This window comes from Bubalus kerabau, chromosome 22 (genome assembly GCF_029407905.1).
Source record: "Bubalus kerabau isolate K-KA32 ecotype Philippines breed swamp buffalo chromosome 22, PCC_UOA_SB_1v2, whole genome shotgun sequence".
Classification (NCBI taxonomy): domain Eukaryota; kingdom Metazoa; phylum Chordata; class Mammalia; order Artiodactyla; family Bovidae; genus Bubalus; species Bubalus kerabau.
Window position 1 is genome coordinate 42,710,672 of NC_073645.1, and position 288,358 is coordinate 42,999,029.

Here is a 288,358-nt window from a genome sequence, read left to right on the forward strand (position 1 = left end):
GATTTCGATGGCCAGATCTGCTAGGCTGTGGCATGTGCATGCATGAATGAGTTCTGCTTATGATTCGCTGTCAGACCCTGCCATTTCAAGCTGGAACTAAGCAAAAAGAGGGATCTCAAGCTGGAACTAAGCAAAAAGAGGGATCTCCCACAAAGGGAGCTCTGGGAGCTGGGAAGGCTTATCACTGCACAGGGGAGTTCACGCTATATCCAGGTCAGCACAAGCAGAGGCTAAAGAACTGGATGCAGGGCCAGCCTTTGCACAGATGAAAAAAATTCCAGGGTCGTGGTGCCTCCTTCTGTTGATAGGAGGTCAGCACATGGCCATGAACTTGCCCCTCCAAGGGGCACTTTCCTGCCGCCGTTCCTCTGAGCATCAGTCACACAGAGAATGGTGGGTCCAAGGGGACCTATGGGGGAGAAGTTTCCAGTCCACTGACTCCAGGAGCCCTTGGTCATCATCTTCAGCCACTGCATGGTCAGGAGGCACTGGGACCTCAAGTCTTAAACCCTCCTGAGTCGAGGGAACCTTTTCACAAGGCTGGTGACGCTGGTACTCAGGAAGAAGGCTTCAGCGTCTCAGTCATTAAAACTGATACATCTACTCAGACAGGCATGTGAGTTCGCCCCTGTATTAGATCCCTCGCCAGCTACTTTTATTCCAGGCTTGCTGGTCTTCAGGATCCCTGTTGACCTGGCACGTTGTGCATCTGTTCAAGTCGGCCTCGGCAACTGTCGCGGGTGGCGTGGATTTGGGAGGAAAAGGAAGGTCATCCTGTGTGGTGTGAATCTTGATTTCAGAGATCCTAGAAGCGGAACGAGGGTTTGTCCCTCGTCCACACTCAGCCATCCCAGCGCCCCCAGCTGAGAATATGCCACACCAGTGGAGGGAGCTGAGAGGTGGCTCAGAGCCGAGGGCGGCAGGATCGGGGGCGGGGCACAGCAGAAGGTCCAGGGAGGGTCCTAACCGATTGTTCTTGGGGCGTGGCCACAGTGCATTTCTTGTTGCTTGGATCTCTCTTGTCTGGTCCTTTGTCTTTTCTGTTGATGTTATAAAATCCATCCAAAGAATTGCTATTAAGAACTTTGTTTCTTCTCTTTAGTGAAACCCTTGATGGATGTAGCTATTGAGAGAGCCAGCAGCTCACCCTCTTCTCTCTCAATTCTTTTGTTTTCCTCGGAGACCGAATTTTCTTTTCCTGAATGCCCTGTGGGCCCAGGTTCCACATTGTTATTGTTATTATTTTTCTTCTCATGCAAATCATTTCCTGAAGCTAAAATGAGCGCACTTTCCCAGCACTCAGAGAACCTTCCAGCCAATGCCACTCCTGCTCTCCCTGGACGACTGCTGTCCCCTTTTCCTAGTGCTGGGGACCGTGGATTTTTTTGTCAGCCCCTGGGTTCAACTCCAGCCTCTGCTATATTTACTCTGTGTGACTTCAGGTCCAGTGTTTAATTTCCTGGTGTCAAATTCCTCATGTTAAAAATAGGCACAATAATGATCTATAGCTTATACAGTTGTAATAAGAATTAAATGTGTGAAGACTGTATGTAAAGTGTCTAGGCCAGCGCTTGGTACACAGTGAGTGCTTAATCGATCGCAATAACTGTTATTATTGCCTTTGTTGATTTGTTGAGAGGCTTTCCTGAGAGGGTGGATGTAACAAGTTCAGCATAGTTCCTGGTATTTCCTAGGTGCTCAGCTGTGTGGTTATCATTCTTGTCTTCCATCTGATGGACTCTTTCTTATCTTCAGCTGTGGTTCAACCCACCTGTGACCTAACTTGCTGACCTTATCTGTTGTCAGTCAGCAAATGTAACCTCCCTTGCTGTTGGGCGTGTGTGTCCTACTCTTTGTGATCCCAAGGACTGTAGCCTGCCAGGCTCCTCTGTCCTTGGGATTTTCCAGGCAAGAATACTGGAGTGGGTAGCCATTTCCTTCCCCAGGAGATCTTCCCGACCCAGGGACTGAACTGGGGTCTCCTGCATCTCCTGCATTGGCAGGCGGATTCTTTCCCACAAAGCCAGCTTAGCCCAAAGGACCAAGTGGGAAGCATGAAGACAGGTGGGTTAGGGTTAGGAATTCAGATGCCATAACAAAAGAGCCCTTCGAATCAATGAGGGCTCTCCTTGGCTGGTAGCACTTCCCTTGGGATTACCCTGTGATTTCAGTTTAATGAAAAAAATCAGTTCACAGAAGCCTGTGGGGCTGCTGTTGTAGGGTCAGATCCCAGTCCTGGTGAGCACCACTGGTCCTCTGGGCTTTGTGTTAGTTTTCCCTGATTTCTTCATGCTTATTTTCTTTCCCCCATCTCTTCTTGCCTTTGATTTAGCACAGGTTGGGTTGGAAAATTCCAGCCTGTGTGGGAGGATTTGCGGAAAAGGTTTGTGTTCAGAGACGAGTAGCACTTTTTCAAGGCTGGCCACAGTGGCCACAGGAGAACAGGGCCTTGGTGGGTGGCAGAGGGGAAGACCTGGGGCCTGGGCTCTGCCCAGGATGGTCCCATCTTCCTCCTCATCCCCCATCCCTGTTTATCGGGTCCTCCTTGCACCCCATCCCCTCCCCCAGCCACCGTCGTCACATACTTCCTGGGGAGGAGAAGAGTCTGGCTGGCAGGGTCTATCGAAAGGACCATCTCTGCATTCTAGGGATCTTGAAAGTCAGGGATGCTGACACTCTAGGTTAATAGGCCAGTGGGGAAAGAGTTTGGCCAGACAGGGTCATAGTTTTGTTTATTTTTAAGTTGGAAAATAACTGCTTTACAGTGTTGTGTTGGTTTCTGCTGTACAACAATGTGGATCAGTTCTCAGTATATATATATATATATATATATATATATCTCCTCCCTCTGGAGCTTCTCTCCCACCCCCCATCCAAGTCCCACCTCCTCTAGGTTAGGCACATATTTTGAACAAAATGGAATCTGTCTATAATCTTTGACTGGGTATTCTCTGAGAAGTCCCACCCATAACACAGTCCTTCTCTTTTTAAAATATTCCTTAACTCATGCTGTTGCACCCATAAAGATGACCAAAGTGATAAATACTAGCACAAACATATCTTGAGTATTTGTCATGTTCTATGTGCTATCAGCATTCTGGATGCACATTTTCCATTTAATCCAGGTAACATCAAGTCTTGTTATTCCCATCTTACAGAAAAGAAAACTGAGATTTACATAGGTTAATGGCTTACCTAAAACCATAGAGGCAGTACAATGTAGAACCAGTATTTAATCCCAGATAAACTCTTAGAAACCTAACTCATAGTAAGAAATTGACATTATTTTTTTTTATTAGTGTATGCATGGTATTTGGGTTTTTTTCTAGACTAGTTTTCTTAAATTCAGAGAATTGTTAAAACACAGAACATAGGGCTCTAGTCCCCAGTTTCTGATTCAGTAGCTCTGGGGTGGGACAGAGAATTCGTCCTAACACGTTCTTGGGTGATACTGCTCCTGCTGGTCAGATATCACGTATGGAGAACTCCTCTCCTAGACCAGCTGATGCTGTGTGTTGACTGGAGATATTCAACTATAAAGGTGTTGTGGACTTAGACTCAACTTGCATGGTGACGTGTGGCTAGGGCTAAGATGTCAGTTTGCACCAGAAAAGATAAGATCTTTTCAGTGAATCCACAGCATCCATAGATATGAAGAGGTTTAAGCTGTAAGAAAAGAAACTAGAAATGTGGGCTAAGTACAAAGCGATAATTTATCAGCAGGCTGTTTCCCTAAAAGATGCCCTCAGTTGTGCCCTTGGTGGCATGAAGTAGCTCTGGCACACAAAATGAGAAACTTGCTTGTTTTTCAGTTCTCGTTCAGTTCCAGCAATACCAGTGAGAAAGCTTCAGTTTTGTCCTTTTTCCTTTAACACCTCTCAAAGATGCTCTTTAATTTCCTCTTTCAACAAAGCCTCAGGTTAGGGAAGAGTAACCAGAATTTAATACCCTCTGTGTTTTTATTGATGTGCTTTACTTTGCCTTTAATTCATATACACCCTATTTAAACAGCTTGGTACAGATTGTGAAGATAGACCATCTTGGCTTGAATCGGTTCTGCCAGTTAACGACTGCGGGCAAAGTTCTGAACTTCTCTATGCTTCGGCTGTCCCAGTTTCAAACGAGGGTAAGGAGTCTCTAGGGCTTCCCAGGTTGTGCTAGTGGTAAAGAATCCGCCTGCTAATGCAGGAGACGCAAGAGATGCAGGTTCGATCCCTGCATCAGGAAGATCCTGGAGAAGGAATGGCAACCCACTCCATTATTCTCGCCTGGAAAATTCCATGGACAGAGGAGCCTAGCAGGCTACAGTCCATGGGGTCACAAAGAGTCAGACACGACTGAGCTCAAAGAGTCTCTGCTTCAAGGTTTTTATAAGAATTGAATGAGTTAATGTGAAGGGCTGGAAAAAGATTTTCCATGCGAATAGGGACCAAAAGAAAGCAGGAGTAGCAATACTCATATCAGATAAAATAGACTTTAAAACAAAGACTGTGAAAAGAGACAAAGATGGTCACTACATAATGATCAAAGGATCAATCCAAGAAGAAGATATAACAATTATAAATATATATGCACCCAACACGGGAGCACCGCAGTATGTAAGACAAATGCTAACAAGTATGAAAGAAGAAATTAACAATAACACAATAATAGTGGGAGACTTTAATACCCCACTCACACCTATGGATAGATCAACTAAACAGAAAATTAACAAGGAAACACAAACTTTAAAAGATACAATAGACCAGTTAGACCTAATTGATATCTATAGGACATTTCATCCCAAAACAATGAATTTCACCTTCTTCTCAAGCGCACATGGAACCTTCTCCAGGATAGATCACATCCTGGGCCATAAAGCTAGCCTTGGTAAATTCAAAAAAATAGAAATCATTCCAAGCATCTTTTCTGACCACAATGCAGTAAGATTAGATCTCAATTACAGGAGAAAAACTATTAAAAAATCCAACATATGGAGGCTGAACAACACGCTGCTGAATAACCAACAAATCACAGAAGAAATCAAAAAAGAAATCAAAATTTGCATAGAAACGAATGAAAATGAAAACACAACAACCCAAAACCTGTGGGACACGGTAAAAGCAGTCCTAAGGGGAAAGTTCATAGCAATACAGGCACACCTCAAGAAACAAGAAAAAAGTCAAATAAATAACCTAACTCTACACCTAAAGCAACTAGAAAAGGAAGAAATGAAGAACCCCAGGGTTAGTAGAAGGAAAGAAATCTTAAAAATTAGAGCAGAAATAAATGCAAAAGAAACAAAAGAGACCATAGCAAAAATCAACAAAACCAAAAGCTGGTTCTTTGAAAGGATAAATAAAATTGACAAACCATTAGCCAGACTCATCAAGAAACAAAGGGAGAAAAATCAAATCAATAAAATTAGAAATGAAAATGGAGAGATCACAACAGACAACACAGAAATACAAAGGATCATAAGAGACTACTATCAACAATTATATGCCAATAAAATGGACAACGTGGAAGAAATGGACAAATTCTTAGAAAAGTACAACTTTCCAAAACTCGATCAGGAAGAAATAGAAAATCTTAACAGACCCATCACAAGCACGGAAATTGAAACTGTAATCAAAAATCTTTCAGCAAACAAAAGCCCAGGTCCAGACGGCTTCACAGCTGAATTCTACCAAAAATTTAGAGAAGAGCTAACACCTATCCTGCTCAAACTCTTCCAGAAAATTGCAGAGGATGGTAAACTTCCAAACTCATTCTATGAGGCCACCATCACCCTAATACCAAAACCTGACAAAGATCCCACAAAAAAAGAAAACTACAGGCCAATATCACTGATGAACATAGATGCAAAAATCCTTAACAAAATTCTAGCAATCAGAATCCAACAACACATTAAAAAGATCATACACCATGACCAAGTGGGCTTTATCCCAGGGATGCAAGGATTCTTCAATATCCGCAAATCAATCAATGTAATACACCACATTAACAAATTGAAAAATAAAAACCATATGATTATCTCAATAGATGCAGAGAAAGCCTTTGACAAAATTCAACATCCATTTATGATCAAAACTCTCCAGAAAGCAGGAATAGAAGGAACCTACCTCAACATAATCAAAGCTATATATGACAAACCCACAGCAAACATTATCCTCAATGGTGAAAAATTGAAAGCATTTCCTCTAAAGTCAGGAACAAGACAAGGGTGCCCACTTTCACCATTACTATTCAACATAGTTTTGGAAGTTTTGGCCACAGCAATCAGAGCAGAAAAAGAAATAAAAGGAATCCAAATTGGAAAAGAAGAAGTAAAGCTCTCACTGTTTGCAGATGACATGATCCTCTACATAGAAAACCCTAAAGACTCCACCAGAAAATTACTAGAACTAATCAATGACTATAGTAAAGTTGCAGGATATAAAATCAACACACAGAAATCCCTTGCATTCCTATACACTAATAATGAGAAAACAGAAAGAGAAATTAAGGAAACAATTCCATTCACCATTGCAACGGAAAGAATAAAATACTTAGGAATATATCTACCTAAAGAATCTAAAGACCTATATATAGAAAACTATAAAACACTGGTGAAAGAAATCAAAGAGGACACTAACAGATGGAGAAATATACCATGTTCATGGATTGGAAGAATCAATGTAGTGAAAATGAGTATACTACCCAAAGCAATCTATAGATTCAATGCAATCCCTATCAAGCTACCAACAGCATTCTTCACAGAGCTAGAACAAATAATTTCACAATTTGTATGGAAAAACAAAAAACCTCGAATAGCCAAAGCGATCTTGAGAAAGAAGAATGGAACTGGAGGAATCAACCTACCTGACTTCAGGCTCTACTACAAAGCCACAGTTATCAAGACAGTATGGTACTGGCACAAAGACAGAAATATAGATCAATGGAACAAAATAGAAAGCCCAGGGATAAATCCACGCACATATGGACACCTTATCTTCGACAAAGGAGGCAAGAATATACAATGGATTAAAGACAATCTCTTTAACAAGTGGTGCTGGGAACTCTGGTCAACCACTTGTAAAAGAATGAAACTAGAACACTTTCTAACACCATACACAAAAATAAACTCAAAATGGATTAAAGATCTAAACGTAAGACCAGAAACTATAAAACTCCTAGAGGAGAACATAGGCAAAACACTCTCTGACATACATCACAGCAGGATCCTCTATGACCCACCTCCCAGAATATTGGAAATAAAAGCAAAAATAAACAAATGGGACCTAATTAACCTTAAAAGCTTCTGCACATCAAAGGAAACTATTAGCAAGGTGAAAAGACAGCCTTCAGAATGGGAGAAGATAATAGCAAATGAAGCAACTGACAAACAACTAATCTCGAGAATATACAAGCAACTCCTACAGCTCAACTCCAGAAAAATAAATGACCCAATCAAAAAATGGGCCAAAGAACTAAATAGACATTTCTCCAAAGAAGACATAAAGATGGCTAACAAACACATGAAAAGATGCTCAACATCACTCATTATCAGAGAAATGCAAATCAAAACCACTATGAGGTACCATTTCACACCAGTCAGAATGGCTGCAATCCAAAAGTCTACAAGTAATAAATGCTGGAGAGGGTGTGGAGAAAAGGGAACCCTCTTCCACTGTTGGTGGGAATGCAAACTAGTGCAGCCACTATGGAGAACAGTGTGGAGATTCCTTAAAAAACTGGAAATAGACATGCCTTATGATCCAGCAATCCCACTGCTGGGCATACACACTGAGAAAACCAGAAGGGAAAGAGACACGAGTACCCCAATGTTCATCGCAGCACTGTTTATAATAGCCAGGACATGGAAGCAACCTAGATGTCCATCAGCAGATGAATGGATAAGAAAGCTGTGGTACATATACACAATGGAGTATTATTCAGCCATTAAAAAGAATACATTTGAATCAGTTCTAATGAGGTGGATGAAACTGGAGCCTATTATACAGAGTGAAGTAAGCCAGAAAGAAAAACACCAATACAGTATACTAACGCATATATATGGAATTTAGAAAGATGGTAACAATAACCCTGTGTACGAGACAGCAAAAGAGACACTGATGTATAGAACAGTCTTATGGACTCTGTGGGAGAGGGAGAGGGTGGGAAGATTTGGGAGAATGGCATTGAAACATGTAAATATCATGTATGAAATGAGTTGCCAGTCCAGGTTCGATGCACGATACTGGATGCTTGGGGCTGGTGCACTGGGACGACCCAGAGGGATGGAATGGGGAGGGAGGAGGGAGGAGGGTTCAGGATGGGGAACACATGTATACCTGTGGCGGATTCATTTTGATATTTGGCAAATCTAATACAGTTATGTAAAGTTTAAAAATAAAATAAAATTAAAAAAAAAAAAAAAATAAAAAAAAAAAAAAAAAAAAAAAAAAAGAATTGAATGAGTTAATATTTATAAAGCACTTAGAAAGTTTCTGGAACATAGAAAGTGCTACATAAGTACTTAAATGAGTAAATAATTCACAGAGCTATGAAAAGTATTGTATTAAAGTAGCAGTCCCCAACCTTTTTGGCACAAGGAATGGGTTTCCTAGGAGAAAAGTTTTCCATGGGCTGGGGGTGGGGGTGGGGGTGGGGATGGTTTCGGAATGATTCAAGCACATTAGGTTCATTGTGCACTTTATTTCTATTATTATCACATCAGCGCCTCCTCAGATCATCAGGCATTAGATCCAGGAGGCTGGGGACCCCTGTCTTAAAGCAGTTAAAGGGCAGAGAGGGCGTGCTGGAAACTGACTGCCCTGCCCCTCCCAGCCCATGCCAGACAGCACAGGTCCCAGGTGGCCACAAGCAATGGTTGAGACTGAGTACTTAAGACCAAGATCCATTTGCTCACCCTGGTCCCACCACTCCAGCAGGCCTGGAAAGCGGCTCTGGTTGAATAGCGTGCAGCCTGGCAGAAGTTCTGGTCAGGGCAGTGCCCACAGTGGTGAGGCCAGTCAGGGAGGCCAAAGGAGGGCAGTTGAGGCTTCTGCCCAGACTGGCCGTTACATTTTTGTGTTTATTAAGTAAGGGTGCTGAGAGCACAGTGTCCGCTGTCCACTCAAAGTCAACCAGTGGGGCTGTCTGAGGATGCTGGACGTGGAGGGCTGGGGCCACGAGGCATATAAGAGAGGCACCTGGGTTGGGCCTCAAGTAGGGCTCACGTGTCTGCTCTCCCTAGCCAGCCTTTTGACGTGCAGCCCTTCTGAGCAAATCCAGCTGTGTCTTGTCCACCATCTTGCCTCAGTCCAGCTTTCCCTTAGTTACCCGGAACCTTTTGAAATATTCTAAAAAGTGAGTTCAGGGCCAGCACCCCAGAGATTCTGACTCAATGGGGCATCTACATCTTTAATCAGCACATTCGTGATTCTAATACAGACAGTTCATGGAACCTACTTTTGGAAATTCTACTTCTGTCTTTTTAAAGGGGGACGTTACTTTGTCTTTATTGTTTTAGAATTTTCTGTGTAATTTTTTGCTGGCACCAAGTCCCCTTTGAAAGGAAGAAAGTGAAAAAAGTGCTGCCAGATAGATATGCATGATGGCATTAAAGGATAAATTTATGAAGTGCAGAGAGCTTTGAAAACATTAAGTCATTTTCTCCATTTGACCTTTTCATTCCTTGCATATTATGAAAAATTAGATAAATTGCTCTGAGGTCATTAAGCAGAAAGTTATGTGTGCCTAAAATCTTCAGCCAAAAAGAAGTCAGAGCTTTTACCATGCTGTATTAAAAAGTGTAACCCAATGTGAGTCTCTGTGACAAACTTTTGAAATAGGAAGGCTGGAATGTTAGTGTTAGGATACTACAACCCAGTGGGTTTTTTTTTTTTTTCTTTCTGTTTTTTGTTTATTTGTTATATCCAGTAAACAGTGTACTCCATGGTACTTCCAACTTAGAAAAAGTCAGTTTCTAAAAAAGAACACCTTGTCAGGCACAGACAAGATGAAGAGAAAATGAAGATGAGAATGGAAATGAGATCAAAATGGCAAACAACATGAATTTTGTGGGATGGCATGAATCATTGCTCTGCACGGTTCTTTGGTTGATGGAAAAACAACATGATGGGAAATTCTTCCAGCAGGGGATTTTTTTTTTTAAATCACTGTGGTTAAAGAGGAATAACATAAAATTTACCAGTTTTAAGTGTATAGTTTTGTGGCATTCAATGTGCTCATTGTTTAATAACCATCACCACCAACCATCTACAGAAAGTTTTCATCCTCCCAAACCAAAACTCCATGCACATTAAATCCTAACATACCATTCTCCTCCCTACCCCCAGACCATGCTACTGTCTTCTCTGTTGCAGGGAGAAGTCAATTCTGACTCCATGGTGAAACTGTTTCTTTGACTTGCTTTCTGCTGCTTTTGTCATTATAATCATACATAATGTCCTGCCTCAGAGAATCCTGCCCCTTCTCCCTGACCCTTCCATGTTGGCTCAGATGGGAAAGAATCCACCTGCAATACAGGAGACCTGGATTCAATCCCTGGGTTGGGAAGATCCCCTGGAGGAGAGCATGGCAACCCACTCCAGTATTCTTGCCTGGAGCATCCCCATGGACAGAGGAGCCTGAGGGGCTACAGTCCATGAGGTCGCAAAGAATCAGACATGACAGAGCAACCAAGCACTCCCTGAGCCTTAAACTAAATGCCTTTGTTCATAAGCCTGTCCACCTGTGCTGCTGCTAGGTCACTTCAGTCGTGTCCGACTCTGTGCGACCCCAGAGACAGCAGCCCACCAGGCTCCCCCATCCCTGGGATTCTCCAGGCAAGAACACTGGAGTGGGTTGCCATTTCCTTCTCCAATGCATGAAAGTGAAAAGTGAAGGTGAAGTTGCTCAGTCGTGTCCGACTCCTAGCGACTCCATGCACAGCAGCCTACCAGGCTCCTCCGCCCATGGGATTTTCCAGGCAAGAGTACTGGAGTGGGGTGCCATTGCCTTCTCCTGTCCACCTGTAGATTGCAGGAACAAAGAAATTAACACAACCCCCTAGGGGAAGATTCTAGGAGGTACTGCAAGATTAAATGTCCTTTTTACTGTTTCTTCACCTCCCCCCATCTCTGATCCATAAAATAAGCTGGCATCCAAACCTCGACAAGATGGTTATTTTGAGACACTAGTCTGCCATCTTCTCAGTCAGCTGGCTTTCCAAATAAAGTCGTATTCCTTGCCTCAACACCTCCTCTTGGATTCATCGGCCTAGAGTGTGGCAAGCAGAATGAGCTTGGACTCGGTAGCATCTCCATAAATTTGACTCCTCCAGGCCCCTCTTACTATAAGTAGAGTCATATGATGCTTATCTTCTTGTGTTGGCTTTTTCCACTTTGCATGACGTCCTCAAGATCCATCCATGTTGTAGCAGCTGTGAGCATTTCCTTCTTCCAAAGGCTGAATAAAATTCCATTTTATGTTTAATCATACTTTGTTTATCCATTCCTCTATCTGTGGACACTTGGATTGCTTCCATCTTTTGGCTATTGTGGATAATGCTGCTATAAACATCGGTGCCCAAGTCCTCCAGCAGGGGATTTTAATAATAAAAAGCAATGACCCTTTCCCAGCTTTCCCTGCCAAGTCTGGTCTGATACTCCAGAACTGGCATGGCTCCTGCTGCTTGAGTGACACTCAGCTTGAGATGCACTGAGGGAATGGCTGAAACCCTGGAATCACTGGCCAAGCTCTTCATAATTCCTCTGGAGGCTGAGTTTACTCTTGCAATCCATAAGTTTAGAAGTTCTCACATTTTCTCCCACAAGGACATGCTTCATAAATCTTTTGGGCAGAGTTCTTTTTAACTGAATGCAACTGACAAATTCCACCAGATGACTTGAAACCGCAGAAAATGATGACGAGGGTGGGATGGAAGATGAGAACATTGTCAGCATCAAACTTTTGTGTTAAATGTTGCTCCCGGCCTGTGTGTTGCATTTGTGTTGTTTCCAGTGTGTCATTGTAGAGTTGGTTAAACCAGGGCAAAGCAGAAGAGAACCTCTGATGTCAGGTGAGAGGCAGGTTTATGTGTGTGTGTGTGTGTGTGTGTGTGTTAGTCACTCAGTCATGTCTGAATCTTTGCAACCCCATAGGCTGTAGACCCCCAGGCTCCTCTGTCCATGGGATTCTCCAGGCAAGAATACTGGAGTGGGTAGCCATCCCCTTCTTTAAGGGACCTTCCTGACCCAGAGATCAAACCTGGGTCTTCTGCATTGCCAGCAGATTCCTTACCATCTGAGCCACCAGGGAAGCCTGAGAGGCAGGTGCTGCTATTAATTGTCTGACAGGTTTATAATGTGGATTTAAGAGTCACCAGGCAGCATGACCAGAACCACAGAGGCAGCAGCTTGTAGGAACTGCCCCCTCCCTAATGGACAAGGAGCAAACAGTTAGGTGAGTCGTAGTGTGACAGATGTCTATTTCCTAGGCTGTGACTGAAGGGAATGGTCTGCAGCCTATTCCCTGTGAAGGAGGTTTTCAAAATTGTAGCCCTCTTGGGAGCAGCGATGGGTGGTCAGACCAGAGCACTGCTTTAAAGGATGCGTCTTCCTTGGTTCTAGCCTCTTCCTTGGTTCTGGCCCTGTCAGGCTGCCTCCATCTCACTCCTCCTTTAAAACTGGCCAGCAGAAGCCCTCCCATGCAGTGCTTCCTAGGAGGTCGGACTGTTTTCAGATTCAGTTTTTGCAAAAGGCTTTGAAGATAAAAGGAGGTGCTTTCTCTTCATGCGGCTCCCCCTTAATTTAATCTGGTCTTGCAGCCTCTCCGGAAAACCAGTTCCGGTCCTGTTCCCGAAAATCAGCTGTCAGCTGAGATGCTGCTGCGCCCTCGCAGCCCTCCTCCTCTGGAGTGTGACCTTGCTAATCCTACCTACCCACAAGGCTGCACTGCCTTCCTCCCAAAATGATCCCCTTGGCCCTTCAGCCCTTTTCTTCTCTCTTTTCTGGACTCATCACATTGGCTTAGAAATTCTGCAATGGGGAACCCAACTCTGCCAGGGCACAGATAATCAGATCATTGAGATAGACTCTTCTGAAGCACAAACCTGGACCTGGTTTGTGATTCTTATTGGAAGTCTTTCAGAAACCTCATAGCGTCCTTAGGTTCTGTTTGGGAGGTACTGTACATCATTTAAGATTTATATGATTATTTGCAGTAGGTGTTTGTCATTGGGCTGAGCTGTTCTACAGTGAGATTGATCCATTATCCCTGAGTGCTGGCATGCAGTGGCCATGTGTCTACCTGGCATTTTCTGTTTCTAGTCTACTATGGAATAGAAATCAGAGTAACCAACTAGTTAACATCATACATGAGAATGAATGAGACTGAAACTTGGTGGCATGATAAGGGGCAAAGAGTTTGAAGTCAGATAGCTCCAGGTTCAAGTGCTGTAGTTGATTGTATTGACCGATGGCATCATGAGCTAGTTCTTTAATTTCTCCAAGGCTCAGTTTACTCATCTTTAAAATGGGCACAGGAATAGTATCTTTTTCATGGGGTGCGTGTGAGGATCACACAAGGTGTCATAGGCAAGTTGCCCTGCACCCTGAGCTGTTATCAAAGTTGCTGGAAAGAGGAGGAGGTACCCGATACTGTTCACACCTCACCTCAGTATTCACCACCTCTTGAGTAAGAGGGATCCTGGCTTCTAGCTGCAAACACCTGCAACTTTTGGCTGGGGGCTTTCCCTGGTCATTGTCATGTGCTTGGCTGGAGCTCAGAGGAGGATGAAAATGCCCAGAAGTACTCCTCAGCTCTGCAAGACTGACAATAATTGGTGGATAAGAACCCTGGCTCTGGGGTGGGGGTGAGGGTGGGATGATCCTGAGATGCTCTCTGCTCGAGTTCCCCAGTGGAACTGAGTTTTGGTGGACCATAGTGGTCACCTGCTTGATCCCTTCCCAGTCTCAATTACTCATGGTCCCTCAGGGCTTCTTGCTGGGGGCAGGCAGAGGGATCAGTTCCTAAATAAGCTGCAAGGACTTGGACCCTTGTCTTAGGGCCAGACTCTAGAGGAGCCAGGACCTCAGCATTTTTACCCCATTTACTTTGGTCTGTTTGGTTTGCATGGGAGAGAAAAAGACTGTTTTCACACAGGGGTTTGTTATTTCGATGCGAAGTTGTGTCTGACTCTCTTGTGACCCCATGGACTGTAGCCTGCCAGGCTCCTCTGTCTGTGGGATTTCTCAGGCAAGAATACCGGAGTGGGTTGCCATTTCCTTCTTTGTGAAAGAAAGGCACAAAGGATCTTCCTGACCCAGAGATCGAACCCGTGTCTTCTGCATTGGCAGACAGGTTCTTTACCACTGAGCCACCTGGGAAGCCCTATTCACCCAGGCACAGAATTACAAATCTAACAATGTTTTTGTTTTTGTCTTCTAGGTTTGGCATTTTATTTTATTTTTTGAACCTTAAAATTGGAATATAGTTGCTTTACAGTGTGTTAGTTTCTGCGGTACAGCATCATGATCAGTCACATGTATACATACATCCCCTCCCTCTTGAGCCTCCCTGCCACTCTTCCCATCCCACTCCTCTAGGTCATCGTAGAGCACCGAGCTGAGCTCCCTACAGCAGCTTCTTGCTATCTATTTTACACATGGTAGTCAACATTATCATGGTAGTACACATTATCAATGGGCTTTTAAGGTCTCACCTTGCAATCACAGTATGCATTCTTCAGTTAAACTCCCAAAAGCATGAGAAATGGGTAGTGATTATTTTCAGATTGACAAGGTCTAATTACAACAAGGTCTAACAAGCACTTGATGGGGGAGGGGTCATCGAGAGGAAGTGACTCTTGTTGACTTGGATTGGAATTGGGCTCCTCAACCCTGCCCTGTCTTTGGACTCTATCTTCTGCCCACTGTTCTCACAATGGGAGCTGTTTTCAAGGTCACAGCCTTGCAAGTCATGCATCGCTGAGACCATCTGGACAGTGTACATGACTGAACCCTGTTAAGGCCTCTGGACAAACTTTTAAGACTCTGGCGAATGGGTGTAGAGATAAACTCATCTTGTGTGGTGTGGAGAAGACTCTTGAGAGTCCCTTGGACTGCAAGGAGATCCAACCAGCCCATCCTAAAGGAAATCAGTCCTGAATATTCATTGGAAGGACTGATGCTGAAGCTGAAATTCCAATACTTTGTCCACCTGATGCAAAGAACTGACGCATTGAAAAAGACCCTGATGCCGGGAAAGATTGAAAGCGGAAGGAGAAGGGGACAACAGAGGATGAGACGGTTGGCTGGCATCACCAATTCAATGGATGTGAGTTTGAGCAAACTCCTGGAGTTGGTAATGGACAGTGAAGCCTGGCGTGCTGCAGTCCATGGGGTTGCAAAGAGTTGGACACGACTGAGTGACTGAACTGAACTGACCACCCAAGACAAGCCTCATAAGTTCATGTGCTTATTAAACCTGCCACCTACCCATCTGGCTTCCCTGGGGGCTTAGTGGTAAAGAACTTGCCTGCTAAGCAGGAGACGTGAGCTTGATCCCTGGGTTGGGAAGATCCCCTGGAGCAGGAAATGGCAACCCACTGTAGTACTGTTGCCTGGGACATCCCATGGACAGAGGAGCCTGGTGGGCTACAGTCCATGGGGTTGCAAAAGAATCAGACACAACTTAGAGACTAAACCAAAACAGCCTGTCTGGAGAGGTCTGCCTCTTCCTCCATCTCTCCCGGCCCTCTGTGTGTGGGAGCCAGTTTCAGGTTTCACCTGAGAAGCACCCCAGATTGAAACCATTTTCCATTCTGGAGATCGAGCAAGAAGTAGCAGAACCCTTTGAGAAAAGCAATACCTCTCCCGGCCCAGCATGCAGGGTTACCTTGGTGAGCCGGCTGCATTGTGGGTGTGCGGCGTGAATGCCCCTACGTTCACCTGTGGTGGTACCACTGACTGCTTCGAAGTGACAAGGGCAGGCCCAGGCAGGCAGTGGTGTCCTTGTTTGTGCATTAGAGGCGAAGAAATGTGCAGAAGCTGGATTTTTAAAAACAACCCACCAGCGTGCATTGGTGCCTAATTGGTGCCACCTTCCTATGAAAGTCAGGCCAACACAGAGATGGAAGATGCGTTCTTTCCCCAAGTTTGCACAGAAATGAGTTTATGCGGCTGCACCAGTTCACACTCTACAATCTTGGATATGTTAAGACTTGGTATGCCACCCCAGTAGGTGTGTGTTCTTTTTTTTATTACAGTTTTTAAGGTGCTTAAAATATATTGTAAAACAGCACCCATTTGATTACAGCGCCTTGAAGCAGAGCCTGGTTCAAAACCACCATATTCTGGTGTTTAGCCTGCAAAACTCCCGGCCCCTCCCTCTTCCAGTCTACGTACCTGCAGCTTTGTTTCCCAGCGCTGGCCATGTCCCACACGTGGTACGCAGTGCTCACGTGCTTCATCTCCCTGGGCACTGCAAATGCTCTGTGAGGCAGATATAACTACCATCTCCTTTTTATAGGGAAAGAAGCACAGAGAGGTTAAATCATTGCTCAAGATCACACAGTGAAAGAGGTGCAGAGCTGGGGTTCACATTTATCTTCCAACTCCAAAGGGTTCTCTGATGGGCTTAACAAGCTCTGCCTCATTCATTCCCCAAATGTGTTAACTGTTCCTAATGGCATGAATGAGGCAGGCCTGAAAATAAGGGACTTTTGCCTGCAATGAGGGAGACCTGGGTTTGATCCCTGGGTTGGAAAGATCCCTTGGAAAAGAGAAAGGCTACCCACTCCAGTATTCTGGCCTGGAGAATTCCATGGACTATATAGTCCATGGGGTCTCAAAGACTTGGACATGACTGAGTGATTTTCACTTCACTTCACTTCCTCTTGGAAGAAGGTATCTTTTTATCTTCACAGTGTTGGTAGGACTCAGTAAAAATTGGTGAAGAATCATGTACAGTCATGTTCCCTACTTTTACAACAAGTCATTCAGTGGGTAGCATATATAGCACCTGTCACCCACAGAGATCCAACTTCTCTATATTTTTATTTATTACCAGTAGATCTTTGGAACTGTGTTTGCAATAAAAAATACCTCAGCGTGGTTGTTGCTAGTGCAGGCCCCATCCCCTGTGGGGTGTTTCTCTTAGTGAATGGCTGAACCACTCATCTGCCCATCCCCCTATCCAGGGCCCCTGCTCTGGAGATGCTCTTAGTGATTACAGGGTTGTCTGGCTGTCCTGCCTGGCGGGACCACTGAGCCTCTGGCCTAGTATTAACTTTCTGCTTCAACTCACCAGGACAAAACAGAAGAAACTCTTCAGGGCTGTTGGCATCCCTATTTTGCTTTCTCTCTGTGTAGCTTGAGGGCATTGTGGTTGTCTAGCTCTACTGATGATGAACTCGAAAGGGAGGGAGGGCCATCACCTTACTACCTGGACAAAGGCTGGGAAGAGGGGAGGCGTGGCACCATTCTCATTAGCACCCTTGGCACGGAGAAGGGGAAAACATCTTGTGAATATCACTTATTATTCAGGTGTCAGAACATCTTGTGTCCTGTAAAGTTATAAAACAGACCTGTGATTTGAATAAGGAGATGAGCTTCAGGTAAAGTGGGAAGGGGCCAGCTTTGTCCTGGTGACATCACTTTCTCCTCCTGTCTGCTGCTGACAGTTCCTGGTCATGCACGTGGATCACTAGAGCCTATGAGAGAGGGAGTCATTCTGGAATGGAATTTTATTCTACAACTGATGGACAGAATAGTCACTCTCAATGACCCCTGCCCATGTCAGTGCCATTGAATGCAGTCCTTACTCATTAGCTTTTTGCTTTGTGGATGTTGATCTCGCTCAATAAACCTCTGTGGCCCCTATACCTCTGTGTCCCACACATATCCCTTACCAGCGCATGGAACATGGTAGATATTTGGCAAATATCTCCATGACAAAAAAAAAAAAAAAAAAAAAAATCCCAAGCAAATTGTCTTTACCAAAACCAAGAATGCTGTGGCTTAGAGAACTTGAAACTCTAAGTATTGGTAGCTTTAGGCATAACTTCCCCAGGGCCCCTTACAATGTCAATGGGGCCTGAGCTCTCTAAACATTATCCCTTCTCTCTTCCATGGTAGCTTAATTCTCAGTATCTTTGTGGTAAAAAGGTACCAGCTCCCATCCCATCTCCCCCAAAGTCTACAATGAAAGAAGAAGAAAAGTACCTTGCTCAGCAACGGGAGAAGATGTTGCATTGAATCTCATTGCTTCTAACCAGGTCTTCTAACCAGTGTCCAGCCTTGACCAATCACTGTGGCTGGAAGAATGTGTTCTCTGATTGGCCAGGTCTGAGTCAAAGTCACATCTTTGAAGCTAGGGTGAGGTCAGCCTGGGGGCACAGGGTATGAGTGTGGGGATTGTCTTAATCACCTCCTGTTTCCCTCTTGGGCCAGGGAGGGTTTCCTGACCTGGGGTTATAAGGATGGCCAACATAGGACACATGACCTATGACACTGGACAGATGAGACAGTGATTAGTCACATGCAGTCCCAGTCCCAGGAAGGAGGACACAGCATGGCACGCAGGGCCATGTGAGGGTTGCACTCAGGAATCGCATGGGCAAGAGGAGTGAACCCTGGTTTCCATGGAAAGATGTGATAGGTCTGTTTGAATAATTTTGCAGGCCAGAAACCTGGTCCTTGGGATAAGCAGAAACTGTGCCTGGTTCCTGTGTGACAAGGAGGTTATTGCCTAAGGGGCCTATGCACAACAGCAGAGCAGGGAGGGAAATGAGAAGCTAGGCCATCTGAGGCCCTCCTGGTCTCACCAGATGTCCACACAATGCATACTACTGGATCTTAGCTTTAGGTTTTTACACCACAGTTGTTCCCAGAAGAAAATGAGGGACTATTCGTTAGTTGTCCAGGACAAATTGATGCTGGACAGAAAAGGAACATGGCGTGCTGCAGTCTATTGGGTTGCAAAGAGTTGGACCCAACTGGGCGACTGAACAACAACAAGAAAAATGATGGACCTCCACTATTTCCTAGTCAAGAGATTTCCTGAGAGTGGTCATTCGTAACTGGTCATCAAATGCCAGCTCTTTGGTTTGTCTGGACTGGTCATCCTTGTGCTGACCCAGTCTTGGGACTCTTGTTTAAATGCCTCTAAGGTCTTAATTTTCCACAGTTTATTGTGATCCACACAGTCAAAGGATTTGGCATAGTCAATAAAGCAGAAATAGATGCTTTTCTGGAACTCTCTTGCTTTTTCCATGATCCAGCGGATGTTGGCAATTTGATCTCTGGTTCCTCTGCCTTTTCTAAAATCAGCTTGAACATCAGGAAGTTCACGGTTCACATATTGCTAAAGCCTGGCTTGGAGAATTTTGAGCATTACTTTACTAGCGTGTGAGATGAGTGCAATTGTGCAGTAGTTTGAGCATTCTTTGGCATTGCCTTTCTTTGGGATTGGAATGAAAACTGACCTTTTGCAGTCCTGTGGCCACTGCTGAGTTTCCCAAATTTGCTGGCATATTGAGTGCAGCACTTTCACAGCATCATCTTTCAGGATTTGAAATAGCTCAACTGGAATTCCATCACCTCCACTAGCTTTGTTTGTAGTGATGCTTTCTAAGGCCCACTTGACTTCACATTCCAGGATGTCTGGCTCTAGGTGAGTGATCACACCATCGTGATTATCTGGGTCGTGAAGATCTTTTTTGTACAGTTCTTCTGTGTATTCTTGCCACCTCTTCTTAATATCTTCTGCTTCTGTTAGGTCCATACCATTTCTGTCCTTTATCGAGCCCATCTTTGCATGAAATGTTCCTTTGGTATCTCTGATTTTCTTGAAGAGATCCCTAGTCTTTCCCATTCTGTTGTTTTCCTCTATTTCTTTGCATTCTGAAAGAGATGGGAATACCAGACCACCTGACCTGCCTCTTGAGAAATCTGTATGCAGGTCAGGAAGCAACAGTTAGAACTGGACATGGAACAACAGACTGGTTCCAAATAGGAAAAGGAGTTCGTCAAGGCTGTATATTGTCACCCTGTTTATTTAACTTATATGCAGAGTACATCATAAGAAACGCTGGACTGGAAGGAACACAAGCTGGAATCAAGATTGCCGGGAGAAATATCAGTAACCTCAGATATGCAGATGACACCACCCTTATGGCAGAAAGTGAAGAGGAACTCAAAAGCCTCTTGATGAAAGTGAAAGTGGAGAGTGAAAAAGTTGGCTTAAAGCTCAACATTCAGAAAACGAAGATCATGGCATCCGGTCCCACCACTTCATGGGAAATAGATGGGGAAACAGTGCAAACAGTGTCAGACTTTATTTTTGGGGGCTCCAAAATCACTGCAGATGGTGACTGCAGCCATGAAATTAAAAGACGCTTACTCCTTGGAAGGAAAGTTATGACCAACCTAGATAGCATATTGAAAAGCAGAGACATTACTTTGCCAACAAAGGTTTGTCCAGTCAAGGCTATGGTTTTTCCTGTGGTCATATATGGATGTGAGAGTTGGACTGTGAAGATGGCTGAGTGCTGAAGAATTGATGCTTTTGAACTGTGGTGTTGGAGAAGACTCTTGAGAGTCCCTTGGACTGCAAGGAGATCCAACCAGTCCATTCTGAAGGAGATCAGCCCTGGGATTTCTTTGGAAGGAATGATGCTAAAGCTGAAACTCCAGTACTTTGGCCACCTCATGCGAAGAGTTTACTCATTGGAAAAGACTCTGGTGCTGGGAGGGATTGGGGGCAGGAGGAGAAGGGGACGACAGAGGATGAGATGGCTGGATGGCATCACTGACTCGAACGTGAGTCTGAGTGAACTCTGGGAGTTGGTGATGGACAGGGAGGCCTGGCGTGCTGTGATTCATGGGGTCACAAAGAGTTGGACACAACTGAGCAACTGATCTGATCTGATCTGAAGGTCTTAATGGAGAAGGTTAGGGAAGAAAGTGTGGATGATACAGGACAAAGGCCCGAGGACAGCTGTTCTGAGAAGGTGGGTCATTCCTTTTGGGAAGAGAACCTTCGTTATAGATCGCTTTGAAATGTCAGCCTTTAGGGACACCTGGGTGGACCCACCTTGGGCTTCCCTGGTGACTCAGATGGTAAAGGATCTGCCTGCAATGCAGGAGGCCTGGGTTCCATCCATGAGGTGGGAAGATCCCCTGGGGAAGGAAATGGCAACACACTCTAGTATTCTTATCTGGGAAATCCCATGGACAGAGGAGCCTGGTGATCTACAGTCCATGGAGTCACAAAGAGTTGGAGACTGAGCAACTAACACTTCATCACTTTCTGGGTGGACCTGCAACTCCACCCCAGGCCACTTCATGCCTCTTTCTTCATGATCAAGGGCCCTCAACCTATTCAAATATAGCTTGGGTGTTTTGGTTGACTTAGGTTTGATGCTCAGATGGACCTGATTCCAAGTCTGACCACGGAAGGGAATCTTTGTTATTCAGTTGGAATCATAAAAAAAAAATAAATAAATAAAGCTGTTTAATGCCTCTGGGGCACAAGGCTGCGGATGCTGCTGATCAAACCTTACTGGACTCATAGGTGATTTGATCTGATAATCACTAAAGCAGATGTTCTTGACTTTTTTTTCCTATGATGCTTTCTGAGAAACAGATAAAAATTATGGACACTCTTCTCAGAAAAATAAAATAAATTCCAGACTTTGCAAACAGTGTGGGTTTTTCATGTTATTCTTGAAGTCCCAGTGTTATATAAACACACATTATGATTAGGGAACTCCATTGTTCTTTAGTCGCTAAGTTGTGTCTGACTCTGTGTGACCCCATGGGCTGCAGCCTGCCAGGTTCCTCTATCCATGGGGTTTCCCAGGCAAGAATACTGGAGTGGGTTGCCATTTTCCTTCTCCATGGGATTTTCTCTAGCCAGGGATCGAACCTGCACCTCCTGCATTGGCAGGCGGAGTCTTTACCTGAGCCACCAGGGCAGCCCCAGAGAACTCTACTCGGGAGTAACATTTGGAGAAGTTGGTGGGTCGCAATTCAGATAACACAGCCTTTAATCCCAGTTCCTTGACTGCAAAGACTACATCTACAGGGCAATGGCTTTAGGAAATTCAGAAGTCTGTGCTGTTTCCCTGGCTGTGTGGGGCTGTTGTGCCAATATGTGTGAATGTCTGTCCATTGCTGCTATAAACACATTGTCCCCTTGTAGTAGATCCTCCTTAATCTCTTTGAGGAAGAACAAAGGGTGGAAAGATTTCTTTAGGCTCCAAGATGCAGTTTTAATACAAGTCAATACATCAGTGTTGCTTGCACCATGTTAGAAGATGACATGTGTTGTCTGATTTAAGCTCAAGTGGCAAATGGACTTTCAGATGGATGGATGTAACATGAACAGGCATAGCTGCTGGAGGTGGCTGTGCATCCAGTTTTTTCCTGAAAGTTTCGTTTGGGCCAAGAAAGCAATAAGCAAAGCAAACCATGTGATACCATATTAGCAGCTCCTCTGAAAGCTAGTGTTTCACTCATTTACTTATTTGTATGATAAATGTCACTATTTACTGGGTACCTATTGTACTCTGTGCCAGGTAATTTTCTAGGAGCCATGGGACTGAACATGGAAACAACTTAATTCTATTGGTGATTACCTTCTAGTGAGATCTATGTGGTAGGCATTGTGTTGTGTGGTGAGAATTTGAAATGTGCTTTTTCCATACCCATTCACCTTTCTGTGGTAACAGTAACCAACTTTAGCTCAAGCTTCTGTCCCTTTTCTACTCTTGATCCTCTTGGGTTTAAGGGATGGGTTTATGACCCAGAGTTATCCCAATTACCATAGTTCCCCGCCACCATGGATCCATGGTCATTAGACCCATGACCTAAACTGGTCTAATCAGAGCAAATCTCAGGACTTTTGCAAGAACTATTGGAAAACACACACACACACACACACGCACACACACACAAACACACACACACTTTTTTTTCTCTGCTGAACTTGAACCTAAGAGGCTGTAAGATGGAGCTGCCTAACAAGGAAAGAGTAGAGCTGAGTATGAAGACCACAGAGAAGTTATATTGAGTGATGTGTAAAAGATACGGAGTCTTCATGACACTGTTTTGAATCTGGATCAAGCTGTTCCTGAACCCAGATTTCCCCTCTGATCATTGTCCAGGTCAATTTGAATTAGGTTTTCTATCAATTGCTACTAGATGAATCATAATTTATTCAACTGTTGGCCTGGAAGACTCAGTGAAGTAGTTTCATCTACATGCATGTTCTGAATTCCTGGGGTATTTAAGGTTCTCTGGGGATGGATATGGGCTTTCTAGGTGGTTCAGTGGTAAAGAATCTGCCTGCCAGTACAGAAGATGCAGGAGACACGAGTCTGATCCCTGGGTCAGGAAGATCCCCTGGGGAAGGAAATAGCAAACCACTGCAGTATTCTTGCCTAGAAAATCCCATGGACAGAGGAGCCTGGTGGACTACAGTCAGTGGCTTTGCAAAGAGTCAGAAACAACTGAGCAGCTGAGCTTGCACGCCTGGGGGTGGATATGCCAAACAATGGAGCCGGAGAAGGCGGACCTGGTCACCCCTTCCTTCCTATCACCCCTCTGCTCACTCCCCAGCATCCTGCCACATGCAGTCTTCTTGCCTTCCCCAGGCACCGGTCCTGTGTTCTCTTTCTGCTCTCCTAGCAGCCCATCAATTCTCACTTGGATACTGAGAACTGGGGGCCTTGGCACCCTGGAAAGGACATGGAGCCTGTTACTGGAAGATTCACCCCCTTAGTTCTGCTCTGCTCTGGACCATTTAGGTGGTCTGAGTGAACATATAACCATGGGCTCTTTCTTGCAAAAAAAGGGGTGGAGATCATAATATTAACAATAATAATACCTCTTCTTCCACGTGGTCTTGTGGTGGGCATCAAGGAGATGATGCGTGGGAATGGTGGTGTAACCAGCAAGTTGACATGTGAAAAAGAAGACATCATTATTAATTGCTTGGGAGAATGTCTACTTTAAAAGGGGATGTTTGAAGAAGAAGGATTTCCTGGCTACACAAATGAAGTTGTAATGGTGAAATAATAGCCTTTAGCCAGGGTCACTGTTTGGTGGGGAAGAGGCCAGACCTAACTCAGTTATCCAGTGAAGGCATGTGCTCCCCAGCCCAGCCCTGCGGCCGACTTCATTCCCAGCTGTTAGGACCTGGAAGAATCTATTCATTAAGGAGAACATTTTTCTTCTCGCCGGTTGATATTTTTGCAGCACTCCTCAAATGGCTTAAATGATAACAAGTCCACCTGCAGTGCAGAAGACACAGGAGTCAGGAGACGTGGGTTCCATCCCTGGGTCGGGAAGATCCCCTGGAGGAGGAAATGGCAACCCACGCCAGTGTTCTTGCCTGGAGAATCCCCATGGACAGAGGAGCCTGGGGGGCTACAGTCCAGGGGTCACGGTCGGACATGACTGAGCATGCCTGCCGTAGCATGCACCCATAAGCGAAGAGGTGGTATTGAAGAGAAAGGACCAACCGGACAGCCTGCTTTCCTGATGGGCAAGAATGCAGGTGGGGAGCCGAGTGAAGGTTCGGAGGTGACCGGCATGAGAAGACCCCAGGAAGAAGATTTCTGGCTAATGAAGGCTAAAATTTTGCAAACAAATGAAGAGTTGACCTGGAAGAATGGGCTGGAGTATTGAGTTCACTGGTCAGGTCAGTGGCCAGGGAAACAATCTTCACTGTTACCTGAGTGCCTCCTCACAAGGAGCCTTTGGGAAGCTTCCAGATTCCCCAGAAGAGATCTTTCTGCTTGAGTCTCTGAAAGCACGGTGGTTTTGCTGAGTGTGTCTGACCCCGTGGCACTCACAATACTTGAACGAACTGAGGAGTTGGCATTGTTTGCTTGGAGGTATCCCACTGAGAATTTCCTCCACATCCTGTGACCTAATTCTTCCCCTGTGTTCTTCCTCTTTTAAAAGAAGTTAAGATATAACCTGTACACAATTAAATACACAGATATAAAATATACAACTGGATAAGGACATGCATGCTAAGTCATTTCATTAGTGTCCAACTCTTTGCGACCCTATGGACTGTAGCCCACCAGGCTTCTCTGTCCATGGGATTCCTCAGGCAAGAATACTAGAGTGGGTTGCCATGCCCTACTCCAGGCGATCTTCCCCACCCAGGGATCAAGCCCGCATGTACCCATGTAACCAGCACCTCAACTAAGCATAGAATATTTCTAACACCTCAGGAAGTTCCGCTGGGTCACCTTCTCAACTCTGCCCAGAGGTAACTACCCTTTCGCTCTCTATTGCCACAGCCCAGTTTGCCTGTTCTAGAAGCTCATATAAATAGAATCCTATGATATGCTCTCTTTTATGTCTGGTCTCTTTCGCTCAAAATATGCTTTTCAGGTTTATTCTTGTGTTTGCAGGTATCAGTAGCTCATTCCTTCTTGTCACTGAATGGTATTTCATTGTGGGCTTTCCAGGTGATGCTAGAGGTAAAGAACCTGCCTGCCAATGCAGGAGACATAAGAGACGTGGGTTCGATCCCTGGGTTGGGAAGATCCGCTGGAGGAGGGAATGGCAACCCACTCCAGTATTCTTGCCTGGAGAATTCCACAGTCAGGGGAGCCTGGGGGCTACAGCCCACGGGGTTGGACAACAAAGAGTTGGACACGACTACAGAGACATTACTTTGCCAACAAAGGTCCGTCTAGTCAAGGCTATGGTTTTTCCAGTGGTCATGTATGGATGTGAGAGTTGGACTGTGAAGAAAGCTGAGTGCCGAAGAATTGATGCTTTTGAACTGTGGTGTTGGAGAACTCTTGAGAGTCCCTTGGACAGTAAGGAGATCCAACCAGTCCATTCTAAAGGAGATCAGTCCTGGGTGTTCTTTGGAAGGACTGATGCTGAAGCTGAAACTCCATACTTTGGCCACCTCATGCAAAGAGTTTACTCATTGGAAAAGACCCTGTTTCTGGGAGGGACTGGGGGCAGCAGGAGAAGGGGACGACAGAGGATGAGATGTCTGGATGGCACACTGAGTCTGAGTGAACTCTGGGAGTTGGTGATGGACAGGGAGGCCTGGTGTGCTGCGATTCATGGGGTCGCAAAGAGTCGGACACGACTGAGCGACTGAACTGAACTGAACTGAAGCAACAACACACACACACACAGTATTTCATTGTATTAATATGCCACCATTTATCCATTATCTGTGTCTATGTTAGTAAATATTTGGGTTGTTTCTAATATTCGGTTATCATGCATAAAGCTATAATGAACATTGGTATAAGTCCCTTGATATTGGCTAGCATAGCGCTGGACCCCAAACCGATGGGCGGAGAGAATGAAAAGAATTGAGGAGACCCATACAATGGCCAGCTTTTAACAAAGGCATCAGGGCAATTCAGCTGAAGAAGACTGTATTCTTTACATGCAATGCTGGAGTAACCAAATATCCTTACACATAAAAGAATCTCAGCCCCTACTTTGTTTTTTATTTGGCTGAGAGCCCCTACTTTATTTTATTTTATTTTTGTAATTTGGCTACATTGGGTCTTTGTTGCAATGAGCAGGCTTCTTTTGCTGCTCTATGGCATGTGGGATCTTAATTCCTCGACCAGGGGCTGAACTCATGTCGCCTGCATTATAAAGCAGATTCCTAACCACTGGACCACCAGGGAAGTCTCTCAGCCCCTACTTTATACCGCATGCAAAAATTAATTTGAGACATAACATAGATCTACATGTAAAAGCTATTATAAAGCTTCTAGAGGAAAATACAAAGGGAAATATTCACAGATACGGAACAGGCAAAGATTTCTTCACACACAAATGGAACAAGTGTAAAAGAGGAAATTGATAAATTGGATTTCATCAAAATTAAAAGTGTGTGCTCTTCCAAAAGAACTGTAAAGAAAAAGTTAAGGCAGATGTAGGAGATATTTGTACATCTAAGAAGGAACTGGGGTTGAGATAAATATTAAAAATTCCTTCAAATCAATAATAAAAACCAAAAATCCAATTTAAAAATGGGCAACAGTCACACAGAGATACTTCACACGAAAAGATGAAAGAATGGCCAAAACTCACATGAAAAGATGCTCAACATCATTAACCATCAGGGAGACACAAACCACGATCACAATCAGATGTCAGCCAGGCAACCACAGTGGAAAGCCTGGATGTGTGGGTCTCTATAGCGAAGGATCGCTATGCTGGCTACCCGTTTCCAGGACACACAATCTTAGCCAGGATGTAGCTGAGTGTCTTTCAAGAGCATGGGACTGTGAATGAGGGACTTGGGTCCTACTCCTGGCTGTGTCCCTGACACCCTGAGGTGGGGGTGGGAGTCCTGGCAAGGGCTGGGACCACCCACAAGTGAAGGAGCAGAAATAGCTGCACCCTAAGAACAAAGGCTTCTTAATTTTGAATTTTCTTCCCTTGCAGTTGGTGGGCTTCCCTTGTGGCTCAGCTGGTAAAGAATCCGCCTGAATGCATGAGACCTGGGTTTGATCCTTGGGTTGGGAAAATCCCCTGGAGAAGAGAAAGGCTACCCACTCCAGTATTCTGGCCTGGAGAATGCCATAGACTGTATAGTCCATGGGGTTGCAAAGAGGCGGACACGAATGAGCGACTTTCACTTTTCACTTTCCCTTGCACAAATGTTCCAGGATTCTAATTAGGAATATTAGTGAGAATCCTATTGGCTCCTGCATAAAGATTTCTTTTTGGGCAAAGTAAAGGTAGGGCTTCCCAGGTGGTGCTAGTGGTAAAAAATCCGCCTGCCAATGCAGGAGACGTAAGAGATGATGGTTCGATCCCTAGGTTGGGAAGATCCCCTGGAGGAGGGCATGGCAACCCACTCCAGTATTCTTGCCTGGAGAATCCCATGGACAGAGGAGCTTGGCGGGCTCCCTAGGGTCACAAAGAATCAGACAATGGAAGTGACCTAGCATATATGCAAAGGTAGTGATACTCAGACTTTTCACACGATAAATTTGAAAACAAGAGACAAAATCCTGCTTAAAAAAAGTTTCTACCTTAAAGCTTTCTAAGAACTGAAGTAACATTTTCTCCTGAAGTCTTCATCAATTCATAGGTTTTCTCCTCTGATGGCCTAACAGCTGCTCTGAAAACAGGAACGCGGTAAGTCACTTTCAGTGTACTTTATCTCCTTCCAGGAAGTAGAAAAATTCCCTTTCATTATGTGGAATTTGGCTTAAAGCACTTTGGTGTTGGATCTGCAGTTCTGTATCCTCAGAGGTCTAATAAATATTACTACCAGAAGGTGAACGAGCTGAGAATATTTAACTTGTTTAGAAGACCTACTCTCTCTTCCTCTCTCTCTCTCTGCCTCCCTCCCTCCATTCTCATCTCCATCTCTCTATCTCTGTTTCCAGTTGAGGAATAATTAAAGGGCCATAATGTAGAAGAATAGGCATTAAATATATTCTGTGTGGCCCTCAAAGCACAACTGGATTTAGGCTATAGGCAAGACTCTTTCTACTCAGACATCAAGGACAATAGATCTCTCCAGGGATGACATGAGCAGTGAATGTGTTCCTCATCCCCGGAGGTATTCAAGCAGATGGATATTTATTGAGACCCTTGTGGAGGATATTTATGGAACAAGTTGAACTTGATGACCTCTTCTGAAATTCCTCTTCAATCTCTGCACATCAGTTCACACCAGGCAACCACAGTGGAAAGCCTGGATGTGTGGGTCTCTATAGGGAAGGATCGCTATGCTGGCTACCCGTTTCCAGGACACACTCTTAGAGCAGCTAGGTAGGAGTCACTGAGCCACAGTGTATAACTTTTGGAAGTGATAAGAAATTGTTGCAGATTTGTGTTGTCTAAAAGTGGTGGTTGGTTCTTAGAAATAGGCCCAAATCTGATCAATACGGGATCACCCTATTAGACACCATTTGGGGATTTAAAAAATAATCCAACAACAGAGCATGACTATGGAGGGACAAGGGTGATTTCCTTGGCATGCCCATGAGCTCAGTATGAAACATGAGAGATTTTCCCCCAAGTGGCACTTTGTAAAGGTGTGCCACCACAGAGGTACCAAAGGAAGCTGCACTCATTTGAGAGTTTGCGTCCTGCAGTGATTTTTCAAAGGTCAATCTCATACTTTACAGTTACGGTGCTCACTTTATCTCGGTGAGGAATTGGCATGTTTATTTCATTTCTTATGATAGAATGTTTCTGAGACTGCTAGAACCTCTGACCCATGCTTCCTTCACAGGAGAACTTATCACGTTCCATGGGGTCTTCTGAAGACCCAGCTGGAGCTGTCAAGCTGGGCACCTGGCCGGACGGCTTTATCTAACCTGCTTTACTTCACTCCCTTGTGGACTCATTGCTGCAGTAGCATCACGGCACTTTGAAGGCTCTACTATTTGGCAGCTGTTCACAGCTAGATGGGGCTTCCCTGGTACTGCCAGTGGTTAAAAAAAAATCCTCCTGCCAATGCAGGAAACACAGGAGACTCAGGTTTGATCCCTGGGTTGGAAGGATCCCCTGGAGGAGGAAATGGCAACCCACTCCAGTATTTTTGCCTGGGAAATCCCATGGACAGAGGAGCCTGGTGGGCTGCACAATCTCTGGGGTTGCAAAGAGTTGGACTGAGTGACTGAGCACACACGCACAGCTGGACAGTTGCTGGCGCTGGCCACCCGCACACATGGCAGGGGCCTCCCATTGTGGGCGATTTGGGACACAGAGGATGCCATCTTCAGGCCATTTCTGGGAACTGCCCTTCAAGAGGGACCCGCCTTAAATAATCAGAGCTTGGGTGTGTGTGAGAGAGCGAACCCCTGGAATATCCTGATATGTAATGAAGAAAGTGAAACTGTGAATTGCTCAGTCATGTCCGACGCTTTGCAGCCCCATGGACTTTAGCCTGGCAGGCTCTTCTGTGCAAGAATACTGGAGTGGGTTGCCATTCTGTTCTCCAGGGTATCTTCCCAACCCAGTGATTGAAACCGGATCTCCTGCATTGCAGGCAGACTCTTTACCATGTGAGCCACCATGTAATGAAGAAGGCTGGAGTTTTCCCTTGACAGCTGGCTTTGGTGAACGAGAAAGGAGATGATTAGAGTAGATGACAGAGTTACCAGCAGGAGTGGAGAAGGAGGAGCCCCTGCCGCTGAGGAGGAGCTCCTGGGTGACATCACCACTTTGTGTAAAGACAGTTCTGCCCGTCTGCCTGGTAGAGCACAGGCAAGGCAGCCTTACCATGTGTAACTCTTCTACTACTTAAAGATGGAGGGGCTGGCCAAGAACTCAGGGAAGCACACTAGCATTCTTTAATCTGCATGGTTATGGCATGGAAGGGGGTATCTGTATCCATGTTCATTTGCTCTACATGAAACATTTTTCCTCCTCCAAAGCATCATTTGTGGGTCCACCTTTTCCCATTCTCAGTTCAGAAGCTGTGGGTGAAGTTTCCATTCCCAGCTTAGGGATGAAACATGTGGCCCAGGCCTGAGACAATCAATCCAATCCTAATTCCCAGACCACGGTGACTGGTTCAGGACTGGGCAGGGCCAGTGACCTTCAATGACACTTTTGTTGGGGCTGCTGGCTTCAAGGTAGAGGTCTTTCCCATCAGATTTGATCCCGAGAGCATGGAAAGCTGGAATTCTTGCAATCACCTTGGAGCTACCAGGAACTCAAGACTGAAGCCAATACAAATGCAGAGTGGAGTGGAGAGGTAGAAAGAGTCAAGTCCCGGCGACACTGCTTGGATGCTGAATCCAGCTGTGCCTGAAGCCTGATCTTCTTCTGAACTTAACAATTCTGCTTCTTCTTTAAAATGAATTTGGCTTGAGCCATCTGTTACTTGCTCCACAGAAGTTCTAATGGTATCAGTTCTGTGCAGCTGGTAGGCCTAGAATGGAAACAGGGGAAGTAGGACTAGTCCGTTATTATATGTTACAGGATGCTGTGTTGTTGTAATTCCCCATAGGGGAGAGATTTCGACAGAGCTGTTTGGAGAGGGTACAGGCTCCCTCAAGGGTGAATTCTTTATCAGGAGCAGGATTTCTGATCCAAACAGGATGACCACATTGAGGGGAGAGCATAGAATCAATTCAAGGCATCAAAAGAGGGGGTTACCTGGGCAGCTCTTTAGAGCTGTGTGTTTCAAAGTCCCTTTTTAATGATAATAGCAGTGTAGTCAACATACTCTTTCACACCCTTCTCTAGGCATCTCTAATACAAGCAAGCAATGACCAGGAACATGTGGCACAAAGATTCTAAATCTACAATCTTGGTAACAGTCCCTGGTGGGCAGCACCAACACAATTAGGTCTTGACCATGAACTTAACCTTGGTCCACCCTTCTGACTGCCAGAGAGGTCGATCCACTCTGCCCTCCAGACCCCTTCTGCCTCTTCTCCCTTCACCTATTTATGTTCTTGCCCTCACTTGGAATTTCCTTGGCCTTTTAAGAACCAACTCTCCTCAACAAGGCTTTGTGCTCTGGCCACCCCAGACCAAAGGGAGGACTCCAACCTCTGATCTCAGAGTGATCCAGTTTTCAGGAGCACTCCTTTAGGACTGATTGGTACTACTTTGCCAAGTTCTTTAATGTTTCTTCACGGTTCCTTGTCTGTCTGTCTGCTTGAAGGCAGATTTAGATTATGAGTCCTCGCACCCAACACATAACTGCTCAGCTGATGCTCATAGGTAAGTGATGTATTAATATCGTTGGCTCTTGTTAGTAATCTAGAATCTGGACTCCTGACCAGATCCTTTTGGATCTGGGTTCCTAGCGTTCACTGGGTTGACTATGGACTCTCCCACACCCCAGTTCAGTCCAGTGTGTTCAGGGTAGTTGCAAGGCCCGGGGAACAGAGGAAACAGAACCACACCTCCTTCCTCCAAGTCCTCATTACTCTACCCATACCTGACACTCCACGTGCATGATATACATAGTCATTCATTCATTCACCTAATACTTACCAAGCACAGTGTGCCAGGCATCATGTATACAGTGACAGGCTAACTAGATGCAGGGCCTGCCTCTGGGGCTTCCAGGATGGTGTCCCTTCCACACAGCCAGGACTGTTCCTCCTCTGTCTGCCTTTCTCTCCCTAGTCCTTGAGATGTCTTGGCTCCGGAATCTTGGATCTGTCATGGGTCTCTTCTGAGGTAGAGTCAGTTTGCCCTCTGCTGATGCCTAAGCTCTCCTTCTAAGGTCTTCCTTCTTCCTACCCTCCCTCTTGTCCAAGGCTGCACTCTGGCTTCTCCTTCCCAGTAACTACCATCTCCCCAGATCTCTAAACACAGGAGAGATCTGGGCTCCCCAGAGACAACCTGATGGTTATGGTTAATACGAGTTTTGCATCTTGAATGTCCATTTGTTTTAAATTAATAAAAATAGGAAGTTCAAATTCTGAGAAACATATAATCCTGACAGGTGATGGGAAAGCAAACCTAACCCCTGGTTGGGCTCTGGTTTGACGTCCTGACCCTCGGGTCACTGGTGAGGATCTGGCCTTTGACTCTGAACCCTTCGGATGAAGCTCCTGGTCCTCCCAGCGGCCCTTGTTGCCTCAGGTGCTGATGACGATGCTGTGTCAGCAAAGAGGGACCCTGCCCACCTGCTGGGGTAGGGGCCAGTCTCTCTCTCTCTTTTACGTTTCACAGCACAGTCCGGAGCTGCTTGGGGGCTGCGCAGGGTGGGGGTGAGGGCGGTTTCCTTTGGCGTGGCGCTGGTGGTTGGCGAAGAGCCAGGTTCCCCTTTGCCCTCAGTCTGTGCCAGGACCCTGAAATCTGGCCGGGTCTTCCGGGGGGCAAAGCAAAGCTTGAGAGTAATCTCGGGTAACTTCTTAGGAAAAAAAAAAAAAAAAAATTCCAGGTTAGAAAAATGTAGAAAGGGCAGAGAATAGATAGGAAGGAGTTCTGCCCGCCACGAACAGTGGGTGCCAGGGCTGTCTGGAGCCCGAGAGAATCCTCAAAGCGCTCCGCTACTACCTGCCCACGTGAGTGCGTGTGCCAAGGAGCCAGAGCCCCGGGAGCAGCGAGAGTCTGAGGCCGAGCGAGGAGACGCAGAGGGGCCGCAGGCAGAGACCCAGCGAGCGCGCTGCCCGGGCGCCGAGCCCAGGGGCCGCCCACTGGCGGGGGAGCCGGGGAGCGCGCAGGGGAGGCGGCGGCGTCCGGGCTTCCCCGGGCTTCCCCTCGCCCGGGCGCGAGCGCAAGGCGCGGCGGGCCCGGGGAGCGGAGGCGGTGCCGTGCGCGGGGGACCCGGGAGTCCCCCAGGCGCCCTCCCGCTCGGCGCAGGGGCCGCGGGGCTGGAAGCGTCGGGGGCGGTCGGCGCTGCGTCCCCGAGCCCCAGAGCCTTGGGCGGGAGATTTGGGTTGAGTCCTCTCCGCCGCCCGCCCTCCCCTCCCGGCGCCCGCCTCCCGCCCCCGCCCGCGGCCTGGAGCGCGCCTCCCTCGCCGCCCCGGGTCTGGCTAGCCGGCACCGGCCAGGCTGCGGGAGCCGCGGAGAGCACCAGCCGCCGCCGCGGGAGCCGCTCCGGCCACACCATGCGAGAACTGGCCATCGAGATCGGGGTCCGAGCCCTGCTTTTCGGGGTCTTTGTGTAAGTAGTGGCGCGCCGCGGGTCTGGGCGCGAGGACTCGGGGACCCACGGACCGAGTAGACGTCTGGGCACCCCAAGTTTGTTTGCGCCCTGCCGGGGCCTGGATTGGAGGGTCCCTTCCCCGCCCAGGGATGCGTCCTAGGGGACCTAGAAAGACCCTTCTGTCTCCCTTCCTGGCACTCTGCGCACGAAGGGACCCCAGCGCGCGAGACTGAGCCGGCTCCCGTCACCCTCAACGCGCCAGGTCCCCTGGCCGGCGCCTTTCCCCGGCCCTGCACCACCTGCCGGGGATTCTGGATGCTCACGGGGACGCAAACGCGCACCCTCGTTGGCGCCCTGGGGAAGTTTCTCCCTATGTGTGATCTTCGGAGCCCGACGTTTGCAGTCTCTGCTCCTGGCTGCATCCTTCCTGGATCCGCGCGGTGCCCAGGGCCGGGCTGGGTCTCCCTTCGCGCCCCTGGCTTTGGCGCCCGGGGGGTCCTGTTGAGCGTTTTCCCCGGAGGCATTTGCGGTACTTCTCCGGCTGGAAAACTGTTGCTGCGGCGGCTAAGAAGTCGGAGGGCCGGCAGCCCGGGATGTGGGCTCCATATGCCGAGAGCTCTGTGCGGAGTCCATGTCCACTTAGGGCAGCAGCGAGATGCCCCGGGGGCCCTGAGAGGCGGGTGCTTGGCAAGAGGAGGGGGATCTAGCAATGGGTTTTTTCAGAGACGTCTGAGCTCCACTGTACCCCCGGGGGCCCGCCGCCGCCCCCAGCTTCCCCCGCGCCCAAGCAGCAGCGATCTGTCGCGTCTCTGCCCTTCAGATTCAAGCCCAGAACATCCGCTCAGACCCATTTCTAGCCTTCTGTCGTCTCCTGTCACCTAGGCGCCCGTGTCTACACTTGTCCCTCCATTAGGGGTTCAGGTTCTCTCTCCTCCTCTGCCCAGGGCTGTTTTCAGACACATTTTAAATATTTAGGTTGCATGAACTTTCTGGATTTGCATTTTTTTTTTTTTTAAAGCCCATTAAGCCATTCCAAACAGGAGGCCTCTCTCTGGATTTCTGCCCCGAATCCGGAGTCCTTGGTGGCAGGTGGGAGGCCATGAGACGACTTCGGTTTTGTTCACCCAGGGTATACACGTGCAAAGAAATGCCCTTTCTGGCATGTTTTTCTTTACCAGGGACTAAATTCATCCAGCGTGTTTATTCACATTGCTGGAAAAAATCCGTGAGCTTCCCCCAGATGCAGAAAACCCCCTCTCCTAGCTTCTGACTAAACACTAGTGTTATTCAGCAGGAAGAAGAAGAACTCGGGTGGTTCCTGAAGCACTTTAGAAAAAAACAGAAAACACTTTTCCCTTCTCTTAATCTATTTTTCTACCTTTGGAATATACATTCAAACTAGTACTTGCCTTGCGGTCAGATGGGGACAGCTTCCAATTGGCAATTAGGCTGAGCCCCATTAAAGTATTGTGTGATAGAAATGATAAAATAGTGTTCAGTGCACAGCAAAATTTACCATTTGTTGGGTGAATGTTCGTGTGAGTTATGTTGAAATAAAGTGAGGTAGGCTCTTTGGTTGCTAGTTTTGTTTGCCACTGGCAATCATCAAATTAAAAAAAAAGGATCCAATGATATGTAAATATTTGTATTGTTTTCAAACACTCCTTCAAATATCTCCCCCCCCACAAACATTTATGCAAATTTTACAAATACGTAATGAATGGTCCATGCAGTGGATTTGGAAATTTGATAATTATCATTTTATGTGCTTCTTGCTTCCTCTAAAGATGTTATGTAAAAATCAGGCAGTTCATATTTTTTTCTCCAGCTTCCCCTTTGTATTAATTACTTAATGGGGGATCTTCCATCACCCAGAGGGGATCTGTTATCACCAAAAATCTTGGGCACTGATGGCATTTTTGGATGATTCCCTGGTTTTGTATCAAATTAGAAATATTAACAGTGTGTCCAACTTGTGGCTCTTTTACCTGCAAAGACCAGCTTGGGTATCTGTGCTCGACTCCCTGGGTGGAAATCTTGGATGCTCAGATGCTGTTATCATCAGGCAGATACCGACTTCCGGAAGGACTGGTATGGAGCCCGAGATACAGATGACCCTTTGTTTTCTTAGATGAGCTTCTGGCGAGATGACAGAGGCTGGCTTTCGGGGTGAGGGGAGTTTTATTCTTCCTTTCACTGGTGCTGGTCTGATGGCAAGCTTCAGTGGCTTGAACCCACCTCTAGTCATGAAGGTGATGGTCTCGGTAGGAGGGCTTCATCCCCGTAGGTTTAGAAAGTCCCTCTGGACAAGCCGAATTCATTTCTCTGCTGTTGGGTCCAACTTAGATGACACTATTTGGTTCTTCTTGATGTATCTACCTTATTTCTGAGGATAAGGGAATAATCTTTTGCTGGGGGATACTTTATTTCTTTGCAGACTTGTGCTCTGGGGAGCATCACCTGTAGATATTCCTGTTCTCTGATCAGATTTGCTCTACATGAAACTAGAACCCCACTTCCTGGTGCCCAAAGTCTTGTCTGACTCTTTTGTGACCCCGTGGACTCTAGCCTGCCAGGCTTCTCTGTCCATGGGATTTCACAGGCAAGAATACTGGAATGGGTTGCCATTTCCTTCTCCAGGGGGTTCTTCCCGACCCAGGGATCAAACCTGCATCTCCTGACATTGGGAGGGGGATTTTTTATGGCTGAGCCACCAGGGAAGCCCCCCTAGAGGTGTGAGGTTAGTGCTAATGCAATGCATTTGTGGATCCATGGGTAGTGGGGATAGACTAGGAAACAAGGTTTCCCTTGTTCTCTTAAGGAACCAGTTCTCTGTCTCTAGACCAGGTTTAGCATTGAGGTTTGATGACTCAGGATTCCATCAGGATGCTTTTCATGGACCACTCTCCAGAGAGCACCCGAGAAATGCTTGGTCCTGCCTGAGAAGCTCAATCACCGAGGAGAAAATTAGTAACAAGTAATGCCCATCAGGGCTGGTATGTAAAGTTTAACTTACCAGGAAATAAATTGGTTTGAGGAATCAGTGTTTAGGAGACATCAAAGTATGGTGTGCAGCTTTGAGGCTGAATTTAGCACTCTGAGACTTGTGGGCTTTGCTCTTCCTCAAGGGTCCCATGGGAGGGCTTCTCAGGTGATGCTGGTGGTAAAGAAGCCACCTGCCAATGCATGAGATGTGGGTTCAATCCCTGGGTCACAAAGATCCCCTGGAGGAGGGCCTGGCAACCCACTCCAGTATTCTTGCCTAGATAACCCTATGGACAGAGGAGCCTGGTGGGCTACAGTCCATAGGGTCGCAAAGAGTCAGACATGACTGAAGTGACTTAGTATGGCATGGCAAGGGCTGTGGGAAAAGCATAGAGAAGGACTACCCACAGGCTTCCTCCATTCTGCCATCACCCGAGATGCCAGCAGGGATACTGTGAGTGTTCCTGCTAAAGCCAGACTGGATGTTGCTGAGTGAGTGGAGTGTGGAAGCCAGGAGGCCAGTCAGTGGCCCTGTAACCCACGTGTGTACCACTAGGTGTATACTACTGCCACTTTTCCAGCTTGGCCACTCCCATAACTACCATTCATTCAGCGCTTACCACGTGCCAGACACTAATAAGGACAATCGCATATACTATTTAACCATTATATGCACCTGATGAGGCGGGTGTGTTGACATTTCTAATCATGGATGAAGGATCTGCAACACAGATTAAGGAACTGCCACAGAGCTGGTAAGGGCGCTGAGACCTAAATCTCAATGCTCCAGCTCTCAGTCACCTCGCTGTACAGCTTCAGGGAAAAAAAAAAGAAAATAATAATAACAGCCAGCAGTGGTCTGTTGAGGGCTCGCTGTCCACCAAAGGGACTCCATGTGATTTCTCCTTTAAGCCTCATTTTGCTTGAAGAGATCCTCTTAATTTTTCTGACTTTACAAATAAGGAGACTAATTTAGAAAGGCTAAGTAACTTGTCTGCAGGTACTCAGCCAGCAGGAGGTATAACATGGTTTCAGGCAGTTGTTTTCCCTTCCCAGAGCTGCTGAGACGAACTATGTCCAGTTCCAGGCTTCCAGACGGGAACCAAAGTGACCACCTCTTAGAAGCCATCCCTCCGCTAAAGATCCTTTATCTGTAGAGAAGCACGGTCTGGACTGATGTCACTCTAGTTCTAAAACCAGACTCTCTGACATCTCAGTGGTGGAGGGGGCCAGCTGTGGTTCACCTTCCCTAAGAGGAGGGGTTGGGCTTGTTACAGATTTTAAGGGTCTTCCTTACATCTCTGGAGCCCAGAGAGCATGACGTGGTGAGGAAGTTGCGGGTAAAAACATTAAAGGACTAGCGCTGTTTTCTCTTGCTGTTGTTTTGGCCGTTCCCCTCTGGGGCATCAGTTAAATGGGAGAAACCTTTATTTATAGCCCTGCAGAAAGGACCCTGGAAATATGATGATGACCTGACATGCTAACGGGGTGGGTGGGGGATGGCACAGATGAGCTGCCTATTTCATTTGTGAGTCTGGGCTCCTCAACCTCTCTTTTTCTCCCCACATCCCTCCATCCTCTTTCTCTCCCTCCCTGTGGCTCCCGGAGGATCCCTGTCTGGGATGTCCCTCCAGAAACTAGGGGTGTGCTCAGGATGCCAGGCAATGGTGTTTGCTTCACCTCAGATCAACTCAGCCTCTCTCCTTTGAGCACTTCCTATGCTGGAGGCCTGAGCAGGTGGCAGGGATGGTTGGGTAAGGAAGACCAGGGGGCCTCCAAGGAGCATGCAGCCTGGCAGAGCAAGCACACGACACACTGCTTTTTGTTATTCCCCGCCCCCCCGCCCCCCTCTGTCACTTTGCAATCACTGGTTTTGAAAGTTTTGCCTCCAAACATTTCCCTTTTATTATCCATCCAGCCTGTAGAGGCATGTTTGGCATCTTGTAGGTGCCTGCAGTTATCATGGTTATTTTTTTTCTCTTTCATCAGTAAACTTCAGTTTGTGTAATTCCAAACAGACACAGAATAACTTGGCGCTTCAGCCGATCCAGGTGACTTGCTCGAGGGCCCTGGCTGTGAGGTGGATTTTTGGAATATTGGCAGTAGCTAATAGATCTTTCTTTATTACCCTGAGGAGTCTGATTTAAGACTCGAGGTTGGGGAGGGCTGTGGTGTTTGGAGCAGACTGCTCGGTCTTACTTAGAAGGAGGAATTAATTAGCCCTGGGAGGAATGACAAGAAAGAGACAGGTGCCAAGGAAGGTTGCTTGGAGATGGCATCTCTCACCTGAGTCTTGAGCAGGGCATGAAAGGTTCAGAGACACTGGGCCCGAGAACATTCCTGCAGACAGAGTCCTGGAGCCAAAGCCTGGAGGCACATTTTGGGTGGAATTGGCTCAGACAGTAAAGAATCGGCCTAGAGTGGAGACCCAGGTTTGATCCCTGGGTTGGGAGGATTCCCTGGAGAAGGGAATGGCAACCTACTCCAGTATTCTTGCCTGGAGAATCCCATGGATGGAGGAGCCTGGTGGGCTGCAAAAAGCAGGACATGAATGAGTGACTAACACTAAGCTCGCCACGTGTGGCCTCAACACAAAGTGTGGGTTTCAAGGTTGGGGAGTTGGGTTGTAGGAGGGTCAGGAAATGAGCGTGGCACGAGGATGTCTTAGGGCCTGTGCGAAGCCTGGATGTTTCCCTGTGTGGAACGTCCCTGGGGAGCCCTGGGAAGTTTGAAACAAAAAAGCACCATGAACAGACACGTGCCCACTATAGAGGGTGCAGTAGTTCTCTCGGCACCTAGGCCCCGGTCCTTCTGTCAGTGGCCACGTGCGCCTCTGTTGCTGGGCTCCTCTGTGCTTTTGGGGAGCCTGAGGTTTGTTCTGCCTTCTGTGCAGGAATCTACATCCCTGTCTTCTTTGCTTTCCCTGCTCTTTCAGCTGGGCCTTGCATGGTTGGCGCTCAGGAGAGCTCACCAGCTGGTGCTTGGTTTGCGAAGATTCTGTTTACAGACCCCTGAGTTCGGCATCCATTCAGAGCAAGGCTTCCTGAAGGGCAGCCTACTGACCACCTGCGCCTGAATTACCTGGGCCCCAGTTCAGGCCCAACTGGATCAGCCTTTGGAGTGGAGCCCGACCCTGGAGTGGATCAACACTCCCATCAACCTGTGGAGTGTTGCATTTTCATCAGGCGATCCTTCTTACACATTTGGGAACTGCTGCCGTGCAGTTACAGTGGTTTGAGACCCTCTTGTGGTCTAGGGTTGCCTCTGGTTATTTTCTCCTTTGGCTACATAGGAGACGACCGTTCCCAAATCCCTGCGTTTAGGTGGGGTCGTGGGGAACATGGTCAGAGTGACAGGGGTCACCTTCGGGTTGAGGCAGCATCAGGCCCCTTTGGTGACCTGTCAGTTGTCCTTCTCTGTTGGCGGCAAGCATGGAGCTCTGTGTTGAGGTGGCAAAGCTGCCAGATGCCAGCTGCTATTGGAGGTGGACTTGTGGGACAGAAGGAAGCTTTTTTTCATTAACTGTGATTTGGGGACTGAGGTAGCTCAGCTGGTAAAGAATCCGCCTGCAATGTGGGAGACCTGGGTTCCATCCCTGGGTTGGGAAGATCCACTGGAGAAGGGAAAGGCTACCCACTCCAGTATTCTGGCCTGGAGAATTCCATGGACTGTATAATCCATGGGATTGCAAAGAGTCAGGCACTACTGAGTGGCTTTCACTTTAGCTACTGTAGCAGAAATCTATTCTATCTAATGCACCTGTAATAATTTTGCTCACTCTCTAGGAACAAAGGATTTTTTGAGGCAAAGTGTAAATGACAAACCATGGGCTTTGGAGCTAGATGGATCAGGGTTGGGATGGGATTTTGAATCTGCTACCAACTAGCAAACTGCCTAAAACCTCAGTTTTTTCATGAGTGAAATGGGTTAGTTCCTACTTCACTGGGTTTTATTAAATAAGCTGCTGTAAGTGCCTATAGTACACACACCGATAATTAGGTGTCTGCTCCCTCCTCTTGTGAATCCCTATTATCTGTATGTCCTGTCGAAACCTGGCAGTGTAGTAGGGTGGTCACAGGTAAGGCCCTCGGCGTTGGGTTCCTGGAGCTTGAATCCTGGTTTTGTCACTTAGCTGTGTGAACCTTTTAGCAAAGTGTTTATCCTAGTTCAGTCCATGTTTCTCCATCTATTCTCCATCAACAGCATCCTCGGATGTAAGACTTGTGAGTACTAAATGAGAGAGCCTCAACAAATGGTGATATGATTTTTATTATCCTTTTATTTAGATGAATCCATAACGTACACACTAAGGAAAATGCCATAGGTAGCTAATGATACTCTTATTGCAAATGATTTACTACAAGATTTCTGTAAAATGATTAACTCCTTTATATTTCAAGCGATTGCTTTTAGCCCCCTAAAGTGAGGTACATAAATTGCCAGGAGCTGTACCCCCATTATAAAGCATGGGGTGCTGTCTCTCTGATGTGTCTCAGCCCTGTAGCTTCTCAGCAGTGACAAATCACTGGCCTTTTACAGCAGCAATTCTAGGACACGGAATCAGAAGTGTTACCAGCGTTCGCTAATATGTAAGGAAAATGCTGTGTTCCCATCATTGACTTTTGAGTCTGTGCTTGTCACACAGAGTTCTGCTAGAAGCCTGCTGCAGACAATTTTTCAATCAGACACCCCTTGTACCCACCAGTCTCTGCATGCCAGACCAAGTATACCCAGCGCTTCTCCCCCCACCCAGGAGGGCATCTGCTCTGTCTTCTGATAAATGGAGCATCCTTCCATTTGAAATATTATTTGCCACTGTAGAATGAGTCGGCTGTACCCAGAATTCTGAGAATTGGTGATGTTTTCCCACAGGGAGATAAATGCTTACAATGCCACAAAAAGAGATCATTAGTTTTATAGCTTTGGGATAAAGTTATCTCAATTAGTTATAAAGATTATACCTTTTATGACCCACACAAGGCTCGTAAAAGCTCCATATCTCTATTTTTCTGTGATGGTGTTTTTAAATATGAAAATTGTCTCAGTAATATTGTTTCTTTAAAAAATATAATCTTGCTGTTCTGCGGATGAATTAGAAACCCTGGTTCACTGTGAGGAAGTAAATTAGTACAGGACTTGGCAGTGCCCAGGATGGTTGAGCAGGAAGCCAAGAGGGGCTGGGGCTCTGGAGCCCAAGGACTGCTTCATCACAATCTCTTAATACGTGTCTGTGAAAAATTGTCCCATCGAGGTGAGGGACGAGTTGTTATCCTGTGTCCACTGAAGACAAAGCAGTGAGAAATGGGGTCAGAAGCTGCAGAAGCATCTAGGTTGGTTTGCAGAAAGCAAACAGTCTGCCGATCAGCACTAGACATGTCTTTCTCCTTTACCAGAGGGTTTTTAAAACGTGTTTTTATTGAAGTATCAGTTTGAACCATGTGGAATTGCTGATATTTGACTGTTTTGACCTACAGACTCGGGAATTTCATCTCAGTCCAAACTAAAAATAATATCCACAAAGAAAAGTGCATGATTCATGACTGTACAGAGCACCCTCCACCCTGACGGCCTCTTCTGCCACCCTGAGGGTCCCCATCATTCTAACTTCTAACAGCGTTTTTGAGCTTTGTGTAAATGGCATCATGCACTGTGTATACTGCTTTCTGTAGATTTTTTTGGGCTTTTTGCTTGGGCATGCTTTGGAGACTTATCCATGTTATGCGTAGTTTGTTAATTCTCATTGTCATTGCATGATGGTACCTTTTTGTTTACTTGTTATATGGATATCATTTATGGATATTTGGATTATTTATTATTTTTGGCTATTAAACATAATGCTGCTATTGTTTTTAATGAACATCTCTGTAATTCCTGTGGGCTATATACTGAGGGGTGGAAATGCTCAGGAACTCATTTGAGATTTTTAAAGTGGATTTGGCTTCTTTTGGTCTGGCCCAGATCCTGAGAGAGAGCACTAGTCTGAATGCTGCTTTAATCTCCATCCGTTGATCAGTTACTTTGTGTAAAGCACGTGGTGAATGACAGGAGGATGTGCAGAGGCTGGGTCCCCACTCTGCAGGACGGGGTCAGCCTGGCACCAAAGTCTGCTCATGGGCATTGGAGCTGTATCCTGACTGCTGATGAGAGAGACGTATCCTGGCTTCCTTATCTGTAAAGTGGGGACAAGATATCATTGCTGAGGAGGCTTAAAGGTGAAGGGAAGTAATGTTGTGACACACGGTAAGTGTTAAAGCCAGGCTCCTTTCCTTCCTCCGCCTCTCTTCCCTCCAATGGGGAGGTCGAGATTCAGTTCAGTCGCTCAGTCGTGTCCAACTCTTTGTGACCCCATGGACTGCAGCATACCAGCCCTCCCTGTCCATCACCAACTCCCGGAGTTTACTCAAACTCATGTCCATTGAGTCAGTGATGCCACCCAACCATCTCATCCTCTGTTGTCCCCTTCTCCTCCTGCCTTTAATCTTTCCCAGAATCAGGGTCTTTTCCAATGAGTTAGTTCTTCACATCAGGTGGCCAAAGTATTGGAGTCTCAGCTTCAGCATCAGTCCTTCCAATGAATATTCAGGACTGATTTCCTTTAGGATTGACTGGATGGATCTCCTTGCAGTCCAAGGGACTCTCACGTCTTCTTCAACACCACAGTTCAAAAGTATCCATTCTTCAGTGCTCACCTTTCTTTTTGGTCCAACTCTCACATCCATACGTGACTACTGGGAAAACCATAGCTTTGACTAGATAGACCTTTGTTGGCAAAGTAATGTCTGTGCTTTTTAATATGCTGTCTAGGTTGATCATAGCTTTTCTTCCATGAACAGTATGAAAAGGGGGAGGTTGAGATAGAGGTAAATAAAAGATACCTAATGTCACAAACAGGGAGATCCTAAAGGAAATCAACCCTGAATATTCACTGGAAGGACTGATGCTGAAGCTGAAGCTCCAATACACTGGCCACCTGATGCAAAGAAATGACTCATTGGAAGAGACCCTGATGCTGGGGATGATTGAGGGCAGGAGGAGAAGGAGGTGGGAGAGGATGAGATAGTTAGATAGCATCACTGAGTCAATGGAGATGAGTTTGTGCAAACTCCGAGAGATGGTGAAGGGCAAGAAAGCCTGGTGTGCTGCAGTCCATGGGGTCACAAAGAGTCAGACACGACTGAACACCTGAACAACGACAACAGTGTCTCAATGTAATGCTAACACTGAGTGCAGCACTCAGTGCCACAGCAGAGATGAACCTGGAACTGGTGTCTGGGGAGTCTGAGGATGGCGTTCTGAATAATTCTCCAAGAAGTCATTGAGAAAAAGAAGAGGCTTATATGCATGTATAAGGGCTTCCCTGGTGGCTCGGTCGGTAAAGAATTGGTCTGCAATGCAGGAGACTGCTTATGTGTACATGTGGGTATCCTTTAATTGATCTGTCTCTCCATCTTGGTTACAGGAAACAAGTTTTAATACTAACCACGTGCCATGTTCATACTTGGCATTTGTCACACCCTCGATGACTTAATCTTTTCAATCCTTTAGGAGGTGATACTGTTGTCCTAATTTACAGAGTTTTCAGTTCAGTTCAGGTCAGTTGCTCAGTCGTGTCCGACTCTTTGCGACCCCATGAATCGCAGCACACCAGGCCTCCCTGTCCATCACCAACTCCCGGAGTTCACTCAAACTCACATCCATCGAGTCGGTGATGCCATCCAGCCATCTCATCCTCTGTCGTCCCCTTCTCCTCCTGCCCCCAATCCCTCCCAGCATCAGAATCTTTTCCAATGAGTCAGCTCTTCGCATGAAGTGGCCAAAGTACTGGAGTTTCAGCTTTAGCATCATTCCTTCCTAAAGGAGATCAGCCCTGGAGATCACCCAGGGCTGATCTCCTTTAGGATGGACTCGTTGGATCTCCTTGCAGTCCAAGGGACACTCAAGAGTCTTCTCCAACACCACAGTTCAAAAGCATCAATTCTTTTGTGCTCAGCTTTCTTCACGCATATAGAATAGCACAAGCTTTTTATGGGCTCCGATGAACAAGTGTAGCCATTGAACTTAGTTGTGTACATAATGTAGATAACCATTTGTTAGCTTGGAAGATGTCCATAAACTTGTTAAGTGATAAAAAGCAGGTTACATAAGTGTGTATAAAGCTACTGTAATGTGGTAATAGAATAAAATCAATTTGTATCTATGTAAGAAAATAGCTATAAAGATAAACAACGAAATCTTAATGGTGGTTATTTCAGGCTGATGGGATTATATAATATTTGCTTTTTTTATTATAACTTTATTGTGTAATTATTTTACAGTAAACATTTATTACTTTCATACATAATTAGAAATTGACTTAGATGTTTCCTGTTATAGGGGAAAAAAGAAGCTAATTAAATATCCATAGACAGGGCACTGGATGATTCTTTTCTGATTGCTTTAGAAATATCTGAAGTGGGAATGTGTCAAAAATCAACCTTACTATATTTCATGTCAAATAAAATGTTTGAAGGAAAATCAGAAAGTAAGGATTAACACACAGGATGTGTGAGATCATGGTAAAACAGATATGATCGGATGTTATACGTGGAATTATAAATGGACATGAGCCTTTTGAAGAGTAACATCGCAGTGCGTAGACAGCCATAAAAATTATTCCTGTTCTTTGACTTAGAATGCTTTTAAAAATATGTTGAAACACTAACATAAAAGACACAAAATCTTCTTGTATAAAGATGTTCACTGTTGTGTTCCATGCCAAGCAAATACACTTGTCAAATAAAAATAAATTAAAGTTCAAATGGTCAAAAAAATTTCAAATGGTCAACATTTGAAGAAAAGTTGTAGAAGTTATGAATATAAAGAAATACTATATAGCTATTAAAGTAACCTTTTTGAAAACCATGAAGAAACAGGGTAAAATTTTATGAAGTAATTGTTAAGGAAAACACTACACAAAAATATATTTCCAGACTATTGGAAATAGGTCTGATTTGGACAAATGTTAGAAAAGGTTACAAAAAATGAATCTGATGGGAATGAATGTTCCCCTTCCCTTGAACATTATCTTAAAAATTAAAGCAATACAAAAGGTGTAAGTTTCCCAGAACTCATGCACTTCTGCCATTTCCATTCCCTTCACTTTTTAAAGTTAAACTTTTAAACAAATATTTATATAATAACAAAGAAAATACATTTTATCTATAGCTTAACTTTTTTAACTTAATATACCTTGGAGATATTTTCTATCTTTATAGATCTACTTGATTCCTCTTGCTGGCTGTGTAGTGTTCTGTTGTATTAACCTATTCACAGAATTTTAAGAGTATTTTCATCTTTTGTCATAATAGACAACATTGCAGTTGTGCATATATTGTGATGTACCTATTAAATTACTGCTGTGATAAACCCAATAAGTGAAATCTCTGGGCCAAAGGCCACATGTATTTTAAATTCTGATGGGTACTACCAAAAGTGAAAGTGGAAGTTGCTTAGTGGTGTCTGACTCTTTGTGACCCCATGGGCTGTCCATGGAATTCAGAATACTAGAGTGGGTAGCTTTTCCCTTCTCCAGGGGATTTTCCCAACCCAGGGATCAAACCCAGGTCTCCCACATTGCAGGGGGAGTCTTTACCAACTGATCAAGGAAGTTCTGCTGCTGCTGCTGCTGCTGTTGCTGCTAAGTCGCTTCAGTCGTGTCCGACTCTGTGCAACCCCATAGACAGCAGCCCACCAGGCTCCCCCGTCCCTGGGATTCTCCAGGCAAGAACACTGGAGTGGGTTGCCATTTCCTTCTCCAATGCATGACAGTGAGAAGTGAAAGTGAAGTCACTCAGTCGTGTCCAACTCCTAGCGACCCCATGGACTGCAGCCCACCAGGCTCCTCCGTCCATGGAAGTTTCCAGGCAGGAGCACTGGAGTGGGGTGCCAGTGCCCTCTCCTGGGTATTACCAAATTGCTACCCAAATGGCTATACCTACTTACATTCTACCAATAGTTCAGAGGTATCTGTTTTTTTTTCTAACATCTTTGCCAATGCAGGAGATTATTAACATTTTATATTTATACCATGAGAGGGAATATATCATTTGCATCTTTTCACTCGTGTATTTGTCTTTTTAACTAAAATATCTGCCATTTTCCTTTATTCATGCTTTTATTGGATCTTCACATTTATCTTCCTGATATGTAGGAGTGCTTTATTCTTAATAGCTATTGACCTTTTATTTCATAAGTTGCAAAACTTTTACACCTGTATGATTGACTTTTAAGTTTCTTTGCACTTTCTATTATTGTGCACAATTCAGTGATATAGTTAAATCTATCAGTCTTTTCCTTTGTGGTTTCAGAGTTTCTGTTCTATTTAGAAATAGTAAAGAATCTACCTGCAATTGGGGATATCTAGGTTCAGTCCCTGGGTTGGGAAGATCCTCTGGAGAGAGGAAAGGCTACCCACTCTGGTTTTCTGGCCTGGAGAATTCCATGGACTGTATAGCCCATAGGGTCACCATGAGTCAGACCTGACTGAGCGACTTTCATTTTCACTTTCACTCTTATCAGCTAAAACAGAAACATTTTTCTGTATTGCCTAGTATTTTATACTTTCCTTCTTTAATTTTAATTCTTTATTAGAATTTTAATTCTGTATGATATTTAATTTAATTTTAATTCTGTATGAGAATTTTTTAAACTTATAGAGTGAAGTGGAGGATTTAACATTTTTCTTACATGTGGTTTGTCAATTACAAAATAGGCATTGTTTTCTCAGTGACTTCTTTATCGTGTAACAAACTTCCGTATGTCCATAGACTGCAAGTGCATTCTATCGTGATTATTTGTTTGCCTGGTTGTGGCTCAATATAACATTTTAATTACTGTAACTCTATAGTTTACTGAGATATCTGAAGGGAAATGGGGCCTTCTTCCTGAGAAGGTTTAGATTGCAGGATCCAGAACCAGGATGTCTGGGGCTCAAAACACTAATCTGCTGTTGACTAATTATGTGAACTTGGGTGGTTTGCTTTATCTCTCTGTGTTTCGGCTTCCTAGCCTTAAATATGGAGATAATTATGGTGTTTGGAGAAGGAAATGGCAACCCCCTCCAGAATTCTTGCCTAGAGAACCTCATGGACAGAGGAGCCTGGAGGGTCCCTGGGGTCACAAAGAGTTGGACACGACTTAACGACTGAACAACCACAGTGCTAAAATAGTTTCATTGAATTGAGATCAGAGACTGTGACTTGTGTGATTTCTAGTTTTTTAAAAAATTTTGTTATGATTCTCTGTATGGTCACATACATAGTCAATTTTTAAATTTACCTACAGTGTAAATTTTTGTAAATTTACATAGTTTGAACATAATGAATAATTTCTGTTTGGTAGATATAAAGCTCTAAATATATTAAAGCAAATTAGCTGTGCTGTTTAAATCCTCATATTTTCACTCTTTTAAATTTGTTCTTTTAAATGTGAAGATATGCTCCCTATGTCAAACTGGGGTAATTAAAGCTTTCACATTTTTTGAGATACTAATATTTATTTTGTATTGCTGCCAACTTATTCTGTTTTCTTTAAGTGGTGCTCATTTTTGTGTTTTTTTCCCCTCCTTTTGTTTCTTGCTTTGCTGAATAATTCGTTTTCATTGCTACCTCCTTTTTTTCCTTTAGTGATTTGTAACTGAAATTACTATGTCCATTTCTGGGTAGTGTTCTTAAATTATCTTTAATTCTGATGAAATTGAACATCTTATCATCATGAAGTTTCAATCTTTGTTTTAATGTTCTTTATCTTAAATTCTACTTTATTTACTTTTAATATGTAGCTGCATTATCTTTCTTCAGATTAATGTCTCCACAATGTACTTTTCAGTCTTTTTATTTTCAACCTATCTGTATTTTTATGCTTAATGTATAAAACTATGACTCTTATAAACAGCTTTTAGTTGTGCCTTTTAATTTTATCCAGTCTGACCAGTCTCTGACATTCAGCTGGAATGGTTAAGCCATTTACAGTTAATGCAATGGATATGGTTGGATTGAAGCCTACCACCTTCTTATTTGATTTTTATTTTTTTCATCTATTCTTGTTTCTCTTTTTCTGTCTTCTTTTAGGCTAATCAAATACTTGTTAGTATTCCACTTTATCTCCTTTACTGTATTTTAATTATACCTCTTTAAAAAATTCATATGATTCTCTATACATTACAGTATGCATTTTTTACTTGTCATTGTTAAGTCAATATTATACCATTTTATGTACAATGTAAGAATCTTTAAAAAAAAAACATGTTTTTCTCATGCCTTTGGTACATTGTCTTAGATTTCACTTTTATGTGTAAGCCCCATAAAACATTTACATTATTCCATCTTAGCAATTAATACATTTTTACAGAAATTAAATTTTAAATATATGTTTACCCACACATCTACCATTTCTAGTACTCTTTATTACTCCTTGCATATTTGATTTTCCCTTTAGGATTCTATCCCTTCAGCCTAGATAACTTCCTTTAGCATTTCTTGTAGGGCAGGTTTGCCAGGAATGAATTCTTTTGGCTTTTGCCTTATTGGATTTGTCTTTATTTTGCCTTAACTTTGGAAAGACATTTTCGTTTGTTATAGAATTTTAGATTGACAATTTTCTTTCAGTACTTTGCTGCTGCTGCTAAGTCGCTTCAGTCATGTCCAACTCTTTGTGACCCCAGAGACGGCAGCCCACCAGGCTTCCCCGTCCCTGGGATTCTCCAGGCAAGAACACTGGAGTGGGTTGCCATTTCCTTCTCCAATGCATGAAAGTGAAAAGTGAAGGTGAAGATGCTCAGTCGTGTCCGACTCTAGTGACCCCATGGACTGCAACCTACCAGGCTCCTCCATCCATGGGATTTTCCAGGCAAAAGTACTGGAGTGGGGTGCCATTGCCTTCTCCATTTCTTTAGGGATGGCTTTGAATTGTCTTGTAGGTTTTAATGTTTTGATGAGAAGTCAGCCGTCACTCTTCTGAATGCCACATGTTTTCCTGTTGGCTGATGTTAAAACTTTATTTTCATTTTTGGTTGTCAGCAATTTGTCTATGATATGTCTCATTTGGTCTCATTTGTATTTTTTTTTTTTTTTTTACAGCTCAAGTAGACAGATCTTTTATTAGATAGACAGTAGATAGTACACGCCTGAGACAAGGGAGCAGGCCAACCCCAGAGGAGTGGCACATTTGTATTTTTGCTGCTTAGTTCACAGAGATTTTTGGAGCGATGGTTTGATGTCTTTCATCAAGTAGTTATTCTCAAGACATTATTTTTTCAAATATTTCTTTAGCCCCAGTCTGTCTGTCTCTCCTCTCCTTCTGGTTCTTCAGTTATGTATATATCAGACAGTTTATTATTATTATTATTCCCCAGGTCTTGGGTAGTTCTTTCTGTTTTTCTTTTTCTTTTTTTTTTTTTAATTTCCCTCTCTGTGACTTAGTTTAAGATAATATCTATTGACTTTTCTTCAAATTCACTAATTCTTTATTCTGTTGTATCTATTTTTTTTGGTAAGCCCATGCAACAGATGTTTTATTTCAAATGCTTATTTTTTTCAGTTATATATTGCTAATTTCCTTTTGATTCTTTTTTATAGAGTTTTAGTTTCTTTGTGATATTTTCCACTGGTTCACCTATTCTTGTCATCTTTCCCTAGAATTAAACATATTTTAGAGTAGAAAGTCCTTTTCTGCTATTTCCTTTGTTAGGATGATCCATGGTTTTGTTTTTTTCTCTCTGAATTATGGATCATGTTTTCCTGTTTCTTTGCTTGTGTCATAATTTTTAATTGTGTGTTGGCTATTGTGAGACCCTTGACTGTTACTGTCCTCTGAAAAATGTTGAGTTTTAAGCTTGTAGGCAGTTAATTTACTATGGAGTCACCTTACTAGAAGCCTTGGTTCTAGGTTGTGTTTGGATAAGTCTGTGTTGGTTTTGCTTTAGATACTAGGGTGTGTCCTTAAGTTCTAGGATGTGTTTCTTATTCCTGTGGTTTGACCCTTTTGAGGTTTCAGTTGAAAGTGTAACTTGGGGAAATTTCAACTCCAAACTCTATCTCCTGGCTGCTGAAGTCTGTCCTTCACTCTTTAGACTATGGCTGTTACTTTCTCTCTCTCTGTGTTTTTTTTTTTTTTTTTCCAGTGCAAACACTTATATTAATAATGTCAAATGACCACAGAAACTCATGATTGCCCACATTGTGAGAGAGAGCACTTAATAAGACCAAACCTTTAATGGAGGTGGTGACATTTCCTTATTATTTAAGCAATTATATATTTTGCAGAAGAAGAATACACATTTCCAGCTATATTTACAATTTAGCTAATTAAAACTGCCCAAACTGAGATTTCTGGATATTCTACGCCTAGAAATGTGGTCACTAACAGGTGTACCCAAATAATACCACTAGGAAGTACTGTTGCTAAGCCATTTGCCTCAAATACTATTTTTCACAACCACAGAAAATTTGAAAACTTAGTTAAACCCCAAACTACAGTTGCTAAAATAAATACTGCATAGGTATTTTCAATTAAATTTAAGTTTTTATGGGGCAAATCTTAATAAACCTAAGGTAGCAAGCTTAGTTCTTCTGTGGCCAAAGGCCAATGTTTATAGGTTCTTAAACAACCAGTTTTGCCTGAGACAACTCATTACTAAAAATTTGAATTACGCCAGAACACAAAGTAAACATTATATTGAGTTTGATCCACTGGTTAACTAGGTGGTTGTTGCTTAGTCGCTAAGTCACGTCCGACTCTCTTGTAACCCCAGTGACTGTAGCCTGCCAGGCTCCTCTGTCCATGAGATTTCCCAGGCAAGAACACTGGAGTAAGTTGCCATTTCCTTCTCCATGTGGCTGTTACTTTCCATTGTTGTAATTTGTGCTCTTCTCCTGCGTGTTGGAATTTCTGAGTTTGCCAATGATTCGGAGGAAATTTGTACATGGAATTTTGGATTCCCACTCTCTGTCTAAACTCCTTAACAGGGATGTGTCTCCTTTCTTGTATTATCCAGTATTTTCTCACCATATGCTTTGTGTTTTCCATAATGTTTTTTTTTTGTCTTCTGCTTTGCTAGTCGGTGCCCCTTGAGGCTCTTCAGCCTGGATATGGAGTTTATGTTCTTCATTCTTTTGAGTGGACTTCTGAGAGGGAAGAAAGACAAACTGTGCAAGTTCAATTAGTCTTCTTGAACTAGATGTCTCTTTCAAAAACCTTTTTCAAATTTTTCTTTGATACAGTGTTTATATTTTATATGAATATTATATTAAAAATTGATTCTTCCACTTGTGAATATTTTTATAGTTTTCTGAGTCATCAAGTAAGTGGTCTCTTCTTTGCTAATCTAAAATCCTACCTATTTTCCAAGACTTGGCTCAGAATTTGCTTTTCTGTGGTATCTTATTTAAATATACTAACTCTAAATGTATATAATACTGATGATAAAGTTACAAAAAAGTCCTGCATATATCTTTTTTTTTTAATGATAGAAATACTTGGTTTTCTGGATGTATTGGGTTTTAATTCAGTCTTGTGGACAAGTGAAAATGTCTTCAGCCATGTAATGAGAACATATTAAATTAGATATAAAAAATATGAATACCTTATTTATGTAAAAACACAAGAAACAAAGATACTTATGCTTTGATTTTTTCCAGATGCAAAATATCCTTTCATTGTTTCCTAAAAGGAGCAGATGGGGGTTGTTTGGCTCCAGGGGTGATTTTGATGATAATAGCTAATATTTATTGAGCACTCACTGTATGCCAGGCAGTGCACCGAGGCAATTTACCCTTGAAGTCTTCAATCCTATGAGGTAGGAGTTTTATAATTCTTCATATTTTTGGATGAGAAATCCAAGGCTTAGAGAGGTTTAAGAACTCACCCAGCATCAGACTGTTAATAAGTGAGATGAAAGTGCCTTCAGTGAAACATTTAAATTGAGTGTTTAATGCGATGGAACAGTTTGCATCAGATTTGGGTAGAGAGGGGAGAAAAGGGTCTTGTGGTGAGGCTTTCTGGTAATTAAATGACCCTGACATCCTCAGTGAAGTCACGGACATGAAGGGGATTGACGTACGCTGAGCAAATGGAACTCTGACATTTTACCAGAAGGCACCACAGAGTCAATTATATCTTACCCTGCGTCTGACCTGGGAGTCTCGAGGGCTTGTCTCATCTGTCTTCCCCTCTGTGTTTTTTTTTCTTCCTGTCTTTAACAAGGGGCCTCAATCATGTCTTCCTTGTTCAGCGGCGGAGGCAAACCTAGACCCCCAGTCTCTTGATTCTTGGCCCCAGGGGCTGCTCAGCACGTGACCTCCTCCGCTTCTGATATGGCATAGGTCCTGCCCATTTGCATTTGGGCTCCTCTTTTCCCCATCCTGTTGGGATCATCTGAATGCAGTTGCCTTTCTTGATAGCCTCTGTGGGGAGCTAGCTGGGAAGCCGCTTTTCATGGCTGATTCATGTCAATGTATGGCAAAAACCACTACAATATCATAATTAGTCTCCAATTAAAATAAATAAATAAACTAAAAACACACACACACACACACACACTTGCTCAAAAGGAAGTCCTTGGTCCAACATCTTCCCCCGCCGCCCCCCACCACTTCCAGTTATAAGATGAATAAATTTTGGGGATCTAATGTACAGCGTGGTGATGATGGTTAACGATACTCTATTATATATTTGAAAGTTGATCGTAACTGCTCTGTACACAAGAAAGAAACGGTGGTTATGTGACACGCTGCAAGTGTTAGCACTACTACAGTGAGCGTTTTGCAACACATGCTTATCAGACTAGCACATCGTACATCTTAAACATACATGAGGTCTACTGTATCTCCATCAAGCTGGGAAAAAAAGAAGTCCTGACAGTTCCCTCCCGTGTGCTTGTCACACGTCCACAGGACACAGCAGAGGGGTGTCTCCAGGCCGAGAGAAGGTGAGGTGATGAGCCAGCCATGCCTGAGGGTGGTGTCCACTCCTGGTGGTCAACCTGACCTGGGGCTTCCTGTGGACTTTATTCTAAGTATTGGGACAAGGGACGCAACCTGAAGTTCTGGGGTGGGTGTGTCTGGAGGTGTTTTCTCTCCAAAGTCCAGCTTTAGAAACTGAGGGGCACCACATTGCACACTCAAAGTGTGTGTTCGTTGGGCAGAGTGACTGCAGCTGATGATGCATTGCTCTATTTGGCCCAGTTCCCTTGTCCTGTGAGCAGGAGTAGATGACATTTAAGGGCAGGGAGCCACTGCCCTCACTTAAGATACCATTGAAATCCCCTCCATTCCTTCACTTCTGCAGCCTGACCCGTGCTTGGGTTGAGTCCCACTGTGCCAGGCCCGGGGCATAGAGATGAAGGATGCCACTCGCCAGCCCCAGTCTCATGGCCAGTGGACAGCAGAGCCTCTGTATGTTGGGTTACAGCCAGGCCAGTCTTTCTGGCCTGGGGACTTACCAGTGCAAGAGGACTTGCCAGGAGTTAGGGGGTTGCAGTGGGGTCAGGGCCTTGGGGGGAAAAACGACAGTGCTCAGAGCGGGGTGACAAAGTAGTGTATAGGACACCAGGGAGCAGCTTTGCCAGCCACGCCCTTCTCTAGGTAGACCTTGCAGCTGGCCCTCCAGCCCCAGGGACTGTCCTTGGAGCTGCTTTGCCATAAGAAATAGCAGCTTCTTTCTTTTTAAGTGCTTACTCTGTGCTTTGTGGGCAATTAGCTCATCTCATCCACACAACATGATGTGAGTGCTGTGATTTTTTTTCACCTTACAGGGGGCGGAGGTGCTGAAGTGCGGGGAGAGGTGTGATCTGTCTGTGGTTGTCTGCTCATAGGTGGTGGAGGTGGAATTGGAGTCCAGGCCTGCTTGGCTCTGATCCCTCTCTGTTCCCATTGTTCTGTGGCAGCTCTTCGGTGGGGGATTAGCTTTGTTCTGAGTCACCCACATGATTCCCTGGTGGCTCAGTTGGTAAAGAATCCGCCTGCAATGCAGGAGACCCCGATTCGATCCCTGGGTCAGGATGGTCCCTTGGAAAAGGAAATGGCTCCCCACTCCAGTATTCTTACCTGGGAAATTCCATGGACAGAGCCTGGTGGGCTACAGTCCATGGGGTCGCAGAGTCGGAAATGGCTTAGTGACTAAACCACCACCCGCATGATGGCCTGCTGCCCGCTATGTCTGGTGTGGATCTTGGTCACAACAAACCTATAGTCAGATGTACCCGAGTCTAGCACTGAGGTCCCAGAATCTGGAGCCAGGCTGCTTGGCATCCACTGCTGCCTCCACTTCGGCTTAGGTTACTTTAACCTCTCCTTCCTCAGTTTACTGACCTGTAAAATGGGGATAGAAATAGTACCTGCTGGAACCTGTCAGGGAATAAATACTGGCCGAGTGATGCCTGGCACGTAGGGAGCACAAATGTAAGCTGTTATTTTTTTCTTGTTTAAATGTGAAAGTGAAAGTCGCTCAGTCGTGTCCAACTCTTTGCGACCCCATGGACTATACAGTTCATGGAATTCTCCAGGCCAGAATACTCAAGTGGGTAGCCTTTCCCTCCTCCAGGGGATCTTCCCAACCCAGGGAGTGAACCCAGGTCTCCTGCACTGCAGGCGGATTCTTTACCAGCTGAGCCACCAGGGAAGCCCTGGTGTAATGTATTTTTTATTAATTTAATTTTTTTACTGCAGTATAGTCACTTTGCAATGTCGTGTTAGCTTCTGCTGTATGTACAGCAAAATGAATCAGTCCTACATATGCGTAGACGCTCCCCCTTTTGGATTTACCTGCCGTTCAGGTCACGCAGTGCATTAAGCAGAGTTCCCTGGGCTGCACAATAGTCTCCCATCGGTTGTCTGGTTTATGTTGCTGTTCAGTCACTTAGTCGTGTCCGACTCTTTATGACCCCATGGACTGCAGCGCACCAGTTTTATACACAGTATCAATAGTGTATATGTGTCAACCTCCATTATTATACTCACAAGCACTCATCTAGAAATTTTCCTACCCTTCTTCTTGCCCTGTCATCAGAACAACCTCTTTTTCTGCACCCTTCTCTGGTGGTCTTCTTGTCACCCTGACCTTATCTCGCCTGTGAGAGCCGTTTGTTTATAAGAACTATGTGTCTCTCTTCACTGTGATCATTGTTTCTTTCTTGACCAAGTGGAACCTCTCCCTGGATGTCAGCAGGCATTGTTGGAAAACAGTGCCTGCCTCGGAACAGCAAACATAAAAAGCATCCGATGAAGCTTGATTAATTATCTGTGTACTTTATGCCTAAAGCGTGAATCATGGTTTTTATTTCCTTCTCAAGAATGTGAGTTGCCTGCTTTGAATTAATCCAGCAATATAGTGGGGTTTTTTTGTTTGTTTGTTTGTTTTAAATCTCCCTACTGCTGTGTCAGCACTCAGAATTATTGCCTGAGGGTTTTCTTTTATCTTTGTAGAGAATCTGAAGGTGTGTCGAATAATTTTTGGATTCAATTTAATTGTTTCAAGTTTGTAAAAAAGAAGGGAAAAGAACTTTGTGAAGATCGTGCTCAGGAAAGAAGGGTCCCTCTTGTCAGTTTTGTTCGCTTGTATCTGAGATGTTTTGAAAATCACTCTGGGTTTTTCTGCTGGTTGTGCTGGAAATCACAACTCCTTGCTTACATCAGGAAATCAGGAAGCAGGGCTCACCCCGGACCAAGTGGGGTTCAATTTCACACTGAACGGAGTCAAGTCCTAGGTACAAATCAATGTCAGATATAAAGAAGTCCTGGCACAACTTCCCCGTGTGGCCTTGGGTTTGAAAGCATTTCCTCATTTGACCACAAGCTTCTCAAGAAGAGGAGTCTGGACCTTTGTGTTCACCACTCTCTGTCCCGCCCCTGATATGTGGCTGGCACAAAATAGATGCTCAGGAAATGCGGAGTGAATGATATAACTGTGGTGAGGTGATTTCCGGTCACGTTATCACCTTCTAGAGGAAGAGCTCTTCCAACCAGGGCCTCCTGGGCCTGCAGACAGGAAGTCAGAAGCCAAGGCTTGTCCTCAGATGTGCAGAGAAGCTGGGAGGAACAGTTGTAGGAGGACACGTGTCGCTAAAGGAAGACAACGTTTCCTCCCCGGGAAGAAATGCAGCGCACAGGGGACCAGGAGCTGCATGGAGAGGTTCTGTGGGTTTGCAACTCTCTCAGCTTCCTGGGGAGCCTGGCAGACCCCTGGGCTGCCCTCCTTGGGCTGTGTCATTTAGAGACTGTGCAGGGTGGGAGCGAGCAGGGAGGTGGCAAAGTGGCAGAGGGGTAGTGTGGCCACGTGTGTGTTTGATTAAATATCCAGACACACACCAGGCTTTGCCAGGCCTCCATCTCCGCCCCACCCCTGCCCCCAACAGGGCCCGCACCCACAACTGTCTGGACAACCTTCTGGTAAGGGGTCCTTGGTGGGGTCATACCCATTTCCCCAGGTGCAGGCTCTGCGATCAGTTACTTCCCATCCCTCCTTGGGGGTTAGCTGCTTCGTCTGTTTCCATTACCTCTGACCTGAGGTTTACCTCTTCTGGGACCTCAGCTTTTAAACAAGTCATCTTTGTTAGAATTCTTTCATTTTACTTTAATGATTTTTAAAATTATGAAACAAATATAGGCTTGGTACAGAAAGCTCAATAGAAAGAAAAAAAATGGAAAGAAAATGGAATTATTTATGATCCTACCACCCAGAGAAAGCCAGAGTTAACATTTTGGTTTTGCATTCTTTTAGTCTTCTTCCATTCCCTCACCCCTACTCATACCATGATACATGATACTTTTTCTGCAGAGAAGGTATGCTTTGTCTGAAAGAGAATTGTGTAGGCTGCCTTTTTCATTTCGCATTATACCCTCAACATCTTTCTATACCAATAAATATTCTTCCCCAACTTGCTCTTTTAAAAGCTGTGAGTGATGGCAGACTCTGCTGCCCCCAAATATGCCACTCTGGCATAAAGATTATTTGGGGTTGAGGGCAGTTGAGAGGAAGCAGATGCAGGAAGGGCTTCCTGCCCTCCCCCTATTTTCCTAAAAGCAGAGCATTAACTTTCAAGGGTATCCATCCACCTGTCTGCACTAGGAAGGACTGAGACCTTTGAAAGTGAAAGTGAAGGTTGCTCAGTTATGTCTGACTCTTTGAGACCCCATGGACTATACAGTCCATGGAATTCTCCAGGCCAGAATACTGGAGTGGGTACCCTTTCCCTGCTCCAGGGGATCTTCCCAACCCAGGGATCGAACCCAGGTCTCCTGCATTGTGGCTGGATTCTATACTGTCTGAGTCACAAAAGAAGCCCAAGAATACGGGAGTGGGTAGCCTATCCCTTCTGCAGAGGATCTTCCCAACCCAGGAATCAAACTGGGATTTCCTGCATTGCAGGGGGATTCTATACCAACTGAGCTATGTTTTCTTCTATGTATTAACCTCCCCATGGTTTGCTGTCCTTGGAAACCTAAAACATCTTTCATTTGTCCTGTCATTTCTTCACTAAATCATTGTTTTTTCTTGGGGGTGCTGTATAAACTGGAGTTCTAAGCCACTGCTTAGAGTTACTCATTTTCCCCTGGATATCCCCCATGTATACATGAGATATCCATGTTAATAAACTTCTGGTTCTTTATTTTTCTTGTTAATTTTTTGTCTTTTGTTATAGGAGTCCCAGCCAAGAATTCAGAATGGTAGAGGGAATGTTGTTTTTTTCCTCTCCTACAGCTGTAACACAATCCATTAAATTAGGCAAATAATCTAATACAGTAAACAGACTGGAGTTGGACATTAGTGGTCTGTCTCTGGTTTTTTAGCTGATGTAGACACAGGAACCAGAGATCAAATTGCCAACATCTGTTGGATCTTTAAAAAAGCAGGAGAGTTCCAGAAAAACATCTACTTATGCTTTATTGATTACGCCAAAGCCTTTGACTATCTGGATCACAACAAACTGTGAAAAATTCTTCAAGAGATGGGAATACCAAACCACCCAACCTGCCTCCTAAGAAATCTGTATGAAGGTCAAGAAGCAACAGTTAGAACCAGCCATGGAACAACAGACTGGTTCCAAATTGGGAAAGGAGTACGTCAAGGCTGTATATTGTCACCTTGCTTATTTAACTTATATGCAGAGTAAATCATGTGAAATGCCAGGCTGGATGAAGCACAAGCTGGAATCAAGATTGCTGAGAGAAATACCAATAACCTCAGATATGCAGATGACACCACCCTTATGGCAGAAAGTGAAGAAGAACTAAAGAGCCTCTTGATGAAAGTGAAAGAGGAGATGAAAAAGTTAGCTTAAAACTCAACATTCAAAAAACTAAGATCATTGCATCCAGTCCCATTGCTTCATGGCAAATAGATGGGGAAACAATTGAAACAGTGAGACTTTATTTTTTGGGGCTCCAAAATCACTGCAGATGGTGACTGCAGCCATGAAATTAAAAACTATAAAGGTAGAGCTGGACTATAAAGAAAGCTGAGTGCCAAAGAATTGATGCTTTTGAGCTGTGGTGTTGGAGAAAATTCTTGAGAGTCCCTTGGACTGAAAGGAGATCCAAATAGTCAATCCTCAAGGAAATCAGTCCTGAATGTTCATTGGAAGGACTGATGCTGAAGCTGAGACTCCAATACTTTGGCCACCTGATGTGAAGAACTGACTCATTGGAAAAGACCCTGATGCTGGGAAAGATTGAAGGCAGAAGGAGAAGGGGACAACAGAGGATGAGATGGTTGGATGGCATTACCAACTCGATGGACATGAGTTTCAGCAAGCTCCAGGGGTTGGTGATGGACAGGGAAGTCCATGGGGTTGCAAAGAGTTGGACACGACTGAGCAACTGAACTAGAACTAGAGACACCCCTGTGTTGAACAGGGTTTATGGCTCATGCCTTGCCATACACATCTCTGATTAGATTCATAGGCTTAATTCTTGGAGGAGGGATTCCTGGGTCAAAGCATTTTTTCCCCTCTACTTTCATTAGCTTGCCGTCCAGAAAGGTTGTACCAATTAACATTGCTCCTTGCAATGTGTCATCTGTTGGTTCTCCTTACCATTCCTGCTCAACTGTCTCCTGCTGGAGAAATCCTCACTGAACATTCTGTTCAATGTCTCACGCCCTATCCTATCATAGTATCATATCAACACTTTTTGTTTTTTAATAGCACTTACTTTAATCTGAAATGATGTTCAGTTCAGTTCAGTTCAGTCGCTCAGTCGTGTCCGACTCTTTGCAACCCCATGAATCGCAGCACGCCAGGCCTCCCTGTCCATCACCAACTCCCGGAGTTCACTCAGACTCATGTCCATTGAGTCAGTGATGCCATCCATCCATCTCATCCTCTGTCATCCCCTTCTCCTCCTGCCCCCAATCCCTCCCAGCATCAGGGTCTTTTCCAATGAGTCAACTCTTCACGTGAGGTGGCCAAAGTACTGGAGTTTCAGCTTTAACATCATTCCTTCCAAAGAAATCCCAGGGCTGATCTCCTTCAGAATGGACTGGTTGGATCTCCTTGCAGTCCAAGGGACACTCAAGAGTCTTCTCCAACACCACAGTTCAAAAGCATCAATTCTTTGGCGCTCAGCCTTCTTTACAGTCCAACTTTCACATCCATACATGACCACAGGAAAAACCATAGCCTTGACTAGACGGACCTTTGTTGGCAAAGTAATGTCTCTGCTTTTGAACATGCTATCTAGGTTGGTCATAACTTTCCTTCCAAGGAGTAAGCATCTTTTAATTTCATGGCTGCAGTCACCATCTGCAGTGATTTTGGAGCCCAAAAAAATAAAGTCTGACACTGTTTCCACTGTTTCCCCATCTATTTGCCATGAAGTGATGGGACCAGATGCCATGATCTTCGTTTTCTGAATGTTGAGCTTTAAGCCACCTTTTTCACTCTCCACTTTCACTTTCATCAAGAGGCTCTTTAGTTCTTCACTTTCTGCGATAAGGGTGGTGTCATTTGCATACCTGAGGTTATTGAGATTTCTCCTGGCAATCTTGATTTCAGCTTGTGTTTCTTCCAGTCCAGCGTTTCTCATGATATACTCTGCATATAAGTTAAATAAGCAGGGTGACAATATACAGCCTTGATGTACTCCTTTTCCTATTTGGAACCAGTCTGTGGTTCCATGTCCAGTTATGGACATGTTATGTCCTGACCTGCATATAGGTTTCTCAAGAGGCAGGTCAGGTGGTCTGGTATTCCCATCTCTTTCAGAATTCTCCACAGTTTATTGTGATCCACCCAGTCAAAGGATTTGGCATAGTCAATAAAGCAGAAATCGAGGTTTTTCTGGAACTCTCTTGCTTTTTTGATGATCCAGCAGATGTTGGCAATTTGATCTCTGGTTCCTCTGCCTTTTCTAGAACCAGCTTGAACATCAGTCAGGAAGTTCATGGTTCATGTACTGCTGAAGCTTGGCTTGGAGAACTTTGAGCATTATTTTACTAGCATGTGAGATGAGTGCAATTGTGCGGTAGTTTGAGCATTCTTTGGCATTGCCTTTCTTTGGGATTGGAATGAAAACTGACCTTTTCCAGTCCTGTGGCCACTGCTGAGTTTTCCAAATTTGCTGGCATATTGAGTGCAGCACTTTCACAGCATCATCTTTCAGGATTTGAAATAGCTCAACTGGAATTCCATCACCTCCACTAGCTTTGCTCCTAGTGATGCTTTCTAAGGCCCACTTGACTTCACATTCCAGGATCCATTATCTATTGGCATCCCTGTTTAGCGGCAGCTCACTTGGCAGGTTGTGAGCCCTGTGAGTGCAGGGGCCTTGCCTGCTGGGGGTCACTGCTGTTGGGCAGTGCCTTTCAACCAGTCAGCCGTTTCCACTACACTTGTGCATCTTGGCGTGCAGGATAAATTTGCTGAATGAACATATGTTTACCCATAATGTCAATGACACTTGTATCATCATGCATTAAAATTGTTATTTTTATTCTAAAACGAAGCATGCCAAGCATCTCTTAACACACGGCTGGTGACCAGTGGCCCTCAGGTGATGGCATGACTCCATTTGGTGTACTGAGGGGTAAGGCCCCTTTCCCAAGCCCTAACTTGGGTTTATAATTACTGTGGTTTGTTTCTTTTGGCTTGATTTTTCTCTCTTCTTGAAAAGTTATAGACAGTTACCCAAGTTATGTTTCCACTTCTGATTTGCAGCTACTAGTCTGCCAAAGCTTTGAAAGGAGAAAGCCACCTTATTAATATTGTGTATAAAATAAGAATGAATAGGTTTAGCTTGAGGGTCTGAATAGCTCTGCAGTGTTTAACTGCTTGAATATTCTGTGTACCCAGAGGCTTTTTTGACTTCTATTTTTTTTGGTTCTTATAGGACGATTGGAGAAGGGAATGGCAATCCACTCCAGTGTTCTTGCCTGGAGAATCCCATAATCTGGCAGGCCACACTCCATCGGGTTGCAAAGAGTCGGACACGACTGAGTGACTAACACTACTACTATAGGAGGATAGTATTGATAGTTAAGTCCTAAATGAGCTGAGTATTGCAATTCTTGTTACTGAGGCTGTCTCTCCCTTGAGTACAAGGGGAAGCATGGCTAACATAGTAGTTAGATGTTGAACAACTAGTGTATCTAGAGAATACCGGCAGTGGCTGTGCATCTGGGATGTGGCTGGGGGATGCTCTCAAGGGCCATGCCTCTGGACTCTGAATCTGGCTTCCTCTGTCCAAGGTTTTTATGAGCAACTTGGCTAAGGACACAGAAAAAGCAGGCTTATCAAATTTGCGAATAACACAAAACCAAGATGGAAGGCTAATACGTAGGATAATAGAATCAAGATTCATAAAATTCTTGGCAGGAATGATGGGTCTGAAACTAACAAGGTAAGCCCTAACAGGATTACGTGTGAAGTCCTGCATCTCACTTCAACAGAGTCAGCTGCAGCTGCCAGCGACGGGAGGGGCCTGATTTGAAGGCCATTTGGGTAGCGAAGACCTCGTAAGGCCTGGGGTTTCTTAGATGCAACATTAAAAAAACAAAGGATGCCTTATATACTGTTAACAGCAGTACGGCCTCCAGATCTAAGGATGGCAAATGGCCTCATAGAAATTCCTTCCCGCAGAACTTCTCTTCGTTGTCCATCTCCCCACAGCCTCACCCAACTCACATGGTGTTCAGACCCCAGCTGGGCTCCTTCTCTGAGTAAGCTTCCCTGAGCCGGCAAGATGGAGTGAGTTATGCTCTCCTGGGTGCTCAGACAGCATCACAGCTTCCCCAGTGTAGTCTCCCCAAACCGTGTGGCTATCTGTCTGACTGTTCATCTTCCTCTTTGGACCCAGGGCTCTTGGAAGGCAGGGACTGTATCTTCTCCCTGAATGCTCCATTCTGAGCAGTGCTTTTGAACTGTGGTGTTGGAGAAGACTCTTGTGAGTCCCATGGACAACAAGGAGATCAAACCAGTCCATCCTAAAGGATATCAGTCCTGAATATTCATTGGAAGGACTGATGCTGAAGCTGAAACTCCAATACTTTGGCCACCTGATGCAAAGAATTGATTCAGTGGAAAAGACCCTGATGCTGGAAAAGATTGAAGGCAGGAGGAGAAGGGGACAATAGAGGATGAGATAGTTGGATGGCATCACTGACTCAATGGACAGGAGTTTAAGTAAACTTTGGGAGTTGGTGATGGACAAGGAGGCCTGGCATGCTGCAGTCCGTGGGGTTGCAAAGAGTCGGACATGATTGAGCGACTGAACTGAACTAAGCAGTAACACAGCGATTGGCACACAACAGAGGCCAGTGGATGCCCTGGTCGGGGGTATATCCATTCTCAGAATCTGGGTAGGGTCCTGGACCAGATAGTGACTGGTTTGCAGAATTTTTCCCATGACAAACAGGCGATAGAATTGTGGATGCTCAGCTAGACCATGCCCAGGTGTGAGCCTCCAAGAAAGGAGGGTGTGGACCATCTCCGGGATTCCAGGGCAGTGCAGGGAAGCACAGGGATTCAAGGCCTTGGTTCCTTGAATGCCTGAGCGTGAAGACAGCATGGAGCTGTTCAAGCATGTGCAACCACTGACTTGCTAGGAGCCACTCACTGACTGTGAATACTGAATCAAGGAGAGGAGTTTTAAATGGCAAGTGTAGAAACTGAAAGCTAATGATAATAAGAACCATCACAATAGCTAACCCTTCCAGGCCCTCCCCAGGTGTTAGGCACTTTGTGTAACTGAGTCCCCATGGCCTCCCTGTGGGGTTTCAGTCAGTTCAGTTCAGTTGCTCAGTCGTGTCCGACTCTTTCTGACCCCATGAATCGCAGCACACCAGGCCTCCCTGTCCATCACCAACTCCCGGAGTTCACTCAGACTCACGGCCATCGAGTTAGTGATGCCATCCAGCCATCTCATCCTCTGTCGTCCCCTTCTCCTTCTGCCCTCAATCCCTCCCAGCATCAGAGTCTTTTTCAATGAGTCAACTCTTCGCATGAGGTGGCCAAAGTACTGGAGTTTCAGCTTTAGCATCATTCCTTCCAAAGAAATCCCAGGGCTGATCTCCTTCAGAATGGACTGGTTGGATCTCCTTGCAGTCCAAGGGACTCTCAAGAGTCTTCTCCAACACCACAGTTCAAAAGCATCAATTCTTCGGCACTCAGCCTTCTTCACAGTCCAACTCTCACATCCATACATGACCACAGGAAAAACCATAGCCTTGACTAGACAGACCTTTGTTGGCGAAGTAATGTCTCTGCTCTTGAATATGCTATCTAGGTTGGTCATAACCTTTCTTCCAAGGAGTAAGTGTCTTTTAATTTCATGGCTGCAGTCACCATCTGCAGTGATTTTGGAGCCCCCAAAAATAAAGTCTGACACTGTTTCCACTGTTTCCCCATCTATTTCCCATGAAGTGATGGGACCAGATGCCATGATCTTTGTTTTCTGAATGTTGAACTTTAAGCCAACTTTTTCACTCTCCACTTTCACTTTCATCAAGAGGCTTTTTAGTTCCTCTTCACTTTCTGCCATAAGGGTGGTGTCATCTGCATATCTGAGGTTACTGATATTTCTCCCGGCAATCTTGATTCCAGTTTGTGTTTCTTCCAGTCCAGCGTTTCTCATGATGTACTCTGCATATAAGTTAAATAAACAGGGTGACAATATACAGCCTTGACGAACTCCTTTTCCTATTTGGAACCAGTCTGTTGTTCCATGTCCAGTTCTAACTGTTGCTTCCTGACCTGCATACAGGTTTCTCAAGAGGCAAGTCAGGTGGTCTGGTATTCCCATCTCTTTCAGAATTTTCCACAGTTTATTGTGATCCACACAGTCAAAGGCTTTGGCATAGTCAATAAAGCAGAAATAGATGTTTTTCTGGAACTCTCTTGCTTTTTCCATGATCCAGTGGATGTTGGCAATTTGATCTCTGGTTCCTCTGCCTTTTCTAAAACCAGCTTGAACATCAGGAAGTTCATGGTTCATGTATTGCTGAAGCCTGGCTTGGAGAATTTTGAGCATTACTTTACTAGCGTGTGCTGCTGCTGCTGCCGCTAAGTTGCTTCAGTCGTGTCCGACTCTGTGCAACCCGATAGACAGCAGCCCACTAGGCTCCTCTGTCCCTGGGATTCTCCAGGCAAGAATACTGGAGTGGGTTGCCATTTCCTTCTCCAATGCATGAAAGTGAAAAGTGAAAGTGAATTCACTCAGTCATGCCTGACTCTTAGCGACCCCATGGACTGGAGCCTACCAGGCTCCTCTGTCCATGGGATTTTCCAGGCAAGAGTACTGGAGTGGGGTGCCATTGCCTTCTTACTAGCGTGTGAGATGAGTGCAATTGTGCGGTAGTTTGAGCATTCTTTGGCATTGCCTTTCTTTGGGATTGGAATGAAAACGGACCTTTTCCAGTCCCGTAGCCACTGCTGAGTTTTCCAAATTTGCTGGCATATTGAGTGCAGCACTTTCACAGCATCATCTTTCAGGATTTGAAAGAGCTCAACTGGAATTCCATCCACTCCACTAGCTTTGTTCGTAGTGATGCTTTTTAAGGCCCACTTGACTTCACATTCCAGGATGTCTGGCTCTAGGTGAGTGATCACACCATCGTGATTATCTTGGTTGTGAAGATCTTTTTTGTACAGTTCTTCTGTGTATTCTTGCCACCTCTTCTTAATATCTTCTGCTTCTGTTAGGTCCATACCATTTCTGTCCTTTATCGAGCCCATCTTTGCATGAAATGTTCCCATGGTATCTCTAATTTTCTTGAAGAGATCTCTAGTCTTTCCCATTCTGTTGTTTTCCTCTATTTCTTTGCATTGATCTCTGAGGAAGGCTTTCTTATCTCTTCTTGCTATTCTTTGGAACTCTGCATTCAGATGCTTATATCTTTCCTTTTCTCCTTTGCTTTTCACTTCTCTTCTTTTCACAGCTATTTGTAAGGCCTCCCCAGACAGCCATTTTGCTTTTTTGCATTTCTTTTCCATGGGGATGGTCTTGATCCCATGTGGGGTTTGGTGCTCCTCTATATCGGCTGAGCAGGTGAGACTCCAAGTCCTTGTATTAAGCCACCCAGCCAGTAAGCAGCAGATCACCAAAGCCTGTTCCCATGCTAAGGGCCTCTGATGCTGGAAATCTGCTGTCTGAAGGTTAAGCAGCATCTCCTCTAGAATCTAGGAAGTGTAGAAATTCAGTGGCCTCAGAGTTGGGCCAGCTTCCTAGAGCCCCTCCCCACCTCCTCCATCTGTGTGTCAACCCTTCACTGGCTCATTCAGCTGCATTGTTAACTGTCAGATATTGGCTTCTGTGGGCCTTGAGGCACAATAGGGTGATGGAAGACCTCACAGATCCAGAAGCCAGACAGTCCTTGGGTTTGAGTGTCCACTGCCTCTTGCTGGCTGTGGGTCCCCAGTCCAGTCCCTTAACCTCTCTGAGCCTCAGCTGTGAAATGTAGAGTTAGCCTCGAGTTTTGTAAAGCACTTGATCCAGGGGGCCCCTGGCAAAAGATGGCTTGTGCTCCCATCTGCCATCAGATTCTTGGCTGTATTGCTCATGGTTGAAGTGGTTAGAAATCTGTTGTCCAGATAAGCTGAGCATATCCAGGAAAACAAAATGAACATAATATGTCCACACTGTGTGTGTGTGGAGTGTGGAACTTTCCCTGCCTAACAGGTATCAGGGCAGAGGGAAGGGGCAAAAATACACTGTTGAACTCTGCTGGCCTCATGCTGCCCAGGGGATGTCCTGTCTCCAGGCCTTGCTGCCCTTTGTCATCCTGACTGTCCTTGGCCTTGCCAGTTGTCTGGCATGTATGTGTTGTGTGTGTGTATGTGTGTGTGTATCTTCTCAAGGTGTTTTCTATAACTCTCTTCTGTAGCCAGAAAGATGATTACAGACCATTTGTTTGAGGGAATATCAGTAAATAGGTACATGGTTTTTCTTCTCTGAAATTATAGAGAAGGATTGTTTATTCCTCGACAAATTCTTCTTCACACTTGTTAGACGTCAGGCAGACCCTGATGACGTATTAGTGACCAAAACAGAGACCTTGCCCTCATGCAGCTTAAATCCTAATCGGTTGAGAAGTACCAGATTAGTAAGTACACAGGTGAAAGCAGTCAATTGGAGGGTGACAAAAAGTAGAAAAGCTATATGGATGAGGAGGAAGGAGATAGCTGATTTGGGACACGTGTTGCTATTTCAAGTCAATGTGTTTGAGAAAACCTGGCAGACAGATGTTACTTGAGCAGAAACTGAAGGAAGTGAGGCGGGAGCCAGGCGGTGCTGGGGAAGAGCACTTCCATAGAGGGAAAACCTGGACATAATTCCCGAGTCAGGCCTGCTTGGCAAGTTCAGGGAGTCTCAGGAGGCCAGTGTGGTCAGAATGGAGCGAGAGGATGGTGCACGGATCGACTGGGCATTTGATTCCAGGCCCTGGGTCCAGCTGCCGTGTGCATCTGCACTGGTCCCCACTGTTGAGAAGTCCTGCTTCTCCGCTGGGAGGTAGGGTGGGGAGATTACACACCCAGAACCTTAGCTCTAGGTAGTGAGCCCAGACTCTCACCTAGATCCACACAATTCTGAAGTCCTTGCACCTCCCAGCAGGCCGAGCTGGTGGAGACTCCACTCTTCCTCCACTCTGCAGAGTCACCCTCCTGGTTCCTTGTGTCCACGCCCAGCTTAGGGGGCTGGAGTCCAGCAGGGGTGTCTGCTGCAGCCAGCGCAGCAGGTAGGGATCGAAAGGGTCGACACACAGTTTGGGAAAAAGAAACTAGAGACAGAATTAAAGTTTTCAAGATGGGACCAGGGGACTCAAGACATCTTGGGTCAAGAGCCCTGTTCCTCGAAGCCGCATCACTTTATTTAGTGTCTCGGCATGCAGAAAGCATCTGCTGTGCTGCTATGGTCAGCTTCCTGTGTCCCCGGTCACGTCTCCCATTTTATTGATTACTTGAAACTAACTTTGCTATTTTCTTGTACAAGGGCTATCTTGTACAAGGGCTGGAGGTCATAGACCCACATATGCCTTGGGAAAACATCTTAGGGTGTGCACAAGCAGTGTTCTGAACTTGCGCTGGCCTGGCATTCCAAGGTCCACACTGTTTTTCTTTAGCTGAGCAGGGCATGACAGTCCCAACTGATGAGCCCCTTATGCTGCATTGCTATATTTGGCTTTTATTCTTTTCCCATGGTGATTTTCTCATGGCTTAGCCGGAGCAACAGGTGGCTGACTATTAACTCCTGCAGGTGTCCATAGCCCTGGCCAGGAGCAGACATCTGCTCCCTCCTCCGCCCTGTGTGGCACTCCCTGTCCAGCTTTAAGCCTCATCCCTGTGGAAGCTCTGTGGAAAGAGTATTTATCTAGGTTGGAATTGGAATACATTAGAAATTAGTGTTCGAGGCCAGGACACAGAGTTGGTCCTGGCCTCCATTAGCAGGGGCGGGTGAGAGTGCCAAGTGACCCTTTCCAGGGCCGTGAGGTGGCTTTGAGAGAGGCAGGTGACGTGCCTTGCTCTTGTGCAGACAGTGGCGCTTAGTAAGCCCATGCTCTGAGGGGTCTCACGAGGCCTGAGTGAGTTAATGCACGGAAAAGCACTCAGAATGTGCTGGGCACAGCGTGGATCCTTGGTCACCGTCCGCTGTGGTCACCAGCGGGGGCCTGGCACTGCCCTGGTCCCGGGATGAAGAAGGAGAGACAGACAGTGTGCTGTGCTCTCGTGGTGCTTCCAGCCTGGCGGGCCCCAGCAACAGTGAGCAAATATTTGCGTGTCAGTGCCACAGGGGGAATTTAAGTGTGATGTAATAGTGCCTGAGCAGATATACATATGTTACCATGTGGGGGATTTTCATCATGTCTCTCTTTCTCTCCTGTGTGTGTTTGTGTGTTGTGTAAATAACACCATTAGCAACAAAAAGGGGAGAGCCCAGGAAACTCCTTCACCTACACCTGCGTTATCACCACCAGTGTGTGGCAGGGTAATATTCCCCCAGAGGTGTCCCCATCCCAATCCCTGGAACTTGTGAGTATGTTACTTTACACACCAAAGGGAATTAAGTGTGCAGATGTAATTAAGGTGGCTAATCAGTCAGCCTTGAGAATGGGAGATTATCCTGGATGATCCGGCTAGGATCTGTCTCATTCCATGAGTCCTTAAAAGTAGAAAGAGAATCAGAGGATCAGGCAGAAATACTTACTGTGGACAGGACTGGACTGTTGCTGGTTTTGAAGATGAAGGGCCCCTGTGCAAGGAAGGCAGGCAGCGTCCAGAAGGTGGAAAAGGCAAGGAAGTGAATTTTCAGTTAGAGCTTCTAGAAAGGAATGCAGTCCTGCCTAGCACTTTGATCTTCACTTGGTGAGATCTGCATCAGACTTTTGACCTCTGGAACATGTGTTGTTTAAAACTAATAAGCTTGTGGTTTTTTGTTACGTTGGTGAAAGGAGCCTAATACTATTGTCATTGTTGTTGTTTTTTTTTTTTTTTGGCCGTGCCTCGTAGCTTATGGGATCTTAGTTCCCCAACCTGGTCGGAACCCATGCCCACGGCCCCTTGCCATGGAAGCACAGAGCCCTAACGCCTGGACCACCAGGGACTTCCCTATGGTTGGTTTTTAAGCCCACGGCTTCCCCCCTGGACTGTGAGCTCCCTGAGGGCAGGAGCCGTGCCTTATTCACTCTGGATCCCAGTACTGGGCACTGCCTTCAGGCTGAACAAACTTTTGCTAACCTCTGCACCGGATCAAGAGCTGCACCTCGGAATTAGGGGTGGAATGGCCTCCTTGATTCTCTTCCCTAAATCCAAACTCTAGTCTTGATGCTACCCACTGGGAAAGGCCTCCAAGGCTTAGGGACTGGCTGCCAGGCTAGGCCACTCTCAGCCACTCGACACTGATGGAGAGAGAGCATGGCCTGCCTGCTCAGCTCCTAGCTAACGGGGCCTCCTTCCAAAGGGACGTCCCTATAAAGGAGAATTCACGGGCAGAACTCAAAACATGCACGTGTTCTTTTTTTTGATGCTGGATACTGTGGCTTCCTTGTAACATTTTTTAAAGGACAATTATTGATTCATTCAGCAAGGAAATAAGTGAGGTAAAGACAAATCGAAGCAAAAAGCCAAACAAAAGAGTAAAGGACTAAGAGAGCTGAAAGAATGAAGAGACTTGGCCGTTGACCTTCCGAGCCGCCTCCTGCCTGCCTGTCTTTGTACAGAGGCCCCAGAGCAGGGGTGTCCCACCCTGGATGCCCAGAGAGTCTGATTTAATTGGTCTGGGGCAGGGCAAGGGCAGCGGGATTTTCAGAAGTTCCCGGAGTGAGTGTTGTATGCAGCAGGGATTGAGAATCAGTGCCCCTGGGCATTCCTGCTTTGCTTTGTTCTCCTGTTAGAAGCCTCCAAACCCTAAGAGTCATTCAGTGGTATTACTTGGTATTACAGTCAAGCATTTTACAAATGGAGAAACCAAGGTCATAAGACCAGGGTCTCCATCTGAGGACTGTTCACGCCCTCCACAGATCCAGCTGTTGCTGTCGATGGCCTCAAACCAGAATGATCCCACCAGCTTCCATCTGTGAGTGGCTTTCAGTTTTTCACACTTTTTCTTACTTCTTCCCAAATGCTCCTTTATTTAAAAAAAAAAAAAACATTTATTGGCGTATGGTTGATTTACAGCTATGCTGTAAAACTAAACTGTGTTAGTTTCTGCTCTACAGCATAGTCAATCAGCAATACATATGCGTACATCCACTTTTTTTTTCAGATTTCTTTCCCATATAGGCCATTACAGAGTACTGAGTAGAGTTCCCTGTGCTATACAGTGAGTCCTTATTAGTTACCTGTTTTGTATATAGCAGTGTGTATGTCCCAATTTTCCCTCCCTCTCTTCCCCTCTGGTAACCATAAGTTTGTTTTCTACATCTGTGCCAAATGCTCCTTTAAAAGGTCAGCTGACAGAAGATATGCAGATGGCTAATAAACACATGAAGAGATGCTCAACATTGCTCATTATCAGAGAAATGAAAATCAAAACTACAATCAGACATTACCTGACACCGATCAGAATGGCTATCATCAAAACATCTACAAACAATAAATGCTGGGAAAGGTGTGGAGAAGAGGGAACCCTCTTGCACTATTGGTGGGAATGTGAATTGATACAGCCACTATGGAGAACAGTGTGGAGATTCCGTAAAAAACTAGGAATAAAACTACCGTATGACTACTGGGCATATACCTTGAGGAAACCATAATTGAAAGAGACATATGTACCCCCATGTTTGTTGCAGCACTATTTGCAATAGCTAAGACATGGAAGCAACCTTGATGTCCATCAGTTCTAATGAGGTGGATGGACCTAGAACCTATTTTACAGAGTGAAGTAAGTCAGAGAAAAATAAATACCATATATTAACGCATATATATGGAATCTAGAAAGATGGTACTGATGAGCCTATTTACAGGGCGGCAATAGAGAACAGATTTGTGGACACAGTAGGGGAAAGAAAGGGTAGGATGAATTGAAAGAGTAGGTTGGAAACATATACATTACTCTATGTAGAATAGATAAGCCAGTGGGAATTTGATGTGTGACTCAGGGAGCTCAAACTGGTGCTCTGTGACAACCTAGAGGGGTGGGATGGGGTGGGAGGTGGGAAGGAGGTTCAAGAGGGAGGGCACATATGTTTACCTCTGGCTGATTTGTGTTGATGTGTGGCAGAAACCAACACAACATTGTAAAGCAGTTACCCTACAATTAAAAATAATACAGTTATGTAAAGTTTAAAAATAAAATAAAATTAGAGTCAAAAAAACAAAAAAAACAAAAAAAAACAAAACAAAAATAATAATAAATTAAAAAAATAAGAAGCTAGTAATTTTTTTTAAAAGATTAGCTGATGCTTTGATGTAAACATGGCCCGTCTGTCTCCACCCTTCCCTTGATGAGGCAGGACCACTTGGTAAGCATGAGCACAGGCTCTGAGATCTGGCAGCACAAAGACTGTGTGGCCTCTGAGAGCCTCAGTTTGACCATGTGTAAAATGGGGGTAGTAGTAATAATACTCCCCAGGGGTTGTGAAGTTTGAAAGAAGACATATAGTGCATTCAAAGTGCCCAGAAGAGTGTGTGGTTTGTGAATGCCAGATGTTATAAATAATATTATTGTATGAAATTACTATTAATAGAGGGAAGAGAATGGGAGTTCAAGCATCAGAGCCAGTAACAAGTGTTGATGGATGCATCATTTTTCACTGTTGCTTTTCAGCTTGTTTTGGACAGTGCCCAGTGGGTCACTCCTTGACTGGACGAGAGAGAGTCTTCTCTTGGAGGAGGTAATTGTGAGTTTCCAAGCAAGTGTAAGCGAGGGCTCACTGGGCATTTACTCCTATTTATCCTCCCCATCTTGAGGTCTGCCTTCTCAGGACCGTCTCCTGTAGGGGCCCGGGCTCTTTGGCCAGAGCTCAGCCCCTCACTTACTCTAGTATTCAGAAGGGACTTGCTGCCTTCTCATGTGTGTTCTCCAGTACATAAAAATTTTCTGTGCAAGTAATTGCAGTATGGGGTAACAAGGAGGGTAATAGGGGGAGATAATTGTGGATAAATCAGCTTGATGACACACTTTCCCAAATTTGATTATCCAAATTTGCAAGGCTGTGCAAAATCTTGAAAACCAATTAAGACCTTGCAGTAATGACTACAGATTCTGGGGAAGTTGCTCTCATAAGTCTAGCCGGTTGGCCAACAGGTTGAGGATGGTGAGGACAATTCTTCTGCTTGGGATGTTTTTATATTTCACTGATAGCCGGGGAGTTGTATTGTCATGTAACATGTGGAGGTGGGAAGGTACCCACTCTTCTGCTGATTGGGCATATAGTGATGCAGACTCACTGTTGGCATTCTGCAAGGTTGTCATGCTGGTTAGTAATATTGCCAGTTGCACTGGATGCTGATTCATTTGAAGACACATGATACCGCTGATAAAATAAAAAGTTAAAGAAACTCTGGGAAGTCATTTTAGGGGAGAAGCATCAGTTGGTTTATTTAGTTACATACTTATAGCTTCCTTTCCCCAATACTACTTGACCTTTAAACTCAGGTTGTAGCCTGTTTTTGGCTTACTGAGATGTGATAGTTGCTCAGTTGTGTTTGACTCTGTGACTCCATGGACTGTAACTCACCAGGCTGCTCCGTCCTTGGGATCCTCCAGGCAAGAATACTGGAATGGGTAGCCATTCCCTTCTCCAGGGGATCTTCCGACCCAGCAGTCAAACCCAGGTCTCCTGCATGGCAGGCGTCTGAGCCACCAGGCAACTGACTCAGACGATTGACATGTAACATTGTATACAATGTTGATTTGATACACTTATATATTGGGGAGTGATTAGCATTAGCTAATACCTGCATTACATCCCGTAATTCATATTTTTTTATTTGTGGTGAAAACATTTCAGACTACTCTCTTAGCAAATTTCAAGTGTATCAGTTCAGTTCAGTTCAGTTGCTCAGTCGTGTTCGACTCTTTGCGACCCCATGAATCACAGCATGCCAGGCCTCCCTGTCCATCACCAACTCCCAGAGTTTACTCAAACTCACGTCCATCGAGTCGGTGATGCCATCCAGCCATCTCATCCTCTGTCGTCCCCTTCTCCTCCTGCCCCCAATCCCTCCCAGCATCAGAGTCTCTTCCAATGAGTCAACTCTTCACATGAGGTGGCCAAAGTACTGGAGTTTCAGCTTTAGCATCATTCCTTCCAAAGAACACCCAGGACTGATCTCCTTTAGGATGGACTGGTTGGATCTCCTTGCAGTCCAAGGGACTCTCAAGAGTCTTCTCCAACACCACAGTTCAAAAGCATCAATTCTTCAGCACTCAGCTTTCTTCACAGTCCAACTCTCACATCCATACATGACCATAGGAAAAACCATAGCCTTGACTAGACAGACCTTTGTTGGCAAAGTAATGTCTCTGCTTTTTAATATGCTGTCTAGGTTGGTCATAACTTTCCTTCCAAGGAGTAAGCATCTTTTAATTTCATGGCTGCAATCACCATCTGCAGTGATTTTGGAGCCCCCAAAAATAAAGTCTGACACTGTTTCCACAGTTTCCCCTTCTATTTCCCATGAAGTGATGGGACCAGATGCCATGATCTTAGTTTTCTGAATGTTGAGCTTTAAGCCAACTTTTTCACTCTCCTCTTTTACTTTCATCAAGAGGCTTTTTAGTTCCTCTTCACTTTCTGCCATAAGGGTGGTGTCATCTGCATATCTGAGGTTATTGATATTTTTCCTGGCAATCTTGATTCCAGCTTGTGCTTCTTCCAGCCCAGTGTTTCTCATGATGTACTCTGCATATAAGTTAAAGAAGCAGGGTGACAATATACAGCCTTGACGGACTCCTTTTCCTATTTGGAACCAGTCTGTTGTTCCATGTCCAGTTCTAACTGTTGCTTCCTGACCTGCATATAGATTTCTCAAGAGGTAGGTCAGGTGGTCTGGTATTCCCATCTCTTTCATAATTTTCCACAGTTTATTGTTAGAACTAACACCCAAAAAAGATGTCCTTTTCATTATAGGGGACTGGAATGCAAAAGTAGGAAGTCAAGAAACACCTGGGGTAACAGGCAAATTAGGCCTTGGAATACGGAATGAAGCAGGGCAAAGGCTAATAGAGTTTTGCCAAGAGAACGCACTGATCATAGCAAACACCCTCTTCCAACAACACAAGAGAAGACTCTATACATGGACATCACCAGATGGTCAACACCGAAATCAGATTAATTATATTCTTTGCAGCCAAAGATGAAGAAGCTCTATACAGTCAGCAAAAACAAGACCGGGAGCTGACTGTGGCTCAGATCATGAACTCCTTATTGCCAAATTCAGACTTAAATTGAAGAAAGTAGGGAAAACCACTAGGCCATTCAGGTATGACCTAAATCAAATCCTTTTTGATTGTACAGTGGAAGTGAGAAATAGATTTAAGGGACTAGATCTGATAGACAAAGTGCCTGATGAACTATGGACGGAGGTTCGTGACATTGTACAGGAAGCAGGGACCAAGACCATCCATATAGTACAGTATTATTAACTGTCATCACTCTGCTGTAAGTTAGATCCCCAGCACTTACTCATCTTAGTAGTTGGAAGTTTGTGCCCTTTGACCAGGTTTCCCAGGTGGCTCATGCTCAGTCAGTCATGTCTGACTCTTTACAACCCCATGGACTGTAGCCCTCCAGGCTCCTCTGTCCATAGGATTCTTCAGGTAAAAAAACTCAAGTGGGTTGCTATTTCCATCTCCAGGGGATCTTCCTGACCCTGGGATCAAACCTGCGTCTCCAGCTTGGCAAGCAGATTATTTACCACTGAGCCACCTGGGAATAAAGAATCCACCTGCCCAATGCAGCAGACTCAGGAGACGCAGGTTTGATCCCTGGGTTGGGAAGATCCCCTGGAGCAGGAAATGGCTAACTACTCCAATATTCTTGCCTGAAAAATTCCATGGACAGAGAAGCCTGGTGGGCTGCAAAGAGTCAGACATGACTGAGTGGTTGAACTTGCACACACGCTGAACGCACCCTTCAACCAACACCACCTGCTTTCACTCACCTCCTTGGCCTTTGGTAACCATCATTCTAGTCTTTGATCCTGTGTTTGGCTTTTTTAGATTCTGCATGTAAGTGAGATCATACAGCCATTTGTCTTTCTCTGTTTGACTCTTCTCACTTAGCTTCATGTCCTCAAGGTCCATCATGTTGTTGCAAATGGCAGGATGTCCTTTTTATGTTTGAATAATATTCCATTGTATGTATAGACCACATCTTCTTTGTCCATTCATTGACAGATGAGAGTTGTTTCCATATCTTGCCTTTATCATCCTGCACTAAACATAAGAGTACACATATCTTTTTGATATCCTGTTTTCATTTCCTTTGGATAAATATCCAGAGGTGAGACTGTAGGTTCATATCGTGGTCCTATTGTTAATTTTTTGAGGAATTTCCATACTGTTATCCATAGTAGTTTGCACCAATTTATGGTCCCATCCGCAGTTCCCAGGGATTTTCTTTTTGTTACATCCTCGCCAATGCTTGTTCTCTCTTATCTTTTTGATGGCGTCCATTCTGATAGGCATAAGGTGATATTTCAGTGTGGTTTTAATTTGCATTTCCCAAACTCAGTTTCTTAATAGGCAAAAATTACCTTGTAGGGTATGGTAACATCTGAATGAAATAATATGATAAGTGCATAATTGCACAGCTGGAAGGTAGGTGTTACATAATTGTCAAAATCCTCATTGTTTGGAAGGGGGAAGAATTTGCAGCAATTTAGACAGAAAATTCTTGAGAGTCCCTTGGACTGCAAGGAGATCCAACCAGTCCATCCTAAAGGAAATCAGTCCTGAATATTCATTGGAAGGACTGATGCTAAAGCTGAAACTCCAATACTTTGGCCACCTGATGCAAAGAACTGACTCATTTGAAAAGACCCTGATGCTGGGAAAGATTGAAGGCAGGAGGAGAAGGGGACAACAGAGGATGAGATGGTTGGATGGCATCACTGACTCAATGGACATGAGTTTGAGTAAACTCTGGGAGTTGGTGATGGACAGGGAGGCCTGGCGTGCTGCAGGCCATGGGGTCACAAAAAGTTGGACATGATGAGCGACTGAACTGAACTGAACTGAGACAAGAAACTCTGAAGGTCCAGTTCCTTACTGAAAAAAATGAGGAAAACCTTTACTGGAGTTCATTTAACAGCTAAGCCGAGATTAAGTATTCTGGTTCCCAGTGTTGGTGGCTACTGCTTGCTTAGGACTTGCTCCCAAAGCCAAAAGGAAATCCATGGCTGTCAGGTCATAAGCACCTAGAGATTCAGTCCAGGAGGGAGAGTGAGAACTCAGGAATGGAGATTTCAATTTGGGAAGACAAGAAGTCAGGGATGAGCTTGGCTGTGGGAGCCAGTGTGGTCCCTACTGCATGATGGCCTTGGTCTTGAAGGGCCAACATTATTCATGAAGGGCCTAGACAGAAGGAGAGGCACTTGGGAAAGAACATGTGAGCAGGGAGAGGGATGGAAGAACAGGAGGACATGCCCCAGAAACCCAGGGTCACAATACCCACTCAATGGATGCGATATCAATGCTTGTTGGAAGAGTGGGTGATGAGCATTGGACCTGCTGTGATTACTCAGTGCCAGTCATCTTCTTTATAGTAGTCCTTCTGCAGAAGAGGCACAGAAAAGTAAAGTGATTTGGCCAAGGTCAGACCACTTTCAAAATGTGTGCTTTTCATTTAACTGCCTTGCTGTACTGCAAGTGAATGGATGAATAAGTGAGGGCATTTCCGTCTTACCTGTTAAGAAGTAACAACAGTGCAGGGCAAGTAACTTTCCTAGAATTACAGAGTCATCAGTGGTGGAGTCCGAGCTAGCAGCTCTTTGGCTTCCGAGTCCAGCGAGCTGCTCACTAGCGCCAGGCTGTGTCTGTACCACCTAGTCAGGCCCTAGGCCCTCCCACCACCCTCTACTGAGCTGAGTTGTCATTTACAGCCCACCTGTGGCCCCATGTACTTGCCCGTGTTTCCAAGGTGGGGGCCGTGAAAAGAGCCCAGGATTATGGTTAGAGGATCTGGGTTTGGGTTCCAGGTTGGCTGAATGACCTTGGGTAGGTCAAGAAGCCTCTCTGGCCTCAGTTTCTCTCTCTGGAAAATGGGGATAACAGGGCCTGCTTTTTCTAGTTGTGAGGAGTGATCGAGAGAAGGTATAAGATGCTCCTAGCAGGCTGCTGGCTGCTAAGAAGCACTGAGAAAGGGGCCAATGGATCCTCCCTCCCCACCTCAATTCGCTTTCTCCCTTCTCCTCTTCCTCCCTTTCTCCCTCCGGATGTCTCTGCAGACAGCATCTCATTTACCAAGGGAAGAAGGAACCATTCAGGCAGCCCGTGACATCTCACAGCCAGTTCTCAGTGGTCCTGGACTGGGGTGATTCTATCACTTGGCACAGATGAGGAGGAGAGCAAGGTCTGTACTCTGACCTTTCAGCCCAGAATTGGTGGTGATGATGGTGCTGGTGGGAAACAGATAAATATGCAAGTTCCATGGATCGATTAGTCCTAACATACCACTCAGCAGATGAGCACTCTGAAAAGCCCAGCTTCCTGAAGAGAAAGGGTCTCATCATCTACAGGGGAGCCGACTTCATAGAGTGGGTCCGAGAGGTCCTAGGGTTGCTTAAATGCCCCCCACTCTCAGACTAACCAGCAACCTGCCAGTGGCCTCCCTCCACGAGAGGGAGCACAGATGCCATACACACGGCCGGAATGGGGGGTCACAAACAGATGGGTGGGCAGGACCCTGGACAGGACTCTGCTTGTCGGGGTGCTTCTTAGCTCCTCCAATTCCTTGTTGCCCTGCAGGGATGCAGGCCCCAGGTTGCCAGACCAAATTCTTCAGTGGAAGCCAGAAATACAGACTTTGTTGCAACACCTCCTGGCTTTAAGTATTGGCTACAAATCATACATTAAAAAAAAAAAAAAAATTCAGTCTTAAGGATGACCAGCTGCCAGCCTCTGACTTAAGATTCTATGCGGTGGAGGATTGATCTGTATTGAAACAGCTGGGCTTATTTGTTAAGTCAGCAAATATTTACTTGTTTTTATTGAGGTATAGTTGATTTATAATATTATGTTAGTTTCCAGTGTACAGCACAGTGATTCAATATTTTTGTAGATGGTCTTCCATTTAAAGTTATTGCAAAATAAAGGCTATACTTCCTGTGCTGTACAGTATGTCCTTGTAGCTTATTTATTTTACACATAATGTCAATAGTTTGTGCCTCTTAATCCTCTACCCAATCCTGCCCCTCCCACTTCCATCTTCCCATTGGTAACCACCAGTGTGTTCTCTATATCTATCAGCCTCTTTCTGTTTAGTTTTATATATTCTTTTGTTTTCTTTTTTAGATTCCACATATAAGTGATAACATACAATATTTGTCTTTCTCTGTTTGACTTGTTTTACTAGGCATAATACCCTCTAGGTCCAACCACATTGTTGCAAATGGCAAGATTACATTCTTTTTGATGGCCAAGTAATATTCCATTGTATACCACATCCTGTTTATCTATTCATTTGTTGACAGACACTTAGGTTGCTTCCACATCTTGGCTATTGTAAATAAAGCTGAACATTGGGGTTCATGTATCTTTTTGAATGATTGCTTTCATTTCCTCTGGATGTTATTCAGATGTGGAACTGCTGGGTCATATGGTAGTTCTGTTTTGTTTTGTTTTTTTGGTTTTGTTTTGTTTTTTTGAGGATGCTTCATCCTGTTTACCATAGTGTCCTCACCAATTTACAGTCCTACCAACAGTATACTAGGGCTCCTCCCTTTTCTGCATATCCTTGCCAAGATTTGTTTTTTGTAGACTTTTTGATGATAGTCTTTCTGACATGTTTGAGGTTATATCTCATTGTGGTTTTGAGTCTCATTTCTCTGATGATTAGTGATTTTGAGTATCTTTTCATATGTCTTTTGATCATATCCTGTTGATATATCTTCTTTGCAAAAATATCTACTCAGATCTTATACCCATTTTTAGTCATTTTTTTATATTGAGTTTTATGAGCTATCTGTATATTTTGGATATTAGTCTCTCATTGTTCATCTCATTTGCAAATATTTTCTCTCATTCAGGAGGTTGTCTTTCTGTTTTGTTTATGGTTTCCTTTGCTCAGCAAGTATTTTGGGGGCATCTACTACATACCAGGTGCTGTTCTAAGATGTGTGAATGCAGCTCTCATTAAATATAGACAGGAATCCTGGGTTCCTCTTGGAGCTGCCGTTCCACTGTGGCCCTTACATTCTGCCTTGTGCCTGCTGTATCTTTGAAGCTGTGATGATGACCTGGTTATCTTCATCCCCTTCTTAGGAAGATTTTGATTGAACCAAATCCCAACCACAGAGCCCAGTCATACCAACTGGCAACCATGGCTTGGTTCTTGATTTGGATACTGGCCATTGTTGGGGCCACAGACACCAGCATAGGTGTGTCTCCAGTTGTCCAAGGTCAAGCCCACATCCATAAGCCTGTGTCTCAATGTGACTCTGTGCTGAGGAGCTCGGGGTTTGCAGGGCACATGGCCACAAATACACTTAGTGATGCTTACCATCAGCAACAAACTTTGGGGGCAAAAATAAGGACTGATCTGCTTAAACGCCATAGACCTGGCTATTCCTGTTCTCAATTCTGACCTGGGCCCTGCTCTCAACCTCTCACCTGATCACAGCTGTCCCCAACCCTGAGCCTTTAGATTGGTGGCTTCTCCATCTCATTCATCAGCCTCCCCTCACCTGCCAGCCCCACTGAAGATCATTTTAGGAGAACGTGACCTGATACCTCCCTTGGGGAAAATAGATCATGGAGAGAAAGGTCAGAGGCTTAGTCCAGGTGAAAACTTGGCAGATTTCTGCAAAGGACTGAGTAAGAAAGGCCTAGTACTGTCCTTTGCCACTGCTGACACCAGGGAAAATCAGATGAGGTTCTAAGGGGGGAAAAAGATCATAAAGACATGTCGCAGTCTCCTGTTTAGGAATAAGAGCTCTCTGGTTGGTGTAATTAATTAAAATTATAGCTCAGAAGCCTGCCTTCAAATTAAGTACTGTCTTCACTGTGTTTTGCCCTGAGTGTTGAGGGGCATTTCTTCTGCCCCAGTTCTTTGCTCAGTGATGAGTCCCAGGATCTTGTTGTGACCAAGTCTGGGAATGGGTATATAGAATGTTCCAGAGTACTTTAAGCTCTGGTAAGTGCCTAAAGACTCCTAATTAATCTAGGAATGAATGGTTCACTGGGCATTGTAGTGTCAAAGATTAATTGGAGACTGAGGTCTCTTAGCAAAGAAATGTACACTTTTCTCCCTCTTTTCTTACTAGTTTTTTGTTGTTGTTGTTGTTGTTGGAGTGGCTTTTGTTTGCTTTTGGTTCAGATCCAGCAGTGTTCTCTGCACCAAACATCATTTCCCACTGGGAAGTATGTCTGGCCCAGAAAGTGTTCAGTCCTAGAGGGCTCAGTGTGGCTGGTGCTGTTTGGAGAGTAGGGCCCTGTTCTGGGGTGGGGTCTGGGCTCCAGGAAGTCCTGGTAGCCAGGTTTCCCCGAGTCCCAAGTTTAGTGGCCTGGCTCTGCCCCTAGTCACCGGCCACCGCTAGGCTCACTTCCACAAGCTCCTCATTACTCTACTTATCAGGCACCTACTTACCAAGGCAGCATCTGAGCCAGGGAGAGGGCTTCTCATCACCCCAGACTCTGGAGCACCTTTAACCTGAGGGTTTCCGGGTAGGTCCAGGTGTATGGGTTTTTGAAGGCTGTTCGTTTTGTGAACGACCTGATGACCTCTTTTCATTTCTGTCTTCTTTCTGATTTTTTCATTACCCTTCCCATTGTCACGCTTTACTGAAATCCAATCAAAGCTAATAATACTTTCCAAGGGTATCAGCTGCTTTGGCTGATAAGATACTTAATTTTGTTAAGTGTCTTTATAGCCAGTGAATGAAATCATTAGGAAAAACCAAAAATAAAACCACTTTTGTTGTGGAATTTTACAACACTTGCCTCCAGTTATCAGCACTTTTATTTATTGTTTCCCACCACTGTCCTCCTTGTTCAGTCTTTTTATGGAGTATTTTAGAGCAAATTTCAAATACTGCATTACATCACATCTAAATACTTCAAAAGGTAACTTTAACCAGTGAGAATGAAAACAAAAACAAGCCCTCTAATTGCCCACTCCCCCGCAAGCCACAGTACCGTTTGTAACACCCAATAAAATTAACATTAATTTCTTCATATCAGGATCCAAATAAGGTCCACACATGGTTACTTGGTGTGCAGATATTTTAGGAATGACTTTTTAATTTAGAATTTTTCAATGATTAGTGTGTCCTTGCTAAGTTGTTGAGTGCTTCCTGTGGGCCCTAATGATGATCCTAGATTCTCACTATGTCCAACAGGGTGTTCTACCCATTTTACAGATGCGGAAGCGAGTATAGCAGTTTGCCCCAGGTCATGAAGCCCGGACTGGACAGGATGTGTTAGCTTTTGCAGCTTGAGTTTATGGAGGCCAGGGTTTTCTGTTTAGGTGCAGGCCATGGAAGCATTTTCTGTCTTCTGTTGCCTCCTTCCAAAGGGAAGTCTTCCTCTTTAGAAATGTTTGAAAATAATTTCTCTGAATGTTTGGACTTCTGGGGTGATCCATATGGTTTCTGAACATTATGCTTCTGCAAAACAAGCTTCCATTTATGCCTGTGCTCCAGTGCGGGCGTGTCCGAATGTGCTCTGCTTTTCCTCTGAAGCAGAAGTGGTTTTGAATATGTCTCTGCTATTTGAAATGACTTCTGGGGGGAGATGACAACTGAGCAGAGTAGCCTGGTCTTATGCTGAATCCATGCTAAGTCCTCACATCCACTCCTCATCACGGCCCTCCAGGCAGGTGGCATGCTTATCTCCACTCCCAGAGGAGGCAGCAAGGCTCAGAGAGGAGATGTCACTAGCCCAAGGTCATAGCTAAAAAGTGGCAAGGGTAGAAAATAGGTTTTCACTCCGCAGCTCTGGATGCTCCTGCTGCACTTTCATGGTCACACTACCTTCTGCGCTATTTCCCCCACTCCAGGTCCTGCACTGGGACCTTGCTGTGCCAGTGTTCATCCAGAAAATTTCAAGTATTCAGAAAAATGGGAAGAGCCAAAATGAATCACCATATACTCCACCTAGATTAAGCAATTTGTGTTTTATCCTATGTGCTTTATCTCTGTATTTAAGTGTTTATTTATACACTTTTCTGATCTGAAAGCAGGATGCTGACATATCATGATCCTAAACACCCTAAATGTTTAAGCTGCTGCTGCCAAGTCATTTCAGTCGTGTCCGACTCTGTGCGACCCCATGGACTGCAGCCCACCAGGCTCCTCCGTCCATGGGATTTTCCAGGCAAGAGTACTGGAGTGGGTTGGCATTGCCTTCTCCAATGTTTAAGCTGCTTTCCCCAAAATTTCTTCTCTATTGAAGGAAATTATAACATTTCCTTCCAGTCATCTCATATCCAGCTCATTCTCTAGTTCCAAAATTTCCTGAGTCATCCTCAAAGTTTCTTTTTAATAGTTTAAAAAAAAACAAACTTTCCTTTTGACCCAAGATCCTGTCAGTGTGCAGTGGTTACATTTGGTTGTCTTATGTCTTCAGATTCTTGTAATGTGGAATATCACAACTTTGTTTCTGGACTCGTCTATTCCTCGGCCCCTGTATTTTCACAAGCTGGAAGTTGAGTCCAAAATCCTGATTAGGTTCAGAGTATACACATTTGGAAGAATGCTTCATGGGGATGCAGATCAGATCAGATCAGTCACTCAGTCGTGTCCGACTCTTTGCAACCCCATGAATCGCAGCATGCCAGGCCTCTCTGTCCATCACCAACTCCCGGAGTTCACTGAGACTCACATCCATCGAGTCAGTGATGCCATCCAGCCATCTCATCCTCTGTCGTCCCCTTCTCCTCCTGCCCTCAATCCCTCCCAGCACCAGAGTCTTTTCCAATGAGTCAACTCTTCGCATGAGGTGGCCAAAGTACTGGAGTTTCAGCTTTAGCATCATTCCTTCCAAAGAAATCCCAGGGCTGATCTCCTTCAGAATGGACTGGTTGGATCTCCTTGCAGTCCAAAGGACTCTCAAGAGTCTTCTCCAACACCACAGTTCAAAAGCATCAATTCTTCGGCACTCAGCCTTCTTCACAGTCCAACTCTCACATCCATACATGACCACAGGAAAAACCATAGCCTTGACTAGACGGACCTTTGTTGGCAAAGTAATGTCTCTGCTTTTCAATATGCTGTCTAGGTTGGTCATAACCTTCCTTACAAGGAGTAAGCATCTTTTAATTTCATGGCTGCAGTCACCATCTGCAGTGATTTTAGAGCCCAGAAAAATAAAGTCTGACACTGTTTCCACTGCTTCCCCATCTATTTCCCATGAAGTGGTGGGACCGGATGCCATGATCTTTGTTTTCTGAATGTTGAGCTTTAAGCCAACTTTTTCACTCTCCTCTTTCACTTTCATCAAGAGGCTTTTTAGTTCCTCTTCACTTTCTGCCATAAGGGTGGTGTCATCTGCATATCTGAGGTTATTGAGATTTCTCCCGGCAATCTTGATTCCACCTTGTGTTTCTTCCAGTCCAGCGTTTCTCATGATGTACTCTGCATATAAGTTAAATAAACAGGCGAACTCCTTTTCCTATTTGGAACCAGTCTGTTGTTCCATGTCCAGTTCTAACTGTTGCTTCCTGACCTGCATACAAATTTCTCAAGAGGCAGATCAGGTGGTCTGGTATTCCCATCTCTTTCAGAATTTTCCACAGTTTATTGTGATCCGCACAGTCAACAGCTTTGGCATAGTCAATAAAGCAGAATAACCATATGTCAGGGATCTGCAGGGGTCTGTGGTCCTAGCATTGGTGATCACAGGTTGGGTGTGCAGGTTAGTGTCATTTTTCAAAAAAAAAAAAAAGCTGAAGAAGAGTCGGTGTGAGCAGAGCATCTTTGAGCCCGTGGCTTTGCCTTTTCCATGCAGCCTGTTCTTGGTTGTCTTCCTTCCTGGGCTCTAGATGGATGAGAGCACCTCCAGACTTGACCCATATATTTCCACTGTCCCAGCGCTCACCCCTTGGCTTTCCTGGTAGCTCAGCTGGTAAAGGATCCACTTGCAATGCAGGAGACCGCAGTTCAATTCCTGGGAATCGAAGATCCCCTGGAGAAGGGGTAGGCTATCCACTCCAGTATTCTTGGGCTTCCCTGGTGGCTCAGATGGTAAAGAAACCACCTACAAGGCGGGAGACCTGGGTTTGATCCCTGGGTTGGGAGGATCCCCTGGAGGAGGGCATGGCAACCCACTCCACTATTCTTGCCTGGAGAATCCCTATGGACAGAGGAGCCTGGAGGGCTACAGGAGCTCCGCCAGGCTCCTCTGTCCATGGGATCACAAAGGGTCAGACATGACTGAGCAACTAAGCACAGCACCACTCACCCCATCCCATCCCATCATAATTTAGGAGAGCATAGTGGAGGAGTGCATCTTTTAATCACCTCCTGTTTTCCCCCTTGGTCAGGGAGGGATTCCTGCCCTGGAGTTACAGGGATCCCTGCCGTTCATGACAGCCAACACTGGACAGATGAGACTGAAGCAGTTTACTAGTGACAGACTCACAGCCCAGGGAAGCAGGACGCTGAATGTCACACAGGCTGCCCAGGGGCATAGCAAACCATGGGCAATGGGAGGCAGGCTTTGTACTATCAAGGGGCTCCAGTGCCCCCTGGTTCCCACAGGAGGATGTGGTTGACTTGTTAGAATAAGTCCATGGGCCAGCATTTCATGGGACTGAAACCTGCTCTTCGGGGATGGGCAGGTACTATACCTGCTGCTGCTAAGTCAGTTCAGTTGTGTCCGACTCTGTGCGACCCCATAGACGGCAGCCCACCAGGCTCCCCCATCCCTGGGATTCTCCAGGCAAGAACACTGGAGTGGGTTGCCATTTCCTTCTCCAGTGCATGAAAATGAAAAGTGAAAGTGAAGTCGCTCAGTCATGTCCGACCCTCAGCGACCCCATGGACTGCAGCCTTCCAGGCTCCTCCATCCATGGGATTTTCCAGGCAGGAGTATTGGAATGGGATGCCATTGCCTTCTCCTAGTCTCCTTGATAAGGGGGTTTGTTTGGTTGAAGGAGCTGAGTGGAAGGGGAACTTGTGGTTAGGACATGAGAAGCCTTTGTGGTTTCAGATGTCAAGGGAGGATGTGATACTGGACCTTAGTTTTTGGCTTTTCGCTGCAGTACAGCGCACACCTCCAGTACACTCTCTCCACGCACGCACCGCCCCCACAGCAGTTCATCTTATGCTGTGACCTCACCAGTCATACCAGCCCTCTGAGGTAGGTGCTGCCACCAGCACCACTTTATAGATGAGGAAACTGAGGCCTGGGAGGTGAAATGCCTTGACCAAGGTCCCGCAGCTGGAGGGGGTGATTGAAACGCTCACCCAGGCTGCCCTCCGGGGTCTGTGTCCACTTGATTGAAAAAGACATGAGATCTAGAGTGGAGAAAGGGGGACATGAATCCAGGCTCTGCCTCAGGTGGGCAGTTACACTTGCTGAAGCCCCAGGCTCTCCATTTATCGAGAGCTCATTACAGAGCAAGGGGGACCATCGCAAGAGCGTGGTGGTGACTCCAGGAGCTGTTTCTTGCCTGGTCCATGGCTGGTCTCCTGGATGCACTTCTCCTCCATCCAGGTGAAGGGCAGGTAGCTTTGATTAAGTCAAGTGCTGCTAGGGAACCTGCTTTTCTGAAGGATGGGGAAGAGGGAAGTGGAAGCATCTTCTTCCATTTCTCTTTTTACCTCCTTCCCAGTGTGTTACTTTTTCTCTTTCACAACAAACAGCAAATTGCTCCTTACAAGGATTTGATCTCAGTTGTTCACACTGAGAGAACTGAGATCGACATCCTGCATTTCCCAAGAGTGAGGCTGTATTTCTAATTGTGGAAAATTTTATCTCTTATTAAAATAATTGCAGATGCCATTACATTGGTGGGAATTGTGTGTGCACGGGCGTGCGTGTGTGCACATGTCCATGTTCCTTGATCTCTTTAGAATTCCAGAATATGTGCCAAGGAGGACATGGAAGAATGGACTTCCATCAGTGGACTGCACAGATAGAACTGTGCAGATTTAGGCAAGACCTCCTATGTCTTACAACCTTAGTTATAACGTTATAACTAATGGGAATCTCTAAAATGGGAATAACAGTAATTTCAACCTCATACGATTCTTATGAAGGTTAAACAAAGTAATGTTGGAAAACACCAAATAAAGCACTTGGCACAAGACAGCTCCGAATGTGATAACTAGTTACTATTATTATACTTGTTAGACTTGTCGTGGGGATGGCCCAGCTCCCTGACCCAGGGTAAAGCCTGTCTGGTGGCAGGTCTCTGGTTTACTGCCTCACAGAGATAATCCATCAGTATGTTCTCTCAATGGGCTGTCCCCAGGACTAATGGAAAATCTGAAACACCTCCTCCCTGCCAGTGCAGCTGCCTGCCTGTTCTGCTGACCATTTGTAAGTGTTTCCCCTCTTGCCTGAGTGACGCTCACTGGAGAGGAAAAGTCAATAGTCCAATTAAGAAACATGCTCTGCTTTCTGCTCTTGCCTGGAAAGCTTTATCATGTGTCTTGTTTTTTCCTCCTTCGGATCTCACAAGGTTCAAAAGTGACTTTCTGGGCCATTGTTTGCTCGAAGAATGGCTAAAGGATGTGGTTGGCAGTTGTTGGCATTCATCTGTCCTGTCTCATCTCCTTCCCACAACATGAAACCTCACTGTCCCGAGTGGGGCAGAAACGGAGAGGGGAAGACTTCTTAGACCCAGTGGTCATGTCAGCCATCAGCATCATTCTTGTCCACGTTTGTAAGAACAGCAGCCAATCAAATCAGCTTTGACTAAGCCCTTTAGTGCCCCAGGCACTGTGCCAGATTCTAATATTTCTTCTTGCTAATGATAGCAGTATTATTACTGCCCTGCCCTGGCCATCCTGGGAAGCGAGGAAGGAGATCGGAAATCTCAGAGAGGTTAAGTGACTTTTTTCAAGTCACCCAGCTGGCAAATGCCAAATCAGTGATTTGAACCAAGTTTAAGGGTCTAAGTTCATATTTCCATATAATCTTGTGTTATTTATATTTGGGGGAAAGGATGTCGACCTCTGAGTCTAGTATGTGGCAGAAATATTAACTTATCTTGAAAAAAGCATATTAAGGAACATGAGTTAAATGTCGTTGACAAATCTATGGAATCTCTTAGAAGATTAGAGGGAGATCCTAGGGCTTTGAGAACTTAACTTTGAGTCAGAAAAGGCCCAGAGGACAGTAGCATCACAGTCCCTTCTTCAGGGACTTGTTGTTCCTGCTACTCTGATGTCAAGATTGGCCATTTCTCTGGGTCCCAGCTTTGGGCTGAATCTCTTGCCACATTCAGCAAGTGGACAGTAATAGAGTCACACCCTGGGGTGGTGAGATCTAAGATTTTGTGTGGTCAGAGTTCTAACACCTGCAACTAAAGGCCTTGACATCTCATTCCCCAGTCAGGTGGAGCTTAGCATCCCTTGACCGTAGTCTCCACAAGAGTGTGATCATATGTGTTTCATACACCAGGGTTCATAGGACAGTATCTGGTACATCACAGACACTCAGTAAATTTTTGTTGAATGAATAAACAACAGGCAAAGGCGGAAGTTGATTGTCTGGCCCCTGCTGTGACCCTTCCTGTGTAAGCAGACTGTATCCTAGGCTGCTTAAAGTCAGGTGAGCTATGAAAACAGGACTAGCCAACAGAGAGAATGTGTCTGTGCAAGTGTATGTGTGTTTGTAAGCGTGTGTGAGTGTGGTATGTATCTGTCATACTGTAAATGCTACCCTAGCTGGCCCTGGTCTGGGGATCCTCTGATGGGCAAGGTGATGTTTTTATTTGCTGCTAATATTTTTTTATTAAAACATAAAAATGTTTCCTCCACCTCATTAGAATTGATTCAAATGTATTCTTTTTAATGGCTGAGTAATATTCCATTGTGTATATATACCACAGCTTTCTTATCCATTCGTCTGCTGATGGACCACTACAATATTATAAAGTAATTAGCCTCCAATTAAAATAAATAAATAAAAAAAAAATGTTTTTCTTTTCCTGGAGAGACCCTCATGATACAGTGTGTGACACTAGAATTGCATCCTTTTCTCTGGGTGAGGGTTCAGGGGACCACGGAAGGCTGACAGGCCATGTGTCTGTGCTGGCGAGGAGCAGTGACTGGTCATCTACCTGAGGGGAAAAGGGAAACTGCTTGGCTTTGTTTCTCCTTTAGCTTTCTGCCTGCTCTTCACTCTGTCAACATCCAATCTCCTTCTGCCTCTTTTCTATTTCAGTTAGTTTTGGTAAGGTCTTCCTGTGTCTTAGAAACTTGCTTGCTTCTGCTCACTTAAGTTCTGTTTTGGTGTGTGTGTGTGTCTGTGTGTGGTTGTGGTTGTGTGTGTGTATGAGATATGTAGATAAGCTCTGGTCTAAGGAGGATTAAAGCATCTATGCTATGCATAGACTCGTGGTTCAGATGGTAAAGAATCTGCCTACAATGCAGGAGACCCAGGCTTCATCCCTGGGTTGGGAAGATCCCATAGAGAAGGGAATGGTTACCTGCTCCAGTTATCCTGGCCTAGAGAATTCCATGGGCAGAGGAGCCTGGCAGGGCACAGTCCATGGGGTTGCAGTGAATTGGACACGACTGAAAGACTAACACTGATACTAAAAAGTTAGAAGAACATCTTTGAATTTTCTTTTTGTCTGTTTTCCAAATTCTTCTGTATCATCAGAGAACTAAGAAGAAGATGAGTGCTGCTGCTGCTGCTGCTGCTGCTAAGTCGCATCAGTCGTGTCCGACTCTGTGTGACCCCAGAGACGGCAGCCCACCAGGCTCCCCCGTCCCTGGGATTCTCCAGGCAAGAACACTGGAGTGGGTTGCCATTTCCTTCTCTAATGCATGAAAGTGAGAAGTGAAAGTGAAGTCACTCAGTCCTGTCAGACTCTTAGCGACCCCATGGACTGTAGCCTACCAGGCTCTTCCATCCATGGGATTTTCCAGGCAAGAGTATTGGAGTGGGGAGAAGATGAGTAACACTGTCTAAACTTTGCAGGGAGAAATTAAGAGAAGGTTAGACTAAGATAATTGTCCAATTCGAAGGAGCTTGTCTTGGATCAAAATCCCACAGCAAGTTACCTGACTTTGGATAGTTTTCATTTTCAGGAGAGAAAATTATTCATTTCATATTTCCCTGGTAGCTCAGTTGGTAAAGACTTTGCCTGCAGTGCAGGAGACCTGGGCTCAAGCCCTGGGTCAGAAAGATCCCCTGGAGAAGAAAATGGCTACCCACTCCAATGTTCTTGCCTGGAAAATCCTATGGACAGAGTGAGAGAGTCATTTCCTAGGCAGGTTGATAGGAAATCTAGGGGTCCCCAAGGGGAGAGGGGTCTGGAATTCTCAAGGAGGAAGAAAGGACAAACTTTTCATAGTCTTTGTAGACCAGGACCTGGGGACTAGAATCGATGAAAATGAGGGGTAACAGGCAGGAAGGCCAGGGGTCTCCAAATGGAGGAAATAGCCTTCAAGTGTCAGACATTTTTATCTCTCTTAAGCGCAGGAGGAAACAAACTAGCAATATTTTTTTCCTTCTCTATACAAATTTAAAGGGAGGTTTCTCTTAAAATACTGTGTTGCCATAATGACACCTGGTTTCGCCTGAAGTTAGCTATTCTTGAGCCTAGAGATAACCAATGCCTTTTTCTTATGGAAATGTTTGTCTTAAGCTATGCTAATGTACTATGCCTTTACCCCAAACTCTGTCTCCAAGTCGGTTCTGCCTCTTGGCCTAGAATCTACTTGACAAACCAGTATGTTATACTCAGATATTGTTCCCCTAATCTGTGTAAATGAAACTATTTGTATAGTGGTCTGCCCTTCTTTAAGATTCAAGTTAATCATTTTATGGCCCAGGATAAACCATTTGGTGCCAAGATTATCCCAAAATGCATCTTATGGGTGAGGGGCCTGGTGCCATTCTGAATTTTAAGACATTCCTTTCTTTCATTAACAGACTGCTAGTGACTGTATAACATCCAGCTGAAGACTAGCAGGGGGGTACTCTTTCTGCCCCCTTCTGATGCCTATGTCAGAAGCTTTCTCCATCTCCTTTATACTTTAATAAAACTTTATTACACAAAAGCTCTGAGCGATCAAGCCTCGTCTCTGGCCCCAGATTGAATTCTTCTCCTCCGGGGGCCAAGAATCCCGGAGTATTCGCGTGATTCAACAACAACCTTTCAAGAGGAGCCTGGGGGACTGCAGTCCATGGGTCGCAAGAGTTGGACACAACTTAGTGACTCAACCACCACCACCTATAATAGTAACTTCATGCTTTTCACATCAGAACATGTTGACCTATATAGCTTAGTCATTATATTTTAGTTTCAAATCACTGTTAAGGGCAATGATGTTTTTGATAATAGTTAAGATTCAGTATTCTTAGAAAGGAATGATGCTAAAGCTGAAACTCCAGTACTTTGGCCACCTCATGCGAAGAGTTGACTCATTGGAAAAGACTCTGATGCTGGGAGGGATTGGGGGCAGGAGGAAAAGGGGATGACAGAGGATGAGATGGCTGGTTGGCATCACTGACTCGATGGACGTGAGTCTGAGTGAACTCCGGGAGTTGGTGATAAACAGGGAGGCCTGGCGTGCTGCGATTCATGGGGTCGCAAAGAGTCAGACACGACTGAGTGACTGAACTGAACTGAACTGAACTGAAGATTCAGTGACTGCATTTGATAGGGGGAGAAGTCAGTTATTTTGAGACTAGACTGGTCCTGGATGCTGAATCAGAGTTGATCAGTACCAATGCAGAAAACATTGCTTTCACACTTATGGAATCTCATTAACTCACACTTTTTCTTTGAAATGATTAATACACGGTATTTCTGACTTGTTAGATTTACATCCATCCTTCTCTCATAGCGCTTGCTGTTCCTTTCTGTTTACTTTTGGTCATTGAGTCTGATGAAGTCTTCGAAGTCCCCTCCACTCTTAAGCCTGTCTGGATTTAAAATGGATAAGTGGGGCATTTAGCCACAGAATTGGGGTACCGATTGTCACACCAAGACTCTTTCTTCGTGAGTCTCTGAGGTGATGCAGAAATGCCATTCACAGAGGGGATAGTTTTGATTCTTAGCCTCAGAGTATGAGGAACTCTGCATTGGTGGGTCTGTCAGACCCTTTCTGGGCATTGAGATGTTTTTCTTTGCATTATATTTATTGGAAATAAAAGTAAGCGAAGAGGGCTTACATACCTCCTAGTGGCCAAAGAGTTGCTCCTCTTCCTTCAGTGTTTTCTTCAAAATGCAAGGACATCGGTCATTATACTGGCCTGGGGTATGCTGGGATTATCAGCATAGTCAAGTCATTATGATGCTGATGCTGGCAGGAGGTCCTAAGACCCGTGGGGCTATTTCTTCTATAGTGAATGGCCTCCGATTGCTCTGCTTTTGAGTAATCATTTTTGCTTTTCATCTTTTTTCTGCCTCTTCTGTGGTGCAAGTGGTGCTGGAGATAATGGTAGGGGCTTCACAAAGCGAATTTCCATTATCTGTGGACATGATCCAACTGACTCTGTATTATGAAGAAGGCTCGTGCATCCCGCCTCCTCTCCTTCTATCCTCCCATACTGCATGGAATGGTCTAGTTGACCTCACAGAGAAGGCCGGCCTCCGCCCAGAGGCAAAAGCATCAAGGTAGAATTTAATAGCCAGCTTTTAACATTTACCAACGATTTATAAAGGGAATGCCAATCCCATAACTCAGCAGTGACAACAGGTTTCTTCTAGAATAAACTCATTGCAGTTTACAAAGTCTGAAGAAAAGTCACAGTGCAAGTGGAGAGCAGATCAAGCAAAACTGGCCCCCTTGGTTCTTAAAAGGCTGAAGTTGGGAGCACGGGCTTTCCCCAAGAACTCTGTCCGTACCACTATAGCGCTCACAGCAATCTTGTGAAAAATGAAGATTCTGAGTCAGCAGATCTGGGCTGGGGCCCAAGTTTCTGCATTTTAAAAATATAATTTATTTCTTTTTGGCTGTGCTGGGTGTTAGTTGCTACACGGGCGTTTCTGTAGTTGAGACAAGCAGGGGCTACTCTCTAGTTGCGGTGCATGGTGAGTGGGCTTCTCATCGCAGTGGCTTCTCTTTTTGCAGAGGACGGCTCTAGGGTGTGTGGGCTTCAGTAGTTACAGCTCCCTGGCTGTCGAGCACTGGCTCAGTAGTTGTAGCATACAGGCTTAGTTGCTCCACGACATGTAGGATATTCCCAGACCAGGGATCAAACCCATGCCTCCTGCATTGGCAGGTGGACTCCTTACCACCGAGCCACCAGGGAAGTCCAGTTTCTGTATTTTTAACAGCTCCGTCCAAGGTGATGCTGACATGGTGGCCTCTTGTGACTCTAGGTTTGGTCCACAGACCAGCAGCATCAGCATCCTCAGGGAGCTTGCTGGAGATGCCAGCCCTGGACCTGCTGTATCAGCAGTCCCCAGGAGGTCTCTGGGCGCATTCTTGTTTGAGAAGCCCTGATCGTCCATGCTGCTGGGGGGCCGAGGGGAGGTCCTCAGTGCATAGTGAGCCCTGCTGAGCAGGCAGCTGGATCCCATGCCTGAATTCCTCCCCTGGAAGCAAGGTTCCATTTCCTGCTTTCCAACCCATTTTACAAAGAGTTCCTGGAAGGATGTTTGCAGGCCTGGCATGCCCTCTCTTGGGGGCACCCTTTCACATTTCCAGAACTTTCCATTCTACTGCATGCCCACCTCTGCTCCCATCTGCATTTTGAAACTCACGTCCTCTGTGTAACTGCCTCACTGTCTGGATTCTCGGAGGCAGACGCTAGTGGCTGGTGTGCGGGGAGAAGGGACATCTATCTTTCCTGGTGTGCTGCTCCCAGAGGACACAGTTTCCTCAACAGATGTGTTCTGGCTGCAGCCACTCAGGGTGGGGTGAGGAGTCGTGTGAAAGGCTGGGTGCACGAGGCTTTAAAAAATCGCCATGAGGATAGTGTCCCCTGGGCAACAGATGAGATGAGGAGGGACTGGGCTCAGCGGCGTGCCAGCTCCTTGGCCCTGTGGCCAGCTGTATGCAGAGGAAATGGGGATCAGAGTTCTGGGGTCTCTGAGAGTAGGGGCTGCAAGGCCATTATAACGATGACAGCCTACAGGTGACAGATTGTATTTGAAAGGTGGCTGCAGCCCTATCTCTCATCTTACCTGCCTTTCCATAATGGGACTCTGCCACACCACTGCTAAGAGGTGGAGTCAGTCCCCCTGTCTTGAATCGGGGCTGACCTTCTGTTACCCAGTGATGCTACAGGACTTCGGAGGCTGGGTCAGAAAAGCCATTCAGCTTCTGCCTGGACCTCCTGAGACCTGCATTCCGGAGGAAGCCAGCAACCATGAAAAATTCTGACCATACTGAGTCTGTCGTGCTGGAGAGATGTGTGCGGTGCTCCGGGTGGCAGCTCCTGGTTGACAGCCAGCACCCATGTAAGGGACCATCCTGATGTCCAGCCTGGTCAAGCCTTCAGGTGACGCAGCCCCAGCTGATGTCTAACTGCTGTGACCACGTGAAGTGAGCTCTGCCTAGCTGGACCTGTCTCGATTTCCTGGTCCACAAAATCATGAGCAAAAGAAAACGAATGGTTTCAGACATTAAGTTTTGGGGTAATTTGTTATGCATCCAGAGTAATTGGAGTATTCTGGAAGCTTTAAGTTTCATAAGTATATTCTTGAAGTGTTAGTCACTCCATCATGTCTAACTCTTCTATTACCACATGGACTATAGCCCACCAGGCTCCTCTGTCCATGAAATTTTCCAGGCAAGAACTGGAGTGGGCCTCCATGCCCTCCTCCAGGGGACCTCTGAGGCCCAGGGATCGAACCCAGGTCTCCCACATTGCAGGCAGATTCTTACCATCTGAGCCACCAGGGAAGCCGACTTATTCTTTAAAATAACTTGCAAATAAAATTCTTTTTACTTAATTATATTTAAAATGCTTTTAAAATACCCAAGTGCAGTGAGTAGGTTGTTGCAAAATGAAATCCACTCCTCACCTCCCCCCACCGAAAGAAAGCCTGAAAACTGTCTAGAAAACAGTTTTTTACTAGAAAACTATCTAGTAAAAACTTGCAGTTGGAGGCTAGAGTAAAATGATAGAGTGACAAAATGCTGGTTTCTGTTTGTGCTCTGTTAGGTACTTTATATTTGTTCATTTAAGTTTTATTTCCACTCTGTAAAGTGTGCCCATTTTACAGATGGGTGGACTGAGGCTCAGAGATGTTAATAAACTCACTAAGAGCCACACAGCAGGGGCTGGGATTTGAACATGGATGAGACTGACTCCAGTGCCTGTCCTTCAGCAGATGGAAGAATTGTTAATGTAGAGAGCTAAATTTCTAAGTCTCCTCTTCTTGTGGACAAGGGTTCTGGGAATCTTGAAGAATTTTCTTATTTAGTGCGGGGCCCTTCAGAATCACCTGGGGAATATTTTAAAATTCACGTACCAGGCCCAGTCCATACCAAGGCTATAGGTCTGGGGTAGGGTGTCTCCAAAGTTTCTAACCCTTCTTCATTTGTCACCTCTGACCTAACCCAACCTCCCATGTTGTAGGAGGCTTCCCAAGTGGCACTGCTGCTGCTGCTGCTGCTGAGTCGCGTCAGTCGTGTCCGACTCTGTGCGACCCCATAGACAGCAGCCCACCAGGCTCCGCCGTCCCTGGGATTCTCCAGGCAAGAACACTGGAGTGGGTTGCCATTTCCTTCTCCAATGCATGAAAGTGAAAAGTGAAAGTGAAGTCGCTAAGTTGTGTCCGACTCTTCGCGACCCCATGGACTGCAGCCTACCAGGCTCCTCCGTCCATGGGATTTTCCAGGCAAGAGTACTGGAGTGGGGTGCCATTGCCTTCTCCAAGCGGCACTAGTGATAAAGAACCCACCTGTCAATGCAGGAGATGTAAGAGACAGGATTCAGTCGCTGGATTGGGAAGATCCCCTGGAGAAGGGAATGGCAACCCGCTCCAGTATTCTTACCTGGGAAATTCCATGGACAGAGGAGCCTGGTGGGCTGCAGTCTATGGGGTTGCAAAGAGTCGTTCATGACTGAAGCGACTTAGCATGCACGCACTCACGCACCCAGGTTGCAGGTGAGGACATTGAGGCCCAGTGAGAAGTGGGCTGTTCTGAGGCCAGAGCAGCTTAATGGTGGAGCTCGGGCAGAAAGCAGGTTTCCCAGCACCCAGATGGCATGCACCCTTGTGTCTTGGAGGAGGCTTGGAGGGCCGTTAGCAGAAATTACTTTACACATCAATGCAGGGGTCTCAGGGCATTGCAGTAAGATCCTATAGTAGATATGTTCTGGGCTGAGTGCTGAGTGAAACAGTCAGGGGCCAGAACTACTTTCTTCTTGAAATTTCATAAATACACAGACAGAAGGACAGAGTTTAACTACTGGGGTCCAGCCCCGGTTGGATCCAGGGATTCCCTTGGGAGGACGGCATCGATGAAAGAATAGATAAAGAGATAAGGAAAGAATTTTGCAGTTAAGAAAAGAGAGGAGAGAAAAGAGGCTGATATTCCTTGGTTTACGCAGAAAGCCAATAAAGCCCCAGCACGGGACTTACTCTGTTCACGTAGGCCGCAGGCGCCCTCTCAAATCGCGGAAGGTGCCCCACCTTAGGCACCTTCTCCAGTGGGTCTTAGAAGCCCAGGCAGGAAAGTGAATGCAGAGAGCCCGTGCGCCCCAGGGAATCAGCCTGAAAAGGAAAAGAAAAGAGAAGAACGACATGGGGAGACCAAGCTTCGGGGAGCAAGGCCCGCACTTTATTTTCCAAAGTAGTTTTTATACCTTAAGTTGTGCATAGAGGATAATGGGGGAAGGGGTAGAGTCATGCAAGGTCAGCAGTCCTTGATCCTTATCGAAGCCAGGCTTTCTTCCTGCAAACTTATCATATGCAAAAGTTTTAGGTGATTTACATCATCTTCTGGCTAGGAAGCCTGTTAACATTTTATGACCCTTTTCCTCAGAAAACTTATTTTTCTCTAAAGGTGATTATTCTAAAGTCAGGCGTCACCCTCCAAAAGCATTAGATAAAGTTGCATACCTATAGGGCAAAAGTGGTGGGCTATAACAAGAAAAGGATTAACTCAAGGGTCTAAGGTTACAGACATTAAAGCTACTACTTACATTCCTATACACCAATTATATTAACCAATACACTGCCAGGGACACAGTAGGTAAGGGATATGGAAACTTAGCAGCAAACATTGGCCCAACAAGTGAAAAACCCTTCACCAATACAATTTCTAATCAATCTTTTAACTGCCCAAAGGAATCTGTATTTAGACAGTTTAGAACATCTCATGTCTCTCACGGTCGGGAGGCTGTGAACAATCACACGTGGCTGGAAGAACCTTTAGAGGAGTTTGTAGGTTGAAACATGCTTGTCATGCCCAGGAACTTTATTAACTGGAGCTGTAAGTTAACTCTTTTTCAGAGAGAGGTGGTGGGGGACAGCCCCCCGTAAAGTCAGGGGTGTAGGTGAGAGCACAAAACAGTAAAGTAGGCAGACTCTGGTTTTGGGGGTAGATGCTCAAGAATTTCCAGGGGGACTCCTGAGGCTCGATCCTGCCTTTGCGTATGCCGAGCCTCCTTCCTCATGACCTTTGCCACAGGCAGGAACTCCCGTGCTGGCTCCTGGCATCTTACAACATGAAAAACCTCAGTTGTGGGGAGAGAGAGGGGAGGAGAGGAACAGAGAGAGACAGAGAGAGGGAGGAACATGTATATAGAGACACAAAAGACAGATTGAATTTTAGATCTCATTTAGATATAGACATGATAGAATTCAGTGTGAGGCTGATGAGACAGAGGGTATTTTTTTTTTTTTTTTAACAGTAGCAGCTGTTCAAAGTCTGGAACAGACAGTAGATTCTGCAGTCACTGGAGAGTCACTGAGAGTTCCACCCTGCTGGACTCTGAGGACATAGCCCTGGAGAGTGACTCCACACTCCCTACCCTCCCAATGTACCTGGGCATACAGACTAATCAAAGCCCCAAATCTAGGGTAGAAACCAAGACTCTCAGACTGCTGACTCTGTCCCAGGGCTGGAATGGTTTTAAGATGACCCACCATCTAGGTTTTTTCTGAGATAGGGGGTTTTCCTGGGATATAGGACTTACAGTGCTAAAACCAGGAGTGAAAGTGAAAGTTGCTAAGTCATGTCCGATTCTTTGCGACCTCATGAACTATACAGTCCATGGAATTCTCCAGGCCAGACTACTGGAGTGGGTAGTCTTTCTCTTCTCCAGGGGATCTTCCCAACCAACCCAGGGATCGAACCCAGGTTTCACTCATTGCAGGTGGATTCTTTACCAGCTGAGCCACCAGGGAAGCCCAAGAATACTGGAGTGGGTAGCCTATCTCTTCTCCAAGGGATTTTCCCGACCAAGGAATTGAACCGGGGTCTCCTGCGTTGCAGGTGGATTCTTTACCAACTGAGCTATGAGGGAAGCCCATGAGAGTCCTGGGCAAACCGGGACTGTTGGTCACCTGGCTGGTCTCCTAGATGAGACGACTGCTGACCTCCAACTCCCATCCCCCAACTCCCCTCCTCCTCATCTTGGCAATGGTACCCCATTTCCTGAAAGCCCAAGCCAGAGCCCTTGGAATCAGCTCTGCCCATTACCCCTGCCCCTGCCTGTGCGTGTTCTTCCATTTTCTGTCCTGCCTTTTGCTTCTCTCTGCAGGCATCTCTTGTTGGGACAGCTGTCCTCACCTCCTCACTGTCTCTGCCTCCCTCCTCTGTTCTGCTCCAATGCCCTTCTTCACCACTGTTCATTTCATTCCATGCTTTTCTGCCAAATTCCTCCTTGGTTCAAAAGCCAGATTCCTCAGTCTGGTACACAAGCCCTGACTCACCCAGACACATCTGAAGCCTCTCTGAACCGGATTCACCAGTTGGAGAACTGGGCTGGAGAGCCGGGAGGGGGCCCAAGGGCTGAAAGCTGGCTAAACTGTTGTTCTTCCCCGCAGGTTTTCTCTTGGTGGTGATTCTTTTCATCCACCTGGGTGTTGAGGGTTCCCAGGGTGAGAGAGGGGTCGGGAGGCGGAGGCTTAGAGCTTTCTAGTTCCTTAACAGGAGTCCCCCATCCCCCTCCCGCTTCCTTCCTTCTTTCCTTTCCTCTGCTGTCTCTCCTGTCCCAGCCTTCTCCTTTCTGGAAGCTTCTTTCTCTCGCTCTGCCCCTTGGTGGTGGTGATGGTGGAGGGGCGCTATCTGGAGTAACGTAGAGGAGGAACACCGCGGGTTCTTTTCTCTAGTCCTGCCCGCTGCTCCATCACCTTCGCTCCAACTCAAGTCCATTTTGTCCCCAGAGACTTGCCCCAGTCTGAGCCACCATTCTGGACTTCAACTCCCAGTTCCCTTTGGATCCCCGAGTTCTTAGGGTCTTTGTGTGTCCGCCTCTCAGCTCTTCTCTTATGCCCGCCGTTGGTCCTTGCAGGCTGGTGGTGAAAAAAGACCCTACAGTCCTGGTGATTCTTCCATCTTTCCCCCGTTGGAGCTGCCTGAGAACCATCAGCTGGGCAGCCTGTCCTCCCCTCCCCAGGGACCAGTTCGTCCACTCTGAGCTCTTGCGTAAGCCGCCTCCTCCCTAGTGCTCAGCTCTCACGTCTCTTTCTTTGTTTTGTTTCAGTTTTACAGAGTTTTTGGATCCCTTCCAGAGAGTCATCCAGCCAGAAGAAATCTGGCTCTATAAGAATCCTCTGGTGCAGTCAGACAACATCCCCACCCGCCTCATGTTTGTAAGTACCGGTGATTTCATGGTTGATGGGACCACTCCCCCGAGTGTGAGCCACATGGGTTTTCACTTCTGTTTTTCCACCCCCTGCTGATGACGGCGAGCAGCCTGAAGAACAGAGGCAAGTGGCCCGACAAATTAAAATTCAATTCCAGATCAGGAGGGTTTGCCGCTTGGTCATGTGAGAAGCAATTGCCTGAGGCTTTGGAAAAGAAGGGCCATGCTTACTTGAGCTAAACCTGAACTGTTTCCAAATACTTAGAGTAGAATAAGATGAGCAACTAGTGAACAGAGTTGTCTGTTCCATCTTCTTTTAAAGCAGACCTTGATTTAGCCATCCTCAGACACCATTAAGCTGCTCTCTTAACCGCTTTTCTGGATTTGGCTGGTCAGTTAACCGGTGAAGAGACCACTGTGTGTGACTCAACTCTGGATAGCGTCTCTGATCCTAGGATAAATGGGCTAACACCCAAATAATTGGTGGATATATTAGGACTATTTTTACCTCTTCATTCTGCTCCATGTTGATTACAGCCTTTTACACTTTCCCTACTATGGGTTTTCCTGGTGGCTCGAGTGGTAAAGAATCCACCTGCAAAGCACGAGCCCCGGGTTTGATCCCTGGGTTGAGAAGATCCCCTGAAGAAGGGAATGGCAACTCCAATACTCTTGCCTGCAGGATCCTATGGACGGAGGAGCCTCACGGGCTATAGCTCATGGCGTTGTATAGAGTGGGACACGACTGAGTGGCTAACACTATTATGTGCTGGTCGCTTGCTGAAAGCTTAGGAAGGATTTTCTCATTTAGACCTACCTGGATTGGGGGCAGGAGGAGAAGGGGACGACAGAGGATGAGATGGTTGGATGGCATCACCAACTCAATGGACATGAGTTTGAGTAAACTCCTGGAGTTGGTGATGGACAGGGAGCCCTGGTGTGCTGCAGTCCATGGGGTCACAAAGAGTTGGACACAATTGAGCGACTGAACTGAACTAACTGTTTCCCAGTGAGGAAGATGTCATTATTGTCTGAATTTTGCAGTTGCAGACCTGCATCCCAGAGAGATGAGAGAGCTTGCCCAAAGCCACACAAGCTAGAGAGTGGGATAGCCCAGATTTGCACCCAAGCAGCCAGATCTGAGCCCTGCTCTCAGCCAGGAGGTTGCCCTGCAGTCTGGAGCTGAGTGTTCAGGATTCCTTGCTAAGGCTCACCAGCTCCTGGAGAACTGCTTTAAGGCCTTTCTGTGGCAGAGGAAATATTGAAGCTTGATCTTGTTATAGAACAAGAATGTAGCTTTTGGATGGGCAAATGTAGCTTTTGGATATAGCTTGAAGCTTTTGCCTATTGACCAGCCATCACATGTCCTGTCTCTGGGAACTCAAGTGTGTGTTCCAGAGCTTTTATAGAGCACACGAGGGATATTTTTGCACTTTGAAAGAAATCCCTCTGATTTGGGGAGGAAATCTTGTTCATCAGTGACTGGAAAGATCACCAATGATTATTTCAAAGATGATTGGAAAGATCTTTATGTCTGCAGACATCCCCAAATTGTCCAGAACACTACATGAACATCAGTCTTATTTTTATTGTTTTTTCATAATTACCTTCCTGCTGGAAAATAAACCAGATTTTTGTGAATATCAGAGAAATTGAATAACGTAGGTTCTTGTGAGTTGGGCATTGCCTTACATCTGTGTAATAAAATCAGATTTTTTTTTCCATTTCTGTTCCAACTCACATCTTCCATAAATCCTAGAAATAAAGCAACTAGCATGTGCATCACTAGTTTACTCCATGGTTTTAGTAGGAGGAGCTTCTGTTTATCACTTATCCCCATTTTCAAAGATTTCACATTTTGTGTGCTGTAAAACCCAATTTGGAGATGACTGTTCATATGGGATGTTGTGATGAGTCTGTGGCTATGTCCTAGATTTATGAACAATGGATTGTTTTGAAGTCTAGATACAAATGCCACAAATATCCTGGCTGCAGACACAAATAGGATGGAGCACATTTGCATGTTGGCAGTGGAGGAAAGGAGACAGTAAAGGAGTTATTCAGTGCTGGGATTCTCAGAGAATAGAAGGGGATTCAGCCACAAACACTGATTCATACCCTCTAATCTCCTAATGAAATAAGTTCAACCTTTTGTTTTGTTAATAGTTGTTGATGAATTTCATTCATTCGGTCGCAAGATTTAGTGCGGCTCCATAATAACATAAGGAAAGCAGTAGATACATTTAGAATATGTGCAACGCAAGATGAAAAATGCTTTGTCACCACATAAATTAGATTTGTTCTCCTGGGTTTTATTGAGAGTTTAATGCAAGATATCATTTGTCTGCTTTTGATCTCTACAAACCTTATGGTGTTTCTAAAAGAATGTATAAGAGAACATATTTTCAATGTTTTTTAAAAATCGCTTGGCTTCCTTAGAAAGCTCCAGTTTCATTATTTAACACATAAATAATCCTGGGGTCTCCTCTATTTTTGTTTAGAATGTTTTACTCTAAAGGCAAACTTGCTAACTTTCTAATAACCAAAGTGTTTTTTAAAGGCAGCTGCTGTGAATCCAGGTTTCTTCGCGAAATCAGTGTTTCTGGAGTTATGCTGATTTGTGTGCATGTCTGTTTTAAAAGAGCTACTTGGTCAAATGTTACAAAAATATTATCAGAAGGTTAGGGAATTAAGTAAGGAGTAAATGGTAACGACATCACCTGGAAGCCCTGCCTGGCATTTTCTCTGTCTTTGGCACCATTAGCTAAGGTGAGTGTATCTGTCAACATGAAACTTGGGTGTGGTTGGACCATGAGATTCCAAGAGCTTGTTTTCCTGGATGCCCCTGGGCTTCTGTGGACCAGAGAGGAAGGCTGAGAACTCTCTTCTCACATACTGGGACTTGACTTTAACATTTGCTGGATATTCCCAGGCTATCAGCCGCTTCCTTATTCAGAAGAGGCCATGCTTCCTTTCTGAACATGTGGAGTGTATTAGCGCATCTTTGAAAGCCTGCTTTTTGGTGTAGGAAGACTACTCAGTTGGTATTCGTTATTGCTTTTCAGTATCCTCTCTGTTGTTGCCTGTAGTGTCTTTGTCCAGAGAACACTTCCAGGGTGAGGAAAGCCACAGGAATTGCAGGTGATGTGAAGTCAAATCAGACTTGACCCCTGAGGGCTCGTGGGGGCAATGGTACCCTGAAGCAAAGAGGAATCTGAGAAACAGTGGAGGAGAGGCTCAGGTGCACTTTTAGGGACGTTCATCCCCATCCCCATCATTGTCCTCCTCCTTCTCATCACCATGGTACTCACAACAGCAGCTAGCATCTCTTGAATATAGTAGCTGTGCTCATCACTTTACAAATAGCATCTCAGTGTATTCTCTCAGAATCCTTTGAGGCTGGCACTTTTGTGATCCCATCATTTCAATGGAGAAAATGAAACTGTCATGAGATTAAACAGCTTATCCCAGGTTTACAGTTTTATCAGTGGCTGGACCAGGGTCTGAACGCCGCAGATCAGAGTACAGACACTCTTGGAGCCATTCAGCCATGCTGCCTCCTTGGAGGTTGAAGGGAGGTGGACAGGTGGTGAGTGCAGCCTGTCACACACAGAAGACCAGGTGTCAAGGAGCAGACACAGTGGATCCAGGCTGTGGGGGCCCCATGAATGGCAGTTTGCTTGGAGTACTGCTTGGTGAAGGGGGCAGCGGGAGGCAGGGGTACAGGCAGAGTGTGGACAACTTCAAGTTAGTTAATTATTACTTAATTCAACAGAAAGTTATGAAGCACTTTCCTAGAGCCAAGCACGGTGTGTAGTGGAGATGCAGAGCTGAGTAGGTGTGGTTTCTAGTCTAGTGGGAACAGAGACATGAACACAAGTCAGACCATTCAGCATTACAGAAAAACCCTCGAAGGACAGGCAAGACTCAGGGAACTGAGGGAAGAGGAGGTGTTTCCCAAATTCTTAACTTAAAAAAGGTAGCGTATTATTGGTATTGTGTTGATTTAATAACAGGAGCTTCTATTCTGTGATAGGATGCTTCTAAGGAAGACAAAAATAAAATCAGTTTGTGGGGAGGAGGGAAGGAAAAGAGACCAAGCTGGCTCGTGGTAGTTGAGTTTTTAGACACTTTGACAAGCCTTCACTGCCAGCTCAGTGACAGGCTGTGAGTGTTTGCTCACCGCAGGGCCCTTCCTAGGTGGCCGTGTGTCTTGAGTTGTTAGAAGCACCATGCAGCACACACGCCTTCCTGTCGGATGCCCATGGTTTTGTCTGATGTGACTAACCCCCAGTGACAAGCTCTTCTGTGGCTAAAACATCCGAACACCAGGTGCCCAGGATTCAACCCCCTTGGTGGCTAAAAGTTCTTGGCCACTCATGCCCTTCCCTGAAGACAAGCTTTGTGTCTGGTGTCTTGCCTGGTGGATTCCCAGAAGCATCCTGGCAACACAGTGCCTTATATCAGCACCCAGGGGTCACCCATTGTCTGGACTGGGGACGGACGGCATGTCCTGTGTTGCTTTCATTGGTGGATGCACAAGGTATGGCCCTTGTGTTCTCCAGCTCCCACTCCTGGTTGGAGCCACAGGGCTCCCACATGGCGCCCATCTCCTGTTTGGTCAGAACAGTCCAGCTCAGGGTCTTCCCCAGCAGGCAGCCTCTGGAACCTTGGAGGGGAAGTCTTCCCAAATCATATTTTCTCTGGGGTTCCAAATCTGTCTAACCTTAGACTATGCCTTCTGGGATTGTCTTATATTAATAGCAGGCTTCTCTGGTGGCTCAGATGGTAAAGTGTCTGCCTGCAATGTGGGAGACCCAGGTTCAATCCCTGGGTCAGGAAGATCCCCTGGAGAAATAAGTGGCTACCCACTCCCATACCCTTGCCTGGAAAATCCCATGGATGGAGGAGCCTGGTAGGCTACAGTTCATGGGGTCACAGAGTCAGACATGACTGAACGACTTCACTTTACTTTCCTTTTATGTTAATAGCATATATGTGCTAAGATACTTAGTTGCTCAGTCTTATCTGACTCTTTGAGACCCCAGGGACTCACGCCCACCAGGCTAATCTGTCCATGGAATTCTCCAGGCAAAAATACTGGAATGGGTAGCCATTCCTTTCTCCAGGGAATCTTCCTGACCCAGCGATTGAACCTAGATCTCCTGCATTGCAGGCAGATTCTTTACCATGTGAGCCACCAGAGAAGCCACGAAAAGCATACATATATACATGTGTGTGTGTGTGTGTTTATATATATATATGTTGTTGTTGTTCAATTGCCCAGTCATGTCCAACTCTTTGCGATCCCCTGGACCACAGCACACCAGGCCTCCCTGTCCCTCACATCTCACAGAGTTTTCCAAGTTCATGTCCATTGCTTCGGTGATGCCATCCAGCCAACTCATCGTCTGATACCCTCTTCTCCTTCTGCTCTTAATCTTTCCAGCATCAGGTGACCAAAATACTGGAGTTTCAGCTTCAGCATCAGTCCTTCCAGCAAGTATTCAGGGTTGATTTCCCTTAAGATTGACTGGTTTGATTTCCTTGCCGTCCAAGGGACTCTCAGAAGTCTTCTCCAGCACCACAGTTTGAACGCATTAATTCTTCGGCACTCTACCTTCTTTATGGTCCAACTCTCACAACTGTACATGACCACTGGGAAGACCATAGCCTTGACTATGTGAACCTTTGTTGGAGAGTAATGTCTCTGCTTTTCAACACACTGTCTAGGTTTGTCATAGCTTTCCTGCCAAGAAGCAAACTTCTTCTGATTTCCTGACTGCAGTCACCATCCACAGTGATTTTAGAGCCCAAGAAGAGGAAAGCTATCATTACTTCCACCAGAATGGAGAATCCTCACGGATCGAGGAGCCTGGAGGGCTACAGTCCATGGGGTCACAAAGGGTCAGACCCGACTGAGCAGCTCAGCACACACACAGCACGTCTTCAGTTCACTATTGTTTTCGTATTTATGGTTTGTTGGTGGGGTTGCTGCAGTACTGTTCACTGTTCAGTGAGCTGCTCTCTCCTCTTTGAGGGCAGTGGCTGGTCTGTAGTGCCCAAAGTGAGAGGAAACCAAAAGCCCAGGACTTCTTTGACCTTAAGCTTAACTTTAGACTTAGGTAAGATGACGCTTCAGCCAGCACTCTCTAAACACTGAATGTGTGAATCAGAACTGATGCAAGGCTTCTCAGTCACCAGAGTCATTTGAGATGCTTGTTACACAATGTGGATTCCACACCTGTCCTATAAGAGGGTCTGAGGGACGCAGTCTTGTAACAAATGCTGCAGGTGAAGAGACCCCCAGGCACTGGTGTAGACTCACAGACTTGCTGGAACTCTTCCCTCACGAGTGAGTGTTGCCTTTTTCAGTCACCCTGGGTAAATCCTCTGCTTCTCTGCTCCAGTTCTGAATCTCCTTTTGTGCAGCTCTCCTGAAACCTGGGCCACACTCTTCTGAACACCTTCCATGGTGACAGGACTTATTGATGTTAAGTTGTTCAGGGCCATGGCCAATAAGAAGGCTCATCAAGCTGGTTTCTACCATTTATGGTCAGAAAGAAACCAGCCTGTAAGGAGAAGGGTTTTCTCCTGTCTCATGAACTGTCTGTGAATATTGCTCCCAAAGAGGAGTTCCCAAGATGCTCTGAGCTCTCGCAGTCTGGTTCCTGCATGTCTAGGACATCTCCAGTTATTTTGATAGACTGTGTGCATTTAGAGGAATTCTGGTGTTTTTTAACAAAGGAAAGGATCTTCCAACCATGCCTTAGTCCTGTTAGCCCCCTTTCCAAAAAGCAACATTGATTAGTGCCCAGGTGGAGACTTCCCAAATTGTGAACACTGTTGGTTAATAGTTACCATCTCCCATGCCCACGCCTCCCACCATCGTCTGTGAGCCCAGCTGTAGATTTGTGAGATAGTTAATCCCTTTTGATTGTTAACCTGAGATGTTATAATCATAAGGATGTAACACAAATATTGTATGCCAAAAAGTTCGTTCAGGTTTTTTGGTAAGACAGAATGAAACCCCCAAATGAATGAGCTTTTTGGCCAATCCAGTAGCTTTCTTTTTTTTTTTTATCATTGGAATGTTCGGGGAAAAAAGTACTAATTATAGAATGCTGAGTAAAGACTAGATATGGGAGGCAGAAAACCTGGCCTCTGAATCCCATCTTGCTACTTCCCAGCTGTGTCCTTGGGCACATCACATAGTCCCCAAGCCTGCCAAAGATTGTCACAATTTTAAGAGAGGATTTAAGAGACCCCAGTACTGGATGGTACCCAAACATGGCTCCTGCCTCGTAGAAGGTTCAGTGATAAGAGTTGTTTGCATCTGAATCCCAACAGCTTGATTCGTTAAGTGCATACTGTACTCCTGAGTGCTTTGGTCTAGCGGAGGAAAGGGGATGGAGGAAGAGAAGAGGAGAGACTTCATGTGAAGGGACTAACCTCTGCTTTGCAGCGGAAATGAATATTCAACCAAAGAATACCAAAGGGGAATGAATCAATAGACTCCAAACAAATCCCACGTGTTCCCATGTTGCCAGAGCGCTGGGGATGGGAGGCCAAGGGTTCTTCCATCCCTCCACAGGGGAGGATGGGAGGAGGGTTACTACCAAAGATGTCACTGTAATTATAGACTCTTCTTTTCTGTTTAAAAAGCCACCACTTTAAACGTGACTCACAGCAATTACAAATCAATTATAACCCATAATCAGACCTCTGATTTTTCAAGTCTGTGGAATCTCTCAGTATAGATATAAATCCTTCTTAGTACGAGGTCAGGAGTTCAGTGAGATCATTCAACTAGTGAGTCCAAAGGAAGCTAACTGGAACTAATTATCAATTGGCTCTCTGATAGCAAACTACCACCTTCATAAGGGATTATTTGTTATTTCTTCCAGGCAATTTCTTTCCTCACACCTCTGGCTGTTATTTGTGTGGTGAAAATTATCCGGCGGACAGACAAGACTGAAATTAAGGAAGCCTTCCTAGGTAGAGTATTCCCAGTTCCTGCTTTAGGGGATGGGGCTGAACTTGATTAGATTACCAGATTTCTAAAATCTCAGTTGCAGTCAACTGATTTTTCTCTTGGTCAAATTAAGCTTGGTAGACACAAGACAAGGCAAACATTTAGCCCTTTTAAAGAGCCAGTGCTTGGTAAGTAGCTCATCTGTGGGCCAGCCCATCGCCGCTGTCCCTTGTGCTGAAAATGCGTTTCGGGCTCCTCACCAGAGCTCTGTGCTTCCTAAGCAAACTGGAAGGACAGCTCTTGGCTGTAAGGCAAAGTGAATCTCAAGCTTTGTCACTGCTGACTGTCCAACCCCACATTTGTGGCTAATAGGCCCCCATTTGGGGCAATTCAGACATCAACCACAGACTCCTGGACCAGTCACCATTGACTGGAAGCAAAAATGTGGAAAAGCAGATGTAAAATTTAATATCAGTTGGAAACAAGCTCCATAACCCATCGCCACTGTGGGGACACTTTGGCAGTTAATCAGTTGTTATTATGTAAAGAATGCTACCATCTTTGCCATTGAGTATGACACGATGCTTATAAATTCTCCCTAAGCTGAGCCATATCTGCGTGTGACAGGAGTTTGATATTTTTAGGGTTAAATCCATTTTTTTTTTCTGATCTGCATATTAATCAAAAGACAAAGTAAATGACAGCACGAAGAGAAAGCAGAACTATTGGGCTTGTTTAGCAAAATAAACTCCGCGGAAGCCAGGGTTTTAGCTTTTTGGTCATCAGGAAAACTGGATTGGGTTTCTTTTCTGACATGACGCCTTGACATTATCCAAACCCTCACACACACTGTGTTGTTGGTGTGTTGTGGAGGCTCACCATTCAGTAAGGTAGTAAATCTGGAATATGAGATTCTTCACTAACGATGGTGTTTGTTAATTACTGGACTTTGAGGAAGTGAAAAACATAGCAAACTATGGTCTTCCCTGTTCTTCGTAAGGGAAGGAGGGTGGGTGTGAGTTCTAGGGTGTGCAGAGCAGTGGAAGGACTGGGACCGTTTCTTACATAGCCAGGCTTTGGCTGGGCTCTGTGTAGTTGAAAAGAACAGAATTCCTCTCAAATTGGATTGAATAAATTAGAGGTTTGGTTATAGGACTATAACAAGCAATCTTACAGAACTTCAAGAATCAGAGGGAAACCCTCGTGGGGATGGAATAGGGATCCAGGCCGCGAGGGTGGAGGTGCCGTGTCGCCTCATGCCCCCTCTTCTCTGTGATGCGTCCTTCCTCTCCTCTCATTCCCTGCCTCAGTCTCCTGTGAAGACGTTGTCTCTGATGCCTGCATCTTGGTCTGTGTGAGGCTTGGGCTTGCAGTGGCGGGTGCCCCTGCCCCACGCCTGCGTGACTGCTCAGCCAGTGCCACCTCCCAGTGTCACTGCGTCTTGTGGTCCAGACTTCCCAGGCGGAGACTCTGGACTTGACTCAAATCTCAAGCCTGGATGCAAAAGTCCCGAGTCTCTGGCCAGCCTGTGGATGCTCTGCTTGAAGACAGGTGTGTTCCCCAGGCTGCTCACCTGTGGTTTGAGGCTCTGGTCATCACATGGTCTCTGTCTCTTCAGCTGAGGTGGTGGAAAGGTCAGGTTTTCCAGGAAGGGTGTAGGTGCCCTCCCTCTTGAGGCTCAAGCAGCTGTGTCAGCATTTGGACAGATACCACTGTGGTTCCCAAATGTCCCATTGGGAGCCCCTCTGAGCTGACCTGGAAATCTTTTTGCCTCATTTGTTATTCTAGCTGCTCCCCTGACACTGAGTCCCGAGATGTATGGCTGTGGGTAGGAACTGTCTTTCATGGTTTCAGTTATAATTTACTGGCTGCTTTTGGAGCTGGGAGATTGTTATGGCCTTGAGGAGCTTACAGTTACTTTCTCTAGACCTTTTCATTCTCAGCTAAATCTCCCTTAGGATGACACTTCAAAATTGTACACCATACCTGGCCTCCTATATGTTAACAGAGAAGGTGGAGTTAATTGGATGTTCTGTTTGCCTAAATAAATAAGAGGCTGCCTTGTAAAAATGATGAAGAACCTCCCTTTGTACACAATTAAAAAAAAAGTTGCGACTTTTAGGAAGTCGTGGAAGGGGCTGGAGGGAATGATCTTTCAAAACCAAGGACAGAAAACTAGGTGTAGCTTTTTCTCCATTATCTGGAATTCAGGACTTTCTCAGTGAGGGTGGTTTGGTCTGAGGTCCCTGCTTTACCCAGGCGTCTTCAGCAGACCTGGACCCTAAGAACGCCCCTTAGCTGCCTGTCCACAGCAGCCCGCTTTGTGCATCTGTTCGTGTGCAAGGAAGGCTCGCCGCACCCAGGGATTTGGCTGCAGAACGGCCAAGTTGGTGTTAATAGAAAACCCTGTTTTGGAAGGACTGCAATGTGAATTCCCAACAACAACAAAAGTGACAGCAACAAAAGCCCTCTACTCCTCTGGGGGTGCTTGTAAGCAGGAGTGCCCTCAGTACAGGCCACTTGCAGGCCAACTCACATGACACATTGATTTGCATTTCTTTATCAGAACACAGTCTGGCTTGTCTTTCTGACTCTCCTCTCAACCCCGCAGTGCCGTGGGATGCTGTTGATGCACCCCTTATGAGCCAGATGCCTTGGGTCCTTGTTAATCGACAAGCCAGCCCCCCATGGTTGGGGTCATTCATTTCCTGCTCGGCCAGCCTTTCATGCCTCTACTCTCAGCCCAGCCTTCTCTGTGGTATCAGTGAGAGGTCCCCTGTCTGGGTCCCCTGGAGGTTATGCTATGCAGATGAACGTAATAATTGGTTTACTTTACTTCCAGAAGGCTGTGATGCTTTCCATCCAGATCCTTGCTCTCTTCTGTCTCCTTCAGGTTTTTGGATCAGAGAGGGAAGCTGCCAGCTGTTGGTGCTTCCATCACAGCCACACCTTTTCTAGCTCAGCCACTTGAAGCTTTTCAGAGAATTGCTCTGTGCTATAGTAAACCCAGCCAGGGCAGAGGTTGGGGATGTGTATGGTGTTCTGGATTGATGTCATGGTCTCTGAACTTCCCCAAGGGCACTGGGAGGTCAGCTGGTGATGCTTGTTCCTGAAGACCTTTTCTGTGCAGAGGCCTTGCCAGGACCAGGAGGAGAAGGAGTTCAGCCCCGCTGGGAAAACACAGCAGTGAGCCTGTGCTGGGCCAGCCCTAACAAGAAAAGACCCCTCTCATCTCAGGGAAATCTCACAGTCTGTTAATTGTCATGGCTTTGGGAGAATCCTGCAGCAATGATGGCCCAGGGAATTCTCCCTCCTCTCTGCAAAGGAAACCTCTCAGCAGTGCTCCAAGCTTGTGAGAGAGAAGGGAAGCCAGCGTTTTAGGAAGGAAGGATCTGTGCGTGCAGAGTGTAATCAGCAGATCTCTCCAAGTTCCTCCATGCTTGCCTCCAGGTTACACTGCGTTGCATGCTGGGTGTGTTAATGGTGGTCTGGTGCTGCTGACTCATGACCCACTCTGCACCCAGGGGGTCCATCCCTCCTTTCCAGCTACTGTAATGTGGCCCATCCTCCGCTTTGGGGACTAGTTTCCCTTTGACAGAGGTGCTCATTTGAACTGGTCCCTCCCATTCTCTCTGCTTCCCCGTGACTTGATACAAGCAGGTGGGTTTTTGTCTCTATCTCAGTGGCCTGTGCCCTGGGTGACTGTGCTGACTGTTCACAGTCTTCCGTTTGTAGAATAACACATTTGTCTCCCCATGATCATGAACTGCTCCAGGCAGCTCCTTCCCGAAAGTGGCCCTCCACCGCTGTTTCCTTACATAAGTCTCAGCTAGTATTGAACAGTTAATACTTGCCAAAGGGAAATGGTAACTCACATGCTTTATTATTCGACAAAGCAACGGAACAGGACATCAATAGGTTTTTATTGCTTATGCAAAGCATTTGACCTTCCATCGCATTGACTTGCCTTTTGTGTAGTCTTGATAAACACAAGAGAGATGCAGGGGCCTTGCAGGAAAAACTCCATGACTCATTTCACCTGCATCCTTTGGACAATCTGTGCTTCATCCAGCAAAATCCTTCCAAGCTGCTTAGAGAAATTCCCCAGGCTGTCTATTTGTGAAGAATGTCATCCAGAAGTGCCTACTGGTTTAGGGGGCAGAAAGAACCACCTGGGCAAACCTTTTCAAACACCAGTAATGAGGTATTGAGACACTTCACCTTCTTAGAAGTAGTGATTTGTTTGATAACAAGTGGACAGCCATCAGCAGGGGACAGGTCAACAAGGAGGTGATGCCTGAGTGGGCACGCCTGTATGCAGAGGGATTCCTGCAGCTGCTCTGATTAGAATTATGTCTGAGAAGGTTGCCAGAAGGAAATAAAATGTTATGTTTCTTGCTACCAGTAAAAGAAATTTTACATGCTGTAGTATTAAATCTGTTCTATCAGGTCAGAACATGATACATGGGCTTCTCTATGATACTGAAAATTTCAGTCTAGGAGGAGAGATAAATTTCATGTCCTAGGGGCTTGGAATTTTATGAACTTTCAGTCTCCAAAGTCCAGTTCTAATTATGTTTTACTCTAGCCACTCAAACGTCCCTCCTTTTTAAAAAGCATTGGTTCATATTTCTATGGTCATAAATTAAATAGTGTGATGGAAAAGTAATGATGATGATGATGGTACTGATGATAATTTTGATTTGAGAGCCAGCTGGTTATTTTTCTGTTTGTTGGTTTTGTTTTGCAGCCGTGTCCTTGGCTCTTGCTTTGAATGGAGTCTGCACAAACACTATTAAATTGATAGTGGGAAGGTAAGTTCCAAAAAGAAACAAGTAGTGACTTAGTTTCAAGGTCAGCCGTGTAGAAACCTTGGCCACAGGAGACTGGATGGGACAGATTGGAGCTCATCTGGTTTTCCTTAAATTGTTGTCCTTCTGGGGTTTCTGTCCTCAACTCAGATCTTTCCACTCCTTTGAATGATAAATTCACTATTTCAGTAAGCAGGACATCAATAGTAAAGAAGTATCTAATGACTATACTTTCTTGGGGACCAATGTCAAGAAAGCCATTTCCAGCCCACTGGTATTCCAGGGCCTCACCAGACACCCACTCACTTATCAGTTTTGGCATCCAAAAAATAGATAATCTTGCTTATTTATCATTGTCTCTGGGATAAGCAATATGGATTAGTATTTGAGCTGTGACTTATGACACATTTCTCTTACCCTCCTGGGAGATGATTTCTATTTTCTGTTTATCTTGCCTTCTCCCCCAAATGCTCTGGAAATGAGCTAGTCTCTGTAGAGAAAAACAGTCAAAAGATCTGAGTTCGAGACCTGACTTAGGCCCTGACTAGCTGTTGGCCTTGGACAGGTTGGTTTCCCTCTCGGAGCCTCAGTATTTAGTGATCAGGTACTTGGTGTGCAGTCCTGGTCAGGCAACGAGGGGGCAGAAGATGGATATAGATTGGTCAGCAAGTGGCCTTGGGCTGCATTGTCCTTCCAACATTCTGTGCTTAGAGTTGCTGAGGGCCCAGTGAAATGCTGACTCCCAGGTCCTCTCTGAGGCTCTGGTTCAGTAGGTGAATAGCCACACTTAGAGACACACATAGGGGAGAGACAGCACACCAACAGTTCTGATAGACTATTGATAATTGATATGTTATAGATACTGATAGATTGTTATTGGGCCCAGATCCCAGAGCTGGAGGACCAGTGAGCCCTTAGAGTTCACAGTGAGAACCATATGAACTGTAACCCAGTATGTGCAGAAAAGGGGAGCTGTGTTCACAGTGTTAGAAAAACCTTGTCCATGGCAGGCATCTGGCAGAGTTAGTTGAATTCATGTGAAGAATTCACCATCACTCATCACAGTGAGAATCCACACTTGAGTGAAGTGGACACATGTGGGGTGTGGTGTGTAGGTGCAGGAATCCAATTGCCAGGGTTCAGAGCTTGTCTTTGCCACTTACTGGTTGTGTGTGACCCTGGGCAGGAATGTGATCTTTCTAAGCTTTCATTTTCACACGTAGAAATGAAGGAAGTTCCAGGACCTGCCCCAGGGTTGTCATAAGAATCATACAATGTGACCCATGGGTGGTACTTAATGCTGGGTCTGGTATGCAGTAAGTACTCAGTACATGTTAGCCGTGATTGTGGCAGTTGACTTGGCCTCGGGACCAACTTGTCCCCTACTTCCTTCCCCCACAACCTGGACCAAGAGCTGGGCTGGTGACTGTGTGCCAAAGCTCGGAACTGAGTTTTCAGGTCTTCTCAGTGAAACCTGCTCTTTAAGGAAGTGTAGGCACTTGGCCATCAGATTCAAGATACAGGGCCATGAGGAGCCTGGAGGCTTGGATCCTGGTAGCAGCCTCCGGACAGTGGAGCCATAGATGGAGCTGTGGCTCCATCTTTATTTCACCACCGCTATGCTCAGGTGGCTCCCGGAAGTCATCTCTCTTGACCCTCAGTACCTCACTTTTGGGTAGGTATTGATATCCCTCTTTTACAGACGTGGAGACTGAGGGTGGCTATGTGACTACCTAAGTCATAAAACTAGTAAGTGGCAGAGTGGGAGTTCCAGCCCAGATCTTTCTGACCCTGAAGCCTGAGCTTTGCCTAAGCCCACGGTGTCTTCCGGTGGGGGCTGCGGTGTTGATGGCAGAAGAAGGAACTGGGGCAGCAGCAGGGGTCAGCGGGGTCAGCTGGGGTTTGTTTGTGATGGCAGCGTTTTATATTGAAACTGTCCATGGTGTCTTTTGTAGACCTCGCCCCGATTTCTTTTACCGCTGCTTTCCAGATGGAGTGATGAACTCGGAAATGCACTGCACCGGTGACCCCGATCTGGTGTCCGAGGGCCGCAAAAGCTTCCCCAGCATCCATTCCTCCTGTAAGTTCCCTGCTTGGGAGACTCTGATTCCTAGGTCATGTCTCCTGATCACTCTTTTTGGGAATTTATGTAAAGGGAAAAGTATTGATTCTTGAATGTCAAGTGTAGTTCACTTTTCTTCACTGTAGGGCGGTTGTCTTAGAAATAAGACATTCCCCATGAAGAAATAAGCCTGAGACCAAGACTCTGGAGTTTACAAAACATTGTATGTGTGGCTCTCATCAACTCAGCAGAGTGAAACTTGCATCCATTCAGGATCCTGATAGTCAAGGGAATTAACCGTGTTCCCTGGGACCTTATGCCTTTCAGCTCAGTGTCCTCTCTAGATTACCCCTTCAATGAAAGTTTGTGTGTGTGTGTGTGTGTATGTGTGTGTACTGTACCAACATACAGCATATATGTGTATATATATACATGTACATACACCCCATCATCCCTAATATATAGTCTGATTATAGGTATGTAAGCTGGGACTTCCCTGGTGGCTCAGACAGTAAAGCGTCTGCCTACAATGTGGGAGACCCAGGTTCAATCCTTGGGTGGGGAAGATCCCCTGGAGAAGGAAATGGCAACCCACTCCAGTATTCTTGCCTGGAAAATCCCATGGACAGAGGAGCCTGGCAGGCTACAGTCCACGGGGTCGCAAAGAGTTGGACACACTGAGCGACTTCACTTTCACTTTCTTTCAAGCTGGGACCAGCCTTAAACTAAATAATGTGAACCAGGTGCAGTGTGGTGTACTGAAGAGCACGCAGGTCTTTGAAGTGTGACAAATCCTGGCTATGCAGATACGAACTGTGACTTAACCTCTCTGTGCCTCAATTCCTGCTGTGTAGACTGGGAATGATAAGGCCTCCACTGTTAGTTGGAGTGAGGGTTAAAATAAGTGATGGTGACCACTGACATTTCTGGAGCATCGCCATGCCAAAATGTTTCAGTGCATTATCTTATTTAATCCACTCCATGAATGTCAAGTACTTGGTATCATGCTTTAAATAAACCCAGTTATCCATGCCAGAGTGTCCTGGTCACATCTCCTTTCATTCCTTCAGTGTTTACCGAGTGACTCAGGAGCCAGACATTGTGACAGGTGCTGGGGACATGGAGATAAATGAGCCACAGCTCGTGTCCTGGGGAGTCCGTAGGCAGTGGCAGGCTGTGTATTTAGGTTGGTGATTCTGAAATCCTTGGAGAGGAACCAGGTCCCCAGGTGACCACTTGGCAGAGGACCAGCCGCTCTTATGACTTGAAGTCCTTGATTCCCCACAGGTTGGATCGTTGTTGACCTTGGCCAAGCCTGTTACCCTCATCCTTTTTCTAAGTAGCTAATACACACTCTGATAGTGGCTGGACCAAGGAGTAGCTGGATGGCCTTTCCTGCAGAGTGGTAGTTGGCCATTTTTGCTCAGATTCACTGGAGATTAGGGCTTGTCAGCAATATCGGGGTGCCTGGCACTCTGAGTGACTCTCCATTGGCCTGTGCCACAGCCCTGCCAGGTCCGGTTGTCCCCACTGTGTGCATAGGAACAGCGAGGCTTAGACAGATTCAGATTATTCAAGGACACTAGCTGACCTCCCCGCCAGCCTCTAATGTGATAGTGTCTTGGGCTTTTGGTGGTTAAACAACAAATACAACAAAGTATTCACACTTTGGCCACCTGATGCGAAGCACTGACTCATTGGAAAAGACCCTGATTCTGGGAAAGATTGAAGGCAGGAGGCAAAGGGAAAGACAGAGAATGAGATGGTGGGCTGGCATCACCGACTCGATGGACATGAGTTTGAGCAAGTTCCGGGAGTTGGTGATGGACAGGGAAGCCTGGTGTGCTGCATTACATTGTGTTACAAAGAGTTGGACATGACTGAGTGACTGAACTGATTCACAGTCCTTGTTCATTTAAATAAATAACTCTTCTTCTCCCCTAGTTTATTGGAGACTTTAGTGGGTTGAATAATGACACCAAAAAAAAATTTGTCTAGATCCTAGCCCACAGGACCTGTGAATGTGACTTTATTTGGGGAAAAAAAGCCTTTGTAGATATAGTTAAGGATCTCAACATGAGTTCATCCTGGCTTTAGGGTGGGCTGTAAATCCAAGGACAGATGTCCTTATAAGAGAAAGGCAGAGGAATATTGAGACTTAGAGATATGAGGAAGGAGGTCACGTGAAGATGGAGGCAAGAATTGAAGTGATATAGTCGCAAGCCAGGAGAAGGCAATGGCACCCACTCCAGTACTCTTGCCTGGAAAATCCCATGGATGGAGAAGCCTGGTAGGCTGCAGTCCATGGGGTTGCAAAGAGTCGGACACGACTGAGCGACTTCACTTTCACTTTTCACTTTCATGCATTGGAGAAGGAAATGGCAACCCACTCCAGTGTTCTTGCCTGGAGAATCCCAGGGATGGGGGAGCCTGGTGGGCTGCCGTCTATGGGGTCGCACAGAGTCGGACACGACTGAAGCGACTTAGCAGCAGCAGCAGCAGTCGCAAGCCAAGGAACCCTGGAGCCACTAGAAGCTGGACGAGGCAGGAAGGAGTCTCCCCTGAAGCCTTCAGAGGGGCTGTGGACCTGCCAGCACCTTAATATGGGACTTCTGGTCTCCAGAACTGGGAGAGAATATATTTCTTTCATTTTCAGCCCCCAGGTTTGTGATAATTTGTCACAGTGTTATCCATCAGGCTTCTTGGCCTTCCCCAGTCAATAGGAATTGACTGGGGGCCAGACAAGAAACTGGCAAGTTTAATGGGGGGCCCTACTGCAGCAAGGGAGAGTGAGAACAAGCAACAGGTTTCCCTTAATCCTTGAGCAGGGGGCAAGCCTGCTCCTTATATGGGGTGAGGGCAGGGGTGTGTCCAGGGATCAGGCCGAAGGGGTGGCTTAGGTGTTTTGCCCACCCTTTAGGTGGTGGTGTGTGCAGTACCCTGCCTTTGCTCCCAACACTCTGTGCTCCAGGCTCCTCAAAAGTGGCCGATGGATTTCTTGGTCTCTTTGTATCTTTTGTCCAGAATTTGCCCCACCAGTGTGTGTACACAGTTACTTTTAGTCCCATACAGTTTCTTTGTATTTTGTTGCTCAAGGAGAAGTGTGTCCAGGTGCAAGCATCGCAGCACTGCAGCGAAAGGTCCCAGGTCCCGGGCCTCTCTCAACAGCAGCCCTGAGTAAAGAAGGAAGAGACTTAGACTGAACACTTCCTGATTAACAGAGCAGGTCTGGCTTTAGAGCCTTGGAGGTGGGGGAGGGGAGATTGACAGAACATGCGTTCCTGAGGTTAATATGGCCAGGGGCACAGTATGCATGAAGGCTTAGGGTTCACGGCGCTTCTAGGCTCTAGTCGTTCCTGGTATTTATGGTCGAGCATCTGTTTGGAATAATCACTTTAGTTGGAGGAAGGCCTGCTATATTGATTTTCTGTCTCCTTGTTATCAGGAATTCCCCGGGTGGTATTTTTTAGATGTACCTGGGATAGTATTCACCCGGGGCCAGCTTCCATCTGCTTTTCATCTGTATCCTTGCGGGGTCACTCAAGTTCTCTGCAATTTCTGGTCTCCCAAAGATTTTGTGCTGAGCTTTAAAGGGGTTCAAAAGTTATTAGCAGTAAGAAGTGAAACCCTTTGGGGAAATTTTCATCCTGGTTTTCAAATGGTTATCTGAGGACTGCAGCACAGTCTTCTATCTCCCGTTGCATCTGAACTCGGGAAGGAAATAGCTCTCACGTGAATGACTCAAGCTAGGAGACTGCTGGATTGCAGAGTAGCGGTCAGGACCCTCAGAAGTTTCTTTTAGAGGCACACCTCCCCCTTGTCAAGTGCATTTCCTGATGGATCTGCCCACCAGCTGCCTTGTCCAATGGGAGGCTGATGTCCCTTCTGTGCTCGACAAGCTTTCTGACAGAGGCTATTACTATCTTTTGCTTAAGACTTCACTTTCACTTTTCACTTTCATGCATTGGAGAAGGAAATGGCAACCCACTCCAGTATTCTTGCCTGGAGAATCCCAGGGACGGCGGAGCCTGGTAGGCTGCTGTCTACGGGGTCGCACAGAGTCAAACACGACTGAAGCAACTTAGCAGCAGCAGCTTAAGATGTGCTTAAAATGTTACATATTTTTACTGTTTGGCTGACAGGATCCTTCCCAGCCTCTAGGCTTTTGGTGAGTATTTTCCTCTGCTCTTTTTTATGACAGATCAGTGATTGCCTTGCAGGCAGCTGCCATATCCACTTAGAAAACCATCAGTGCGGCTTTCCGCTTTCTTACTGTAGCCGATAGGACGCCTAGAGGTTGGTGTGACTCGTTGCTCCCTCGAGGAGGTGGTGCACCTCAGAAGGGGTGACCTCAGTGGACTCCCGTTTTGAGACACAGGCTCTTTCTCCCTTCTTATTTATCCATTTTTGTGGATTACACTTGAGTGAGTGGACCCAGGGGTTCTGGACCAACGGATCTCTGGAGACGAATCCCCCATTCTGGGTAAACCTGGGTTTGCTTCTGCTCTGTTCACAGATAATTGGTGACTGGAAAGTAGTCGACGCCCACGTCATCCTACAGAACAGTTGGTTTTATTTGAACAGAAGAACAAACACTAATGTCTTTTGGAAACCAAAGATCTTTTCCTTGGTTTACCACAAGCAGTCAGACAGCACTGCCCTGAAGGGCTCGTGTGACAACCTTTCAGCACACAGCGTGACCCGTGAAAGCCATGTTAGGGGACTGGCTCTGTGAGGCACAGCTTCAAAGAGCGAGTGATTTCCTTCAGAGTTTTGAGAAGCTTGGGGCTTAAAGTGGAGAAAGGCGATGCGGTTTCAAAGAGAACTGTCTTTCATCACATTATCTCAGCTTTTGATTAGGTGTTGTTTCAACTTGCAGAAAGAGGATAGATTTCAGAGAGAAAAATTGGGAAAAAAAACACAACACCTTATTATTACCAAGTCAAGTTATTAAGAAACTTTTTTCTATAAAATGGAGGGAATGAATAAGGTGATACTGTATTCCGGGCTTGGCAAATCACAGCATGTGCACTGCCTGTTTTTGTAAATAAAGTTTTATTGGAACACAGAGGTGCCCATCACTTACATATCGTGTGTGGAGGCTTTTACTTTATCATGGCAGAGTTGGTAGTTGCAGAAGAGACCTGGCCCACAAAACCACAAGCATATTGCCCATATTCCAAACAAATAGTATTAAAAAGCATTACTTCAGGGTTCCTGGTGGGGGACGGAAGAATAGGCCAAGCACAGAGGAGTTTTAGGACAGTGAAACTGCTTTATATGACACTATACTGGTGGATGCTTGTCACTGTATTATGCGTTTGTCGAAACCCATAGACTATACAGCATCAAGCGTGAACCCTAATGCAAATTGTGGACGTTGGGTGATTCTGATGCGTCAGTGTAGGTTCGTCAATTGTGACAGCTGTTGGAGGATGTTGATAATGAGGGATGCTGTGAAGGTCGGGGTTGGGGTAGGGGGAACTTAGCATCTACTCTATAGGAAGTCTCTGTACCTTTTAAAATTTGCTGTATACCTAATGCTGGTCTCAGAAACTAAGGTCTAAGAAAAAGGCGTTAGGAAAGCAAGACCAGTGCACTTGAATTGTGCACACAGGTGTTTCATTTTTAAAAAACTCCATTATGGAATAAAAAAGAGGCATTTACAGGGTGGTGGTGGTGTTCAGTCACTAAGTCGTGAAGGATAATCAGTGCTTATGGGATGCGTTCTTTACATGACTGACTGGTGGTGATTTAACTCTTCTCGGGCACTCAGTGTTTTGCAGGCACAGTCTTGCTCTTGAGGAGGGCACAGGTGCTCTGAAATGGCCCTGTCCTGCCTGGGGTCAAGGCCAATGCCAGGCACTTTGCTTTGGGTGTGGGGAGCTGGGAATTCCAGGGCAGGGACAGGGACAGCCTCTGGAGGTAAAGCCCTTTCTTCTGTCATTTCCCAGGAGAGCACACACGAGCAGGTGTTCGGGGTCTTTTATGTTTGAAGTATCTTTATGCTACCCTCCAGCTGAGTGTAGAATTCTGGGTTGAAAATCAGTTCTGTGCAGGATTCTAGTTTACTGTGTGATTCAGAGAGACCCTATGACATTCCCCTCTTTCGTCTTGCTTTTCTCTTTCTCTCTCTGGAACTTCTTAGGAGCCTTTATCTCTGGTCGTCTGAAGTTTCACAATGATGTGCCTTCCTGGGATTTTTTTTCTTTATACTTATTGTTCTGGTCTCTCAGTAGGTCCGTCTACTCTGGAACTTTGTGTCCCTTCCTCTATATTCCGTTTCTTTTCTCTGGATCCTGTGTTAGGCAGGTGTTGAATCTCCTGGGTTGATTTTATCTTTTAATTTTATTTCCTACTATCTTTCTCTTTGTGTTTTTGTTCATCTCTCTAGGAGAGTTTAAAAATTTTATTTACCAACTCTTCTATTGAATTTTATTATGAATTTTGTATTTTTAATTTCCAAGAGCTCTTTCCTGAACTCTGATTCAACAAAAAAAATAACATCAAGTTCTTTTTCTCACGGGTATACTCTCTTTTCTCTTTGACTGCAGACATCATCTGCTCCTCACCTTCTCTTGATCTGCATGTTTTTTGGTATCTAGCTTTCCTTACATATCTGGCAATCTTCTGCTGGATGTTCTTATTTAAGGTGGGAGTGCTGAAGCTAACTGGACAGAGTCCATTAAGTGGGCTTCACTGAAGAGTGGGTGGGAAGCGAGCTGGGGTTTCACTGGTTGACCCTGAGTGCTAGCATCTGGCCTTTACTTAGAGGCTATTCTCTTCACTGGTGGGAACTCCCCTCCCCTCCTCTCCCCAGTCTCTGGCCGGGTGTATATGAACCTGGCATTCTGCAAGCCAAGCCCAGGGGTTTGCTTTCTCACAGGTTACCTTGCAGACTTTCCCTAAGCCCCCCTGTTTTCAGCTGGGTTTTTTAGCCTTTTTCTCCATTTGACTGCTTTTTCCAAGCCCAGAGCCTTGGATGGTTAAACCTTCTACCTTCTTCAAGAGTTGAGGAGGTGACAGTTTACTGGTTTGAGGATGAGGTGGGGACCTGGAAAGTTCAGCTGCTCTCTGGGGACTTCCCACCTACTTTCCTGTCCAGCCCGCATCTGACCCCTGCCCTCTGCGGTACCTCTGCCTCCAGTTCAAACACTTGCAGGGCCCCTCCTGGCGAATTAGGGCTTCTCACGGGCATCACCATCCACAGGACCACGTGGAGATGTGCCTTTCCTCTCTGAGTCAGCATCTGCTCTGCCAGCTTCTTCCCACCCTCGTATATCGTGGGGTGGTGTTGAGGTGCTTTTTGTTTTATTGAAGATAGAATTCATCTCCCTGTTTGCATAGTCAGGGTTCTCAGGAGAAACAACCAATAAGATGTGTGTATGTACAGAGGGAGACGAACAGTTATTTTAAGGAATTGGCTTGTGAGATCACGAGCACTGGCAGGTTGGAAATTTGGTTAGGATTTCAAGGTTGCAGTCTCCTTTTTTATTGTTTATTTATTGTGACTGTGTTGGGTCTTAGTTGGGACTTCCCTGGTGGCTCAGAGGTTAAAGCGTCTGCCCGCAATGCGGGAGACCTGGGTTCGATCCCTGGGTCGGGAAGATTCCCCTGGAGAAGGAAATGGCAACCCATTCCAGTATTCTTGCCTGGAGAATCCCATGGACAGAGGAGCCTGGTGGGCTACAGTCCATGGGGTCGCAAAGAGTCGGACGCGACTGAGCGACTTCACTTCCACTTTCACGTTGGGTCTTAGTTGCGGCATGCAGGCTCTCTAGCTGTGGTGCGTGGACTCCAGAGCACACAGGCTCAGTGGCTGTCCTGTGGTATGTGAGATCTTAGTTCTCCAACCAGGGATCGAACCTGCATCTCCTGCATTGGAAGGCTGATTCTTAACCACTGGACCAGCAGGGAAATCCCTGTGTTGCAGTCTTGAGGTAGAATTTCTTACTTGGGAAACCTCAGTCTTTGCTCCTAAGGCCTTCAACTAATTGAATGAGGTGCACTCACATTATGTAGGGTGAGCTCCTTAACTTAAAGTCAACTGACAGTAAACACTCGTCACATCTAAAAAATGTCTTCGAAGCAACTTCCAGACTGATATTTGACCAAACATCTGGGCACTATGGCCTAGCCAAGCTGACACACAAAATTAGTCATCACTCTCTTATTCCTTCCTTCCCTTATCATTTTAAATTCAGGAATACCTTGGTAATGTTTTGATGCCTTAGTGCGGGGGTACCGTATGTTAGAAGATTCTCATATAACCTCAGTGTTATTTTGATGACAAGAGTCCTGGAGAGTGTCCTACTCTTGTAGGACAAGAGTCCTACAAAGGGTCTTTGTAGGTTGAGTGTCTGGGAGTTTGCTTTTGTGGAACAAATCTAAAGGGTTTGTAAATATGGATTGAAAAATTATCATAAGATATCATCTATGCTAAGCAGCCAGGTTTAACTCCATCAAGCATGAATATTTAATGTTATAAACCAGCTGGTTTTTGGAGTGGTTAGACAGACTTTTGCATAAAGATACAGGAAATAGAAGAGCAGAAGAAAATGCAAGATTCGTTTGTTTTGGATCATTTAATGAAATGAAATTGCTGTCCAGGGATTTTGTTGCTAGATGGGAAGCTTGAAAAAGACCATCTTCTTCTTTTAAAAATGGTATATGGCAAAACCAATACAATATTGTAAAGTTAAAAAATAGAATACAAATAATAATAAAAAAAATAAAAATAAAAATGGTATGAAATGACATGGGCTGATTGGGTCATGTTCAACCAGGATAAACTGGTGGTCACTTATCTGAGGCCAGTTTGATTTGTGTGGTTTACCTTCTAAGTGACAAATGAGAGCTTCCAAATTCATTGTCCTGTCATGGGACATCATGACACTTAGCAAGAGCCTCTCCTAGGTTTTTTCCCCTAAATTTAAATTATCTTTCATCTTAAACTTCCAAGACAGTTTCAGAGGTTCTGGGAAGCAACTGTGCTTATTTTGCAACTTTTTCATCATTGAAATGAAGACCCCCCCCGAATACTGGAAAGTCTTGCTTTGGGGATACCAAATCCTTGGAGGAAATAGTTGGCTTTAAAAAGAATCAGACCTCTTTATGGGGTGATGTTTTTCAATCTTTTTTTTTTTCATTATCACCCATCCTCATTTTTGTAGGCTTCCCCCTCAACTAACCCTAACCCTCAACTTCTCTTCTCTACCATAAAATATTAATTCCACTGATATATTTTATTAATATTATGGCTGTTTGGAGGGCCACAAAAATTGTAATATCTAGAATTTTCTCATCTCCCCAAGAATCAATTTTTGTCCCCTTGGGGGGATACCACTCTAATGGCAGAAAGTGAAGAGGAACTAAAGAGCCTCTTGATGAGGGTGAAGGAGGAGAGTGAAAGAACCAGCTTAAAACTAAATATTGAAAAAACCAAGATCATGACATCTGATCCCATTACTGCATGACAAATAGAAGGGGAAAAGGTGGAAGTAAGTAGTGACGGATTTCCTGTTCTTGGGCTCCAAAATCACTCCAGACGGTGACTGCACCCATGAAATCAGAAGACGTTTGCTTCTTGGCAGGAAAGCTATGACAAACCTAGACAGTGTGTTGAAAAGCAGACATTACTCTCCAACAAAGGTTCCTATAGTCAAGGCTATGGTCTTCCCAGTGATCATATATAGTTGTGTGAGCCGGACCATAAAGAAGGCAGAGCACCAAAGAATTGATTCCTTTCAACTGTGGTGCTGGAGAAGACTCCTGAGAGTCTGATGGACAGCAGGGAGATCAAACCAGTCAATCTTAAGGGAAATCAACCCTGAATACTCACTGGAAAGACTGATGCTGAAGCTGAAACTTGAGTATTTTGGTCACGTGATGCGAACAGCCAACTAACTAGAAAAGTCCCTGATGCTGGGAAAGACTAAGGGCAGAAAGAGAAGAGGACATCAGAGAATGAGATGGCTGGATGGCATCACCGATGCAATGGACATGAACTTGGGCAAACTCTGGGAGATGGTGAGGAGCGGGGAGGCCTAGTGTGCTGCAGTCCATGGGGTCTCAAAGAGTCAGACACGACTGGGCAACTGAACAATGAGGGCTATATGGTCTTGGTTGGGAATGAGTATTCTTGGGCAGTAGTTCTCAACTGGACAATTTTGCCCCCAGGGGACATTAGCAAAGTCTAGAGACATTTGTGGTTGTCACAAGGGCATGTGACATGTGGCATCTCCTCCGTCGAGGCCAGGGATGCTGCCAAACTTCCCACAGTGCAGAGGACAGTCCTCACGACAAAGAAGGATCCAGCCCCAAATGTCAATGATGTCCAGGCTGAGAGCCCCTTCTAAGATAATCAGCAAATATATGGAAGAAATTGATCTTTCATATGTTAAATTCATCCACTCTTCAGGTTCTTGGTCTGAATAAATAGAGTAGTTTTAGAAATGGTTACTGTTTAATTAATTAAAAATACTCTCCCTCAAAGACTTGGCTCACCATTTGACTTCCATGAAAACAAAGATCACGGTCAGATTAAAGGTTGTAATTAAAGCCTAATGTCTTTTTATTTCTGTCTTTCTTTTTAAATTTTTTCTTATGAAGAAATTCAGACATATAAAAGAAAACAAAGCTAATGAATCCCCACATGCTCCAAGTACAAGAATCTGCCCTTCTTCCTTCCTGTTTTTCTCTGCCCATTTCCTACCACCACTGAGAATGCTGACAGTTTCTTTTTATTGGAGCATAACTGCTTTACAGTACTGCATTCATCTCTGCTGTCCAACGAAGTGAATCAGCTGTACGTATACATATATCCCCTCCCTCTTGGCTCTCCCTCACCCCCGGCCCCACCCCTCCCATCTAGGTCATCACAGAGCACCGAGTTGAGTCCCTTTTGCTTCATAGCAGGTTCCTACTAGCTAGCTATTTTACACATGGTAGTATGTGTTTAAAAAAATTAGTTTAGCATTTTAAGGTAAAATTTACATTGAAATGCATAGGTCATTGCCATTCGGTCTTGAGAAGTGGACTCATTATGTAACCCATATTCCTATCACAATGTAAGGTATTTCCATCACCTCAGAAGGTTCTTTATGTTCATTTCCAATCTTCATTCTCTTGAAATAACCACTGTACTGTTTTTTTTTTTTTCAACCTTTAGATTAGCTTTGCCTGCTTTAGAACTTCATCTAAATGGAATAATGCAGTGTATTCTTTTTGAGTCTGGCAGTTTTTGCTCCGTATAATATCTTGAAGTTCATCCACATTGTTATAAGTATCCATAATTTATTCTTTTTTATTGCTGCAATGTATTTCATTGTAATGAATATTCCACAGGTTTTTTGTCTTTCTGGTTATTTCAATTGTGAATTAAGCTGCTATGAACATTTGTGTGCAGTTCTTTTAATGAACTGTGCTGACATTTATCTTGGCTAAATATCTGTGAGTGATATTGCTAACATAAAAACATTAGGATATGTTTAACATTTGAAGAAACTGCCAGATATTTTCACAAAATGCTTGTGCTAGCTTACACTCTCCCTGGCAATGTATGAAAATTTCAGGTACACTGGGTCTTCACCAGCATTTGCTGTTACTGGTCTTTTTTGTTTGCTTGGTCATTTTCGTGGGTATGTACAGTGTCTCATTGTAGTTCTCTAATACTAACGACGTCACTGACATTTTCATTTGCCTGCTGGCTGTTCTCATATCTTCCTTGGTACAGTGTCTGTTCAAATCCTTTTTCCATTAATTATTTTTGTCTATTTGTGATTAACTAGTGATGTTTCTTCATATTCTGTTTAGAAGCCTTGTGTCAAATAAATGTTTTGTGAATATGTTCTCCCATCAGTGGCTTGCCTATTCATTTTCTTAATAGTATCTGTTGATGAGTAGTAGTTTTAAATTTTGATTAAATCTTACTTGTCACTTTTTTCATTTGTGGTTATTGCTTTCTGCGTTCTATGTAAGAAATCTTTCCCACCTTCCAGTTATAAACTTGTCTTCATATGTTTTCTTCAAAAGCTTTATGGTTTGGGTTTTATATTTAAAACTAAGTTGATTTTTGTTCATTGTGTGAGACAGTGTTTAAAAGTTAATATTTTTTGCATTTATATCCATTTTTAGCACCATTTATTGAAACAATTTTTCCTTTCACCATCATGTAGCTTTAGTGCCTTTGCAGAAATTGATAGATCATACAAGTGTGCTTCTATTTCTGTACTCTCTATAATGGTCATTAATCTGTCTGCCTACCCTTTTTCTAGAACTGCATTGTATTGATTACTGTAGCTTTATGGTAGGTCTGTTGAGGTCCGGCAGCTGGAGTCTTTCATCTTTGTTCTTTTTTTTTTCTCAAGGTTACTTTGGCAATTATAGGTTCTTTACTTTTCCAAAATATATGCTGTGGAATCAGTTTATGAATTTTCATAAGAAAGTCTTCTGGCATTATAATTGGGATTACACTCAATCAACAGAATTTGAAAAGAAGAGTTAACATGTGTTATTTAGTTCGTTTCTCTAGTGAAGCTCCCATTTTCCTCTTAATTGCTTTTCATCACAACCTCGAGTGTTTCTGAGTGCACCCTTAGGCTTGAACTTTACCATGTTCAAATAAAGTCAGTTCCTTTGAGAAGAGCTCCAGAGTTCTCTGTTTTAAGATGTGTCTTCCCGAGCCTTGTTTCTAGAGCTGAAGATAGGGACAATGACAGGTTCTTTCTGAGTGATGCTCATGCCTAGGACTTGGCCACTGGAAGGAGGGGAGCACGGTAGCTTCTGACCTTCAGGGTGATGAATACCAACAGCCTGTCTCTCCCAGCAGGACACCATTGCCCTCGACTAGAAGCTGTGAGAAGAGGGAGGGGGAGCCCTGTGTTCTAGGCTGTATCCATCTGGGATGGACCTTCCTTCACACTAGGCTGGGAGGGAAGGAGCAAGAATGGATCGAGGTTCTGATGCCAGAGATTTTCAGTGTCCCTACTGAGTTTTAGTGTCTTCTTAAATGACTATTTCTTCATTTGCTGTATGCTCTTAGGATCACTTCCAGAGACTTGATTATATTTTTAGTAATTTTTTCCAGTTTAGCTTGGAAGTGGGGTCCCCAGAGCTTCTCATATGCCAGTGTGGAAGTGAAACTCCCTTATGTCACTTTTGATAAATTGTGATTTTAAAGTAGTTTGTACACTTATCTATACTGTTGAGTTTGTTAACATAAAGGTGTTCATAATATTACCTTATTGACTTTTTCATGTCTGTTAAGATTGGTGGTGCTAGGCCCGCTTCCATTTCTGATGTAGTAATTTGTTTCTGATCCTTTTTTTCCTTGATTAACTTACTTGCAGTTTATTGATTTTATTAAACTTTTCAAACAACCTACTTTGTCTTTATTTTTTCTATTTTTATGTCTTTTCTGCTTTGTTGATTTTGGTTCTTATCTTCATTGCTTCCTTGCTTTTAATTTGTGTTTAAATTGCTCATACTTTTCTAGCTTAAGTTAGAAATTTAAATAATAATTGTTTAAAGATTTTTTCCTCTCTAATGTAAGCATTTAAGGCTATAAATGTCTCTATTTTAGCTATACCCCACAAAATTTGTTATATTGTATTTTTATTGTTATTATGTTCAAAATATTTTCTAACATCCCTGTGGTTTTTTTCTTTGATCTATGTGTTATTCAGAAGTGAATTTTTAAATTTCCAAATATTGGAGACTTTCCCAGCTATTTTAATGTAATGAATTGTTAACTTAGTTTTGCTGTGACTGGAAAACATACTCATGAAAATTTCAGTCTTTTGAAATTTATGGAGATTTGTCTTATTGCCTAGCATATTCTTTATCTTGGTGGATATTTCGTTCACACCCGAAAACATATTCTGAATTTGTTGGGTGTGGCATTCCATGTGTGTTGATTAAGATGTTGTCGTTCATAGATTTCTAATTCTTCTTCTTTGTCTCATTGTTATCAGTCAAGAGTTTGATAGTGTTCACCATGATTGTGGATTTTGCCTGTTCCTCCTTTTTGTTTTGCTGGTTTTGCTTCCTGTGTTTTGGAGCGCTTTCTATTGGCACTCACACAGTTATGATTGCTGTAAATTCTTGTTGTCTGACCCTTTCTTTAACCATTATGAAATGTCCCCTACTCTCCATTCTCTCTCCCATTGCATGTAATGACTTCTGGTGGATGTGAGGGCCCTAGACTCATCAGAGATCTTGTTCTTGGCCCGTGATGGTAGAATGGACTTGAATTATAAAGGAATACTTGTTGGATAGGCAGCTAGTTTGTGTGGGTGTTTCTTTTATCACTGTTTCAAATCATTGACTTTTAACTCAGTCTTCCAAATTTGGGCCCAGGGATCATTCAAGATGTTAGATATGTTCTAAAAATAAAAATTCAGATAACCACGTCTTCTGCAGTGGACGTCTTTTGGGATATAGATAGATGGAAGGAGGAAGGGACATAGGTAGATCAATATAAGATAATACTGTTCTGCAATCCCATTCTCTGGAAACTATCCCAGTCCCAGCCTCAGCTGGGCACCTGCCATGGAAACATTATCTTTTGGCTTTAGAACCACACCAAGTCCTTTCTTTGTGTTTTCTCAGATTCATGTCTAGTGTGCATATCCTTAGAACCAGTATGGTTTCTTTTCCCTTTTGGCTAGAGCTCATGTATGTACATAAGTTATTCCCATGAGGGTCTCCACAACATGTATTGCATTCCAGACCTGCTTCCTCATTTCTCCCACTGGCTTTGGGGGCCATCTCTCTGGCCTCTTTTGGCATCTACTTGGAAAATGCAAAGTCATTTGAATGTTGGCTGGAGCCAACTTAATTAGGAAGTTGCGTCTGCTGAAGGCAAATGAAGCAGATCATTCCACAGCCAAGTGTGTGCAGTTGTTGGGTGATTCAAGCCAATGCTTCTTTCCACCCATCCGCCTCTGGAGTCTGCTAATTACTGCTAAATAGCACCTTCCTTTTATGCCAGCAGCAGAGTTAGCACTGGGATACAGAAGTAGAAAAAGCACTTCAAGCCTTTGAAGAGTTGTTGTTTAGTCGCTAAGTTGTGTCCAACTCTTTGCAACTCCATGGACTGTAGTCCATTAGGCTCCTCTGTCCATGGGATTTCTCATGCAAGAATACGGAGTGGGTTGCCATTTCCTTTTAGGGAATCTTCCCAACTCAGGGATCGAATCCTTGTCTCCTGCTCGGCAGGTGCACTAAGCCACCAGGAAGGCCCTTTGACAAGTAGGACATTCTAGAATGATGATATCAGGTGACTCTACAGCTTCAAACTCTGCAGTGACTTCCAGCGCATCTCAGGGATAATCCAGAGTCTTCAGACCTTGCATGATCTGACCCCTGTTGCCTCTTCCCCTCCTGTCCTGCTCCCCTCCCCCAAACCCCTACTTCCTACATTCCAGCAACCCTGTCCTTTTGATGATAATGCAAAAGGATATCATTTATTGATCATGTCAAGCATGTCAGGGATTGTGTTAGTGGCTGTAAAGGACTTGTCCCATTGAATCTTCACAACATACCTGTGAGGTCAGAACTCTTATTAGTTTTCTTATCCAGATGAGGAAACTGAGGCTGAGAGAAGATAATCATTTTTCCCAACGTCACACAGCCAACATGTCCCCAAACTGGCATTTTTACCTAAACCATCTGACTTTAACCCAGACTTTTGATTTCAGAGCCCACCTCTTGACAGTCCCCTCAACGTGAGACATTCTTGTTTGTTTCTTCCTTGGCTTTGAACTTACCCTTCTCCCACAGCTCTCAAATGCTATCAGAACCCACTCATATTTCTTTAGCACTTACTATGTCCTGCACATCAGTTTCCAACTGCCAATACCTGTTTCTCTCTCTGAGGCTTCTGCTGGCTTCCAGAACCCTCTCTGTCTATGCTCAGGACAGACTGGGCACATAGGGGATGAATGTTTACTCTGCTCCCTAGAGCAGCCCTTGGCTAGCGATTTCCGGGAGATGGTGTATAAATACCCCAGCTCCTTTGCCCCTTAGGTGGGATAGATCTGAGTTGTGTATTTTACACTGTCTCCCAGAGTTCCCCCGTGGGATTGAGCTCTTGCTGCCCACAGAACAACTTTTTTGATGTCATATGCTTTCTTGGCTTCCTGCCCATCCCTGTCTCACTCTCCATCAATGTTAACTGGGATCATCTTCCTAGGCAGCTACTTGCACTCGAATCCATCTCAGGGTCTCGTCCTGAGGGCACCCAGACCAAGGTATCACCATGGCTAGCTCCTGCTTATTCTTGAGTTTCAGCCTGAAGGTGGCTTTATTCAGGAAAACCACTCTGAACTCCGACACTTTTCTCATCATTCTTGTCATAGCACATAGTTGAATCTGTAGTTATCCTGGTTGTTTACCTGTTTTTTTTTTTTTAATCTGTGTCCACTCCATGAAAGCAGGGACTTGATTATCTCCAGAACTGAGATGTTCCCAGGGCCTGCACAGTGAATGGCTCACTATAGATGCCCCCAAATATCTATTGAACTAATTGATCTGTTAACTTAATTGAATAAAGACTCAACTGAAGCTACATTTATGCTCCAAAAGTGTGTTCAGGACCCCAAATTCACCACCAACACTGAGTTTTCAGAATTCCCCTGCCTTCCTTTGTCTAGAGTAAGAAAGGGACCTGAGCTATTAGAATAATGTGGTCAGCTCTCCTTCTAATCAGCAATGTCATTTCATGGCAAACACTTGACTTTTCAGTCTTCCCTTTCACTTTTTAAGAGATGAAGGGATATAGTTGAGATGAGGTTTCAGAACTCATTTTGAGTGATGGAATACTTTTTCAGCCTCTGTCATCAGTTTTGAAAGAGGGTTTAAAAATACCTCCCAAAGGCTCTTGTTTCCCCTGCTCCCTCTTGTGCTGATGTTCTGCCCCCCTTGCCCAGCTCTCAAGAGGCTCAAGTCATCTCCCCCAGCAGGTGGGGCCTGGTTGTGGAGGAGGAAGGCATGAGGCTCTGCTTTGCCCAGCTCTGGGAGCACACCACTGCCCCAGCCACAGGGTCCGTGTGTGCCTCGGGCTATGACCTGTACAGGGTCCAAGATTACACAATACCACTGATGGAGAAAGTCCTTGTGAAAACCAACATTCAGATAGCTCTTCCTTCTGGGTGCTATGGGAGAGAAGCTCCACATTCTGACTTGGCAAAACATTTCATAGAGGTAGGAGCGTCATAGATGAAGTGTCATAGATGAAGATTATAGAGATGTTGGTGTTGTTCTGTTTAATTTTGGCAAAGAAAAGTTTGAAGTCAAAAAGGGTGATTGAATTGCACAACTTATTTCTGAATGGATATTTTACCCAGAAATTGAGGTAGTTCAAGCTTTAGATGACACTGAAAGGGGTTCAGGAGGTCTTGGTTCTACTGGAAATACTTAAAATTTATGCCAAGAACAGAAAGTGAAAAAAAATGTACTTTGCCTTGAAAATCAAGGCTTTGCTTAACGTGAAAAAGGAAAAAAACAAAAACAAAAAACCCCAAAAAACCTCCCAAAGATGTGGTGAGTATTGAAAGGGATAAAGTCTGTGAAGCCAGTTGTACTATGCTGAGCACCCAGTAGGTGCTTTGTGACTGTATCCTCTCTCTGACTCCTCCTGCAGAGCTGGTTAATCCTGATAATGCCTGCAGAGACCAAGATGACACTGTGGGTGAGGGTCCTTTCTGCCTGGAAGCCTGGAGTGGGGCCTGGGGGCTGGGAAGTGGGGACTCCTGGGAGGAGAGACCAATGAGCTGCTTTACTCCAGAGCTTTGGCCTTCCTGAGTCTTTGCTTGTTTTTGTAAGCAGACATATTCAGAAGTTAAAATTTATTTGTGAGCATCTTTGTGCGTATTTCTGCCAATAAATGGATTCAACTTCAGTTGGTTTTCTCTCATAGGATTATCTCCCTCAGTTTTCCTGACCATAAGAATCTCTACAGTTTTTCATCAAAAACAAGAAAGAAAGGGGAAGAAAGGAGGAAAAACACATTGCTTTCTTTATGGTTCATTTACTAGCTAGAGGCTAGGGGAAACTTGACAGACTTCGGATCCCATGGTGATTAGTAACTTTGTTAAAAAAAAAAAATATATATATATATATATGGCTCATATTTTTGTCCTTCACTAATATGGCTTTTTGATTAAATGTTCAGGTTTCTGGCCTGGATATTCTTTACCACAGCTTACAAATAAGACAAGAGTCCATTTACTTTCTTTCAATATTACTCCCTTCTGGAAAAGAAGAAAAGTGACTGGCATTTGCTGACTGTGTAGAGCCAGGGAGCCCAGTGAAGAACTGCCCATGTCTTATGGTCAGAGGGTTGTCTCCTCCTGTTGTTAGGATTTAGCTATAAAATCCAGAGGGACTTCCCTGGAGGTTCAGTGGTTAAGACTCTGTGCTTCCAATGCAGGGATGCAGAGGGTGCCGGTTTGATCCCTGGTCAGGGAACTAAGATTCCACATGACCGAACAAAGCGAAAAAGAAAAACAAGTGAGATGCTGCCACATATGTCATGATCTGGCCTTTGTCATATCTTAGGTAGAATTCCAAATGCCCTGTAAGTATTTCAGAAAGTATTCATTTGCACATTTCTTTAGTGATTCAGCCATTTATTCAACCTGTTTCGTGGAGACCTACTATATGCCAGGTCTGCTTGTGGTGCGAGAGGAGGCAGACACCATTCCTGTCCTAGCAGCCTTTACAGAGCACGACCTCAGCAAGCCATATGGTGCCTTAAGCCCATCAGGATAAGGTGTCTCTTGCTCCCGGCAGATGCAGTCCCGGGTACGGAGCATCATCAGTGAAAGCAGGTGTCCTTCATCAGGTGGGAGCCCTTGGGCAGTGAGTATTTTGAACAACCATTCTTGGCAGCCCTGATGGACAGCAGTGGACATTAAACAAATTACTACTCAAATAGACACTTAATTACAAGCCTGACATATACAACTAAGGAAAGTACCTAATGCATAATTATTAAGGAGTGTCTCTTACATAATCAGAGGTGTCTGGGACAATTCGGAAGGAGGAGTGCATGAGAACATTTCTCATCAGAAGAACCCCAAGTGTCCCCACCCATCGTCTTGGTGCCTGTGGGAAAGAGAGCCAGGGCACTTAGATAAGTTTAAGACTTTTGGATTTCTGGTCTAACCACTTATTCGATTAGAGCATTTATTTATTTTTTTATGTTCATAACTATGCATTGCTGACTGTCCAAAGAATGCCATTTTAAGACCTATCATGGAGTAAAAAATGATAAATTTGCTTTTGTAACCATTAGATTTCTCTACATAAATAATTTCATACTTAAGAGCACTTTAGTATGAGTTATGATAGAAAGAGAAGAATTATTTTCAGATTCAGACAGACCTGAGTTTGGCCTGGCTCCATTACTTTGTAATGATGTGATCTTGGGCAGATTGCTTCATGAGTTTCTGCCTCAGTTTACTCATCTGTAAAATGGGATTTCTAATGCCTATCTTTTAAGATGTGGGGAAAATTAAACGTGATGATTTAGTGCCCATTCCCCCTTGATCTCTGACTCTGGGAAAGATCAGAAGATGCTGGTCTCTGTCCCCTTTGGCAGCAATGGGAAAGCAAGAGCGAAACAAAACAGAATCTGGCCAAAGTGTGTTGATTGAAATGTGTTTGTTTCTTACATTATACCACAGCAGACTACAGATGCATCCAGTTGAGTTTCCTACTGAAAGATGAGTGTTTTTGATTATTGCATCCTTAATACCGTCCTTCATGGCATGTGTTTTGCTGTGAGATTCGTGCAGTATATTCAGTCAACATACTCCTCTTGCAGCGGTTCTCATGTCTACACCTACGGTATTAATTTGATTCTATATACAGATCTATCTGGGGTTCCCAGGTGACTCAGTGGTAAAGAATCCGCCTGCAATACAGGATACACGAGTTCGATCCCTGAGTCAGGAAGATTCCCCCGGAGAGAGAAATGGCAACCTACTCCAGTATTCTTGCCTGGGAATTTCATGGCCTGAAGAGCCTGGCGGGCTACAGTCCGTGGGGTCATAAAGAGTCAGGCACGACTGAGCAACTAAACAACAGATCTATACCTTCAGAAACTCACTGTCTTACAATTTTTTAAAACAAAAGTAAAAAGTTAAAAAAGATTTCTCTGATCATGGCCTCCTGTGTATTTAAGAATTATGGCGTGCCACTTAGATCCTTCTTAAAAACCAGGATGTGTTTCAAAGAGCCTCCCTTGAGCCAGGCTTCTGGACAAGGCCAAATCAATGACCACAGCATGGCACACTTGCCTGATGGCCGCAGACTGAGAAGTGAGAGGCCTGCTGGAGATGCATTTCCTAGAAGGTTGGTGAACAGTTGCACCCACATCTAGAAAGTTCACAGCAGCAGGGATACCAGAGTGCAGTCAGCCAGAATGTCAGCCAGCATGGGCCCAAGTACCAACCACCAGAGACATAGCCTGACCTTAGACTATGGGATTGGAAGTCATCATCCACTAAGTCATCCATTGTTTTCCTCATTGGATGGCGGCTAAAGCTGAAGCACAGTTCTCAGTTCTCAAAGAGAATAACATAATTTAGGGAAGCAGTCGCTTGAGATGGCAAAGGAAGCCTCTGAGTAGGTCTGGGATGGTAGTCCTAACCAATTGAAGTCAACCTGGGAACCACTGGTTGTTACTCAGCCTCCTTCAGTCTCTTTATGACAGATGGGATTTGCAATAGCACAGGCTAGCAGTGAAAGTTCATTGCAGAGGCTGGCCACCTCCCCAAGGAGAGAAGAGGTGCCTTTGGAGGCCTTCATGCTATTAACTGGTGGCTCAGAGGGTAAAGCCTCTGTCAACAGTGTGGGAGACCTGGGTTCGAGCCCTGGGTTGGGAAGATCCCCTGGAGAAGGAAATGGCAATCCACTCCAGGACTATTGCCTGGAAAATCCCATGGACAAAGGAGCCTGATAGACTACAGTCCATGGGGTCGCAAAGATTCGGACACGACTGAGCGACTTCGCCTCACTTGGAGGCCTTCGGCCCAATACAGGAATGTATAAGCCTCGTGACTTTGTAGAAGTATATTTAGTTTCTTTCATGCATCCAGCCCATATGTGCCCTTTTTTCTCACTTGCTGCTGAGAAATTAACTGGTAAAAGCTTTTCATATGGTAACAATAACCACAAAACTCACTGCCATGTGGCTGTCCTCGATGCTTTATCTCATCCCCAACATTACAAACAGACCCCCGATTGGATTTGATGGTGGCTCAGTCAGTAAAGAATAAATCTGCAATGCAAGAGATATGGGTTTGATCCCTGGGTTGGGAAGATCCCCTGGAGAAGGAAATGGCAACCCACTCTAGTACTCTTGCCTGAGAAATCCTGTGGACAGAGGAGCCTGATGGGCTACAGTCCCTGGGGTCGCAAGAGTTGGATGGACATGACTTAGCGACTAAACTACCACCATTGCTAGACTACCCTGATTGTTGGTAAATGATGTCTTCATGTCCCAGAGTCTTCAAAAATTCTTCCATGCATCTGTAATACTCACTTGGATTCAGTTTTTCTTCCCCTAGAGGCAGTCAGTATGTCTTTCCTGTTCAGACAGCACTGTCCTTACCTGTTGGCATCACTGACTCGATGGACATGAGTTTGAATAAACTCTGGGAGTTGGTGATGGACAGAGAGTCCTGGCGTGCTGCAGTCCATGGGGTCGCAGAGTCGGACGTGACTGAGTGACTGAACTGAATTGAACTGATCCTTACCTGTAGATGGTGAAGGCAGAGGACGGGTGGAGCCCAGGGGACCTCGGCACCCTCACAGCTGCCTGGCACAGTCTCCTGCCTGTGTGCGTGCCAGTGTGGTTACCAGGCTCCAGCTCTTTCCAACCACCACAAGTCTGTTCCTACATCCTTGTTCTATTCAGTTCAGTCACTCAGTCGTGTCCGACTCTTTGAGACCCCATAGACTGCACCTGCCAGCCCTCTCTGTCCATCACCAACTCCCGGAGTTTACTCAAACTCATGTCCATCAAGTTGGTGATACCATCCCATCCAACCATCTCCTTCTCTGTCGTCCCCTTCTTCTCCCACCTTCAATCTTTCCCAGCATCAGGGTCTTTTCAAATGAGTCAGTTCTTAGCATCAGGTGGCTAAAGTATTGGAGTTTCAGCTTCAGCATCAGTCTTTCCAATGAATATTCAGGACTGATTTCCTTTAGGATGTACTGGTTGGATCTCCTTGCAGTCCAAGGGACTCTCAAGAGTCTTCTCCAACACCAGGGTTCAAAAGCATCAATTCTTTGGTGGTCAGCTTTCTTTATAGTCCAACTCTCACATCCATACATGACCACTGGAAAAACCATAGCCTTGACTAGATGGACCTTTGTTGGCAAAGTAATGTCTCTGCTTTTTAATATGTTGTCTACATTGGTCATAACTTTTCTTCCAAAGAGCAAGCGTCTTTTCATTTCATGGCTGCAGTACATCTTTGTGAACTCTAGGATTTCTTGACTAAGGAAATAAATGTCAAGGCAGAGGAGAAAGCATAGCTCTATAAGGACCCATTATTAGATAAACAGAAATGGCATGATTTTTTATTAAATATAGCATGGTATAATCTTGTAAGTGACATTTCCCAGCCTCATCAATCATAATTTTTGAAGTGAAGGTTAAAAATTTTATTAAAAAATAAACAATTGGCAATTTAGAGAAGAAACCCAGTAGGAAAATGATTGATCATCAATAAGTAAAAAAAAAAACAAAAACCAAAAAACTACATTCATGTAGATTTGGCCAAAATATTGCTTTCTGTAATTTTCATCAACAGTAATATTTTATTCAGTGCTATGTGATGCTTCTTGGCCATGTGAAAAAAAAACCAAGGGACATTTTTTCCTGTTACTTTCCTTTTTCCGGCTGTATCTAGGCCAGTTTTATGACGACAATACCTTTCTAAAGGTAGGCTGCTCAAGTGCTGATAATATGATCCTGCATCATTTGTTCATGGAAACTTCATGGTTGAGTGGAAAGTTCATGAGTGTTAGAATCAGAAGGACATGACTGTGAATCTGAACTAGTTTTTATGACCTTGGTAATTGCTTAATTTTTCTAAGCTTTGGTTTTCTCATCTTTCAAATGGATGCAGTAATATTTCATAATGTTACTGTGAGGATTGTATCACTTAACTTTTAAAATATGCTAATTTTAAAATTTGCTTTAGCTATGTTCTATTAAATTTAAGGATAATATGTACATATGGTCCAAGATGGTTGGTATTATACTTGGGGGATTGATATAGATGCCAACTGTTGGATAATGAATTTCTAGTTCTAGTCATGAGGGAGAAACTGGTATTGGATTTGCCCTTATTGTTATTTTTAAGGTTAATAAAATTGATAAGCTTCCAGCAAGACTAATCAAGGGAAAAAGAGAGATCACACATATTATCAACATCAGGAAAAGAAGATGAGCTACTCTTATAGATGCTAAATACATTAAAAGGACATTAAGGGGATATTGTGAAGAAATTATGCCAATAAATTCAACGATGTATGTAGAATGGTCAAATTCTTCACAAACCACTGCTCACTAAGACTGATTTAAAGGTGAAATAGGAATCGAATTTGTAATTGAATGCTTCTGTAGAAAGAAATCTCAAGGCTCAGATGGTTTCACTGGTATCTTTCATCAAACATTTAAGGAGAAGTAATATCAATCTTACACAAAACTTAAAAAAAAAAAAAAAAAAAAAAAAAGAAGGTAGAAAAGAAGGGAACATGTCCCAGCTGGTTCTGTAAGACTATACAGATAAGGTTATAGACTAATTCTGATAACATCTGACAAAGACATTGCGGGGAAGAAAAATTATAGGCCAAATATCTCTCACGAACATAGACACAAAATTCTTTAATAAAATTTCAAGTCAAGTCCAGTAATAAGTAAGAAGGAATTGGAATTTATCCTAGGAATGCAAAGTTGATTTAAAAATTAAAAATCAATCATTGTTATTGACTAAATTATCAAAATGTAGGAAAAAATCATATTATCAATAGACATAGAAAAAGCATCAGCCATCCATAATTTTCCAAAACTTCTTCTTTCATTAAAGTAGAAATAAAATGGAACTTCTTCAGTTTGATGAAAGGCATCTGTGAAAAATATACTACTAACTTAATGATCAAAAGCTTTTCTTTTATGATTGGTAACATCATAAAGGCATGTCCATTTACTATAATTTTTCATTTAATTATGTAAAAATATAAAACTGTATCTATTAAAAATTGTGATGGTTGTTCTGGTTAGTACAATTAGGCAAAAAAAAAAATAATAGGCAAAGAAGTAATTTTTATTTTATTTAAATAATTTGATTATTTATTTAGAAAATCCTAAGAAATCTACAAAATATATTAGAATCAATAATTGAATTTTGGACGGTTATAGGATAAAAGGTTAATATAAAAATCAGTTTTATTTCTGTATAACAGGAAACAATTATAATAGAAAAAGCATATTTTAAAAGTCCTATTTACAGCAGCATCAATTTATGAATACATAGGAATAAACTTTTTGACAAAGGTGCCAAGGCATTTCAGTGGCAAAAGTAAAAGTTTAAAATCAGTAGACCAGAAAACCTGAATAAAATTATGAATAAATTTAACCTTGACAGCTACTTCACACTATATGTAATAATTCAAAACAAATTATATACTGAGACTTAAATCAAGAAGATAATGTAGAAGAATGTCTTTGGTACTTTGAGCTGTCGTTTTTGAGATTGCATCCAAGTACTGCATTTTGGACTCTTGTTGACCATGATGGCTACTCCATTTCTTCTGAGGGATTCCTGCCTGCAGTAGTAGATATAATGGTCATCTGAGTTAAATTCTCCCATTCCAGTCCATTTCAGTTCGCTGATTCCTAGAATGTCGACATTCACTCTTGCCATCTCTTGTTTGACCACTTCCAATTTGCCTTGATTCATGGACCTGACATTCCAGGTTCCTATGCAATATTGCTCTTTACAGCATCAGACCTTGCTTCTATCACCAGTCACATCCACAGCTGGGTATTGTTTTTGCTTTGGCTCCATCCCTTCATTCTTTCTGGAGTTATTTCTCCACTGATCTCCGGTAGCATATTGGGCACCTACTGACCTGGGGAGTTTCTCTTTCAGTATCCTATCATTTTGCCTTTTCATACTGTTCATGGGGTTGTCAAGGCAAGAATACTGAAGTGGTTTGCCATTCCCTTCTCCAGTGGACCACATTCTGTCAAATCTCTCCACCATGACCCGCCCATCTTGGGTTGCTCCACGGGCATGGCTTAGTTTCATTGAGTTAGACAAGGCTGTGGTCCTGGGAAATACAAATTAAAGCCCTATTAAGATACCACTTCACAGCTATTTACTAATGGCTAAATTGAAAAAGACAGACAACATCAAATGTTGATATATGTAGATTCAAGTGGGACTCTCATATGCTGTTTATGGAAGTAGAAATTGATATAATGACTTTGTAAGTTGGGAGTCTTTTTTATGAAATCAATCGTATACTTACCCTATGATTCAGCAGGTCCATTCCTAGGTATTTACCCAACAGAAAAACACATATTCATAACAGGACTCGTACAGATGTATTTAGCAGTTTTATTTCTTTTGTTGTTCAGTCGCTCAGTCGTTTCCTACTCTTTGGGACCCCATGGACTGCAGCATGCCAGGCTTCCTTATCCTTCATTATCTCACGAGTTTGCACAAACTCATGTCCGTTGAGTCAGTGATGCCATCCAACTATCTCATCCTCTGTCACCCCCTTCTCCTCCAAGAGACCTAAACTGGAATCAATTCAAATGTTTATCAATAGGAGAATAGATAGCAAAATGGAACAAATTACAAATACATGTCACAATAGAGATGAATCTCAAAAGCATAGAGGAAGAGAAGGCCAGACACCAAAGAATATATACTATAGCATTCTGTGTATATGAGGTTCAAGAACTGGCAAAACTAGTCCATGGAGTAGAAATCAGCGTGATTGTTAGGATCAGGGGAACGGTTGTAGATAAGGGTAGGGCTGACTGGAAAAGGCTATAATGTTATCGTTAGCAGGGGTTGGGGGTGTGCTTCTTAGAATGTCTGTGATTTTTAGGACTTAACAATCCTAATACAGTGCATTTCACTGTGTATTAATTTAAGCTCAGTTTCAAAAAAACTAGACCAAAAAGAAAAATTTACATACTGTCTACATATTTATTAGTGAATCTCAAGGATATTTAAGAACAACTTAGTAATTGGTGAGGATTTTCACATAGCATTTATTTTAACTTGAAAAATAAGCAAGTTGTAGATTGTGATCACATTTAAGTGGCATTTGAAATGACACTGTGACATAGCAAGATGACCAGAGGTCAGTTGTCATCCACTGATACGGTTGTCCAGACCAGTGGGCTCCTATTCTGTCTTCCTTTTATTTCACTGCTTGGTCTTTCACATAGCAACGAATTGAGTTTCTGCTACTCTTCTCTTTAAAAGTCTTAGCATAAAATTTCAACTCTTGGAATAAAAGTCAAGTGAGTTTTCATGTTCCACAAAGCTTTGTAAAAATCTAGCCCCTGCCTAATCCTCTAGCTTCATCTCAGCCGTGCTCCACGTCAACCTACTGACTTGACAGTTCCTTGATTGTATCCAGCTCTCCCTCTCTGAGGCTGCTGTTGCTGTTTTCTACCTTGTGAGTGTTAGTCGCTCAGTGATGTCCAAGTCTTTTGCGACTCCATGGAGCCTGCCAGGCTCCTCTGTCCATGGAATTTTCCAGGTAAGAATACTGGAGTAGGTTGCCATTCCCTTCTCCAGGGGATCTTTCTGACTCAGGGATTGAAGCCAGGTCTCCTGCAATTTGCAAGCAGATTCTTTACTGTCCGAGGCACCAGGGAAGCCCATTTTCCACCTTGGATACTCTCTAATGCTCTGCATATCTAGCATCTTCTCATCTTTCTGATTTACATAAAGTGGTACCTCCCTCCTTGGCCTTATCAGCCACACTCTCCCAAAAGCCTGCTTATTCCTTTCCTAACACTTTTTGTAGTTTGTCATTATTTCTAGGTTCCATAAGGCCAAGAACCAAATTTTGTCTCATTATCTCAGACCTGATCATTAACATACCTGGTACATAGGAGGAACTGAATAAATATTTGTTGAAATAATGGCTGCATTATAAAACTCTCAACCTTATCATGCCAGGTGGTATTGTTTTGAGTGTGTGTATGTATGTCTCATGAAGCCTACATATTTTTTCAAAATCCTGGCAGACTAAATTCTTATTTTTTTGACAAAAACTTACGTTATCATAGGGAATAAAGTCACCTTTCTCTAAACTTGGATATTTGTCTGCCTCTAGTTAGATGGGCTTCCCTCATGGCTCATTGGTAAAGAATTTTCCTGCCAATGCAGGAGACCTGAGTTCAAATCCCTGGGTCGGGAAGATCCCCTGGAGAAGGAAATGGCAACCCACTCCAGTATTCTTGCCTGGGAAATCCCATGGACAGAAGGAGCCTTGCAAGCTACAGTCCATGGGGTCACGAAAGAGTCAGACATGACATAGCGACTGAACAACAATAACAGAAGTTAGGTGACCTTTCAGCTTCTTTATCTAATGGATGAAATGATGAAGCCCAAATCAGGGCAATACATCATCACCCCTTCTCTGAGTAGAAAATTGAAATCTGGTTTAATTGTAGGTCTTCGACATTTTCTATCTGCATTCTATCACTTTGACTATCAAAGAGTATCTTAGGAAGTCTAGGAATTTTATCATTTCCTGCATTCCAAATGCACATACTTTTGTGCTCATTCTCAGGAAAGCAGTCTGGTTTTTTTTTTTTTTTTTGACTGAATTAACAAGTGACTGCTGCAGCTTCTTTTTCCTTCTTCTTCTTTTTTAGAAGAAAGTTAGTCAAACTCCATGACCCATGTCAGCACTGCAAAACACCAACCAGCTTTCACCTCTGAGCTTCATTTCCTCAAAGCTGTAGGCTTGCATCAGTGATTGGAAAGGCATATTGGCTGTGTTGACTTCCAGATCTCTTCAAGGAGCTGAGTGACAAAAGCTGGAGCTGATGGAATCAATACAGGAAAAAGTCTTTGAATGCTGCAGTGTAGGAAGCTGGGATCCCACCTCCAAAATTCCCTTCTGATTATTAATATGGTATAGACAAAGTTCCACTGCATTTGAGAAGGGTGCAGACATTGGGGTTCTCAGCATTTACATTATTATCTGATTCTTTACAAAGTTTACGAAGTTGCACAGGAAAGGTGAAGTCAATATGCCATGAAAGGAAATGCAGAGTAATGAACTGACCATCTCTCAAATTAACCTGCTCTCAAACATCTGTTCCTTTTCTTTCCTCCTTCTTGCTCAGTTCTCACTGATTATTGGGGGTTTTAATATGACAGTACAACACAAACACATTGCAAGTTGATGATGAAGTCAAACTGCACATCTTGAGAAAGATGCAGGCTTTCATGAAGTCAGTGAAAGTGATGCTGCAGAGCCTGCCAGGTCAGACAATGAGACCAGTGAACAGCTGGAAGGAGGCAAATGCAGAGAATGAGACCAGCAGAGTTGCTTCAGAAGAGACTGATATGAATGTCAACGAATTATGAGATGTAGTTGAGAAAAAAGTAATGAATACTACTACTATTTTTGTTCAAAAAAGATCTTGCTGGTGATTTTGAGGGGTGCGTGTTGTGTTTTATGGCTGCAGGACAGGAAGTCTGGTGTCCTGCAGTCTCGTCCTGTAGTCCATGGGGTTGCAAAGCGCTGGACACAACTTAGTGACTGAAGACCAATTTTTATTTTAATTATATTAAAAAACAGGACTTCCCTGTGGCTCAAATGGTAAAAAATCTGCCTTCAGTGCAGGAGACCCGGGTTCATTCCCTGGGTTGGGAAGATCCTCTGGAGAAGGGAATGGCAAGCCACTCCAGTATTCTTGCCTGGAGAATCCCATGGACAGAGGAGCCTGGCAGGCTACAGTCTGTGGGGTTGCAAAGAGTTGGACACGACTGAGCGACTAACACACACACACACAAAAAACCATGGAAATTTGATTTCTTTTGTTCTAAAAATTAGCTTAATTGAAATTATAACTCACATTTTATTTACTATAAGATAAAATTAATTTTTATGAGCTTGAATTTTTTGAGCTGAATCTTAATAAAAGTTTTTTTGCACTCTTTAATATGAAAGTTTGCTCTTGGTTTTGAGTGGACTCGCCTTAAGTAACTTTCTGTTATTAAGGGTGCCTGTCCCTGACAGTAACCTGGATACTGTGTACCTGGGGCCTCCTTATGCCAATGAGTATTTGAGACTCCTTGAGAATCACAGAGGTGGAGAGGGAGAGGTCTGAGAGGACCAGTGCAGTGGACTGAGTTGTGACCCAGACTTGGCCATTCCGCTTGCTGTCCCCAGCACCTACACACCCCTAGATCCATAGCAGACAGCTCTGCCTGCCCGCTCTGGGCAGCATAGAACCCTCCAACCTATCTTCTGGAAGTTCTGGGAATGTTGATAACCTTCCAGAGACTGGTAATTACACTGAGTATCCAATTTGAGGGACAGAAGGGAATGAGATTAGTTCTAGAAAGGCAGAAACAAACCCAGGACACCAAAACCAAATAGAACCCAAATAGAGCAGAGTCGGACAAGACTGAAGTGACTTAGCAGCAGTAGCAGCAGCAAAGCATTGATCTTTGCCTCTAGAGAAGAAAAGGGAAAACCCAAATCCAACCTTTACTCTCATAGTTAGATTGAAAAAAAAAATTGACTCCGTACTGTAGTTGACCTGAGTAAAATGTTGTTGCTATTCAGTTGCTAAGTTGTGTCTGACTCTTTGCAACCCCATGGACTGCAGCACGCCGGGTTTTCCTGTCCTTCACCATCTCCCAGAGTTTGCTCAAACCCATGTCCATTGAGTCAGTGATGCCATCCAACCATCTCGTTGTCTGTCATCCCCTTCTCCTCCTGCCTTCAATCTTTCTCAGCATCAGGGTCTTTACCAGCGAGTTGGCTCTTCTAATCAAGTGCCCAGAGTATTGGAGATTCAGCATCAGTCCTTCTAATGAATATTGACTGGTTTGAATAATATAGAAACTTCCAAATGGTGAGCTGGCCCCACTCGACTTTTTCCTTAGTGTTTGAATCAGATTTTATATTGTCTTTGCGTTGTACCCAGGGCATATGGAGCTGCTTGGGTAGAAAGCACTTTGACTTCCTGTCTGCATCACAGGGACTTTATTTGGCACCTCCCCTTTCAATCTCTTATCCAAATCATCCAGGAAGGCTTTAGATAGAAATAGGACCAAGGGCTCCCACAGCACTCTGGTAAAGTTCTCAGGTGTGACTTTGGCAAATGCCTTACTAAAATTAAGACCCACTGAGTGTCACTGTGGCAGGCGGAGAAAGCACGGGACTTGAGAGGTCTGACTTAGTACCTGTTTGCCTGAATGGATGGCTAGATGGCTAGATAGATGGATGGATGGATGGATGGAATCTGGAGTCCTATACCTATCACTTTCAGCAGTGACCCTGAGCAGGTTATTGACTTCTCCTTTATTCACATAGGAGACATTTATTGATTGCCTCTGGGGTTCCAGACACTAAATTAAGTGTTGAGGCTACAAAGGTGACTAAGACAGCATCTCTCCTCAAGGTCTTGTAAGGTGGTAAAGACAGTAAAGGAGGGATTCTTGCAGAAGACTAACTGGCCCTGTGTACCAGGAGGCCAAGTTAGAGGTGTAGTTATCCCTGGATCTGTTGTTTGTGCAGGCTGGTGCCCTTTCCCGTCCTTGCCTTAGGAAAGTGGTGAGCACTGTTAGGAAATAACACTCCCTTCTGTGACTATTTCCAGAGACTGCTAGAAGATACTTCAGTCTTTAACTTCCAGAATCTCATCGCTTCCTTAAGGCTTTCTTTAAAAAAAATTTTTTTTTAATTTATTTATTTTGGCTGTGCTGGGTCTTCATTGCTGCGTGGGCTTTTTCTCTAGTTGCATCAAGCAGGAGCTGCTCTCCAGTTGCAGGGCATGGGCTTCTCATTGCGGTGGCTTCTCCCGTTGTGAAGCACAGGCTCCAGGCTCACGGGGTCAGTAGTTGTGGTACATGGACTTAATTGCTCCTCAGCATGTGGGATCCTTCCGGACCAGGAATCACACCCATGTCTCCTTCACTGGCAGGCAGAGTCTTTACTACAGCCGCCAGGAAAGCCCCAAGCCTTTATCAAAAGACAAACCAGGATATTTTCCTGCCATCAGGCTTCCAGCACCTTTCCTATTACTGCTGCTTTTACAAAAATCCCTAGAAGTAATTTTTGATCACGTGGGGAAGGGCTCTTTTGTCCTGGGGAGAAATTGTTCTCTTTCTCATGTGGGTAACCACAGAGAATACGGGAACTGTTAAACTATTTCTGGCCCAAGCTTCTGTTCATAGATGCAGGATGTGTTCAGATGGCATGTGCAGAATGTCAAATGGTGTGGACCTGAGGATAAAATTTAAGCTTCTATTTGCAATAGTGGGGACTCAGAAAATTCAGTCTCCTGTAGAGCATCTTGAATTAAGCATTGAGTCTTCCTACTGACTTTATACAGCTGTTTGTTGAGCTTTTACTATATTCTGGACAAGCACCAAATGTTTTACATGCATTACTTTATTTAGTCCTCAGGAAAAACTCAGGAGGTAGATATTCTTATTAATCCCATTTTGCAGGTGAGACCCAGAGGGTTAAGTCTCTTGCCCCAGGTCACAGCAGGTAAGCAGTGAAGCTAGGATTCAAACCTAAGCATTTTGATGTGACTTTGCATAACCATCTGGAGAATGGCATGGCAACCCACTCCAGTATTCTTGCCTGGAAAATTCCATGGACGGAAGAGCCTGGCGGGCTACAGTCCATGGGGTCGCCATGCCAAGAGTCGGACACGACTGAGTGACTAATGCTTTTGCCCGACTATCAATCTATTTGATGTTTAATTCAAGATATTAGTGAAGAACTCTCCCATTGATGATTCATGCAGGAAGACGCTATTTCTTTCCTTGAAAACTTGGTAACCAAAGTATTTTATGTTCATATGTGTGGGGCAGGCTTCCTTGGTAATAATTTTCAAAGAAAAATAAATAATCCAAGTCCTGGCTTAGCATATTTCTGAGCTATGCAAACCATGCAGAACATCACAACAGATGGCACAGAGTTGCAGGCCTTTGCTGCACTGAGCAGGAATAAAAGGGATGAGGTCTGTCTTTTCCCCTTTAAGAAATAGCTACATTAGAACAATAAAATATCAGCAAAGTTTGAAATCCATTCTGGTATAAGATCTGTAACAGGCAGCCTGGCCAGTTTCATTTATTCTGCATTTATTCCCATTAGAAGCCTTGAGTGTTCCCTGGGCTCACTCTTGCTAAATCAGTGTTTTCAGAATTCTCAGTGGCTTGAATTTTGTAATCTGAGAAATCAATCAAGTGCCTCGGGAGAGTGCCATGTCTTATTCTGCTCAGAGCCTCCACGCGCCTCTTGTAATTAAGTATTAGTCGGAGTTCCTTGCACTTGAATAATGAGGTGATGTTTGGGTAGGCTTCCTTTGTTGTTTTTTCTTCAGGCGCATTGCTTCTGTTTTTCTGGTTAAACAATCACTGTCATCATAAAAATGCAATGTACAGCCTGCGTGATCATGACACTCAGCGTCTCCTAAAACCAAATCCAGGACTTCAGGTTCACTCATAAGCTGTTCGAGCCAGCGCACGTAGCCTTGGCATGCAGAGCACCTGCATGGAAACACAGAGCTTTTACAGTCAAGCTTCACAGAGAAAGGAGACCAGAGTCGGGTACTTGAACTTGTTCCTCTTTTAACGGCCTGACTTGCTTGATGACCAAATGAATAGCTGTATAGTCTCTGTTACAGTGACTATGACAGTTTGGTGACTGGTTTTAATCTTGCATTTCCTCCTGGACTGTATACATTTCTTGATATCCTGCTGTTGTTTTTTAGGGATAATTTAGTTAACCATGAAAGGCATGTACAAAATCACACATGAAACATGATCTATAATAATTAATCAGATCAGATCAGATCAGTCGCTCAGTCGTGTCCGACTCTTTGAGACCCCATGAATCGCAGCACGCCAGGCCTCTCTGTCCATCACCAACTCCTGGAGTTCACTCAGACTCACGTCCATCGAGTCAGTGATGCCATCCAGCCATCTCATCCTCTGTCTTCCCCTTCTCCTCCTGCCCCCAATCCCTCCCAGCATCAGAGTCTTTTCCAATGAGTCAACTCTTCGCATGAGGTGGCCAAAGTACTGGAGTTTCAGCTTCAGCATCATTCCTTCCAAAGAAATCCCAGGGCTGATCTCCTTCAGAATGGACTGGCTGGATCTCCTTGCAGTCCAAGGGACATTAAGGCTTCCCAGGTGGCACAATGGTAAAGAATCCTCTTGCCAATGCAGGAGATGCAAGAGATGTGGCTTCAATCCCTGGATGAGGAAGGTCCCTGGAGAAGGAAATGGCAACCCACTCCAGTATTCTTGCCTGGAAAATTCCATGGTCAAAGAGCCTGGCAGACTGCAATCCATGGGATCACATAGAGTTGGACATGACTGAGCACACACACACACACAAACACAGACAGATATTATTATTGTTAAATGATATCAATAAATGTTAAGTAATAATGAAAAACAGATGCTGGTGTACCCACCACTGGAATTAAAACATAGAATCTAACTGTAGTCTTAGAACTCCTGTCTCATCCCCACCACCCTTGCCCCCACCGCCTGGCTTATTGTTTTTACTCACACTGTAGCCATTGTCTTGAAATTTTAAAACTAATTTATTTGCTTTTCGAGATAGTTTTACACACACACACACACACACACATTCCTAAATAATATATTACTTGGTTTTGCCTGGTTTTGATGGAGTCATACAGAATGTATTTTTGTGACTTGTTACTTTTGCTCACCACTGTTTTTGAGGTTCTTCTGTTTATTGATGTATGTACCAGGAATTTATTCATGTTCATTGCTTTATGGTATCCCAAGACATGGCCATACCACAGTTTTTAAAAAATTGTTTTAATGTTAATGAAAATTTGGCTCATCTCCAGTTTGGACCAGTTATGAACAGTGTTGCTATGAACTCTTTTCTGCAAAAATAATTTCTCAGATGTATTCCTAGCAATGAGATTTCTGGGGCATTTGCTCATCTGTGGCTGTAACAAATAATGTCATACTATCTATATCTATATATATATATATAGATATAGATAGATATATTCTTGCCAGCAGGTTATGAGGGCACCCATCACCCACAGCCTTGCCAGGACTTGGCATCATCAGAATTTAATTTTTGCCCATCTGGAGGGTGTGATAGTAGCTGCCAGGGGTGGTGATATGTTTCTTATACATGACTAATGAGCTGGACCATCTTCTCATAAATTTAATGCAATTTAGATTCCTTCTTTATATGACATTACTCTTCCTGTATTTTGCTGATTTTTCAAATAGGTTGTCTGCCTTTACATCACAGACTTACAGGGTTAAAGAAATTCTCCATATTAGTTATTTGTTGGTTATTTGTGAAGCAAACATCTTTTCCCTCTCTGTGCTTGTCTTTTTCATTATGTGTTGGTTTTAGCCTCTCACAGTTTGTGTATTCATTGTTTCATTTACTTATTCATTAATTTATTTTAATAATTGTTTTATTATCATAGAACCAGTACATGCATACAGTAGCAAGTTAGGCTATACAGAGATGCAAACAATTTTTTTTTAAAGAGCTTTGTATTTCTACTGCCTAGAAGTCATCAGCCTGAACATCTCAGTGCATATTCTACTGAGCTGCATTTGTGTGTGTGTGTGTGTGTGTGTGTGTGTGTGTGTGTGATCAAAATGTAAGTTCAGTCAACAGTTTCCATCTTTGCATTTCAGTGAATTTTCATCACATGGCATATGCAAACCATCTTCAGATTTCCTCCATCTACTACCAATATCCTTTATAGATGTGGTCAAACCAATATCCAATCTGGAATTTGGAAAAAACAAATGTTCATTATTAAGTGTAGTTAGCTTCATCCGTTTTTTCCTTTATGGTTAGTACTTTTTGTGGCTTTTTAGACTTATCTCCCACTCCTAAGACTGTGTCATCTGCTAATTGCTCTTTCATTTCATTGGTCTCTTTTAGGTCTGTAATCCATCTGGAGCTGTTGATGGTGAATAATGTCCAGTACTGGTCCAGTTTTATTGTCCCTGTGGACTTATCTTTCCCAACACTATTTATTGATCTATAGCACAACCTCTGGCATATCTTGTGTCCACTCAAGGATGGGTCTTTTAATTGGCTCTCTATTCTGATCCAGGTGTCAGTTTACTTATTTTTGTACCAATGCGGCAGTGTTTTTATTGTTACAGCTTTATAAAGACTTGAGATTTAATAGGGCAAATCTCCCTGCTAGTCAGCATGGGTGGGCTACCTTTGAATATAAATCTCAGTGGCTTAAAACCAAAAATGGTTGTTTCTTACTTATGTTACACGTAGAATTGTAGTCAGTCAGGACCCAGACAGACAGAAGCTCTGTTACCATCTCAACATGTGCTTCCAGAGGGGAGAAGAGAGTGTGGAGAGTCAGCTGTTAATGCCTCCTCCCAGAAGTGACAGGTGTAGGTTCTACCCAAGTTTCGTTGACAGAGCTAGTCACGTGACCACACCTAATTTCAAAGGTGTAAGGGAATTCAATTCTTCTATAATTGAAACTAGAGGATTGTTTGCTCTCTTTGCCTTTGTTCTTTTTCAGTAGTATTTTGGTTATTCTCAGCCCTTTGCTCTTGTACAGGTATTTTAGAATCATCTTGTCAAGTTTTATGAATATCCTTATTGAGGTTTTGATTGCTGTCTTATTAAATCTCAGGTTTAATTTGGGGAGAAATGACATCTTCCTATCTAAGTGTATGGTATATTTGTCAATTTAGGTGATAATATCTTTTAGTCATTTTATACTTCTTCCTTAAAGGTCTTACCTATTATTTATTACAGAAATTCATAGGTACTTTATATTATTGTGTATATTGTTAATACTTTGTTACATTTTCTATCTGACTTTTTCTTAGTGTCCAAAAATATGGTTGAGTTTGGTATATTGATTTTTAGTGCAGATATTTTGCTGAACTCTCTTAGCAGTTCTCATTTCTTATTCATAGATGATTTGAGATTTTCTACAAAGAAAATCATATTACCTACAAATGACAGTTTTATTTTTTCCTTTCCAGTTCTTAACTTTTTACCTAGTTTTCATATCACTTTACTAGCTAGGACCTCCCTGTAATGGTGCTAGAATTGAGGATAGCAAGCATCCATGTCTTATTACTAATACAAAAGGAATGCTTTAAACATTTTACCATTAAGTATGACTTTTTTGGGTAGACATTCTTTATGAAGGTCCTTTTATTTATAGTTTGCTAAGGACAAATTTTAAGTTTGGTGCATCTGACAAGTTGTTTACTTTCCCTTTAATGTGTTAATGTGGTGAGTAACTTTAAAATATTAAACCAGTATTAATTTCTATAATTAACACACTTTGATGAAGATGCATTCTCCTTTTAATTTACTACTAGCTTTGGTTGATAACATTCCGTTTATGATGTTTATGTATATATATATGTATATATATATTTGAGTGATGTTGGTCAATATATATATACATATATGTATATATATATATGTATATATATGTTTGAGTGATGTTGGTCAATAACTCTCATTTCTTGTGCCACACTTGTCTGATAATCAGTGTTATCAGATAATCAGTCTGATATCAAGCCAGATGGAGGTTCAAAAAGGAAGTACAAGACTTACAAAATTCCCCAAAATGATTGGAAATTTTAAATATTCATTTCAGTGACTAACAAATCAAATAAAAATGGGAAAATATATAAGATTTGAATAGCACACTTAACAAGCTTCATTAAGATGAGTGCTCCCTTATTTTTAATTCTCTGAAAAGAGTCGTGTAAGATGATTTATTTCCTTTTGGGATGCCTGGCAGATATGCCCATAAAGTATTTGGTCCTAGATTTAAAATACTGAATCAATTTACTTAAAGTTATAAAACTCTTTGTGTTTTAAAATTTTCTCTTGAGAAATTTTTGGTAACTTCAATTTGTTTTTAGAACTTAGTTCTTTCACATGAACTTTCAAAGATATTGACATAGTATTTTAAAATATCATTTGTCTTCAGGTTTTATCTGCATTGTTCATTTCTGTATTGTATATATGTACCTTCTCTCTCTCTCTCTCCTAAGTTTTTTTCTTGCTAGTCTTGACAGAGTTAGTCTATTAGTCTCCTCAATGAGCCAACTTTTGCTATGAACCTCTTTACCACGTGCTTGTTTTATTTTTCATTATTTCTGCTGTTATCTTTATTATTTCCCTCTGTCAACTTTAAGTATATTCTGTTCTTTTTTGGGCTTACTAAGTTAACTTAAATGCATTGCTTGATAATGCTAGCCTTTCTTCCTTTCTAAACTTAAGCAATTTAGGCTATACATTTTACTATAAATGTTTCTTTAGCTAAATTCCATAAATTTTAATACATGTTGGTTTTTACAAATGTTCTTCTTAGTAATTTGCTTGCCTTGGGTCTTAGCGCAGCCTGCCGGGTCTTCTGTAGTGGTGCTCTCTAGCTGTGGTTTGCGGGCTTCCGTAGTTGCAGGCACTTGGATTAGTTGCTCCATGGCAGGGGGGATCTTTGTTCCCCAACCAGGAATTGAACCCATGTCCCCTGCATTGCAAGGCAGATTCTTAACCACTGGACCGCCAGGGAAGTCCCCATATTGTTTTCATTAAATTTACTTTTGAAAATTTTCTAATTTAAATGTGTCTCCTATGACTTATAAGTTGTTTACAAGAGCTTTAAAAAAAAAATCTTAAGCATGATTTTTTTCTTGTTCTATTTTTTAAAATGGTTTATAGTTTAATTACATTGTGGTCAGATAATGTGATCTACAAAAATTATCACACTTGATCTTGAGGCTAGTTTTGTGGCTTAGCATATATTTAGTTTTCATAAATGTTTCATATGGTTAAAAAGAATGTAAATTTTTAAACAGCTAGAAATAAAGCTGTATATATGTCCATTGGACTAAGCTTGTTGATTGTGCTGTTCAAATCTTAACATATACTCTCTAAATTCTGTTTATGATTACTTAATTAATGCTTCAGTTCAGTTCAGTTGCTCAGTCATGTCCAACTCTTTGCGACCCCATGAATCGCAGCACGCCAGGCCTCCCTGTCCATCACCAACTCCTGGAGTTCACTCAGACTCACGTCCACCAAGTCAGTGATGCCATCCAGCCATCTCATCCTCTGTCGTCCCCTTCTCCTCCTGCCCCCAATCCCTCCCAGCATCAGAGTCTTTTCCAATGAGTCAACTCTTCGCATGAGGTGGCCAAAGTACTGGAGTTTCAGCTTTAGCATCATTCCTTCTAAAGAAATCCCAGGGCTGATCTTCTTCAGAATGGACTGGTTGGATCTCGTTGCAGTCCAAGGGACTCTCAAGAGTCTTCTCCAACACCACAGTCCAAAGCATCAATTCTTCGGCGCTCAGCCTTCTTCACAGTCCAACTCTCACATCCATACATGACCATTGGAAAAACCATAGCCTTGACTAGACAGACCTTTGTTGGCAAAGTAACGTCTCTGCTTTTCAATATGCTATCTAGGTTGGTCATACCTTTCCTTCCTAGGAGAAAGCATCTTTTACTTTCATGGCTGCAGTCACCATCTGCAGTGATTTTAGAGCCCAGAAAAATAAAGTCCGACACTGTTTCCACTGTTTCCCCATCTATTTGTCATGAAGTGATGGGACCAGATGCCATGATCTTCGTTTTCTGAATGTTGAGCTTTAAGCCAACTTTTGCACTCTTCTCTTTCACTTTCATCAAGAGGCTCTTTAGTTCTTCTTCACTTTCTGCCATAAGGGTGGTGTCATCTGCATATCTGAGGTTATTGATATTTCTCCCAGCAATCTTGATTCCAGCTTGTGCTTCATCCAGCCCAGCGTTTCTCATGATGTATTCTGTGTATAAGTTAAATAAGCAGGATGACAGTATACAGCCTTGATGTACTCCTTTCCCTATTTGGAACCAGTCTGTTGTTCCATGTCTAGTTCTAGCTGTTGCTTCCTGAACTGCATACAGATTTCTCAGGAGGAAGGTCACGTGGTCTGGTATTCCCATCTCTTAAACTATTTTCTGCAGTTTGTCATGATCCACACAGTCAAAGGCTTTGGCATAGTCAAGCTTAGTTCATATGATTAATCAAAGTATTAATTTATACTTAATTTTTAAAATGTACATTAAAAATCCCACTCTTACAGTAGATCTTGTAGTTCTATGGTTTTTGCTTTTTTGCCCATTTTTGAGATACATATTTTGAAGTGATGTGTAAATATAGTTTAGAATTGTCCTGCTTCTTATTATATCTTCTACTGCTTCTTCTACCTTTATAATTAAGTTCTTTTCTAATGTTGTTTTTTACAATTTGACTTTATTATTGAGACAAACTTTCTATTAATTAAATTCTGCTTCTTATATCTTTTTCTGTCCTGTACTGATTGTGTTCTATGTTTTATCTATGTATTTTTTAAACATTTACCTAGGGAGCTAATTTCCATTATAGTTGTTAATACTCATATATTAGGATTTATTTACATCATTCATTATGTGCTGTGTTCTCCTTACTTCTTGTACCATTTTCATCTTCATATTCCATTACTTTACTCTTTTTGTTTGCGAGTTCTACTAAGACTCTTGGTTAACACACGTAGTTAAAGAAATCTCAAATTAATTAATTAATATTTTTGTTTTTCTTCTTCTGAGCAACATAAAGACTTTGAATGTCGTAGCTCTGATAAATGCATTCTAACACATCTGGTAGTTTTCTTTCGTGTTTTAATTCTAGCCCAGTTCTTTTCTCCCGCCAACAAAACCACTTACCTGTGCATAGTTTAGCCATGTACATACATTCTCTTTTCCATCTAGTTTTTCTACTTTCTGCCAAAAATATATCCTTTAAACTTCCTTCGTTGATACATCTTTTGTGGAAAATGCTGTTTTTGATTTTTCTAAATTTTCTTTGTTTGACCCCATTCTTGAAAGATAGCTTTACTAAATGCAGAATTCTAATTTGGCAGTTACTGTCTCTCTGAATTTTAAAGATATTATTTTGCTGTTTTCCAGCTTCAGTTTTTTTGGCATGTTTGAAGTCAGTTGTGCCATTGCTGCCCATTCTGTGCTTCCTTTCAAGATGCTCTTAGCATCTTGGTTTTTCGTGTGTCATAAAGTTTTATTACTGTGTGTCTTGGTGTGGGACTCCCTTTTTGTATCTTGTATGAGATTTACTGGGCTTTCTAATTCTCAGGTTTGTATCTTTCTACATGCTGAGATATCCTCTGTCATTAGTTCTTTGAATATTGCTTCTTCCCCTTTTTCTCAATTATCTTTTCCTCTAATTTGGAATTCCAGTTAGACATTTATTAGAATATTTTACCATAACCTCTCTTCATATTTTTCATCTCTCTCTCTCTTACTCTTTCTCTCCTTTCTTCTCCTCCCCCTCCTTCTTCTACTGGACTCTAGAAAAATTCTGAATCTATCTTCCAATGTACTAATTCTCTATTCAGCTTTGTCTCACCTACTGTTTGATCTGTCTAGTTATTATTTAACCCTAGTTTAAGTTCCAGACTCATTTTTTTATTTATAGAAATTTTATTTGGGCTTTAAAATAATCTGCTTCATTATTTTTAATGCTTCTTCTTTGTCCTCATTTTCATACTGCCCTATAATTTCCTTAAACATATTGCAAATAATTATTTTATAGTCTGTGCCTTACAATATCTAAAGTTGTTGTGAATCTGCTTTTCGTATATATGCCCTGAAATATTTTGTGTTTTGAGTTTTCTTGTACTGGGCTTTTAACTTCCCCTAGAACTTTATTTTGGGGAATATTTTGATGTCTGAGTTGAATGAATTCCTTCAGAGACCACTGCTTATTCCAGGGGCATCCAAAATTAATTCTCCCCTTAGGTTTTTTGGGGACCATATGAGAAGCATGAATGGGACAGCAAAAATATACACAAGTCATATTAATGGAATCTCTGTACACAGTAGAAAAATAGAGACAGACAAATTTCCTTACCTTTTCTTCTGAAAATCAGGTTTCCTTTCCTACTCGCTCTGAAGCTTTAGGATTTAATGTTTATTCAGGGGTATTGTGTTACATTCTTCACCTTGGGTAGGCCTGAGACTCTGTCTCTTCACTCCTGTGCCCCAGGGAGACATCAACCCTGCAAAGCCCAGGGTCTGCAGGTTTCCGTAAACACTCAGGGCTCAATCTGGCTATGCCATTTCCTTGCATCTAAGACCCTCTTTTCCTGTTATTTGGGGAAAACTTGCTTCCACTAATTCTTTAATTAAGGATTAATTTCCTTAATTCTTCTCTTGGTGTCAACTCAGTGATAGGTTTAAAAGCTTTTTGTTTGATTTATATTTCATCTAACATGTAATTATTTCCATCAGGATATAGAGTCTGCCACATAGCTGTAAATAAAGTCCTGGGTTTGAGGATTACAGCTATTTCTGTATTGAGAAAGAGGATTAAACTTGGGCTTAGAAGCAGTCGGGTCCAGGCTTGAAACCAGCTTCAGTATTTCTAGTCACCTGTTTCCTCAGCTTTACTAACACCTTCCATCTGTATGTTGAATTTCCATTTCCTAAGTATTTTCACCAATAGCATGTCTTTTGAGAGCTGGGTGATGTTCCCCATTTGGTGAACAGATGAGACCACTGAGGGCGACCCCACGCTGTGCTAGATAGAACCAGATCTTCTAACACCCAGAATTTTCTATTTCTGTGCTGTTTTGTGCAGTCCTCGATGAAGTGATTTAAAAGAAGCCAAGGTGGATTTCATCTTGTTGTGTGGGGCAAGTCACCACATGGACTCTGCCTTAAGGAAGTTTGTGAGTCCAAAGCTGGCTTCTGCATAAAGTCCTTTGCTGCCAAGACCACAGGAGATGAATTGCCACATATTTGCTTTCCAAAATTTAAACGGCCATCCTAACTTTAAAAAAAATCCACAATTCTCATATGAACATCAGACAAATCTTTTTGAAGTAACAGAGAGAGATAGTCTTTGTGTACATCAAATAAATGAAGCTCTTGTCCTGTTTATAATCAGTTTGCTTAGAGGTGTGAGAGATGAACCGAGCTGGCCTTTGTTGATGGGAGTTTGTTGTCAGAGAGACAGGGATGTTGGAGAAGCCTGGGAAGCCGCCTCATCAGCTACCGAGTCTCCTGGGCCTTTTGTCCTAAAACTGGCAGATGCTGTGGTTTTCTTCAGTTACCAAACACTGGTCTAGCCTAGCTTAGGACAAAAAGGTAAAGTCCATTCTCCTTGCTCTTTTCCAGTTACACAGTACTGGGAAGGTTTGGTTGGACTGTGTGGCCAGCACTAATCACCAGCTGCCCTGGAGGTCCGCATTTGAGCCAAACACCTCGGAGGTAGTAGATCCTCTTAATGGCCACCCATTTATAGCCTGCGGTACAACCCAGTCTTCCTCCCGTGTTTCTCCTCTCCTCTCACGTGCCTATCTCATTTACGGTGCCTCTGACACCAGGGGTTTCCCCACCAAGCCGCTCTCTGCCAGGTGTCTTACAGTTTCACTCATTTCCAACATCTCTGCCTGAAGAGTCTCAGATCCCATGGTAAAGGGTTCATTCCCACCAGACTTCCCCTATTTCAGATGCCCTTCGCAGATCTAGGTTGTCATTTGTACTTCTCATTAATCAGCTGCAGATCTGAGGTTCTCATGACCCCCTCCTCCAGTTTGATTCATTTGCTAGAGCAGGGTACAGAACTCAGGGAAACTCTTCCTGACATTTATCAGTCTATTAAGGGCTATGATAAAGGATGCAGATGAACAGCCAGAGAAGAAAGAAAATAAGGTGAGGTCTGGGAGGGTCCTGGGCACAGGGAATTCTGTCCCCATGGAGTCATATACCCTTCTGGTATATGAATATGTTCACCACCCTGTTAGCTCTCTGAATCTCGTACCTTTGGGGTTTTGTGGAGGCTTCATCATGCAGGTCTGATCTATCATGAACTCTGTTTACAGTCCCTCTCCCCTCTCTGGAGAACAGGAGATGAAAATTCTAAGCTTCTCATCATGGCTTGATCTTTCTGGACCAGCCCTGCTCCAGGAGCCCACCCAGAGTCACCGCAATAAAACAAAAGATGCTCCTCACACTCTTAACAGGCTTCCCTGGTGGCTCAGTGGTAAAGAACCCGTCTGCCAATGCTGGAGTACCAGGTTCAATCTCTGGGTTGGGAAGAGCCCCTGGAGAAGGAAATGGCAACCCACTCCAGTATTCTGGCCTGGAGAATCCCATGGACAGGGGAGCTACAGTCCTGGACAGTCCATGGGGTCGCAGAAGATTCAGACATGACTTAGCAACTTAGGAACAATATGCTCTTGTCATTCCTTGGGATTTTCAAGGATTTTAGGAGCTCTGTGTCGTGAGCTATATTTCTATTATTTCACACATTGCCTTCCTGGTAGGGCTGAAAGCCCCAGTCAAGGCTGCCAGGGGCACGTTCGAAGGGTGTTCTCCCTGACAAATCACACTGGAGGTGGTACAACATTTCACAAAAGGCAGATGCTGTTGAAGCCACATCTTGAGAAGACAGCTGAGCAGTATCAATCGGTGAGACTTCCAGGGTTTCTCCTGAAGACCATACACCCTGGGAAGAAGCTAATCAGATGAGCAAGTGTGTGCTGTGTCGCTTCAGTCGTGTCCAACTCTTTGCGACCTTATGAACAGTAGCCCACGAGGCTCCTCTGTCCATGGAGATTTCCCAGGCAAGAATATTGGAGTGGGTTGCCGTGCCCTCCTCCAGGGGATCGTCCCAACCCAGGGACTGAACCCAGGTCTCTTATGTCGCCTGTGCTGGCAAGTGCGTTCTTTACCACTGGCACCACCTGAGAAGTCCATCAGATGATACCTTGGGCCAGTTAATGACTACCTTTAGTTGTTTCTTTTTAGTTGTTTTTCAAATGTGTACATTACTATTCAAATCTCACCAACAAATTTATGTTCTGCTAAGGCCATCCATCAGAGGTAAAATAAAATGATTTTCTATTAAAATGTTATCTTTATCTGAATCCTGCCCGAGCTTTTATTGGCTCCTCTAATAGTGTTATGGACAAAGGTAATCTCTCCCTTTTGAAGGTTTATTCTCATATTCATGTTTCAGGTCATTGTGGTGTATAATCAAGACTGAAAAAACCAAAAGTTGTCCTGGGAATTTAGACCTTCGGTAGATTAGGAGAATGTGATATGCAAAACCACATCCCATCTTGGTGCCTGTTCTTACTTAGCTCTCTCTGGGGCGAGGAGTAACATTTATGATTCCTAATAAGAATTTTTCATCAAGCTGTAGGGGGTGGATGGGGGAGAGACAAAGTGACTTCTGTCACTTAGAAATCCTTAATCCTCCTCTGCTGAGCTTCTTCCCTCCCCAGGATTGGTACCTCTGGGGCTTGACAGAAGGACCGCCGCCTTCTTCTCCCAGAGTCAGTTTCTTCCCCACCCCTCGTGTTTCCTCTGCGCTTTTTGTGCATTGTGTCTGAGTTGATTCTTTTTTTTTTTTTCCAGAGCAAAATCGTTTTTGAGGATGCAAACTGAGGTTATGCAAGGAGTTTACAGTCTGCTTTTCTCTGTTTGCACTTCCTGCCTCTGACGTTTGCTTTCAGACTAATTACGAGCTTTCCAGTTCCGTTTCCCCATGGCTCATTCTCAAACAAGGCGGTGCGATCCTTTCCATCATGAGGTGGAAATCATCTTCTGGCTCAGGTAGCTGCAGAATCACGCTGCCTCAAACAGTGGGTGGAGCACACGACCTTTCATGGCCATGCATGTCTTTCTTTCTCTAAGGAGGTTGGCCTCTTGCCAGAGTACTTGTTCGAGTGAAGTTATGTTTGTGGAAGGACTAAATTGTCTCTGCCATTTATATATTCATTCAGTCACCATGTGTCGCTGACTTCTCCTCCCAGGCAGTGTGCTGGGTTCTAAGGCTTGAACAGTGACCCTGATCGTCACACGCCTACAGGGAGTGTAAAACAAATAGGCAGCTGGAAGTGCTGGAAGTACAACCGTGCCAAGAAAACATGTGATTTTTTTTTCTCTGTTTAGAAATAATTCACAGTTTTTTTTTTCTTATTTTATTTTTATTTTTTTTGCAAATTAATTTATTCAAATAGGAGGCTAGTTACTTAATTCACAGTTTCTTAAGGACTGCATTAACCTTCAGTAGGTAATTTGACCTGAGCCTCCATTTCTCATCCATGTAATGGCCCAGTAGCTATGTCATTGTGTTTTTCTGGGGATGCAGTGAAGACAAGTTACGGAAGCGTCTAGTGCAGAGTCTGACAGAGGGGGGCTCTCCATGCCTGATGGTCTTGTCCTCCTTCTGATAGAACACTCCTGGTACCTGCTCGAGTAGACAGTTTCCGCTTTCCTTCTTTTCTCATTCACTGAAATTGCTACTCCATCCACCCATCCTTCAGACTCCTAGAATTTCATGGCTTCTTTTTGTAGAATTTTTTACATTGTTCCTCAGAAACTAGACCAGATATCTCGGAGGTGGCTACCAGTCTCTGAAAAACAGAGGAACCCCTGCTATGAAGGTTCCAGGAGAACTCTGGGGTCATTCTTGTAGGAGGAGGGCAGGGAAGTATGTGTATACGTGTGTGTGAGTGTATTTAAAAGACACACACACACTCTCTGTGAATGTCTGGAGGGTGGGGTGTGATAAGGAAGAATTCAATGGAGGCCCAGCTCACCTTCCTCCCACACGTTATCCTGACCCGGTACGGTTCAAGCCTGACTCTAGCCCTTCTCCTCCCCTGGGTACATCCCTGTCTTCTTTTGTGAAACATTTTCTGGTTATCAGGTCTTCAGCCATTCATTCAGTATGTACGTTGGTGGGGCCCCTAGTAAGTGCAGGCTGAGAATCTAGTGGAAGGGAGAGAGATGCTGGACAGTTGCATACATGAGAGGAGTGGTGTTAAGTGTTATGAAGGCAGGTGCGGAAGGCAGTCAGAACCCATTACACCTGCTGGGGAGCTGGGGAAAACCTCTGAGGCAGTGTCATGTAAACCAAGCCTTGCAGGGAGGAGGAGAAGTGTGTTGGGCAGAAAAGGGAGGCTCATCACTGTTTCCTTGGAGCCCCCAAGAGTACACACCATCTGGTCCAGTTTTCACATTATCCTTCCTGTCACTAATTTATTCATTCACTCATCTCGAGCACCAGTTTTTGATGTGGGGCATAGAATGGCAACAGACACAGACACCATCTTGGTGGCGTGGTCATGGAGCCAACCCGGAACTCACATCCTTTTAGCTTTCCATGCGCATTTGCTTTATTTCCTCTTCCACGTTCTCAGGTTCACTGCAGGGATGCAGCATGATTTTGAGGAAGAGCATAAGTAGAAGAAGCAGATGGAGGGGAAAGAGATCAGATTTTAACTTAGGGCTTGAGGAGTGCTGCACACTTTGTCCAGTGTGCCCTGGACAGTCTATCATCAGTGCTTTCGGTGGCTGTGTGGACAACTGTTGGCTCATCCATTTTAGAGACGACAAGCCTGAGCTCTGGAAGTTAAGCACCTCACCCTAGGTCACACAGGTGGGAGGTTGGTGGCAGGGGGTCCGTATGCCTGCATGGATCCATCCAGCTGTGCACAAGAGCATTCTCACCTGTGCTCAGTCCCCATGCCAACCTTGCCTTGCTGTAGGCTCTCAATTCATTTGACATCTCTGGTGTTGCAGCCACTGGGTCTTCTTGGTTACCTGGTCCCCTCCAGTGGGTTAAAATGGTTCTTGCCATTCCTGTGGATCAGGTGGTCGAATGATTTTGGCTTCAACAGCCTCAAACTCTGCCTGCCTTCCCCAAGGTGCTTAGGACCCATCCAGTCTCCTTTGTCTCAGCAGATGGCTTTCAGCTCCTCACCAGCAGAGCAATTCTTATTAACTCTTATGACCGATGGTACTGGAGTAAGTAATTCTACCAGAGGTCGTTGGGCATTCTGACTGTTCCCGGAATCACAGGCAATTTTACTGCATGGATGAATACTTTTAACCCCGCCTCCCCAACACCCTTGGATTATGTCAATTGTAATGAAAGAAATTTTATTACAACTTCTTTGTAATTGAATTAAGAGGTATCATTGGTGTGATATTTAGAAAATTTCCCAGATTTTGAGAATTCTCTTCATTCCAGCAAAGATAGACACGTCTCCTACATCATAGTGAAACAATCTCTTTACTGCTGGATTAGAAAGGAGAGATTGAAAAAAAAATAACTGTGGTACTGAGTCTGTTCTATCATTTTTATCAAAATCTCCCCTTGAAATTATGATTCTGGTTCGATAGCTACATCAGAGGCTAATGATCTTCTGTCAGTCATTTCATTAGGAATAAATAACTGTCTTTTCTGTTCAGTTGAATGGTTTAGGCAATAGATGCCCTGTGGATCCACAGTCTAAGATTTGTAGCAATCTTCTCTCATCCTTTTTTTGAAAGTGAAATCTCTTATTAACTTAGAATGTTAATAAATCTAGCTTGTCATATAAAGAAAACAGAGCAAACATCTTAGCTAGAATGAACTATGAATTAAGAAGCTATGAATGAGAAACTATTTTAAGAAATTTGGGGCCAAAGGGATGTAAAAGTAGGTGTCAACACGGTGAAACTTGGAATCATAGGAGACAAGCTACATGGCGGGTCATGTGCCATTAGAATGGCCTCCTGGCTGTCTGACCCTCTCATCGGAGAGCTTCAGCCATCTCCCGAGTGGAGTGGGGAACAGTATCTCTGCTGGCTCTTCTCACTGGGTCTGTAAGTTGGTTCATTTTACCAGCTGAGATCATTTTACATCTGCTGAGGGCCGCAGGGGCTAAAAAATGCTAAGAGGCTAGGAACCCAGCTCCAGAAATCTCTGTAAGCAAGCATGCAGTTATATAACTGAGGAGCTGCAGATTGCAAGAGTAGAGCTTAGGAAGGCTTTTCTTTGAGGATGAAACTTTCTAGAACCAGGCAGAACTCAACAGCAGCTGCAGAGCTGGCAGAGTTAGGAGAGCAGTCACTCAGCACCGAGCTAAGCCTGTTACAACTCTTTGTGAGCTCATCCTCAAGATGGCTTTGTGAGTCGAGCGCTACTAACCCCATTGTACAGATGAGGAAACTGAGGCCCCCAGAGATGAGCTCACATGGGAGAAGGTGGCAGAGCTGAGTCCTGAAAGGTCTGCTTTTCTCAACAGCACACAGTACTCCCTCCTGTTGAATTGAGTATTCAATCCCTGAATCTCCTGTGTCACTTAATTTGTTGTTGCTATTGGTTTAAGCAACACCAACTCTAAAGCTTTTCAAGTGCTTCTTTGCTCTAGTGTAGAGAGAAGGGATAAATTGATGTCTATCACATTTAGCACAGACTTAGGGGATCCTTTAGACAGTGGACCACTGGCATTGGAAGCAGAATTTCAGTGTTCTCAAGTTGGCAGCCCACTGACCCAACCCTGTTAGTACACAGATGAGTTTCATGTGGTCTGTACTGTATTCATTTTTGATGAATTGTTCACATTTAAATGGAGACACTTCTCATAAATATCAGGGTTTCCCTCTTCTGTTAGAATATCAAAACTTCTGGGAACACTGAGCCCACGTGGCAGACACCAGCTTGAGCAGAGGGAAGGTGCTGCATCTTTAAATAGGCGAATGTTCCCATTTTCCCCTGTCCTCACCACTCTCAAATGTCTCCCAATGGCGAGGCCAGGTATTAGTTGCCATTTATCACCACAAATGAACCATTGAATTTTTTTCCGAAAGTATCTCTTGGATCTGAGTGTCTAGCAATAGAAGAGCAATAGAAGACAGACCAAGAGGGCTTTCTGTTGCAAAAATGTTGACTCAACATCCAACTACTTAACTCATGCTCCCTATCTACCTGGCTCCCCTGGGCACGATGTGGTAGCCCCTTGTGGATCAGCCTCTTATTTTACAGAGCAAACTGAGGCCCAGAGTGGGAAAGAGACTTGCCTAGGATCATGCATTCAGTTAATGGCAGAACCAGAATGGGAACCTGTACCCCATGCTCCCAACAGCACCCCACAGCTTGTTAGGAGTCTGCAGGGGCTGACCAGGCATGCGTGTTCTGCATCCTTGGTTTTGGATGGTCTTGTGGAGATGTACTGGCAAACTCCTCAAAACACCCTTCAACATTAAAATTTATGCAGAGACTTCCCTGGTGGTCCAGTGGTTAAGTATCCACTTGCCGATGCAGGGGACATGGGTTCGATCCCTGGTCCAGGAAAATCCCACATGCTACAGGGCAACTAAGCCTGTGAGCCACAACTACGGAAGCCCCCGCATTCTAGAGCCTGTGCTCCACAGCAAGAGAAGCCGCCTCAATGAGAAGCCAGAGCGTCGCAACTAGAGAGTAGCCCCCACTCACCACAACTGGAGAAAACCCGCGTGCAGAATGAAGACACAGTTCAGCCAAAAATAAATAAATTAATTGAAAAAAAATTTATCCCACTACCCAGTATCGCCTGTCTCCCTCTTGGAGAAGAAAATACTTACTCTTTGAGCATCACGTGAAAATTTTGTACAGATGACCTCATTAGAACACAATTCCATTTGTGGTGTCAGCTATAATCAGTTTGGGGAAATTCATTATAATTAGGGTAAAAAGTACAACCCCAAAAGCTGAGCCTGTCCCCCTGATTCTTATCTCATTTGTTTTTAAAGCCTTTTCTTTGGAGCCAGTTTTCTCATTTCTTGCAGTCGTTGGGGTCCAAACCTCTTTCACTTGGTTTAAAGTCAGCTGGGGAGAAAAGGCAAAATGACTTTATTTCACCTAAGTGTGTATGTGTTAGTAGGTCAGTCCGACTCTTTGCCACCCCCTGGACTGTAGTCCGCCAAGCTCCTCTGTCCATGGGATTCTCCAGACAAGGATACTGGAGTGGGTTGCCACCTAAGCTGACTCAGTAAATAGACCTTTCTTGCAAAGGGAATGTTGGAAACCTATGACAATTCATCTGTGTAGTCAGAGATGAGTCAGTAACTCCCTTTCAGAATCACCAGGCAGGCAGATAGCCCTGTTCAGGCCACATGCCTAGCATCACCACCTGGACCAGCAACTTGTATTGTGAGGTTTTGCTTATCTACTCACATTGATGACAGCCAAGTGAGCCCCAAAAGTGCCAGAAACAGGTGGGGAAGCCACCCTCCTTCATCTGCTTCCTAGTTTAGAGGCTTCAAGAGTATTTTTACTTCTCATAGCCAGTTCAACAGCGAAATATTTACAATCAGCTGCTTCCTGCCAAGAAAACGTGCTACAGACTTTGAAAACAAAGGGCATATGCTCTTCCCTTGATCCATGTGAGTGCTTGTGTGTGTGTGTGTGTGTGTGTGTGTGTGTGTGTGTTCTAAACTCTGGAGAGCAAATAAACACGTTCTGAGCCCCCAGGAGAGGTCGACTCTCAGCTTTCTCTCATACCATTGTTGTAATCATATTTCTGTTGCTAATAATGTTAACAAAATATGAAGGCATTTATCATACTTTATCATCTCCATCTTCCAAAATGTCCGGTGCTCTGCTGCATCTTTGAATGCTCGGTTTTATCTCCTAATCATGCTGGAAGCAGGGACCACGTTTCAGGGGGAAGGCAGACCCTTGGAACAAATGTCATCTCCCTGCTCCTCACTCGCATACCAGCTTCTGTGGCCCTTCGGTGTCTCACATGCCCGTTTCTTTGAGAAGAGAAGAAGGTGTTGTTTGGCTAGAGTTGGAAAGCATTTCTTTAAAAACCTTTCTGCCTTCTTTTTCTCCCAGTTGAGCTTGAATCAAAGCCTTGGTAAGTCCCAGGATCTCAAAGCTGAAAGGCTCACAGGAGCATCTTGGTCCCAAACTGCCAGCCTCAAAGGAGGAGGGGGCAGAAAACTGTGGAATCCTATGCGTTCAGTATAGTTTGATAGAGCCTAAATCTCATTCAGTTGGTATTTGGGAAAACAGGTGTTTGGGCAAAGCACCTGAGCTGCCCATGGCTGGGCCAGAAGGAGGTGCATCAGAAGCCCTTTGTCAAAGGAGCACATGCCAGTTCAATAACTGTAGGAATATCAGTGAGAAAGAGACAAGCATAAGGTTTAACATGGACTCAGAGTCTGTTGTGTCAGCTAGACAAGTGAGGACACACCGTGCTGCTTTAGACACGCTGCCCGGAGGACCAATAGGATGTGTCGAAGGAGATCAGCTGCTGCGGGATGCCTGCAGGATCTAGGCTGTTGAACTCAGCCTTTAAAATTCCTTTGAACCCCTCTTTCTTTTCCAAGAGGGTTTCCCTTGTGGCTCAGCTGATAAAGAATCTGCCTGCAGTGCAGGACACCTGGGTTCGATCCCTGGGTTGGGAAGATCCTCTGGAGGAGGGAAAGGCTACCTACTCCAGTATTCTGGCCTAGAGAATTCCATGGACTATATAGTCCATGGGGTCGCAGAGTCAGACACGACTGAGCGACTTTCACTTCACTTCACTTCCTTTCCAAGAAGCAGAAAACTCTCCATTTCGGAGGACCTGCAGCATGGGCCCCACTGTGAGAGAGAGGACGTGCTTTGCCTGCTCTTCTTTAAGCCATGGCCCCCACTGTTGGAGCTCGCCAAACTTGAGTTTCTGGGGTCAGGGAGGTGACCTGGTGGAGGTCAAGGGTCTGGCCTTGGACCACATGCCATAGGACTTGACCTTGGTGGGTTTTTAGCAGCCCCTTCTCTTGTCCATCTTGTGAATCTTTCCAGAGGCTGTTGAGTCTGGACTCATCTATCTTAAAGTCTCCAAATCATTGTTTATGGGGACACATACAAATTCCTGCTCAACATCCACCCTATACTCATTGACCTTGTTTTTAATATTGACAACTTGGCAACACCCAGGACTGCCTCTCTTCCGATTCAAATCTTGAAAACTTCCATCCATAACCCTGCAAAGCCTCAGGGCAGATCTTTGATGCTCATCACATTCAATGTACAGTCTTCCCTCAGTATCCTTCAGGGAATTGGTTCCAGGGCCCCTGCGGACACCAAAATCCATGGATGCTCAAGATCCTTATATAAATGGAGCAGCAGTAGTTAGGTGGGTATACTGCTAGGCTGTCAGATTTGAACAAAGTCTATTATTCCTCCCTTAAGAGCTCAGAATGAGGCCAGTACCCACCGGAGCCAAGTGCCCAGCCTCTGCTGCCCACTCTGATGCCTCAGGGCAGAGTGTGAATGAAGAGAAGAAACAGAGCAAAATGGATGAGGATGGGGAATTGAGAGCCCGTTGCACTTGCTAGGAAGGTGGCCAAATGGGGCCGCTTTGGAACACGCTATAAACCATCTATTAATAATACCCTTCATCATAGCAAACAATGTAGAACTGGCCTGGGCAATGCAGTTTTGCACAGAGTTTTACTTTAAACAGAATATTCAATGTATGTTGGCACTGCTTTACTGTTTGAGTACAAATCATTATTCAAAAATATTTAAGTGCTTCATTTTTATTCCTGAGATAAACCTGGCTTAATATTGTTTTACGAATAAAAAACAAAGCCAAGCAATCCTCTGTTACCTTGTTTAATTTGATTGTTGAAAATGTTCTGCTTTGGCATAAGCTTTTGTTCATACTTGGGGAACCCTATTTAAGAAGACACATTATTATCAGAGATAATTCATTAAAACTGCAGGTTATTCATATTTATGTAGTATAACCATGATACTAATGAACTTACAACTTAGAGTCCTGCCTTTTTCACTTAACATTGTATCCTAAGTGTTGTCTGTAGTGCTACATTTGCTGTTGTTCGGTTGCTCAGTCATTTCCGACTCTTTGCGACCCCATGGACTGCAGCCCACCAGGCTTCCCTATCCTTCACCATCTTCCAGAATTTGCTCAAATTCATGTCCATTAAGTCGGTGATGCTATCCAACCGTCTCATCCTCTGTCATCCCCTTCTCCTTCTGCCTTCAATCTTTCTCACTGTCAGTGTCTTTTCCAGTGAGTTGACTCTTCACATCAGGTGGCCAAAGTATTGGAGCTTTAGCTTTAGCATCGGTCCTTCCAATAAACATTCAGAATTGATTTCCTTTAGGATGGACTGGTGTGCTCTCCTTCACATAGTCAGAATATTTTCCATGGCTGCATCATAATTCATTGAGTGGGAATAGTCTAGTTCTTTATCTTTATTTTTTTATCCATAATTACATAATAATTTTAAGAAGAATATCTTCTAGATATCCCAATGGTTTTTTATTATTTCCTGAAGATGGACTCTCAGACACATCGTATCAAGAGGATGAATGTTCTATAGGCCAGGCCTTCTCAGACTTCAGGGTGCACACAGCTCACTTGTGGATCTTGTGAAAGGGGATTCTAACTTAGTACGTCTGGGGCAGGTCTGAGGTTCTGTATTTGCGACTAACTCACTGGTGCCGAGGCTGCTGCTCAGGCTTCAGACAGTCTGTTAAAGTCCTTGATGCCCTAGCTTTAGCCCCATTCTACCAACTCTATCAAATCACTGTGTAGGCTGGTTGCCTAGGAGCCCGGCCCCTCAGGAGTATTTTCTGATCAAGAGGAGAGTTTTGAGTAGGCTAGTGTCCAGAAGAGGTGGGAGCTGTAGCCCCTTCCCTCAAAAGAAGCATCTAAACTCACTCCTGGCTGCCATTACAATCACCTGAGGAGTATACACACACACACACACACACACGTGTGTGTGTGTGTGCACCATTAGGGTTCACTCCAGACTGGTGCAAATAGAAGGTTTGATAATGAGGTCTGACTACCAGTATTTTTGAAAACTTCCCAGGTTTTAAAGTGAAGACGGCACTGGCGACCCACTGCAGTGCTCTTGCCTGGAAAATCCCATGGACGGAGGAGCCTGGTGGGCTGCAGTCCATGACGTCGCTAGGAGTCAGACACGACTGAGTGACTTCACTTTCACTTTTCACTTTCATGCACTGGAGAAGGAAATGGCACCCCACTCCAGTGTTCCTGCCTGGAGAATCCCAGGGACGGGGGAGCCTGGTGGGCTGCCGTCTATGGGGTCGCACAGAGTCGGACATGACTGAAGCGACTTAGCAGCAGCAGCAGCAGCAGCAGGTTTTAAAGGTGATTTCCGAGTGTAGCCCGGGGTTGAGCACTGTTGTTTTAAGTCCACAGAAGACTCACCTTAAATCTCACTGACTTCAACTGTGTATTAAACCTGACTAGATGAAAAGCTCAGAGCTTACCTACTCCACCTGACTCCACACTTTAGACAATTGACCCAATGAAGCTATGAGTTGCGTTTGCAGTTCTAAAAACTAGTGACCATAATGTCTGAGAGAAGAGAAGAAATCTGTCACCACTGGCTTCTCTGTCAAACCCACTTTTCATAGCATTCGCTGGTCCCATCTTCCTGAGCTAAAACTCCCTTTCTTTCCCTCACTTTTCAAAGCTAAGCGGTCATCAGTCATTTGTTCTGCAGGCACTTTTATTCATATAGAACTCCAAACACAGTATTAAAACTCTGTTTGCACAACCGTGACCCTCAACCAGTCCATGAGCCCTTTGAGAGCAGAGACAGCCTCTGAATCAAGTTTTAATTTCCCCCACCTTGAACAATGCCTGTCTAGCACACAGTAGCTACCCCTCAAATCATTGTTGAATGAATGAGATGGAGTAGATTGTGATCGCATGCAAGCCTGAAAGGCTGTTCTCATTGTTGAAAGCTTCATACCAGCGTGGTTCTAGCAAGAGCACAGATTGTCAAGATGGTGTCTGGCGCCAACATGGTCTTAACCCTGGGGGTGTTGCAAGATGGCAGCCAGGATGCTCAGGGTGCCCTGTGTCCCTGCCGCTTCCCGCCTGCTAGGGTAACACCTGCTGTTTGTCTTTGGCAGTTGCCTTTTCAGGCCTTGGCTTCACAACATTCTACTTGGCTGGCAAGCTGCACTGCTTCACCGAGAGTGGGCGGGGGAAGAGCTGGCGGCTCTGTGCTGCCATCCTGCCCCTGTACTGCGCCATGATGATCGCCCTGTCCCGCATGTGTGACTACAAGCATCACTGGCAAGGTGAGTCCCTGCCCCGGGCCCGCCCGGTCCACATGCCGTCTGCCGCTCTCGTGCAGGGATGGGGGGGTACTTGCACCTACCAGGGGGAGAAGTAAGTGCCTGCTGTGAGAAACTAGAGTTCGCTGAAATGACAGAGCAGACACAGTTTTAAAGAAGATGCACCTGTTCAGATGAGCTCCGGCCTTGCTGGGAACAGAATCAGAGCTCCTCCCATTCCTTTATGCTCAACTAGGCAGCTCGAGTCTTACCAGGAAGGCAGGACCTCAGTCACAGACTCAGATGTGACTTCCCTGCTGGATCCCTTGCCTCTGTTCTCAGACTTGGTGCCAAGTGGTGGTTGGTTCCTATCGCATTCACCCTGTAAAGGCATGCTTCTCACCAGTGATGCTCTTCCAGAAGAGGTTTCCAGCCCAGGGATGGATGCCAGCAGCCACTGCAGGGCTGGGTGAAGCTCACCTATATGTTTCAGCCCTGGGGTATCTGTGCCAAGTCAGAATAACACAGGACAAGTGAGGGGCTTGTTCTTGGAATAAAGCAAAACCATGCCATCCCCCTCTGCAGATCAGCTGCAGCTCTCAGCTGCCTAAACCACAGCAGCATCTGCCACGGCAAGAAAGGGAGCAGAGACAGAGGCAGTGTCCATAGAAGGCGTGCCCTCCAGGAGCGCAGGGCTTAGGGCTGTGTTTCCCAGAATCCAATATTCAGATCACCTTGATCAGGCCACTCCAACCTAGGAATTGGACTCTTGAGGGTGGGTTCGGAGTGACCGCCAGAAGTGTGCATTGTTAGCAAAGCAGTCCATTAATTCTGATGAAGTCTGAGAAGCACCATGGAGAGTTCCACTGGGTCAGCTTTCAGCAAACACAGTGCATGAAATGTGCCTAATCCTAATCCGGCTTCCCTGGATGAATGGCCTTCCACGATCTGTCTGTGGCCAGCCCTTCCTCTTCCTTTCCTGTCCTCCTGCCATCCCCCGGGCTCATTCCCTTCTGCCCCCTTTTCTGACCACCCTCTTCTCACCTCTTCCCAGGTGTTTGTCCCAGTGGTAGTGAGGCAGAAGTTGAGGTCAGAGGTGAGGGGAGCTCCTGGTTGGAGGTGACTTAGCCCCATCTTCTCCAGGGGCCTTCTGCTCCTTCTCTGGCTTCAGCTCCACTTTATACCCTCCTGAAACTCACACACTGGGTGTCATGAGCTTCCAGCAGCAGCTTCAACCTGGGGGTGAAGGGTCTGGGAGAAAAGGAGGCTAATTCATGGTCTAGACAGGTGCGAGGCATCAAGGAAGTTTGAGGCCCTGCTAATGGGGGTGATCAGTAGAGGCCCATCGGGCTACACCCTGAGCCTTCCCCTGTTCTCTGCTTTTATCAGTGACTTGGATGAAGTTATGGATAATGATCCCACACAATGGGGCAGGGGCAGGAAGAGAATCACTGAGCCAACAGAGCAAGGGCAGACCCATCACATCCTTGGAACTAGAAATATTTTCCACCAGAATCATGGTGGCGCATATGATTAGAGCATTTCCCCATGAGGACTGTTACGGGCTGGATGGCATTTCATGAACTGCTTCTCATTTATCCCTTGTAAACTGTAGTTTCTTCTTTTGAACATGGGAACAATAATCCCTCAACATTTCCCAGAGCCATTTCATAGACTAAATGAAATAATGGATCTGAGTGTACCTTGTAAATGAAAGCATGTTGCACAACTGTGAATCAATATTGAAGTTGCTTAGTGCATCATTTCTAAAGAAGGATGTGTTGTGTCTCCCAAGCCACTGATTTTGAGGTGGACATACTTTTGGCACATTTGTAAGCTCTGAATCCCTGGTTTCCACTTTTATTCCTCCACATTGGATCTGAGAAAAGATGAAGGATTTCAGAGTTGATATTTTGGCTTCATCTTCGAAGATAGTAAGAACCTTTGTGTAGTGATCTTGTCCTGAAAACCAAGGAAGAGAGGTTGGCCTGTCTTAAATGCTCATTTGTTACTACTGATCTGTGGTTGGTGCATCATGAAAGGACGAAGAATTGCAGTTCTTGGCTTTGGGGAGATGCTGGACTTGATGCAGCTGGTGCCCCCAAGCCCTGCTGGCAGCGGAGCTTCATGCCCATCCTATCCAACTGGCACAGAAGGGAACTTGGAGCAGTAGAGGGAGAATACTAATGCTCTGTGAGCTGATGGGAAAGCAAAGCAAGAGAATTTATGACCAGTGATGTGTAGGGCTGTACTTTGGGGGCGGGGAGAGGAAAGCCAAAATTGCATCATGGTAGACCCATCCTGCAGCCCAAACTGAATGTGCCTGAGTGGGTTACAGGTCATAGATGTGGCCCAGCTACTCGTTCAGCTGTGCCATCACCTGTTCAGCTTGTACCCTGGAGTTAGCCAAGAGCAGAGTGAGCTTTTCCTTGGATCCTCTAATGGGCCCTGAGTTGGGCTCATTTTATCTGAATTCCCCTTTAGGAGGTCATCTGTCCTTATCTATACCAGTGGTCTCAATGGGGAGCAACTGAACCCTCTAGGGGACATTTAGCAATGCCTGGGGACATCTTCACAGATGGGATGGTGGGAGTGGTGGTGGCTGCTGGCATCTAGTGGGTGGAGGCCAGGGATGCTCTTCAACATCGTACAGTGTATGAGATAGCACCTCCTCCACCGGGAAGACTTCTCAGCCCCAAACATCTGTGGCCGAGGTTGAGAGAGCCCAACTACACCACCTCTCGGGCTTCCCAGGTGGTGCTAGTGGGAAAGCAACCACCTGCCAATGCAGGAGACATAAGAGACACAGGTTTGATCCCTGGGTTGGGAAGATACTCTGGAGGAGGGCATGGTGACCCACTCCAGTGTTCTTGCCTGGAGAATCCCATGGACAGAAGAGCCTCCTAGGCTACAGTCCATAGTATTGGACAGAATTGGACACAACTGAAGTGATTAAGCACACACACACACACCACATCTCAGCTCCATCTTTCTTTCCCTTATTACACGCTAAGAGCAGCAGTGTTCAATGAGTGGAAAATTTTATTTGTTCAACACTCACTTATTAAGGAAGTAATCAGGGCAGCTGCAGAGGTTTGCAGCTTGGAGAAAAGGTAGACGTGAGGCCCTTGGCTGCTGTGTGGGAGGGTGTTGGAGGCAGGATGCTTGGCTGAGATTAACGAGGTGTTGTTTGTTGGTGGACTGAGCTGCCCAGTGACGGTGGGCGGGGGCCTTCCGTCATGATGAAAATTCATGGGGAGACCCCTAGGCAGCAGCACAACCTGAGAACCTCTCATTATAGACTTTAGTTAACAACATTAATATTATGAGATTTTTATGACTCCATTTCAATTTTGATTTAAGCAACTGTGTCTAATGTGGAAGTATATCCAATTACTCGATTACATATTCATATCCAGTAAATAACCCATAATCTCAAATGCTTTGCTCTGTTCATTATCATGGTTATCAACATCCTTCCGGTCTTCTCTGCCTTCCCAGCTCCACTCCACACAAGTCTATTGTTTTATTAAGTGAGGAACATGGAGGGCACAGGCCATGGTCTGGAGGGGCAGTAAGACATGTAACAGGGCTTCTTCACAAATAAAATCACTGGATGGATTATAAATCTTTCTGTGGCTGAAGTTCTCCTTGTCTCTGTGACATGCTGGCTTTTGGGTCAGCTGGAAGTTAGAGTCCCTGGGTGATGTCAACGCTTCACAAAGAAGCTTACCTTTGTGATTAACTGTGTGTTTTCAGAATTAAAACTTGTAGAATTCCCATGCTGGGGGGAATATCTATGGAGAAAAATGCACAGAAAGAACAGAGCACCTCCCTGAACCATCTTCTGCCTCATTTCATAGTCTCGTGGGTTTATGGTTCCTGTCAGTGGACAGTCAGAGCCAGAAGTGGCAGGAGTGTGTTGTTTTATCCATGAATGGACATAACGAGCTCCTTCTGCCCTCAGATCCTTGTGTCTGGATCCAGTGTTTCCTTATGTGACTCCAGCTTGCAAGTAACGCCAACACTGATACTCTAACCATAGCTCTTTTAAGCAGCCCTGGGTGCCTTAGGTAGTGTTTCGTCATAAGAACGGGCACATAGGTCTGAATGTAATCCAGAGAAAACAAGTCTCAAAGGAGGAAGCAGTCGTTTGTTCCCACCCAGCCTGAGGCCGGGACGCATCCATGTCGGTCACAGACGCCATGTTTGACCAGCCTGAAAATTCCAAGATGGCGCCACTGCTTTTGCCAGGTTTCCTGACTTGGCCATGAAGGGTCTGTGATGTGCAATGAGTTCAGGTGTAGTTTCTGGTCTCTGCAGATGGGGTGTTTGAGGATGAGGGCACTGTGCCTATGTGGAGAAGGAAATGGCAACCCACTGCAGTATTCTTGCCTGGAAAACCCCATGGACTGAGGAGCCTGGTGGGGCTACAGTCCATGGGGTCATCTGAGCAACGTAGCGAGCGCCCTGCACCTAACTGTACCTGAACCACACTAAAAAGCCAGGCAGAGCCTGCTCCCTCCTCATACAGTCCCATTCACCCCCTACCCCCAACACACACACAGCTGAGGGACACACCTCTCACCAGTCCTCCCTGGGCTGCCAGAAACAATCTCTGCTGCTGCTAAGTCGCTTCAGTCATGTCCGACTCTGTGTGACCCCATAGACGGCAGCCCACGAGGCTCCCCTGTCCCTGGGATTCTCCAGGCAAGAACACTGGAGTGGGTTGCCATTTCCTTCTCCAATGCATGAAAGTGAAAAGTGAAAGTGAAGTTGCTCAGTCGTGTCCAACTCTTAGCAACCCCACGAACTGCGGCCCACCAGGCTCCTCCGTCCATGGGATTTTCCAGGCAAGAGTGCTGGAGTGGGGTGCCATTGCCTTCTCCATGAAACAATCTCTAGAGTTTCTAAATAAAGTGACTTGAAAAGGAGACTTTGGAATGATATCATGCTTCCCACCAAAACCCACCAGCCTTACACAGAACAGGAGCGCTAAGTTCTTCCCTCCAAGATCCTCCTTCCCAGGTGAACTGATCTCATCTCTTCCTCCTTCCACAATTGGCTGCCCGTGTGGTGTGTCTGCATTCACATTTATCATCAGCTGCCAAATGCTGCTTGGGGTCTGGGACCTCTGAGCCTTGGCTGCCCGTGAATCCACCATCTCTGCCACCATACCTGGGGCATCCCCGTGGAGGCCTTGAGCAGGCCCAGGCCACTCCCTTTCTGGGATCAGAAAGCACTAAACAGGGACTGCCCTGGATGGGCCAGTGGTTAAGAATCCGCTTTCCAGTGCAGAGGATGCGGTTTGATCCCTGGTCAGGGAACTAAGATCCCACATGCTGCGGGCAACTAAGCCCGAGTACCACAGCTGCTGAGCCCATGCGCCTCAGCTAGAGAGAAGCCCACCCACCACACGAGTATCCCGCATGCCCCACAACTAGGACCCGATGCAGCCAAATAAGTAAATATTGAAAAAAAAAAAATCCACTGGGCAGAGAGCACTGGGCCTTGAGAGGCTTTCTCAGCCAGGCCCCTGCCCTCTGCCCTGGCCTCCCGCATTGCTCAGTTCCCAGGGAAGACAGGTGTTGGCTGCTCCCAAGTCTCTTGACAACTTGGCTTCATTTAACAGTGCTTTCTGCTGTTGACTTTCTGTTCAAAGTAATTCCAGAAGCCACCTTCCTTTGCCCACTGTAGTCCAGACCACCATCACCTGCTGCCTGGGTTATTGCATAAGCCCTGCTACTGTCTCCCCTCCTTTCTCCTCTGCCCCTCACACTGCAGCCAGGAAGAGCCTTTAAACCCTGTCACGTGTGGTGCCTGCTCCTCTGCCCCTGGGGACTCCTTGTGTCCATCAGCATCAAAGCCCAGGTCCTACAGCGACTATGAGACCTGGTCCTGCAATTCCTGCTTCTCTGATGGTGTTCTCCACTGCCCCTCCTTGCTCATGCCGGTGCTTTCCCACCCCGGGGCCTTTGCACTGGCTGTCTCCAGTGCCCAGAATGCGCTTCTATCAGATGTGTGTATGTCTCCTTCCCTTCCCTCCTCCTGATCTTAGCTCAAGTGAGGTTGTCTTATAGTGACCACTCTGTTGAAATCGCAGCCCAGTCCCCACATTCTCTGTGGTGTTCACCTTGCTCATCTACCACCTTCTGACAAACCCAGTCATTTCTTGTGTGCATGCTCAGTCACTTCAGGCATGTCCAGCTCTTTGTGGCCCTATGGACTGTAGCCCACCAGGCTCCTCTGTCTATGGGATTCTCCAGGCAAGAATCCTGGAGTGGGTTGCTGTGCCCTCCTCCAGGGGATCTTCCTGATCCAGGGATCGAACACATGTCTCCTGCATTGCAGGCAAATTCTTTACCACTGAGCCACTGGGGAAGCCCCAGTCATTTCTTAGATATTGATTATTGTCTGTTCGTATCCACTTGAATAGGAGTCTGCACACTTCCTCTGTAAAGGATCAGAGAGTCACTATCCTGGGCTTTATGCGGGCCATGTGGTTTCTATGATAACTGCTCGAGTTGGTGATGGTGGTGTGAACACCAGCCTATAAATTAATGGCTCGAATAGTTTGCTGCTCTCTGTACTAGAATATACTCTCCCTGTGGGGAAGGATTTGTGTCTCTTTTGCTGGTACGGCACATAGTAGGTGCTTGTGTTAGTTTCCCAGGTTCCACAAACTGAATAGAATTTGTCTCATGGTTCTGGAGGCCAGAAGCCCAAGGTCAAGGTGTTGGTGGCCCCTCTCCCTCTGACACCTGCACGGGAAAGAGCTTTCCTTGCATCCTGCAGCTGATCAGCCCCAGATAGTTCTCGGCATCTGCAAGCATAATTCCAGTCTCTGCCTCTGTCTTCATGTGGCATTTCCCTTGAGTTTCTTCACATCACCTTCCCTCTGTATCTGTCTCTGTGTTCAAATTTCCCCTTCCTATCAGCACACCGTTCAGATTAGAGCCCATTCTACTGATCTCATCTGGGCTTGATTATCTCTGTACGGATTCTATATCCAAATATGGTTGCATTCTGAGGTACTGGGGTTTAGGACTTCAGTGTATCTTTTGGAGGAACATTTCTTAATGCTTAGTAGTGCTCAGTACATAAGTGTGGAATGCAGGAATTAATAATTTTGGTTAAATCATGTTCCTTTCTTACTAATTTTATTTTCTCTATGCACTGGTTTTACTAAAATTATTCTTACTCTTTGTAAGTTCTTTCTTTTCAAAAATGAGCCAAAAAGTAAACTTCCAAAACCATCCACTCACTCATTCAGTATGTCTCTTGTACCTGTGTGTCAGGCATATTCTCGATGGAGGCACAGTATTGAGGCAGACAGACTGGGTGCTTTCCTGCCAGCTTACAGATTGTGCATTCTCTGGGCTAGGTAAGTTCTTTTATAGAAGCTCAAAGTCACAAAAACGGGATGCATTATTAGTAGCAGAATAAAAAGAACAGAAACAATCATGGGAAGTTGTTGAGTTTTCCAGAAATGGTCTTTACCCTAGGGTCTTGGGTCATAAAGCCCAAGGCATACAAGATCCCAAGTAAGCCAGCTGAGTGCTGTTGGGTGTTGCCATGGCAACAGGGAGGGATGTGTTCCTCCCAGGGACCTGATAGCACGTCATCAGAACACTTTCTGCTTGTCGGTGCCAAAGCTGAGTACTGGCACCTCAGTAGGCCAGACTCCATGAGATCCTTTCCTGCCCTTCAACTTCATGAGAAGGGGTTGAGGTCATGCTCGTTTTCCAGGTAAGGATTGAAATACAGGTCGCCTGATTCAAAGTCTAGCCCTCTTTCTACTACCATTGGAGCCCTCTAGGTATTGATTCTAACCTCCCCTTTCAAATAGCTTTGTTGACGTGTAATTCATAACTCATAATGCATAAATTCTCCCTTTTAAAGCATGCAGTTAAATGGTTTTTAGTATATTCAGAGCTGTGCAGTCATCACCACTGTCTAATTCCAGAAAATCACATTAGCCACCGCAGCCCCCAGCAACCACAAATCCACTTTCTTTCTCTATGGATTTCCATCTTCTGGATATTGCATATTCCTGGCATCACATACTATGTGGCCTTTTGTGTCTTGTGGTGTCTATTCTTTAGTGCATCTTGTAAATGCTGTTCAGGGCATCTCAACATTTACTGAATAATAACTGCTGGGCTGGGCTTCCGAGTGGCTCAGTGGTAAAGAATCAGCCTGCCAAGCAGGAGACCCAAGTTCGATCCCTGGGTCGGGAAGATCCCCTGGAGGAGGAAATGGCAACCAACTCCAGTATTCTTGCCTGGGAAATTCCAAGGACAGAGGAGCCTGGCGGGCTACAGTTTGTGGGGTCATGAAGAGTCAGACACAACTTAGTGACTGCACGCACACACATGCACACAACTGCTGGGCTCTGGGGAAATGAAGATGAGGCACTCAAGAGGCAGTTAACACTGACAGGTAGATGTGAGCTGAGAGGGGCACAGGCAACAGCCTAGAAAGCTAGTGGAGCCCTGGTCCCCAACAGAGCCCCAAGGGGCCATGGAAAACCATCTTCTCCAGCCCACACCAGAAGCCTGGTCAATTTATGTCCTATAGAACTGTAAAGACACACCTCTCTGGGAAAAGATGGACCACTCCTTTCAGTTTCTCAAACTGGCCATGCCCTTTCCTTCCTCTGCCAGGAAGACTGCCCTGCCATTCCTGCCTCCGCTTCCTACCCTGCTGGTTTGCACCTGCTCTTCCTGCAGGGCTGACCTGTGGGTCTTGTCCTCAGCAAAACTACCCCGATCCAGACAAGCCAAACCACTCTGCGGGCTAATCTCGCAGACCCGCCTCCTCCTTCCTGGCGCTCACCACAGCTGCCGCTCACTGGTAAGACTGTCACTTCTCAGTGTCCATCTTAGCCCCTAGGACTGGGAAAACATCTCTTCTGTTCAGCCTCATGTTCTGGTACTGGGCATCACTCCTGACACCTGATCCCCTCGCAAAATACGTGATGGATGAATGACATCGATGCTGAGTGAGGAGACCGCGGCTTGTGTACTCTGGGGACACGGAGATCCACACACTCCCCCTTTGAGCCCTCCAGTCCCATGTGACCATATTTGGGGTGAAGTCAATCTCAGGCAGTTTTTCCCTAACAAGGGCCGCTTGTCTCCTGCCTGCTTTTCTCTAAGCACATGCTCTACAGGATGGGAATGGGATTTCATCAAGTGGCACTTAATGACAATCTCTCTCTTTAAGTAAGTCATTTTTTAAATCTTATTCACCATCTTTGTGATAAACAAAGCCCTGAATAACTGCTGAGAAGGGGCCTTTGCTAGACCTTCCATTGCCCTGCTGCTGCTGCTAAGTCACTCCAGTTGTGTCTGACTCTGTGCGACCCCATAGACAGAGCCCACCAGGCTCCCCAGTCCCTGGGATTCTCCAGGCAAGAACACTGGAGTGGGTTGCCATTTCCTTCTCCAATGCGTGAAAGTGAAGTCGCTCAGTCGTGTCCGACTCTAGCAACCCCATGGACCGCAGCCTACCAGGCTCCTCCGTCCATGGGATTTTCTAGGCAAAAGTACTGCACTGGGGTGCCATCGCCTTCTCCGATGCCCTAGTTGCTTCTAATAACTACGATGGCACCTACAATACCACTTTTAACTCATTCCATTAAATGGGGAAACAGCATTGACGGCAGTCACATGCTCTGGCTTGCCGCCACATCAGTAAGCTTGGGGAACGTACATTCAGAATGATTTGCTATCTTTTGGTCTATGATGTACCTTGTGCATGTGACAAATGCCTTGTCACAGAAAATAAAAGTCAAGTGGCATTATTTATAGGTTTCTCTGCATGGTCTGTTCAATAGTCCATGACTCAAACACAGATGTCCTGGGTCATTTCAGATACTCATAAAAGTAATACCCCATGGGCCTGTTCTCTGGGGTTATTAGAAAAACAAAACAATGGTGTGTCCCTAAGACTTTGTGCATGAAAAAGCCTGGCACGTTTCCTAGCATGGGCTCCTGCCCACAGGTGGTATGAAGTTTCTCAATTTGAGGAACTTGGTTTAATCACATTAATTATGCCTCATGTAGTTACTACTTTCCAATTTCTTGGGTGACCATTTTTTTTAAGTTCATGAATTTATTCAAAATGCTATGAAAGTGTGGCCGTGCTAAAGAGATGACAACTATAGACTGTTGAGTTACTGTGTGAAGAGAAGGATGGGGAAGGATTAGAAAGTCCCCAGTAGTGCTGGGAAGATCCCCTGGAGGAGGAAATGGCATCCCGCTCCAGTAGTCTTGCCTGGAGAATCCCATGGACAGAGGACTCTGATCAGCTGCGGTCCATAGGGTCACAAAGAGCCAGCCACGGTTGAAGCGACAGCACGCAGTGCTGGAGAGGAACACAATAACAGTGATGGGCACTATTTTTTTTTTAATTAAAAAACATTTTTTTGGCTACATACTACAGCATGTGAGATCCTAATTCCCTGATCAGGGATCAAACCCTTGTCCCCTACATTGGAAACACAGCATTAACCACTGGACTGCCATAGAAGTCTGAGACTATTGTTTTAGATACTGCATTTCAAGGTCTTATTTTGTGGCATGCACTGTTCAGAAGCACATCTCATCAAATCACTGTGATGATTAAATGACATGGATATTGAGATCTCCATTTGAGAGCTGGGGAAAACTGAGGTTCAGAGGTGCAGTGACTTGCCCTAATGGGGTCTACAGTGTCTTTGTGATGGATTTCTCAGCCAAGAGGATTCTCAAGTCTGAGGTGAGAATAGATGCTGGATAACTTACTGTGGCCCAGGCATCTGCTCTGGGAGCAGCACTGGGGTTTCACTGTATCTCACAAGTGTATTTCACTGTATCTCACTGTATCCTCCCCACCCCTCTTCCTTGGTGGCTACTCATCAGGGCCGAGTGGCCACTAATCTCTTTTCCTCCTCTTTCTGCCAGGTTGCACCATGTTTGCACTCCTATGCAGAGAAAGTAGCCACAGTTATTCAGTCTCTCTGGCCTGTTAGAATAACTTTTGTTTACAAGATATTTTATCCCAATCAAGGATATGACCTATTTTCTGAAGATGCTCAGCAGAGTTTCGTAATGATCTGCAGGCTGGTCTCAGTAGGTTGACCCTGGGGACCAAATTCCTAGAACATTCATATGAGAAAGACTCTTCAGCTGCCAAGCACTTATTCCTGGTGAGGGAGCTGAGGTTCAGAGAGGGGAATAGGGACAACACCAGACAGTAACCAGCGCCTAGCCCCCAGTTCCTGTGCACGTATTTATTCATCCGGGCTTCCCTGGTGGCTCAGTGGTAAAGAATCCTCCTGCCAATGCAGGAGACATGGGTTTGATCCCTGAGACAGGAAGATCCCCAGAGAAGGAAGTGGCAACACACTCCAGTATTCTTTCCTGGGAAATCCCATGGATGAGGAGCCTGGCAGGCTACACCCTTGGGGTCGCAAAAGAGTCGGATATGACTCAGTGACTAAGCAACAGCTTTCATTCAGCCACTTCCCTTCACCAACTTAATTCTGCAGGAGATGAGCAAAGTGCTGTTCCAGGTGTTGAGGAATCAACTGCCAGCAAGCCTCACAGAGCCCCTGCCCTGGTGGAGCAGAGACTCCAGTGTTAATGTTACATCATCACACAGCTCGACACACCACTTGCTGTTCTCATCCCCAGGAGATGAGAAAGTGTATCCCTGCCCATGGCAGGTGTGGGCGATTCAACAGGATAATGACGGTGAAAGTGGAAACCCCCACTGGAGGATGACACTTCAGCCCGGCAGCGACCTTCATAAGAAATCAAAGTTTCTCTTGGCAGGGGAGGTTTTTCCATTGTGTTAGGATATTTTTGGCAAGAATAAACCCAAAGACACAGTTTAAAGGGCATGCACACACACACACACACACACACACACACAGTGAGGGTTGTTGGGGTGGGCCACTTTCATGGGGTCTCTGGTGGACACTAGCTGAATGCCCTCTTTAGCATGGGGTCCAGAGGTGGTGGAAGGGCCTGTTTTGCCCACAGGTTCCCTCTCCTACCTTGTCTGTGGGGGCCCCCCACCACGTCTTCTGATTTGATAAAATCTGCAGCTTGTAGGAGGGTTTAGGCCCCTCCCACTAGGAGTGTCAAATTTGCCCACCCTGGTGCAGCATAAAATGTTGTATTCACTTTGTGACTCAGAAGTTTTATTCCATCCCTGGGAAATCACTTAACTTTGAGGAGGAGGCCAGCATGCCCACTGGCTTTCCGTGGTGCACCAGCAACATTGCAGGACTCCAGCAGAAACTTGCTAAAGAAAAATGACAGCCCCCGAGGGTATTTACATCCCCTGGAGATGGCTGGAATTCTTCTTCCAGAATTTAGAATTGATTTTCAAAATCAAGAATGCAGTTCTGAGTTTGTGCCGTGCGCTGCTGCGTATTCCAGCAATAATGAGAAGAATCAAGTGCACACGGCAAAGGGGATGTTTAAGTTCTAGAAATGGTAAGGGTTTGCGGAGGCCACCAAGATGTACACCTCCAGTGTCGTTTCTCTCCCCTTCTAGTCTTTCGAGGGGTTTCATCAGCAAACCAGTCACCGAAATCGGTAGGAAAGTGCTTTCTGGAAAACACAGCTGGCCTCATTTGAATGAATCATAATGCATTTCTCCTGGTTCTGCTCTTCTGCCCTAGATTCGTTTGTTGGCGGCGTCATTGGCCTCATTTTTGCCTACATTTGCTACAGACAGCACTACCCGCCTCTGGCCAACACAGCCTGTCACAAACCCTATGTCAGTCTCCGAGTCCCGCCCTCGCTGAAGAAAGACGAAAGGCCCACGGCCGACAGCGCGCCCAGCCTGCCCCTGGAGGGCATCACCGAGGGCCCCGTATGACCCAGACCTCGGGGGACGGACTCTGAGCCCAGGCCTCGCTCCTCCACCCCGACCTCATCACACAGTAAAAGAGGTTTTCTGTAACATGTTTCTCATTCGTTGTTTCTCCAAGTTCTCCTTCCGCTCCCATTTTGTTGACGATGATCCTGCTACATTCCATGTCTACTTTCAGCTCTCCTGAACTGGTCAAGAGAAGGGCCCAGGAACATTTTGTGAGAGACACGTGGAAGGAGGCTGCCGGGGTGGGCGGGTGCAGCTTGGTCGATTCCTCCTTCGAGATGTTTGCCGTCACGGCCACCGTCCTCTGTTTTCATGGTTATAAAACATAATAAAACCTCCCACCTGGAAGACATGGTGTTGGCGGTCCAGTGCACAGATCATTCGGGGCTGCGGTGAGTTTCACATCCACCCCCAGCGTGGAGAGCCGGCCCAGCTCTAGCTGCCGTGGTTCTAGGTACTGAGCTGCAGGCGGAGACTGACAGCCTTTGAGAACTGTCAGCTGATCACAGCTCTGAACTGGAGTTGCAGCCTGGAGCTGCAGCCTTGACATTGCTAGGGCTCTTTGAATCACTGAATCTGTTACCAAGTCCAAGCTCAGTCTGGTCATCCCACTGAGCCAATAATTGGGAGACAAGGTGTTGAGGCAAGGAATAGTGACTTTATCTGGAAAGTCAGGCATCCAAGGAGATGGTGGACTAATGCCCTACAGCACTGTCTTACGGGGTGTGGGTGCTGGTTCCTTTTATGGAATAAAGAGAGGGAGGAGGTCAGGGAACAATGTATGAAGGCCATCAGTCAGTTCAGTCACTCAGTCCTGTCTGACTCTTTGCGACCCCATAAACCGTAGCACGCAAGGCCTTCCTGTCCATCACCAACTCCCAGAGTCCACCCAAACCCATGTCCATTGAGTCGGTGATGCCATCCAACCATCTCATCCTCTGTTGTCCCCTTCTCCTCCTGCCCTCAATCTTTCCCAGCATCAGGGTCTTTTCAAATGCTCTTTGCATCATGTGGCCAAAGTATTGGAATTTCAGCTTCAGCATCAGTCCTTCCAATGAATATTCAAGACTGATTTCCTTTAGGATGAACTGGTTGGATCTCCTTGCAGTCCAAGGGACTCTCAAGAGTCTTCTCCAACATCACAGTTCATAAGTCTTACAAAATATCTCCTGGTTTGGTCATCCTCGGGGAGGGAATGTATTAATTTCTTCTTTTCCACAGCCATTCACACATGGTCAGGGCAGGGAGTTTCCTAAGACACTTTTAACATTCAGGCTGAGGGGCAGGGTTCCCTGAGGCAGGCCATTATGCGTGCTTATAACTATAGACAGCAATCCTCTCAGTGATTATAGTAACAAAAGCAACAGAAAACAAAGATTAAAGTAAAAGAAATGCCAACATGGAATTACATTTTGTTCTTCCCTGTTACAAATCTAGAAGGAAATGAGATGAATCATCTCACACATAGGTTTCTACCAAACAGGAGGAAAATACAGATTGAGAGTATGGGGAGAGGGTCAAAGCAGTGTTCTGAGGGCTGAGGGTACCACATCCTTTCAAGGGAATGGCTGGGTGATGCTGGAGTAAAAGCAGCCTCTGGGTAGGAGTTTTTCCCCTTTAGGGTCCTGGTGCACAAAGGGTTCGTCATGTGGCAGCATCGGGTCCCCAATCCCATCTGGCAGGTAGCGTTTCAGCGTGCTGGGGCTCCCTCAGAAGGTGCCAGAACAGAAACAGAAATATGCTGTCTCTGGCTCAGCTCTTCTCACCGTTTAAAGGTGGCCAGAGGAGAACTGTGTGCAGTCTGAGTACAGAGCCCACCGCTCCTCAGCCAGCTTGTTCTTTTCAAAGCAGCGAGCAACCTTCCGTTCAGTTCTGATCAGACGTGCCAAGTGGTTCTCCAGATCCTCCAACCATGGGATGCATTTCTGATGTCTGAAGACTGTCACTTTCCAGCAGTCCCTGTAACAGACTGCATCTGTAGGGACTCGAGTGGCTGTCGAAGCAGTTGCCTGTGTAGCTCTGCCCTGGGCATGCCAGTTAGAACCATCAGGGTGTCTTTGATCAGCCACCTCAGCTGTGGGCTAAGCCTAGGAGTGCCTGTACCACTTGCAAAGATCTTATTAGGTGAGCTCCAGTGCAGCTCTCTAGAGCTATGGTCCTTTCAACCCTGTGTCCACACCCGCCAGGGACCAACTATCCTATTGTGGGGTAAGGGGAGGGGAAGTCTTGAAGTCCTTCCAAAGTCAGATATTTTTAAATTGCAGCAGTTACATTCATGAGTAACTTTGAAAACACATATGAGATACTTTAAAAGCTAAATCATAGCAATTCATAAGACGATTTTAAATCTGACTTCCCTTATTGCTCAGTGGTAAAGAATCCACCTGCAATGCAGGAGACAGAGGAGATGAGGGTTTGATCCTTGGGTCGGGAAGATCCCCTGGAGTAGGAATGGCTACCCACTCCAGTATTCTTGCCTGGAAAATATCCCATGGACAGAGGAAACTGGCAGGCTACAGTCCATGGGGTCGCAAAGAGCTGGACGTGACTAAAGAGATTAAGCATGCAGCAATTTTAAATGCAGAGCCAAAATTCATATAAAATATAAAAATTGAAACAGTATTCTGATCTAACTAAAAATTCTATAATTTTGAAAATAAAGTTAAATATAAAAATACAGGAAAAGAATCCTTTTGCTACCTGCTGTTAAAAACAATCCACCCAATGCCTCCCTTATATTTCTTTGATTCTGGTTTTCCCCCTACTCTGCATAGCAAGCAGGAGGAAAGTGAGAGAACCACACTTCAGTTAATGATGATGACTTAACATTCTGGACCATGAAATGTAAATTTAATATAAAAACTTACATTTAATGATAAATGGAAGGAAAAGTAACAAAGCACAGAGCATTGTTAATGCTGATGATTATTAAATTGAAAGTTCTAAGACAGGCCATGTAAAAGCTTTCATTAAATTGTAATTAAAATCACAAAGGACGTAATAACATGAAGTGTATGGCAGGATCCTTAGGAGACATAATTACCAGGATGAGCCATTTCACAAAAGGCAGGTGTTTTGTGGGTGCATGTGTTTTAATTTCATGCTCTATTAAGATGAAGGAAATGTAGCATCACAAAGCATTAATAAAATGGCTGAGAATGAAGTCATTTGTTCCCCAGCCCCTGGTCTTTTTTGGAAGTGAGGAGTTACTAATTCAGTCTCTGGCAAAGCAGGTTGGAGACAGTTCGCACAGAGCCCAGCCAAAAGCTGTGATCCGTGAGGCTCTTCCCTCCCCTTGAGAACGTGCTCAGTCCATCTGCACTAGCTAGAGCCCTGTCCTGTGGCCAACCAGAAGTCAGGGGGCTTGGAAGGGAGAGTCCCCATCATTTTCCTCTGCTCCCTTTCTCCAGGTCCTCAGGTTACTTGCACATGGGGGCGTGGTAGTTTTCTTGTTCCTCTGGTTACTGATTCCCAGGCGCCACCCCAGAGCTCCTGAATTAGACGCTGGGGAAAGAGAACCCGGAATCCGTAGTGAGGATTCACAAGCACTTCTCAGACCCCTTGCCTGAAAGGCTTTCTCCTGTCTCCCTTTCTCTCAGAGGGACAGGCTGGAGGGGCAGGGAACTAGTCTATGGAGCTGTTCTCAGGGCGTCTTCTTCTCTGGGAGGGAAGGGTCTCAGAAATTATTATGTTCTTTTATTTTCTGTTGGTATTTCCGTCTGTGCTGCATGCTGTGTCCCATGGAGCCACATGGACTCTGAAGTCCAAATCCCTAGCGTCTCCCTTGATGGTTTCTTTTCCCTGATTCCCTTTGTCCGAGGCATAAGCAACACCTCTTGGTTTTACCTTCGAAATACACCCCACACTTCCCCATGCCTCACTTGCCCACTTCCCCCCCGACCTTAGCTGTGGCCACCCTAGTCCAGGGGGTCACCCTCTCTCACATGAATGGCTGTGATGCCTCCTACCTACCTCCCCACGTCCACTTCTGGCGCCTAATCCACGATGCACTCAGAAGCCAAAGTATCCGTGTGTGTGTGTGTGTGTGTGTGTGTGTGTGTGTGTGTTGCAGGGCCCAGCCCTGAGACCAGGTAAATATCCTGGGGCAGGAGCTGTATGAAATATATGTAATTCACAACTCACATGGTTTATTGCACCCAATTAGCACACGACACAGGTTAGACAGAGTAGGGAAAATAGAACCAGTGGGTAATGAGCCCTCCCAGGAGAAGTCCAAGAAGGAGATGTCTCTGCACAAGCTGTCAGGCAACAGGGCACAGGGCGGCTTTGTCCAGAGCAGCTACCGGCAGCCTGGAGTCAGGTCCTTTCAGCAGAAGAGCCTTGTAGCCACATGACTTGGGGGTCTTTTTTGAAGGAGGAACTGGGGAGGGTTCTTGGCTCTAACAGTTGTCCCTTCTGTTTCAGTGATGTGTGTGGCCCATCAAACTTCTTATCCCAGGTTCCCCCCTTAGTTTATCTCTCGTAGACACCCACAGTCCTACTGCAGGTGTTTCAAAACAACACACATGGACGTTCACATTGACCACTGTGACTCTGTTTTGGGCTACTTAACATGTCCTAAAAACATGGCTTAAACCCTAAAAGTTTCACAGAAAACAAATCACCTCATAACTGTGTTCTTTTTTTATTCAGGTATTATTTATATTGGGCTTCCCAGGTAGCTCAGTGGTAAAGAATCCACCTGCCAACGCAGGAGACTCAAGACATGTGGGTTCGATCCCTGAGTAGGGAAGATTCCCTGGAGGAGGAAATGGCAACCCACTCCAGTATTCTTGCCTGGGAAATCTCGTGGACAGAGGAGCCTGGTGGGCTACAGTCCATGGGGTCACGAAGAGTCGGACACGACTGAACCACAATATTATTTATATAGGATAAACTCACCTTTTTTGAATGTCCAGCTTTTTGAATTTTGATCACTGTACACAGCTGTGTGACCACCACCAGTGATTAAAGTGCTCCCTCCTCCTGGAAGTTTCCTTCTTGCCTCTGTTCTCCACGTCCTCCTCCATCTCTAGTCCCAGGCGACTGTGGATCTGCTTTCTATTGTAAGGTTATACATTTTCTGCATGCATGCGTGCTAAGTAGCTTTAGTCATATCCAACTCTTTGTGACCCTATGGATTGTAGCCTGCCAAGCTCCTCTGTCCTTGGGATTCTCCAGGCAAGAATACTGGAGTGGGTTGCCATGCCCTTCTCCAGGGGATCTTCTCGACCCAGGGATCGAACTTGCGTTTCTTACGTCTCCTGCACTGGCAAGCAGATTCTTTACCACTACCACCACCTGAGAAGGTCTGTGCCTTTTCTAGAATGTTGTATAAATACAGTCACATAATATGTGGCCTTTTGTTTCTGACTGCTGTCTGTTTTTGCCATCTAGCCTCCTCCCTCACATCTGCTCTGGCTGCCTCCTCTCTGTTCATAAATCAGCTGAGTAGTTTATCGCCTCTGCATCCCTGTGCCCTCTGCAGCTAGCAGCTCTGCCTGGCTCTTCCTCTTTCTCTTCTTCCTGGTCTCAACTCAGATGCCTTCTCCTCTGAGCATCACTCGCCAGGCCAGTCTTCTACTCTTCACTCACATGCACACACACACAATTATATTTTTCTCTCAGGTTCTCCTATTAAGTTCCTTCATGTCACAATTATATTATTCATATATTCTTACACGTTGAATCACCTCCCTTAAAGTTCATCTGTTGAAGTCCAAACCCCCAGTATCCTAGGATGTGACCTTATAGGGAGAGAGGGTCTTTACAGAGGTAACCAAAGTTAAAATGAGGTCATTGTTGTTTTTCATTCTCTCAGTCATGTTCAACTCTTTGCTACCCCCATGGACTGTAGCATGCCAGGCTTCCCTGTCCATCATTATCTCCCGGAGTTTGCTGAAACTCATGTCCATTGGATCAGTGAGGTCATCCAACCACGTCATCCTCTGTCCCCTCTTTCTCTTCCTGCCTTCAATCTTTCCCAGCATCAGGGTCTTTTCCAATGAGTCTGCATTAGGGTAGTACTAATCCAGTATGATCAATGTCTTTATACAAAGGGGAAGCTTGGAGACAGATCTACACAGAGAGAAGACCGAACGAAAGCCACCATGGACACGCCAGGGAGAGAAGCCTCGACAGACCCTTCACTCACAACCCTCAGAGGACCCCACCCCGCTGACACCTTAGCCTTGGACTTTTAGCTCCAGAACTGTGAGATGATGGGTTTCTATTGTTTAAAGCACCAGTTTGTGGTACTTTGTTACTGCAGCCTGAGAAAACAAATAGATTTTTTTCCATTCTGCCCTCACCAGAGTGTAGGTCTGGTGGGTGCACGGCCCCATCTGTCTCGTGCACAGTTCTGTTCCCAGGGCCCGGCACAGAGGAGGCCTTGACATGTTGCTGAATTAGTGAATGGGAACATCCTCTTACTGTTCCTCACCGTTATCCTTCTAAGGTTGGCTCATGAAGTTAAGTTACCTACTCAAGGTGACAGAGCTAAAAGCAAGAGAATTGTTGATTCCTGGTCCCACATCATTCCAACTATTCCATAGTTCCCTGAGGGCCAGCTTGAAAAAAAAATCCACCAGCCTCTCCTTCTCGCAGAATATGGAATGCTTATTCTCCTTAAAGTGCTTCAGAAGGTTCACATTTGGGCTGTAGCCTGCCTACATGCATGGTCAGTCTTGTCCAACTATTTGTGACCCCACGGACCGTAGTCCAGCAAGCTCCTCTGTCCAGGGAATTTTCTAAGCAAGAATACTGGGGTGGATTGCCATTTCTTCCTACAGGGAATCTTCCTGAGCCAGGGATTGAACCCAGGTCTCCTACATTGCAGGCAGATTCTTTATCACTGAGCCACTGGGGAAGCCCCTGGGCTGTGGAGGGAGAAACAAAAATAACAATGAGACATCATATCAACCAAAACTAGACACCTTGAAGGAGGTTGTTTACATTAAACGAAGCAACCCGACCAACTTAACCAAAGACTTCTTTTCTTAACCTAAGTATTGAACATCCCACTATTATCCCAACCCATCCTCATATGATATAATTTATTATAATTTGATTTTTTAATTTTTATTGAAATATAGTTGATTTATAACGCTTTGTTAGTTTCAGGGGTAAAATGATTCAGTTATACATATATATAAGGGCTTCCCTGGTAGCTCAGCTAGTAAAGAATCCACCTGCAATGTGGGAGACCTGGGTTCGATCCCTGGGTTTGGAAGATTCCCTGGAGAAGGGAACAGCTACCCACTCCAGACAATGTTAAAAAAAAAAGTCTCTCTCTCTATCTATATAGACTCTTTTTTTTTTTTTTTTTACATTTTCTTCCAGTAGAGGTGATTACAAGATACTAAGTCTAGCTCCCTATGCTGTACAGTAGGCCCTTTTGATTGTCTATTTTATGTTTAGTAGTGTGTGTATTTTAATTCCACTCTCCTAATTCCCCCTCTTGGGAACCAGACGTTTGTTCTCTGGGTCTATGATTCTATTTCTCTTTTAGAAACAAGTTTATTTGTATCCTTTTTTTAAGATTCCACGTGTAAGCGATATCATATGATATTTGTCTTTCTCTGACTTCATTTATTATGATAATCTCTATGTCTATGTTGCTGCAAATGGCAGTTTCATTCTTTGTATGGCTGAGTCATTTTCGATTGTATATATTTTATCTATTCAACCGTCAACTGACACTTTGGTTGCTTCCACCATGTCTTGGCTGTTGTAAATAGTGCTGCTACATTACAATTTTATTTACAAAGATCTTTCAGAACCTATCTATTGCACACTTGCCTGTTGATTAAAACACACCAATAAGCTGTTGACCTGAGACAAATAGACCACCAGATATTTCTCCAACAAAGATGGGTTTATTTGGTATCAGCAGAAAATTCCATTCAGCGTCTGCAATCACAGCAAGCAAGTGGCCCCATGGCAAGAGGAGGAGGACACTTATATAGAGGGGAAAAGGCAGCTGGGAGGGCTGCGGTAAACAGAGCCAAGGCTTTCCACTGACCGAGTCCACTTCAGGAAAAAGACTCTTCTTCCTGTTGGGCTTGCCTATCCTCACAGGGTGTGAGAGCCCCCTCTTCTGGTCTCCCAACTGAATTTAACTGAAGCTTCTGTTTATTGAGGAGGGCATGGCAACCCACTCCAGGATTCTTGCCTGGAGAATCCCCATGGAGAGAGGAGCCTGGCGAGCTATAGTCCACAGGGTCACAAAGAGGGAAGGCAACTGAAGGGACTTGGCATCTCTTTGTTAGTTTTTTACAAAACCAAGAGGTGTTTGTCAAAAAGACTCGAAAAGTAGAGGACAAGGTAGCTCTTAATTTGACCCCCAAAGAGCTGTGAGAGAGCAAATCCAAAGCACCAAGTGCTGGCATACCTTGTTTATGGAGCTCTGCTTTATCATGCTTTGCAGATACTGTATTTTTTACAAGTTGAAGGTCTGTGGCCACCGTGCATCAAGAAAGTCTATCAGCACTGTTTTTCCAATAGCGTTTTCTCACATTGCCTCCCTGTGTCACATTTTAGTATTCTTGCAATATTTCAGACATTATTATTATATTTGTTATGGTGATGTGATCAGTGATCTTGGATGTTAGTACTATGACTCTTGAGACTCAAATGATAGTTGGCGTGTTCTAGCTGTAAAACATTTTTAAAGTGAGATATGTACATTTGTTTAGGCATGATGCTATTGCACACCTAGACTGCTGCTGCTGCTCTTTACTCACTAAGTCGTGTCTAACTCTTTGCGACCCCAAGGACTATAGCCCACCAGATTCCTCTGTCCATAGGATTTCCTAGGCAAGAATACGGGAGTGGGTTGCTATTTCCTTCTCCAGAAGATCTTCCCAGCCCAGGAATCGAACCTGTGTCTCCTGCTTGACAGGTGGATTCTTTACCACTGAGCCACGTGGGAAACCCCTTGATAGGCTGCAGGATAGTGTAAACATAACTTTTATAGGCACTGGGAAACCAAAGAAACTGGAGCGGCTCACTGTATTTTGATATTTGCTTTATTGCAGTGGTCTGGAGCCAACCCACATTATCTCTGAAGTCTGCTTGTACACGTGGAAAAGTGTCTGGGAAATGAGAGCAGGCAAAGGAGAGCAAATATATTATTTCTTTAAGTGGCTGAACCTTGAAGCAGGTTTGCAATGAGACAGCTCATTAAGGGAAGTCATTTTTTCTCATGGTGCCCAAGTGATATAGCTATCGCTTTAATGGGAAATTAGTTAAGTTTGGGAAATGATAGAGCATTTAATTTGCAGTTCGGCACTGGTGTGTTCTAACTCTTGCTGTTTTCCTTTTAGCGAAAAGGAACTCTTCTAACTCTTCCGTTTTCTTCTCTGTCTCTGTGTCCTTCAGAGTGTCTTTTCTGGGTTTCTATACACTGATGCGTGTCTGTGACTTCTACACTTACCTTTCCTTCTGCCAGTGTATCTCTGCTCCCTCCCTCCTTCTCACTTTCTCTGGCCACTGCTCTGGTGGTGCAAAGCCTGTGAGTCTGTGTAAAACTTCATTAGCCTCCCTCATACTGAAAGCCGAGCTCTTTTGTTCCACCCAGGAGACAGAGAAATCCTTTTAAGTGTAGGAATGCTATCTCATTATCCGGGGGCTGGAGAGAGGAACTTCTCAAACTTTGTCATTTCAGTAAGAAAGACCTTTGAAATCTTTATAATTATCTGCACACTTCTGTCTACTTTTACCCAACAGCTAAAATGCGGGTGAACAGTACTGAATGCCCACTGGCTGGTCCATGAAGGGGAGAGCGATTTGAGATATTAGTTTGGGTTCTGTCTTTACGGCAGGGGAAATCACCTGTTCTCTGGGTTTCTCGCTCCTCCAGATCCCGAGACCCTGCTTCTCTTGATGGTCTGGGGTTACTGTGGGGATGGTGCTGGGTGTTCCAGGGGAGCGGGGAGGCAGGAAGGGCTTCCTGTGGGGGTGGGGGATGGGGGCAGGAGCAGCACAAGTCCACATGTTAAGCTCTCAGGCGTTGAGGAGACATCTGCACACAAAACAGACAGATATTCCTGCATATGCAGAGCTCACACTGGGTGGAGACCGAGAACAATGGTCTCAATGAGGGAAGAGGGCTTCCTGAGTAATGTGGGAGAGAAGTGAAGGTTTGGCTGTGTGATCTTCCTAGAGAGGGACCCCCCCACATCTTGGAGCCCTCAACCTTAACCAAGACCCTGAACCTGAACCCAGATCGATAGATACCAGAGCTTCAAGAAGGAGCAGAATCACTGCATCTGAGAGACTGCACAGGTTTCGGCAGAGTAGCTTGGCAAGGACTGGAAACCATGGGCTCCCCTGCCCCCGAATGTTCTCCTCTGAGACCCCCAGAGCACTTCCCAGAGCTGGGTTAGAACAGCCCCCAATTCACTCAGCCTGGGTTCCTTGCCAGGCCAGAAGAATTGAGTTGGGGACTCAAAATCAAAATTAATTTGACTTAAAGTAATTTGACCTGTGTTGCCCCACTTAAGTAAATAACTTCCAAGTCTAACTCAGACTTCAGTGGAAGGCGTGTGCTCCACGGCGTTGTACAGATATGTGACTTTTTTGCTCTTCAGAATATTGTCCCTTATTCCCCTTATATCTGTTAACTCAGTCTTATGTTTCGGTTGGGAAAAAAACAAAAACAAAAACATAGTTGAGTGGGTAAGAGTGACAGCTCTGAATTTTTCAGATCTTAGCCCAAACACAGATTCACACCGTAGATTTACATCTCACTTGCATCCTGTGGCCTTGGGCCAGTTACAAAGATTCTCTTACCTTCAGTTTGTTCATCTGTACAATGGTGATCTTGATAGTATTTATCTGAGATGTTACTTGAGAATTAAGCAAATCAATACATGTGAAGCATGGAGGTAAATGTGCTTGGCATCTGACAAGTAGCTGAGAAGTACTGACTCTGATTTTTACTTTTTCTTACTTACTAATCTTAGAGAAAGGGACAATTAGAGATTACCCATCATAAAGTTTTGAACTAGATGACGTCTAAAGTTCTGTCCTTCTCTAAATCTCAAGGATAATGGGCCTCTCATATGGCTTAGTCCCTTCTCTTCCTTTAACGAACACTGGGTTAAAGGTATGATTGCACATAAGAATACAGTGGCTCGATGCTTTATTGAGGAAGATCTGGGGCTCACAAAAGACCAAACAACCATCTGAGTCATTCAGGAAGAAGACAAGACAGTGTTTGGGTTGTGTATACTGCAGCATTCTCAGCGTGGTTCATAAACACATCTTCCCTACTTTGCATCATTGGGCCTTCCAGTAGGTGATGAAAACTGCCCCAAAGAGTGAGTGGCTAATTTGACAAATAAATGAAAAAGAAAAAGAAGAGTGGAGAAGACATTGAAACAAATAAGTTGGCTCATTTTACTCCCAGAAAATAATTTGCTAGAATGGGGCTAGAACTTTAACAAGGCTTTTCATCTGCATAAACTCTGGGTCTTTATTGGAATGGGCTTTTTCAAGGGCCCTTTGCTTACCTTACCTTTTGGTCCCTTGGGAGGGATGAAGGACAGTGGCTTGAAATAGGCCTAGAGCTTGAGAATGAGCTATACGAAATGGTAGGAGGGCAAGGCTGGTAACTGTCCTTAATACGCAGATGATCTTGGCTGATAAGTGTCTGCAGGCCAGACCTTCCATTGCTTCAATCCCTTTGAGATGGATTCCTCAAGTAGCATTATGCAGTGGATCCAAGATGGCTACCTAGTACAAGCCTCAGTCTTCTTATCTGTAATGTGGCAATACCTGCCCTAGGAAATTCAACGAGATGATTACTAGGAATAAAGCAGAGGGGAAAATCTTTCCCTTTTACCTTTCTGTGTTCTCAGCTGGAGCCCCGAAACAAAGCACAGATTAATAGAAGAAAAACAAGTTGATTAACATGTGTAATATACATGTAGCACATGGGAACACCGATAGATGAGTAACTAAGAGAGGTGGCTTGGAACTCAGGCTAAAGTAACATCTTCAACAGACAATAAATTTGTAGAGAAATAACAGAACATAGAAGGTGATTTTAGGCTTCCAAGGATGGTAAACTGTAAGAAGGTAAATATATTGGAAACCAGTGGCAGATCAAAGCTAGTTAGTAAAGTTTATTATGTAAATTTGTCTCCAGATGGATATGAAGTTGTCTAAAGTAGTGTCTAGACAACACAAAGTTGTGTCCAGTGACACATTTTTGTCCTTCTAGATGGAAAGTCCTGCTTCTAGGCAAATAGTGAGAAGGCAGAACACTTTTCTATTTTTTTTGTAACTGCTTTTTCTTAATTGCTTTCAATTCAAAACAGTCTTTTTGCCAAAGTGTTCATATTTTGGGGTTACATATTTTGATTTCCTTCCAGCTCATCTGAGACAATGAGTATGGAAGTTTACAGTAGGACTGGAAAACATTTCATGTCCTCTCTTTTTTCGCTCATGTTCTCTGACGTGTCCTTCCGTCTGTAGTACAGCGTGTGTGGCTTGTCATGAAGCAGAGTATGGAGGTTTAAATGCCACCCTTCGCACTGCTAGCTCAGTACTCAAGCTTGTTCCCTTCCGCTTGACAATGATCTGCTGCCTGGGAGTCACAAGACCTCTTTGCTTTGTGAGCATCACTTTGAATTCTTCCTCTAGTCAAAACAGCAAAATGGTGGGGACTTGCCTCAGGGAAACTTCTACTCTGAGAAGGAACGGCTCTGAGTCAGTAGGAGTGACTAAGAGAGATTCTAGAGGGAAGCCGCGGATGTGTCATGGCCTCATAATGAATTCATCACTCAGAAGGCTGCTCACTATGACTTTCAGAATGATCTCTCCCAGTTGTTTGGCACTAAGAGTAATAGAACACTTGGGAGAGACATCAACATAATGAACAAACTTAGAAATGATGATCCCTGCACTTCTAATAAAACAGAAAATAACAGGGACATATTAGAAAGAAATAACAAGTCAAAAATAATATTTCCTGCCCCATGACAGCAAACCAAGACTTAACTGCAGTTTCAGCCCCTCCCAGAAATGACCTTTAAAACAGTTAATCTGAAATTTTCTGATTAAGGATCAATACCAGTGAGGTAACTGCACAGTGAATACCCCTCCTGTTCCTTTACCCCCACCAAAAAAGGTGACGTGGCCTGAAACAGTCCTTTATTTTCTTTTGCTAATAGTTTCTTTCTCTGTCTTCTAAAGCTTTCCATTTTGGACAACTCCTCTGATAGGAGCTGGATTCTGCCTGGCTCATGAATCCTTGAACAGTCAATTGAAACTTCACATTTACTTGGTTGAATTTTGTGTGTGTGTGTGTGTTTTAACAGAAACATCTATGACTTTACGAGGTCACATTGGAAACCTACCTCATAAATAGTGAGTCATAACTATTAAGAGTCTATGTTTCACTATTAAGAGCTGTAAAGGGATTATACAGAGTGAAGTAAGCCAGAAAGAAAAACACCAATACAGTATACTAACGCATATATATGGAATTTAGAAAGATGGTAATGCTAACCCTGTATGCGAGATAGCAAAAGAGACACAGATGTATAGAACAGTCTTTTGGACTCTGTGGGAGAGGGCAAAGGTGAGATGATTTGGGAGAATGGCACTGAAACATGTATATTATCATATGTGAAACGAATCGCCAGTCCAGGTTCGATGCATGATACAGGGTGCTCAGGGCTGGTGCACTGGGATGACCCAGAGGGATGGGATGCGGAGGGAGGTGGGAGGGGGGTTCAGGATGGGGAACACATGTACACCCATGGTGAATTCATGTCAATGTATGGCAAAACCAATACAATATTGTAAAGTAAAATAAATAAATAAATAAAAAGAGTTAGTAAAGGAAACATGAAAACTTACAAGAATAAGTTTGTCAAGAATAATTAAAGGCAATCCCTATATATTTTAAATATTATCAGTTCTCAAAATGTCTGACTGACTATTGAAGTGAACAAATTCATTTCTAGCTGTCCTGGATAATCTCATGCTTTTATCCTCAGACAAGACCACGATGGTTAGCCATGGTTCTTCAGTAATGGCCATGGTGAAAACGGTGGCTGGAAAAAGCAGATCCCTCGTGGGTAACGAATCCCCAGAAGGTGTAGGCTCATCTGAGATGATAGCGGATGAAGTCATCATTTAGTCTTGTATTTAGCAGTTTCATGTAATCCACAGACTCTGCCCCAGCCCCTCAATCACTTTTGTTACCTTGAAGTGGTTATGCAATTTTGTGTCCTGTCCTGCAGCCTTTCTCCTTAGTAGCTTTCAACTCTGGGGGAAAACTACCCATTCTTTTCTCTGTCCAAGTGGTAAGTAAGAGGCTGGCCCCATCTTAGCTTCAGAGGTGAAGCATGTGGCCGAGCCTGGCCAATCAGAGTGTCACATGCTTCTGAGCTTAATGATTGGTAAAGGGATAAGCATGTGACCCAAAGCAGACCACTCAGAGCTGTTGAGACTCAGTTTCAGAACTTCTATCAGAACCATAGAAAAAGAGAAAAAGCTTCTCTGTTGCTTGAGATTGCTGTGACGATGGAATGGAAGCCTCAAACAGCTGCAGCTATCTTACCAGAAGAAAAAGGCCTCTGCTTGTAAGTGGAACCCACACAGAGGAATTCAGAACCAAAAGATAGAGAAAGGGGAAGTGGAGCCATTGTCTGGGACTCTCCACCAGCTGTTCCAGAAACCAACCCTACCCCTGACTTTTGAGTTACTTGAACCGATGAATTCCCTTTTCTGCTTTAGCCAGATTTAGTTTCATTCTGCACCCAGGTGACCAAATAAAATAGACACTACTTTCAGCAAGTGCCAATGCAAGCCCTAAAACACAAGCAGTGCCCACTTCCTCCCTGTTCACTGGTCTCCCTTCTTTTGAGTGGGAGTCTTTCTGAGGCTTGCATTTCCTTTATTTTTCATTGCGCCTGGTCCTTTCTCTGGCTCACCTTCAGCCCTTGAGTCAGCTATGGCTCTCTGTTCTTCTGGCTGATGCCTGGAGCCTGTCCAGTGGAACTTGGTGTTGTTCACCCTTCTCCCTCATCAGCACACAGCTTTCTGGCTCGGGTGATGCAGGCTGAATGCAGAGCATCTCAGTGTGCTGGTTAGAATTCCAGGGCCTGCCTTCATCAGCCTGAGTGTACACAGGCAGCTGGGCTGAGACTTCCATTTCTGATGGCTCAGAGTCACAATTTCACCCTGTTATCGATACCTGCTATGTCATTTTAGAAAATGTAGGAAAATAGCTGTCCAATTTTTCCAAATATGTGTGTATAAATCAGTAACTCCACATTTGAATCCATCCTTACTTTGATGTGACATGAAGAGAAAAGGCAGTCCCCATGGTTTGTTTCCCAATGAAATAAGAAGAAAGTGGGTTAATACACCATCAATATCACAAGGAATAATGAAACACATTAAATACTATTTGAGAATTATTTTTACAATTACGATGTTCGTTTTCCATCAAGCACTGGGACAGTTGCCTTGATTTGTGAATGGCATGTCTCCCTGCAGGCAGGCTGTGCATTTCTAGAGTCTCAGATTATGGTTATGAAAAGAGGAGTCCCTGTGCTTGGTGTGCACCCAGAGACTGTGTCTTTCTTTACATTGTGTGATGGTATGCAGGCTTAGGACCCCACCAAAGGCCTTGTGTTCATGAAATTCCTTTTCTTCTATCAGCTGCTACATGGGACCAAAAACTTGTCATCTGAATTGAACCAAGTTATTGTCTTAATCCTCAGTTATTTTGTGCTCAGGAGATGTGTAGTGAAATGAAAACTGGGGGTCTGAGGCTGGTAGATACAGGCATTCTGGAAAAAGTAAGATCCCAAAGCAAAATTTTCACCATGATTCTTTGAGTAAATAGGATCTACAAGTCTATTTTCATGGAGCAAAAAGCTACTAGATTAGGAGCAGATTTGAGTCTAGTACTTCCAAAGAGACTTGGGGAATACTGGAAGCATGTGATTGGTGTTTCTGAACAATATTTCAAATTGTGCATATATTTTTGATATATATGTGTGTGTGTATTTTTTATTGGAGTATAGTTGATGTACAATATTATAGAAGTTACATGTGTACAATATAGTGGTTCATAATTTTTAAGGATTATACTCTGCTTGCAGTTATTATAAAATATTGGCTATATTATCTGTGTTGTATAATATATCCTTGTAGCTTATTTTATACCTAATAGTTTCTCCTCTTAATCCTCTACCCCTCTGTTGCCCCTCAACCCTCCCCTCTCCTCACTGGTAACCACTAGTTTGTCCTCTGCATCTTTGAGTCTGCTCCTTTTTTGTTATATTCACTAGTTTATTGTATTTTTTAGATTCCATGTATGGGTGATATCATATATATTTGTCTTTGTCTGATGTACAGTGGAAACAGTGTCAGACTATTTTGGGGGGCTCCAAAATCACTGCAGATGGTGACTGCAGCCATGAAATTAAAAGATGCTTACTCCTTGGAAGAAAAGTTATGACCAAACTAGATAGCATATTCAAAAGCAGAGATATTACTTTGCCAACAAAGGTCCGTCTAGTCAAGGCTATGGTTTTTCCAGTGGACATGTATGGATGTAAGAGTTGGACTGTGAAGAAAGCTGAGTGCCGAAGAATTGATGCTTTTGAACTGTGGTGTTGGAGAAGACTCTTGAGAGTCCCTTGGAGGTCCAGCCAGTCCATCCTAAAGGAGATCAGTCCTGGGTGTTCTTTGGAAGGACTGATGCTGAAGCCGAAACTCCAATACTTTGGCCGCCTGATGGGAAGAGTTGACTCATTAGAAAAGACTCTGATGCTGGGAGGGATTAGGGGCAGGAGAAGAAGGGAATGACAGAGGATGAGATGGCTGGATGGCATCACTGACTTGATGGACACGAGTTTGGGTGAACTCTGGGAGTTGGTGATGGACAGGGAGGTATGGCGTGCTGCAATTCATGGGGTTGCAAAGAGTCAGACACGACTGAGCGACTGAACTGAACTGAACTGATTTTTTTAACAAGGAAGGAAGGAAGGAAAAAAGAGGGGAAGAAGGAAGGACGACAGAGGAAAAACAGAAAAAGAAGGGAAAAGAAAAACTGAAAGAGTCAATTCTATTGTAGTGTCACTTGAGGGGAGGACACTTGGGAGATGATGGGGTTTGGGAAGCAGTTGCAGGGCTGGAATAGAGTATGACATAAGAACCATCATTTGGAAACCTGAGTAGACTGTTTCTTGCATGACAGAAGGAAGAATTAGAAGCAATAGTAGGAGAGAGACTTCAGTTCAATTTTAAGAACTTGCTTAGTAGAGAAATGGGTTTCCAAGTGAGGTAGTGAGTTCCCTCTCAAGGAATGTGCAAGCAGATACCAGACACCTACAGGGTTTCAACGAAGGAATTCATTCACTGGGGGAAAAGTAAGACTAACTCACTGCTTAGAGTCTATGTTTCATGTTTGACTTTTGAAAATTGAAGTGATCTTAATGGTGTCCCGAAGAGAAGCTCAAGCCTCTTGGAAGCAAATACAGACACACCTCAGACAGGCTGTGAGTTCAGTTCCAGACCACTGCAATAAAGTGAATGTTACTATCCATAAACTCTTTGGTTTCCCAATGCACATAAATATTCTTTACACAATTCTGTAGTCTATTAAGTACGAATGATGTCGAAGAAAAACAATGTGCATACCTTAGTTTAAAAAGAATTTATTCTAAAACTGCTAACCATCATCTGAATCTTCCGTGAGTTGTAGTCTTTTGCAGCAACCTCAGAGATCACCATAGCAAAAATAATCATGAAAAAGTTTGAAATATTGTGAGAATTACTAAAATGTGATGCAGAGATGGGAAATGAGCCAACGCTGTTGGAAAAAATGGTACCAATAGACTTGCTTGATGCAAGATTGCCACAAACCTTCCATCTGTGAAAAACACGGTATGTGTGAGGCGTGATAAAACGAGGGCTGCCTGTACCTCAGGCGCCCTGGAGAGTTCAGAAGAAGAAACAAATATGGCAGCAAGGCAAAACACACATCAAGTAACACTTGTGATAATGAGGAGGTGATTACTTCCCTTCAAAAACCCCACAGGGAACAATAGTAGGTACAAGTTAAATCACAGGCATTTCCCCTCATTATCTAGTTAATTACTTGAGTTGCCTTTCTAATTAGCCCGGTGCTGTCAGCTCTGGGGAGCTCCCAGAACCCAGCGAAGTGAAGTCGCTCAGTCATGTCCGACTCTTTGCGACCCCATGGACTATAGTCTATCAGGTTCCTCCGTCCATGGGATTTTCCAGGCAAGAGTGCTGGAATGGGGTGCCATTTCCTTCTCCAGGGGATCTTCCCAACCCAGGAATCTAACCCGGGTCTCCCGCATTGCAGGCAGACGCTATACCGTCTGAGAACCCAGTGAAATGGTTATAAAAGTCACTCAATCCCAAACCGTGCGTGGTCATTGTTGGCCAGAAACTCACCAATGACAAACGGATTCTTTACCAGCTGAGCCACAAGGGAAGCCCAAGAATGCTGGAATGGGTAGCCTATCCCTTCTCCAGCAGACCTTCCTGACCCAGGAATCGAACTGGAGTCTCCTGCATTGCAGGTGGATTCTTTATCAACTGAGCTATTGGGGAAGCTCACTCAAAGAGTGGACAAATATCCATCTTATGGTTAAAATTTTGCTTTCACACTCAAATCCACACATCAAGAGCTTTGTGCAGTGTGTGGTGGTGATTGGGGGCAGTTGACATTTAAAGTAAATGCTTAAACTTGAACTGATCACTGGATTAAATGAAGCGAAGGTCCTAAACTACCTTATAGAAGCTGAGATGGAAAACCTGTCCTGCTCCCACCTGTTCTTGGCACCCTGTATTCCACATGCTCGGTGATGGCCACCTCTGCAGGCTGTGCTAGGCAGCTATTTGTAAAATCATAGTGATTGAACATTGGCTTGCTTTTTAATGTACTTGTTAAAGAAAAGAAATAATTTGGCATAATCCCCTAAGAATAATAGAGAAACCCAAGGCACCATCCAAATAGAGTCTCAGTTTTCATTTCTCTGCTTTCATCTTTTGGGATCTTGCCAACATTTGCTATGCATGTGTTCTCATTCATTGGTTTTGAGATCACTGTAGGTGTGGAGATGGGCAAGGAGGAAGCAGAGACCATTAAAACCCAGAGAAGCTGAAAAGCAAATTGGTGCATCACCTCCCTGAAAAGAATTTATCCAGTATTTATTATTCTCATGTGCTGGGGTGAGCAACTTTTCTTTATCTCACCCAAACAAGCCCAGCCTTTGTTTTTTCCAAGGCAGAAGCTTTCAGCTGGCCTTTGAGGACTTGTTATAAATTTTTAGTTAATTAGATGTCAAGCACATCAGATGGTAGGTAAACAGGAGTAGCTTTTTATTCAAAGAGTCTGACAGGAGTAAAATAAGTTGCTAATTATGAAGAGAAGAATTTGGATACAAGACCAAAATATACCTAAAATATTTAGGCTCTTACTCTCTATTTCTACAAACTAAATTTTTTCCCTCTCCTGGTTATAGCCCACCATTCTTGCAGCATGGCATGTTTAGAAATTTTTAATTGTATGCTGGATACTATAAATTTTACCTTGTTGATCATATAGATTTTCTCACTTTCTTTTAAAGAGAGTTGGCCTTTGCTCTGGCAGGCAGTCAATTTATTTAAAGAGCAAACTGCTCCTTTGAAAGATCCTTTGTATTTAAGCTTTTTTAGAGTGATCCTCTGGTGGCTCAGATGGTAAAGAATCTGCCTGCGATGCAGGAGACGTGGGTTCAATCCCTAGGTCTGGAAGATCCCCTGGAGAAGGAAATGGCAACCCACTCTAATATTTTTGCCTGGAGAATTCCACGGACAGAGGAGCCTGGCAGGCTATAGTCCTTGGGGTTGCAAAGAGTCAGACACGACTGAGTGACTAAAACTTTCCCTTTCACTTCTCAATTAAACAAGCACATTGTGTTCTGCTTGGGATCTCTCTCCTTGCACTGAAATCTGCAAAGTGCCCCCAGGTAGAAAACTAAGGTCATTGCAGAGCTTATCTTTTTCACCTTGTTTATCTCCCTTCTCTAGGGATCATATTCTTATGCTGTCTGCTATCCAATATCTGAAAACAGTTGTTGGTTTTCTAGTAGTTCATGGTGGAGAGATAAGTCTGCTACCGGTTCGCTTGTCATGACCAGAAATAGACATTCTCAGTTTCCTAGTCTCTGGTGCATTTCTGCGCCCTTTCTGCAACCAACAGTTCATCAGAAAATAAGCAATTGAATGAAAAGTAGGACCCTGTGGTGGGAGAAGATCATAACTCAATGGGAAGACAGTCATATAAGTAACTCCACCAAGGGGTAGAACAGTAGAGATGCACAGGTTGACCATGTCCTGATCTTCTCTGTTTAGAATAGAGATTCCCACACTGGTACCATCTAAGCCTGGCTTAAAAAATTCTTCCCCTTTCCTGTGGTCAGTATTGACCCATCCCATCCCAGTCATTATTTTCTGAGCAGTGACAACAGGTGCTAATTAGGACTATGTATTATTGTCTTATCCTGGGCGCTTAGCCTGAACAACATGTACGTGAGAGATGATGCCATCATGCAGCAAGGAAGGTCAAGGTCAGTGAGGGAGATTGTCATTAGAGGTGGCTTTTCTTTGGCTATACTCCTTCTCCAACCCCCTGTCAGGAAGACCTCATCTGTCCTCTCTGCCTACCTATATTCTAGACTTCAAGCTCAGCTCCAGCCCATCCTAGGGCAATCTCATTGTATCATATGTTCCAGGATCCTTGCTGGGATGTAGTATTTCTTGCCAGCATCTCTTTTACTCCTGGAACTGATTCCTAGTCAAGTCAGAGGATGGACCACTGGAGTGTCACTGTTTAACTTGCATAAATTGGAACAGCAACTGTTTCGTGGAGAATAAAGAAAATTTAGCTCAAAGGATAAAAATAAGTCTGAGGAAATTCCATGAATTGGTAAAAATAATAGATATTAATTACCATCAAATGGAATTGCATGATGACTATTAGTTCTTTGCAGTTTAAGATATAAGCATTAGGATTCTGTCTTTTTAAAGAAAGTCAGTGTTCCATCTCTGGGTTGCATTTGCAATTCCCAAGGCTGACTGAAGAGTGTTGTAGCATCTTCACATTAAGAAAGCTTTCCAAAGAAATTCCCTGGGAAAAATCGTCCTGGGGGTGTTGCCTGTATTGACACAAAGTCTAGGATCCAGTTAATGTGGCCTGTAGATATACCTGCCCTGAGTTTGAAACCACAGAAAAAACAGAAAAGAGCTATACTTTTTCTTCACATCCTGTATTCTACTCAGGAAAAAAATAAGAAGCCTTATTAGACAGTATTTGTAGTAGTTAGCCTGGTTTAAGCAACTCTGACTTTCAGAATATTGATTTATTAAGCCTAAGAGGATCCATCTGGAGACTGTATCTACATACTTGGCTAAAGACATCATGAAGTTGCCAGGAGAATGTCTGAACCTGCGCTCGGGAAGGAGAACTACATGCAGGTCAATAGACTACTTATGTGCCAGGTTATGTGTGAGAGCTCTAATTTCTGACTATTTTTCCTTCCTAATAAGCTGGTTAAAATGCATACACACACACACGTACACACTGCTTTCTCAAGAATTCATAGAACCAGTAGATAAAATCAAAAATAGTTAAGGATAAAGAAAGTTTGATTAATGCTGTCAATCAACTGCCAACATCAGAGATGCATTTCAGCACTGGGGCCTGGAGGGAGAGAGGGTGGGAATGTCTTACTTTGTCCCTTAGAGTCACCTACATTTGCCGCCTCTGGCCACCAGGGCCTGGGCAGGCCATGTGAATGTGTGAAGTGCTGGCTAAGGTGGGGCCATGGCAAAGAGAGCTTGAGCCTTCCAGCTGCAGCCCCATGCCTCAGCCTCCCTTCGACTACATCACAGTAAGGAGCCATAACGGCCAGACCTTCTGTTTTCTCTTGATACCAGTAATTTGGCTTTTCAAGGAAAAACTTGATTCTTAAATGTTGACGCTAATTTAAACTTGTTAATGAAACACTCTGAGTGCTCCTTCCCCTCCCATTTCTATATGGAGCTCCCAATTTGGCCTTCCCAAGCACGGCTCACGGTGCCCCCTTGCTCGGGGTGATGGGTGCCCCAGTGTCTCTTCTCTTTGTCTCCCACTCCTCCCCTGTATATATCCTGCAGGCTTGTGCCCTCCTCCTGCACTGCCTTCATTTTTTATTCACTCGCTGTCTTTGTTCAACCTGTTTTTTCCTCCCAGAACATACTCCACTCTCTCAGCTGTCAAAAATACCCTTTTAGGACTAGCTCAGGGCTTCCCTGGTGACTCTGATGGTAAAGAATATTCCTGTTATACAGGAGACCTGGGTTCAATCCCTGGGTCGGGAAGATCCCCTGCAGGAGAGCATGGCAACGCACTCCAGTATTCTTGCCTGGAGAATTCCTGATGGATTCAGAGGAGCCTGGTGGGCCACAGCCCATGGGGTCACAGGACTAGCTCAGTCTTGATGAGAACTGATGAACATATTCTGTATCCTTTTGGTGGTATAGGGGGAAAGGGGAGAGGGTCTAATTTCTGAGTTCCTAGGCAGTGCACTTCCCCTGTGCTGGGCAGTTGCCTGGAAATGTCTCTGTTTCCTGTCATCACCCCCAGCTCAGGAGATGGGCAGGTACCCCTTCAGATACCTGGTGGCATCCTGAAAAGGAAGTTCACTCTTCCCTGGTCTTCTCCATAAAGAGAGAAGCCTCCATAAAGGCCTGTTTATTTAACCACTCAGCATGAGAGATACATATACTCCCTCTATAATTACAGCCTCTCCTTCTGTACTCTAAAAGAGTACTTTCTCTGTTTCCGTCCTCCTCCTAAACATAGAGCAACACCCTCCATTCATCTTCCATAATAGCGATAGTTGTTTTATTTTAAAACCAGTCCTCCCCCTATGTCTTTTCCTGTTATTCCTCTGTCTTCTCTTTTCTCTCTTCTTTTCAAATACAGACAATGGACTCTTCCTTAGTTTTTCTCCCAAATGTCCTCTCTCCCTACTTCTTCCCAGAAGAGGAGCCATCATCTCTTTCTGGAATGCCTATTTCAAAATCAACTTCCTAGAAAAAAAAAAAGTAACTTCCTGTCTTCCCCTTAACTGGTCATTAACTTGGGTGTCCAACCAACTTCTAATAATAAAGGCATGATAATGACCTAACATTTATCCAGTTGTTATTATGTGCCAGATGCTATGTGGCTGCCTCTCATTTCATTTTTCCAACTTTGTAAAATAAATATTACCACCCCACAGCACAGAGGGGAACATTGAAAAATCATCTGTCTAAAATCGTATAAGTAAAAAGTGGCAGAGACACAAATAAAATCCAAATTCAGGTAATCGTTACTCCAAAACTAGCATTAGATGCTCCTCCCCATGTCACCGTGTCACGAGCTGCCATGTATATTACGATAGTTTCCTGTGGTTGCCATATCAAACTTCCATAAACGGGGTGGCTTAAAACCACATATTTATTCTCTCACAGTCTGCAAGCCAGATGTCTGAAATCAAGGTACTGGCAGAGTTGGCTCTGGGGGAGAATTCGTTCCATGCTTCTCCTCTAGCTTCTGGTGGCTGCTGGCAATTGATGGGGTTCCTTGGCTTGTAGACTGATGTGTGCATATATGAATGAGCACATGCTCAGTCACGTCCAAGTCTTTGGGACCCCATGGACTAATAGCCCACCAGGCTCCTCTGTCTATGGGATTTCCCAGGCAAGAATACTGGAGTGGGTTGCCATTTCCTCCTCCAGGGGATGTTCCTGACCCAGGGATCAAACCCGAGTTTCCTGCACTGGCAGGTGGATTCTTTACCACTGCACCACCTGGGAAGCCTCTGTAGACTTGTAGTTTCTCCTTTTCCTTCCTTTTTTTTAAATATTTTTTTTATGTGGACCATTTTAAAAGTCTTCATTGAATTTGTTACAATATTGCTTCTGTTTATGTTTTGGTTTTTTGACTGTGAGGCATGTGGGAGTCTTAGCTCAACCAGCGATTGGACCTGCACCCCCTGCAGTGGAAGGTGAAGTCTTAAGCCCTAGACTGCCAGGGAAGTCTCTCCCTTCTTATTTCTTCTAGATTCTTGTCATTGAATTTAGGATTCATCCTAATCCTTAGTTGAGACTCTTAATTACTTCTGAAAGACTTTTCCTGAATAGGATGGACATATTCTGAAAAGGGGGATTGGGAGATGGGGCAGCATTCAACCCACATAAAAGGCAAAGTGGGCGTGAGGCAAGTGGTCACCAGCTGTTTCCAGTCCAGGCTGCCAAAGACTTGTTCCAAATGCAAATTCAGTTTAGTACTTCATCTTAACAATATCCAAGGAGATTCCTTTTAATTCCAGCATTTCGTAAAGATAACAGATGGACTCGTTGAAAATAAAATTTACATTGTAGAATAAGCCACACATGCATGCACACACACAACTTAAGCAGATACATAGCACATTTTAAATACCATACAAATTTAATTAATTAGTCTGGCTGGCAATCTCTACCAATGACAACCCTTGTCTGAAGCACTAGGGGTTCTGCCCCTGCTTTAGCCTGGATCACGTTCTTCCTTCATTCTCCTGGTTCTGGGTCTCCCACCCTCTCTGCCCAGTTGCACATCCAACCCTGGCTGGTCCCTTCCAGGCACCAGATCTTACACCCTCACTTCTGAGTTCTATGAGCTCCAGTTGGAGTGTCTCTCAACCTGACAACACATTTCCTATATTTTTCCATGTCATTGTTGCTGCAGCTCTGATGAGTCTCTGATGGTTCCCAAAACCCTGCCATAGAAACAGGAGCCAGAGGTGTACTCTGGGCTCCCGTGCTGCTGACTTAGTGCCCTCTGCCACCTGCCATGGCAACCAGAGGAGGGTTATGGCCCACTGGGGACATCGCAGGAGATGAATTCCTCCCCAGCTGCGTGCTGTGGCTGGATTGATTTTTACAATTTAATTATAGCTGTAGTTGGTACTTTATGGATTGTTACCGAGTCAGACCCTGCAGAAACATCTGTAAAGTTTGGCAGCAGAATAGAGGAGTTAGTGGCCTGGACTGTATTATTAGGCTCCTCTTGAAAAAGTGCCACAGCAGGTGCTCTGTGGAAAGGAGACCTGCAAGGGGAGATCGTGGTGGGGTTATTGCCGGACCCCATCACCTCCGAAGGGGTGTGGATTGCTAGAGTTTGAACTGCCCTCGGGGGACCTGTTAAAAGCTACTGATGCTTCTCTGTGTTTGCAAGAGCCCAGCAGAGTCAAACTGTACTTCCAAGAAGGAGAGAGATAACTGGATATGATAGCCACTGGGAAGACTCCACCAGGGGTAAAACCTTGAGATACTCTTCTGCCAGTGGAGATGGTCCCCAGCACCCAGCACCTCCATGTGATCCAGTCACTAGTGAATTAACACCTGACCCAGCAGGGGCCCTCTGGGCATCTCTCCTGGTTAGTTGGTGCATTATGTATAAGTACGTGCTCGGTCACTTCAGTTGTGTCCGACTCTTTATAACACCACTGACTGTTTTCTGCCAGGCTCCTCTGTCCATGGGATTTTCCAAGCAAGAATATTCAGTGGGTTGACATTTCCTCCTCTAGGGGATCTTCCTGACCCAGGAATCGGATTCGCACCTCCTACGTCTCCTGTATTGCAGGCAGATTCTTTACCCACTAAGCCATTGAGAAAGCTCCTAGTTGGTGCATTATAGTTGCTTACTTAATGTTCAATTACTGCCCCTGAAGAACAGGAAAGGCAGGAACCAGTGAAGCTGTGAGTTCCCTAAACTGGAGGAAAGGAGAAGACCCACCGCGGGGTTGCAGCCAGAAGCCCAGGGAGGAGACATGTGTTCCTGGTGGCTTCTGAGCATGTGTGCCATTTGCTGCAGCTTCTGTTAACTCTATCATGGATTTGTCAGGTATCTTTCTGGGACTGTGAGAGGGGCAGAGCCCTTGGCCAAGGTTAAGCTGACCTACATGAGCAAGGGGAACAGCATGGGCCAGATGCCCACATGCTGAAGTTCCAGGAGGTCAGTGGGCTCAGAGCCCCAGAGCCCAGCTTGTCCTAGGGAGGGTGGGTTCAACTGGTGAGTCCAGGGTATGTGGGTGCAGCTGGATTCACCAGGGCAGACAGTGGTTAAATACAACTTGCTGTATCACCTTCAGTGAGTGGACCATCTGGAGAAGGGAGGGTGTCATATTTAGCCATGCTTTCTTAGAGACAGAGAGGAGAACTCTCTGAGGGTCAGGGAGACTGAGGCAGTGGCTTCTTGGAACATTCTCCTCCTGGACAGCCCGTGCTTTCCACCAGGAGGGCTTCCTGTTTCTGCCTCCGTGGTCTCCGCAGTCAATAATGTTTCACCCAGGCTAGTGCTTTGCTGTGCTTCTGTTCTGTGCCAGTGTGGGCCAGGAATGAACCCAAGGGCCACAAAGATAAATCAGACTCTGGTCTTGGTTTTGAGCTGATCCCAGGGCAGCAGTGACCATCAGCACGTTCTTCTCCAGGGACATTTTTCTGAGTGGCCCGTTACATCCCATTCCCCCACACTGCCTTTCATATGAAAGGTTATCTCTTTGTCTTGTGTCTGCCTATAAACTGGATTGTGCTCCCTCCCACCCCCCCAACCCATGCAAGAGCCCTTCTCCAAGATATATGTTAGATTTTCCCGTTTGATACTCAAGCTCCCTAAAGTATAATCAGCTTCTCCCTTTTCTTCCCAAGTTTTCAACTAGAGTACATTTCTCAAAGTTATCCTTCCATAATTTCCTGGGCCTCAGTTTTCCTATCTTTAAGACTGAAGGTGTTGGGCTAGATGAGTTTTGCATCTGACATGCTAGTCTTCCTATTACTTTTGAATGTTGCTACAAGAAGATAACGCACAAGGCACCTAATATGTGAGTTCTAAAGAAGTCTCTCTCTCCAGGACAGAGACCCATTACAGGGACCATGATGTGGCAAGCAGAGCAAAGGCTGGGTTTTGGCTTTTCCTTACATCTTTGGCCAGCTGCCCTTACACAGTGAGTAACCTGGCCAACTGCGCATGGCAGTCTTATTTTCTAAGTACCAGCAAGACATGCAATTGCAGAGAACAAGTAGATGACAATCAAAGTCTTTGTTTAGGACAGTGTTACTTAACCAGCTTGTCCTCCTCCCACAGAGGGCATTTGGAATATTCCAAATATTCCAGGGTTAGGGTTAGGGTTAGGGTTAGAAAAAATGAAAATGTAGTCTCCTAGCCAAAGGTGAAAGTCCTATACACAATTCAAAGAGGCACATAAAGAGTCAGGGATTCAAACCTAATGTTCAAAAATATCTGCTAAAATTACTCGTGATTTACATCGGGCCCGCCGCCCTGGGTTCCGTGGCTGCCGACTCGGCCGTGCTGCTGGGCCGGGCCCGCGGGCAGGCTGCCGCAGCCGTCGCCGCCCCACAGCCGGGGCTTGTGCCACCCGCTCGGCGACACTACAGCGAGGCGGCGGCCGACCGCGAGGACGACCCCAACTTCTTCAAGATGGTGGAGGGCTTCTTTGACCGCGGTGCCAGCATCGTGGAGGACAAGCTGGTGGAGGACCTCAAGACCCGGGAGACCGAGGAGCAGAAGCAGAACCGGGTGCGTGGCATCCTGCGGATCATCAAGCCCTGCAACCATGTGCTGAGCCTGTCGTTCCCCATCCGGCGCGACGACGGCTCCTGGAAAGTCATCGAGGGCTACCGGGCCCAGCACAGCCAGCAACGCACGCCCTGCAAGGGAGGCCTCCATTACAGCACTGATGTGAGTGCAGATGAAGTAAAAGCTCTGGCTTCTCTGATGACATGTAAGTGTGCAGTGGTTGATGTGCCATTTGGGGGTGCCAAAGCTGCTGTGAAGATCAATCCCAAGAACTATACTGATAATGAATTGGAAAAGATCACAAGGAGGTTCACCATGGAGCTGGCCAAGAAGGGCTTTATTGGTCCTGGCATTGATGTGCCCGCCCCCGACATGAGCACAGGCGAGCGGGAGATGTCCTGGATTGCTGACACCTACGCTAGCGTGATAGGGCACTATGATATTAATACCCATGCCTGTGTTACTGGTAAGCCCATCAGTCAGGGTGGAATCCATGGACGGATCTCTGCTACTGGCCGGGGAGTTTTCCATGGGATTGAAAACTTCATCAATGAGGCTTCTTGCACGAGTATTTTAGGAATGACACCAGGACTTGGAGATAAAACACTTGCGGTTCAGGGATTTGGTAATGTGGGCCTGCACTCTATGAGATATTTACATCGTTTTCGTGCTAAGTGTGTTGCTGTTGGTGAGTCTGATGGCAGCCTATGGAATCCAGATGGTATTGACCCAAAGGAACTGGAAGACTTCAAATTGCAACATGGAACAGTCCTGGGCTTCGCCAAAGCAAAGATCTATGAAGGGAGCATCTTGGAGGCTGACTGTGACATACTGAGCCCTGCCGCCAGCGGGAAGCAGCTGACCAAGTGCAACGCACCAAGAGTCAAAGCCAAGGTCATTGCTGAAGGCGCCAATGGACCGACAACTCCAGAAGCTGATAAGATTTTCCTAGAGAGGAACATCATGGTTATTCCAGATCTCTACTTGAATGCTGGAGGAGTGACAGTGTCTTACTTTGAGTGGCTGAAGAATCTAAATCATGTCAGCTATGGTCATTTGACCTTCAAATATGAAAGGGATTCTAACTACCACTTGCTTATGTCTGTTCAAGAGAGTTTGGAAAGGAAATTTGGAAAACTTGGTGGAACTGTTCCCATTGATCCCACAGCAGAGTTCCAACACAGGATATCGGGTACCTCTGAGAAAGACATCGTGCACTCTGGTTTAGCTTACACCATGGAGCGCTCTGCCAGGCAAATCATGTGCACAGCCATGAAGTATAACCTGGGACTGGACCTGAGAATGGCCGCCTACATCAACGCCATTGAGAAGGTCTTCAAGGTGTACAATGAGGCTGGCATGACCTTCACATAGACCAGGCTGTGACTGACTTCCTCACTGCCCTTTCACCTCTTCATCTGCAGACCTATCATGAGTTTACATGTAACCACAGAAATCTCTCTCTCATGACTTAACAGATAATGGACACCATTCGCAGCAAGTCAATCCAAATCAGCCCCTTAAGAAAAAAAATTAAGGTTAGGGGATCACATATAAGCTAATAGGTGATCGTAGAAATTAGCTATTCCAGAGAGTCGTTTGGGCATTTTGCCTTTAAGTAGTTTCTTCCTGTGCTGCCTTCCCCCATGGCTGCTCCTCGGCACAGTCGGCTGTGGCCCTAGGAAGGCACCTGCCGGCCAAGACCAGTCGGTCACTTGCCGCTTCGGCTCTGAACATGTCTGTCAGGAGCTTTGACACATGTAAGAAGCAGGTATGTGGCATTTTCAGGAGGTAGCATGGTTCTCAAGTGAGTTATTGGTATTTTACATCAGCAAAATAACTCGATTTTACAGGTTACAAACAAAAACAAAAAGCTGTTTCTCTTTATGTATTTTATTTTAGAAAAAGTACATCCTGCTGTAAGAAAGTTGCCTTTAATCATTTAACAAGCCTAACCTTGACTCAAGCAGTGAATGCCTATAAACATAATAAATGAAAAAAGCTAGTATTTTTATAACATAAAACAGTATCATTTATAGCTTGTCAATTGCATACTGTCATCCAGCAAAAATAAAAAGCCCAGTAGAGAATTAAGTTATCTTCATACCTGCAAATGATGGAGGCTATTTTTGTTAAGGCAGTCGGAATTTACTAACCACAATTATGATATATAGTCCAAAGAATGTAGTAACCTCCTTATCATGTTAATTAATTGTTCTCTTTTGAAGATCTGTTGCATTGACTAATTGAACAATAATTCAAGTAGAGTGTCCCAGAAAAAACTGCTTGGGCTCCCTCTTTGGAGTCTGGCTGGCAGCCCTGAGCATTGCCAATGGCCCCAACTCGCCCTGACTTTGTGTCCTCGTTTAGAGGCCTCATCTTTGCGCACGGCTTCGTCCCCAGTGGGCTGGAAGCAACTTGGGGTTGTGTTTTGTTGGGAGTTGTTTGGCCAGGGCCTAGTAGTACCCCAATGAAGTACTAGAGAGTATTTATGTAAGAATGAGCTTTTCTTTCTTTTTTTTTTTTTTTTTTAAACAATAATATCCTTTTAGAAATTTCTAACTACTTTGTAACTGCATGACTTAACCTGGTGATAAAACAGTTATTAAAAAGACTACCTTTTCCAAAAACAAAACAAAAAAAAAATAAAATAAAATTACTTGTGATTTAAACCTTTGCTACCACTTCCTGAATAAATACTGATTTTGTTTATGCAATGCCTGATAATTATTATTATGGCTAAGATTTTGAACCAGGGTTTCTCAGGCTTAGCACTACTGATATTTGGGACTGGAAAGTTCTTTGCTCTGGGGCTGTCCTATGCATTGCGAGCTGTTTAGAAGCCCAGCCTCTACACACTAGATGCCAGTAGCACCCCACCACTCTCTCACCCTATTCTTCCACTGTGACAGCCAAAAATGTCTCCAGATATTCCAAAGAAAAGCCTGAAACCTGTGGCCTCTAAGGATACTCCTTCAGTTCTTTCTTTCTTGTGGCTTTCCAAACTTATAATAACCCCTCAGCAAATTTCAGGTTAAAATTACAAAGAAAATTTTAAAATTGATACTTAGATTTTATGCAGTGAATTCAGCTATAAATTAACCTGCAATTTGAGTCTGTGATTTGAAAATTCACTCTACACAAAAGCACTGGGTAAATTGTCTTAAATCTTTATTAAGTCTTTAGCTTCAACAATAATTGAAGGGTTATTGACCTTGAAAAGACACCAAAGAATGGCAGCATTTGGTATTTTATTACTGATATTACTTTGCCAACAAAGGTCTGTCTAGTCAAAGCTATGGTTTTTCTAGTAGTCATGTATGGATGTGAGAGTTGGACTATAAAGAAAGCTGAGCACCAAAGAATCGATGCTTTTGAACTGTGGTGTTGGAGAAGACTCTTGAGAGTCCCTTGGACTGCAAGGAGATCCAGCCAGTCTATCCTAAAGGAAATCAGTCCTGAACAGTCATTGGAAGGACTGATGGTAAAGCTGAAACTCCAATATTCTGGCCATCTAACGTGAAGAACTGACTCATTGGAAAAGACCCTGATGCTGGAAAAGATTGAAGGTGGGAGGAGAAGGGGATGACAGACGATGAGATGGTTGGATGGCATCACCAACTCAATGGACATGAGTTTGAGTAATCTCCAAGAGTTGGTGATGGACAGGGAAGCCTAGCTAGCTGCAGTCAGACAAAGAATCAGACACGACACAGTAACTGAACCGAACTGAACTACTGATATTATGTTTTGTGTGTGTGCTCAATTGCTTAGTCATATCTGGCTCTTATATGTTTACATAAACAGAAATGTGGATTAAGTAGATCTTTCACTTGTAAAAAAAAAAAAAAAATAGGGTTGACTCTTGTGTTTTCCCAGTTGGGCTTGAGTTGAGATTCAAGAATCAGATTCCACTTAGGACGTGGAAAGATACACCTAAGCATGAGGAAAAGGCAGCTAGTATAATGTACCTGCTGACAGGAACTTCTGTTATGTCTTTAGCACTTAGAACCTGGCCCGGCATATGGCAGATGCTCAATAAGTGTTAGCTGGGGAAAAGACTAAGTGGATTAATTAATGAATCTTTCATTATTTTTAACAGTTGCATGTTAAAAAGACATTTGGGTTATCCCAAGGTTTTGTGGTTATCACTATACTATGAATTACTTCCTACACACATTTTCCCAAGAATTGAAGCATTTAAACTGTGAAAACTGGCGTGAGTAGAGCCGTTTAAAGTAGAACTGGAGACCCAACTGCTAAGCAATTAACCAAGTGTCATATTTTTTTCAGACATGCAAAGCCTCAGAAAACATATCTTCTAGGTACCTTTTTTAGGAAGATACCAGAGAATGTGCTTTTCCAAAACAGGGCCATAAACCAAAGAAGAGGAAGACATGGGATGCAGAAAGCAGTCTGGTTACTACCCTGGTACACAGGACAGAGGGGAGGGAATCCCGAGGATGCTGATACAAGGATATCTAGGACCACCATTGAGTGCTGGGCACATCAGGCCACCAGCCAGCCTGGAGCCCAACTAAAGGCCCTGGGAGAGAGTTTCCTTAGGAAGATGGGCTTGAAAAAGTACTGAATGCATCTGGACTTCTAGAGAGGATATTTAAACAATTGTTTATGACTTTGATCTTAAATTAATGATGATAACATGGTGTATTATTGGCAGAAGGGTTCTTTACCACTAGGGCCACCTAATACTGTAGAAAACCACAGTTGAAGAGCCAGCTTTTCAACAAGAAAATTCTGACCCCAAAATCTGACCAAATGCTGCTCTCTCCTGTCCTTTCTATGTCAGGGATATTAAAGCCTGAAAATCTCATGCTGGGTTTTCTGGGTAATCTCCTGGATTAAACTCTGACCTGCTTGATCCCAGAGCTGACACCTATTTAGCTGTGTATCCACAGCTCCCATAGAGTGCCTGGTGCATAACTGGAGCTCCACGGATGCTCTTTGAATGCATTCAAGAACAAATGATGACCTCCCAAAGGCGTGCACAAGGGCAGCAGTGACACAGAGGAGCAAGGGCTCTGAGCTGCTCTAGAGGGCTTTCCAAAAGACCTTATAAAGGAAGTAATGTTTCCTCTGGAGGGACTGGGTGAATAGGCAACATAGGAAAGGGTAACCCAGACAAGTGGGAGCTGAGCAGAGGCACAGAGGTATGCGTAGACAGGTAGGTGTGTGTTGTGCACACACACTCTTAGAGAGAGTAGAGTGGTTCAAGATGAGGCTGTCCTGGTGGGTAGAGGTTAGCATAGTCCTGTAGGCCACTTCTTGCTCATAGAAGCCACTTAGATTTTTCATGCTTGAAGATCTGTACTGTGCTGTGCTTAGTCGCTTCAGTCGTGTCTGACTCTTTGTGATCAATGGAATGGAGCCCACTAGGCTCCACTGTCCATGACGTTTTCCTGGCAAGAATACTGGAGCAGATTTCCATGCCCTCCTTTAGGGGATTTTCCTGACCCAGGGATTGAACCCATATCTCCTGCATTGCAGGCAGATTCTCTGGCATTAAGCTAACAGGGAAGCCCCCATGCCTGAAGATCAGGGATTCCCAAAGCTGATTTCTCATCAGAATCACCAGTGGAGCATTTTGGCACGTGTGTCCTTAGCCCCACCCAAGAGTGTTAGCCGTAGCTCTGCGACTGGAACCAGGAAACTGCAGTTGTCAGACTGGGGACAGGCTTGGGGACAGGGGAAGAGCCAGCCAGGGAAACATTTCTTCCTTTGTAAAGTCTTTTGGAATGCCCTCTAGCAGCTCAGAGCCCTTGCTCCTCTTTGGGAGGTCATCATTTACTCTTGTATGCATTCAAAGAGTATCAGTGGAGTTGTGTACCGGGCAATGTGTAGGAGCTGTGGATACACAGCTAAATAGGTGTCACCTCTGGGATCAAGCAGGTCAGAGTTTAACCCAGGAGATTAACCAGAAAACTGAGGATGAGATTTCAGACTTTAATGTCTCTGACATAGAAAGGACAGGAGAGAGCGGCATTTGGTCAGGTTTTGGGGTCAGGCTTTCCTTGTAGAAAAGCTGACTCTTCAGGCTGGTACAACAAATATACCACAGACTGGTTGGGTTAAGCAAAAAGCACTTATTTGTCACTTTGGGAGACTGGGAAGCCTAAGATGAAGGTAGATGCTAGATCCTGTCTCTGGTGAGGACCTGCTTCCTGGTTTGCACACAGTTGTCCTGTATCCACAGGTGGTGGAGAACCGAGTGGGGAGGGGAAGTTCTCTCCTGTCCCTTCTTATAAGGGCACTAATCCTATTTATAAGGGTTCCACCCTCATGACCTAATCACCACCCAAATGCCTCACTTCCTGATTTCATCAATTTGGGGATTAGGCTTTAACATATGATTTTGTGGGAGAGACACAGACATTCATCCCTGAAGAGGAAGAAGAGTCAGTCAGACAGTGCAGGCACTCAGTCATGTCCAACTCTTTGTGACCCCATGGACTGCAGCCCACCAGGCTTCCCTGTCTATCACCAACTCCTAGAGCTTGTTCACACTCATGTCCATCGGGCTGATGATGCCATCCAACCATCTCATCCTGTCGTTCCCTTCTCCTCCTGCCCTTAATCTTTCCCAGCATCAGTGTCTTTTCCAATGAGTCAGTTCTTCACATCAGGTGCCCAAAGTATTGGAGTTTCAGCTTCAGCATCAGTCCTTCCAATGAACATTCAGGACTGATTTTGTTTAGGATTGACCTTTTTGATCTCCTTTTAGTCCAAGGGACTCTCAAGAGTCTTCTTCAACACCACAGGGAGGAAAAGGGGGAGAGCCAAATCTGGGCTTTAGAGTCAAGTACCAGATTGGAGACTTTCCCTAAAATCCAGAGGTGATGTAGTTTAACCAATTTGAATCAGAACAGCATAAATAACACTTTTGTGTTGATTTAAAACATAAACACTACGAAAGAGTTACTTTGTGAGCCCTTCATCATTACTAAATCTACCATGTTATTGCTAAAATGAGGTGATTTAAATATGGAAAATTAAGGTCAATTTCCAGATGACCCACTTTTGTTACTGGAATTTAAAACATTCTCTACTTTTCTTTCTTCTCTAAATGAATAACAATGAAATAAATTTTAACATAAGCTAGTATATTTCACATCTAATATGTGATGTTGATATTGTTTAAAATATTCAGTTTTATTGAGGGGAAAAATGCATTAAAATACCCTCAGGAAAGCTGTTTCCTAAATGTGCATAGTTTGATTCCTATCCTGATGTTCATTTATTTCAGTCTTAATCTTACTTAAAAATCAACTAGTATCAGCTGAGCTCCTACTCTGTGCAAGGTCTTGATTTGGAAAACAAGGAGATTAACTGCCGTAGGAATATAAGAGAACATGAGCCACGAGCTTTGTTCAGAAGGAGTTTACAAGCTGGCTGGGGAGATAAGACTAATACACATGACAAAATTACTAATGACTCACTATATCCACAAAGTTCTGATGCTAAGATCAAGTGAGGATACAGAGGACATGATCTATAGGAACTCAGAGGACGTGGAAACAACTGTGGGCTCAACTGGTTAGGGAAGGCTTCCTGGAGGAGGTGTGATCTGAGCTGGTCTTGAAGGCTGGGTCAGAGTTCACTGGAAAGAGTTGAGGAGAGAGACTCCTGGGGGAGGGGCAGGAGAGGACTTGAATCCAGGTGGGGGAAGATGTAAAACATGTTCAGAAATAAGACTCAATCAAAGGAAGGTTCTATCTTGGGAATCACTGGAGGTGTGATTGGGAAATATTTAAAGAGTGACCATGGAGAATTTTGAATGCCAAATTCAAAGCAGTAGGCATAAGAGAGTGGCTGATGAATTTTGGTTAGATTAAAGAAGTGGAAGATGAACAAAGAACTTGGAGAACACTGATTGGAGAAAATTTTCCAATGAATGAAGAAAGCAATGAAACCAGTTAGGAGGCTGTCGTAAGAGGGTAAATCTAAGGGGATGAAATTCCGAGTTAGACCTTGGGACTGGGATTGGTAGGAAAGGGAAGGTGGCTGGAAACCAGGCAGTGGACAGGTAAGCAGGCTTTAGAAAAGGCTATGGTTCACAGCAGGAGGAGGGGAGGCAGCCCCACACAGAAATTTGGTACTGGAGTTGTTGAGTGAATAATGGTGTTGCTGGCAGAAAAAGGAAGGTCAAATGGGGGTGCTGGTTTGGAGAGAAAGAAAAAGGTTTCTGTTGCAAGCATGTTGAATGTGAGCAGGCAGCAGAAAGAAATGCAGACAAACAGCTGGAGATGTGGGACTTTGTTTAGGAGAAAATTTGAGGCTGGAGTTGCCCCATAGAGGTGAGTGCTGAAATTGAAGAGTAAAGAAGAGTCACTCATTCATTCAACAACTATTTGGTCTTATCTATTAGGTGTCAGGCACTTTTGGACCTGCTGGGATACAGCAGAGGGCAAAGGAGATACTTTTGGAGCATGTTTTTGATTGTAGGAAGCTGACTTTAAACCAAAGAACTGGGGGAAGGAAGGTGAGTGAGAGAGAGAACAAGCAGAGAGCATTCCATTTTTCAGGGATGGGAAAAGAAAGCAGGAACATTGTGGAAACTAGGTTTATTCTGAACTTTCACATAGAGCAGTCAGAGCTCTGTCCTCTGCCCAGGGCCTCTCTGGAGTCCTGCCTGATTGTTCCACATGTGTGTGTTTTCAGACACAGGCTGGGCGGTCACAGAGGCAGTGCCAGCCCACCTCTCTCCAGAGTCCGTTCCTACCTTAGGCCATGGTTTAAGCAAGGAAGCTACATAACCAGTGTCTTCATGTAGGCTGCCTAAAGGGACCAGGAGAAAAATCACCAAATGGCAAGCACTCCTTATTAGCGTCATGTGTTTAAAAGGAACTCATGATGAAGCAGTTGGGAAATTAATCACTTAATGATGTTGTCCACATCAACTCCTCATGAGGTCCAATGCGTCCTTCAGAGCAGCCTGGGATGCTTCCTGATGAAAGCTGGGCTTATGGTACCATCAGCTAAATGAGGCCTCTCATCCGTGGTTCCTCTCAGAGGGAGAGCGAGGCATGTTGGTGTGACTGTTTCATATGCATCCACTGATCGATCATCACGGCAGAGAGCTGAGATCCTTGCCTGAATTTTGCATGGACCAGTAACAGTGATAGAAATCAGTGATGGGTGGCAGCTCTCTCCTTAGCACAACTGGCCCTTAGCAGGTGGGTGGGTCACATGTAAGCCCAGAAGGCAGAAGTGGAAAATTTCTCCAGAATTCCAGAATCCCCTTGGCCCTTTTGCAACCCCATGTGTCAGAATCCCCAACACACATGGCCCACAGAAGTGTAATGAATCCTTACTTGCCTCCTGGTCTTGGAGTTCTCTTTTTTTTTTTTTTAAGTCTTTATTGAATTTGTTACAATATTGCTCCTGTTTTATGTTTGGGCTTTTCCGCTTGAAGCATGTGAGATCACAGTTCCCCAACCAGGGATTGAACCTGCGCCCCCTTGCATTGGAAAGCAAAGTCTTAACCACTGGACCAGGAGGAATGTCTGCTGGCCTTGGAGTTCTTGAAATCAGGGTCTGTGTTTTATCAACTCCGGCATCCTCAGTACTTAGTTCAGTACCTGGCATTCAGGATGGGTGCTCAGGATACATCTGAAACAGGGGAAGGGAGGGGAGGTGCATGGAGCAGCTATAGTTACCACTGAGCAGTCAAATCCACCAAAGGCATCTTGGAGCATAAGGAACCAGTCCATCTCTTCAGATTCAAGAGTTACCTTCCAGCCCACTTGCAGGAATAGGTGAGAGAGTATGCACTTGTGCAGAAAAATCGCAAATGCCATCTAATCCTGGGAGAACTCAGCTTCTTAAGTCCTGCTGGGCAAAGAGTATGAAGTCAGGGAAGTGAATGGGCTTGGCAGTGCACAGAGAATGCTGGGTAAATGAGGACCATGCCTCCTGCACACAAGTCAGTGATATGAAAGAGGTACTCCAAAACAGTAGCTTTTAATTGTGAAATGAAAGTGCTGTACATTTCAACTAAACTCCCCATTCCATAGATTTCTGGCAAACCAGGGCTTTACTTTCCTAAATTGTTTCAATTCCTAGAATTTAATTGCAAAACACACAGGGGATCACAAAGAAAGCGTTTAAGATTCTTTGAAGTCAAAACTTTTAAGCTGCGGAAAAAAATTTGTCTTCAATATCATTATGTGGTTTACACAGGGATAGAGCTTGGTCTGGGTCCCTGGGCTCTCTGGAAAGCCCCGCTTTCCAGGCATGGCTCTGCCATTCTCCTGCTGGTGACTTCTGGCTGGCAGTCCCCTCTCTGGACTTTGTTTTCTTCATCTATAAGAAGGGGTTTGAATAGAACAGCCCCCAATAATGCCTATCCTCTCAATCCTCTTTTCAGGATGAAAAGTTCTTTGACATCTATCAGGACATTTGGTTCTTCAGGTATAACATTTAGTCACCCGTGGCAACTTCATTTAAACCTCTACAACTCATCATTTATCGATAAGAAGAGCCAGCATCTTGCTGTTCTCACGGTCTGTGAACACGTGGGTTAGTGTCATCCTTCACTATAAACCTGCAGACATGACAGCCTCATCACAATCTCATAGAAAAGTAACCAAGGCAGGAAGAAGCCAAGCATCACACAGTCCTGGGGAAACCAGTCTGAACTAATTTAGCTTTCCGCGCACACCCTCACCCTGTAAAAGCTCAGGAGCAAGACTTTTCAGCTTCCTTCTTGTAAAAAGCAGTAAGAGGTTCATTCACAACAGGATCTGTTTCTTTTTCTAGGGAGGAAGGGCAGAGCATTAGTTTCCTGTTCTCTACCAGAATGAAGTTTACCCTTGTAGCTTTGTGCGTTACTGATTTGAGTTAATTGTGCTGGTGACAAGTGGTAGAGTGAACTTGCCCTTGGAGACTGTTAGTGTGTGATTCATGGAGCTCATGGAATGCCTTGGTGGGCAAATATTTCCTCCTTAGTAACCCTGGATGGGCTTCCCTGATGGGCTTCCCAGATGCTGCTAGTGGTAAAGAAACCACCGGCCAAGGCAGGAGACATAAGAGATGTGGGTTCCATTCCTGGGTCGGGAAGATCCCCTGAGGAGGGCATGGCAACCCACTCCAGTATTCTTGCCTGGAGAATCCCATGGACAGAGGAATCTTGCAGGCTATAGCTCATGGGGTCCCAAAGAGTCAGACACAACTGAAGCGACTTAGCAAGCACTAAGTGACACCACTCTTAGGACAGAAAGTGAAGAGGAACTAAAGAGCCTCTTGATGAAAGTGAAAGAGGAGAGTGAAGAAGCTGGCCTAAAACTCAACATTCAGAAAACTAAAATCATGGCATCTGGTCCTATCACTTCATGGTAAATAGATGGGGAAACTATGGAAACAGTGACAGACTTTATTTTGGGGGCTCCAAATTCACTGCAGATGGTGACTGCAGCCATGAAATTAAAAGACACTTGCTCCTTGGAGGAAAAGCTATGACCAACCTAGACAACATAGTAAAAAGCAGAGACATTACTTTATGACAGAGGTATGTCTAGTCAAAGCTATGATTTTTCCAGTAGTCATGTATGGATGTGAGTTGGACCATAAAGAAAGCTGAACACCGAAGAATTGATGCTTTTGAACTGTGGTGTTGGAGAAGACTCTTGAGAGTCCCTTGGACTGCAAGGAGATCCAACCAGTGAATCCTAAAGGAAATCAACCCTGAATACTCATTGGAAGGACATGCTGAAGCTGAAGCTCCAATACTTTGGCCACCTGATGTGGCCAAATTGATGTTCCTCACATCAATTCCTGATGTGAGAAACTGGCTCATTGGAAAAGACCCTGATGCTGGGAAAGATTGAAGGCGGGAGGAGAAGGGGACAACAGAGGATGAGATGGTTGGATGGCATCACTGACTCGATGGACCTGAGTTTGAGGAAGCTCGGGGAGTTGGTGATGGACAGGGAAGCTTGGTGTGCTGCAGTCCATGGGGTCGCAAAGAGTCAGACATGACTGAGCGACTGAACTGAACTGACACCCATCCAGAGCCCTTTACACCTCACCGGGTCTGCCTGGGAGATTGCAGGAATGCTTTTTTATTATCCCAGGTTTCATTTTATGAACAAACAGTAACAAAGCACCAGAAATGACAAAGAGTGGAACAGTGGAGGGATGGCATGGGACAGAGGACCGAGTTATAAAATGAGATGCGAGTTATAAATTACAACGGGTTAGCTGACAACCCTAGATCTGAAGGCTGGCTTTGTAATGCCCTCCCCCCAAAAGCAGCGTGGGATGAAGATGACTTTAGCCACGGCTTTTAAAACTCTCCACCAAGCATTTTCTACCTGCTTTTGTATCCCAGCCAGATGTTTTTAGGCACCTGGGTTTAAGACTATATCACAAAGCATGGGGCTGAGAGTTACTTGGAGTATGCTGGGTTCCTGGCCATCCTAGCAGAGACATGGTTTTTTTCTTCTGGGCTGGTATGTGGGCTCATCAGGCAGCATGGAAGGACGGCTCCAGCCAGTATCTGTCCTGGTTCAAAGAGGAGGTGGTGCTGGCTTGTCTCCACCCAGCCTTGCCCGAGAGACCCAGCTCCATGGGAACTCCTTTTGGGAGGGAGAGAAGAGGAATAAAGCAAAACCAAGTCCTCCTTCCTGTGCTCAAGTACCGTGGGGCTTTGCACTTGGCGAGGGTCCTGCTGGGGCTCAATATTTTCACTACAGGAGGAATTCACCACCCAGGCAAGGTCTCATTCCTATCCTGCCCTCTTGCCCAAGCTCCCTGGGGATAATTTACAGATTCTGAGTACCTGAGATCAAACTTGGACCCTGGTTACTATGCATTCTTTCACAGGGACTACCTCTGTTTGACTCTCTACCTCTGCTTCATTACACGGCATAGGAAATTAACACATGGTAAAACGCCAAAGGTTTTGAGTCTATAAAGAACACACTATTGACCACCAGCCCAGCTGGGGTCATTTACACCAAAGGGATGTCGTCTATCTGGAGTCAGACCCCAGATGGTGACTCAAACACCCCTCCTGACCCAACTCAAAAATATGAAACATTCCCCATCATGCTTTTAGAAGCCAGTTATTTTTTACTTTTCCTTTTTACAAAATATGAGATTTTACAACTAATACAAAGCTTAACTACTTAAATCATTAAGAAGCACTTGTAATCAAACCCTTTATACTTGAATATGCAGTTCTTACCAGGACACAGCTTGAAACCGCACTTTAAATAATTTGTCTATGATGATCAAGCCTGCTAATGGGGAGGCTTTTTGCTCAGTTGTTGAGCTCCTACTGTGTGCCAGGCCCCAAGCTAGGCGGCTTGGCACTGTGGCTGGACAGCTGGCTGTCCATTCAGAAAGCACCCCCACCAAACATACCCCAGGATGATGTTACTTCTGAGAGGTAAATGCCCACCCCAGTCTGCTTTGGCCAGCCCTCCTTTTGTGGAGCTGTGGTCATGAGACTAGTCTTGTCAATGCAAGAGTTTGTATAACATGCTGAGTCCAGAACCAGGTTTTAAATGGATGTCCCTTTTCCCTATTTTTTTTTTTTCTCCTTGTAGAATTTCAGCAGCAAGAAAAAGGAAAAAAAATTTGATTTAACCACCAGTCATTGAATCCAAAGGTCACCTAAAGCTCAGAGGGTAGAGAAACCCACCTCATTCCAAATGAGCTTGGAATCCTCTTCCTGCAGTTGTAGGTCATACAGCTTTGACTGAAAAGCTCTAATTTAGGTTCCTAGACCCTAACTTGTTTTTGTAGAAGTTTTATGGAATGTGGCTCACGTAGAAGAGAGTCAAATTTTAAAATGCAGAAGAAAGATAAACTGAGGGTAGAAATGTGTATGTGGGACTTTCCTGGCAGTCCAGTGGTTAAGACTCTGTGCTTCCAATGTAGGGGTCGCAGGTCAGATTCCTGGTCGAGGAACTAAGACCCCACATGCTTCAGGGTGTGATGAAAAACAAAAAAAGGAAAAAAAAAACCGTTTGTGTGTGAGCCTCCTTACACATTCTCCTTCTTTCCTTAGAGCCCAACTCTGTTTGAGTCTAGTGTCCAATTATTTGTAAGTAATTCATTTTCTAAAAAATAAATCAATTTATTTAAACTAAAAAAAAAAAAAAAAAATCATTGTTTCTTCCACTCCCCAAATCCCATTTCCAAGCAACCACCAGTCTGTTCTCTGTAACTCCGAGCTTGGTTGTTTGGTTTGTTTATTTTAGGTTCAATTTTTTTTTTTTTTAACAGCCGAAATTAAACTGTTTAGAGTTACTTAAGTAATTTCTATATGTTTGGTCTTAATTCTTTAACCTTTTTCTCTGTTCTTTGGAGAATGTCCTTGGATGGGCGGAGGTTCTATTTGTATCTTTGCTATTTTGTTGGTCTTGTCTTCTGTCTCATATTTAATGTGGTTTGTTTGACTTTATTTTCCAGTATGAATGAAATTCCTACATCCTGTTTTCAAGTATTTTAAGGAGTAAACTGTAATATCTGATTATCAAAGTCAATAGTGAAGTCATGTCAACCTTCTGACTTGATCTGGTATAAAAAGGAAAATTCGGTATGTTTTGCTCACTCCACTCAGGTTTTGGTAATATAACTTAGAGATGAGAACCATTATTTTTCTTCTTTATTTTTTAAAATATGAAAGTATGATAACACATTTACAGAAACTTAAATATAGAACAAAGTTACATATAGTTCTACTATATAATATAATTATTTTTAAGTAGATAAATTAAGATTTTTAGTTGGAATTTCAATATCAAGCTCTCAAAAATTAGTAGAATGAATAGACAGAAAAGTAGAAGGGTATATAGTAAGGCTGAAAAGCACTATGAACCAATTCAACATAATTAAGATTTATACAATTTTCACACACAGGAGGATACAAATTATATTGGGTTCCCATAGACTACAAACCAGGAGACATTGGAGCATATCCAGGGACAAAAAGCAAGGTGCAAAAATTTCATGGTCTACAGGTATTGAAATCATACAGAGTCTGGAGAACCATTTTTTCAAAAGTTTATTCAAGTTCATTATTTTCATTCTTTGAAGCATGTTATTTTCAAAATTAGTCACATTTCAGGATCAGAAACAAGCACACAGCCTTTAAAAAAAAGTTTCCATGTTATTCTATATTCCCAAATTTTCTATGATAAGCATAAGTAGAAGCAAGAATGATTTTAAAGTCAGGATCCCTGATTTCAAAGGTATATTTGTCATAACCTATAGATTGCACATCTTTCAATGCCAGACTAAGAATAGCCAATTAGGTTCTTTAAAAAACCATTAGGAATGTAAACTTCAACTTGACAATGGAAGACATAATAATGTCAAATTCTTGCTTAAGGAGGGGTTAGTTCATCCATTAATTCACTTAATAACTGATTATTCTATGCCTACTGCGTGCCAGGCACTGCTTCAGTTGCTGCAGATACAGCAGTGAGCCAGATCATCCCGGGCTTGATCCACAAGAAGCTTATGTCTCTAGGAGAGACAGATGTTGAACATAATCACGTGATTTTTTAATTAAAAAATTGAATAACTGAGATAAAACTGACAGGGAATAAATGGCACATATTTAACGTGTTCAATTGGATGACGTTTTACTTATGTACATACTTGTGACGCCATCACCGCTGTCAAGGCTTTGAAAGTATTATCAGCTCCAGAGGTTTCTCCTTGCCCCTTGGTAATCCCTTCTGCCTGCCCCTCTTCTCCTTCATGTCCCTAAGAACCACTGAAGCATTTTTTGTCATGACAGATTAATTTACATTTCCTAGGACTTTATGTAAATGGTATCAGATGGCATATGCTCTATTCTTTCTGACTTCTTTCATTCGGGATCATTATTTTGAGCTTCTTCAATGTTTATGGATTTTTCAGTAACTCATTCCTCTTTATTGCTGAGAAGTACTCCATTGTATGGACAAAATACAACTTATTGATTCTTTCTCCTTTGATAGACGTTTGGACTGTTTCCGGTTTTTGGCTATTCCAACTAAAGCGGCTGTGAACATTCATGCACAAAGCTTTACATAGAAGCATGCTTTCATTTCTCTTAGGTAAATATCTAGAAGAAGAATAGCTGAATCACATGGCAGCTGTATGGTCAACTTTTTAAGAGATTGTCTGTTTATCAAACTAGTGATATTCTTTTGACACCTCTACCAGAAAGTGCATAGTGGTCAAGAAACTGCCTGCCAATGCAGGAAATGCAGGAAGTACAAGACACGTGGGTTCAATCCCTAGGTCAGGAGGATCTCCTGGAGTAGGAAATGGAAACCCACTCCAGGATTCTTGCCTGGAGAATCCCATGGACAGAGGAGCCCAGCAGGCTACAGTCCATGTGGTCGAAGACCCGGACGTGACTGAGCACACACACTAGGAATATATGAGTTTCAGTTTCTCCTCATCCTTGTCAACACTAGGTATGACCAGTTTTTAAAACTATTAGCCATTCTAATCAGTGTGTTGTGATGTCTCATTGTGGACAAAAATCACTATTTAATTGAGGAGAAAACTGCACATTTTATGAAATTGTGTAAGTGAGGAACAAACCTTAGCTATGTGAATGCTCTTTCTCTCCAATACTAATTATCAAATAATTCCCAAAGCCCGACATATCTTTTCAATAGATATAGTCTTTGCACGAATCTGACCATCAGGAATAATTTGATATTTGACTACTCTCAGCCTTTTTTATACAGCCCAGTGGTGGTGGTTTAGTCCCTAAGTAGTGTCCAACTCCTGTGACCCCATGGACTATAGCCCTCCAGGTTTCTCTGTCCATGGAATTCTCCAGGCAAGAATACTGGAGTGGGTTGCTATTGCCTTCTCCAGGGGATCTTCCCAATTCAGGAATCAAACCCATGTCTCCTGCATTGCATGCAGATTCTTTACTGACTGAACTACAAGGGAAGCTGCTTTATACAGCCTAGTGATCTCCATCTGGGTATGAATAAGCCTGAAAAATTCTCTGAACTGGGCCACCCCCAGCTCAGGAGTTTATGGCTGTTTTTGGCACCCTACTCCAGTACTCTTGGCTGGAAAATCCAATGGACAGAGGAGCCTGGTGGGCTGCAGTCCATGGGGTCGCTGAGTCAGACATGACTGAGCGACTTCACTTTCACTTTTCACTTTCATGCATTGGAGAAGGAAATGGCAACCCACTCCAGTGTTCTTGCCTGGAGAATCCCAGGGACGGGGAGCCTGGTGGGCTGCCGTGTATGGGGTCGCACAGAGTCGGACACGACTGAAGCGACTTAGCAGCTGCAGTAAATAACTAAGCTTTCCTGTCCTCATTCCTGCTCCTCATATTCTACTGTGTCAAGCTTTCCCAGAGAACACATGCTCAGAGCTTTCTTCTTCAGTAAACCCAAGGGCCGCGGTGAAACCTTGACATTGTGTCATAACGTGGATATCATAACAAGATCGGTGGCCCAAAGCAGTAGCTCAAGGGGAGCAAGGAATAGGAAGCATGAGCATAACTCAGCCAAGGAAAGAAAGGAAGAGAGAGCTTATCCTGCCAGCTGCCTTCAGGCTGCACTGCTGCATTGCAAAATGGCTCTGCTCACCCACAGTGAAGAACCCGCCAGCTTTGTAAGAGGGGACAGGATACAATGGGTTGGCTCTGTCAGTCTGAGAGATGAAGGAGGCAGACTGCTTAGCAGGCACGGTTTTCCCTGGGTCCTGAAGTGAGTTTCCTGTAGCTGTCTAGGAGGGAGAAACGAAAACTATAAAAGGCAGTACAGGAGAAGACTGGCCTTCAATGGTGTTTAGAGTTTTGATTTAATCTCTATAGTTTGTTATTCCTCGGTCAAAGTGAAAATTCCATTTCTCAGTTCTTCAGATTTTAAAAATATTTCTCTACCGTGCCAATGGAAGATTTTAAAAAATAGAGAACCAAGAACAAAAATAAGTAAATGTCCTTTGGAGATTACTGCAGGAGTAGAAGACATTGGGTGTTCCCAGTAGCCATTTCCAGTTACTCATCTCAATAAGCAAAGGGCTTTGGAACCAGGAGAACCAGCACACTTCTTGGTAGAGCTTCCATCTCTCCCCTCTTCTTTGAACCAGTCAATTTAACTCTTGGCATTGCATCACTTTGTGTCTTCTCTGCTCTTCCCAGCCAGACTCTTACTTCTTGCACCCACAGAATGCCTCTGACAGCACTGCATTTATTGGCTTTCTTGATTTAAGACTCCTCATCTCTGATCTAATGTTAGAATTTCTTTCTTATTCCAAAGACTGTTCTACTACAAGTGGGTTTCCCCAATGGCTCAGCAGGTAAAGAATCTGCCTGCAATGCAAGAGACACAGGTTCTATCCCTGGGTCAGGAAGATCCCCTGGAGGAGGAAATGGCAACCCACTTCAGTATTCTTGCCTGAAAAACTCATGGATAGAGGAGCTGGTGGCTACTGTCCAAAGGGTCACAGAGTTGGACACGACTGAGCAACCAAGCCCATGCACGCACGCACGTGCGCGCGCGCGCGCACACACACACACACACACGCACTACAAGTATGTATTGTTAAAGTTATAAATCTAAATTAATTTTATTTGGAAATTGTTGATGAATTTTGCAAAATAGCTTGAGATACGTGGCATCCAGACATGAGACAAGTTTCTCCTGGAAAGAGGATCAGGTTGGCCCCATCTGGGCTTGGTTGGGTCCATTGCTGGTCTCAATGACTGTTCCAGGGAGGAGCAGGGAGATGTGACACAAACATGAGCACAGGGGCTCACCTTTGTGTGTCCTTGAAGAAAGGGAAGGAAAAAGTAGTGGACACCCCAAACATGTCTACTTCACCTAGGGAAAGTCAAACAGACCCCAGATTCTTAGGAGGTTAATGAGACAAACTCTCCACTCTCTTTCACTCTTGTCTCAAAGTCAGCTTTGTTATACAGAAGACAATTTATTCTCCTAATTTCCTTTTCAGTTCTTCAGCTGCAATGTTTTTGGCATTTGGGGTGGTCTCTACTTTCCAACGGAGAAGTCAATGGCACCCCACTCCAGTACTCTTGCTTGGAAAATCCCATGGACGGAGGAGCCTGGTAGGCTGCAGTCCGTGGGGTTGCACAGAGTCGGACAAAACTGAGCGACTTCACTTTCACTTTTCACTTTCATGCACTGGAGAAGGCAATGGCAACCCACTCCAGTGTTCTTGCCTGGAGAATCCCAGGGACGGGGGAGCCTGGTGGGCTGCTGTCTATGGGGTCGCACAGAGTCAGACACAACTGAAGCGACTTAGCAGCAGCAGCAGCTACTTTTCAGATAAGACTAGCTCACCTACCAAATTGCACCCAGTGCTAGCCTAGGATGTCAACTTGTACTGTCAGCCTTATCCGTCCTCAATGTTTGAGTGATGTGTAAAAATTTTATGAAATTATCCCAGTGCTAAGCATCTATGAGCATCATCTCTTTTCATTCTCAGACACACTACAAGATTGATACTATCATTAACCCAATATGATGGATCAGGTTAAGTTACTTGCCCAGGATCACACAAATGGTAGACAAAACTTCTACCCCAGTGCATCTATCTAAAGCACAGGCTTTGAAGTATCATGCTGCGGCACCTCTCATAATTTTCTGATGATTCCTCTATGTATCTGTCGAATCCTAATAAGCCAACTGTCGTTTCCCATCTGGCAGTGATAATCATTTGCAAATTTATCACGTGTGGCTTTTACTGACTTCTCTAGCTCTTGCTCCTCTGTCTTAAGCATAGTTTGTCCCTCGGCCATCATTCTGCTTCTAGAAAGATTTTGTTAATCATGTGATAGTCCTTGTCCAAGGTTTCAAGGAAATAAACATGAAAGAACATACTGGAAATGACTCTTCAACACCCTGACAATAATCTGTGGCAGGAAATGTGAATTCTAAGTGGATCCCATTTCAAGCAATTTTCTAGTGCAACCAACTCAGAAAATTAGATTATACTGTCCTTCCTAGGCTGTAATCTTTTTTAAAAAATATCAATGCCAGAGATTCCTTTACTATCTTGATTTGTGTTGTAACTGGATTTGTATGATTATTTGCCATCATCTTTATTAATATAACTTTAAAAATTCTAGTGTTATTTGGGAACATTTGATGATAGTGCAACTTTCTCCCTTTCTCCAAAGATAGACTGCAGTTTTTCGGAAGTGTTCACAAATCTGTCTTGATTTTATATCACAAGGAATATTCATGAATAAGCTATCAATATCCAAACAGGCTACATTAAATTTTGCTCATGGGGAAAAGCTGTGTGAGGGTCAAACAGGCAATTAAGATCTTATCTCTTCTTAAAAAGGATGATGTTTACTTCCCCCCTGCAAGAAAGACTCCAGATGGAAGCTGCGATTTACAAAAGATGAAACTGCTTTCTGGTTTGTTTCTTCAGGGCTGAAGTTTAGCACTCGTTAAACTCTTAAAATGTTCAGAAGATGCTTGTTCAGATCCTTCAAAGATTTATGATGCTACCAGCTACTGTCTGCCTTCTTCCCCCCAAATCTCAGCTGAGGAAGTGTATATTTTCTCTGCTGAAACATTTAAAATGGGTAATTGCTTTCACACCAGGCATTTTTGTGAAATCAAATAATAAACTGGGTCTTAAATTTTTTGTTTCTCTAAAATTTCATGAGCTTAAAAGAATTTCCATTGAGAATTTTATTTCTTATGCTGCAGCTTTAATAACTCCATGAAAGCTCTTACTCCCCCCTCCCCCAGACCCAGCCGTGTATATTTGGGTATGGAATGTAATTTTCTTTGGCCACAGCTAAAAGGAAGCTTCTTGAAATGTTTCATTTCTTCTAAAATGTGAAACACAAGTTTCTCTTGGAAAAACAAGGGGCATGTATTGACCAATTCAGGTTTGTCCCCTCTCCTTTTATTACAAGGGTGTGGGGCAGGGGGTATATCTTATCACTTGATGATTTTGTAAATATATATTGTCCATGAGTTTTTCGTTTGGTGTCTGATTTCTTTCACGTATTTTTTGGTGGAGATTCAGGTAGATTCTATGACTGTCCCACTGTGTTGCTGTAATCCTATAGTGTAACCACTTTCTTAATCATATTTTAAAATATTTTCCAAGAGAGGGATAGATTATAAAATTCACACTGTCATGGTGAATTTTCTCGAGTGAAACAGCAGAGGAAAGAAAAGTATGCCTATGTTCTAAGAAGGCTGTCTAAAGGCACTTTCTATGGAAGGAAGTGGAAGGCGGCAATGGGGCATCTGAAGGTTGTGAAGGAGGGGAACTCCAAATACCCAGTGGGTATTCACTGGAAAATGAAATTCGATCGATTTGTGGACAGTGGATAAAACTGTTAGTGAGTAAATGGAGGCTTTCCTTGGCAAGTTTTGAAAGGAGATCAGGCAGTTTGAATGAACTTGAAATTGACTTATCAGAACTGCTTTCCAGGACAGAAAGTCATATGGAAGAGAAACATCTGGGAGTGGAAACAAAATTGAGCAGGATATGGACAATAGAGAAAAAGGAAAGAGAAAGTCCAGAGAGAAGGAGAAGAGGGGAGGGCTTCCCTGGTGGCTCAGTGGTAAAGAATCTGCCTGCCAATGCAAGCAAGAGACACGGGTTCGATTCCTGATCCAAGAAGATTTCACATACTGCAGAGCCCATGCACCACAGCTATTGAGCCTATGCTCTAGAGCCCAGGAGCTGCAACTATGGGGCCCACATGTCTGAGGGTCCACACTCTGAAACAAGAGAAGCCATGGCGCTGAGAAACCTGGCACCGCAACCAGAGAGTAGCCTCTGCTCACCGCAACCAGAGAAAAGCTCTTGCGGCAACAAAGACTCGGCACAGCCAAAACTAACTATAAATAAGTAAAATTTAAAAAAAGAAGTAGGAGAGGGGGAAACACCAAGAAAATTCAGTAAGTCAGCTATCCGATTTTTGCACACTTCTTAAAACAAACAAAAACAACAGAAACAGAACTCTGAGAAATGAGAAAAGCTGTTCTGAACCTTGCCTCCTACTAAAAGTTCAGGAGAAAATAAATTCATACAAGAATGAGCAGCAAGTATAATTCAAAGTCATGTTCATTCAGAGTTAATAGTAGAAAAACTGAGAATAAGGAGCAGGATAATATCCTTAAAGATGATGAATGCATGCCAGAAATGCAAGCCCAGAAAACTATAATCCAGTATTTCAAAAGGAGCAAAATGACATTTGGAAAATGATACATGACATGAAATAACAATATCCATTAAAATTGGAAAAACTCAAAAGGTAACACCAACTCAGGAAAGATTTAGGAATAAAATAAGTATAAAGGGTATAATGTATTATCAACGAGCAAGATCTCAGTGAATATTGTTTACAGGCTCCTTCCCGGAAAATATACCAGAGAATGAGCTTCAGATCCTCAAAGGAACTAGAGAGATATTTACATAAAGCCTGGTGGTGAAAATTGCATATACAGCTATTTGTAGAATGAATTCTAAATGAAGGTTAAAAAGAGAAAGTATTAACAGGTATGTATCTGCTGTGACAATGTAGATATGGTACAACAATTTTAAAAAGGGAGGGAGTAAGAAGAGCATACATAAGAAATTCTTTATTTTTCATAATCATATTGGTATTTGTTGTATTGATATTGGTATTCTAAAGCTGGTGAATGTGTATTGTGAAATGAAGCAAATAAATAATCCTCTGGTTCTGAGGATTTCATCAGGATTCTTAAGGTGGAACCATGGAGATACAGGTCTAACATGTAAAAGGGACCTGTAGTCCTTCATTTAAATTAGACATAGCTATATATATATATGGAATTCCCTGATGGCTCAATTGGTAAAGAATCCACCTGCAATGCAGGAGACCCCGATTTGATTCCTGGGTTGGGAAGATCCGCTGGTGAAGGGATAGGCTACCCACTCCTGTATTCTTGGGCTTTCCTTCTGGCTCAGCTGGTAAAGAATCTGCCTGCAATGTTGGAGACCTGGGTTTGATCCCTGGATTGGAGAGATCCCTTGGAGAAGGGAAAGGCTATCCACTCCAGTATTCTGGCCTGGAAAATCCCATGGACTATGTGCGACTCCATGGATAGTAGCCTGCACCAAGCTCCTCCGTCCATGGGATTTTCAAGGCAAGAGTACTGGAGTGGATTGCCATTTCCTTCTCCAGGGAGATATATATATATATATATATATATATATATATATATACCCTTTCCACTTAAAACCTAGAAACAATGACCCACCCACAAGTGATCTTCAGATTTCATTTCCTATTAAAATAAATTATGGCTTATCCCAAGTCTGAGACAGGAGAAAAAAAAAAAAGCCAATAAGCCTAGAATAGGGCAAGAAAGTTGTAAAAGACCACTAAGATCATATCAAAAAGATGCACTGACCAACCTGAATAGGCTCCCAGTTTGATATATAAGACCCAATTTTGCTCCAATAAAGATAACAACTTAAAGGAATTAAAATCCATCATATATGTTTTAGGTCCCTGAATTATCAATAATAGTTTTAACCCAAACCAACTGGCTAACTTCGTGGGGTTTCATTTTCTTAAAAACTGAGAAAGAAGGATGCATTTATTCCTTTTTTCCTATACGAACTGTCCTACTGGGCCTCCAAATAGTATATCAGGGACAACATTCTCTGTTATAAAATCATTCCAATTAAAAGCATAAAAAGAAATATGGAATTAGAATACCACCATTTTGAAATCTCCAGGGAATGAACAGATCTAGACATTATGGAATAATAATGGCTAACTTCACAAAAAGAGAGAATATAGCATGCTTATAGTCTTGCCAGTGCAATCAAACTGGAGTCCATTCAAGCCTTTGGCTCTGGCTGCAATTTTCAAGAAACCTGTACAGCCCTGGGATTTCTTTGGAAGGAATGATGCTAAAGCTGAAACTCCAGTACTTTGGCCACCTCATGTGAAGAGTTGACTCATTGGAAAAGACTCTGATGCTGGGAGGGATTGGGGGCAGGAGGAGAAGGGGACGACAGAGGATGAGCTGGCTGGATGGCATCACTGACTCGATGGACGTGAGTCTGGGTGAACTCTGGGAGTTGGTGATGGACAGGGAGGCCTGGCGTGCTGCGATTCATGGGGTTGCAAAGAGTCGGACACGACTGAGCAACTGATCTGATCGAACTGAAGAAAGAGGGACATACTAACAGCAAGACAAGTACACAACCAACAAAATCCTCACTGTTGGAAGCCACAGGTTAAATTGCTTGGGTTTTTCAACACATACACATAAGGAAAAGAAGGAGATGGAGGTAATTCTGAAAATTAAAAGAAATTTAAAAGTGTGTCAACATTTTTAATGGCAAGATGAAACTAGTGTGTAGGGATACAAGTATATATACTTTTTCATAAGTATGAAAAAAATTAAAAAGAAACCAAAGAAGTGATTGCTGTAAAAGTCGGAATAGAGGGGGCTGAGATTGAGAGGGACAGCTCTGGGTGGCCGACCAAGTTCAATTTCTTGACCTGTCTGGTGGCCACGAGGATAATCACCACTTAATAATCCACTGAGCCATACGTTTGTTGTGTGAGCTTCTCTGTTTTTATTTTTTAAAGCTGGTGCTGGCATCTGTTCCAGAGAGGCAAGGCAGGGTATTCTGTCTCCTTTGCTCCTGCTGCTGCTATTTAGTTGCTTAGTTGTGTCCAACTCTATATGACCCCATGGACTGTAGCCTGCCAGGCTCCTCTGTCCATGGGATTCTCCAGACAAGAATACTGGAGTGGGTTGCCATTCCCTGCTCCAGGGGATCTTTCTGACCCAGAGATCGAACCCTCGTCTCTTACGTCTCCTGCATTGGCAGGTAGGTTCTTTACCACTGGTGCCACTTGGGAAGCCCCCATCTCCTTTAGCCCCAACCAGATCAGACACACGGGGAGGAGAAGAGGGTTGCCAGGTCTTAAAGACTTCCCAGGGTGTTCTAATGCATAGTCAAGGCTGAGCAGTATCAGGCACACCACAGTTCTCCAAGTATTGGACCAGAAGCTTTAAGATCACCTGGGAAGTTGCAAGAAACACATTGCCCTCATCTGAGAACTTACTAGAAATGCCAATTCTCAAGACCTTACTTTACCCACAAAATGAGAGACCCTGGTGATGGGTATAACAATATTGTTGTAACAAGTCTCTTTGGTCATTCTAAGGCAAGCTCTAGTTTGAAAGCAGAATTAAAACTGACCTTTCCTTTTGTTTTGAATTGTAGTTATGCAGATTTATATGATTCTCAAAGCTCATTAAACTAAATACTTATAGTTGGTGCATTTTATTTTGTATATCCCAACATTAAAAAAATAAACCTACCTCTCCTCAGTTCAGTTCAGTTCAGTCACTCAGTCGTGTCCGACTCTTTGAGATCCCCATGAATCGCAGCATGCCAGGCCTCCCTGTCCATCACCAACTCCTGGAGTTCACCCAGACTCACGTCCATCGAGTCAGTGATGCCATCCAGCCAGCTCATCCTCTGTCGTCTCCTCTTCCTCCTGCCCCCAATCCCTCCCAGAATCAGAGTCTTTTCCAAAGAGTCAACTCTTCGCATGAGGTGGCCAAAGTACTGGAGTTTCAGCTTTAGCATCATTCCTTCCAAAGAAATGCCAGGGCTGATCTCCTTCAGAATGGACTGGTTGGATCTCCTTGCAGTCCAAGGGACTCTCAAGAGTCTGCTCCAACACCACAGTTCAAAAGCATCAATTCTTTGGCGCTCAGCCTTCTTCACAGTCCAACTCTCACATCCATACATGACCACAGGAAAAACTATAGTCTTGACTAGATGGACCTTTGTTGGCAAAGTAATGTGTCTGCTTTTCAATATGCTGTCCAGTTTGGTCATAACTTTTCTTCCAAGGAGTAAGCGTCTTTCAATTTCAAGGCTGCAGTCACCATCTGTAGTGATTTTGGAGCCCCCCAAAATAAAGTCTGACACTGTTTCCCCATCTATTTCCCATGAAGTGATGGGACCAGATGCCATGATCTTCGTTTTCTGAATGTTGAGCTTTAAGCCAACTTTTTCACTCTCCACTTTCACTTTCATCAAGAGGCTTTTTAGTTCCTCTTCACTTTCTGCCATAAGGGTGGTGTCATCTGCATATCTGAGGTTATTGATATTTCTCCCAGCAATCTTGATTCCAGCTTGTGCTTCTTCCAGCCCAGCGTTTCTCATGATGTACTCTGCTTATAAGTTAAATAAGCAGGGTGACAATATACAGCCTTGACATACTCCTTTTCCTATTTGAAACCAGTCTGTTGTTCCATGTCCAGTTCTAACTGTTGCTTCCTGACCTGCATACAGGTTTCTCAAGAGACCGGTCAAGAGGTGGTCTGGTATTCCCATCTCTTGAAGAGCTATAAAAAATGTTTATTAGGGGTTCTTTTGAGAAACATGATTATAGTATTTAGGGACAATCAAAATGATAATGTTTGAAAGCAATCAGAGTTTCCTTTGACTTGTCAAAGACTCGTACCTATGCTGGGGTGAAGAGGCCAAAGGCTCTGGAATATGCTTGTGTGGCCATAATAGAGTGAATTCATCCCTGCAGGGAAGCCCTCTAATGGGCCTTCCCAGTTCAAGTCCCAGAGGGAATGCAAATACACGTTTAGGCTTTTTCAAATTATGGCAATCTGGTAGGTCCTCTCTGCCCTGATAATGAGATATATGGAGATGATGAGTGTTGCTTTACAGCAGGCATATGTTCTGTTCTAAGCTGGTTCCATAACTAAACCTACATAAATCTTAATAGTAACATCGCTGAAATCCATCTGCAGATTTAACATGCAGAAATTATGCTTTTAGAACTAAACGATGACAACAGCAAACCGTGAATCTGTGCTCATTTGAGTTCTTAGAACACAGTCCCCTCTGAGCCCATTAGGCGGTAAGCACAGTGGAAGTTTAGGCCTCAGAGGCTTAGATCTTGGCCACAAAAGTTATTTCTTACTTACTGGGGCAGGTTTTACACAATCTTCATCTGAGCAATATGTAAGTGAGAAAGTCTGAAAATTGCTGTTTTTCTCTCAAAAGTTATCTCTTGCAAGATCTGGCTTTAAAATGGAGCAGCTTCATTCCATTTGATTATTTGCAGAGGGAGATATTTTAAAAGTGATGTCAGGGAAAAAGTGTAATTATTGCCCTTCAGATTGCCGTGGCTCTCTGGAGTAGCTCACTAGTGAGGGCTGAGTGTGCCCTGTGGGCCACTCCAACAACAGCACACTTGTTGTTGCTTAGTTGCCTGAGTCCTGCCTGATTCTTGTGACCCCATGGACTGTAGGCTGCCAGGCTCCTCTGTCCATGGCATTTCCCAGGCAAGGATACTGGAGTGGGTTGCCATTCCCTTCTCCAGGGCGTCTTCCCGACCCAGGGAAAGAACTCGCATCTTCTGCATTGGCAGGTGAATTCTTTACTGCCAAGCCTGTGGGGAAGTTCCTGGAAGGCACAGGCTTTGTGCTATTTCTCCAGGGTGGGGAGAGATTTGCATTGATCCTTTCAGAGTCCACAACTCCTGAGTCACAGCTGTCCTCCCACAACCTGAGTCTGATCCAGAGTTGCCTGGTTCCTACCCTCTAGCTGGTGCCAGTGACTCCTTTGCTGTACCTACAGACTCTGGGATGTCTCTTCCAAAAAGGATAGTAAAAGAAATCTGGGAGAAAAAGTGACTTTCTTCCAAACTATCTGCACCACTGTTTTCTGGGGTGATAATCACATCAACATGTACTTATCAAGGGCTTCCCCAGTGGCTCAGTGATGAAGATCCATGTGCAATGCAGGAGACGCAAATTCGATCCCTGGGCCAGAGAGAACCCCTGGAGGAGGGCATGGCAGTCCACTCCAGTATTCTTGCCTGGAGAATCTCATGGACAGAGGAGCCTGGCGGGCTACAGTCCATGGGGTCAGAAAGAGGCAGATACGACTGAACACGCACACAAGCTTATCAGGAGCCTGGAGTGTAAGCTTGCACAAGGGTCTGTGGATACCGCGGTGGACAGAGATGATCCCCGGCCTCAGGGATCTTGCAGTCCAGTGAGGAGACAGTCACTAAAACAAGAAGAACACAGTGTGATCACTGCTTAGTGGTGGCGTGTGCCAGTTCAAGCAGAATGTAGGCAAAAGGTCCCTCCTGGAGAGAGGGGTGGATTTGGGAAGGTGTTACAAAACTCAAAAGAAAGGCAGGTGTGTTATTTGTACATTCCTGTGTGGAACCACCACCACGCGAGGACTGGTAGCTTGTGACTCGGTCACAGGGTTTGGATGAGGAGGTCACCTGCCCATATGCTACGACATCTCGACTCCCACCTTCTCCTACTCGGCTCCTAGATTTCAGGACAGGAGGCTGCTCCCCTTCTCAGACTCTGCTCTCCTTCCTCCTCCCTCTCCACCCTCATCTCCTCTCCCTCTGTCTCAGCCTTGCCTCATCTTTGAGGGAGAGAAACCGGCTTTGCCAGTCGGCACTGCATCTTTGTCCTATGCTCCATTTATCTTTGAAACAGCTTTGCTGAGTTATAATCGATATGCAACACACTGGATGTATTTAATGTGAGCAATTTGAGGTGTTTGGATGCACACACACACTTGTGAAACCATCACCACAATCAAAGTAAAAGATACACCCATCACCCCCAGAAGTTTCCTTTGTGTTCCTTTTAGTTTTTTGTTTTCTGTAGTAAGAACACTTAATAGGAGATCCATCCTCTTTTTAAGTCACAGTATAGTTTTGTTGACTTGCCATAATCTTGTACAGCAGATCTCTAGAACTAACCCATCTTGCATGTTGTTATTGTTCAATCACTAAGTCATGTCTGACTGTTTGCAACTCCGTGGACTGCAGCACGCCAGGCTACCCTGTCCTTACTCTCTCCAGGAGTTTGCTCAGATTTATGTCCATTGAGTCAGTGATACTATCTAACCATCTCATCCTCTGCTGCCCCCTTCTCCTTTAAGCTTTATACCAGCTGAACAGTAACTCTCCATTTCACCTTCCCTCAGCCCCAGGTACCACCATTCTACTCTTTGCTTTTATGAGTCTGACAATTTTAGATTCCATAGATAAGGGAGATCATGCAGGGTTTTTTCCTTTCTCTATCTGGTTTATTTTGCTTAGTATGATGTCCTCAAGATACATTCATGTTGTCAGAAATGACAGTATTTCTTTTTTTATTGAGGCTGAATAATATTTCATTATACATATGTATTACATGTTTTTATCCATTCATTTGTTGATGGACATTGGCATATTTTATTAAGAGGCTATTTTGAGGCTTTGCTCCTTTTCAGTATGGCTTAACATAAGGAAAAATGGCCCTTGTGGTTCAAAGGGATAAGAGAGATGGAGAAGACACATAGAAACAGGGAAATTTATACAACAAGGTGTAATTCTGCCCCACTAGCCATCACCCAGTGATTACTATTTCATTGATATTTTGATACATTTCCTTCCAGTATTACACACTATATATTTTCTATACTTGGGCATCATTCTTCCTATATATATAACTAAAAATCATTACCCTTATTGCTGAAATTTAGAAAGACAGACTATCAATGGTTGGTAAAGATGCAGGAACTTGGCAACACAGCCTGTAGGCATACAGTTATATGCCAATTTGGAAATCATAAGAGAAGCTGGATTTGCACAAACTCTTTGACCCAGCAATTCCATTTCTAGATTTATACCTGAGAAAAATCCTTATGTTCCTAAAAAAGAGCTTAAGTACAAAAATGTTTTGTAGAACAGTGTTCAAAAAATTTAATGAGCAGCTACTGTGTTCTAGGTATTTGATACGTGGCAATGTATTTTTTTAAGCACTCCAGTACTCTTGCCTCGGAGAAGGTAATGGCACCCCACTCCAGTACTCTTGCCTGGAAAAGCCCATGGACGGAGGAGCCTGGTAGGCTGCAGTCCATGGGGTCGCTAAGAGTCAGATACGACTGAGCGACTTCACTTTCACTTTTCACTTTCATGCATTGGAGAAGGAAATGGCAACGCACTTCAGTGTTCTTGCCTGGAGAATCCCAGGGATGGGGGAGCCTGGTGGGCTGCAATCTCTGGGGTTGCACAGAGTCGGACACAACTGAAGCGACTTAGCAGCAGCAACTCTTGCCTGGAAAATCCCATGGTCTGTGAAGCCTGGTAGGCTACAGTCCATGAAGTTGCGAAGAGTCGGACACAACTGGGTGACTTCACTTCACTTCACTTGTACTTATAAGGTCATGCACGCAAGTAGAGAAAAGATAAATGAACAAAAACAGTATGTAATGGGAGGGGCTAGTAAACGACATTTAGAAAAACAAAGTTAAAAGGAATGGGGAAAGATGGCTATTTTGTCTAAGGTAGCTATCTGAAGGCCTCACTGAGAAGATGACAGGTTGATACTTAAGCAGAGATGGGAGTCAATCATGTGGGTGCCTGGGGGAAAGGCTTTCCTGGCAGAGACACCAGCCTCAGGCCCCTCCATTTTCTTACTGTAGCCTGAGTGGTCGTCCTAATGTGCAAACCTCCTCATGTTCCTACTTTTATGTAAGTTTGTGTCTTTGATTATGTTTAGGAATAAGAGGGATCCCGGATGGCTCTTCTGTTCCAAATGCAAGTCATTACAAGAATGGTGGTCATGTTCAATGGGAAGTAGAGTTCAGGATTGGAATGGGGAGTGTTGTCAGATGATCTGGGGTGTGTAAACAGGACTGCTAGTCTCCGAGACAAGGTGAACCAGAGGTGGTAACTGGTGGGGGAAAGAACAGAACAATTAAAGTAACACTGGAGAGAGCTGGAGAATCCAAATTCGATTTCCACCTTAGCTATCAACTTGCTTCCCCTTTCTAGGTGTTTTCTCATCTGAATGATTACTGGTTTGTATCAGATAAATGCAAAGGATCACTTCAGGGCTAGAATTGTACACTGTATGGGATTCTCTGCAGGTTATTGTTAGTGATTCTCAAGGTGGTACTTTGGGAGCAGGCAATGGGTTGATCAGAGAGGTGGATGAACAGTGACCAACAGCGAGCACAGACTCCTTGGGTTGAGGACATGGACAGCCCCCTCTCCTGGCTGTTGCTCCTACGCAGGCTATCATAGGGCTCTAGAGTTGAGGTGTTAGTGGGAGTTTCACATAAACACAAGTCTATATTCAAATGTTCAAATAAGTTTGAAAAACACTGTACTAAATAAAGTTAAAAGACATCTTTATAACTTTTAAGCCTTTAACATGATTATTTTCTCTCTGGGATGTTAATATATTGGATACAGTTCTTTAAAAAGAAAGGAAGGAAATTGTAATCAGGCAAATCTCAGCATGCCAAGTGGGGAGGGGAGAGCCGACTTCCTTGCAAGCTTGTTGAAAGCCCTCAATGACCTCCTTCCGTGAGATGACTCTTGGTGGGGCCATTGAGGATGAAGATCCGTAGGGAAAACCAGTCTTATCTTCTGGACCCGAGTGCCTCTCAAAGGCTAAAGGATGCTTCTGTGGATTCGGTGTGCCCATCTGCTCCCTGCATCCTGAAAAGAGATCCAGCTTCCAAAGGCATTTGTCTCCCATGAGTTAAATGATATTGACTACTTGTGCATTCTCCTCCAAGCACACTTCCTCATTCCCATTCTGCCTCCTTTGTCGTTTCTTATTCTGTGGGCACTTACACTTTTGCAGCATAAAATAATGAGGACCCTGAGGACTTGTAGCTCTAAAAGCTGGAATCGATTCAGAAGGTTTGTCACCAGGCAGCAAAATTCCCGGGTGGTGTGGTTGCTGTCCACTTCCATTCAGCCAAGGGCATGCTCGGCTAGTGGCCTTTTATGCCTTTAGCACAACAGGGTAGGTGGGGACTGGCTACCTGCTTGCTCTTTGATTGTTGACTGTATCCATGGTTCCTGGTTATTTGGGGCATGGGATGAATGCCATTAGTCGGGAACAAAACTTCCTCTCTGTGAGCTGTTTGTTAAATCCAATCAACGAGCACTGGCCAAGCACTTAGGAAAGTGGATCCCTGCTATTTTGTCTCTCTCTCATCCCTTCTCTTTGTGAGACTGTACCTCTCCCACTTTATGAATTCCAAAACCTGTTTATCATAATTCCCACAGGACTCTGAGAGGGCAGAAAGCCCCTGGATAAAAGATTTTCTGAAGCTAGGAGAGCAAATAGCAATTATAGAGAGGGACATGCAGCTGTGATACCTTGGGTGAGACACACAGGGTGGGTGGAGGCCTGGGGTAGAGGATCACATGTGTGCCCTGAAACGGAGTCTGAAGTCTCTGTCCCAGTCAGAGGGCTTGTATTAGGCATGGAGCCTTGTGGGAATGATGGTCTCTCTGGGGGACAACTGTGTATGATTCATCTCTGTGTCCACGGGCAGGACCACTTAGTAAGGGGCCGTGAGCGCTCAGTCACTCAGTCATGTCCAACTCTGTGACCACAGGGATGGTAGCCCACCGGGCTCCTCTGTCCATGGGATTCTCAAGGCAGGAATACTGGAGTGGGTTGCCACGCCCTTCTCCAGGGGATCCTCCCAACCCAGGGATTGAATTCATGTCTCCTGCGTCTCCTGCATTGGTAGGCAGATTCTTTACCACTAGCACCACTTGGGAATCCCTTGTGGGGGGGCCAACAGATATTAAAAGCATCAGTAGATCAACAAACAATGAGTAACTGCCACTCCTCACACACTGTACACCAGGCTCAGTGCAAAACACATCATCGCCTCGATGCATCTGTTAACCCCAGGAAGCAGGTATTGGAGTCGTCTTCCTTGTTAGATGAGAAAAGAGGGGGAAAGAGAGCTGAAGTCCCTGCTGGGAGCATAGCAGCTATAGTTGGCACAACCAGAGTGGAGTCCAGGCCCCTGAGCGCAAAGCTCTCAACCAAAGGCTGTGGAAAGAGCAGGTGAAGAGGCAATGCCATGGGGCTGGATGGGGAGGAGACGTCCTTCCTTCAGCCAAGTTAGAGGTCATCACTGGGGGCACAGTGGACAGGAGGAGAGGGCCCATCACCAGGCATATGCTGGGATCCTCGTCCTCAGCCTGCCTCTCGGGCCCCTCTGGAAATTGGCTCCTTATCCTAGCACTCCAGGGCCTGGGTGGCCTGTGTGTGGTCCATGCCTTTCCCCATCTTAAGTCAAGGCAGACAGCCACATGGCATTTTGTCTTTGGGCACCTGGTTCTTTGGACACTGAAAAGCAATGTGGTGTTGTCAAGTATTCCCATGTTTTATCATAGGAGGCAGTGTTTCTCTTGGGGTTTCTGGGCAAGGTCTTTCCAGAAAGAAACCAGTCAATAGCATGCCTGTCTGAAATACTGATGAATGTTTTTATTCACCTTTGATGTAGTATATTTTAAAGCCAGTCTTCCCAGGTGGCACTAGTGGTAAAGAACTTACTTGCCAATGCGTGAGATGCAAGAGACCTGGGTTTGATCCCTGAGTTGGGACGATCCCCTGGAGAAGGAAATGGCAACCCACTCCAGTATTCCTGCCTGGGAAATACCATGGACAGAGGAACCTGGCAGGCTACAGTTCTTGAGATTGCACAGAGTTGGACATGACTGAGCAACTGAGCACATTTAAGTCAGTATTTTCAGTAGCGAATATAAAACAAAATTTAGCAAAACTGAGATTTCTACCTGTGGACTTAATACTTGACAGCTGGCAACCATCTCTTGAATTACACAAACACAAATTCTGCAGTTCATTTTTTCTCAATCAAAAATACAATAATGACAGTAAAATAATTACTATGTTCATTTTCACTGAGTTCAAATGAGGGCATTCAAACTTTGCCAAAAGTATTTTCTTCATCCATGGGTCTTACTTGCCTTTGAGAAATAATCCCCCTAACCCCAAATGTTTTTCAGTGGTTATTTTCATTAAAACTTTTAGGTTAACTTTAGGTTTATTTTATTTTCATTAAATAAAGTAGTCTTAAATAAAAATTGTTTTAGTTTCATGAAGATTTTTCATTTAGTTCATTAGAACATTTAGTTAACTGGGTCCTTTCCCCACTGGGGGAAAAAAGTTGAAAATGATAATTAAGGCTCCAAAGATGTGATAATAACCTGGAGCAGTCCTGGCAGAGGTAGGTCTGGATATAGTGTGGACTTTTCTCCTCTTGTGAGGGTTGGCATCAGAATACCAATGTGAAGTGTTGAATTTTTCTATTTGTATCACCTCTGCGGGTAAGCACTCTCTGGTCGTTCTGGGCAGTATTATCTTCCTGTTTTACAGAGATGGAGAGAAAATAATTTTGATATAAATATATCTCCACATTTTAATTTCAGAGCTTACATCCTATCCTGTCCCCACTTTGAAGTGTATTTGGCTCAAGAAGATGCCACCAAAATGAGTTCCATTAATTTATCTTTCTGGATGAAGGTGTTTCTAACAGGGCAATTATATGTTTGCCTAGACTAAGCATTCCTCTCATTCCACCCGGAGCCTCTTCCACTTTGCTAGCGAAATGGAAAATATGAAATTGGTTATCTTAGTTCTGAGAACAGAGGATATGTTTAAATTACATAAAAGATCCTTCAGGCCAAGGCATCTAGAATGATGACTGCAAGCGTAAAACAGCCAGAAGAAGGAGTTAGCATCAGATCATTTGCTGTCTCTGGATGAATTTTATTCTATTTCCTCTTCCTATTATAGCCTTCCTCATTAAAATGAGTCTATTGAATCTTAATGTTCAATCTGTCCTCATTTTGTTTGTATGACTTTCTCATGACAAAAAAAAATTAACAAATGGAAAATAGAAGTCAAGTATATATTTGTGTTTCTTAACATTATAGGGCCTGAAAATAGTACAGGGTGATTCAGTTTTTCAGACCTTTTAAATTATACCCAGAAGCATGAATAGGGAAAAATGAAATTGGTTTGGGGGACAATATAAAATCTCCATTTCATAGTTATCACGCACTTGGTAAATTGTTCCATAATGCGAACGAAATTAGATTTCACCACTTCAACACAGGAAAACAATGGTAGTCAATATTTTCTGGCTCTTGTAAGTTGGGATGGTAATAAAGTACAATTTGACATCTTGCAATTACTGCTTAAAGATATTGAACATAAACTTAATATCAGCTATCTTTGTCAGGTGATGACATTTATCAAGTACTTAAGGCTATAATGCATTTAGATGATATGATGTTTGGGAATTTTATTTTTCTAATGTATTTACAGTACTATTTTCTAAGTTATCTGTGTTAGGCGATACTGCTTACTGACTTTTTACTGTAGTATAATTGAGTATTAACTCTTACCATCACTACCAGTTAACCAATAGAATTGTATCATAATTCCTGGTAAATATCATATATATTAAAATGCTTGTATTGCTATTCTCTACATTACTTACTATTGTATCAAGTAATTACATGATGACTATTTTCTCTCATATATAGTTCTGTCTTCCTTACAGTTAATAATTTGCATAATTTTCTATTGTTCTATTGCCAATTCCCTCCTAAATTCACCTAAGGTTTTTACCATATTTAAAGAAAATACCCATTCACACTGGATAATTATCTTAGTCTGAGCTGCCATAACAAAGTTTCAGAGACTGGTGACTTATATAAACAACACAGATTTATTTCTCATAGTTTTGGAGCCTGGAAGTCTGAGACAGGTTCCAGGATGACCCAGTTCTGGTGAGGGCCCTCTTTCAAGTTACAGCCTGCCAACTTCCATGGTGTCCTCAAATGGCAGAAAGAAGGTGAAAGAACTCCTCTGGGGTCTCTTTTATAAGGGCACTAATCCCAGTCATGAGGGCTCCATCCTCATGACTGAAACACCTCCCAAAGGCCCCCACCTCCTAATGCCATCACATTGGAGCCCAGACTTCAATATATGAAATCTGGGGGAGGGGACACAAACATTCAGTTCGTAACAAAAATCTGCCAGACCCAACTTTAGCTGGGGACCTTTTTCCCACTACCCTGTATGTTCTGGTCCTAGTGTGCATGGATTGTTCTCTAGGACTCTGTCCAGTGGATCTTAGACTGCTTTTCACCATCTCCTGGGTTGAATTTCTGTTTCCAGTGTCTTCTTCGGTTTGTTCTCATGTTGTGAACGCACATTCTTCAGTTGCTTTCTAAAGAAATGTGCCTTTTAGGTAAATCTTTGAGTCCTTACACCTCAAAAAAGGTCTTTATTCTACTCTCACCCTTCCTGCATTGTAGAATTCTAGGTTAAAAATAACCTTCCCTCATCATCTTTTAAAGGAATTTCTCACCATCATTTAGCATCCAGTGTTGCTACTGGGAAGACTGATAACATTCTGATTCCTGCTACTTTTCATGTAGCCTGTTATTTTTGCTCCCTGGAAGTGTGTGGTTTTCTTTTCATTCTAGTATTCAGAAATACTATCATGATGAGGCTTGTTATGGATGTTATGCTGTCCATAGGACTGGACACCCAACAAACCTTTTCAATCAAGAGATCCAAATTTAGTTCTGGGAAATTTTCTTGTATTATTTTCTTAACAATTTCTTCCTATCTGTTTCTCTGACTTCACACTTTAAAACTCCTATTGCTAGGACTCTCACAGATATATTCTCTCATTGCATTTCTCCTCTCTTCTGTTATTCATATTTTGGTTTTATTTTCCTGGATGATTTCTGGGTTACTCTTTAAAACTATCTTTGACCCCTGGGCCGGGTAGATCCCCTGGAGAAGGAAACAGCAACCCACTCTAATAGTCTTGCCTGGGAAATCCTATGGACAGAGGAGCTTGGCAGGCTAGAGTACATGGGGCTGCAAAAGAGTAGGACATGACTTAGCCACTAAACAAGAACAAATTTGTATTTTTAAGAGTTAGATATTATTTTCCATTTGTTATTTCCTAAAAGCATTTTGTTCTTGTTTTATGGGTAGAATGGCTTCCTCATCTCCCCGAGGACCATAAAGTAATAACTGTATTTAAAAAAAAAAACCTTTGTAAATCAACTATAACAATTAAAAAACACTTGTTTCTGCTTCATTCTGTTTTCCTTCCACCTTTATTTTCCTCAGATTACTTTCTTTCATCTTCCATTTTCCTTAATTGCTATTTTCCCACCTTTTTAAAATGATAAGCTCTAAAAACACTCACGTGGATCTCTGCCTCAGATTGAGGGCAGAGGGCTGATTAATTGATAATAGGTTCCAGTGTGGGTGATAAGCCAGCCTGCTATCCCCAGAGCAACTCAGAATGTTTGGTGTGTTACAGTACTTTCACAGTAAGTGTTTTCTTAAATGAACACGCGAATCTCTGGCTTAGGGGAGTGTATATCTTGCTTTAGGGTCCTAGGAGCAGAATTTGGGGAGTAGGCTGGGAATTCCAGGGTTCAGAATGCAGACCTTGACTTGTCTTACTCTTTTATGACTGTGCCTCCTGGAATTCCCTCCTGATGTCCCCGAGCTTGTAGGTTGCTGGATACATTTCTCCAGAAATGTATGTATGGATACATTTCTGGATACATACTATGCAGTCCATTTTCTATAGAAGGAAGATAGGTGGGGCTTGTTTGTGGCTGTGTGGGGTGGCAGAGAGGAGCTGGTGGTGGTAGGTGGGGGGACAATTGCGTACTGCAAAGACAACCTACCACCCTCTTTTGAATCGACCTCCTCTGTCTGCTTCCACAGTCTGTGGTGCCAAGCTTGTGCTTCTTGAGGTTCGGTAGGATGAACTGAATCTCTATCATCAGCATCCTCCCGTCTCTATACCTCTCCCCTGAAACACACACACAAGGTGGTAACTTCCTGCCGTCTGCTGTCATTATTTCATTTGCATTCTGTCTTTCAAAAACACACTGAAATCTTTCAATAGCTGTTTTCTCCTTCCTAATCTCTCAGAACTTGTGCAGTAATACCTGCAGTTTTAGTGGATTTGGTGAAGGAGATAAACATGAAAAGTTCATATGTCACGTTTTTTGAAAAGTCCCTTTAGTTTTCTAAATCAAACTAACACTGACTGTAAGGTATGCAAGGTGGTGAGATAAGTGATCTCAGTTTGTGTTAAGGTCTCATTCCCTTCTCCACGGCTTAACAAGGGAGGGCTCAAGGACTTAGTTGGCATCTGAAAAATAGAAGACAGCTCGTAGACTTCTGAAATTTGTGGTCACCACCAGGATTTGCTTCTTTCACAGAAATACATCACAATGTGCAATTGCTTTCTTTACTTTCTTATTACTACAGTTTCTACTTTTCACTCTTTTCCTCACTGGGCTTCCCAGGTGGCTCAGTGGTAAAGAATCCCATCTGTCAAGCAAGAGACATGGGTTCAATCCCTGGGCCAGGAAGACGCCCTGGAGAAGGAAATGGCACCCCACTCCAGTATTCTTGCCTGGAAAATTTTATGTGTAGAGGAGCCTGGCAGGCTACAGTCCATGGGGTCGCAAAAGAATCAGACACAAACTTCGTGACTAAACAACAACAAATTTTCCTCACGAAACTGAATGTTCCAGGAGGTCAGGGATGATGTCTGCCCTGTTTACTGCTCTGTTCTCAGCTCCTCGCACTAGGCCTGCCACACACATGAAATCACTATCTGTTTGTTCAGTGAAAGAATAAATGAATGAGTGTTTTTAAACAAGACTTCCAGGTGATTCTGATGCAATTTGTCCACCGCGCACACTTTGATAAACACTACAGTGTATTTTCTTTGCTTCTTTTTGAAATCAATAGTCCTCAATTTTAGTCCATTCAATTCAACCCACGTGAGGTCAGCATCACAGCCCTGCTGACCTGCTAAGAAGAGGGGTCCTGGCCACTTTTCCTCCCCCAGTACACTCACCCACGTAGCAGTCAGCACACACACACATTCCAACCCTGATATACCAGCAAGACATGCACAATGGGTGTGAATGTTTGTGATTTCTGGCCTCTTGGCGTCATTATTCCTTCCTAGTGGTGCCGTGGATGTGTTTTGGAGGAGGGAGGCTTTCCCCTCCACGGTCCTGTAGACCTGCTTTGGTGGGCCCATCAGGTACTGTGTGTCTAAGCCAGGAGCAACTTCTTCATCTACACGTGCTCCCCGGACTCCTCTCCCAGCCTCCACACTTTGAGCTGAGCGAAGCCAGGACAGGCAGAGTTAGCCTCCCTTCCAGCGCTGGCACCAGGGTGGAGGGCTTAGGAGTTCTTCCCATCCTAACACCCCAGACACTCCTGCCTCCCATCTTGCCACTGTGCCTGCTCTTGAGTCTGGGCTCTGGTTTCCTATAATCCTGGCTTCACTTTCTCTCTGGTGGGGGCTTCTAGCTGGGTTCTCAGTATCCTTCTGCTTAAGGAACAACTGATTTAATTGGGAGTGAAAGTGTACACTGCAAAAGGTGACATTTATTTCCCCACTTCCCTTGCCACTGTGCCTGCTCTTGAGTCTGGGCTCTGGTTTCCTATAATCCTGGCTTCACTTTCTCTCTGGTGGGGGCTTCTAGCTGGGTTCTCAGTATCCTTCTGCTTAAGGAACAACTGATTTAATTGGGAGTGAAAGTGTACACTGCAAAAGGTGACATTTATTTCCCCACTTCCCTTGCCACGTGCCGCAGTTTGAACCAAAGAGGTGTGAGCAGAAGTTGTAGGTAGATTTTTTTTTTACTAATGTTTATGAAAGAAGTGGCCTTCCTCTCTTGAGTATTCATGTCTCTGCCTCATTAAAGAAAGACTCCTGGCTGAGACATTTCCTCCCCTTAGCTCTGGTCACATGGGCATCCCCATCGTGAGGAAATGGACAGATGCAAAGATATTAACTTATGCAACAGAAGACCTGATTCATCACATTACAAAGTGTTTCATTTCACCCAAAATACTACTCACTTGGTTTCTTTGAATACCAGGTCTCCCTCCCTAACTCCGTTACATTTAAAATAAAATGATTTTTAAAAAAAATTTCAGTGCCACAAAGTGATTCAAAAGTTGAGCTCTGGGCATAGGCAGAGATCGACTTGAACCCTAGATCTGTTATTTACCTCGAGCAGATAATACACCATTCTGAGCCTCAGGCTCCTCACTGGGAAAATACCATTACAAAAATGCCATTACTTCAAAGGCTCATAATGAGGATGAAATGAGATAACATTCTTGAAACGCTTGGCTTATAGAAATGGTAAATAATGTTAGTTATAATTATAATCTTAGCTATCAGTATTATTGATCACAGAATGCAAACCATATATTGATCCAGCTCAGCACTTATGGGGAGAGATTCCAATCTAATTTGCACCAACAAGGGCAGAATTAATGGTGATTTTCCAGCTTCTATATGCATTTTTAGAATCATACTTGGGAAATGAAAACATTGTATTACTCTTGCTTTTAAATTTTATAATTCTGACTGCCTTTAAATACTGTAATCATGTTTGTAAATAGAATGCCTAATTAATATTTTTATAGTTCCTAGGAGAGGTAAGTTTATTTTTTTACCTTGGGATATATAAAATATACCAACTATAAATATTCAGTTCAATGAGCTTTGACCATCATATAAATCGGTGTAACCACAATTCACAACAAGAGGAGAGGTAGATTTTTATTCTCTTTTGACCCTTTTTAAAAAAGGTTTATTTATTTATTTTTTGATTTTTGGCCGTGGTGGGTCTTTTTTTGCCGCATGCGGGCTTTCTCTAGTCGTGGCGAGTGGGGGCTCCTGTTCGTTGTGGTACGTGGGCTTCCCATTGAGGTGGTTCCTCTCGTTGCGGAGCCCAGGCTCTACTGCCAGCTTCAGTGCTTGCAGCTTGTGGGCTCTAGAGCTCAGGCTCAGTTGTGGCACAGGGCCCTAGTTGCTCCGTGGCACGTGGGATCTTCCCGGACCAGGGATGAAACCGGTGTCCCTTGCATTGCAAGGCAGAGTCTTAACCACTGGACTACCAGGGAAGCCCCTCTCTTTTGACTTTTAAATGTTATTTTTTCCTATTCATTATGATATTCTTAAATGGCAGATATTAGAAAGTGATCCAAGTGGGCAACAGTCGTTCAGATAAGATTCAGGGGTGACTCTGAAAAATGAGTTTCTTGACCCCATTTTCTTACAGTCTCACCAGCGCCTCACAGCTCAGACCTCCCCTGATCCTACCACTTCAACCTTTCTCTCTGCCTACATTGCTTCCCCTCAGTCTAGAAGCATACAACTCTCTTGATCCAAACAAATCCTCTTTAGAACCATGTCTGCCACAATTACCACGCAATCTCTCTCTTCAACTTCCCCAAAGAGGAGTCTTTATGCTTCTGCAGTCTCCACTCAAAGAGATCCTCTCTCCATAAAACTTGACTCTTGTGACCCCTCCTTTCCCCCACCCAGGGCACAGTGTGCTCCTGACTGAGACTCAGACACCCCACTGCTAGGGATCAGCAGAAATCCAAGTACAGTTGTTGCCAGGCTAGTAGCGTAGGAGGAGCTGTTGTTGAGGTTTCCTGTGAACTGAAAAAAGATTGCTGCTGCATGCGTACTGTTATGTCTGACTCTTTGTGACCCTATGGACCGTAGTCTGCCAAGCTCTTCTGTCCATGGGATTTCCCAAGCAAGACTACTGGAGTGGGTTGCCATTCCCTCCTCCAGTGGATCTTCCCAACCCAGGGATCGAGCCCAGGTCTCCTGTGTCTCCTTATTGGCAGCTGGATTTTTTTTTTTTTTTTTTTTTTTTTTTACCACTGGCACCACCTGGGAAACCTGCAAAGAGAGAAGGACTTGTTCACTGCAAGGGAGAACTCTAATCTGGGCTTTGCCTGGACTGTGCAGATTCCAAAGTGGTTCAGGCAGCCTCTCCTCTTTGTTCCTCTCTGCAGAGAATGTGATGTGACCTGCTCCTGGAAGTGGGGATGGTCACTGCAGGTTCAGCTAGGGGGAGGACGATGCCCTGACTGGCTTGCTCAGGCCACAGATCAACCTCCCTGCAGAAGCCTGGTGGGGACACTTCCCACTTGCCATGGGCTTTCCTGATGGCTCAAGGGTAAAGAATCTGCCTGCAGTGTAGGAGACACCGATTCGACCCCGGAGTTGAGAAGATTCCCTGGAGAAGGGCATGGCAAACCCACTCCAGTATTCTTGCCTGGAGAATCCCATGGACAGAGGAACCTGGTGGGCTATGGTCCAATGAGTCACAAAAAGTCAGACATGACTGAGCACGTGTGCACACAAAGGCTGTATACAAATATAAAATGTTGCATTAAACAGATAAAATTAGACTCCAAAATTAGGGGGAAAATGATAAGTGAAATTTTACAAAGACATTGATTTGATAACAAAATGACAGTTAAGATTCAGGAGATCAAATGGTAGGGAAATTAGAAATACTGTGTGCTGAACCCTGTGGGACAAGTGGGTTAAGTACACAGAATGAGCCTCGACTTTTGAAGCCCAGCTCTGCAAAAAGCCTCATTTTCTTTATTGAAGTGAAGTGAAAGTCACTTAATCACGTCAGACTCTTTGAGACCCCATGGACTGTAGCCCGCCAGGCTCCTCTGTCCATGGGGATTCTCCAGGCAAGAATACTGGAATGGGTTGCCATGCTCTCCTCCAGGGGATCTTCCCAACCCAGAGATCAAACCCAGGTCTCCCGCAATGTGGGTGGATTCTTTACTGTACTGTCTGAGCTACCAGGGAAGCCCATTTTCTTTATTGACTCAACCTACATGTTAGATTCAAGTCCCTCGTTGTTTCAAAGGCTCCACCCATTTTACCTCCTGCTCATGATGAAGCTTTGGATCATCTTTAGTGTTATGGCTGGCGAGGTAATGAAAGGGCGGGGCCTGTAATTACAATCGTCTTTTCACAGCAGTGACCACGAGCATCCTCTACCCTGAACACAGGTCCCCTCAAGTGGGGGACTCCTGACTGTCCTCAGTCCCCCCTGGGATAAGGTCTCTGCTGGTGCTGGGAGCTTGTCTCCAGATCCTGGCTTTCTGGACACATCATCAGACCATTTCCTCTCATCCCTGGCGCCCTCCTCAGGTTCACTCTTACACATCCCAGAGGCCTCTTAATATCTACCCCTTCCTCCCTCCATCTTTCTCTCCCAGACTCTCCTTTCACCTGACTCAGCTCACTATTCTCTCCCTCCAGTGAGCTTAGACTTTTTGAAGCAAATTCCAGGACAGGAGGCATTTTGATGGCAACTTTTTTCTGTCTGGCTGTAAACTCTTACTGGGTGGGAAAACACAGAGCTTACTCTCTGCTTTAAGGGTAGGCCCAGAGTAGGGAGGGAAGGAAGGGGAAATATAGGGAGGAGAAGCAGAAATTAATCTCTCAAAATATCACCCAGCTTTGTATATTATGTTAAAGTTAAAGATGTGGGGAGATACTCAAGATTTATAAACTGGAAAGAGCAAGGTTAAAAGAACATGTATCCCATAAGACCAGAAATATATAAATGTATGCAGATGAAGAAAAGACAGAATATAAATATAATGCTTATATAAGATATCAGAGAAGGCAATGGCACCCCACTCCAGTACTCTTGCCTGGAAAAATCCCATGGACGGAGGAGCCTGGTGGGCTGCAGTCCATGGGGTTGTGAAGAGTTATATGCTCAGTTGCTCAGTCATGTCCAACTCTTTGCTACCCCATGGACTGTAGCCCAAAAGGCTCCTCTGTTCATGAGATTACCCTGACAAGAACACTGGAGTGGGTTGGCATTTCCTTCTCCAGGGGATCTTCCTGACCCAGGGACTGAACCCATGTCTCTTGTGGCTCCTGCATTGGCAGGTGAATTCTTTACCACTGAGCCACCTGGGAAGTGTATATAAATGTATAGAGAAAAGACGGGAAGGAAATCTGCTTGTGTTTTCTATAGGGAGCAGTATAGCACATCCTTCTTTAATTTTGATTTTTCTGTATTTTTTAAAAATTTTCCATGGTGAGCTTCCTTTAGTTGTAAGATAAAACAGAAGAAATAAGACCAGAGAAACATATATACTAGAGAAGAAGAGAAGACAGCTTTATGATACCCACTCTTTTTTTCTGCACACCTCCCCTCTCCCCATACATCTTTTTGGGAGAAGTTTTAAGAGGCAAGGCTAATGTCCTGCACGGTGACCGCTCCTAGTGGATTAATGTCCTGTGTTTTGGGGACTCTACATTTCTGCTGCCGAGGAAAAGGACCCATTGAGTCTCGGGCAGCCACATCAGGCCTGTCTTTCCACCCAGGTCTAACATACCCTTCTGTGCTTTAGAAAGAAAGAGTCCATGCCCCACCACACACTCTGCAGGCTGGGTGGGGTGAGGGGGAAATGGGCAGTGCTCCCTCAGTGGTGAGGACCCACACTGAACCAGCTCCTGAATCCGTGTAAAAATGCACACAGGGCAGCCAGCATTTGGCTTCAAGGGTGATTAGTACCCGCCTGTGGGCACACTCTGCTTTTAGGGCAATGAGGTTGCTTGAGACTGAGATCAGGAAAGCCTGCCCTGCAGCTGCTCCCAGCTTCACCTGGTGGCCTCAGAAAGCCAAGAGGTGAAACACCAGCTCCTGCTTTGTGAAAACTCTCTTTCAGCTAAAAACTAACGTGGCTTCCAGAAGACAGTGATGGGAACAACAGGCAACTCGCTCGTTACACTACGCCTTGGAACAGAAGCCACTAATGAGTCTAATCCATTCACCTTCTGGACACCTTAGCTGTCTGCATCTCCCCCTCAGAGAAGCAGAGTCCCCCTCTTCAGATGTCCATTCATTTACCCGCAGCTCCATCAAACCCTACTCCCCAGATTACATTTCAAATGATGGAGTGTTCCAGGATGCTCTCTGCAAACCAAACCAGGCTTTGTAAAGGCGAGAGATGATTGTGGTTGGCATCTAGAGCTCTGAGGGCACATCCCCGAGTTGGAAGATTCTCTGTGTTTCAGGCGGACTTTGCACTCCTCCATGGCAGCCCGGCTTCTGACCGCAGGCAGAATGATTAATGGAAAGTTCTGATGAGAAGTAATTTTTTTGAGAAGCACCAGAACCCCTCCTCCCTCCAGCTTGGACTGAAGTGCAAAGAAAGCAGCGGTTCAATTACTGTTTTGGGGGTTTTATTTTTTATTTTTTTGCAATTTGGCATTTTTGTGATCTCTCAAAATTGATTTCCTTTCACTCTAAACTCTGTTGCTTCCCTAACAGTCAATTTCAAGTAAATATCTGTCTGTTCCTTGTGTGATATGATTGTCCACTGCATATCAGCAATGGCTTGAAGACCGGGGGGGGGGGGGCGCCCTTTAAGACCATCTGGAGGAACTTCCTGGATTGTTGGTTATTCCCAGTCTCCTCACAATCACTTGGTTGAAAATGCAATAAAGGAAATGAAAATTAACCCCCTGTTAGGACAGCTGGTTTCAGGGAATTCAGTTTGTTGAAAAGAAAGAAATGGATTCATAATGGATTCCTCAGTCACCCAAGAAATTTAAAAATTATTTCTGAAATGTTGAAGTATGAAAGTTTTTGCAGATTCCCAAAACAGGTTCTGATATTTATGTCGTGAATTTCACTTTGCATGCCACCCAGAGTTCACTCTAGGTGATCATGGTGTCCTTAGTTCCATCAGGTGATTGGGATGTGTCTTTCTGTCCTTCTAGTTGTCAACAAGACCCTCTGGGGCAGCTAGAATCTGTGGGAATAAACCGAGGGTGGACAGCCTGCTCTTTCAGTGCAGCCCCACTGCCTCTGACTATAAGTAAAGCATCCAGTGCCCACTGTATCAAGAAGATGGAGCCCATCATGGACAAATTTGTGGCACATTCCAGGTTCCCACATCCTTCACATAACCACCCAGTATACACTTAGCATCTTCTCTTGAGTGTCCTTATATCTGTACCAGTCAGCCCAACTTGGTCTTCCAAGTTCCCAATTACAGGTGCTCAGCTTATGTCCATCAAAGTTACACAGCCAATTAAAACAGCTTTTTCCAAGCATAGCTTTGAGTCCATTACAACTCTGCCTGTGACCTCAACCAACTCATAATACAGATCAAGCCATTTCCCCCATAGGCGCACCTCTACAATCAGAGGGAACTTGATGACATATGGCTGTCTGGGAGGAGCTTGCCCATTATCTCACCAGTGCTCTGGGCTATAGGAAGCAGATAGGCCCTGGGCCAAAGATAAGGCCATTTCAGAGTACAGATGGTTGTAATCAACAGCCCCTTCTGAGTGAGAAGCATCATACCAAGCTCATCACTTAGTCTTATTAAGGGAATAGGAAGCAGTGGGGAAGAGAACACATTAAAATCCCACTGGACATCAGTGATGAGCTTGTAAGGTCAAGAAACCAAGGAATGTAATAAGAAAACCCTGGAAATGATAGGCTGCTGGGCACTTGCTGTTTTGTATTCTGATTACCAAGTGGCCTTATGGATGCAAAACGCTTACTAAGCAACTTCTGGGTTTGCAAAAATCAACTTCTTGCTTGTACCCTGCTAAGGGGACATTTTTCCACCAATAAAAGGTAGTTCAATTATTTTTTTCCATTTGGGGTAGGAAGAAGGAGAGAGAGTGAGAAACAATCAGGATATAACCTTACAGAAAGAAAGTGAAGTCACTCAGTCGTGTCCGACTCTTTGCGACATCATGGACTGTAGTCTACCAGGTTCCTCTGTCCATGGGATTGTCCAGACAAGAATACTGGAGTGGGTTGCCATATAAGTTTTCAATTATTTCCTGAAGTTATTTTTATTTTCTATACTTTAAAGAAAATATGTATTTGCCCTTGATTTGTCTAACAAGGAAATAAATTTAGTGGAGAAGGTTTTTGGTTTTTTTACTGTTTTTTGGGGGGGGCAGGGGAAGGGGTTGTTTGTTGGCTGCACCCTGAAGCTTTCAAGATCTTAGTTCTCCAACCAGGGATGGAATCCATGCCTGGCAGTGGAAGCACAGAGTCCCAAACACCAGACTGCCAGGGAATTCTTAGAACTTTTAAAAACTGGCTGACTTCGGTTTCCAGAGGATGGCTTTAACAAAGCAGTGCCATTACCATCATAAATTTCCCTTTAGTACCTCGAAGATACACACCAAAATGAGCTGATACATGTGGAAGGCTGTATTAAACTCTAAAATATTATTTATATGCAAAAGTTTATTATTATGCCCCAGAGTCCAGTCCTTTTCCTCAGCATGCTTTGATGTATACTAAGAAACTGACGAAAGATTTTTATGGTTTTCAAGAAAATACATTGGCATTTCCACACAGTGAGCTTACACTTGAGTGTAGGTTTCTTGAACACAGAACTTGATTCTTCTGACATGACTCTGGTGGTTGGTTCCCAGTCCTTTTCACACAGGAAGGAAATCACAGAGCCCTGTCTTCTGTCCTTGGGTTTAATGAGCAGCTGGCCCATTCCATTCAAGCAGCGGTTTTCAGACAGGGGTAAATTTGTTTCCAGGGATGGTTGGCAATGTCTGGAGACCTTTTTGGTGGGTGGGTGCTGCAGGCATCAGGTGTGTAGGGACCATGCTTGTGTTCAGTAGCTCAGTCGTGTTCAGCTCTTTCAAATCCAATGAGCTGTAGCCCGATGGGCTCCTCTGTCCATGGTATTCTCCAGGCAATAATATTGGAGTGGGTTGCCATTTCTCCTGCAGGAGATCTTCCTGATCCAGGGATCAAACCTGGGTCTCCTTCATTGAAAACCTGGGATGCCCCTGTAGAGACCATGGATGTACTTCAACATCCTGCAGCGTGTAGGACAGCTCTGCGCAGCAAAGAATGATCCACTCCACACGCCAACTGTGCTGAGGTGGAAAATTCCTGCTTCAAGACATGAAGCTCTCTGCCCAGACAAGTCCCTGTGCTCACAGGATGCGAGCAGGACAGCATCGAGCCTTCCCCTTCCCACCCGCACCAAGAGCACCCAGCACTGGGACAGCGTTAAGGGCAAAGAACTATGAGGTGGGAAAACAAGAACTAGGGGCGATGAGCACTTTGAGCTGACTGGTGTGGCAAGCCAGCCAGCAGGTCATGGGAGGCACAGAGGTTCCTCAAGAGAGATGCCAGCTCTGGAGAATCAAATCTGAATGAGAGGCTTCTTGTGGGTGAGAAGGCAGCCCACCCTCTGTTCGAGGAGAGACAGGATTCCCTGCCCTGGGAGAGTAATCCTTACTTAGCATGTGGCACAAAAAAGTAGGTGGTGAGAGGTCAAAAATCTGAAATGAGGGCAAAGTGTTGCCTTTTAATGAGAATGTGCTGAATTAGCAGGAAGGAGAAAAGACTATTGCAAAAGACAAAAAGAAATGGTGAAGTCACTTAGCAAATGTTGCGTTTTAGGGCCCAAAACATTCCTCTGCGGAGAAGCTGCAAAGCTCCTCTCATGGGAGGAGCTATAGACCTGGGGTAGTTGCAAATTTTCTCAGAGGCTGTGGAGCTTCAGCTGAATCTTGAAATAAAAATCGTCCCTAGCAGGGTGGACACTGAATGCACTTTCCCAATGCTGATCTGCTGAAGAGTCTCTTGATCTTCTGAGCCTAATATCCTCCTTTATCAAGTCGGATTGTGGGACCGAATCTGATTCAGAAAACTTGTGAGCATCAACCTTCAGCGAGGGGGCTGTGAAGGATGCCTAGCCAAGCAACACCCTGTCCCTGCACTTAAGGGGCTCAAATTGACATGATCTGGGAGGTCCCAGCTCTTGAAAGCCCTCGGAGAAGTAAAACTTTGTGATTCCATGGCAGAAAACTGCTAGCAATTTAGTATCTTATAACTTCAGCTCTAGCCTCTGAACTGCAAAGCCCATATTCTCTTCCAACCCTACCCAAAACCCAAAAACCAAAGCCAGTGACAAAGGGAGTGACCATGTAGTATCAGAGAGCAATGAACAAGGCTGGGAATTCCCATTTCTGTGCAAATTAAAGTGAATCCAGGAGACTATGGTCAATCCACTTTATAGGCCTCTTAACACACATCATAAAATTGATGAGCTTTCCTTGCTAATGAGAGGCAAGTTGAAGCAGTAAATTGTGACTGTTGTATAATTCTTCAGTAAGTCCCATCAGGCCCCGAGCCCACCTTTCCCTGAAGTATAAATTTCTCATTATCGCACCAGACGAATCACATGATGCTTATACGGTTCCTACGAGAAATCCTTGCAAAGCTGTGCCAGCTGTTTGCCTGGAAAGATGGAGCAGGACCTGCCTTTCATCAGTCTCAGATGAAGTAATAGAATTCTTGTTTATGTCATGCTGTCCAATAGCATTCTGACGCTCTGTCCATCCCTTAAAAATGAGTGAGTCAAGTTCTGTTGGGACGTATGAGGCTATTTAACTCACTATCAGAAGGCTGAAGTACATGCGGTATAGAAATTGGATTATATTGTTAAGAAGAAGTGGGCAGCAGAATAATCTTTGGTGGTTCTCCAGGTCTCCTGGTATCCTGGAATTTCCTTTTTTTTTGCTTATTTCAAGAGAAAATAAGTAAACTCAACCCAGAGAAAGAAGTAGAAAGACCCAGTTTTGTCAAGTGTCTAACACAGTAAAAGTTGAGAAGCAATTTTGATATTTCCCTGTATGACTCTTCTCCCAACTGAAGTAACACAAGATGATGTTAAGAATCCTTTACGACTCTAAGATTTTATGGTTTTTCAAGGCCTAATTGTTAATGTGAAGTTTACAGTGAAGCTTAGAAAAAGTGAATACTTTAAAAAATTCCATCTACAAATTAATCGTATACATATTAAAACCAGTCCCAGAAGTCTGGGTGTGGTACACTGTTTTCCCAGAGTTGAGAAACAGCAAGTTGGGGGAAGCGTATGTGATGTGTGTTGTACCCCTCTGCTTTTGCTAAAACTGTGAGACGAGCACAGTGCATCATGGACATGAGGCTGTTATAGGACTTTTGAAAACACAGAGCTCTGAGCCCAGGTTTTGCCTGGAAAAGGACAAATGTCCACAAGGCAGAAGGCTCTCAGAGTTTGCAAAAAGTGGGACGGGGAGGTGTCAGGACTCACGTAAATTGTAAAACTGAGGGTTTAAATCAAGTAAACAAGATACCTGAGAGGTAGGGAGGCCCCAGCTGATATCTGGGTGAGGACTACTGAGGTCCCACAGAATCGGTCTTAGGTGGGACAAGATTTAGGAATCTCCACCTCTAGCTTTGTCATAGTAGAGCGTCTTTTTCTCATTTATTGATTTGGCCACATCAGGTCTTCATTGCCACATGTGGACTCTTCATTGCAGGATACGGACTTCTCTCTACTTGCAGTGCTGCATGTTGTATCTTTGTTTCTTGACAAGGGATCCAACCTGCATTGAAAGGCAGATTCCTAACCACTAGCCCACCAGGGAAGTCCTGAGAGTATTTTATTCACAGAGAAGAGAAAAAGGCAGCATGAAACTTTTAAAACAGTCAATTAAAAGAAGTGGTGGATGGGGTGACTTGGGTCTCAGTATTTTGAAATCAATATCCAGTTACCATGAGGGACATTGCGGCCTCCACCTTTAGATTTGGTTCATAAGAAGAATCTTGTGAAATAAGTTCCTCTTCTTAAAATAAAAGACTTGTCACAGAGTGGGCTGTGGAGTAGGGAAATGAAGACAAGTGGTTGGAAATGTATCAAAGAATGCCCCACTTTGCTGCAACAACATTGATTTTACCGGTACCCTGTGGTCCCAGAAAACAGATGCTTGAGAAAGCTCCAGTCCTTTGAGTTCCAGAGCTGACTTGCTGCAAGGAACCTTCCCTCCCCACGGGGCTTAGATAAGACTCACAGATGCCTCCTTTGTTTACCTGGGACAAGACTAGATAGATGCTCTCCAAATTTCCATTCTTTGTTTCGTATTAACTGAACTATCTGTGATCTGAACAAAATGCTTATTAACCAAACTTTGGCTAAGATCACTCTGGTGCTCTAAGCCCCTGGATTTGGACCCACCATCCTCCTGTGCCAGCATTCAACCCCTTTTTAACGTCCCAACCTGAGAAATAGGCTGACCATGGGGTAAAACATCCTGTGATCTGCTAACCAGTCACACCATCTCTGCTCATTCCAGTGCCCCATACCTGTAGTTTTCTAGATTTGCTTATTTCTCCCCATTTAAAAAAAAAAATTCTTTACAGTATGACCTTTGAGATGCTTATAGATCTGGTCATAAGTCCCGTATTGCAATAGTTCCCTTTCCTTTTTCCTACAGCTCTACCCTCTTCTCTTTTCTAACATCCTTTGGAACATAGCCTTTCCTTACTTAAGTTTTGATTTGTTTTTTGTCTGACAACAGGAGAGATAAAGAAATTTTTGCCTGGGTCATTGTTTGCCTATGACTTAATTTGGTTAGGTCCGTACCATCCCTCTCCCCCGGGGTTTCTGAAATGGTCCTTTGGCTCCTCTCCACGAGCCTTCTTAGGGTAGCAATGGCTGACTCAAGAGAGCATCAAACTGGAAGACAGGACCCCAGTGTCTATTCCCACATCCATCAGGAGCCGTGTGGCTGTGGATTCATCCTGTGGCTTCATGGACCTCAGCAAAATAATACCCTAAAGGAAATCTTGAGTCCCTTTTCTCAGGTCTAACTCCTGCAACTTGGTGATTGACTAGACCTTCCAACTACTAACATTTTGAATTCTAATAGCATTTTTGATCTTTCATCTAGGCTCATACCAGAAAACCATGCTGTTGTTTAACAGTTCTGTGAGCATGTATGTGTGTGTGTGTGTGTGTGTGTGTGCATAGGTATGTACGTGTGTGTGTGTGTGTGTGCGTGCACACGTATGAATGTGTGTGATATCCTTAGGGGGCTGAAACTATTGATGATGGTCTGGCCGGTGCATTAGATTTCTTTCTTCCTGTTGACAGCTTCAGTCAAGTCGCTTTGCTCTCCTTTGGTGCAGCTCCCTTGTGGTGGTGAATGATGTTTGCTTGTGCGGGGTGGAAGTGCTCACTTCTGACGTGGATCTGTAGTGCACCGAGCTATGGTTTTCCTGGTGTGGGGAGTGAAACCCACTGTTTGGTGTCTGAGGCACGTCTGCTTTCTTCCCTCAGGTCTCAGCACTAGGGCCCCCTCCCACCTCCAGGCAGTCACCACGCTTGCTCAACTCATCTTCTTCACATGGCCCAGGTCCTCTCTGGAAAGCCACTGTACGCTCTGAGTGCACCTTCTTGTGTGTCCCCGACCCCACTGACTTTTAGACTGGAATATTCCCTGGTGGCTCAGTTGGTAAAAGAATCCGCCTGCCAGTGCTAGAGATGCAGTTCAATCCCTGGGTTGGGAAGATCCTCTGGAGGAGGAAATGGCAACCCACCCCAGTGTTCTTGCCTGGAACATCCCATGGACAGAGGCGCCTGGCGGGCTACAGTCCATGGGGTTGCAAAGAGTCGGACACAACTTAGCAACTAAACAGCAAACCATTCTAGAAGAAAGGGATGAAGGAAGAGAGGCAGGGAAGAAAATCATTTTTTTGAAAACACTAAATTTTAGCTACCCAAGGCGCTCAAGCATTCTGAAAATGCAGCTTACAGAAATAGGAGAGTGATGGTTGCTATTGGCTGATTGACAAAGCATGTTCCTTTAGGATCAGACGTCAATCCATTTTAAAACTGGATTTTTGTTTCAAAGAAACTTCAGAATTATCAGAATCTCTCTGAAGAACATCAACACATAGATATGTAAGAATTTGACTAAAAATTGAAACCCCAAATTACATCATTAGTAATATACCCCTGCAGGCAACTGTGAGTTGATGGCAAGACGTACATCATTGCCAGGAGATTATGAAGTGAAGAGGCAAACATCTGCAGCCTGGTGGATTAAAGACATCTATCAGGCTGATTTACTGTTGTTCCCCAGAGAGACTTGAAGCCATTACTATTTAAACTTATTGTATTTGGCTTGAATGCACCAGTTTTATAAGATCGTCACACACGAGATCCATTTCTTTTGCTTCCAAAACCCAAAAACGCAGACGCAGTACTATTTGCCAGGGTCTCCCTAGCCCTCCTCACTTCCTGTGTAGGGAGGTTGGGACCATGTGACTAGTTTGGGCCCTAAGAGGGAAGAGCAGGTGTCACGTCCAGTCTGAGACATTGAACAGGAAGGACATCTTGATGCACCCCCCCCTTTCACGGGGACTCTGGAAGCATCCGTGGGTGGAGACCGCAAAGGTAAATTGCCATTTTCATTACATCATATCAAGGGCACATGCTATCAACATGACTTATCACCTTACTGTTGACCTTGATAGCCTGGCTAAGGGAAAGTGTATCATTTCCTCCAATGTTATGTTACTCTTTTCCATATACTGTGCTTTGGAAAAAAGGAATAAATTCTCTCCCATTTATTTATTTTATCATTTATTTCTTTCAGCATGGACTTGTGGATACTTATTTAATGGTTTGGGCTATAATCTAATACTACTTTATTTTGTTTCTCAAATTGTTCTACTCTAGCCGTGAGAGCTCATTCTGAGGCTCCTGCAGCTCTTTTGACATACCCCATTATGGGAAGTTTTGTTGGATTTTTTAAGCTCTTCCTTATGTTTTGACCAACCTAGATAGTATATTCAAAAGCAGAGACATTCCTTTGCCAACAAAGGTTCGTCTAGTCAAGGCTATGGTTTTTCCTGTGGTCATGTATGGATGTGAGAGTTGGACTGTGAAGAAGGCTGAGCGCTGAAGAATTGATGCTTTTGAACTGTGGTGTTGACTCTTGAGAATCCCTTGGACTGCAAGGAGATCCAACCAGTCCATTCTGAAGGAGATCAGCCCTGGAGTTTCTTTGGAAGGAATGATGCTAAAGCTGAAACTCCAGTACTTTGGCCACCTCATGCGAAGAGTTGACTCATTGGAAAAGACTCTGATGCTGGGAGGGATTGGGGGCAAGAGGAGAAGGGGATGACAGAGGATGAGATGGCTGGATGGCATCACTGACTGGATGGACGTGAGTCTCAATAAACTCTGGGAGTTGGTGATGGACAGGGAGGCCTGGTGTGCTGCGATTCATGGGGTTGCAAAGAGTCAGACACGACTGAGCGACTGATCTGATCTGATGTTTTGGCACTACCCAGTGTTCCAGGCTTGTCTTATATATTCACTGCCTCAGTCCTAGAATCAGCATTTCTCAAGGGAGCCCTGGTTCCTTTTACTGGAGAATGGTATCCAAAAAATCAAGATCTGTTTGGTACTCACTCTTGTTGCTATTGGGGGCCATTGCTTTTAGGGTCTTTCAGCTTGTGGAACAAGGAAATACAGGAGTATATGTAACCCATGTATGCTGCTGCTGCTAAGTCGCTTCAGTTGTGTCCAACTTTGTGCGACCCCATAGACGGCAGCCTACCAGGGTCCCCATCCCTGGGATTCTCCAGGCAAGAACCCTGGAGTGGGTCACCATTTCCTTCTCCAATGCATGAAAGTGAAAAGTGAAAGTGAAGTCGCTCAGTTGTGTCGACTCTTTGCGACCCCATGGACTGCAGCCAACCAGGCTCCTCCGCCCATGGGATTTTCCAGGCAAGAGTACTGGAGTGGGGTGCCATCGCCTTCTCCAACCCATGTATAAATATATCTATAAAAACCTCTATGTATAATATTTCCCTGATTTTAATTTTTTTATTTTTTAAAAAAATAACTTATTGAGATGGATATTTAGTGTCTTAATTTTCAAACTTTCTTATTTTTTTGTGTGATTTTAGAACTATGAAATTCCCTCTGCATGCCATTAGCTGTATCCTCCAAGTTTTATATTCATTTTAAATAATCATACAGTTAGAAATATTTTGTAATTTTGCAGGGAGGGATTTCTTCATAACCCATGGATTACTTAGAAGTCAATTTTTCAATTTTCAAGCATGCAGAGTTTATAGTTGTTTATCTTATGATTGGTTTATAGTCTTACAGCTTCATGGTATTATGATCAGAGAACATAGTCAATGGTGATAATTATTTGAAATTGGTAGATTCTTGCTTACGGTACAGCTTATTGTTATTTTAATTTTTAGTAATGTTTTGTATGTACTTGAAAAGAATATGGATTCTGCAGTTCTTCAATGCAACGTTCTATGCGTATACCTCAATCCTGTTTTCTAATGATGTTTTTGAAGCCTTCTGAATCCTTTCTGAAATTTGGTCTGCTCTTCTCTTGGCAACAAGAGAGTTATGTTCATTTCTCCCCTGTGACTGTGGTTTGTCTTCTGCTCTGTGGCCCTGTCAAGTTTTGGTTTATAGTTATGAGTCTATCCTATTGGGTACATGCATATTATGAAGAGTTGTATCTTCCCAATGACTTGAAACAGAATATTATGAAATGTCTCCCTTTATCATCCGTGAAACGTTTTGCCTTAATGTATGGCTTATCTGATATGAATACAGTTTTCTTTCTATAGTGACTAAAAAAAGAAAGAAAGAAAGTGAAGTCTCTTAGTTGTGTCCGACTCTTTGCGACCCCATGGACTGTAACCTACCAGGCTCCTCCCTCCATGGGATTCTCCAGGCAAGAGTACTGGAGTGGATTGCCTAAAAAGGTGTACAAAAAAGAATAGTGTATCTTTTAGACTAGATTTAATGTAGTTGCTAATATGTGTTTAAATCTACCATCTTATTTGCTCCTATTGTCCCGTCTGTTCTACATTCTCTTTTCTTTTCTTTATTATCTTCTTTCAGATTGATTGAGAATTTTTTATTGCTTCATCTCCCCCACTCCCTTTTTTTTTTTTTTTACAAATTATATGCTTTTAAACAATTTTAGTGGATGCCCTTGAGCAGCAGCACCCCACAGATCATTACTTGTTTTTGTACATCCTGTGACTAAGAATAATATCTCATGACATAAACTCATTGAAATTCAAATTTCATTATTTATAAATAAATTTTTATTAAAATACTGTAGCACTCATTTACTGGAAGCAAAAGTTTTGTGCTTCTCTGATTTCTGTACATGAGATATTATTATATGAGTGGTAAATATCTCCTATTTTTCTTCTTTCAAGCTTGAATAAGTTAAATTGAAAAGATTCCAAAGATTTCAAAGGACGTATTTATATACTTTTGTTATCTTTTGCAACCACTTCATCTGTCTGAACCAAGGATTTTTTAAAACTAAAAAAAATGTACAGAAAACATTTGATGATAAATTTTGACAGAATTACACAGATCCTAATTTCAGATATTTCTGTTAATCAAAGGGTCTTTTTATTCTTATCAATTACCTTTATAATAAATAATGTATAAGTTTAAACACATGAAATAATATATGCCAGAGAGACTCCACTTTCATGATGTCAATTTTGAAAATAGGATTTCCATGCTCAGAAGTGTGAAAATCAGTAAATGAATCTAACCAACTAACTTAAGCTTAAGAGAAAAAAAATGATTTGGGTTCTGTGTGTTAGCACATGACCTAACCCACGAGTGTGGTATTGGTAGCCTTCCTGGACCTTACTCCAAAGTAGAGATGGAGGAGAATGTCAAGATAATTCTTGAAGTGATCTTAAAGACTATAATTTGAGACAGGTTTAGCAAGCCCTTGAGCAGAGGTTTCCAGATGGTGATTTGTGGACCAGATGTATTTTGCCTTTTCATTGCATTTTAATTCTCTGTATTGCTGACCAGCATTGTTAAATTGAGAGATTTTATATATAGAACAGAATCCATATTTCTGAATTCTCTTAGAAAATTGAAAGAATGACACCAGCACTCTGACACACAAAGTTGGGTTGGAGTTTAGTTGACATCACGTATTAGCTTCCTGCTGTTGCTGCTGCTAAGTCGCTTCAGTCGTGTCTGACTCTGTGCGACCCCATAGACGGCAGCCCACCAGGCTCCCCCGTCCCTGGGATTCTCCAGGCAAGAACACTGGAGTGGGTTGCCATTTCCTTCTCCAATGCATGAAAGTGGAAAGCGAAAGTGAAGTCGCTCAGTCGTGTCCGACTCTTCGCGACCCCAGGGACTGCAGCCTACCAGGCTCCTCCGCCCATGGGATTTTCCAGGCAAGAGTACTAGAGTGGGGTGCCATTCCCTTCTCCTGAGGTGGCCCTAAAAAATGTTTCAAACTGGGTGGCTTAAACAACAGAGATTTATTATTGCCCTTCTGGAGGCTAGAAATCTGAAAGCAGGATATTGGCAAGGTAGGTCCCTTCTGTTGGCTATAAGGAAGATCTCCGTGTCTTTCTCCTAACTTCTGGTCGTTTGCTAGAGGTCTTTGGCATTCCTTGGCTTGTAGACCCATCACTCTCATCTCTGCCTTTATGTCCACATAGTGTTCTCCCTGTGTCTGTGTTCACATTTCCACTTTTTGTAAGAAACCAGTCATGCTGAACTAGGAGTCCACCCTACCCCTGTTAGGACCTCATCTTAGCTGTGTACCTCTGCATCAGCCATATTTCCTAATAAGATCACATTCTGAGGCACTTGGGGGTTAGGACCTCACCATATGAATTGTGGGGAGCACAATTTAACCCATACACCCCCTTTAGAAGGAACACACATCCTTCTGTTCCCCACAGTTACCATATGATCAGTTATTCATTTCTGTTGCTCCCTAACCCATTAGGGCATTTAAGTTTGTGAAATGTATCCAAAATCGCAAGGTGTAGAAGGTTGTATGCTTGACAGGTAGACTTAAGTCTCATGGGATTATAAGATCATGAAACATCAGAGCTGGAAGAATCTGAGAATAACTGCTTCATTACTTGCCATATTGCAGAGGGGCCAATCAGCTGTTCCATTCCAAGTCGCTTTCCCCAATGGTCCCCCAAATTCTTACTAAGTGTATAAGATCTTTTAAAAATGCCATTGCAGTGTATTTAAGGGGAGAGACAAGTTGGACCAGGCTTTTCTTGCAGTTCCACTATGCAAAGAGTAAATCCCTGTTCTCTAAACTTTTCCCAGTTACTGGCACTGGTATGGTTCATCCTGCAGGGTCTAAGTAGTATTTTTTTTGTTTGTTTATTAAAGTATCACAATGGATTTATTCCTCAGAAAATAAAAAGACTTTCCAAGTAAATAGGACCGCTGTGTACAAATTAAAGTCTGGAAAGATGCTTCTCAATGGTTCAGCAGTTTCGTAGGCCATTTAACATACAGCCTGGGTAAACAGGAGTTCCTACCTACACAGCCTTTTTCTAAATTTATAACTTCTAAACAGCCATGAATTTTGCTACCAGATGGGTCATGAGAGGAAAGCGGATAAATCTTTCATCTGCAGTGGATCATGTTTGCCCATATACATGTTTATTTCCATAACCCATGTTTATTTCAGCCAGGGTATAGCTGATCCTCCACAAAACCATGCTGGTGCGTGAGTGGGAATCACTAATATCCAATGCCCACCTGCTCTTGTTACATTCTAACTCCTTGACTTTTCAAAAGAGAATCCAAGGAGATCCTGATTCTGCATATCACTCCATATGACAAATTAAAAGTTGATGCATAATACAGCTTAACCTTTAAGCAGTCAATGATTTGCATCAAAATCAGTCATCACTGATCAGGCCTTAATCAAAAGCTATTAAAAAATGAATTTTTGAAGTTCAACTTTTTCTTCCAGAGCTACAATGGGATTGAAATATTTTTCATTGCTATAATAGCCTAATGCAGCCCCTCCAAGTATTTGCTGCCAGTTTAGATCTGTTACACAATAAATACAAAACCACACCATTTTCTGTTCAACACTTTGTCCCTGACCACCATTTGTATGGCATAACTTGAATGTAATTTCAATAACATGGTCTAATCAGTATAACAAGAATTAGATGGTATGCTGGATTCATATAATCACCCACGTACTGCTCCTTCCAGGTGTTCTGACCCTTCGTAGAGGTGATTCCTTTTATATGAAGAGTGAATGAAAGATGTCTTACAATTCAAGCAGTATTTTCTAGTTTGCCAAGACTTTTCATGACCTTTGTTGCATGCTTTTCAAAAGAAACAGCAACTCTAAGAAACAGTTAAGACAATTTCTGTTTCCCGAGAGAGACTGAGGCTCAAGGAAGCCAATGACACACCCAGGGGACACAATCTATAAATGTGGAACCAGGCTCAGGTTCCTGTTTTCTGCCCCCTCTGCCCAGGTACAGTGTCCTTTCTTCTATACCGTATCGCTTTTCCAAAGGTCGTGCTTGAGTGTTTCTCCCCCACTGCTTTTCACAAGCCCCACTTTAGGGCACTCTAAACACACTGTGTTCCAGTGTCATTTGCAGTCACTGTGCTAATCTTTCAGGGGACTGGTTGTGTGTTGGGATTTACTTTATGGTAACTCTGCACCATGTGGACCGACGCCCGGAATATTATCTCCAAGAGTCACTGGACACAATAGACTTGCGTGCTCTGTCCTTGGTCAAGGTGAGGGGAGGGTTTGGTGTTGAATCTAAAAGGAGAAAGAAGCTGCCCTTTCTATATCAGTAGCTCAGGACACGTCCAAGTTGTCTGGCTCATCTCCCTACCTTTCCTTTTTGTAGCTTCTTCAAAAGGATAAATTAAATTCCAACAAGAACATCTTTAAATAAACTATACTTGTGTTGGCTTCCTTGCATTTGCATAGAAATTAAAGGAAGACAGTATTTTTGTTACAAAAATAACTTCTTAATAACAGCTTGATATGAACTAATTGCTTGCATGGCTCTGTGGCACTGGCAGGAATTATCGCCTTGACTTTGCCCTTAAGCTTCAGGCTTGGGCATACTTAGATGAAGACTCAGCTTCCATGAGAACTTCCCCAATTTTCATCTTTCCAGGTAAATGAACTCTAAACCCTCTTTGCATTGAATATGAGAATGGTATAGCACCCCTCGCCCCCGTAAACTGGTAAGATGTGCCCAAGTTCTTGCCATACAGTAGGACACAAACTCGGAATCCAGACTATGTGAGCTTTAATCCTTCCTCCTCCACTGACTTGATATATAACTGTGCTTGAGTTACTTAACGTTATCATACCTCATACCTCAGTTTCTCCATCTGTAAAATGAGAATGATAGTGTTGTTGTTCAGTCACTTAGTCATGTCTGACTCTTTGCAACCCCATGGACAGCAGCAAGCCAGGCTTCCCTGTACTTCACTATCTCCCAGAATTTGCTCAAACTCACCTCCAGTGAGTCAATGACGCCATCCAACCATCTCATCCTCTGTCATCCCCTTCTCCTGTCTTCAATCTTTCCCAGCATCAGGGTCTTTTCCAATGAGTTGGCCCTTCATATTAGGTGGCCAAAGTATTGGAGCTTCAGCTTCAGCATCAGTCCTTCCAATTTAATTTCAGGGTGGATTTCCTTTAGTATACCTACTTTACCTTTGGCTATTTGGTAGGTGAAATGAGTTACGATATGTCAAGGGCTGGAACAGTGAGGGTACATAGCCAGAATGGAATAAATGGCAGCTACTGCTGTGATCGTACTGATGGTAAGGATGACACTGAATCCTCATCACCTGAGAGTTAGATAACACATTTTCCTTGATTTCACTCTTTTATCCCAGCTTCAGGAGGCTTAGACAAAGATTTTGATGACTTGTTCAAGGTTTGATAGCTAGTAAAGGGCTGAGCCAAAAAGAGAGTTATTTGCCCAGGATGGTCACACTAAGGATTCAGTGAGCCAATCCACTGGCCAGAGTAGTCAAACAGCCAGTGGTCAGTGATGGGAAGGCGGAGCGTGACCGATGAGCCCGGTGATATCCCAGGGGCAACACTGATTTGGAATCAAAGGTGTCACCTTGACTCAACCCTTCACCAACTCAAGTCAGTTAATGTCTCTGAGTCTCAATTCCTTCATATGTAAATGCGCCCTGATCTAACCCACTCAATGGAGTTGTCCTGAGATGGGAAGAAATAATATATCTGTGGGACTTCCCTAGTGGTCCAGTGGTTGAGTTTGTGCTTCCACTGCAGAGGACACAGGTTCAATTCCTGGTGGGGGGAGCTAATATCCCTATGTGCCAAAAAAGAAAAAGACAGAAATAATATTGTATTATACAATCAGACGATTGTATAATATAAAATATCATGTAAGGTTCATGTGTTAATTTTTGAGATCTTACAAGATGCTTTTTACTTTTTTGCTCAGTTGTTGATTAAACTGACTAAATCACCTGATTATTTCTTGTCACATAGATGGAATCCAGTAGTTTCTTTAACCTGTAAACACACATCAATTGTGAAACTAAGGTTGGGAAACGTCCCAGCCCACAAAAATGGGAACACAGATGCTCTCCCCTAGAAAATGTTCAATTTTTAAAAATTATTGCTTGAGTAATTCATCCATTTGCTTATTGTACTTCCTTCTATGTATCAGGCATTTTGCTGGAGAACAGGATGAATAATGCACAATCCTTGCCCTCAGGAGGTTAACCAACCCCATAAACAGTTATAATCCGCTGCATTAGGTGTAATGGCAGATCATCAAACCATACTCAGAAAACATTTATCTGTGAAAGGAATTCACAGAAGACTTCCTGGAAGAATTGGCATCTACGCTGAGTTTTAAAGAAAAACAAATACTTATTTTAGCCCCAATTCTTTGTGACTGCATGTAGCCCACCAGGCTCCTCTGTCCTTGGAGTCCTCCAAGCAAGAATACTGGGAGGGGTTGTCATTTCCTTCTGCAGGGGAATCTTCCCGAGCCATGTATTAAAGTTGGGTTTAGTTTCATCGCAGGGAGATTCTTTACCATCTGAGCTGGGAAGCCCAGCTAATAGTTACAACTAAATACAACTTATAGTAGTACCCTATAATGCTATGGGTAAGCTTTGTGACCCTCCAGGGTCAGATGGCAAAACTTGGTTGATGGGCTGACCTCACTGTGAACTCCAGCCCTGTGATGGCTGGAGAAAATTGATGACTTGGATGAGAATGTCTTTCAATAATCTGTTGACTGCACAGGGTTCTCTGTTGCCAGTATCTTAGGGCAGATGCTTGCAAACCTGGCTTATTTAATGTGTGAACTTTCCACAGTGGACCATGTCTGCCTTTAAAGAGGGAATAGGGAAACTTTCTCTCCTCAGGTGACCATAAAGAAGTACTCAGGTTTATTCAGCGTGGCTCTGTGCTGAGGCTAAGAGTGACTTCAGATAACACTCTTGTGAGCACCAAAATAAAATGAAGGGAATAGGATACAATCAGACCAGAATTCATGGGAGTGAGTCAAATATGCATCTCCACCTACAAAGAAATAGTCTCATTATCACTTTAAAAGATTTTTTGGCTTGGATCACCATATGATTATTGTTCCATAAATACCATTTAATATACAATAAAAACAGTTGTGCTTGCCCCAGCTTGAGAGTTTATTGCCTCCCTGAAGACAAAGGCTTTTCGTTTTAGGATGAAGGGAGAGGAAGTTCGGGATCAGAGAAGAGACCCAAGGAATGTCAAGATCATGCCCATTTATTCCACAGTTAGGTCAGGCAGAGCCATTATTAGTTTCAATACTGTTTGCTTAAAAGTGGTTAGAAAACTGGCTGAATTTTGGGCATCTTTAGGCTGAGAGCTGAGAAATGTATCTCCCAGGACCAAAGGAAATGGGGTGGTGATAGATGGAGTAGTGAGGTCTAGTTCTGGCTCATATCTTAATATTGGTCTTATGGATCCTTGACACCCAACCCTGTATATGAATTTGTATTCTGAATAAGTATTCACATGGTTAGTGTTTACACTGTAGTGAGCGGTGTGTGGCGAATTCTGTAATCATTATAAAGAAAATGTAGATGATACAGCTTTGAGTTAAGGGCTTGCTCTGATGCGTGCCTTGTAAATTTAGATGCGCCATCTAGTGGATGGAGAAGAGATTTTTCCGATGATCAAAGTGGTCTTTATAGGTACGAAGATTATTTCAGCACCACTATCCTAAATTCTTCTCTCAGAGTCAGGTGGTGTGTGCTTAAAGTTGTTTTGAAATCCACTGAACCGTGTGAAGTTTGTTGCCTCCTCATTCCCTTCTGGAAACCAGTTTAGTGCTAACAGTCACTCCCCATCTGCCGAAGCCAATTTAAACTGGGTCTCGAGGGAGGAATCAGAATTTACCAAACAGACAACAGAGTAGAAGGAGGCATAAGGACGGGTGGGTAAGGGCTGGAAAGTGGGTGCAGTGCGGGAGCCCACTGCACCCTGGACACGGAGTGCTCCCCTGGGGCTGCAGAGAGAGGTTCAAGGTCAGTGCCGTCGCCAGGTTGGGAAAGGCATTGCTGTCATTGCTGATGGCTTGAGGTTTGGTGTCGAGAAGTCCCTGGGGTGTAAGCTGTGAAACGCTGGGACCAGAGCTGAGCTGCAGAAAGATAACTTGGTGTTGTGCAAGGAGAGGCCAAGGGAGGATTCCTGTGAGCTGCGTGAGACGGCCGTCTGGCCTGGAGTGGATGGGGGCTTGAATTACAGACATATGATGGAGAGAGGTGGGGATACAGGGGGGAGTTCTGAGATGGGATCCACAGAATGAGATGACTTTTGGGATGCGGTACATGGCTCCTGGAAGCAGAGTGAAGGGCAGTCTTGTCATCATTGTGTCTTGGAGCCTTGAGTGTGGCAGCAGCCTGGATACATGGGCAGATGTGGGGCAGCAGGGAGAGGGAGTCCCTTCCTGATTACCTTTAATGAAGAGGAGGATGGTGTGCAGTCAGGAGGGTGGGGAGGAGTCCGAAGGGGGATCTGAGAAGGGAAAACCTGGACAACTTGTACTGCGGGTCCTGCTTGGTCTGGACAGCACTGCAGTGACGTGTCTGTTGGTCGGGGCTGTGCTGGTCTCCCTGCTTACGTGGGCTGCCAAAGCAGGGAGACAGGGTGAGGTTTGCAGAAGGCCCGAGTAAGTGAGGCCACATCCCCATCAGCCCTGGCCTTTGAGAATGAACCATCAACTTCAGTCTAGGCTGAGTGCCCAAGAATTGATGCTTCTGAACTGTGGTGTTAGATAAGACTCTTGAGAGTCCCTCAGACTGCATGGAGATCAAACCAGTCCATCCTAAAGGAAATCAGTCCTGAATAGTAAATGGAAGGACTGATGCTCAAACTGAAACTCCAATACTTTGGCCACCTGATGCAATGAACTGACTCATTGGAAAAGACCCTGATGCTGGGAAATATTGAAGGCAGGAGAAGTGGGTGGCAGAGGATGAGATGTTTGGATAGCACCCGCAACTCAATGGACATGAGTTTGAACAAGCTCTGGGAGTTGGTGATAGACAGTGAGGCCTGGTGTGCTGCAGTCCATGGGGTCGCAGAGTCAGACACGACTGAGCTGCTGAACTGGACTGAAGGCTTTGTCATTAAGAACTGATCCCTTGGGTTTCCCTGGTGGCTTGGTGGTAAAGAATCTTCCTGCCAGTGCAGAAGACACCTGTTCCATTCCTGGTCTGGGAAGATCCCACACACCACACAGCAACAAAAAGCCCACACACAACTACTGAATCTGTGCTCTAGAGCCCGAGTGCTACAGCTACTGAAACCCACGTGCCTAGAACCCGTGCTCAGCAAAAAGAGAAGGCACTGCCATAAGCCCTCGCCCTGCAACTAGAGAGTAGGCCCCACTGCCACGACTAGAGAAGGCCCGCGTGCAGCAATGAAGACCCAGTGCAGCCAAAAATAAATAAAACTAAAAAAAGAAAAAAAGAAACGATCCCTCAGCTGCCTTCAAGTTGGTCCTTAACCTCTCTAACTTTTAGTTCCTCATCTCTGAGGCAGAGACAAGAACAGAATTTCTGCCATACACAGTGTGGCTTCAGGGCCATGTGATCATTCATACTAAGCGCTTGGCAGACAGCCCAGCACTGGCTGTGCACACTGAGGGTTCTAGGCTGATAGTAGCTATTTTGGGGGAATGAGCATCCTCAGAGAACTCCATAAATGGCCTATTGAAAAAAAAGAACCTACTACATCATTCCAGAATTTAACATTTACTCTGCTGCTTGGGTCTCTGGGACTAAGACAGAGCTAATGGGGGATGGTTCTACCAGTTTCCTCATGCTGTTTTTTGGAGGGAGTTGGTTTTTGACTTGAATAATAAGGAGAACTCTGTCATTCTGAATGTTTAAACATGCTACATTTACTCTTATTTACTCCCTTAACTTGCAGACAGATATTCTTGCACTGAGGCAATCTCCCAAATTGAAATATTAAATCCAATCTTGGCTAATTTGGCAGTTAATTAAAAAAACTTCTTTAGGCTCTTCATGGAGGGAAAAAAGCAAACTTTTTGCTTCTTTCTGCAAGAGCCTGAATGGATGGGAAGAAGGAATTACTGTAATTAATGCTGAATTTTAAAATATCCTCATAGAAAGATAGCTAACATCATCCCAACAAGGTGTGTGAGAGGGAGCCTGGGAGATCATAAGGTGTTTAGATAAATGTGATTTATGAAGTACAAAGAAAAAAGTTTAGGAAAAGTAGCAAATAGGGAAGTAAAACCACACACTAGCATGAACATTGAATAGAGCTTTTGAATGAATGGGTTCATATCTTTGTATTAAATGCACATATTCCTACCAGACAGGGCAGGAGTTTTGATATCTATCCTTCTTGACTTTGGGGTATTATTTGATTTCTACTCTTCTGATTCAAGTCATGAGTCAGCAAGGAGTCCATGCTTTGGAAAGAGTTTGCACTTCTAAAATCAGCAGACCTCCACCTACTGGTCGCGGTAGCATCCTGGAGAAGTGAGAGTTGAAGAATCTCCTTAACTTAACAGAGCTCTGGGGACCACTCCTCATAGAGAAGAATAAATCCTTGAGGGCATTTTAAAGGCCATTTTAAGAACTATCAAAAGACGTTTCAGGAGAAAGAATACAAGCTAAAGAACTTAATATGAGACAAAGTGAAGGATGTGGATGAAGGACTGGAAAGAAATCCTAGAAAAGCTACAATCCATCAGGTTTGAAGTAAGTGCTTTTTCTGCTGGTTCATGGGTCATCAGTTTGTGAATCAAGAAACAAAGAGACATGTGAAATCTGGTACCCGACATAGCCAGCTCACCACTGCTGATCGAAGCCTGAAACCTGCCTGCACCTGCCTGCCTTGGGGGGAGGGAGGGGGCGAGGGAAAGGGGGGAGGGGGAGAGCAGGACCCATGGCTTAGAGCCAAAGACACCTTAATCAACAGGCTCTAATCCAATGTTGCTGGGCCTTTTTTTCCCATTATTGACTCCCACACCTTAAAGAGCCTTTTAAGGCAGCATTTTTCCTAACTGTCCCTCCCCATGAAATTTTAATCCCATGGATGTGCTAAACTGCTGTTTCTGTACTGTGACCCTTGGTTGTTGTTCAGTCGCTCAGCTGTGTCTGACTGTTTGAGACCCCATGGACTGCAGCATGCTAGGCTTTCTTGTCCTTTTTGAAAGTGAAAGTGATAAGTTGCTCAGTCGTGTCTGACTCTTTGCAACCCCGTGGACTGTAGCCCACCAGGCTCCTCTGTCCATGGGGATTCTCCAGGCAAGAATACTAGAGTGGGTTGCCATCCCCTCTTCCAGGGGATCTTCCTGACCCAGGGATCAAACCTGCGCCTCTTGTGCCTCCTGCATTGCAGGCAGATTATTTACCTTCTGGGCCACTGGGGAAGTCCTCCCTGTCCTTTTTGGAGAACCACAAATCATTGTAACCTGTAAGATTTCTGTCCTCCAAAAACCCACCTTTAGTCCTTGGGAATGATATCGTCTTAGGTCCTTGCTATATATCTGGCCCTAATATGCCTTGTTTATGTAATTCATTCCCATTTGGCAAGTGAGGCTTTGAAGAATTGAATAACTTGCTCCAGGACAAAAAGGAAGGATTCGAAACCAGAGCAGCCCAATCTCAGCCTCTTAACTACTGTCTCCTGCTCACAGCAGGATCCCAACATGCCGTGCCCATAACCACTTCGCTCTCCTTCCTCTCTTTCTGAGATATCAGACCTTCATGGCCGCAATGCAGAAATAAGGTCCCTGTAGTTGGGGTTCATGGGAACATTACTTGTGCCAGGGGGCTCCCCTTTGAGCATTTTTGGGGGTTAAAAGCATTGGTTGTAAAGACAGATTCAAACTTTGGTACCTGGCTCCTGATCACTCTTAGTGAGATGCTATGTTCTGCGTGCCAGGGAATGGTGATGAATGAAGTAAAGATACACTTCTGGAGCAGACACTTGGGAGAATGTTACCCTGACAGGAGAATGCAGTCAGTTCGACAAGGGGAAGAAGATGGGGGATGTAGCAGCTGAGAAGGAGAGCATGGACCAGCCAGGGCATCATGTTGCCGATTGGGGCTGAGGACATAGGAAATGTACCTCAGCTTGTCATAAGACTGTATCTTCACCCCACTTGGACCCTCCATACATCTGGAGAGAAGGATGTAGCTAGCAGATGCACAAAACACAATGGAAATGGACTCTCACCCACATGGACCGAGTTAATTTGTCTGGGGTGAGACCCAGGCATCATCATCATCATTAGTATTATTTTTAACTTGCAAGGAGATTCTAATTGCAGTGAGGGCTGGGAGAATCCAAACTAGACCAAGCTTTTTGCCATTCCTGAGACATACAACACATTCTTAACTGTAACTGTGCAACACTTCAGTGATCCTCATGGTGAAAGTAGAGAAGGACACAGGAAACACTGGAAAAAGCTATATTGATCACAAATGCTTTTGACTATAAAAATCATAACAAAAATCTTGACCAGAGTGATTAAACCAAAACAGGTTTATTTACTTATTTTTTTACATTTTTAAAAGGCTACAGGTAGATGCTACCTGGCACTGAATCCAGTCACTCACATGTCAGAACCAAAGTATCTAGAATTCTCTTGACTTTGATTTCATGGTTGCAGGATGGCTGCTGAAGTTCCAGCCATCATGTTTATGTTTCAGTGAAAAAAGGAAAGCACTTTGTAGAAAGACTTCCAGTTATATCTAATTGGCTAAATTTAGATTATAGAGAAAGGGATTGAGAATCAAGTTGGTTGACCTTGGTATCCAGCTTGGAGGAAGAGTATCTTTAGTTTTAAAGACCCTCCTGGGGATTCTGGTGTGCTCCTCCCCAACTGCCACACTGGAAATGTTTGGGGACATTTTTTACTGTTTTGACTGCAGAGATAATACTGTCATTTGGAGGATGGAGGTCAGTGAGACTGTTAATATCACACAATGTACAGTCAGCCCCACACAACAAAGAATTATTTGGTCCAAAATGGAAATAGAGCTGAGACTAAGAAACCCTGTTCAAGCCTCTTACAGAAGTCTCTAGACCATTGCAGAGACCTCCTCCCGCTCAATCTCTCTCGAGTTCTGCCTTATGAAATAGCCAGCATTACTCCATTCTTCCTGAAGCACTGCTCCAGTCTGAAAGTCCTCTATATGTTTACCAAGGTGAGAAACCCAACGTGGATCTTTGAATTCTAATTCCTGAAGTAAAGAGACCTTTATAGTATTCCTAATAGTGATCTGTATTCTACCTGAACACTTTGAGATCTGGGAAGCTCATTCCGTTTCTTTCCTCCACCTCCTCCTCTCCTTTTGTCCCCTTTAATAGAGGTATAACTTCTGCAAAGTAAGTTACACAATTCTCAAGCATACAACTCAATGACTTTAAACATATGTGGGAATCCCTGCAACAATGACCTGAATAGAACATTCCCATCACTCCCAGCAAGGTGCCTGTGGTCCTTCTGGGTCATTCGCCTTTTAGAGGTCACCACTACTCTGACTTCTTACCAATAAATATGGAGCTGAGATTTGAACTCATGTCTGACCTCAAAACCCATGCCTGCAGAAGTAAAGATTATAGTTTTACATAGGATGAAGTTTATCAATTATTTATACTTGAGAGTAAGGTTTTTAAAACTATCCCCATCCTGCTTGTGTCTTGTCCTATAAATTTCCCTTTCCAACAGAGTAACTTGGAGTTTGTGTGCTGTGACTGGCCTTTAAGACTGTCATAAACCTCCAAGCCAATACTCAGGGCAGCAGCTTCATGTGCCTTCTGTGCAAATGCTTATTTAAAGACTTCCTGTGCGGTGGCAGGACTGGGGCTGCCCGGCAGCAAACTAAAACTTATTACAGCTGGGAGGCAGCCACTCTCCCCAGGTATCGCTCTGAGAGAGTTTACATTTGTTTTTCCCTTTGGGGGCTGTGCATAAAAGCCTTCCTCTCCAAAGGACACACGTATGTTGTTTTATTCCAGCTTATCATTAAGAGCAAGAATCTTCCTGCCAATTTGTGCATGATAATGCAAGTTTTGTGTCTACAAATTCTTTCCGTGGGGAAATGAAACTGAAGCGAAGGTCATGGCCATCCCAAATTCTCACTCCAGCCAAAGGATGCCTCTCTCTCCTCTGCAACGTAGGAGCTGGTTCAAACCAGTAACGCCCAGGGAAGAAAACTGAAGGACCCAATAAGCTATTTAAATGACTGGCAGAGAAACTTCAAAGTATTTTCTACTTTTCCCTTAAGATTTAAACCGAGTGTTCACTATAGGAGAAAATGCAGGCTGACTCTAGGTCAAGCTCATTAAAAGTTACCCTGAAGTGACTGGTGCTTTACGCACAATGATTAAGTTGTTTTATGTGCTCAGTCACTTCAGTCGTGTCTGACCCTTTGTGACCCCATGGACTGTAGGCCTCCAGGCTCCTCTGTCCATGGGATTCTCCAGGCAAGAGTACTGGAGTGGATTGCCATGCCCTTCTCCAGGGGATCGTCATGACCCAGGGATCGAACCTGCATCTCCTGTGTAAGTTGCTTTAACCTGATGGAATATGGAAATAATTAGAATCTAAATAGCATCCAGACTTTCTCATGTGGGCTTCATCTTTAACTGTAATGACTGTTCCTCGATGCCTAGTGCTCCTTCTGATTTCTTCTAGGGTAAATGGCAAAAATAACACTGGACTTGGAGTCGGAGGCCTGAGACATAAGCCCTTATGTGATCATCACCTCTCTTTGACTTCTCCAACTTCACCTCTTGCTTTCTCCCCCACTCACTTTGCTTCAGCCCACTGGTCTTGCCTCTCCTTTGAATGTGGCAGCGCTGGTACTGCCTTTGGTCCTCTGCCTGGAACATTCTTTCTTTGGATGTTAAAGATTTTGCTCCACTGTCACCTTCTCCATGAGACCCACACTGAGCACCCTAATCGAACCCTGTCTGCACCTTCCAGACGCCTGACTCCCCTTGCCCTACGCTACTTATCACCTTAATTTCTCTACAATTTCTTTATGTTTGCTGTCTGAATAGAAACAAATGAGATCTAGAAAATCTCTTATCAAATGCATTATATACTTTTAATTCTTAACCTATAACGCTATCTAGATGATCTCTTAACAAATGCATTATATATGTAATATATATGTATATTATAAATTCCATATATATGTATATATAAATATATATGTAATAAATTCCAATATTTTAAAACAAAAAATTCTCTTTTCACAATATTATATATTATCTCTTTTGTTTACTGATGCATCTCAAGTGCCTAATACAATGCCTGGGCATAGAAGGCATTCATTATATAACTGTTGTTTTGATTGCTGTGGTTTTGATTTCATTTTGACCCCTTATCTGTTCAGAGACTTTAAGCAAAGCCCATCACCTCCTCAGAGCCTGCGTGCATGCGTGAATGCTCAACTGTGTCTGACTCTGTGCGACCTCAAGGACTGTAGCTCACCAGGCTCCTCTGTCCATGGAATTGTCCAGGTGAGAATACTGGAGTGGATTGTCATTTCCTTCTCCGGGGCTCTTCCCGACCCAGGGATCAAATCTGTGTCTCCTGCACAGACAGGCACATTCTTTACCACTGAGTCACCAGAGAAGCCCTCAGGACCGGCTGCTTTTCTTCACTGTTATGTAATTCCACAGTTATAAAACTGCCCCTGATGCTTCTAAACGTCTTTTATGCAGGTGTTATAATCGACATCTATTCTTCTGATTACTGTAGTAGGACATTATGTAACCACAACTTGATGTATCCATTCTACTGTCCACGAGCTGGTGGACATTTGGGTTGTTTCCAGTTTGCTGTAACCTCATTCTTGCTCCTGTACACTGGAAAACTTGCGTAGAAGTTTCTCTAGGGTATTTGTCTGGTGATAACTTTCTGGATAATTCAATAAGTGTATCTTCAAATCTAAAAGGAATGCCAAACTCTTTTCTAAAGCAGATATACCAACATGTAAAGACATGTAAAATTCTAACTGCAGGACCTTGCAATAATGTGCTTTACTTGCAAACAGGGAGCTAGTCCTTGGAATTTGCCTCAAGCCTGGAACTGTGACCTTTGGTATATTGCTATTAGAATTTAACTCCCCCTTCCCCTTCCCTCCTCTGTGCCTCAGAGGATTATTGTTTTTTAATCTATTTAATTTATCTATTCGGCTGTGTCAGGTTGCGGCATGAGGGAGCTAGTTAGCTGACCAGGGATCGAACCCAGACTCCCTGAATTGGAAGCGTGGAGTCTCAGCCACCGGACCATCAGGGAAGTCCCAGAGGATTATTTTATAGTCAAAGTATCACTTATCCAATTTGGAAAGACAGAAGGGCAATTTAACAGCTATGATATAGATGCTTTTCCATCTAAAATTGTTAATATAGAGATAGGTTCATAACAAAAAAAATAGAAAAGTGAATACCTAAAATAGTAATATACAGTTGACCCTTGAACAACACGGGTTTGAACTACATGAGTCCACTTATACTCAGATTTTTTTTTCAATAAGAAATACTACAGCACTACATGATCCCAAGCTGGTTGAATCTTCTAAGGCAGAACCACAAATACGAAGAGACCAACGCAAGTTATAAGCGGATTTTCTACAGCATGGAGGATGAGCACCCCTAACCCCACGTTGTTCAAGGTTCAACTGTAGTTTCTTTCATGGGTTTGGTCGGTTTGCTTCCTGTACCTCTGCTGAGAAAAAGAAAATTCAAATAATATATTCTATTCAGGATCTGAATTAAACACCCACTGGTATTGTGCCTAGTTGAGATGGGGGAAGATAAGCAAAGAGCATATCCTGAGAAATTCACTATATCTGTTCAGGAAGTTTTTCTAAGAGAAGGTACAGCTTTTATTTGATTCTTTTTCAGAGCACAGTCAGAATCAAAGGTCTTACCTGTTAGAAGAGCTTTGTGGTGCATGCATGCGCGCATGCTCAGTTGCTCAGTCATGACTGACTCTTTGCGACCCCATAGACTGTAGCCCTCCAGACTCCTCTGTCCATGGGAATCCAAGGCAAGAATGCTGGAATGGGCAGCCATTTCTTCCTCCAGGGGCTTTTCCCAACCCAGAGATCAAACTCCTGTCTCCTTCATCTCCTACATTGGCAGGCAGATTCTTTATCACTGAGCCACCCAGGAAGCCCTAGAAGAGCTTCAGAGAATTCTATCACTCTCCTATTTTCAGATAAACAAATCAAGATACTTTGCCTAGTATTGTTGCTGGCCAAAATCTTGGCCTTCTCTGCCCACTAAAGCTGAATGAAAAATAAGGAGACAGATTTGGGGGAAAATAGAAAGGTTGCTTTTATTCTCAGCCAGCGGAGAGGGGAAAACAGTAGGCTCATGCCCCAAGAACGGTGCCCACCCCCTTCCCCACTCCTGCTCCATGAGGAGTCTAGGGGCTTATATAAGACAAGGGCTCCCAGTGAGCAGTCAGTGATGAGGAACAAAGGTGATCTTGATTTCTTCCTCTTGCATTGTTTCAAAGACAGTCATAAACTGGCAACAGTAACCCACTAATTGAGTCTGGGGTTTTGGTGGCTCTGCAGCCTCCCTTCTGATATGTAGCTATAAGGGGAAAGGTGTTGTAAGGGTAAACACCAGATAGGGGATGTATTTAGCATAGAATCAAAGGGAAATAGGTGGAAAGTATAGTTCCTGCAGAGTTAGGGGGCAGAAAAGCAAGCTTAGTTACAGATCTTCAGAGTTAGGGGCATATTAAGTAAAAACACTACATATGCTCACTGTTCTTCAGGCCTACCCACTGTTCTCTTCATATTCTCTTCATATGAAGAGAATATGAAAGGGAAAAAGAAATACTCATTCCTCTTTTTCCCTTTTCACTGCAACAATATCCCGAATAGTTAGCATAAACCCTGAATACAACAGGTACTCAGTAAAAAGCGGAACGCATCAAGTTCTTAAAACCTTGAGTTGAAAAGAAATGTAACCAAAAGAAGAAGCACAATTTGTTTAAAAACCTTGTCCTTTTAAAGATTCAACCGTAGAAATTTGACATCACTTCTGTAGATAAAACTTTAATTCAAGGTCTAATTTGATCTTTCTAAACATCAATCATTAAGGTCAGTTACCCCAAAGCATAAAGGAGATTCCGAGCCTCCCATCACCCTTCCCCAGTCTGTTATAGTCAGTGTTCTCCTATGTGATTTCTAAAGTTATTCCTTGCACGCTGATGATATCACTGAGTCCCCCAGAGTCCAAAACACCTTTCCAGTGGAAGCCCAGTCTATAGTGTGCATCACAATGGCAGTTTAACCAACTCTAATGGGAAGCTGATCGGGATGAAGGAAATATTGCTGACAGGGCAATAAATCCTCTCTCACTAATAAATCTCTGACAGCAAAGCACCCCCATGCTGTCTCAGTGCTGTGAGCCTACAAATTAAATCAGAGTAGATGTCTTGTTGATTGATACTGGAGGTAATCCGATAATTGACCAGGCATGGGCTGATAATGAGACACTTTCAGCTAGTTAGAAGAAGACCAATGAACTGAATTCAGATGAAACACTGTGATAAAAGTCATTGTAGAGAAAAGGGCCAGGAACTGGAGAGATGGGAGGAAGTGATCCTGCAGAGTGGCACTTGTATCATTCTAGTTATGAGTCGTTCTCTTGATCAATGAATCAGGCTCACAAACACCAAAGGCATGGAAACTTCCCCAGGAGGGTTTGTAATCCAAAATCTAATGATCCAAGAGAGGATTTGGAAAAAATAGTGGAAACAATATCCCAAGAATGTATTTATAATTTGCATTTAGCTATTCCTGAAGTGTGACTTGAGTATGGAAAGGTCAGTTTCTGAGAAGGAGTCATTGGAAATAAGACCTTAAACTGAACACAGATTTCAGAAATTAGGTCCAAGAGGAGGTTTATTTGATCCAAAGGGACACATTCTGAATGATTTACATGTTTTATATGTACTTGAGAATGTATTTTTTACCCCAAAGTTTAATAAGGGAACAGTCCCTCCCACTTCACTCTTCATCCCTTCTCCCCTCCCCTTACCAAAATGCATGGTTTTTATTATATAATTAATTAATTAGATTTTATCTCCTATTTGTATAATTATTATTGATGTCTTTTCCCTTAGAAGAGCATTCACACACTTTCATCCATCTCGTTCTACCTCATCCTGTCTTCTTGGTCTCATCTAAGGTCTTTATTTTGGTTCTATGGCTATGCTTTTTATTTTGCAAGTGAGAAGTAATAGGAAGTCATTGCAAATCTACACAGAAATAAAATGTGTTAATTCCTTTCCTCACCCATTCTTCCCACACCTCATTTCTCTCTCCTGAATCAGTCTGTCTTCTTTGGATGTATCCATTCAACTCTCTTACTCATTTATTAGGCTTTTCATTTCTACAGTTCCATTTTTCACGCTCCGGATCTCCCGTCTCTTCTTATTCACAACTTCATCTTCTTACTTTGTGTTTCAAATATCTCTCCTCCCTTTTTTTTTTTTAGATGATATTTTTCAGACTTATTTAAAATTCTCCAGTAGAGGTTTTCAGTACGTAGCCTTTCAGGGTATGTGTGCTCTGCAGAAGTCTTGTTATTTCTCGCTGGCTATGCATGTTGCCTAGGAAATTACAGTTGATGTAATAAGTACCAGATGGAAAGTCAAAGATATGGCTGTGAGGTAGGGAGTGTTTCTGGACAGGTTTTGGCAGATTCTGCAAATAGGAATCAACCACTCCCAATGCACGTCTCCCCTTCCCTCCTACCCTGCCCCACCCTCATACTTCCCAGGGACTCCCACCTCAGACAACCTGGGGAACTGCTTATTCCCAAAGATTATCCCTTTTTGCTTTGACATTGGTGGATTGGAGGAGGAAACATTCAGGGGATGGCCAGCCTCTCCATGTTTGTTATCACCACAGAGGGGCTCTGGCTCTGCCCCAGTGTCACTCAGTGACCTCTGATGAGCGCTGAGCTGGGGAGCTGATTTGCCACTAAAGGAACAGGTGTCAGTAGTCTACTGAGGTCCAGGTGGGAGATGGAAAAGGCACACTCCCCCAGCCCTCCCAAACACCTCCTACCTACTTCCCTGGGCTCCTCCTGATCTGGGCTGTCACTTGCCTTCCACACAAGGACTTATCCACCTTCTGTGTTCCCATAGGTTTTCATGGTTTTGAAGTTAAGTACTAGAACCCATCCAAATATCTTTTGCTTTTTTTCCTTAATGTGTCCACAGTAGGGTTTGAAAGTGAAAGTCACTCAGTTGTGTTTGACTCTTTGCCACCCCATTGACTATACAGTCCATGGAATCCTCCAGGCCAGAACATTGGAGTGGGTAGCCTTTCCCTTCTCCAGGGGTTCTTCCCAACCCAGGAATTGAACTGGGGTCTCCTGCATTCCAGGCAGATTCTTTACCAGCTGAGCTACCAGGGAAGCCCTGGCAGAGTAAGGTTTTACTTTTGTTAATTTGCCATGTTGTCCAGAAATGGAATTTCTTCTAAAGATGATGGATGCCCATGATCATAGGAACCATGAGACTTATCTCCCCATTAATGCACAATTCCTAGCGTATAGCCAATTCTCACTAAAACATTTCCTCAATAAATTGGTATACTCATTTGAAGGTATTTTAGATTATATGTGAAGTCATGTTTTTAATTCTAACTTTTAATTCTAACTTTATGTTTTGCGTGAGAAAAAAAATATTGCCTCAGTAGTCTGAAAAGGGAGAGTTACTGCATTTTAATAACCTAATCACCAGGAAAACCCTGGAACAGAGTAAACAGTGCGTGAAGATACGAGTCTGGAGAGATTTCCAATTAAGCTTACGTTTTTCTTTGTGATACCTAAGCTTCTCCGGCTCTAGGATCCATTTTCAAGCTGCATATTATAATGTTAATACTAGAAACTTTTGACGTTAATTTTGCTATTATTTCCCCTTTTACAGCTCCTTCTTCCAAAGAGCTCAGTATATTCACAAGAACCTACAAATTGGACATCCAACCTTTAAGATTTACAAGATGATAGAAAATACAGAAGGAACAATTAAGAACTCTATCTACGATCTATTACCCCTTAAGGTAGAAGGAAAAAAGGAATGAAGGGTTGGAGATGGAGGGAGGGAGAAGGAGGGAAGAAGAAAAAGAAAAAACAAAAAAAAAGGAAAGACAGGCTGTCCTCACCTCCACTCCGTTCTCCTCTCTCCCTTGCACTTCTTCTCTGCCCTCACCTGCACTTCTGACCCGGACTTCCTTTCTGATTCGAATGGACTCTCGTGGCTACTCTATAAACTTGTTCACCTCTTGTGGAGTCTTAGAATGCTCTTCACGTCGGCAATCCTGAACCTTTTTCTCTCTTCTAACTGTCCCCTTCTTGCTACTGTTTCAAAGAAAACCATGTGTTCTTTGTTAAAGAAATGAGGAATGGCCCTCAGAAGGCTCCCCTCTTGCCCCGCTCTTTAACAGGAGAGCACCTCTTTGTGTAAACTGACATCCATCCCTTTTCCATTTGATTGTAGAGCAGCCTTTCCAGCCTTTCCAGTACCATCTCCTTCTCCTCCTCCCTTTCAGTCTCTGCTCAGGCTTCCTCTTTTTCTTCCCTCTCCATCTCCTTCCCTTTGTTAATCATCACCTTATTTGTCAATCGCTTAAAGGGTGCCATATACAATGTAAAGCTAAGTATTCCTGAATTATCGCATTACCAATGAAACATATAGTATCAATATGCAGTATCATTATACCTACTTTATGGAAGCAGATTTTTTTAGGCTCAGAAAAGTCAGGTAACTTGTCCTAGGTTGCACAGCTTACAGCTGGTGGATCTCATTAGCTCCTTCTCCTTGACCTTGAAACAAGGACATGTTTTGGCTGTAAGTAACTAAGAAAATAAATACCTCACCTCCCTTGAGGCTTTCTTGTATTATTCTCCTTCCTTTCATTGCTAATGTGTCTATCAGGCAAGTGGGTACCTCTGCCTCCACTTCCTCAGCATCCCAACCAGCCTGACGTCCTTGCGTTCTGGCTTCTGTGCCCTGTTATTCAACCAATGTGGACAGATGTCACTGAAATCACCAATGGCCACCTCCTCTATAAACAAATGCCTTTTTTAAAAAGATATATCTTTTATATTTTTAATTATTTTATTTATTGGTCTGCGCTGGGCTGTAGTTGGGGCGTGTAGGATCTTCTCTTTCGACTCATGGACTCTCTAGTTGTGACTCATGGGCTCCAGAGCACCTGGGTTTCAGTGGTTGTGGTGTGCAGGCTTAGTTGCTCCACCACGTGTGGAATCTTAGTTCTCTGATCAGAGATAGAACCTGTGTCCTCTTCATTGCAAGGTGGATTCTTAACCACTGGACCACCAGGGAAGTCCCACAAATGCCCTTTCTAATCCTCCTTAATGCCTCTGTAGCTGTCGATGGTGCCAGTGATCTTGTCTTTGGAATTTCAGCTGCCAGACAATGAGGCTTGAGAAACAATTTGCATGATCATTCACACTCCCTATGAGATGGGCTGGTCCAGGACAGATGGGTTCATCACACAAAGATGTACTTCAAGTCCATGGTCAGGAATTTTAATTTCCTTTGAGAGTCAAGAGGGATGAACTCTCTTCAGAGTTGCTGTTGTTCAGTCGCTCAATCGTGTCCTGCTCTTTGCGAACCCATGGACTGGGAAGTTTCTTTTATAGGTTTAAGGCTACTTTTTGCAGGAAAACAAATTATTTACCTTTTTTGAATGATATTTAATTATTTGTGGTGACCCTATACATGTGCACACTCAGTTGCTAAGTTGTGTCTGACTCTTTTCGACCCCATGGACTGTAGCCCACCAGGCTTCTCTGTCCATGGGATTTTCCAGGCAAGAACACTGGAGTGGCTTGCCATTTGTTTCTCCAGGGGAATCTTCCTGATCTAGGGATGGAACTCATGTCTCCTGTGTCTCCTGCATTGCAGGCGGATTCTTTCCCCACTGAGCCAACAGAAAGGTTGACCCTATATGTATAAATATTAAATCTTAAGGGCCTAAAAAACTAAGTAATATTCATATTTGTAATAAAATATAAGTAGTAACCCCAATAATACTACAAGTATTTTGTGTCTGCGGGAACGAGATTGGGACAGGTGGGAGTATGAGGATTGATTCTCATCTTTATGGAATAGTTCAGTGGAAAATGACTCTCCTGGGGATATTTTATATATAACTTTGCCTCTGAGATTCTCTTAATTACTCTCATAGGGGTACAGCTGTGAATATCACAGAATATTTATTTTCTCTGAAGATGTCGCAGTTTCTAAAATGAAAGAGTAGTTCA

At 44.2% G+C, this 288,358-nt stretch overlaps 2 protein-coding genes and 1 pseudogene across 5 annotated transcripts; all 3 read left to right on the top strand.

Annotated features, from left to right (window-relative positions):
• The first annotated feature begins 33,504 nt into the window (after positions 1 to 33,504).
• On the top strand, positions 33,505 to 182,768 carry PLPP4 (phospholipid phosphatase 4). Of its 4 annotated transcripts, XR_008707161.1 has the most exons (8): positions 33,505 to 33,582; positions 99,414 to 99,522; positions 107,423 to 107,513; positions 112,241 to 112,304; positions 114,257 to 114,381; positions 169,417 to 169,587; positions 178,230 to 178,419; positions 182,243 to 182,375. XR_008707161.1 is itself a non-coding variant. In XM_055560613.1 (7 exons), the coding sequence occupies exons 1-7, from the start codon at positions 33,527 to 33,529 to the stop codon at positions 182,440 to 182,442; spliced, it is 816 nt and encodes a 271-aa protein (XP_055416588.1). In that variant the 5' UTR covers positions 33,505 to 33,526; the 3' UTR covers positions 182,443 to 182,768. The 4 variants fall into 4 exon arrangements, 3 of the variants coding, with proteins under 3 accessions (XP_055416588.1, XP_055416590.1, XP_055416589.1); XM_055560613.1 differs by lacking the exon at positions 178,230 to 178,419 and having other exon boundaries at positions 182,243 to 182,768; XM_055560615.1 differs by lacking the exon at positions 182,243 to 182,375 and having other exon boundaries at positions 178,234 to 178,411.
• Positions 131,305 to 131,785, top strand: LOC129637070 (deoxyuridine 5'-triphosphate nucleotidohydrolase, mitochondrial-like; annotated as a pseudogene).
• A 21,582-nt stretch (positions 182,769 to 204,350) lies between the features above and the next one.
• Positions 204,351 to 211,662, top strand: LOC129636722 (glutamate dehydrogenase 1, mitochondrial-like). The gene is made up of 2 exons (XM_055560326.1): positions 204,351 to 204,380; positions 209,753 to 211,662. The coding sequence occupies exons 1-2, from the start codon at positions 204,351 to 204,353 to the stop codon at positions 211,466 to 211,468; spliced, it is 1,746 nt and encodes a 581-aa protein (XP_055416301.1). The 3' UTR covers positions 211,469 to 211,662.
• The last annotated feature ends 76,696 nt before the right edge of the window (positions 211,663 to 288,358 follow it).

Excerpts from the sequence above, each read along its gene's own strand:
- LOC129636722 (XM_055560326.1), top strand. The coding sequence starts at position 204,351 with ATGCCTCAGCCTCCCTTCGACTACATCACA. Across the intron at positions 204,381-209,752 it reads CTCCCTTCGACTACATCACA|AGGCACATAAAGAGTCAGGG; the intron begins GTAAGGAGCCAT and ends CACAATTCAAAG.
- PLPP4 (XM_055560613.1), top strand. The coding sequence starts at position 33,527 with ATGCGAGAACTGGCCATCGAGATCGGGGTCCGAGCCCTGCTTTTCGGG. Across the intron at positions 33,583-99,413 it reads CTGCTTTTCGGGGTCTTTGT|TTTTACAGAGTTTTTGGATC; the intron begins GTAAGTAGTGGC and ends GTTTTGTTTCAG. Across the intron at positions 112,305-114,256 it reads ATTAAATTGATAGTGGGAAG|ACCTCGCCCCGATTTCTTTT; the intron begins GTAAGTTCCAAA and ends TGTCTTTTGTAG.